This window comes from Leopardus geoffroyi, chromosome D2, assembly GCF_018350155.1.
Source record: "Leopardus geoffroyi isolate Oge1 chromosome D2, O.geoffroyi_Oge1_pat1.0, whole genome shotgun sequence".
In the NCBI taxonomy this organism is placed as follows: Eukaryota; Metazoa; Chordata; class Mammalia; order Carnivora; family Felidae; genus Leopardus; species Leopardus geoffroyi.
In genome coordinates, this window is record NC_059334.1 from 31,146,627 (window position 1) to 31,428,173 (window position 281,547).

The 281,547-nt window shown below is 53.4% G+C and overlaps 1 protein-coding gene across 27 annotated transcripts; it reads left to right on the plus strand.

Annotated features, from left to right (window-relative positions):
• The first annotated feature begins 88,160 nt into the window (after nt 1-88,160).
• On the plus strand, nt 88,161-237,109 carry COL13A1 (collagen type XIII alpha 1 chain). 27 transcript variants are annotated; one of them, XR_006701506.1, is made up of 42 exons: nt 88,161-89,009; nt 105,442-105,514; nt 151,191-151,198; nt 156,263-156,289; nt 159,049-159,084; nt 161,611-161,637; nt 163,200-163,250; nt 169,966-170,001; nt 170,808-170,834; nt 171,842-171,868; nt 176,399-176,425; nt 176,522-176,548; nt 177,308-177,334; nt 180,373-180,438; nt 184,225-184,332; nt 186,671-186,697; nt 187,328-187,363; nt 196,817-196,861; nt 197,718-197,750; nt 198,436-198,462; nt 201,217-201,270; nt 202,085-202,171; nt 203,780-203,833; nt 204,991-205,035; nt 205,414-205,479; nt 206,650-206,673; nt 208,647-208,709; nt 209,767-209,811; nt 210,189-210,341; nt 210,902-211,000; nt 212,742-212,786; nt 212,998-213,037; nt 215,388-215,429; nt 216,347-216,373; nt 217,297-217,377; nt 220,865-220,900; nt 223,700-223,753; nt 224,766-224,819; nt 225,848-225,883; nt 230,760-230,846; nt 234,714-234,752; nt 236,657-237,109. XR_006701506.1 is itself a non-coding variant. In XM_045437663.1 (41 exons), exons 1-41 carry the CDS (start codon nt 88,716-88,718, stop codon nt 236,657-236,659), a joined length of 2,223 nt encoding a protein of 740 aa, XP_045293619.1. In that variant the 5' UTR covers nt 88,161-88,715; the 3' UTR covers nt 236,660-237,109. The 27 variants fall into 27 exon arrangements, 23 of the variants coding, with proteins under 23 accessions (XP_045293619.1, XP_045293621.1, XP_045293622.1 ...); XM_045437663.1 differs by lacking the exon at nt 212,998-213,037; XM_045437665.1 differs by lacking the exons at nt 212,998-213,037; nt 230,760-230,846 and adding an exon at nt 231,719-231,796.
• Nucleotides 237,110-281,547: the final 44,438 nt, after the last annotated feature.

Here is a 281,547-nt window from a genome sequence, read left to right on the forward strand (position 1 = left end):
TTGGAAGAATGCTGGCCAGGCATTTTGTAAAATGTCCCTCAATTTGGATTTGTTTGATGTTCCCTCGTGATTAGACTGGGGCTAGGGACGTGGGGGAAGAATTTCCCAGGGGTGATAAGTCCTTATAGCAGCACACGAGAGAGAGTATGATACCAGTACATCTTCTCGCTAGAAATGTCAACTTTGAATAATGTGGTTCACGCGGTATCGGCCAGGTTTCTCCACCACCGATGCTACTATTTTTTCGTTTCCTTAACTATTATGAGTGGGGCGTAAATCCAGCCCACGCTCACTGAGAGGGGAATTAAGCTAACCTCCTGGAGAGAGGATGATCAAAGAATTTCTGGACATGTGTTCAAAGCACCGTCGTAATTAATTAATAAGTATTTGGGGAGCTCCTTTGCAGCTACACAAATATCTTGTTTCTCCCTATAGTTTTGCCCGTGAATTTCAGCATCCGTCAGTAGATTCTGCCTGTGAATGATCACGGTGACGTTCTAACAGTGGTTTCCTTTTTCCCATAGTCTTACCTCATTTGTTAATTCGAATCCTTCCATAGGAAAGTGTTCTCTCTTTTCTACCACTTATTTATTAAGTCATTTACTTATATCACTGCAGTTTCATGAGGATTTGCTTTGTGGGTCAAATTGTTGCAGCTTTGGCCATTGGAAATCCCTTCACTTGACTCCTCTGCCTTGTAGAGTATGTATTCTTCTGTATCTCTTCTTTTGCTCACTCTCAGTTTCTCAGGGCTGCCATAGCAAAGCGCTACCGATGGGGTGGTTTAAAGCACCAGAGATGTATCCTCTCACGGGCTCCGGAGGACAAAAGTCTGAAACTAAGATGTCAGTAGGGTAGTTCCTTCCAGAGGCTCTGAGGGAGAATCTGTTCCCAGCCTCTCTCCCGGTATTGGTGGTTGCTGGCAGGTTTTGGAGTTCCTTTCTTCCATGACAACGTACCTGTGGCCACTGCCTCTGTCTTCACATGGCCTTCTTCCTTGTGCCTCTGCATCTTTTGGTGTCTCTTCTCTGCTTATGAGGACACCAATCATATTGGGTTTAGGGCCCACCCCATTCTGGTATGACCTTGTCTTAACGTGATTACATCTGCAAAGACCCCATTTCCAAATGAGGTCATGCTCACAGGTCCCAGGGGTTAGGGCTCCAAAGTATCTTCTGGGGGAAAAATTCAAGCCACAACGCTCAGCATAATGATGGGAAACTAATTCATGCTATTATGTGTGTAAGTATTTTTCTCTTTTTATTTTATTATTATTATTTTTTTAAGTTCATTTATTTATTTTGAAAGAGACAGACAGCACCCAAGCAGGGAGAGGCAGAGAGAGAGAGAGAGAGAGAGAGAGAGAGAGAGATTGAATCCCAAACAGGCTCTGACTGTCAGTGCAGAACCTGACGTGGGGCTCCACCCCATGAACCATGAGATCATAACCTGAGCCAAAATCAAGAGGCAGACGCGCAACCAACTGAGCCACCCAGGTGCTCTCTTCTGCTGTACTTTTCATCTTCATGGTTTATTTTACAGTTGGAGGTCTGAACCTCTTCTGTTTTTAAGTTTATTTATTTTTTAGTAATCTCTACACCCAACGTGGGCTTCGAACTCAAGACCGCGAGGTCAAGAGTCACACGCTCCGCTGACTGAGCCAGCCAAGTGCCCTGCTGTTTTTATGGACGTGCTGTTGTTCCCATGGGATACTTCCCGTAGAATGGATGTACCATAATTTGTTTATCCATTCTCTTGCTGTGGACATCTGAGTTGTCTCTAGGTTGGAGTTATTATGAGTAAAGATGTCTGTAGCATTCATGGCAGATCACGACAGCTCAACTTTTTTGTACGTGTTTTGTTGGGTTGCTTGCCTTCTTATGAGTTTTGATAGTTCTTTATACATTCTGGATTCAAATCCTTTGTCAGCCCGTGCCTTGACTTTTCATTTTGTCAATGGGGTCCTTCTAAAAGTAGAAAATTTCAATTTTAGTTAAGTCCAGTTAATTTTTTTCTTTTATGGATCGTGCTTTTTTGTGTCCTAACTCAAAGTCACAAGGACTGCCTCCTATATGTTCTTACAGAAGTTTTAGTTTTTGTGTGTAGGTCCTTGCCCATTTTCAGTATTTGTATATGGTGTGAGGTAGAGGTTGAAGTTTTTTTCATATGGCTACCCAGTTGTTCTAGGACCATTGTTGAAAAGACTAGTCTTTCTCCATTAAGGTACCTTAGTATCTTTGTCGAATCAATTTACTGCCATATATGTGTGGATTTACTTCTGGATTTTCTGTTCTGTCCCACTGTTCTATATTTTTTTCTCTTCTTATGTCAGTATTACTAGAGCTTAATAATAAGCCTTGATAACAAGCAGTGTCAGTTTCTAATTTGCTCTTTGTTTCAATACTGTTTTGGCTAGTCTAGGTTCTTTGTAAATTTTAGAATCAGCTTGTTAATTTCTGCCCCCCAAAACCTTCTTGGGGTTATTAGATATGCATTCAATTTGTAGTTACCAGCAGATAATCGGCATATTTACAATATTGAGTCTTGTGATCTGTGCGCTTGATATATAGGTTTCATCCATTTGTTTGGTAGTTTTCAGGGTACAGGTCTTGCACATATTTCATTAAATTTCTTTCTTCTTAAAAAAAATTGTTTAATGTTTATTTATCTTTGAGAGAGAGATACAGAGAGCAAGCAGGGGAGGGGCAGAGAGAGAGGGAGACACAGAATCCTAAGCGGGCTCCAGGCTCTGAGCTGTCAGCACAGAGCCCGACGCGGGGCTCGAACCCACAAACCGTGAGATCATGACCTGAGCCGAAGTCAGACGCTCAACCAGCTAGGACACCCAACTGCTTCCTTAAACTTACTTCTAAGCACTGTGGGATGCTATCAGAAATGGCATTTTTCCGTTGCAATTTCTAGTTGTTCACTGTTAGTGTATAGAAATATACTTGATTTTTATATATTGGCCTTACATTCTGCAACCTTGCTTACCTCACCTGTCATTCTGGTAACCACTTTGTAGATTTCTTACGATTTTCTCTGGACACGATTGCATTGCCTAAAAATGAAGACAGTCGCACTTCCTTACTAATGTGGATGCTTTCGCGTCTTCTTCCCGCAGTGGCTAGGACCCAGAACAGTGATAACGTCAGGAGACTTCCTTTTCAACAGAAGATGCTAGAACAATTGGGTGGCTGTATGAAAAACAAACAAATCAACCAACCAACAACTCCAGGGATTCCTAGCCCTGTGTGGGCTCTGGGAAGTTTTCAGCTCATACCTCCTGGTACTCGTTCTTCCTCTGCATACCTCCTTCTCCTCTGGTATGCTGTCCTGCAAATTCTAGGCACCTTGGCCTCCCCAAGAGGCTCCTATCTCTCTTCTTCAACTCGGTGAGACTGCTGGCCTCTGTCTGGGTTCCCCGACACTGCTCTGCACTCCAGAAATTTCCTCCACACAGAAAATTGGGGTAAGGTTTGATCTCCTTGGTTTCCTTCCTCTCAGTCCCGAGATGCCCGCTGGCCAATGTCTGAAAACAGTTGTTTAGTGGTCTGTATTTGAGGGTTCCAACCTTTGCGGTCCTTGCTAAGTCTGTGGTCAGGCACACCCTTGTGTGTTTGGTAATTTTCGATTGTGAGTTCACATTTTGGTAAACTTCATCCTTGGGCCTCAGGAGGGCCTCCCTTGGGAATGCATTCCCAGAGGGAATTCAGGCTTGACTGGGAGCCGGAGAGGCACTTTGACCTGGAACCCCCGTGGACCCTCTCGAGGGTCCTGGACGTAATTTTGGAGTGTCCATTTCAGTTCCTCCAACCTGGAGGTGGCGCTCTTTGGTGTTGCCAAGAAACGTATTTGCCCTCAGGTCAATCTCACCTTCCGGGGTCAGTTTCTTGTGAGTTTCTTCTTCCTTTGAACACTTCCCTGACGTTCTACAAGCTCAGAAATGTGCTTAAAAGTGTGCGTTGTAATTCGTCCGGGATCTTTAGCAAGAAGGCCTTTCCATGTACCTAGTTTACCATGATGTTGGAACCGGAAGTTGCTGTCATTCACCCTCCACCTGTCACCTTTCGTCTGTCTTTTCGTTTATCTTTTCTTCAGCCCTTACTCATTCTCCACTGCGCACATGCTGTCCCCGGCTCCCTGCAAGATGCCTCACAGAAGAAAAGGGAAGGTCCTTCCCTGTCAGGAGTGACATAGTGACATAGTTGAGGGAACATCAGTAACCCATGGACCCCCGTTAAAAATTCTTCACCTGCAAGCCCTTTCTTCCTGCGTGGCTTTACCCTGGCAGTGCGGGTTTCGAGCTGCTTCCAGTGTGGGAGAAACTCCTGCTGGCTTCACACTGGGAGCCTGTGACCTCAGTGGGCCCAGGACCACTCTGGACCCATGGCCTCTGGGCCACCCTGCGCCTCTATGTCATCACCAGTCCACCTGCTATGTCAGCTCCAGTCCAGGCTTCCTTTCCTGAAACTCCAGAAGCCGACGGGGTTGCAGAGAAAGGCGGGGGGGGGGGGCCGCAGAAGCAGGGGTGGGGACACACTGGAGGATGATTGGGTCTTGAGAACAGAATTAGCAGGTGCAGCCCGGGCCAGAACAGGCTTGGCAACATACGCTCACAGCCCCTGAAACAAGCCTTGCTTGTTAAAAGAGAAAAACAAAACAGCCCATCTTTCTCTGTGCAGAGTTAATGCATCTTTGAACGTTGGGGCCCCTCGTGGGCTTAGGCGGCTGCCGACGTTAGTATGTTTGGTCAGGCCGGCTGCCAGCCTGTGCCCTGTCTCCCGGCACTCCGGCCCCTCCATCCCAGCGTCTGAAGCAGTAAATCACCCACACTCTCTCAGGGGAAGAGGACCCGGGATGTCCTACGGCTGAGCAGAAAGAGGGTTTCCTACGCAAGCACCCTGTGCTCCTTCCCACCGCAGACAAGCAGGCTCTGTGGCCAGCAAGGAACTGGGGGGCAGGTGGGGTTGTGGGGGGCCGGGAGTGTAAAGGGAAGACCAGTCCTACGAAGCCTGCTCTGCCCAGAAGCCTGGGGAGTAAGGTGGGAGCAAAGGTCTGCATTCCCTGTAAGCCAGCACTTTCCAAACCTCGGTGACCTGCGAATTGCCTGGAGATCTCGCTCAGGGGCAGGGGCAGATTCAGGGGGCTGGGGTGGGGCCCGAGGGGCTGCATTTCTAATAAACCCCCAGGGGTGGCCCGTGCTGCTGGTCCAGAGTTCATGAGCAGTGAGGCTGAAGGGTTTTGCCAGCCTACGCGGGACTTTCACTGTACTGGAAGCTGGTTGGAGCTGCACCCTGGAATCCTGGAGAAATGGGAAATACACCTGGCCCCGCCCCCATCACTGAATCAGAAACTCCGCGGGGACCAGGGCCCCTGCGTGCTTTGTTTTTGAACGCTCCCCAGGAGGTTGGCATGTGCAGCCAGGATTGAGAATGACTGAGCTAGATTATGGAAAATTACCCCCCGCCTTAAAATTCCGGGCCACATACCAACTGCTTGCAGTGGGGGAGCGGCTGGAAACGGTGTACCATCGTCCCCTTCCTGGGAGCATCTTCGTTTGCAGAGGGGGCCTAGTTAGCCCCAGAGAGATGACAGTGGCAGGACAGTGGCGGGAGAATAAATGGCCAGGTCACACCTTGCCCAAATGGCAATGCTACATGATCTCGCTGCCGCGATTTCACGCCCGGGGCCTCTGCATCACCGCCCTGACCGGCAGGCCTCCTGATTTGGTCTGTCTGCTCAGCCCGGAATTCCCAGGGGCCCTGCAGCTCGGGAGGGTTCTTGTGCCCCTCTCATTGTATCTGAATGAAAGAGGCAGGTGGGAGGCTCCCTCCCTACCAAAGGCTGTGCTCCTCCTGTGACCCCACACCACGGCTGAGGACAGTGGGAATGAGGTGCGAATGCCCCCAGTCTTGAGAAGATTGTTCCCCGAGCTCCACACATCTGGTTTCCATTGCCCTGTGCAGCCGGCCCCACCGAAGCAGATCCTTTCTCTCTGTATCTCTTGGAAAATCAGGTCCAAAGGTGGCTTCAGGCCACCCTGGACTAAATCCGCCAGGACCCTTCCCCAGACACCCTCGGGCCTTTCTTCCCCACGACCTCAGGGAGCCAGGTGGGTCCGTGCCAGCGGGGAAGGCAGAAGAAGGAGTTGGCAGGAGTCCTGGTTCCTCAGAGACTCAGCGGTTGGGAAGGTTTGGGGCCTTTTGAAAAGGACAGAAGGGCCTGTCCACTGAATCTCACACCTGGGGAGTTTGCTAGCTGGGCTGATCCTGGACCCCCTCCCAGAGGTCCTAGTTTACAGGTCGGCGGGGGGGGGGGGGGGCGGGAATCTGCATGTTAAACAACCTTCCTGAGTGATGCTGAGGTCGGTGGTCCTCGAACCCCTCTCGGGAAACGCTGGCCTCATCCTCACTTCATTTTACTGGGGAAGAAACAGAGGCAGAGAGGGTGACTTCACCAGTTGTGTGACTTGGGGATTGAAACAGGACTCGCGTCCACGCCCCGCCTCTGTGGGTGTGGTGTGTGGGGTGAATGTGACCAGGGGGCCCCGGGGCGGTGGGGGGGGGGCAGCTGGCAGCCCACCACGCTGCCCTCCCTACGCCGCCCCCCCTTCCCTGCCCACTGACACTGATCTGACTCCCACACTGAGCCTGTCGGGGAACAGGGATTTATTCCTTTGGGCCTGCTTTCCACCCTTTATTTCTGCATTATTTATGTCCCTTGCCTTTTATCTCCTGCCTGGCTGACCAGTAAGGCCCATTATGTCGCTCTGGATGTGGCCACATCAATCTCCAGCCCTGGGGGTCCAAGCCCTCCAGCCCATCCTCATCATTTATTTTCTGGGTCTCCTCGAGTCCCAGCCAGCAGATGTCCTGGTGCATGGATGGCCGGCTGGCATTCTCCTCAGAGAGGACCTTTGTGAGGGGGCCTTGGGTCAGACGGGCCACAGGAGGGTCGTCTGGGGCCCGGGAATGAGGTGACCTTTCAGGAGTCAGCATCACCGTAGGGCTTGGTGGGCTGGCTGTAGGGACTTCTGAGTCCTAGCCTAGACCTGGCTTCATGATGTCCTGGGTGACTTTAGACACGGGCAGCATCTTTTCAAGCCTGAGTGTCTTAATCTATAACATGGGTCAGGGGACTGGCCAGGACCACCGGCTGCCGGCACTCTGGGCTCTCGGATATGTGACAGCACTTCCCAAGCTGCGTTTTCCAAATTAGTAAATGTTCATGATAACGTGTGTGTTTGTGTGTGTGTGGGGGGGGGGGGGGAGCAGCTCCGTAATCCGGGAAGTTCTGGGTTGAACAGAGGTGGAGAGAGTGGAATGGGGGCCTCAGAAAGATACGTCCACGTCCTAATCCCCAGACTCCTGAATGACAGCTTATTTGGGAAACGGGTCTTTGCAGGTATACTTGAGGACCCCGAGATGAAATCACCCTGAATTTAGGTCAGGTCCTAGGTCCAACAACATATGAAAGGCAGAGGGAGTTTTGAGGCTTAGGCAGGCAGGGGAGAAGACCGTATGATGATGGAGACAGGATAAGCCACGCAGCCTCTTGTCAGGGAATGCCTTGCAGACAGTAGAAACCGAAGGAGGCAACCGTTCTCCTCTGTAGCCTTCAGACCCATCACGGCCTTGCTGACCCCTTGATTTTGGCTTTCTGGCCTCAACAACCGTGAGACGATACATGTATATTGTTTTAAGCCACCAAGCTGGTGATATTTTGTTATGGCAGCCCAGGGAACTAACGCAAGAGGGAAACAAATTTCTTAATTTTTTTAACGCTTATTTACTTTCATTTTTTGAGAGCGAGCAAGCGCGCAAGTGGGGGAGGGGCGGAGAGAAGGAGAGACAGAATCCCAAGCAGGCTCTGCACCATCAGTGCAGAGCCCGGCGCAGGGCTTGAACTCATGAACTGCGAGATCATGACCTGAGCTGAGATCAAGGGTTAGTCATTTAACTGCCTGCCCCACCCAGGCGCCCCCGAAACAAATTTCTTTATGGCAGGACTTGTCAGGGCCTTTAGTAGCTAACGTGCTTGAGGAAGTGCTGGGGCTGCAGGTGGCAATGTGACACGGAGCACTCGATTGGGAACAGCCCTTAGGGCTTGTGTCTTGCAGAGCACTTTGGTAAACACCGATTTCTGACTTGGAGGGCAAGGTGAGGGAAGAAGTGATAGGGGGCAATCTGCCTGGTCTGACCTTTCCCGGATGGGGCAGGCTAGCAGAGTCAGGGGGGCCCTGCCCAGGTTCCGGCTGTGAGGTGAGACAGATTTCAGATCCCTGGCAAGGGCAGTCCCCACACAGCTTGATCCACTCCCAGAGGGGTTTGTGTTAGTGGGCTAGAGGGAGCCACGGCGGGGCCGGGGTGGCGGGGGGGTGGGGGAGGGGCTCCTCCCAGCACACCATTCCAGGCTGCATGCCAGGCCTGATGCCAATCCTGAAATCCTCTTACAGATGCCAAGGATGGGGTGGTGGGAACCCTGTACCCTAAATGTCTCTACTCTGAAGAGCTAAGCTTATTTGGTAACCCCGGAAGCTAAGGTTGAATAATAATTATCAGTATAATTCCACTCATCGACAGATTACGAAGCGCCACACCCCATGCTAAGTGCTCTGGGCATAGTAATCAGTCTATTCCTGACCACAACCATATGAGCCCATTTCACAGATGAGGAAATGGAGGCACAGAGAGGCTGAGTAGCTTGCTCTAAGTCACCCACCTGGTAAAGGGATGAGCCAGGATTCAAACTCACGTTGTCTGACCCCTCTAAATGATGTTACGCGGCCTCTCCCAGTAAGCAGGGACTCCGGGCGCATGGCGCCAGGTTTGGAGGAATGACTCTGGGAGGGAAGGTTCATTCGTTCCTTCCTTCAGTCACTCCACATTATTCCCTGCCCTGCGTCACGCCAGGTTATTGTGCTGCTCAAGAATCTCCCAGGGCTCCCCTTTGCCTGCAGGAGATACTCTGCCTCCCCTGCTCGGCAAAGCTCTGGGGGACCGGCTCGGAGCTCCCTCTCCAGGTGGCTCTCCCTCCTCCGCCCCCGGGAGGCCCTTCTACACCAGGCAACTTCCCTCCTCGGCCTCCACCAGCCACTCCCCCTCCGCAAATGCTGCCCCGCGCTGCCGCCCCCACTGAGAAGCCTGCAGACCACTCTGGCCCTCCGGGGGCACCCACCTTTGAACGTCCTGCAACTACCCCCCTCCCGTTCCCTCTTGCTCACGTGCCAGGCGACATCGGCCACACGCGTCTGCCTCCCAGAAATGCGATCACAAAGCCACCTCTTACTCTCAGGAGCCATGGCTTTGCTTCTGAGTCACCACTTCCCACACTTGGACGTGCTCACGATTCACTCGGGGATCTTGGGAAGCCGAGATCCAGATTCATGAGGACGGGGTGGGCCCGGGCTCTGCCTTTCTGGCCACCTCCCAGGTGACCTTGTGGCGGGTGGTCTCGGGGCCACGCTTGGAGCAGTGAGGGCCGAGGGATCCGTCAGAGCCTCTAGTCCCTCGGTTCTTGACCATGGGAACCTCTCCCAACGACTCGGCCCGAGCCCCACCCTACAACCTCCTTTAAATGGCCGGGGTGGCCAGACTCTGGTATTTTTGAAATGCTCTTCAGGTGATTCCGATGGGCATCCGGGGCCACTGGCCAGCACTGCGGTCGAGGCTGTGTAGATTCAAAGCTTTTGGAGGATAGGATCTGATTCTGGAGACAAGGGGCAGGCAGGGGAGGCCAGAGCGCCCTAACATTTTGTGCTGGGTGCCTACTAACTGTCAGGGCACTTTGAGGGCACCGAGGGAGAGCACCCACCCCTGACGGCCCAGCCCAGAGAAGGTTCTGAACCTACCAACACCACCCACCCCAGGCACCGGCAGAGCGGGGCTCAGGAAGGCCTGGCTGCCAGAAGAGGAGCCCAAGGAGCTCCCTCCTCCTGCGGCTGCCTAGCTGAGGCCAGTAAGCGGCCCCCCATCCCCACCCCTGCACCCGGGACACAGGTCTCAGTGCCGAGTCAGCAGGCACGCGGCGCCCTCTGCTGGGCAATGGAGCCACTTCTCCCCAGGGACTTCCAGGGTGGCGGGTAAGGAGGCCCTGAGACCACTTCCTGTAACCCCTGGAAATCTGGCAAGATCAAGGCAGGGCAGGCTGTCCTGTGTCTCTTCTCACTCTCCTGATTCCAGGGCGGGAAACACTTGCTCACGCAGCCAAATCGCGCTGAGGCCCTTCCTGCTCCTCCAACATTTCCTTCTTGCATCATCGGGCGACATGCAGTGGCTCATATATAAAGGCAGCGGGGCTGAAAGCATGACTTTTGCTGTGTGCCCCCAAGAGGGGCTCAGCCCTGAGCACCCATGGTTCCTTGTCTGGACTTCCCCGTGGGGTCCGTGAGGGGTCCGTGTCAGGATCAGTTGTGACGGGAGTTAGCATTGGGTCTGGGGCCTTTGCTGGGGCCAGGGGTCACTCTTGCAGAGTCAGGGGTCAGCCCGTGTTCAGGGTCGAGCTTCGGTCACCAGGGAAGCACCAGCGACCAGGCCCATCTCACCACAGGCAATGGCCACGTGCTCGCTCATGGTGACAGAGGCCTGTTTCTGGGAGACCCAGGCGGGAGACAGAGACGGTGGAAGCCGGGGCGGCCCTGGTTTCCCAGCCCCCCGAGGGTGGCTTCGCGAGAGAGGACAAGAGTCCGGGCATCACTGCACAATGCCTCGGCGGCCAACTCCCTGGACGTGTTCCACGGAGCGTCCAGCGCGTGGGCCATACCGAGGGGAAGGGGTCCGTCAAGCGTTTATGTTTGGGTGGCGAATACTCGCTGTTGCTGTGGACCAGGGACATGAAGGCTGGGGCCCAAGGGAGGGCTTCACAGGTATTCTGGAGTCCACAAACCCACCTGGAGCCATGACCTGGGCTCATGTGTGGCTTTCTGCATGCAGGATTTTCTTCAGATCGTCAGAGGACCATAACCAAAAATACCCAAAATGCTAAGAATCCTTGCCTAAGCCCATCCTCAGCTTTTTTTTTTTTTTCAAAAAAACCTTCGTTTTTTGAAAAACCTTTCAACAAACCTTTCTTTATTAAAGCTTTACTGAGACATAACTGACAGGCAACGACCTGCACAGCGTGTATTTTGAGGGTCCGGTTGGGTCAATGTTGGCATTTGTATACACCGTGAAATGACCCCCGCAATCAGGGGGTCCCACCTGATTGGAGGGTCCAATCAGGACCCACCACCCTCCAAATCGATCTGCTTTCTGACCCTGTGGAGTCATTTGCATTTTCTAGAATTTTATGTTAATAGATACATGCATACAGTATGTAGCTTTGCAGGAGTTCTGATTTCTTTGACTCAACCTGTTTTGATATTCATCCCTGTTCTGTGTGTATTGGCAGTGCGTGACTTTTTGTTGCTGAGTGGTACTCCATTGTGTGGATACACCACAATTTGCATATCCATTCATCTGTTGACAGATATTTGAGATATTCCTGATTTTTGGCTATTACACACAAAGCTGTGATGAACATTCATGGATACCTATTTGTGTGGACATACGCTTTCACTTCTCTTGGGTAAAGACCTAGGGGTGGAAAGAAACAGCCAAGCTGTTTTCCAAGGTGGTTGCACCATTTTGCATTTCTGAGTATTCCAGTTGTCTGTCGAGCCCCTCGTCGGGCTCTGTGCTGACAGCTCAGAGCCTGGAGCCTGCTTCCGATTCTGTGTCTCCCTCTCTCTCTCTCTGCCCCTCTCCTGCTCACCCTCTGCCTCTCTATCATTCAAAAATATATAAACATCAATATTTTGATGAAGCTCAATGTATTTATTTTTTCTTTTATAGCTTGTGTTTTTTGCATCCTGTTTGTGAAGTCTTTGATAAACCCAAAGTCACGAGGATGTGTCCTGTGTTTTTTTTTCTAGAAGTTCTAGAAGTTTGGCTTTCACAGTTAGCTTTGTGATCCTTTGAGTTAATTTTTATAAGTGGTATAAATCATGGATCAGAATTCTTTCTCTCTCCTTTTATTGAATATCTGGTTGCTCCAGTGCTACGTGTTGAAAAGATTATCCTTTATCAATTGCCTGGCACCTCTATCAAAAATCAATTGGTGATATATATGTGTGGCTACTTTTGAGCTATTATTTTCATTGATTTTTTTAATGTTTATTTATTTTTGAAAGCAAGAGAGACAGAGCAGGAGCAGGGGAAGGGGCAGAAAGAGAGGGAGACACAGAATCCGAAGCAGGCTCTGGGCTCCGAGCTGTCAGCACAGAGCCCGATGCGGGGCTCGAACTCACAGACCAGGAGATCGTGACCTGAGCCGAAGTTGGCGGCCTAACTGACTGAGCCACCCAGGCACCCCTCATTGATCTTTATATCAATACCATACTGTCTTGATTACTATAGGCTTATAATAAGTCATAAAATCAGATAAAGTCTTTTAATTTTGTTCTTTTTCAAAGTTATTTTGACCATTCTAGATCTTTTGCATTTCCATGAAATTTTGTTTAAAAATTTTTATTGCTTATTTATTTGAGAGAGAGAGAGAGAGAGAGAGAGCACACAGGGAGGGGAGGAGCAGAGAGAGAGGGGCATGGAGAATCCAAAGCAGCCTCCACACCGACAGCAGAAAGCCTGACACGGGGCTCAAACTCACCAATCAGGAGATCATGACCTGACCCAAAGTGGGATGCTTAACTTACTGAGCCACGCAGGCACCCCTCAATTTATTTATTTTTATTAATTTTTAAAATTAATTTATCAATTTATTTATTTTTTAATAATTTTATTTATGAATTTATGTTTGCTAATTTCTCCCAAAAGCCTGCTGGGAGATTCCATTGAATCTATGTATCAATTCGGCAGAAAATTGACATTCTTTTAATATTGAATCTTCTAACCCATGACCAAGGTGTATCTCTCCATTTACTTAGTTCTTTTGGTTAATTTCTTTCAGCAATACTTCATAGCTTTTAGTGTACGGGTCTTACACATCTTTTATCAGATTTATCCCTGAGAATTTCATACCTTTTTATGCTATTGTAAATGGAAGTGTTTTAAATTCCAGTTTCTGAATACTCATAGCTAGTATACAGAAATACAACTAATCTTTGTATATTGATCTTGAATTCTACAATTTTCTCTTATTTATTTATTTATTTTTGTATTATTTTTTTACTTACAAAATTTTTTTAATGTTTATTTATTTTTGAGACAGAGAGAGACAGAGCGTGAGCAGGGTAGGGGCAGAGAGAGAGGGAGACACAGAATCTGAAACAGGCTCCAGGCTCTGAGCTGTCAGCACAGAGCCCAATGTGGGGCTCGAACCCACGAACTGTGAGATCATGACCTGAGCCAAAGTTGGATGCTTAACCGACTGAGCCACCCAGGTGCCCCTACAATTTTCGTTTTTTAAAAACATGTTTATTATTTATTATGAGAGAGAGAGAGAATTGGGGGGGGTGGTGGGCGGAGGGAGATGGAGAGAGGGAATCCTAAGCAGGCTCCATGCTGTCAGTGCAGAGCCCAACATGGGCCTCGATCTCACCAACCATGAGATCATGACCTGAGCCGAAATCAAGAGTCGGTCGCTTAACCTACTGAGCCACTCAGGCGACCCAAATTCTGCAATTTTCTAACTCACTGATTCCAGTAGCTTTTTTGTAGGTGCTGTAGGATTTTCTGTGTAGGTGATCATGTTACCTGCAAATAAAGACAGTTTGCTTCTTCCTTTCCTATTGAGATGCTTTTTATTTATTTTTCTTGCCTTATCACATTGGTTTGAACCCCAGTACAATGTTAAATAGTAATAGTAAGAGTGGATTTCCTTTCCTTGTTTCCAGGCACACGTAGCAGGAAGATACTCAACCTTGGCTTTAATTTGCCCTGGTAAATTCTGGACAAGCTCAAAGGGGTGGCCTTTTAGGACTGAGTTGAGGACCCTGGAGCTAACCCTGGCAGTTTGCTCTTTTTTCCTGCATTTTGGCCACACACCGTGGAGACTACAAGTGCCTTTAGGGCAGGGGTGGTATGTTTGACTCTAATTCCCAAGCTGTGCTGGGAAGCTTGACAAGTCCTCACTGCCAACCGGGTCACTGAATCACACAGAGAGGGCCTGTATGTGTCCCCTTTGCTTTCCTCCTAAACCAAAGGCAGTCACGCTTCCCTCCTTCCTTCTCTTCCCCCTCCAGAAACCTGAATGGAAGGAGACATAAAAGACAAGCGCTCAGGTTTCCCCCCGCATCAAGTTACTTTCATGAAGTGTCCTCATTCAAAAATAAACCTGAGGGGATGAAGGGAGGCGGGTGACAGAGACGGGAGGGAGCTGTTAGCATAGCTCTGCTTCCCGGCTGTATTTTTAGGGCTGGCATTTAGGTTTGGCCTGGCGACAAGCGGCTGGAAAATGCAAGGCATTTCCTCTTCCTGTCAGCTGGAGACACTGTGTGTGTGCATGAGTGTTTAGTGGGGGCCCCTGCCACCTTCCATTTAGCACCTCCGAATGGCAAACAACATACATTTCCTCCACAGGCCTGCTCCGTTCTCGATCCCACTAAGCCTTTCCAGTATCGTCTCATCTTTGGACACTTTCTAGATGTGCCCGCACCCCCCCCCCCACCACTCCAACCCCAGACCGTCGCACATGCTGATTTCTGCAGGGAGAAGGGCTCCTTGCTCCCTGGATGGTAGATTCTGCATTCTTTAAGGTCCTGGATGGGATATTTTAGGGGGACTCAATGATGACGTAGCAGGCTCATTTGTTCACTCCTTTACTCGTTACTAGCTGTGTGGCACGTGTGAGTTACTTGATTGCTCAGTGCCTCAGTTTCCCCATCTGTAAAATGAGCATAGTAATAGAACCTGCTTTATAAGGGTTCAAGGCTGAGAGGATTCAGTGAGCTGACAAGTATAAAGAGCTTAAAACAGCACCTGGGAGCTAGTTAGGGTTCAGTAAAAGGTGGTAGTTTTTGATTGTCTGTGCAGAACAGCCTTGAGCTTGGGCAAGGGTAGGGGTTGCGGCGGTGAACGAGACAGACCGGTGTCTGACCTTTTGCGGTTTAGTCCGCTGGGGATCTGCATGCTGTCTTTGAGAACTTTAAGTTCTCAGCTTCAGCTTTGGAGCAGGGCCCTGCTCTCTCTCCAAGGAACGAACGTCTCCTTTACGCCCTACAAGGTGATGAAATATATAGTAAGAGACACGATGACAGTGATGTTATTGGCACTTAGTGGAACTCTGGCTGGCTTTGTTCCTTCTCTGCTTTGTAAGGTTATTTCACTTTTCAGGGTCTCATTTTCCTTATTTGTCAAATGAGAGAAGGAGCAGTTAAAGTGGACGCTCACCCGAGTCTGTTTCAGTCTTTTTCTCCATAAATGGGATCATCTCTCTCTCTCTCTGTCCTCCTATCATCTTCTCCTTCCCATACAGGTATCAGGGCTGATCTTTCCCAAGACTCCCCTGTGGATGGTACTCCCTGGAGTTGGGCAGTGCACAGCTTGTTCAGCTGGATAACCTAGCCTGTTTATGATCCACCTAAGTTCCTAGTGTCCCATCTCCTGAGATTATGTGAAGCAAAAAAAGTAACAGCGTCAACCAGATGAACTGGGAATGGCAAACAAAATACGCTTATCTGATCCCGCCTCCCCTTTTTATTATTCCATAAGTTGTACTGTTGGTTTCTTTTGCATGAGACTTAACTCAACAAGCACTTGTTGACATTCCTGGTCATTCAGTTAACAAATATTTATTAAACACTTACAGTGGGCTAGGCACCGCGGTAGGTGCTGCGGTGCAGCTGAGACAGAGGCCCCTGTTCTCATGGAACATGCGTTATAGTTCAGGGAAACAGAGAAGAAACAGGCAGACAGATGGGCAAGACAGTGTCCTAGAAGGTCACGTACAGTGTAGACAGTTACAGAGGGTCCTGGGCAGGGAGAGCAGCGCGAGGAGACTGCTTTAGACCGTGATGAGAGAAGGCTTTTCTAGGGAGGAGACATTTAAGTTGTCACCTGAATAACAAGGAGCCAGCCCCATGGACATGAGTCTCCTCATGCTGGCCTGGCGGGGAAGGGGTGAGGCCACCTCACGCCCTTGACCTCTGTTCATCACTCCCTGCCTTTTCTCTATACCATCGGTCTCCTTCCCTTCCCCTGGGATGGGATCCCCAGTGGCCCTCCATCTGGAGAACGGAGAAGTCTATAGATGGAGGCTCATAAATCTTCCTTCAGACCGAAGCTGTCCCTTCCTCCTTCCTCCTCTGACCGACCCAAGCAGAGAAGAGGGAATCTCTCAGGTCTTGCTGTGGGTGGATGTTTGGGGTGGGTCTTCCCTTTAAGCCAGCTGTTACATGCATATGCAAGGGTCACCTGGAAGAGAGGTCACTCGTGCCTGCCTGGCTTTCTCGATGGCTGCCCTGACTGGGATGATGGGAAAACCAGGATTGCTAGGTCATGCTGGTGAAGAAGGATAGAATTGTCTCTACTGTCTCGAATAATGTGTGTAGGAGCACAGCAGCTGGAGCCAGAGGGCTTGGGTTCAAACCCCACCACAGCCTCTTACTGGCTGGGTGACTTGGGAAAGGTACTTGACCTTTCTGTGCCTCAGTTACCTCATTTGCTTTCAGAGGCAAGAAATAATAGTATCCATCTCACATGGTGCTGTGAGGATCCTGTGAGTGTATACACACAGTGTTCGGAGCAGCGTTTGGTATGCAAGAGCACGTGTGTTCATCTGATCTCAATTTTCAAGAGGATTATCTTTCCACTGGCAAGTTTTCATCCATGTGTCAGAGACCTCTTTCCAACTCTTGGTTCACTCATAAGAGGCTTGATCTGGAAGAGACAGAGCTATCCACAGGTCAGGGGGGAGTGTCTGAGTGTGTGTTTTTAGTATATGGGAGGAGAATGGGGGGGCATGTAGGTGGAGAGACACTTCCCTGGTTTTGTGCACCAATGTTTTTAGCTTGAGTATATAGGTATCTACATTTGCATCTCTCACTAAGAGGCAGTTCCTTACTGTGTTGCATTAGTGAAGGCTTCCATCCATCCATCCCTCCATCCACCCCTCCATCCATCATTCCATCCATCCATCTATCCATCCACCCATCCATCCATCCATCTATTCATCCATCTATTCATCCATCCATCCATCCATCCATCCATCATTCTATCCATCCATCCATCCATTTATTCATCCATCCATCCATCCATCATTCTATCCATCCATCCATCCATCCATCCATTTATTCATCCATCCATCCATCCACCCATCCATCCATACATCTATCCATCTATCCAACCAATATTCTCTAGCACCTATTTTTGCCAAGTGTTGTGCTGGTTTTACCAAAGTAAACACGGTAGCCTGGATTCCCCCCCAAAATGGAGGCTGCAGCAAAGCTTGTGTGCTAATGCTTTAATGTTGGGCGCAGTCCCAGGAAGCAAGAGTGAGGGGATGGAAGCAGAGTAGAGGGGAAGGAAAACAGAACCAAGGCGACGTGTCACCAGGCTGGCCTCAGCTTCTCGGAAAACAGCCACTTGCTCAGTCGTGTGGACCGTCCCTGGAAAGGTCCTACCAAACCACTGTGCCCAACACAAGCCACTGAGTGGGGAGGAAGGACAAATGGTGTTTTGCCTGGTCCCTCCCCACCCACCATGTAACTGATTGCTGTGTAATTCTGGACTGGGTTGCCGGCAGCTGCTGGGGAAGCAGAGCTCGGTGGGTCCGGTGTGGCCGGCATGATGCAGGCTGTCCCCGTCCTCCTCGCCGAAGGAGACTGAGCTGATGAGCGGTGGGAAGGAAACTACCTGAGGAAACCCAGAGAGCCACTGGGAAAGACCACTTTAGATGGGACGCTCTGAGAAGGTCTCCAGCAGAGCACTGGGGTTGGGTGGAGGCCTAAAGGAGGGCATGGGGCCGGCCCCACGGACAGCTGGGAGAGGAGACTTCACAGAGGAGGAGACAGCAGCCCAAGGCCCCCAAGGGGTCATGTGGCGGAGCACAGAGAGCAGACCAGGCGGTCCTGGCCCCGGGGCCCTGGAGATGAGGCTAGAGACCCCGGGGGTCAGTGTCTGCTGGCCCCTGGGGGAGGGGTGGATTTGGAGTTTGAAGTTCATTCAAGAGCCCTTCACAGTGGGCAGAAGAGTGACCTTAGCTGAGGTGCAGTTTTCAAGGTCAGTGCGGTTGCCATGTGGGGACAGATGGCAACCATCGAGCATGGCTTCCATATGGCTCTTAGGAGGCGATGTCGTGTCCAGGCCCGGCTTCGCCACCGATGGACTGTGTGCAACCCCAGGCATGTCCCCTGAACCTCCTGCCTGCTCCCAGGCTACAGGCCCCAGGAGGCCTGGTGTGTGGGGGTACAGGAGGCAGGACCCCCAGGCTCAGGCGGGGAAAATGGGCCGTGCTCGAAGCAACTGTTTTTGTTTTGCGTCTGTGTGGAGGGAAGGAGAGAAAGTGTTCAGCGAGGTAGCAACAACCAGCCACAACGTCACAGCCACCCGTTGGCCCCGCAGTGCCGATCAGGAGCCTGGGAGCCTTTTCCTCCATTAGTCTGCGGGAGCAGGGCCCTGGGAGTCAGCTTGGCAAGATTGGAGGGCTTCGGGGAGGACTTTGCCCAATGACACCCTCTCCCCCTGACTTTCCGTGTCTTCAGAAAGGAGTTTTGGGTTAACCATCTTTGAATGAAGAATTGTCCTCTGTGAGGCTTTCTTCCTAAAATATTTTTTAAGGGGCGTCTGGGTGGCTCCGTCGGTTAAGCACCCAACTCCTGATTTTTGTCTCAGGTCATGATCTCACGGTTCATGGGTTCGAGCCCTGAGTCGGGCTCTGTGCTGATGGCGTGGAGCCTGCTTGGGATTCTCTCTCTCCCTCTCTCTCTCTGCCCCTCCCCTCCTCGTACTCCCTCTCTCTCTCGAAATCAGTACATAAAAGTTAAAAAAAAAGAAAAAAAATTTTTCCAAAAAGTTGTGGTAACACATACATAGAATTTACTGTGTTCGTCATTTTCAGGCACACGGGTCAGTGGTGTTAAGTATAATCACACTCTCGTGCGACTGTCACCAGCACCCATCCGAAGAACTTCTCGTCATCGCAAACTGAGAGTCCGTACCCACCAAACAGTAATTCCTGTCCCCCCTCCCCCGGCCCCTGCCCCATCCTTCTGCTTTCTGCTCCTGTGAACTTGACTATTCCAAGTGGCTCATCTAAGTGGAATCACACAGTATGGGTCCTTTTCGTGACTGGCTTCGTTCCCTTGGCCATCGAGGTTCCTCGCGGTCGTAGCGCATGTCAGAAATTCCTTCCTTTTTAAGGATGAATAACATTCGACTGCATGCATATGCCACGTCTTGCTTGTCTGTTCATTCACCAGTGGGCACATGGATTGCCTCCACCTTTTGGCCGTTGTGATGAATGCTGCTGTGAACACGGGTGGACACGGGTCTCTCTGAGCCTCTGCTCTCACTTTTTTTTGGGGGGGGGAGGTATATACCCAGAAATGGAATTGCTGGATCATACGGCGGCTCCATTTTTCACTCTGTGAGGAGCCACCGTGCCATTTTCCATGGCAGTCGTGCCATTTTATACGCTGTGGGTCTTTCTTTCAAGAGGAGGTCACGGTGTGAATATCAGAGGTCCCCCGAATGAAAGACCCACCATATGCACCTAACCTCCTTCTTGCCTCTTTTACAGTAGCTTAGGGTTGTCACGATGCAGATGTCGCCACCGCCACGCTGGCTGTGAGGGCGGTCATCACCTGCTTTCACAGAAGGAGACGCTGAACTTCCCATCCTATGCCTGCCCAACAACCTCCACTCGTCCTCCTTCTGGTTTTTCCTTTGGGGGAGCCCCCCTCCCTCAACTCTCAGTGTGTGCCGATCCCGTGCGGGCTGACCCTGCCCCATAGCTCTGGAGGCAAACGACTAATTCAGCAAGGGTTTCATGTCCCAAACCTGGCCGACCGGAGCCTACGAGCATCTTCCGGAAGTTTGCTGAGGGTTTGAGAAATGGAGTTTGCTTTCAACTGGGGTTGCTACGCAGATACAGGGTGGGTCTTTGGCTGCTGGTGGCCACTTCTGCCGCCCCTTAGAATGACTGTAGTGGAACTTGAAGCCAACTTGGAAACACAGAGCCAATAGGTGGAAAGAGAGAGACCCCAGACGATGTCATCCGAGCGCCTGGATCTAACTGTACCTGAAACGATCAGATCTACTCTTGGACTTTTCACCACAGGAACAAAGAAATCTCCTTCTTCACCGAAGCAATTGAGTTAAAGTTCTCTTCCTTTGCGCCTGAAGGGCATCTAACTAATCGAAGGCTGATGAACTTGCTCAACATCAGTCAGCCAGGAAATAGTGGTGGTGAAATCTTAGGCCCCAAAAGGAGTTCTTTGGCTAAGATCTGGATCCCAGCACTGGGACAGGACTCGCCATTGTCTGACTCTCCTTCAGAACTCTGGGTCAGCTTGATGTCAGGGCTCAGCGTCCCAGGACGGCTGGAGAATTGCAGGAGCCAGCACAGCAGCAAAGCACCACGGGAGCTGAGCCCTTATGGGAGTTGGCAAATTACGGCCTTTGGGCCAAATCCAGCCCTCCCGTTTTTGTACGGTCCACAGATTAAGAATGCTTTTTTTTTTTTTACATTTTTCGATGGTGGGGAAAAAATGCAAAGAAGGCTATTTTGTGACACTTGCAAATTATCTGATATTCAAATTTCACTGTCCATAAATAATGTTTTATTGGCTCAAAGCCACACTCACTCATTTATGTGTTATCTGTGGCTGCTTTTGCACTGCAGCGGCAAAGGGGTGCCGTGGCAACAAAGGCCACCTGCAATGTTAACTGCCCAGCCCTTTAAAAAAAGAAAGTTTGCCTGTAGCTGCCATTCCCTCGGCTACCCTCCTTAGCTATCCATGGTGGCTCTCCTCCCAAAGCCCTCACCATGTCCTTTCCTGCTTCCTCTTCCTCCAGCGTTGGTCCTTACAAAAGCAGGACCCCCACGAAATTAGCGAACATATGGAAAGTTCTCAGCACAGCGCCCGGCACATTGCTCGTGCTCGGGACGGAAAAGGTGCCGTGAAGCGACCCGACTCAGCAGCGAAGGACGTCCGTGGTGGCTGTGCATCCTGTTTCCAACGCTCACTCCCTTTGTGACCTTGGACAAGCTGTTTCACCTCTCTGGCCTCAGTGGCTTCCTGCAAAATCGGGTAATAATAGTATCTACCTCCGGGTCCTAGGGAAGGTCAAATTAGTCATTCCACGTAAAGTGTGCTCGGCGCATAGGAAGTTCTCAGTGAGATGCTCATTGTTTTTCCTATGGCTTAGTCGCCACGGAGGAGACTGGGGTCTGGACCCGGCCCCGCTCTCACCCAGGGTCCTCCAGCAAGGCCAAGGCTGTGCTGGGAGCAGAGACCCGGCCTCCCGACTCAGGGCCTTCGTACCTTGTCAGGCGGGGATTCATGATACCACTGGCAGGGGAGGACAGAAGGCCTCACCAGCCAGGGACTCGGATGGGGTCTGAGGCCAGAAGGTCCTGCGGTTGGCCCCCACCTATGAAAGTGTACGTGTGTGTGTGTCTGTGTAGCTGGAGACAGACCCGTTTGGGGAAAAGAAAGAGCAAATGGGCCCCACGCAGGGTGAAGAAGACTGCGAGGCAGTGATGGCGGCCCGGATGATGACTGGGGTGCCCTCCTCTCTGCCCAAGTCACTCAACGTCTTAACACCCTCAGAGGGGGCTGAAGGAAAATGGAAAGAATTGAAGGGTCCCTGGGACTTCCGCCCAGGCTCAAGGCCACCCACACGTTCCAGAAGTCTTGCGGGAGACAGGGTCCCCGTGACGTGTTGCCTCCCCAAGTCTCCGGGTTTGTCAAGACCTCAGTGGGGGGTGAGCTGAGTAGCCGGGCCTGGCGGTCCACCTGTCCCTCATCTGACCAGCCCAGCCCCTCCCCAGCCACTCACCGCAGCGCATCTCAGGCCAGAGCCCGGCCCTGCAACTCCCCATGGGCACGTGTCCGCTCTGTTACACGGAGGGCAGGGTGGGGACAAGAGGGCCAATCCTGGACCATTTCAGCTTCTGTTGCCTCCCCAGCAGCACCACAGAGGTGGCAGGAGAGCGATGGGCGCAGAAGGGACAGGCGCACACGCCCCCTGATGACGTGCGTTCTCAGAGACACGCACGCATCCACACCCGGGCACGCGCCTCTGGACAGACCTACTCACACTCCCCACCAATGCAGAGCAGTACATACGCCTTCACCGCCACGCACTCAGCCCCACTCAGACCTCCTCCCGCTCTGACACGTGCTGCTGGCTCTGCCCAGCCCGTCGGCTCTACTGTGCTTGTTCTGGGGCCAGAGCAGGCTGACGCCAACCTTCTGCAGCGACTGTGAGAACCAGGTCCGGGGGGACATCACACAGAGGCCACCAGAAGGCCAACAGGGTCTCACACACCATCTGGGCCGGCGGCTCCCATAGCTGGAAGCACACCTGAAACACGCCTGGTGCCCACCCCAGACCCGGTAAAACCCCTTCTGGGTGCTGGCGTCGAGCTGGGCTGGAAGGCTGGCATTTCACAGGCTTTCCGGGTGTGCCGATGCCAGACAGATCTAATAACCCCTGGCCTAACCCAGCCCCTCACTGTTCCAATGCACAACCAAGGCCAAGGGAGGGAGAGTGATTTGTCCAAGGTCACACAGCAGCTGCACAGGAGAGCCGGGGCTAGAACCCAGGTCTCCCGGCTGCTAGTCCTCAGGCTTCAGGCCTCCAGAGAGCCTGCCCCCCGCTTCCCACCTGTACAGGCCCTGGGTGCTCCTCCAGGCCTTCCTCGGGCAAGAGGGGACCTGCCGGCTCTCCCGGGTGTCAGGGTCAGCCCATGGCAGCCAGTGCTCTGGAGCAGAGGGCTGTCTCCATCCCACTGTCCCGCGCGAGGCCCCGGCTCAGGGAAGGCCAGGGCCGGGCTTGCTCCAACGGCACATGTTCACCACGACATGCCGAGGGCCCACCCCTCTCCTGGGGAAGGCCGGAAAGGGGAGCCCACACGCTGCCCAAACATCTGGACTTCGCAGCGAGCCAAGATGCACCATCCAAATGTTTTCAAAGCTCCATGCCGGGTGTCAGCAGAGAGCAGACATCTGGGTGGAGGCTGATGCTTACGTTGGAGAGGAGAGGGTGTATTTAGTGCGGAGATTAGTTTGGCACAAGCTGGGGCTGGGGGCGCCCCCTGGGGACTTCAGTCCCCCACCCTGGCGTGTGGAGTGGGGCAGCTGTGGCCTCTTAGAGCAGGATCCAGACCCCCGGGGCAGCAGCCCGGTGGCATAGACAGTAATGAAATAACAGCACCAGCTCTCTGTCGTTGAGCACCCGCCACGCCTACTGTTCCACGCTCTGCACGCATTAAATCCTTCAGCCCTGACAACGACGCTGTGGGGCGCAGACTGGCCCCTTCTCTAGCAGCCGAGACACAGGGCGGTCACGTCCCCGACCCAGGCTCACCCAGCGAGCCGGTGGTACCGTGGGGCTCACGCCCTCTTCCATCCCACTAGCACCCCCAGTGGTTTCTCGGAACCGTCCCAGCAAGCCCTTCTTTACCCCCATTACCGTTTGCGAGAGAATTTTCATAAAGAAGGTGGCAATCTGGGAGGTGCCCCTTTTCCAGGTGGTTGGAACTTGGGGAGGCGAGGTGGTAGGAAGCCGAGCCAGGCCCTCCTCCCGGGGTTGGGGGTGGCTGGGGGAGGGGATGCCAAACGTCCCAGAGCTTCCCCAGGCGAAGGCTGCTTCCCGAGGGAACAGTGAGCTCCCGGTGGCAGAGCCCAGCCCTGGCTGCAGGGCTATTTACTTTTCTCCCCTCTCTCCAGCCCAACGTCCCAATAGGAGCAGCGGATATCAGCCATTGACACCCTGATGAGAATGTTCGGCAGCTGGAGTCCCGCCCTCCTTCTCCCTTACGGCACAAAGGTCGCGTCCCCTCATAGGAGATCATCAGGGAAGATGACGCAGGGGTTATGGGCCAGGAATGGGAGGGGTGGACCTTCCTAGATTCTGAGGGCCCCTGGAGAGGCAGGCTTTACTTCCAAAGGCTGCTTTGGTTCATTCCTTCCGTAGACATGTCTAGAGGTCTAGGATGGCTAGACCTGGGGGCCTGGGCAGCGAAGGATCTTCTCGTTCTGGCCAGCAACCGACTGGCTAAGCACCCACCCCGTGCCAGGCCTGGCGGGGGCCCCGGGCTGTAGAGGAGAGGGACCGGGGACCTGAGAGGGCCGATGGCTCAGAGCAAGGAGGGGTCCCATTGGGTGGGAGAGCAGGACAGCCTCATAGCCAAGGGGGGGAGGCGCCGGGGTTTGGCCCTGGGTCATGAGCTGGGTTTACGAGCAGAGACAAGGTGAGGAAAGGGCATCCCAGGGAGAACCTGGCTGAATGGTGTCTCTGAGGTGATGGGCACAGAGAGATTCCACATCCTGTCTTCCCAAGGCCCTCCACTGCGTCCTATGCCGGCCCGGGGTAGTGGACACAGAGAACAGGGCGCTGGACTCAAACCGGGGATCTGGGTTCGAGTCCTTGCTCTGCCACTGACCTGCCGGTTGAACCTGTGCCTCTCTTCCCCAGCTCTCCTGGTTCTCTTCCTTCTGCTCTCCTTTGCTGCTTCCTCCCCATCGCCCCCACCCCCCGTGGGAGCCCAAGACTCATCCAGGGACTGTCTCTCTAGCGCCCTCATCCTTCGGGGACACCGGGGCCAAGAGGGTGGAGTGCTGCCTGGGGGGGCAGCGTGCAGGAAGGCGTGAGGGGGCAGACACTTGGCGGCTCCGAGGCATTAAGCAAAGACAGGGAGGGCGGCGATCCCCAGGCCCTATAATGAATCATTTCTAGAACATGTGGTCTCTCAGCCAGGGGAATGTCAAGAAAAAGTGGCTCCGTTTCCAGAGAGAGACCCTGAGGCACGGAAGGGGGTTGAGAGACGGTGGACTTGCACTCTGAGTCCTGTCTCCCCTTGTGCCGAGGGTCCCTCCCTCCTTCCAGGCACCGTTTCTCGGAAAAGGGGAAAGATGTCAGAAGGGACGGAGAATCGGAAGGCCTGGGTCTGCCCAGACTCTCCCGGTGACTCTCTGTGGGACCCCTGCACGTCCCCACCTCACCTCGGCTTCCTTCGGGTATGAAGGTTCTGGGTCCCCCTGTGCTGAACGAGGTCAGCGCTGAGCCTGTGCATAGACAGGTGGATAGCTTCACGCCAGTGCAGGTGCCCGCGATTTTCCCGCCTCTGGAGGGACTTCTGTGAGGCTCTCCACATGGCTCTCTTGACCAAGGCTGTGGCCACCCCCTCGCCCACCGTAGCCCCCTGGCCGGGATGTACAGAGCAGTGATGAAAGAGCTGGCACCCGGGGTCTGTTCGACTTTAAAATTGCTTGTCTGCCTGGCAATGTCGGGAAACCTCCCTCCCTCTTTGGCACTCCTTGACCTTGGTCTTGGAGGAGTCGATGGACCTTGGCGGCCCCAGCCCAGGGAGACGGCAGACCAGAGTGCACGTCACGTGAAACTGCCACGGACCAACAGAGTCTAGGCTCTGCACGCGGTGCAGTGGGCGTTGTCATTTGTTCTGGAAGGAAGGGGACAGGATCCTCTGGTGCTCTGCCCTGGGGACCGTGGCAGGACTTCCAGGGATACCAGCTAAATGACCAGGTCACCGGTCAGACCGAAGGTACTGCTGTAGAAAGAGCACTGGGGTGGGAGCGGGGAAGCCTGGCCCTCCTGTAACCTGCTGGGTGATCTGGGGAAGGCTTCTTTCCCTCTCTGGGCCCCATTTCCTCCCTGTACCATGAAGAGTTTGCATGAGGCAACCTCAAGAGGCCCCTGGGTCCTGCATCTCGTGAGCCCATGACTGGACGTTCTGGCTGCAGTGGGACTTCAGCTGCCCATGAGAGAAACACGGGGTTTGCAGGTGGGGAGGTGTTCTAGTCGTGGCCAGAGGGGGACTAGGAGGGCCCACGGTTCTCACACTGCTGTAGCCACGGAGCCTCCAGGACCAGCTAAGTCACCTCCTCCTCCATCCCCCTCTGTCTCTGGGCAGAGCTGAGTCCTTGCATACCCCCTTCGGGTGGTGCCCTGCCTCTCCCCTCACCCCTCCATTTGGCCCGTTCTGGAAAGTCGGGGCACGAGGGCAGCCTGCGCGAAAAGGCCAAGGCCCACCTGCGGAGCGTTCCTGCTCCGTGAAGTCCTGCGGGGTGGGTCCATCACAGAGGACATTTTGCTTCTCAGAGCCTGCTGGCCAACGTCCCTCCTCCGAGGGCCCCCTGAAGGGCAGGGCAGGAGGATGCCCCCCCAAACGCCCCAGGAGCCAGTGCGGGAGCCACAAGATGAGCCAACAGCAACTTTTGAACCCTACCTCCACTGGGAACTGGCCAAACTCAGACATTTGGCCTCCAGGCCCGGATTTAGTTCTGCTGCCGTGGGTGACATCAGATGAGTCGCCTAACCTCTCCGGCCCACGTTTCTTCTTGGGAAAATTGCAGGAAAAAATTCTCGTTTTTCTTCCCCTTCGTCACCCCACTTGGAAGGGAAGCAGAAATGATGGCGGTTCCAGTCAACGGTTAGACAAATGTTGGGGGCTTCCAAAGGTGCGGGACGGTCCGATAAATCCAAAGCCCTCCGATCTGCCTTTTGCAACAAACATGCGCGCACACACGTGCACACACACAAGCGCCAGCCTGCCTTCCCTCGGACTCCTCCGATGTTGCCAGTTTGGTTGGACTTTCTGACACCCGGGCCCGAAGGAGAAGCCCCAGGTTGCTGGCTCCCCGTGCGAGGCCACAAGCTCGGTGACCTGGGCTGAGGCCGGGGTGTGTTTGTTAGATGGTTGGGTGGGTGATAGCAGCGGAGGCAAAACGGGAGCTATGGTTGTGCGGCTGTAGCAATCAGCTCCTTTTCAAATCCCAATTGCAGTTTCGAAAAGGAGCCGAGACCAGAAGCAGGAAGTTGCTGGAAGTAGAGTGGGACTCTGGAGTGAACACCTGGCTCCTAGCTGGGATGACTGTGCACTTGACAGTTCCTGGGGGGGTGAGCCAGCACAGCAGCTGTGGCCCGAGAGCTGGCCTTGGCCCCTGACCTGGACCTCGGGGAGGCTGGCACACTCTGGGCTTCCTCCCCCGTGGCCAGCCCCTTCCACAGAAGCCGCTCTTGGCGGGACAGCTGATGCCCAGGCCTTTGCAGGGTGAGAGGGCCGGGCCATGAGGCCACCCCCTGGCCTGTCATCTCCTTCTGCAGTCAGTCCGCAGCGGTCTGTGGTCTCCCCACCTGTCCCTTGGCGTGCCTGGGGGCAGGGGCCTGGCAGGAGCCTCCTCTCTTCCTTAGCCTTCCCTAAATCAGAGAGCCCCCCCCCTCCATTAAGCAGATGTTATTCTCTTCCTGTCCCTCTCCCCCAGCGCTCCCTGATTTGGGGTGGGTACAAGGATTGGGGGATGGGTCCTGATGTAGACGAGGGCCGGAAGAATACCCTCTGCCTGGACTATCTAGGCTCATGAATGCACTTTCATTGCCTTTCCAAGCTCTGCGGTGGCGTGACTGGATGCCCACAGAGCTGCCCTTGGCTGTCCCCGGGCCTCCCCTTTAAGGAAAAGACCAGAGACTCTGGAGACAAGACCAGGTAGGCAGCTGGGCAATGAGACGTGGTTGGCAAGTCTGTCTTCAAAATATTAACAATAAAATAACAATAGCTATTTCATGTACTCCTTGCCCCATGCAGACATTCTTTTTAGCACCTCTCACATTGATTTGATCCCCACCACCGACGAGCTCAGTATTGTCACATAATCCCTCTTTCACCGATGAAGAAAATAAGGAACAGAGACGTTAAGTGCCTCGCCCGAGGTCGCAAAGCCAGGCGGAGTTTAGATGTTGGCAGTCTGGCTGCCCAGCCCGTTTGTCCAGCACTTATGCAAACTGCCTCTGGACGCTTGGGTGGTTCGTGGTCCCTCTGTTGTCCTGTTCAGTCCTAACTCGTCCACTAACTCGGCTCTTTCTTCCTGGATGGCACAAAAGCCCGGGTCAGCCCAGACTCACATCCGAACTCTTGCAAAGGATCTACACGAGTGGATCTGTTTAGGTCTGTTGGTCTCCCCTGCGGCCGCGCCCTGCTTCTCCCCCCGGCCCCACCCGGGCACCTCTCTTCCCAGGCCCTCAGTCCTGCCACTCCCCTGCGGGAATCATGATTACAGCCTCCCTGCGGAAAGCCACCCGCTGCTGCGTCCACCCCAAACAGCTGAGCCTGTGCAATGTGAGAGGGGAGGACTCTTGCCAGAGGTTTCTGGAAAGCATCCAGAGGTCACTCTGGGCTGGCTCAAGTAGCTTGAGCCTTGACCACCGCTCCGAATAGCCACCGTCCCACCCCGGGTCCACTCCCGCCACACCAGAGTGGGGTAATTGGTGGGTGGGGGGATCCACAGGGCTGAAAGCCGGTCTGCAGTGGAAAGGAGGCAGCAGGAGAGTCTGGCACTTGACCCAGCAGCGGCCAAATCTCAAATGCCAAGGGGAAGATGGAGTGGAGCGTCCAGATCTTCCACCCAGAACTGCCTTCCCAGGCCCAGTCTGCATACTCAACCCACGCCCAACAGCTGGCCCGGCCACCCACCCACCTGACCGGTCCTCCCTTACCTGCCATGCCACCAGCTGATACCCAGCCCTGTCATGCCTCAGGAAACATGTTCCTGACCCCATCCAGACCCACCGTGCTTACCCTGGGCACCACCTGCAGCCTGGGAACTCACCTTCCACCTGGCCCGCCCCAAGCCAACGCCCTACCTGGGTCGTCAGCTGCGTCCTCCTACCTGTCCCCAGGCCTGTTCACTTCTAACGCCCGATTGCTGCCCAGCACACTCGGCACCCAGACACCCCTCCCCACCACAACTTCTGCCTACCCACGTGGCCCCTAACCACCCATTCACAGCATCAAGCAACCACCAGCCCACTTCCCTAATGGGCAGCCCACCATACATCTGTTTCATTAATCAGTGTCACTATTTCCCCATCCAACTTCATCCAGGTGCTGACAACTGTGCCCTTGCCGGCTCTTCCAGGGCTGAGTCTCACCCAGTCTCACCCAGAGACTCATCTTAGAGGCTTCAGCTTTGACAGAAGTTATTTTCTACTCAGATCTCAAAGGAGCTAGACAGATGGGGCCAGGCACTTGAAAACTAAAAAAAAAAAAAAAAAAAAAAAATCACCTCTCTCCCTGTAACAGTTTGAGGACTGCCCCATCGGGAGAACATGAGATGGCTTTGCAAAACCTCTTTGAGAAGAGACACCAAGTTTCGAAAATGAGGCAGGCTAAAGGGCTCACCAGCAAATGAAGGGCAGGAGGCCCCAGATAGATGAACGGAACTCCTGTCTCCCTAAAAGCCAGAGCGAGGAAGGCGGAGTAGAGTAACGCAAGAGCCCCGGGCAAGGGTCGGGGGGCCTGGCTTCCTCTCCTGGCCCACCACTCATGGATGACCTTGGGCACTGGACTGTGGGAGTCAGGGTTCTGGGTTTAGACCCAGCCGTGTCATTCCTGGGCCCTCCGGTTCCAACAATGGGGCTCCTGCTTTATCCACTGGCCAAGACCCTCCTGGTACATGGTTCTTGTATTATCTCCTGGGCTGAGCAGGAGGAAAAGCAGGCAGGGAGGCCTCTCCAAGGATCTCCTGAGCTGAAGACATGTCAGCACATCCCCACAGCCAGATTCTCTAGCCCAGGGACGGCAAATAGGCATTATTTCACACGTCAGCATCCACTGACTGCTCGTGGCTGTCTGGATCCCAGTTCGGAGGAATATCTTGTGCTCAGGGAGGAAGTGCCAAGATCAACTAGTGATGTCTGCATAGATACCAGAATAGGAAAAAGGGCACATGAATGCCAGGAACTTGGAAACCCTAACGAAGGTCCATGCCAGCCTCTGGGTTTATTTCCCTGGGATTATTACCTTCAAGCTTGTTATAAAATCTTGTTAAACAAGCCTCCTCTTAGACATGCTACAGGAAATTAGAGAGAATGGTGAGCCTACCCCTGGGTCAGATGCCTAATGGAAGACTGTGCCCTGCCCGCCCCCACCCCAAGTCAGCACCATCATTGTAGGGGTGACTACTTGGAAATGTTAAAAGTCTGGCTCTTGGGCAGCAAGCATGCTGTGGAATGTGACTCATCATTGGGCCCCTTTTCTTTTTTTACATTAAAAAAATTATCAAATTTCCCCATGAAAATGCAAGCTTCATGAGGACAGAGTATGCTCTTGGGTCTGCTATTTCCATGTGAGTGAATCAAGCCCTGAAAGAACTGGATGTGTTACTCATTGTTCACTGACATTTCCCCCCTTCCTTCATTCACTCACTCCACATTCACTTCATCCATCCACCCACCCACCCACCCATCCACCCACCTATGCACCAGTCCACCCACCCACCCACCCACCCATCCACCCACCCATCCACCAGTCCACCCACCCACCCACCCACCCACCCATCCACCCACCCATCCACCAGTTCACCCACCCACCCACCCACCCATCCACCAGTCCACCCACCTACCCACCCACCCATCCACCCACCCATCCACCAGTTCACCCACCCACCCACCCACCCACCCATCCACCCATCCACCAGTCCACCCACCCACCCACCCACCCATCCACCCATCCATCCAACCACCCACCCATCCAACCACTCATCCATCCACCCATCCATCCATCCATCCATCCATCCATCCACTCATCCATCCATCCACTCATCCACCCATCCACTCATCCATCCACCTATCCACTCATCCACCTACCCATCCATCACTCATCCACCTACCCATCCGTCACTCATCCACCCATCCATCCACCCACCCACCCACCCATCCACCCATCCATCCACCCACCCACCCATCCACCCATCCATCTACCCACCCACCCACCCATCCACCCATCCATCCACCCACCCACCCATCCAACCACTCATCCATCCACCCATCCATCCATCCATCCATCCACTCATCCATCCACCTATCCACTCATCCACCTACCCATCCATCACTCATCCACCTATCCACTTATCCATCCACCCATCCATCCATCCATCCATCCACTTCCTCACTCAGCGAACATCCTCAGGAACTGGTTCACCCCCACTGCCAGGGAGTCTCTGTTAATCCTTCTCACTTAGGCCAGGGAGGACTTCAAGCTAGTGAAGTTTTGAAATATGAGTAAAAGAAACACCCACTGTGTAGCCTCAGGGAAGTCACTGCCCCTGTCTGGCCTCAGTTTCCTCACCTGCACATGGCCAGTGGGCAGTTGCATAAGAAGAAAAAAAGCAAGTACTGCCAAGGTGAAGGGCAAGTGAGACACTTCCTGGCCATGACAATGTGAGTCCTGCTTCCTGCCGGGACCCCAGGGAGGGGTGGAGGGAGTCAGGCTGAGGCTGCCAGGGAGCCTGGGCCAGCGTCCAGGAGCTGCTTTGAGTCTCCAGGTGAAGAATGTGTCCCGGGGCTTTGGCCTGGTTGGGCATCTCCTTCACTGCTGCCGTGGGGTCCATCACTGTGCGTGAATGTGTGGAGGCACTGCTGGAGGGTTGTGCATTTCCGTGTGTGTGTGTGTGTGTGTGTGTGTGTGTAACACTGTGTATACATACTGTGCGGTATTTCCCAGGAACGTGGGTGGGGGCAGGCTTCCACCCCGCAGGCCCTTCCTTAGAAGGGAGCAGCAGTCCTCTCTGTTATCCCCACCCTTCTCCCCTCATGTCCCACCTCCCTCCTCCTTGTATCCTGCCTCCATTTTAGGAAGCCCCTGCAGCAGACTGGCAAGAATTGAAACTCTAGACTGCTTGGGTGTGAATGTAACTTTGCCAGTTACTGACCAATCATGTGACCTTGGGCTTGTGAGTTTCCCCATCAGCAAAATGGGGTACTGGGTGATTCTGGGAACGGCGGAGCCCGTGTGTGTGGAGCCCAGCACCCTTGCCTGCCCTGTTCTCCCTGCCTTGGCATGCCATTCCCCTAAACTACAGGGCGGGGGAGTAGGACCCCATTTCCGGCTGGGGGAGTAGGACCCATTTCCCAAAAATACTGACTTCAGCCCTTAACCCAAGCAGCTGGTCCGGGCTGGTGGCCTCTTTCTGAGATTGTTTATACAGTGTTCCTTGTAAACACAAGGATGGGAAACAAACCGAAAAAATGTTTGAAAATAAATGAATGAACGAGAAATCGTTTGTGGGTGGCATGGGTAGGATCTGAGGCACATGGGGCAGCCACTGGGTGCTACCTTGGGGATTAAACGCTAAGTGGGGTTGCGGTCCAGGCCCAAGGCTGTCTCCAGCTGCCCCCACCTCTGCTTGATGTCACAGCCTCCAGGCCGTCCTCCCTTTCCCGAGGGGCCTCGACTCTGCAGCACAGATGTGAAGAAAGGTGGGAGCTCCCACCAGGAATTGGCCCGGCTCTGCCCGGCTCTCTGTGTGACCTTGGGCAAGTCACTTTCCCTCTCTGGGTCTCAGTGTTTGAGGATCTCCAAGGATCCTTTCAGCATTAATACTCTGTGATTCCTTCTAGCTCAGAGAGCAGTCAAGACGGCACTTTGAGAAGAATAAAGAACCCCATCAAGAGAGGCTCATTAACACAATGTTGGGGGATCAGGATAGCTCCACCTCTTGGCTGCCTGGAAGGATTCTTTAAAAAATTCCTGAACTGTCTGTTTTGGCCAGATCTGGGCCCAAATGCCCTCTGAAATATGAGTTGGCGATCTGTACAAAACAGAGAAGGTCTGTCCCCTTCCTGTCCAGGGGCAGATGGTATGTCCTGGGACTGATTCCCCACAACACACATACCCCACACACCCGGGAGAATGGCCCACCCTTTCTCTCAGTTCTCTGGATACAGAGAACTACTTTGTGTCTTCTGGTCTCTCTCTGGGCCAGGGCAGATCCAACATGCAATCCAATACTCTCCCCTGAGCATGGGAGGCGGTGGGGGGGGGGGGCACAGCGACCTTCTCTTCCAGCCAGATTCTCCCCCAGCCTGGGCCACCTGCAGCTTTGGCTTTCAGAGGATCGGGAATGGAGGCTTTGAACCACTGACCTGAGACAGAAAGACAGATACATACCTTGGGCATGGGGACAGCACAGGGTTTGGTAAGATAGGAGAGGGTGGGTGATCAGGAGACAGGTGCTCACCGTGTGTCCTTGGACAAGTCCCACCCCTCCCTCTGGGTGACCACATCTTCACTGCTCTTTGTTCTTTTATAGATAATGCACAGTTGATGAGCATCTACATTGTGCCAGGTGCTGCGGGAACATTCGTGAACACGACTTGACCTATGCCCTTGAGGAGGGCACCCTTTGGTACAGGAATGATTTATCCATTGCGCGTGCACCATCCCTCCCCTCACCAGCATCCACTGCAGACATCACTAATCCATCACAGCACTCTATCACACTGAGCTCAGACAGAACTTCAGGATCTCTTTGGACATAGTTCTCCGTTATTGTCAATCAACTGGTGCCAGGTGGGGACCCTCCCCTGCTCTGCTTTCTTCCCAGGGTCACCCAGAGAATAAAACAGGATCGTAGCTGGATGAAAGGAACACGCCCCCAAATCAAGTCTTCGTGCGGTGTCTGTGTCTAAGCTGCGCCAGCATGCGGAGCCGCTGATAAGGCTCCCTCCCTAAATATCCTTGAGAATTAAACCAACGAGCCTGGAGCCGTTTGTGTGCAGGGACCATGCCTGTGCCCCGGTGCCCAGCACACAGGTTGGCACACACTGCCTTAAATGCTTGTTGTGTAGATAAATGCATCCTCTGCCCAGCCTGCAGCCACCTGCCAGGGGAGGGAGCTGTGCCGCTTCACGCCTCCCTTCTGGAATAAGTCAGCCCAGGCCTGAGGGGTGCAGGGAGGCTGGACTTAGGACAGACAGACTCAAGGCTCCCTGCTGCCAAGAATGGCAGTCAAATACCCTCCTGGGTCTCATCCAAGTGTCTTTCCTTCTTTCTTGGCCGGAGCCTCCTGGGGGTAAGCTGGCCTTAGCAGGGCGCACGAGGTCTGTTTGGTACCATTTCCCCACTCACCCGCTCGATGAGCCAGTATTCGGGCTGAATCTGGAAACCTCCGGAGTATCTGGGGCCTGAGGCTGCTCCCAGAATGTGACAACACTTACACATTAACGGAGGAAGAAGAGGCTGGGCAGGGAGGCTGCTTGGCAGTCCCTACTTGTTCCCCAAAACAGGCAGGTGAGGAGAGGCGAGGCGGACTCTCAGGAGGGGAAATGGAGTCTGGGCTTGGCTGGCTGTGCTCTGTGTGTTTATGAACAGGAATCTCCCGCGGGAGTCTGGTCCAGCAGACTTTTCAAAGCCTCCTTCCGTCCTGTATGTGATATGAACCAAATAAGTCCCTGGGAAGAAGCCCATATGAGATTGGTACTGTTTCTCTGCCCGTGAGGAAGCTGGACCAGAGAGGTTAAGCGGCTCACTCCAGGGCACACAGCTTATGAGACTGGTTTTATGTCTGTCACCTTCAGAGAAGCCTGGAGAGACCACAAGTCCAAAGTCCACAAAAGGCTGGAGCAGTAGAGCTCTGGGAGAGTGCCTAGGCCCGGGAGTCAGGCAGCCAGGACCCAAACCTTGTTCTCACCCCCCTCAAGCTGTGGGACCCTTAGGCATACGACTTGAGCTTCCTGAGATTCACTTCCTCATTGAAAAACTAGGGAAAAGTTTACCCACTTTCTGAGGGTTTTTAAGAATCATATGTCTCTCTCTCTCTCACTCTCTCTCTCTTTCTCTCTCTCTCCCTCTTCATGTGTTGAGATCTATTCTTTATTTTGTGTCGTATTCTTGAAAGCAATGAGGTGCAAAGATGGACAAGTAGCCAACTTTGCCCTGGAGCTTAAAGTCAACACACAGTCAACAAGTAGTCAAATACGGTGCGGTCAGGGCCACGACTCTACATACTGGTCTGGAGAGGGGGTGGGGGAGATGGGGAACCAGGGTCCGAAAGGGTGAGTCGGAGTTTTCCAGGTAGACGCAGTGCGTCAGAAGGGCACTCTGGCGAGAGGTAATGCGCTTGCAAAGGCACAGGGGTGTGACAGAACACGACCTGCCTGGACCACAGGGGACGGTTTGACATGACCGATGCCTGTGTTTCACCGCAGAGAGGAGCCCGGCCGGGCTGCTGGGCCGGTGTCAGGAGGTTTGCAGCCGGCAGGGCCCCGCAAGAGACTATGGGAGGATTTCCTGGGGCAGGGCTAGGAGGCCTCTGACCTGGGCTGCTCTTCCTGGGACTGAGATTCAGGCCAGGGGCTGCTGCGGAGGCTCCGGCCTCCTTGGGACACCAAGGAGGGGAAGTGGGGGAAGAACAAGAACGTGGGCCGGACCCAGAAGCCAAATCTGGAGCAGACACTCCAGGACACGGATGCCTCTGGGTCTCAGGCTGACCTAGAAAAACTTGAGTTCCGCAGGAGAAGCGTGACGTCGGCAGGGGGTGGTGGGTAACCCACATTGTTCTATGGCTTCCATTCCCAGGCATCGGTGACCCCAGGGAAGGAGGCTCCTGGGGAGTGCAGACCAGAAACTTCACTTTCCAGAGCGGAAGCAGAGAAACTCAGGGAGGTCAACCAGCCTCCCCGAGGGCACCCAGGAGATCTGGGGCCAAGGAGAGGCTGAATGGAAGGTTTCTGGAGCTGAGAACGCTGGAGCTCGGGCCCTAATCTTACGGGGAGGACTGGGGAAGGACTGGGAGCAGGGCCAAGGAAGGAAAGCCACATAGGGGGCCTAATGCCGCTGGGTTGGGGGACTTTTGTTTCCAAAGTCAAGATCCTCAGAGGGTCCTTGTGCTGACTGCGGTGAGGGTGCCTCGGGGAGAGCAGAGGGGAGGCTCAGGGACGGGTGGAGGCACTTGTTGAGATGGAACTTCAGAGAGACCCCGCGGGCTGGGGAGAGAAGGATGTGTGTGGGACCCGAGGCTGTGGAGACCAGGGCCCCCTGGCATGCAGGGCCCTGGGAGACCCCAAGGATCTCTGATGCGAAGGCCCTGGGAGGCAGGGCAAGTGAACATTAGGAATGGTGGTCCTGGGGGCTGCAGTTCAAGAACCTGGAAACCCACGGAAGAGAGCGACCTTCCCTGGACCCCAAGAGGTAGACCTTGAGGTCACCTCCCGATCCCTGTGGCCCTAGAGAGAGAGGGCCTCCCCCCACCTGCCAACATGGGCCCTGCATGTGCTTTTTCCTCCTCTGCTAGAGAACCCTGGGTTTTCTCAGAAATGATGGCTTTCCTTTGATGCTTTCCCCAGAGCAGTAACCTTAATGGTACGGAGAAGAGAACGTCCAGGGAGGTGGCCGGAGGAGGAGAAGCAGCCTGTTGTCCCTGAACACCAGGGGTGCAGCAGGACCTAAGGGAAGGAGAAGGAAACTCTCTTTCTTGCTAGATGACCCGGCCTCAAGTCCCCGCTCCACCACTGGGCGCTCTGTGTCCCTGAACTCACCGCAGGAGTCAGTGCGGCTGGTTGCTGCAGGGCTGGGGTAAAGACGGGCAGCTCGCTGGGAGAAAAGACTTGAAACAGACACACCCCACAAAGGGTCAGAATCTGTAACATATCGGGAATGGTTACAAATCAGTAATGTTTTGTTTACAGACAAATGTTTGTTATAAATGCTACAAACAGAACGTTGACAAAGGACACAATGGAAAAGCAAGCAAATCGTTTGAACAGACATCTTACAACCCGGAGGATCCATACACACCCATGCTCACCCTCATTAGGAATCAGAGATATTGAAGCACAATGACAGTTTTGTCATCAGATTGCCAGAACCGCAAGCCTTATGATGGGCAAAGAGGACCAGACAAGGGGCTGGCTCTGGGACCCAACCCACACCAGGATGGAAGTATAAATCGCTACAACCACGTTTTATAGAACTTCAGCCAAAACTAAACGTGAAAATGCACATCTCCTGTGACCCGGCAATCACACTTCTAGGAACCCACCTGAAGAAATGCTAGCACAAGTACAGGACATTTGTTCTGTTCCAACAACCCCAGTTGGAAACAGCTAACTGAAATCCGGTTTATTCCCCAATGGAATACAATTTACTAGTTAAAAGATGATCCCTGTGCACTGGCATGGATGGATCTCAGAATCATTGTTGAGCAGGAAAAAAGCAAGCCAGAGAATAACATAGACGGTGTAATCCTGCGTCAGGATTCCTTTTTTGTGTGAAGTAACCAAGCACCCAATTTCTATAGCTTAAAAGGAGTTCTTTTTTTCTCACATAACAAGGAGTCCAGAAGTAGCAATTACTGGGGTCCGGTTAGCACAGAGATCCTTTTGGCTTTCCCTTTTGCTCATTGCCTCATGGTCATGAAATGGCTACTGTGGCTCCAGACATCACATTTGTACTCAAGGCGGGCAGAAGGGAGAAGTGAGAAGGTTTCCTTTTCACAAAGTTTTGTCTTTTCTTGCCCCCCCCCCCGCCCCACGGTAGAATTCCCCTTATATCTAAGTAGGAAGAACTGGGTCATCCACCAACCTTCAGACTTTTCTGGTTAAAGGGATGAGATTATTAAAAATCCTTTAGAGCAATCATGATTCATTCTCCAGGGGAAAAGGAGGGACATATTCTTCCTGATATCTGCTCACCACTTGAATATATCAGGTTCTGTTCGCAAGGGAGAAAGGGGTGCCACTGGCTACTGGGTGAGCAGTGGACAACGTCTGCCCCAGATACAACCTATAGTATAGAAAACGCACCCCTGTGTCCATTACCTATTTTTGAACCGAACACATACAGGGGTTATGGGGGAGGGATAGGGAATAAGGAATGGATCTGAGTGTGGCACTCAGAGGGGCCTTTGGTTTTACCGACAATTTTTTTAATTTTTAAAAGGGAGGCTACGGGTGCCTGGGTGGCTCAGTCAGTGAAGCATCCAGCTTCGGCTCAGGTCGTGATCTCACGGTCGGTGAGTTCGAGCCCTCCGTCAGGCTCCGTGCCGACAGTGCGGAGCCTGCTTGGGATTCTCTCTCACTTCTCTCTGCCCCTCCCCCCACTTTCAAAAATAAAAACAAAATAAAGGGGAGGCTAAAAAGAAAAAGGAGACCGTGTTCATTTGTCGATTGTGTAATTAAAAGCCTGTCGCTAAAAATCCCATCAGTGGCCAGGTTTGGCACCCTCAAATGTGGCCCAATCAAAACACTGCAGAAGCAGGGCCGTCACTTGGCCTGACGCTCCCAAAAGTTCGACTCAGCGCCGATGGGAAAAGGGGGAGGAAATTGTCTGAGTGAGTCAGCTCCGGGAAAAGAGTTGGGAGCTGATCACTTAAGGCTCCTCAGCCCTGTCAGCAGGGCTGCGTTTGACAGACAGAAAGTCAACCCGTCGTCGGTATTTCCTTGCAAATTCTCCGGGCCTCCCTCCGGAGTCTTCCCTTGTTCTTCAAACAGAAACTGTAGGCTCTGACTAAACCGCCTGTTAGATACAGACAGACGCAGCTGGTGTCCTTAAAACCACTTGCGAGACGCTCTGGGGCACGGGAGTTGGGATGGACAGTCGGAATGCTTGGCTCGGCCAGCTCAGTGGAGCAAGGACAGAGCTGGCGGGGGAGGCGGGGGGGACCCTGGAGTCACTATGTCTTCCCGGAATGTCCCAGATCCGTGTGGGGTAGAGTGCAAGGCGGTCTATGTCCCAGGCCACCATCCACCCTTAGACTTTCTATGATCTCTTTTTACAGATCAAGAAATGGAGCTCCTGGGAAGGGAAGTGCCCAAGTTTACACAGTACATAGGGTCTCAGAGTCACCTCTCACCTGCACGTAGGTGGCTCCCAGGAAGGCTGGAAAAGCAAATGAGAGAAGCAGGGGTGGGGGGACTCCTAAGTGTGGGCTCCTCTGGGGCCTTTGCTTCCTCTCTGTGCCCCCTGGAGCCTCACAGATACCCCGAGCCACAGATAGCCGTAGCTCAGTTGGTTAAGCGGTTGACTTCGGCTCAGGTCATGATCTCGCAGTTTGTGAGTTCGAGCCTTGCGTCGGGCTCCGTGCTGACAGCTTGGAGCCTGGAGCCTGCTTCGGATTCTGTGTCTCCCTCTCTCTCCGTTCCTCCCCCGCTTGCACTCTGTCTCATAAATAAAGATTTAAAAAAATGTATTTCATAAATGAAATAAGCAAATCAGAAGAACTTAGACTGTCCCGCTTGTTGTAAGGGTCAATATTGCTTTGTGAAACTTACCTGTGGATGTTTTTATGGAGCCAGTAGCAAGGTGTTTCTTGCAAGGAAAGCCACTGATTTGACCTTCATGCTTCATTTTACAGATGGGAAGACTGAGACCCAGGAGATGAGGTAATGTGCTCAGGGTCACCTTGCGGGCTGGGGGTGGGCCAGAGCCTCAGACCTCCGTGACCAGCCAGGAGCTGCAGGTCAAAGCTGCCTGTCTGGTGACTCGGCTCTGAGTCTTCTGGGCCCTCCTGGGGCCGCAGGGGTTACAGGAAGCTCTTCCTGCCAGTTCCCACATTTGGGCTGCTTGTTGATGCAACCCTGCTCCTTGGGTCCCCAGCTAGGGGGCCCCATTCCTCGCTGCTTCTGGTAAACATTCCTGCCACTGTAAATACCCAGCTGTAGTCACCCCATTTCTCTCTGAGGCCCCTGACTGGCTCTCCTTACCCCTTTGCACACACATCTTGGAGTTGGTCAGAAGAAATTCTCATTCCTTTACGTGGGCTTTGGCAACTGTCTTCTCCGTGGCCGGGTGTGGTCTGGCTGTGGCTGGCAAAGCCCTTGGAAGACAGGGGTCAGGCCCCATGTTTCTGCCGGGAGGGCAGCTGCCTAGGCTGGCTCTTTCGGGGTAGCCGTGTCCGGACCGGGGAAACCTGAGTTCCAACCTTATCCTGCCTCCACTTTGCTCCATGATACTGGGACAAGTCCCAAGGTCTCTGAGCCTCAGTTTCTCTGTAAGATAGGCTGATGATCTAGCACCCTCAACCTCAAGGAGCAAATGAAATCAGCTTTGATGTGAAAGTTCATCATCTTGGATCTCGGGGATTTTTCTTTAATCTGCCCAGCATCCGTTTCTTACCGCTCACCTTTTCTGCCAACGGTATCCAATTTTCCACTGAGGGACCGCCTCTTTCTCGGTCAGTCCCCAACATGGGCGTGTGGACCCCCTACCCCACCCGCAGACTCGCATCCTTGACCCAGGCCTGGTACATCAGTGACTTCTCTCCTCCTGGCCTAGTGATAATTCGGGAGTGAGCATGTGCGCCAGACCTGACCGAGGGGGCTGAGCCCGGGGACCATTGCCAGCACCACTGCTGACGGAAGAGCCTGGAGCCACACAGAGCATCATGTGATGAGCCAAAACACTGAAAAAGAGATCCAGGAGACAAGAGCAAGAGACAGCATGCTGACATTGCCTGGGCCTCCCAGTCTCCCAGTCCAGATAGACATAAAGCAACCTCTGCTCCCAGCCTCTTAAAGCCAGTGAATTCTCCTTACGGTTTAAGCCAACCTGACTTGAGTTTCTTTTATTGGCAGCTGAGAATGCTGACTAAAGCAGTGGCCAGAACATATCAAGTTTAAAAAAAAAAAAAAAAAAAAAGAACGTTCCCTCTTTGGGGCCTCAGGAGGCCCCCACCCACCTCTGCTTTTCCTGCTCTGCCCGCAGCCTCCCTGCCTTTCCAAGCAGTGCCCCCACATACTCAGCACCTCCCGAGAGCCTCTGTACCCACAGGCCGCGAAAGGGCTCGCCTCACCTCTCCTCCTTCCTCTCTGCTTCCTTTCTCTCCGCCCTATTTGTCCCTTGGCTACTGCCTCCTACGTGCCACCCCCACCCCACCTGTGGCAGCCTCTGCTCTGGCTTCCCCAGGCCTGTCAGTGCATTCTGCGTGGCATCTCCTCACTGATACAAGTGAGGAGGGTCATGCCTCATGTCCCACTCTGGCTGCTGGGACTTGCCCCGTTGGCGGGGACACCCCTTCCCATCCCCCCTTACAGATGATGGCAGTCATCAGACATCATCATGGCCTTTCACACTGAATTCAATCTCCCGACCCCAATGTAGACTGTGCTCCAGCCTAGGGGTTGGTATCCAGACCACCCCCTCTCCTATGGGACAAGGCAGATCTTCCCAGATTGCAGTGAGAAGTCAGAACTTCAAGGCCAGTCTCTGGTTGGGAAGGGGTTATACGCTCACAGTCCGCGGTCAGCATCAGCCTGAGATGTGGTCATGCCAAGGATTGCCAGAGAAAACTAAAGGGTGTCCAGCTAGCTTTGAATTTCAGATAAATGACCAATTATTTTCAGTATAAGTATATCCCCAACATGGCCTGAGATATACTTATACTAAAAAATGATTCGTTGTTCACCCGAAATTAAAACCCAACGAAGTTTCCTGTTATTTGGTTTCTGTTTTGACCAAATCTGCCAACCCTAGCCACGTGGCCGGAGCTGGGGAGATTGCGGTAAGTTAGAGAGAGAGCACTGACTGGCCACAAAGCTCCAGGACAGGTGCCGGTGAAGTTTCTACCTCTTGGAGAACTTCAAAAAGAGTGTAGCGAGATGGTGGTTCTGGAAAACAGATCATTGTCTGTTTGGAGGTGGATGAGCTCCCCGTACCGTCCCAGTTCTGAGCTGATAACTGCAGCTCCTGCGAGCCTGTGTTTGGGGATCTGGCTGTATTTAAAGCACCATGGACTCTGATCTCCTTCCCAGACCATCCTTCTCTCAGGGGTTAAGCTCGGGATTTCCTGGTTGTCCATTAGAGCTACAGCAAGCAACAGCAAGGGGCCCGAAATGCCAAAAGGCCTGGGGAATGGATGGGAGAAGGGAAGATTCCAACACACGTAGCAGGGAGGAAAACAATGCAAAATTAGTTGCCACATACTGAATCCTAATTTTTCCTTGACTTTAATTGTTAAATCGGAGATGGATTCCTCTGGAGGGAAAATTTTGACTCCAAGATGTAATGAAATGATGCCTTTTTTAAAAAAAAAGAAAGGCTAAATTGTATATTTAAGGGGAAAACAGTTTCCAGTTTAATAATGGTAATATTGGAAGCAAGTTGCCAAGCGTAAATGCAAATGATTGTAAGTGCGTTTTTGTATTTGGCCCACGGTTTCAAAACACCCAGCGACAGCTTAATTGAGCAGAACGCTAGGCTCATAAACTTCTTTCCTCAATTTCCCACAGCCGCAGACATCGCTGTGTTTCTTGGCTTCCTGGGCTGCATGTCAGGGCACACTGGTAGCTGCTGCATTAATAGGTGTGATCCACGTTCCCCTAAGCAAAGGCAGGTGTGGGTTCCAACGCAAAGTCAAGCAGTGGTTCCAGAGGTGGCACAGGTGAACAGATGGGAGACGGGCAAATCACAGACAAGGAAATTAACAATGTGTGGTTGCAGGAAGGAATCAGGGAGAAAGGGTCCCATGGGATATTCTAGAAGGTATCTCTTTGGGTTTTGTACTTAGAACCAGTCTCTAAATTAACGATGAAACAAAAGCATACCTCTGTTAATTGCGTTTCTACATTTTGGGGTACATCTATAAACAGGAAGCCCGGAACAGGAAGCCAATGGCCCGTCAGAGGCGCCCTGGAAAATAACTTTGCAGCACCTAGCAGACACGTGTTGCATGACCCAGCTCCTAGGAAAAAAGAGAAATCCTCCGGGGCTTATTACAATGTGGGGGAATCTGCATTACAGAGCCAGTCTCCTCCCAGAGTGGAGTGGAGGCGTAGAGAGTGACGACAGGCAGCTTTGGCTGCGGGTTTCGATATTTGCGAGCTTGGCCCGCATTGTGTTTCTCCGTTTCTCTCTTTCTCCACCCTACCTGGCTCTGTCACCCCCAATTTCCCCATCTTCTCCGCTTCGCCCTCCTCTGCTCCCACCAGGCCGAGGTGGGAGTGTATCCCGGGCTGAGCCATGCCCTTGGCTCTGGCCTCCGTGTGCCGTGCGTGGGGTGGGGGCACCGGGGGTGGCTTGTGGCTCATCAGGATGGAAATTGTTTTTCCCAGTTTGGAACACTGGCCTTATGTGGGGGCTGCTTGGATTTTTCCAGACACAGTGCACTGCAAGGAGCTCTGGGGTGTCCGTATTGCAAGAGCAGGGTTTGGATGGGGATTTGTAGGAAGAATTCAGGCTTTCTTCCCTCTACGAAGCAAAGGTCAATGAACGAATGACACCCCCACAAAGGGAAACAGAGGGAGCTGGCTTTTGGCCAAACCCACAGCTCAGGATATAAGTGACTGACTGCTGAATGGGTTTGTTCCGAAGGGAAGGAGAGGGAGGAGATTCTGGGAGAGCTGAGAAGCTTCTGGAGAAAAAAGTCTGAGGTTCTGGAGGAGAAGGAAGAAGGGGAGAGGGCCGTTTCAGAGAGCGGGAGAGAGAAAGAGTGGGTCCGGGAGGATGGGCACCAAGATTTGAGGTGAAAGGGGGTTTGGGGAAGGTGGGGCCATGGAAGGTGCCATGGAAACAGCAGGAGAGAAAATCTGGAGATGGCACATGTTTCGAGGAAGAAACAGACCTGTCCTCAGACCCCGGATGGATAGTTCTGAGCCCCAGGGAGCCTGACTTAGCAGAATCCCCAGGCATGTTGTTTAAACCCATTCTTCCTTTCTTTCACTCACAGACACTTATTGAACACCTACTGGGGGTCAGGGTTTATGCCTCCTGCCCCCGGGAAGCTCTCAGGCTGGCAGGAGAGCCCGGCTTGTGTAAAATCTCCCAGCACTACAGAGCAGTGCAGTCTGGGCAGACCAGGCCTCACTCGGGCACTGTGAGAGAAGCCGGTCAGGCTTGTCCATCAGCCGGCTTCGCGTGAGACCTTTGGAGGATGGAGACTACCCAGTCAGCCTCTGGGCTCTTCCCAGGCTCAGGTGAGCTGGCCTCGACTCCCCCTCTCTAGGACCCACCCAAACATTCGGGGTGGGTCCTCCTGTCCCCTCCAGGTTCTCTGCCCATGTCCTAAGCACCAGGACTCTGCTGCCCTGACTCCCAGGACCCCCGGCCCAGGCTAGTCTTTGCTCACTGTGGCATTTATACTCTGGACTCTCCTCCCCAGAGAGCCACCCCCACTCCATAGAACCCCTGGGGTTCCCTAGGGTTCATTGGATGAAGCTAGCTTAAAGCAGTCATTCTTCCGAAATGCCGAGAATGGGGGAAGCCTCAGGTCTGACCGCTCTGAATCTTCTTTGTTATTGACATCATCATATCATTATTATGTTTTGCTTTTGACAATTCTTAATGATTTTATTCTCAGACAGCCCAATGAAGCAGACAGGCAGAGATGATTGCTCCCATCTACAGGTGGGAAAAGCTGAGGCTCAGAGAGGTTCAAAGATGGCCACCAATCACGCGCTGGAGTGAGAATTGAACCTAGGTGGTTTGACACCAACCTCCATGGCCCTCCTGGTACATGAGGCGGGTGGCACAGCGGGACAGTGGGGGAGGCACGGGGTTTCCCCACGTGCTACAGAGTAACTAGGTGGGGATGGGTGAGGGAGGGGAACCAAATGTAATCCTTACCTTACCCTCAAATGAAAAGCTTAAAAATGTAAATATAAAAAATATATTTTACATAAAAGAAATGTAAAATTCCATTTTAAATGAAAATGTAAGTGAATATCTTTCTGATCTTATGGAGTAGGGAAGGATTTGTCAAACAAGATCCCAAATGTACTAATTTTAAAATAAAATATTAAGTCAAACACATTATATCTAAGATGGGACATCAAAAGATAGGACAACTCGGGGCGCCTGGGTGGCGCAGTCGGTTAAGCGTCCGACTTCAGCCAGGTCACGATATCGCGGTCCGTGAGTTTGAACCCCGCGTCGGGCTCTGGGCTGATGGCTCAGAGCCTGGAGCCTGTTTCCGATTCTGGGTCTCCCTCTCTCTCTGCCCCTCCCCCGTTCATGCTCTGTCTCTCTCTGTCCCAAAAATAAATAAACGTTGAAAAAAAAAAAAAAAAGATAGGACAACTGGATATCTACATGCACATAGATAAAGTTGGATCCCTACCTCACACCATAGACAAAAATTAACTCAAAATGGATCAAAGACCTAAAGAACTAGATACTATAAAACTCTGAGAAGAAAACATAGCTATAAATCTTTGTGACCTTGGAATTAGACAATGGTTTCTTAAATATGACATCAAAAGCGTAAGGAACAATGTTTTAAAAAAATAGATACACTGACTTCATCAAAATTAAAAACTTTTGTGCTTCAAAGGACATCATCAAGAGAGTTAAAAGACAGCCCATGGGGGGCGCCTGGGTGGCGCAGTCGGTTAAGCGTCTGACTTCAGCCAGGTCACGATCTCGCGGTCCGTGAGTTCGAGCCCCGCGTCAGGCTCTGGGCTGATGGCTCAGAGCCTGGAGCCTGTTTCCGATTCTGTGTCTCCCTCTCTCTCTGCCCCTCCCCCGTTCATGCTCTGTCTCTCTCTGTCCCAAAAATAAATAAACGTTGAAAAAAAAAAATTAAAAAAAAAAAGACAGCCCATGGAATGGGAGAAATTATTTGCAAATCCTATATCTAACAGTGGACTTGAATCTAGAATATAAAAAACTATTGAAATTCAATTAAAAAAATAAATTACCCACATTAAAGGATATCAATAGACATTTCTCCTAAAAAGCTATATAAATGGCCAACAAGCACATGAAAAGAAACTGAACACCATTAGCCATCAGAGAAATGTAAATAAAGATCACAATAAATGACTGCTTTACATCACTAGGATGGTTACACTCAAATAGATAATAACAAGTATTAGTCAAGATTTGGAGAAACTGGAATCCCCTCATATACTGTTGGTGGGTATGTAACATGGTGCAGCCACTTTTGAAAACAGTCTGCCAATTCCTCCAATTGAATTCCTCAATTTATTTCCTTTCAAAAGGTTAAACAAAGACTTACCATAGGACCCAGTATTTCTACCCCTACGGATGTACCCAAGAGACACAAACCCATATGTCCACACAAACACTTGTACATGAATGTGCATGGCGGCCTTATTTGTAATAGCCAAAAAGTAGAAACAACTTAAATTTCTGTTGGATGACGAATGGATAAACACAACGTGGTCTATCCATGCCAGGGAATATGATTTGGCAACAAAGAGGAATGGAGCACTGATACGTGCTACAGCGTGGACAAACCTTGAAGACATTATGCTGTGTGAAAGAAACCAGTCGCAAATGGCTCGTATCGTGGTATTCCTTTTATATAAAAGGTCCCAAAGAGGCAAAGCTATAGAGACAGAAAGTAGATCGATTAGTTGTTGGGGGGTGTGGGTTGGGGGGCAGGTGAGGAGGATTGGGAGTGACCGCTGATGAGTATGAGGCTTCTGTTTGGTGCGATGAACACAGTCTAAGGCTGACTGTGGTGATGGTCCCACAACTCCGTGAGGATACTAAGCATCATTGAATTGTACACTTCGAGTGAGTGAATTATATGGTGTGTGAATGATAACTCAAGAAAGCCGTTATTTAAAAAAAGAGAAAGAAGACAACTAAAGAAAATTGAAGACAAACCACGGGGGGGGGGGGGGGGGAACACATTACATCCCATGACAGTCCAGTGGGGATGCTCTTTGAACAAAGGATTTGAGAGGCCTCTTAGGCCTGGCCCTTTCCTCGTGAGCCATTGGCAAGTTGCGCCATGTTGAAAAAATCTTGGGGTTCCTTGTGATGCCCAGGACCCTGGACTTGCTTGTCCTTTCCTGGCTAAAGAGAATCATTACTAGGGTTGGAAGACCTTGGTCAAATCAGCACGAGCGGGTCCTCTCAGGTGCAAGTGAGCTTCCAGCCAGAGGAGGCTTCATCCATGGGCTGACTGCCATCAGTGATTCTTGGGGTTGGATTAGGTGCTGCTTCAGATTCCTTCCTCCGAGTTTGGGCCCGAGAAGTACAGGTTTCTCTGAGACATGTCTTGCTGACACTGAAGTGATTCAGGTCTTACCTCCCCACCCCCCCCCCCCCAACAGCCTGCCTTCATACACATCCACTATTCTATCCTGACAGGGAAGAGAAGAACCAAGCCATATGTTGGGGTTTGGAAGTCAAAAGCAGGATGGCAAGGGACAGCCACCCCCTCACCAGTTCATCCAGTCTAGGTCTGCCTTCCACACCTGTTGTGGGAACATGTGACATCTGCGTCCCGAGATGCATAGGCTCTGGAATGGTTCTAGGTAAGTCAGCCCTGCAAACACACCCAACCGGTTGGCAGGCAGACACCAGGGCATCAGCTCACACCGCCACAGGGGCCCATGAGTCCCTCACCCACACATCGCCTTTCTTCTCCTGGGCTTAGCCCTGCCAAGTCATGTCTGTCTTCCCTGCCTCTCTGATCCTAGTTATCCTGAATGCAGCCCTGTCTGAAGCCAAAGCCCACAAACAACTTAGCTTGCAGCCTCTGGGCCGGGCTGGCAAGCTGGGCATTCTGTAACCAACAATCTGAAGGTTTTCTAAAGGATTGCATTCTATCATCTAGCTGTCTATCTATCTATCTATTTATCTACCATGTATCTATTATCTATCTGTCTACATCTATCATCTATCAGTCATCTATCATCTATTTATCTATCATGTATCTATTATCTGTCTACATTTATCATCTATCAATCACCTATCATCTATTATCTATTTACCATGTATCTATTATCTATCTGTCTACATCTATCATCTATCATCTATCAATCATCTATCATCTATCTATAATGTATCTATTATCTGTCTACATCTATCATCTATCTATGATCTATCATCTATCTATCTATCTATCATCTATCTATCTACTATGTATCTATTATCTATCTGTCTACATCTATCATCTATCTATCTATCATCTATCTATCATCTATCTATCTATCTACCTATCATGTCTCTATTATCTATCTATATGTCTACGTCTATTACCTCTCTCTCTCTCTCTCTCCCTCACCTATCTATCATCTATCATCTGTCTATCAGTCATCTACCCATCTATCTTACAAAGCTGACACAAGCAGGAAGAAAGATTTATCACGACAAAAGAATATAAAGTAAAACACGAGTACTCATTCCTGCTGAACTGGGTTTATTTCCTTCCAGACTTCTCACTAAGCATGTGCAGACATATCTAACATCTATACATCTATATATTGTTTCAAAGATGGCACCACTTTTCCAGAGAGACTTGCTTATTTTTTGTTTGCTTTCACTTAGTCGCAGTCACCACTGCTCTGAGGGACAGTGAAGCACAGGCCTTCTGAGAGGCTGGAGACAGACTCAAGCCAGAGGGGAGCGAGGAGTGGGGCAGGTCCCGGTAGAAGGCCCAGACCTCGTGCCTGCTCCATGACTTATGAGATCTCCTTCCCCTGTCTGGGTCTCAAGGAGTCTCATCTGTAGGGTAAGGGGAAAGTCCAGTTGATTCTCAGAAGCACTTTTGTCCTTTGGCTTCTCTGGTAATAGCTTCTGTGACAGAGAACTTACCATAAATTAGCTCATTTTGCTCCCAGAAGCCTGTAAGTGAGTGCTATTACCATGCCCATTCTGTAGACAAGGAGACTCAGGCACAGAGAAGTTAGGTAACTTCAAGTCTGCACAGCACAGTGCATAACACAGGACTGGAACATCGGAGCCCGTGAATTTATTTATTAAAAATTTTTTTTAATGTTTATTTATTTTTGAGAGTGAGAGAGACAGAGTGCAAGCCAGAGAGGGGCAGAGAGAGGGAGACACAGAATCTGAAGCAGGCTCCAGGCTCCGAGCTGTCAGCACAGAGCCCGAGGCGGGGCTGGAACTCACGGACCGTGAGATCACGACCTGAGCCGAAGCTGGTCGCTCAGCTAACTGAGCCACCGAGGTCCCCCAAGCCCTTGAATGTAGACACCATGCCACGCCAGCTGCCGCTGTGTGCCAGAGCACATGTGGGTGAGCCTGGGTGGGCACACACCAGAACGTGGAGGCCAGGCTGTACTTGGGCTAGTAAAGACCTTGACCAAGGGTCACCAGCTCATAGTTTAGAGTAAAGCAAGGCAGCTCAATCTTCCAGAATGAGCTGGGCTTAACCCTGAGAGCTGGGCTGCTGCTCTCTGTGCTAGGGGAGGGCAGGCTTGGGGCACAGGCTGAGCTGCCCTTGGGGCAAAACTGAGGCTTTTAATCCAAACTTGGTGTTCGATCCTCCTGGACCTTCCCATGGGGAGCGTAGGGCTGGTGGGTCTAGCTGCCTAGTCCCCAGACAGAGACCCAAACACATTCTCCTGAGGCTGAAAGGCTCACGGGGAGGATTCATCCCATGGATGGCTCTGCCTACCCCCAGGAGACTCGACAGCATCCAGAGCGTCTGCCGAAAAATGAGCCCTGCCCTTGAGGCCACCATCCCAGCCGATCGTGCCCCACCTCCGTGTCCTCAGTCCTTCCTTTACACCCCGCCGCCCTGGTTCTCCATCATCCGGCCAGTCTGGGCCGCAGTGACCCCACAAGGAGAGGGCACGGTGCCCCTCCGGGCACATCCACAGTGGAACTGGGAAGCCTCAGCCTTTGCTTTCTCTCTCCTTCCTCCACCGCTGCCTCCACCAGCACCCCGTCTGCCTGCAATTGAACCCAGATGCCAGGAAATATCTTGGTTGTTGGGCTGAAATGAAAACACGTGCTAGGGTGAGAACTCTTTTCCGTTACAGTTTCATTACTATCACCCCCGGGAACTGACAGGTGGAGAGAGAGACCTGTGAGGCCATCATCTGGGGCTCTGTGCACAGGAGGACCCCTCCGGCCAGCCCTGAGCGGCTTCCCCGGCGGTGGGGGGGGGGGGCTCAGCGGGGAGCAGGGGAGAGAGAAAAGGCCTTCTGCCCCACATTCTCTGCGCCCCGCTTCTCGCTGCCTTCCCAACAAACTTAGGATCTCAAGTCCTAGTCCTGGCTCTGACAGTGACTGGCTGTGTGATGCTGGATAAGTCACATCCCTTCTCTAAGCCTTCACTTCTTCATCTGCAAAGTGGTGACAAAAATGCCTTCTTCCCAGAATTGTCGCGGTGCAGCAAAGGTCCTTTTGGGAGTGCAATGCGTTTATAAAGCAGACCTGCAGTCCCTAATCCACAATTCCCAGCCACCAGAAGCTCCGAGAACTAAAGCTTTTTGTAACTCATTTGGCAGAGAAACCTGAGCTGAGCTGACAGGGGACTGTTTACTGAGTTTTGTGTATCCCCCCCTGGTGTGAATATTCGTATGTTTGGCTCAAAAATATTACTGTGCTTGGGGCACCTGGGTGGCTCAGTGGGTTTAGCATCTGATTTCGGCTCAGGTCATGAATTTGCGGTTCATGGGTTCGAGCCCCGCGTCGGGCTCTGTGCTGACAGCTCAGAGCCTGGAGCCTGCTTCAGATTCTGTGTCTCCCTCTCTCTCAAAAACAAATAAACATTTGTTTATAAATAATAAATAATAAATAATATTAATAATAAATAAATAATAAAAATATTACTATACGTGATCATGGGGTGCCACCCAAACCCCACTAGGGGTTTGATGTGTTTATAAATGTATGTCTCAAATCTGGAACGTTCTGAATTCTGAAACGCATCCAAGCTGTGAGGGGTTTAGGCAGGGGCTTGTGAACCCGTTTTTGGAAATGAAGGGGAAATTTATTTGTTGTCTTAGGAGATTTTTTTTTTTAAAGTAGGATGTCTGGAGTTGTGCTGGATCTGAGGCCTTTTGGAAACCACCCCCCCCACCCTGCGCTGCCCAGGTAGTAGCTGGGACCCAGGAGTAATTAACAGGCAAATTTATCAAGCACCTATTACGCATCAAGCACTGTAATGATGCTTTATAAATACTATCTATTGTAACCTTCCAAAGGGCCTGTGAGACATTTCTAGGATTTTCTCATTTCCAGATGAGGAAATGGGGGCTCAGTAAGGGAGGTGCCCTGCTCTTGCTGGCACAGCTGGTAAGAGGCAAATTCAAACTGGTCTGACTGATGCCAGAGTCAGTGCTCCCGGACATCCTGGAGCTGGGAAGGGGCTCTCTTGGTGGAGGTGGGGGTGGGCATGCAGCGATGAGGGCCGAGGGGGTGGCGAGGGATGCTGGGAAGGCTCATTCTGGGGCTGGCGCCTGGAGGGGCTCCACCCCTGCGGCTGAGGGCCGCTCTTCTCAAGCCCAGACCTACACGTCCTTCCCAAGTGCATCTGCCCGTGTCCCTCTTGCAGAATGAACGGCCACCCCTATTTGATCCTGAAACCGACTTCCTTTTCCCCACTGTGGGACCGGACGCCCCGGATGCCCCCTGGTTCTGTCCTGTGGGCTCTGGTTCTGAGTCACCTCCTCCACCGAATGGACCTCCCAACTTCCCTGTGGCCCCTCTTGGAGTGTTGGGCCGGCCGGACGAGGCCCCTAGGCCTGAGGCCGTGTGAACCACTTTGGGATGCTGCCCTGGGAGCAACGGGGGGGGGGGGGGGGGGCTATTTCCCTGGGGACACCGTGGGGGGGGTCTCCCCTGGGATCAGGCTGACCAGCTGATCTCAGTGGCCTGAGAACCCGCTCTCGCTGCCTCTTCCCCTGCAGATGTGGCCCCACCGAGAGCTGCCTCTGCCCGGGGCTTGGCTTTGGTTTTTACTTGCACAAATGGCTCCTGAGCCTTCTCATTAGAAAAAAAAAAAAAAAAAAAAAAATACACGAGTGCACAGAGCCAACGGTACCGATCCTACTTGACTTCCACACTCTCAAATCCATTCTCTCCCTGGGGAACTACTGTTTACAGTGTATGGCCGTGGCCCGTGTTCTTGGCGTTTGTTTACGCTTCTATATCATTGGAGCCGTTTGAGGGCGTTTCAAATACCCACCTCACAGAGTTCTGCAGTTTGCTGTCTTCTGCTTCCCAGATGTGTTGGACGCCTTCCTGCCAGTTCTTATGTGTCCGCCGCATTCTTTTCACTGCCGCCTCGTGGTCCCCCTACGGACGCACGAGGGCTTGCGTAACCCCTGCCTGCTGACGAACGCATAGGTCGTCCGCAGCGAACGTCTGTGCACAGGCACCCCCATGCCCCCACGTCGTGTGTGGTGCACAGCCGCGCGCGTACCGTTGTGCCCAGGGTGATCCGTTTCTCGAAGAGGAATTGCTGTGTCGGAGACGGTGGCGTGTTTTGCTTCTGCCATCCGTCTCGACTCCCACTATCAGACTCCGAGGCTGCAGTCCCACCCGCTGACTGGGTCCCAGGTTTCCTGGCAGGTGGCTCTAAGATGGCTGGGACCCATTCGGCCTCCGGAGGAGCCTTCGGGGGGCGGAGGGGGTGCGCGGAAACTACCGCCTTCCTGCAGCAGTGTGCGAAGGCAGACTCCAGTCATCCGTGGGTCATGGAAGGAGTAATCAGTATAATGGAGCGATGACCAGCCTGGGGACTGGGGGCCCAAAGGACCTGGGTGTGAATCCTGGCTCCACCACCCACTGCGTTGCGCGATCTGTAGCTGAATAAAACTTCTCTGACCCTTTCCACCTGAAAAATAGGAACAGCCAGGACTATATCCGGCAGAGAGAGGGCGGAAAGCTTCAGCAGGACGGCATGTGGAAAGCACTTAGTATAGTCCTTACTTAGAGTGAATGGGCACCAAATGGGAACTGGCATTTAAAAACTTATGATTGTTAATATGGGGGCCGCATTTCCAAGAACACAGCCCCCTTTCCTCTGGGAGATCCTCACATCCCCCACTTGCGCCAGCCTTGCCCAGGGCCGGGCTCGGCGCTGGCTGGCTCGTGGCCGTCTCCCGGCGCCCACTGTGGACAGAGGTCAGAGCCCACAGGGAGTGGGTGATGGTACCAGGAGGCAGGATGAGCCATCCTGCTTCCAGGCGAGAAGGGCAGACAGGACACAACTGGATAAACACCCGTAAACAGAGGTGGGGAGTCTTGCAACCACAGACCCATGCCAACGCCGCTTCTCCGAGATCAACGCTCAGAGCCAAGTCACCAGGTGGGAGCGGATGCGGAGCGCGGGCGGGTTGAAGGTGGGGGCGGAGGCCGCGCGAGGGATGGCGAAGCCGGACAGGTGGCGCGGGCTGGGAAGGGGAGGACGGAAGTGGGGCGGAGGGGGGTTGCTTCAAAGGTGGCTGTGCTCCTGGCAGGCTCGGTGGGGAGGAGGGTGCCCTGGACCGGCTGGCCACCAGAGTCCTTGGTTCAAGTCCCTGCCCTGGCTCGTGTCTTAACACAGCTGTGTCAGGCCTTGGGTAAATCGTCCTCCTTTCCTGGGCCTTGGTTTGAGTGTCTAAAAATGGGGCATGTGTGGGTGTTGATCTAGACTATTCCATCTAGAAACATTGCCAGCTTGAAACTTCTAGGAATTCCAGCCCCGTCATAATGTCTCTGCTGTAAGAAGACCCATCTTGAATTTGAGTCGTGGGGCCCTCGCTCTGATCCCTCCAAAGTACCCGTACTTGACAGTTTATAAACCGTCCCCTCTGTTCCTTCATCCGGTTCTGCCCTAGAACTTTGGAGGCAGGTGGAGCTGAGACGCAAGTCTCACTTTGCATGAGGCTACCCGAGCGCCCTGAAAGCAGGGGCCAGAAGTGAGGGGAGCTGGCACTGTGCCTCTCCAGATGCCATCCCGGCACCTCCCGAGCCATCCCATTAGTGGCAGACAGTGAGCCAGGTGTCCCAGACAGGGAGCCCTGGGTGTCCCCCATCCCCCCAGCGGTCGCCTCTGGGCTCTGTTCACACCCTCTGTGTCAGGCTCTTTGCCCACATCACCTTGTCTAATAATCCTCATAGCAATGCCCTGAGGTAGGCACGGCTGTGACGCCCACTGTACAGATAAGGAGGGGAGGCTCAGAGGGGCAGAGTTACTGCCCAAAGTCACCAGCCGGTGAAGAGCAGAACTGGGCTTCCCAGGACCCCACAAGCAACCTTCACCGGTCCTTTGTCCCTGCCTGGAGAGGGTGCTCACACCCTCACTGACACCTGAGAGCTCCACTCACCATCTGTTTCATTCCAAACCATCCTCAAGGCCCAGCTCCCTTGCTCCCTCCTCCAGGAAGCCCTCCCTGACCACTCCTGCCACCCCCAGGCATTTGTGCTATCCTCTTTCCCCTACACACACTCATGGCCTTCCTGTCTGGGTGATCGTTAGCACGCTCCCCTGGGCAGGAAGGGGATTCTCCTCCTCTGGGGCTGGAGCTCATCTTTCCAATGTGGAGTTTACCATAGTTTTAGTTTTGACTTTTAAGTAATCTCTACACCCAGCATGGGTCTCGAACTCACAACCCCGACATCAAGAGTCACATGCTCTAGTGACTGAGCCAGCCAGGTGCCTCTAAATAAATATATTTTTGATGTAATGGCCAAAGAAATACATGTTTATCATAACAATGAAAATTGTGGAGAGCTATGAGGCTCAGAACTATGTGGAGAACACCAGGGGAGAATGGGTTGACAGTGAGTCTAGGGAAGGTGGGCTGAAGCAGAGGAGAGCAGGGAGAGGCTGACGGAAGTCAGATCAACAAGACTCATTTATCCAGCGCAATAACCCTAGGAGATAGGTGTTTGCCTCAGAGGTTAAGTACCTTGCCCAGAGTGGTTAAGTAACTTGCCCAAAGTCACACAGCTCCTAAGTGGCAGGGCTTGAGTCAGCACCTAGGCCTAAGCACTCAGCTGCTAGTGGGAGGAAAGGGTGGGGAGGGGCATTCACAGACTGGAGCCCTCGGCTCATCGTGGCCCGAGCTGCTCTGGTCCTGGGCGCTGCCCGGCGGCGGGGGAGACGTGCCCCAAGTGACTTTCTGACCCCAGGCTGGGTCCATTCTATCGGCTGGCAGGAAAGGAGGGGGAGCTGGAGCCTGAGCCCTCTTGGCCACACAGCCCCGTTCCTCGCTAACCCGGCTGACTCTGGACGTCCATGCTAAGAAAGGAGGGAGCTGCCCCTCCCCCGGCCCCACCTGCCAGTGGCCCCGTGGCTGTGGTCGCTGGTGGTCGCTGGTGGCCGGGCTCGCTGCCTGCAAGCAGTTCACACGGCTGCCGCGCACAGCAGCCGGACTCCAAGGCGGCTCCCTGGGGCCAAGAGAACGTTCCAGAACAGCTTGGAGTCATTAGGCGCTCTCTGCTCACTGCTTGTGGTGAAAGCTGGGTTTCAGAGCCGGGGGGTTTCTCCTGCTGCCCGCCTTTCTCTCATTACTTCAAACAGCTGGCAAGCCTTGTGGGGAGAGGGGACAGGAATGTTGTTCAACCCTCCAACATGGCTCCCATTCTTTAGCTCGGTCTCACCCCTCTCCCCATGGTTCCCGCTCCTACTGCTCCATTTGAAAGGAGCCACTACGTCCCTTGGAAGGCAATGAAAGGAAAGCTGGGTCCTGGTGTTGAGTCTGCTGTGTGACTTTGGGCGGGTCACATAACCTCTCTGGGCATCTGTTTTTTTTTTTTTTTTTTTTTGGTCAGCAGGAACTTCTGGTCCCTGCCTCCCCCCTACTCTGTGGAAATGAGGAAAGCATGTCTGGAAAACATCGACGTGGGAAATCAGATGCTCACAGGGCCTGGAACACATGTTATCCGGGAGGGTCAGGCCTTGGTCAGCTCAGAGCACGCTGTTGCATAGAACTGAATGGACATTCTGGGGCATCCAGCGAACCCGCCTCACTTTATTTATTTTCTTTTATTTTTTTAATGTTTATTTTACGTTTGAGAGAGAGAGAGGGACACGGAGCGTGAGTGGGGGAGGGGCAGAGAGAGGGAGACACAGAATCCGAAGCAGGCGCCAGGCTCCGAGCTCTCAGCACAGAGCCCGACGCGGGGCTCGAACCCATGAACGGCGAGATCATGACCTGAGCTGAAGTCGGACGCTCAACCGACTGAGCCACTCAGGTGCCCCTTCGCCTCACTTGAAAAATGAGGAAACTGAGACCCAGCCAGTGACAGAGAACGCTGGGGTTGGAAGCCCGGGCTTCTTTCCAATGTGCCACCTTGCCATTTGATGATGACGCTGGGATACCCTGACTTGTAGAGCTTTTGTGTGCCAGACCCTAGTCTTAGAGCTTTCCGTGGGGCATGTCCGGTAGGCCCTAAGAGGAGCGTATTCGTGGCACCCAGCAGGAACGAGACCGGAATGGGGGGCTGGGTGTGCCAGGGTCTGCTTAAACAACGGTTTCTTCCGGGCACAAAAATTTAGGAAATGTACATTTTGAAGACATAGAAGGAAAAGATGGTCTGTCTAGACTTTGGTGTCTGGCTGGATGAGAGACAGGTTAGAGCTATTTTCTGGGCCCCAGGGCACATCCACCTTCTGGGCCCAGTGTGGCCAGGATGGGGCACGAGGGGACCCTTCTCTCACATTCCCTTCTCAGCTTGTGCCCAGGAAGGCTGGTGAGGTCTTAGGTTCCCGTCGGGTGTGAAATCCCCCAGCAGGAGAGGCGCTGACACGGGAGGAGACCCGCCCAAGGGATGTCACTAACTCAGGTTTGACTCCTGCTCCCAGGTGCCACCCTGGACACGACATCGCATCCCTAAGTGTCAGTTTCCCGACCTGTGAAACAACTTGTATTCCACAAGCTGGGGGGATTTGAACCAGCTCACTGATTTCGTGGACGGTGAGCCGGAGCTTCGGTGGAGTCCCGGGACCAAGGAGAGTGGGGCGTGGCCGGCTCACCCTCTGTACAGGGGACAGCTGGGTAGACGGACAGGGGCAGGGGACGGAACTTTGCCACTCTCCCCGGCACCCCCGTGGTGGGGGTTGGCGGCTGCCCAGACACCTCTTGGCTGGGTGCTCGCAGGGGCCCGGGCCAGATGGGCTCGGGCGGAGACCCCCAGGAGAGAGACACAGCAGCTCAGGTGGCTCTGTACCTCTGACCTTGAGCTACAGACACCGAGGGAGGCAGAATGGAGTTGACGTCCTCTCCCTCCGGGAAAGGCCTAGAACAGGAGGCTCTGGCCTCAGGGTCATTCCCAGGGTGCTGAGAAACCTGCTGCCCCTTCCCCAGCTCACAGGTTCTGAAGAAGGGAGAGCCTCTCAATACAGGCACGTGGCCGTGGGCATGAGTGTGTGCTTGCGTGCATGCTGTGTGTGCTCAGCTGAGTGTGTGTGAGCATGTGTGTGTGCGTGCCTGAGTGTGTCCATCAACGTGTGTGTGAGCATGTGTGTGTGCACAGTGTGTGTGTGTGTGTGCCTGAGTGTGTCCATGAACGTGTGTGTGTGTGTGTGTGTGTGTGTGTGTGTGAGCATGTGTGGGGAAGGGTCCGGAGACCAGAATGTCCAAGGGTAGGTGTTGGCTGCAACTAGCCGAGGGCTGTGGGGTGAACTGGCTTCCTCCCCTTTCCTTCCGTCTGCCGAGTCCAAGGTCCTGTGGTGACAGCGCGAAGGAGAAAGAACCATCTCTTCTTTCTTGGAACTCCCGGCCACCGACAAAAGGAGCTCAGAGAACAACGCATGGTAGGAAGAAAATGGACCCATATCTGGGGGTCGTGGTGAGGAGTGCTGAGCTCGCTGTCCTTTCCTCCCTCCTCCTCTGATTTGGGGGCAGCAGGGAATGACGAGTGAGGGGTGGCAGCAAGGTGATGAAAACGCTAGAGCTTGAGGGGATTGGCCTCTCCTGGGCCTTGTCAGCGCTTCCAAACTAGTGGCTCCCCGGACCGCACAGCCCCGCGCCCGCGTGACAGGCAGGGCTGGCCTCCCCGTGTCTTCTGACAGCCAGAGGCGTCCCTGCCCTTTCATTTCAGAGTCTGGTCATTTGCTGCTGGGGGAAGAAAAGAAGAGGAGGAGGAGGGAGAAGAGGAGGAAAAGGGGGAGGAGGAGGGGAGGATGGAGAAAGAAAGAGGCAAAACTTTATTTTAAACTCTTTTGGCCAAAGTACAATTTTTTTTCCTTCCTTCCTCTCCCCCTCCCTCACATCCTTTCCTTGCTTCCTTTTCTCTCCTTTCTTTTCTTCTTTTCTCTCCTTTTCTTTTTCAAAAAGGAGAAAGACCCAAGCAATGTAAACAAAAAGATGCCTGGCATGAATCGGGCCATCTTGTTCCCAAACCCCAGGAGCTGGGATCTGAGCAGAGGACAGAGGAGCTGCGAGGCCAGCTGGGGCGGGTGGCTCAGAGCGGGGGCGTGGGCAGGGCTTGGAGTCAGGGTGGGTCTGTGGGGCTCCTTGGGAATCCCTGAAACAGCTTTTTATTGGGGTCCAGATGTGCTACCAGAAGGGGCCTTAGACCCCAAGGACAGGCTAGGGTCCGGGAGCCCAGGCTCCCCGTGGAGCCGATTTGCTCAAAGAACAAGAGCCTAGGTGTCCGGCAGAATCCTGGACCCCCTCCAGGGAGGTTCCTCCGACACACAGACTCACAGATAACTCTTCCATTTGGACATCGATGCCCGAAGGACTCTCTAATCACTCAGCCCACAGATGGCTTTGTTTCCTCCCCGAAGGCAACCCCCAACGAGAGGCGAAACCCCAGCCAAGTCAGTCATTCACACTTTAATATAAATGAGTCGTCTGGCCCATTTCCGAGGGCAGGTTCGGATCCGAAGAGGGGAAAGAGCGTGAGAATGCTAGGTTTCAAAGAGAAAGGGCATCGCTTCTCCTGGGGGCTGGGGTCATGTGACAGGGAAAGACCCGGAAGAGGCAGGGGCGCGGCTGGAGAGAGTATTCTCAGACTTCACACTTCCGGCTGGGGCTGACACCTCCCTGAATAAATGGAGGCTTCGCAAGGTGGTGATAGGCCAGAGTTTACAAAGCCTATTTTCCCACGAATGGTGACTGGAGAAAGGTTGGGGTCACGCTTATCAAGTGCCAGTTACTGGGCATGTGCCGAACGCCGCCGCTAAGGGATGTTGTGTAATCCTCACAACGCTTTTGGGAGGCCAGGATGACTCACCCCTACCTAGCCAAGAAGCAGAGACTCAGAGAAGCCTCTGGGGCAGGGGCCGAGCTGGAGGTGGAGTCACATCTCCCAGGGGACCTGCCTTTCCTGCAGCAGGCCGCGTGGAACACAGGTGGGCTGGTTCCAGGGCTGGGCGCGTGGCTGATTGCCAAGGCCAGAGGCCCGAAGGCTTAGAGGTGGGAAGTGACCTGACCGAGATCACAGAGCAAAGCGTCAGCCCCGGGCAGCCATGCAGACTGCCCTCTGCCCACCGATGACCCTGCATCAGTGAATGAATGAGTAGGAACCGAAGCCTCAGGAGGCTCGTGGTTGCCCAAGGAGTTAGGATCCTCAGGGCTACCCTCCCCACCCTGCTCTCCAGCCTTTCTGCCGCCCGTGACTTCTCCAAGCGCTTGCCTACATTTTGCCACAGGTGAGTTCGGAGCCTCCCTGGTTGCGACATGGGGGCCTGGCTTACCGTCCCCATCCCTCACTGCAGCTGGGAGAGGCTATTTATCTCATTAGGGGCGGAGTTGCTGCTGCGACTCGGTCGCCCGTTCCGGTCGGCACACCGAGCAGGGGCTGGTCTCTGTACCAACCCCACCGAGCCGGGCCTGTGGAATCGCAGGGGGTTTCAGGACGGGAGCCTCGGAGACCTGTCAGCATCTCTGCGTTGTGCCTCCCTCCCCAACGAGTCATTTTAGTGGTGCGCATCCAAGCCTACAGATTCCATGGTTGGCTCATTAAGGGGCTGTAGGTGCAAGGGGCCTGGGGCCCCTCAAGGGAAAGGCAAGTAGAGGACTTTCTAGGAAGGGCGGGGTGCTGGCAGGTAGAATCTTCTCACCCCAACGTGTGTGGTTAACCTCCAGTGAGTTGGATGCCCAGAGGCAGTTCGTCTCCAGGGGCTTGGCCCCTCCCCGCCTCCTAAGCTCTGGGAGCTCGGAGTCAGGAACACGCGGCTCTGAGCCTTTGCTGCAGTCCACACTGCCGACTCCGTCACCCCAACGTGCAATCAGCAAGCGCTCACTGCATCTGCTGACTATCAGGCACCGTGCGAGGCCCCAGCAGTCCGGGGATGAAGAAGGCAGCAGACTTCCCCGCCTCAGTCTTAGGTCCCCAGCCACCTTCAGCGCAGGGCCCGCCGTATCTCCCGCAGCCTGAACCGGGGCGGGGCTGGTCTCGTGGCCGAGGCAGCGCAGGGAGGGTAATGGTTAAACTGCATCCGTCCCTGTGACTGAAGGCATTTCTTTCAGGCATCCTTGATGCTTCCAGACTGGAGCCCGGGGTTCTTTGCCCGGACCGTGGATGTGTGCAAGGAAGGAGGAGGGCGTCCTGGAAAGAAAGGCCGGGGAAGGAGTTAAGCCTATCTCCAGAGCTGCGGCAGGGAGGTTAGGTAGCCCAGGCTCCAGGCTCCACGTGGACGAGCCGAGTGGACAGAAGTGAGTATCTGAGCCGTGATGAGCCTCAGTTTCCTCGTCTGTAGAGCGGAGAGAATAAGAGTACCTACCTCGTAGGATTACTGTGAGCCTGAACCGAGTTATCGCGGGCAAGTGCTTGGTTCAGCGTCTTGTGCATCTTGACGACCGGTTCCATCTGAGTTATTATTGTTATTCCGTGGGAATGGAGGAAATACTGCAGCCCTGGCTATCACCGGACACTGGGGCTGAAGGCACCCTCCAAGGGCAATTTCCCAACCCAGCCGTTTGACAGAATGGAAGACAGGGAGGCCCAGATATGGGAAACGACTTTCCTAAGGCCACACGGGTTTCCAATAAGAGGCAAAGCAGGGGCCCGAACCCCGGTCTCGGACTTCCCAGTTGGTGTCCTTTCCACTCTCTCTTGCTCAGCTTTTCTCGTCGAGGGAACTCAGGGAAGCCCCCGAAGTCCCTGGCCCCGGACTCCGTTCTTCTGCGGCTCCTGCGCGTGGGCAGATAGGTGGGCTATCCCCCAGCAAGAGTCTCAGAAGCTGGTTCCGCTCTAAGCCATGGGACCTGGAGCGGGCAGAGGTGCCTTGGTGGGCCACAAACAGCAAGGAACAGCAGGCTCCTCCCTTGAACCCTGGTTCCCACTCCTTCCCAGACTCTCCAGCCCATCCCCACAGCTGTCTGTACTGGGTTCCCGGGGGGAGGGGGACGGAGGTTAATGATGACAGGTGAGCCAGTCATCGGGCCTCTAGCACCTGAAAGCAAGTGCCCCTCCCGAGACCAGGCTGTGGAAGCTGGCCGGCAGCCTGGGGTCCGGGCTGGGGGTCCCATCACAGGGCATTTGGCACCAGAGGGAGAGGGGGGTGTGGATGGAACTTCCCTGCTTGCATCTGGATACTCATCTCTGGCTGCACCTTCTTCCTGCCTCTCCTCCCTTGCCAACACTTCCCATTCATCAAAATCCCAACACAATGACACGAAGCTCATACGTGAGGCCAAGGAAGGAGCCGGAAGAAGCCATGGCTCTCGTTGGGCTGGCCCACAGGAAGCGGGGGAGTCAGCCCACTGCGGCGGGGAGCTCCCGCCCTGGGTGCTGGTCCAAACTCAGCCACAATTCCCTGTGTGATCTTGGGCAAGTCAGAGCTCCGCTCGATCTCGTTTCTCCATCCAGAACCCCTTTAATGGCTCCTCCAGGTCTGATATTCTCACATTCTTTTCTGAAGCCTGCCAACAAGGCTCGACCGATAACCAAATACCAAGTTCTCATTGTGTGCTGCGCCCCTCCTAAGTGCTCCCTGCTCTACCCTGGCCTTCTGGCAAAAGAGCTCTATCCGTTAGCTGCCATAATAATGCTTCATAACAAATGACCCCAACGCTCGGTGGCTTAACACAGTGAACCTTTATTCTCAGGGAGATTGGCTGAAGCTCAACTGATCCAGGCTGGGCTTGACCAAGTGCCTCTGCTTTGTGCTTCTTCTCACTGCAGGTCTGTGGGTTGGTTGGGGACATTCTACTCCTCGTCTCTCTTATCCTCCCAGGACAGCCCCGGGGGGGGGGGGGCGGGGGTGGCAGGCAGGACACGTTCCCCTCATGGCAGCGACAGAAGCGTAAGAGGGAAGCAGAATCGCATGCAGCCTCCCCCCTCCCAAGGAGCAGGTGCATTTTCCCTTCTGTCCTAGGCCATTGTCATATGGGCCAGCCCAGACAGAAGAGGCAGAGTAACATGCACCACTGTAATGGGGCCACGACAAGGCACGACAAGGCACAAGAGAGGTGAAGAATTGAGGGCTAATCCAACACAAGAAGGATTCAGCCCCCCTTTTATAAAAAAAAAACAACAACAACCTATAGTCATCGCATTGCACATTATATCCCTGGTACCTATTTACCTTACAGCAGGAAGTTTGTAACCTTGACCACCTTCCCCCCGATTTCCCCTCCCCCAACCACCTGCCTCTGGTCGCCACAAATCTCATCTCTTCCTGAGTCTGGTTTTTGTTTGTTTGGGTTGTCTGTTTGTTTCTTTGCTTGTTTGCTTGTTTGCTTTTAGAGTCCACAAATACGTGCGATCATGCAATATTTGTCTTTCTCTGACTTATTTTATGTTCCACAGTGCCCTCGGGGCCCATTCATGTTGTTGCAAACGGCAAGATTTCCTTCTTTGTCGTGGCTGAAAGATATTCCACTGGATATATGTACCACCTCTTGTTTATCCATTTGTGTCTTGGTGGACACATGGGCTGTTTCCCATTGTAGGTAATGCTGCTGGGAACACGGGGTGAAGACGTCTCTTTCATAGAGTGTTTTTGTTTCCTTCTGCTATAGTCCCAGAAGTAGGATCACTGGATCACACGGTAGTTCTTTTTTTTTTTAATGTTTATTATTTTTGAGAGAGAGAAAGAGAGAGAGAGAGAGACAGCATGAATGGGAGAGGGGTAGAGAGAGAGGGAGACACAGAATCTGAAGCAGGCTCCAGGCTCTGAGCTGTCAGCACAGAGCCCGACGCAGGGCTGAAACTCACCAACTGTGAGATCATGACCTGAGCCAAAGTCGGACGCTTAACCTACTGAGCAACCCAAACATCCCAGTTCTTTTTTTTTTTTTTTTTTTTAATGTTTCTTTATTTATTTTGAGAGAGAGAGCATGAGTGTTGGTGGAAAGGCAGAGAGGGTGGGGTGGAGAAAGAATCCCAAGTAGGCCCTGTGCTGTCAGCACAGAGCCCGACGCGGGGCTTGAATTCACGAATTGTGAGATCATGACCTGAGCCAAAATCAGGAGTCAGACGCTAAACTGACTGAGCCACTCAGGCGTCCCTGGTAGTTCTACCTTTAATTTTTTGAGGAGCCTCCATATTGTTTTCCATAGTAGCTGCACCAAGATTCAGCCTCTTCTAATTTGGAAGTTGAACTGTTCCTTTTTCCCCCTTTCTCCGTCACACTAGAAAAGATTGGGCACGGGTATTTTCTCTCACTTCCTTATTTGAGGATTGGGGATTTGAATATGAAGCCCTTCCTATCATCAAGCAAAGGAAGCTGTTTTTCTCAGTTGCTGAGAGGTTGAATGGGTCAAAGAGGTGAAAGAACCTGAAAGAAACAGGCTCTAAGACCAGGATGAAGGTGGGAGAGAGTCTCCCCACAGTCTAGGGTGGGGTTAGGGGAAAGGTGTAAATGAGGGGAGGTACGGGGCACCCGCCAACCCAAGAGCAAGAAATTCCCATCACACGTGCACAGGCTAACATTACATGACCCATGACTTCACTTTAATCATCAAGCCAGAGACAAAACCACCCAGGTCACTGAACTTTGCCGAGCCCCTGTCTGATGACCTGTATGAAAATTCTTATCTCCTTCCCCAAGGTACCCACAAGCAGGTGCCCCATCATTTTGGGGGTCCAGAATAAGAGTACAAATGGTGTCCCACATACTATATGCCCAAAGTGTTCTCCTCAGCATCTTATCTAAGCTGAGAAACCTCTGTTCACAAGGTGCCCCCCTGTCCCCACCCACAGAGAGAGCTCAGGTGAGAATATTAGTCTATATTCAGGACGTGGTGTTTTCAAGAAGCCACCTCAAAAAGAATGTCTCATTAGAGCCACGGAAGACCTTCCACAAGGCATTAGTGATTACCAGAATACCAGAGAACCGGCATTGACAGAAGTTCCCAGGATATAAGCACAAGGATGGAAAAATGAGTGCCCTTCCTCTAGTCAACATCTACCGTGTGCCAGGCTCTGTAACAGGCACCCAGAAGACAAGGTTGAGTGGTTTCTGCTCTTGAGGCGCTCACAATCTTAAAAGAAAGATCTGGGGAGGCTTGGTGAGAGGGAAGGGATTTAATCTACATTTTAAAGAATAGGAAAACTTGGGGTAGACAGAGGAGGAGGTGAATGCTTTCCAGGCAAAAGAGAGCAATTTCTGGAAGGAGAGAGAGACTTCCTTCAACAGGAAGTTTGGCTTGTAAGAATCCCATAGCAAAAGGTGATGGATAGTCAAAAGGAGTCACTATCTAATAGTGGAATTTTGGTGGGTGTGGCAACTGGAGGAAAGGTCCAACACCCACCCAGGTTGCCCACATCCACAGTCACCGCCCCCCCTTATGGATGCTCAAGGCCTATCCTGATTTCCATGGCCTAGAAAAGTTTTCCAGCAGCTTCTCAGATCCATGCCATGCTTTGTTCACATTTTCTCTTCCCTAAGCCATGATTATTTGCTTCTGGAAACCTAATACCCCTTCCGAGAGAAGTGCTATGGAAACTTCACCACAAACGCACTCCCGTCCCTGATTGTACTAATTAAAGGAAAGTGCTGGTGGAAACATGATTTTAAGGAAACACGGTTTTATTATTTTTAAGTTAATCTACTTACTTGAGTGAGCTAACCACTACGCATTCCGCAGAGATGGTCCGTAGGGGACCTGCTGTAAGGGATTTATGGGGTGGTTCGTTTAGTCGTTAAACATTCATTGCACAGCCACTATGGGCCACAGGCTGGGGACTCAAGGCTCAGTAAGCTGCGGTATCTGCCCTCAAAGTGCTCCGTCTGGAGGGGGAGACAGACACACATCACGCTTACCAAGCAACGTGGTAGGCGTGGTAGGAGTGATGCATACGAAGATTCCTAGGGCACAGAAAAGGGTAATGGTACAGCGTTGGAGGTTGGTGTCACCAGGGAAGGTTCTAGATGAAGGAAAAGGGAGCCCTTACTTGGCAGGATGAATGGACGCTTGCAGAAAAAAAAGCTGGGGGATGGGGTAGAGTCGGCAGGGGGCATCTCAGGTAGGGCACAGCACGCACAAAGGCTCACGGGGGGAGAAGAAGCGGGGTGACGAGGGAGACCAGCCACAAGTTGGTGTTACTGGGATGTAGCATGAAGACAAGGGGTGGCAAAGAGCAGAAGTCAGCAGAAGTCAGAACCTGGAGCCTTGGTAAGGGTTTGGACTTCATCATATCAACGAGGGAAGGGGCATTAAAAGGTCCTAAGCAAGGGAGTGATGCAGATAAATCCGAGTTTCAGAGAGACAAATGCAGGGCCGAGGACGCACTGGAAGCAGGGGAGCAGCTGGGAGTAGCCCAGGCGAGAGGCAGCGGGGGCCTGTCCTCAGTAGCAGTAGGGAAAATGGAAAGAAGGGAATGCATCTGAGAAATGCTTAAGGGACAAAATTAGTAGGGCCTGGTGATTCGTAAATATCAAGAGAAGCAGGAAAAGGGAAATCCAGAATGACAGCCAGGCTTATAGCTTGGGTTACAAAGCAGATGGTGACGCTTTCAGCTGAGATTGGGAATCCTGAGGGAAGGCAAGTTTACGAAGGGAAAATAAGATCAATGTTGGAGCTTGAGTTTGAGGAACGAGGCGGGACATCCCCAGGGAGAGGACCACAGGCAGGTGTGTGTCTGAGCTTGCCCCTGTGGGGGGAGATCTGTGCCGAAGATGGCGACCTGAGGGGCATGAGCTTAGAAGCTACGGAAGCGGGTGGGACCAGCCTGTGTCCATCAGGAAGCTCTAGGCTGCAGGGAATAGAACACACACTTAAAGGGACCTAAAACAACTCAGGGCATTTATTTATTCCACTTAATAAGTCTGGAGTTAGGTGCTGGGCTCCTTCATCATCTCAATATGTTATCAAGGACCCAGACCTTTATGTACCACCTCCATTCGTACATAACCGTAATGCCCTGCAATAACGTGAAGACAGATGAAGTAACTAAAGGACTTGGAACCGCAGGGGCAGGGGGTAGAAAACACTTGGTTAGTGCATGTGGTGCCTGCCTTTGGCTGTGCTTGGCAAGAGACAGAAAGGGATAGGCTCAGGAAAGAACTGGCGGGTTGCCTTGCAGGAATGAGAGGGAATTAAATGTCCACTAATTAGTGCTTGTGGGGTTGGAAGAGGCAACTGCTTCTCAACCCTAGACGGTAAAATGTAAAATTGAGAAATGCTTTCAGTCAGCAAGGCTGATGAAAACTTATCCTGTGTGGACTTCTGCTTTGGGCGATGATGGAGTCACAGATACTGGACTAGGCTTGCCCGTCATAAACAAGTAGAAAACTGGATAAAATATATGAAACATCTGTTTTCAGACACTGAATAACCAGCCGAACAAGGCTGTGTTCCCTGAGAGGAGGAAAACAAACAAGATGAACTCTATGATCAATCTAACTTTGTGCCTGGGGACATTTACCAGACCACCAGCCTGGAAGGGGCAGCCCAAGTGGAGCACAGAATTCTGACTCTTTGGAGGAGACAGAAATCAGAATGCAGAGAACATATGTAGCTGGCATTTGCAGAGCAGAATCCCGAAGAGGAGGGTGCTAAGCAGAGAACGAGCTTCAGAGGTTGAAAGGGAGTCATTTGGAGTCTTTGGTTAAATACTACACTGTGCACGTGTACTGTGAGTCTCCATGAGATTGGACCGAGAACAAATATCAGAGAAAGAATAATTACTGGGGTGTTGTAAACCAAACAACCCTTTGGGCTCAGACAGGGTTGCGAGATGCTCAGGTTCAGGCCAATGAAGGGGCTCTTTAAGCACCCAGAGCAGTTAGTGAAAACTTATGAAAGGCCACACCTAAGGAACAAGGGTAAATTAGCAAGCCCTAGAGTGAACACGATTACAGACCCATCCTACCAAAGTGAACAGACAAGCTTTGAAAGGATCAAGCTGAGCTCCAAGTACATTGCCAGAATAAAACTCGACACTTTCAAAGAATGATAGCAAAATTCAGTACTCAGGAAGGCGATATTCAAAATGCCCATCTTCCAATCAAAAACCACTAGACATGAGAGGTGAAGAAACGACACTCATAACCAAAAGAAAAGAAGTCAGTGAATACAATCAACTCAGCCATGACAGATGTGATAGGATTAGTGGACAAGAATTTTGGAGAGCCATTCCATAGACTCAGTATGTAAAGGAAAATACGAAAATAATGAGAAAGCAAATGAACATATTGTTAAGAAGCACGAAATGCAACTTTAGAACTGAAAAATACAAAGTGAAGGTAAATTTTATGTGTCAACTTGACGGGGCCAGAAGATGACCAGCTAGCTCATTAAACGTTATTTCTGTGTATGTTAGTGAGGGTGTTTCCAGACAAGATTAGTATTTGAATTTGTGAGCTGAGTAAAGCAGATTTCCTTCCCCAATGTTAGTGGCCATCGACAGCCTAAATAGAGCCAAAAGATGACAAATTATTGAATTGTCTCTCCCCACCTGACTGCTTAAGCTAAGACATTGGTCTTCTCTTACCCTTGGACTTGGGCTTCTACCATCCACAGCACTCCTGGTTCTAAGGCCACTGGTTTTTCCCAGCTTACAAATGGCAGGTCATGGGACTTGTCAGCATCCATAACTGCGTGAGCCAATTCTTTATAATAAATCTCATTTTGGATAGATGGGGATAGAGATAGAGATAGATCCTATTGGTTCTGTGTCTCTGGAGAAACCTGACTAATACATACAATATATAAAATGAAAACTTCAGTGGATAGCCTAAATAGCAAATTAGACAGTATAGAAAAAAGATCAATGAAACTTGAAGACAGGATAAACTGAAGCACAGAGAGAGAAAAAAAAAATCACAGAAAACATAACAGAGCTTCAGTGACCTGTTGGACAAATGGTCGGACACACATGTAATTAGAGTCCCAGGAAAAGAGTGTGAGTATTTGAAAAACATAATGAACCAACTAGTTCCCAAATTTGATGAAAAATATAAACCCATAGATTCAAGAAACTCAATGAATTTCAATCAGGATAAACACAAAGAAAACCACACCAAGGCACATTACAGTCAAATGGCTGAAAACCAATGATGAAGGAAAAATCCCTTAAATGCAGCCAGAGAAAAATCTTAGCCTGTGGCAACTATCAAATGGATGGCATGGCTGCATATCCATTGTTGAAACTCTGAAGAGATTAAGAAGCCAACTTTCCACCATGACAGACTGACTCAGGAGAAGGAGACTGGAAGGAGGGCTTAGGTCCATCAGACTCAACTTACGTGTGTTAAGTTGCCCTCAAACTTAGTGACTTGAAGGAAGTGGGAGCTAATGGGGACAAGAAAGGAAAGACATTCAGCCAGTTTAAAATGAATATCTAGGATAAAAACTTATGATGTGGTTATTGGTACATGGAGTTGTCCAGAATAAAAAAAAGAAGAAGAAGAAGATTGCTACATCTTTAACTGGGAAGGGTGGGGTGGAAATCACAATCCTGGACTTAAAAGGCCTAGGACTGTTCAAGGTTGAAGTCTTGGGCTTGCAAAATTCTGCAGGCAGGAAACAGGCTGAGAAAACTGCTCAGCCCTCAAGGAGGGCATCTTCTCCAGGGTTCGCTGTTGATGTAGCCAAGGAGAATAATGGGAAAAAATGCACTGCCCAGAACGGCAGACGTTATAGCTCCAAGCATCGTGCTTCACATGACTTTTAAGAGCTCCAAGGCAAAAAGAGAGCCTCTCACTAATTTCCCTCTTTTTATTAGGAAAAGAAACCTTTCTCCCAGCATATGGCAGACTATTCCTCAGGGCCCTGGGCCAAGATTGGATCTTGTACCTATACTCTAGCAGCAAGGGGGGCTGGTAAAGCAAATATCTGGCATTTTCAGCCCCAATCATGGGAAGTGGATTCTGCCAACAGGATGGAAGTAGGGGGTGTGGGATAACTACTGGATAGGCAACCCATAGTGTTTACCCCACCCCGGGAGGACCAAGAGGGAGAAATGAGGTCATGCAGAGTAGGATCAATCCCACAGAACACCAACATTTCATGGAGCTCCATTATGGGGTCAAAGAAAAGGACTCTTGTTAGTTTCTGAGTGCCAAGTTGCCCTAGAACTTAGTCCTTAAAGCAACAAACATTTAGGGACAACTGGGTGGCTCAGTCGGTTAAGTGTATGACTCTTGATTTTGGCTCAGATCATGATCTCACAGTTCGTGAGATCGAGCCTTGCGTTGGGATTCTTCCTTTCCTTCTCTCTCTGACCCTCCCCCTGCTCATGCTCTTTCTCTCTCTCTCAAAATAAATAAACTTTAATAATAATAAAAGAAACAAACATTTACTGTCTCATAGTTTTTGAGGGTCAGGAACCTGGGAAGTGCGTAGCTGGGTGGTTCTGACTTAGGGTCTCTCGCGAGGTTGCAGTCAAGCTGTTGGTTGGACCTGCATTATCTAAAGCCTTGATTTGGGCTGGAGGATTCACTTCCAAGAAGGCTCACTCATATGGCTATTGGTTGGAGTCTTCAGGTTTTTGCCGGTTATTGGCCAGAAGCCTCAGTTCCTTGCCAACTGAGCCTCTCTACAGGCTACCTGAGGGTCCTCAGTATATGGCAGCTGGATTCTCTCAGAGTAAGTGACCCAAGACAGAGAATGAGAGAGAGACCAAAATAGAAGCCACACTGTCTTTTATGACCTGTCTCGAAAGTGACATATCATTACTTCGGCCATATTCTACTGGTCATGCTGTCCAATCCTGGGACTATGCAAGGCAAACTCCAGGCAGTGTGAATCTTTGAGGGCCATCTTGGAGACTGGCTACCACCGAGCCCTTGAAAGAGACAAAGAAGACAACAAGAGATATGAAGTGATATCCCCGAGGTCAAGGGAGAAAGTTCCAGAAGAGCAGTGTTTGCTAGTTAAGGATCTAGAAATGTCTATTTGATTTGTCAGTCGGGGTCATTAAAACATGAAGAGTAATTAGGAGCAACGTCAGTTGACCAGTTTGCAGTGAATTAAAGTACGAATGGGTGGTGAACAATGGGAGAGCGGCAGGTGTGGACTCCTTTTTTGAGAAGGTTGGATGAGAAGGGGAGTAGGGAGTTTTAGACAGAAGGGTTTAGGGTGTTTTGGCTGTGAGAGGCCTGAGTATATTTTTAGATGGAAGAGAAGCAGCCAATGACTGGGAGATGCAAAGCTTCAAGGCAAGGAAGGATGACCGATGGCGTAGCCTCTCAGAGGAGGCAGGAGAATTGGAGGCCAAAGACACAGGTGGAGTGGTTGGCTTTGAACAGAGAGAGAGCTCATCCTCTGAGACTGCATTGAGTCTGGCTGGTGCAAGAGCTCAGGGCGAGGATGTCTGGGAATTGAGAACTCGTACCTGACGGCCTCGATTTTCTCAGAAAGAGCGGGAGGCAAGGGCTGGGTGAACAATGAGCTGGGAGTGAACAATGACGTCAATTACCCGGGTGATTGCTTACATAGGAAGGAAGGTTTGGAAACAGCCTGCTCTCATAGGCAGGGCAAGCCCTTCCCCTGTGATCTAATTTCATGTCCTGTCTCTCATTTTTCATAGTTGCCAATGCCTTCAGACAGCACCTGTCTAAATTACCACGAGGTATGGATTAGTGGGAATGAAATGAATGAAGGTGGAAGATACCAGAACTCAGTGGGAGGGAAGAATCATGGCATCTCGGTGGGGGGGGGGGGGGGGGGCGGGGGGGGCAGGAATCTTTGAGGTCTCATCGGATGTTCCATCCAAGGGTGTGTCTTACCATCAAGTTCACCCATTCTCTGCTTCATCATCACTCTGACGGGGAACTCGCTACCTTTAGGAAGAGTCTTTCTAACTTCTGACAAATCCTTAGGCCCTCCCTCCAGCAGGGCTGAAATCTGACTCCCTTGGTTCCTACAGAGCGTCCCAAAATAAGTGCTCCCCACCCTGCCCCCCGAGAGCCTTCTACAATACATCTTCCTTGTTTCTTCACCCTCCCTCATAATACAGGGTTCTCTGACCCCTCACCAGAGCTGACTTCTCCAAACTTCTTCCAAGAAAACAGTGCTCCTCAAGAGTCAGCCGTGTCCTGGCCCAGCGGCTTTCTTCCACGTCCGCAAAGTGCTTAGAAACGGGCCAGGCAGCTCACGGGCAGTTGATGGCAACTACTTTGGTTCCTCGTCTCCCAGGACAGTCCCACCGGATTGGCAGTTACACGGGTTTTCTCACCATCCCTAAGCATGCCCAAACACTGTAGTTTGGTGTCCAGAAGGAGGTTCCGGATCCTTACTCTGGATCTGTCTGTGACGAGTGACATCACCTTTACAGGTCACTTAAACGTCTCCGAATTTCAGGGGGGCCTTGGCAATACCTCAGGTTAGTGTTTGGAAATAGTAACCAATGTTTTTTCCTCTCCTGCCATTTCCCCCTTCCAGACCTTGCTTCTTTCCTTGCCTACAATTCCCCCCTCCTTGCTTCCCGCCCCACAGTCCTCCTGGCTCCTGAAGCCCCTTCATCTTTAACTGAACTGAGTGCAGAACGACACCCAAGGAGCCTTATCCTGCACGTGCTCTAGATGCTGAGATTCTGGACTTCGAGCTGATGCTGTAGGGGAATGAGTCCCTGCGGGGCCCTGCGAAGGGGTCAGTTACTTTTGCACGTGGAGGGTCATGCATCGCGGGGGCTGGCGGGAGCCCTGTGCTAGCTAGCCTCTCGACTGCTTTGGTGGTCCCCTTCCACACTGAGTATATTTTTAGATACTGACTTGTATGTATATACAAGTACACATGTGTATACATGTATATACAAGTATACATGACTGACTTGTGCGACAAATGGAACAGTGACAGTATGTGACTCCCAAGGGTGGATCATAAAAGGCATTGCAGCCTCTACCCAGGTCTCTTGGAGCCCTCACACAAGGGGAAGGTGGCAGCTATGTCCTGCGGATCCAGCAGCCTTGTGGAGATGCCACACAGAGGGGAGCTGGGTCCTGCCACCAAAAGCCACTAACACCTTGGAAGCGGACCCTCAAGCTTTCAGGTGAGTACCACCCCAACCTACATCTGACTGCAACCTCACAAGAGACCCCAAGCTAGACCTGCCCAGCCAAGCCACTCCTGAATTCCTGAACTGTAGAAACCACTGGAGATAACTAACCCATTTTGTTGTTTTAAACCACTAAGCTTTGTATGATTTGTTATGGAGTATTTGATCGCTAATATGTCATCACCCACCATCAGAGGTTCCAATTATTCTTTTTTCTCCTAAAGGAGGCACAGAGAGGTTGAATGGTAGCCTCAAGCCCCACAGTGGAGCTAGTAAACTGCCAATTAATGGCCAGCATCTATGCTCCCAGATAGAGCTCCGTATCTGCCCCACCCTCTTACCTACCCCTCTCCTTTCTGGGCCACGTCTTCATTTAGCCCAGGCTCCCATCCCCACCCAACATTGCTTTTTGGAAACACATTCATTCCTCCCCTCTTCTCAAATCCCTTGTACTCAAAAGCCAACCCCATACAATGTGGAAATGGTAACCGCCACGAGCTCATGAGCTAATGCGGCCAATTCGTGACTGAGAGAGTTTGTAGCTGCAATATTTGCCAGCGGGCTCTCAGGCAGTAGGCTGGTCTAGAAACCACCATGATGCTATAAGACATACAATTCTTGGCTTTGCTTTGAGCTTGTCAGATTGGCTCAAAGAAAGGAGAGCCCTGGCCAAAAAAGCAAGAACTTAACTAAGGAGAGGGGCTGTAAGGTGACCATGAAGTCTCATTTTTGACAGTTAACCCCTTGAGCGTGATCCTTTCATAACCTCCCTTGAGGTTTAGATGCAGAAACACAGCCTAAGGAAGATGGGAGGAAAGATGAGCACGTGGCTGTGAATTCTTTGTGTCTCTGCTCTGCCCTTCCCTGGCCTGGAGAGCCTCCCCCTCTCCCTGGAGTAAGGTTCTCCTACCATTGCGGGGGAAGTGCCAAGGCAGGACCTGTGAGCCCTGCACGCCTGCCTCCGCGCCATCTTCCTCCCCCACATTCTCAGGGCTCCAGCCCAGCCCTCCAGTGCCCTTATTCCTTTCGGCTCATGGGGTAAAAGCCTGTCGCCCTCACGTCGTCCGTCCCCCGGCCCTGAGCTCTCGAGGCACAGGGGTTGCATCTAATCCACATAAGTGCTCACCAAGGACCCCAGCAAACAGGGTCCTGGCAGGGGAAGATGCTCGGTGACGTCTGCTAAATTGGACACAGTCAAAGCCACACAGAAGGACAGCAGACACATAGTCCCTGCAGTTATGAGACTCCATTAACTTGAATTCTGCAAGAATGTCTCTGTCGGGTTAAACTTGGCTGGCTGGGACAAGCGGGCAGAGCAAATAGTATGTGGAATGAAAAATACATAGCAAAGCTCTTCAGATTATTTAAGCCATTTGAGGAAGGGCTTGCATAGGAATTTGCAGCAAAGCCAGGCACATTCTCTTGGGAAACATTCCCAACAGCCAGGCTTGATTTCCCCCAGGGAGCGGCCCATAGCTCTCCCAGCGATGCCTTTGTCAAAGTGGCCATTGCCTGCCTTTCTCTTCTCTTCCCTTCGGAGCACCTCTTTCTTCAACGATTCACAGTAATGACCACAGCGATGATGGCCTGACCACATGACTGGGACCCATTGTAGACAAATGTTTTTTCTTCTTAACAGACCTCATGTTTCAGCACCCCCAGGAGGAAGCATTTGGCAGGGGAACAGTTTCCTCATTGAAAGTCTGTGTTCTGCATAAAATACATCAGAAGCTTTTAGCCCAAGGTGGGTGGGGATGGGGTAAGTCAAACACATGCTCTGCCAGTTAAGACACTTGGGAGTGCCAGTGACAGAAAACCCAACTCACCAGGCTTGACCAAAAAAAGAGAATTTTTGGAACATATTCCTGAAAATCCAAGATGGCGCTAGCTTCGGGTACAGCTGGTTCCAGGGTTTCGGATTGTCACTAGGACGCAGTCTTGGTCCGTTTCCATTTTTCAGAGCTACCCTTTTCTGATTGTCTTTATTCTCCAGCTCCAAGTTGTGGCAAGTTGGCTGACAGCAACTCCAGGAGACACGTTCCTAGATTCAAACTCAATGGAAAAGAGCTTTTCCTCCCCTAGTTATGGGAAATAACCTCCTGGGCCCAGCAGTCATTGGCCCAGATTGGGTCATGTGTCTATCCTAGAACCAATCACTGAAGCCAAAAAGATAGAACTTCCCTGCACCACTAAACCTAGGTCACATGATCCCACCAGATCAACCTGGAGCATAGCTCTCATTCAAATCACGTGGATGGAGAGTGGGAAGAGCAAACCATTGCCCAAAGGAAATCTGGAGTGCCAACCCATGTGGATCACGAGCTGTAATAAAAGCAAGTATCCATCATACAACCAAAGAGAGAACCACGTAAGCAACAGCCCATAATCCACGCTACTGAGAGAATAGTTGGAGTCCTAGAAACATCCACATCTCTACATCAGTTTTGAGAAGTCACGAAACTTAGTGTGCTATTGCTTAATTTTTTAATTTGTTGTTGTTATTGTTATCATTATTATTATATTTACTGACAAAGATGTTGTGGGATCCACAGCGCCATGAATCGTGAGGACGCTTGTTGGTTACTTCCCAGGACCCAACTGTTCTAGCCAGTAACGCTGTTTTCTGTTGGGGGGCCAGTGATTCAGGAAGGTGGACTCTACCCTCACTCCACACTCGGGAGAAGCCAGTTAGCCCAGGCCATCCTCCTGCCCACCAGGATTGGCCCAGGGGTGAGCATGTGACCTGAGCTAGTCCAATTAGAATGATTCTCAGGACTCCTGCTGTTAACGCTAAGATAAGATGCTCTTTCTCTCTGGCAGGATATGAATGAGAAAGTGTGTGTAGCCCTGGAAGGCGTCGGGACCCGTCTTAGGACCACAAGGAAAAGTAAGACTGAGGGCACCATAGCAGAAGAAGCAGGAGTCGGGGAGGAAGAGAGAGATGGGGGAGGAGAAAGAGAAAGAAAGAAAGAAAGCAAGGGGGGAAAAAGGATGGAGGAAAGGAGGAAGGGAGAGAGAGCGAGGGAAGAGAGAAACTGAGTCCTTAGTGACACTGTTAAACTCTAGATCAAACATCACCTGAAGCCTATAGATTAGGCTGCTTACATCACCAGATCTGCCTATGGATTTTTCAATTATGTGAGTCAACTTTATTGTTCTTGCTAGTTTGGGTGAGACTCCCCCCGCCCAACACCTCAGGGGCAGGCCCCTCTCCAGGGGAGAACTTCAAGGGGCCCTGCCCTTCACAAAGAAAAAAACTGTCCCTGGGGCTCCCACCAGCTTCTTGGGGATGGGTTGGGTTACCCCATAGGTGAGACTTTCTATCACTTGCAACCCAAAGCATTCTGATTCACTCAAAACATTTTTGAGCTGCTTCCAAGTCTAGACAGCCCATGCAAGTGTCCATATAATAGTTCTAGGAAAGGAGATATAGTGGGGAAGCACAGACATGTTGTTTGTATGTTATTTAAAACATTTTTTTTCTTAACGAAGCAATCAATGTTCGTTGCAAAAAAAAAGGGGGGGGGACATTCAGAACAGCCAGATCCATTAATCAATACCCCCACCTCGTTCCATCATCGTGAAACGATGATGGTTTCTCGTGATACGAATTTTAAAGTATGTATTGAGTCCTTCCTATGTACTGGGACCTTTGCGCGTTAACAAACCCAAGTAGTAGGCTGCTTTACCCCTTCCTGCAGAAAAGGGTGACCTATAGGGTTACGCAGAGGACAGAAAGTGAGGTAGGACAGAGCCCGTGGCTTCTGACTCCAGATTCAGATTTCCTCACCACCGCCCAGACCTACAAATAGATGTCAGGGTTTCTGGAGCTGGTGCTTTGAGTAGGCAGAGAGTGACAGGTGTGGGAGGAAGTTAGGCCAGGAAATCAAAGCCTTCCTTCTGGTCCTGACTCTGCCACTTACTGGCTGGGTGATCTGGGACAAGTATTTTCATTGGCCGAGGCCGCAGTGTGGGGTGCCCAACACGTGGTCAACCAGGGATAAACGGATGGGGTGAACCAGTGCGGCGGCTCTGGCAGCCTGCAGGGGGCACTGTGGAGAAGGAAAAAAACTAAAAGGCAGGGAGTGCCCACTCCCCCACCCCAAAAGAGGATATGCACTCTGTGGAGCCCCCCGTAGCCCTCCCAGGGGCACCCGGGGTGGGCGCTCGCTCCTGAGGCTGCGGAAGCCTCTAACAAAGCCCGAACCATGTCAGGGTGGGGGCCGGACCTGGAACTTCCTACGTGTGTGTAAAAGGCTTCATTTATCTTTCTTAGTTCTGCTTGGCGGAGGGAAAAGGCAGGAGAGTGTTTTACTTCCTTTCTTTTTTTTTTAAGAAAAATTTCCATCGTAGAAATGGCATGTGTTTATTTTTAAAAGTACAGCTACAGGGATCTATAATTTCTGGGGGAGAGAGATGGCTTAGGGGCCAGTACTGACCCTCTTGTACTAAAGTCAGGTCTGGGTTCCTTTAACCACCGGACTCTTCCCTCCTAGGCCTCTCTCCTCATAGCAGAACAGAAATCCTGGTCATGAATGAGAAGGAGAATGCCAAAGAAGAGTGAAGCCCAGAGAATTGAAATATCATTATAGTAACTGGCTGACATTTATTGAGTACTTACTATGTGTCAGGCACTGGGCTAAGCGCCTTACACACTGAATGCTCTCAGTAACAGCAGGAAATAGGAATTCTTGTCTACACCTTACAAGGGGGGGAAATCAAGCCTCAGAGAAGTAGTTACCAGCCCAAAGTGGTGAAATGAGAATCACATACCCCAAAGTCTGACCCCAAAGCCACCGTCTTATGCCTGAGGCTGAAACATAGAGCTCCTTACTGCTGGCAAGAACCCTCTCTCGGGGAGAAGAAAATAAACCTCAAAGATGAGGTGGAGGTCCTCCCAATAACCCAGCCCTCCTCCATCAGAGATCCTCCCCGTGTGGGAAATGGCACGACCAGGCAGCCCCTTAAAGCAGGTGGCCTTTTCCATGAGGCCCCCAGGACTTCACTTTGTCCCCATTGGCTTTTAAAGGGGAGGCCCTGGGGAAGAGATTGGATCAGAAGTTCCTGGGGCCCCTACCCATCCTGAGCACATTTCCCAGAGGGCTGGGAGTCAGGGGATGGGACCTGGAGCCCAGACGGCGTGGCTTTTCCCCTGCCTTCCCTAACTGTGACTTCGGGTGAGCTATACAACCTCTCCACACGTCAGTGTCCTCATTTGTTAACTGGAGATAGTTGTGAGGATTTCATCATGCAAGGTGGTCTCTATAAAGCACTTAGATCAATCCTTGGCACATGGGAAATGCTTGGCAAAAATTAGTTGCTATTATTCTCCAGAAGCGATCAGTTTCACCAAGCCGACCATGATGGACAGACAGGCACAGACATACACGGTTAGACTGCAAATGGTCAGACACAAGATGTGGTGCTTTTTTATGTTGGCTGTCCCCCTGTTTGCCTGATGTCTGAACCCTCGGAGGCAACTAGAATTCTCAAAAGGACCTGGTTGGGGACCCCGAGTCTTTCTGTTCCGGAAGATTCCGATATAGTTACGAAGTTCTGTGGGGTACCATCTGCGACCCTCCTCTCCAGGTCCAGGTTCAACTAGGATTTATTCAGTTAAGAAAAAGGATAGCACCTGAAATTATGGAAAAACTTGTCCCCCTTCACCCATCCTTTCTTTATGGTCCTTTCTTGGATCTTTTGGAGCTGTGTGTCTCAGACATATACCCACATTAGGCTGGTAAAGCCATAGCGTCTTCACCATGATGCGCACGATTGATCCCATGACCGCCTCCATCATCACCAGTATCATTCCTGTCGTGCCACCATCTAATGTAAACCATGATCGTCTCTATTGTTTACCTCTATTATTGGCAACACCATTTCATCATCAGAGCCACTTCCATCACTGATGTTGTCTTTGCCAGTTTCGTCTCCACTGTCATCATTATTAGGCTTCCTCTCACGCGATCATCTTTACACTTCCACGATCACCTTCCGCTCACGGTCAGTCAGAACGCTTTGGTAGCAAGTGACAGAAAACCAAGTCAGCTAGCTTAAAGAGAGACAGAGAGAGGAAGAGAGCGAGAAAGAGAGAGAGGGAGAGGTGGGGGTGTACACCCCCAAACTCAAAAGGGCAAGACCATCACAGGGATACCTCTGCCCAAGGGACTGTACCATCCAAACACCGAAAGGATGCTTTCCTTCCCTCCATCTCTTATCCCTGCCTCGTTCTGCTGCCCATTTAATTCCCTACATCTGCATACAGACCGCTCTCCAAGTGAGCCAAGGATCTATATCCTTGCCACATAGTGACATAAAGTAAAAGAATTTCCGTCTTCCCAAGTAGTTTGGAAAGCTCCAGGGAAAGTCCCTGATTGGTGCGGCTTGGTCACCCTTCGGGCCAATCACAGTGGCAAGACGCATGCGTTCTCACAATTGGCCCAGCTTAGTCATGTGCTGAGCACAGACACGGCAATTGAGAGAAACTTGGTGAGCCGGTGGGTTTCCTGGTTTGTATCCACGTTCACCTACAACCATTTACCACCATCACTTCCACCATCGTTACTCTTTTCCTGAGAATTATAACGTGCTAAGCCCCAAACCTGATGTTTGAAACCTCGACAAATCTGAATTTGATGACATCCCAGCCTTTCAGGGATTTCCCATTTCTGGGAGATAGGAAAGGTGGCACGTTCAAGGAGCTGGACTCCTAGTCCTTGGCCACAGGATGGGAGCAAAAAGGGAGGTTGTGAGAACAGAGTTCAGCGCCTCTGCAGCACTGGTTCTAATCCCTGGGCAGGCCCAGTGTGACGGGCCCCTGTGCCCAGCCCAGAGGGGGAGCTTCCCTTTCAGATGTGCCAGGCTCCCACACTAACCCATCACCCACAGCCTGCCACAGCCTTTGGCACATCTGTCCCCCTTCCCAGGGGGCTGGGCCTTGCGTTTGGCCCAGTGCCTCCTGCTCCTGCTCCAAGCAAACATCTGTTTCCACATGTTGTCCCAGAGCTTTATACGGCGGAGGGAAGACTCAGGTTAATACATCTACGGCAGACCCAACTGTCAGCAGTGATCTCATGTCAGGAATGGATTGCTCGAAGAAAGCAAGACCCCTCACTTCCTGATGGAGGGAGGCCTGTATAGGAAAGACAAACAGGGCATTTCTCTCTCCAGCTTCAGAAATAACCTTAACAAAAGCAACAACCTTTAGAAAAAAAGAGAAGGGGGGAAAAAAGACCCTTGTAATGAGGTTTACAGGAATGCATGTGCCAGGCAGGTCTGCTTTCACAGCTACTGCCGGAGAAGGAACTAGAGGGAGAAAAACTCTGTAGGGAGGGCAAAGCCCCCTCTGGATTTACTAGCCCTTGGCCACAGTCCAGACCCTGGGCTAGGCTTGAACTTGGGGGCCGTGTGATGCCTGGGAGGGAAGAGGCTGGGCCCCGGTCTGGCTCTGCACTAGTGTGCTGTGTGACCTTGGACCACACTCTGACCTCTCTGTGCAGTTTCTGCAGGTCCCATATACTAGTGAAGCCCTGGGGAATTTATCAAGTTTCTTCCGGGCAAGGGGTAGGGATACTCCCTAGTTCAAAGCAGGAGAGCTGCTCCGAAGGGGAGACTCGACGACTGAGCTCGCATGGTCCAGACGAAGAGTTTCACGGTGGTGGCGGTCGCTGGTGGGGCTGGGGGGAGGGCGGGGGACAGGAGAGCAGCCAGAGACACGACACCATAACTTGCAGTTCCCAGATGCTGGTAAACAGGGATCGGCTTCGTCAACTAATTGTGTTCTTCCTTACCCGTCTGTCATCAAACAAAAACATCTGTCTCTTAACCCGCAGTCGCTTGCCTTTCTGACATCTCTTCCCCCCCATCAGGGACAGCGCAAATCCCAGGATGCTCCTCTGAGCACACGCTTATGATGCCCTTCCTCTGTCCCTGCGCAGGGGCCCAGATTCTGAGCCCCAGACTCTGAGCCGTGTGTCCACAGCTGACAGCTCAGAGGGTCTGCACCCCACTCCCACTCCTCAATGGATTGTCCTTCCTCCAAAACGCTACAAATGGGACTCGGATGGATACATTTGTTCATGGTTTCCAACATCTGCCTGCAGTGTCATCATTTCTTCTGGATTTTGTACTGTATTAGAGCCTCACACACATGGTCTCATTGGAGGCTCCCAGGTTCCTCCGAGTAGGAATTAATATTCCCCTGCCCCTGACAGGAGGCTGAGATCCAGAGGTGAAGACACTGAAAGGCACACAGTTTGCACATGGAGAGCTTTCGAGGCTTCAAAGATGGTGCTTTATTTCAACTTGACCTGAGTTAGCAAAACGGTTTCACCCCAAGCACTAACCTCCACTGATTGATAATAAGCTTCCTGCTTTGAGAAGCCAAAGGAGCGTGTGCGTGTGTGTGTGTGTGTGTGTGTGTGTGTGTGTGTGTGTAGTGGTGTTCTGTAGTTGATTAGTGATGTCTGCCAATGGTGCGGAAATGAGGGTGTTGGTATGTAGGCCAAACATGCCCTGCCCATGGCACCTGAGAAGAAAGGGATTGAAGAGATGGATGGTTGGGGCTGCTGGGGGTCAGGTGATCACATAATGCCCCCCTAGCAAGAATCAACCACAAAAGTTTGGAACTTCTGCTCTATTCTCTCGGCCTTCCCCCACTTTTTTCTAAATCTGGATCGTGCCACGTTCCAGGATCCTGCTCGAGACTCACCTCCTCCAGGGAGCCTTCCTGAATCTTCATCCCAACTCCAAGTCTCCATCCATCTCCTCTTCTCCAAGTCCCAGCTCACTCACCTGCCTGTATTTTTGGCCTTCAGCTCATGCCCCCTGGCACTGCACACAGGTCCCTACAGAGGCCCCAGGGGATTGCAGATTCTGTGAGCACCGACTCTGGCGTTTGCTTCCACCAGGAGCTCAATCATAGGCGTGGACTGACTGACGGGTCAATGACCTACCCCGTCCCTCCCCTCAGCTGCAGGAACACAGGGTTAGAGGAGAGGTGTAAACTCTGCTTGGGTCTCTGTTGTACACCTCCAATCTCTGCAGTTATTATGGTGGCGATGATGGTCTTGTCCTGGGTGCTGATGTGGCACTTAGCAGGCCCCATGCAGCCAATCCTCACAATGGCCCTAGGACACAGGAATTTTTCTCGCCATATTTCAGATTTAAAAACCGGGTGCAGAGAGGTCACAAGTCATACTGCCGGGAAACAGCGGAGCCAGCCCCTGAAACCATTCAGAACAGCCTCCGAGCGAGCAGAAAACAGGTTCCAGAGCTGTGTGGGCCCAGTGACGGAATGAGACCAGAGAGGAGATGTCTGCTGAGTTATCCTTGCACCACCTGAGACCCGAGGGATGCGGGCTATTTGGGGTCTCCAACTGCTGGTCTGGGAAGGGTCTAGGCACTTAGGGTACACAGTTGGGCATGGCCTTTGCTAACACGATATTCCCCAAATCTTACGTCTTAGGGTCAGATGAACTCATAGACCTGTCTTACCAGGCATTCTTCCCAGACTGGAGGAGGCAGTTACATCTGTGGCTCCCAAAGGAGCACACATCCCAGAATCAGGTTCGCGGGTTGTTCCCTCCCACACGGAACCAGCCTTGGCCATGTGACTCGTTTTGGCCAAGTGTTGGACATTAGCAAGTGTCATACCAGCAGAGGCTTCATTTAAAAAAATTTTTTTTAATGTTTTTATTTATTTTTGAGACAGAGAGAAACAGAGCATGAGCAGGGGAGGGGCAGAGAGAGAGGGAGACACAGAATCCAAAGCAGGCTCCAGGCTCTGAGCTGTCAGCACAGAGCCCGACACAGGGCTCAAACTCACAGACTGTGAGATCATGACCTGAGCTGAAGTCGGACGCCCAACCGACTGAGCCACCCAGGTGCCCCCAGCAGAGGCTTCATAAGTCCTCGCCCACTGGGACTTATGTCCTATCGGAACTCTCCCTTCGGACGACAGCCATCACGCTGTAAAGAGGCTCGGGATGGACCGTGGAAGGATAAGAAGCCACCTAGAGTGGCCCCTGGAGAATGAGAAGCCATCTGGATGTTACACCCCCAGCCGAGCCTGTGCCAAGCTACCACAGTGCAGCCACAGCCACATAGAACAGAAGAACCACTCTGCTGAACCCTATCGACTTACAGAAATGTGAGAAAGAGTAAATCATCCTGCTGAAGGCACTACGTTTTGGGGAGCTTTGTCATGCAGCTATAGATGACTGCAACACCGCCCTCGGTTACTGCCCTCATCGCTCTGAGACACGATGGTGGGGGGGGGGGCACCACTCAGCAGCACACACGTGTTTCTGTATACACATCTGGACCAAAGCCAAATGCACGCGCAGAGGTCAGCAGGTGCACAGGTGCGCGCGCGCGCGCACACACACACACACACACACACACACACCGAGTGGCTTGGAGACAGTCCAGCCGCACTGTGGGGCAGCCCGGGGCAGCCAGAGCACGCGCCCTCCCCTGCGTGTGCCTTCTCGCGCGCGTGCGCAGAAATGAGCATGCATCACACGCACCGAAACACAAGAGCAGATAAAGGCGCGTACACGCAGCGGGAGCCTAGACAGACGGCCGCTGGGGGGGGGGGGGGAGGGTCACAGCCCCACGTACGTGCACGTGGTCGTTCGTGGCCCGAAGCCGCATGCCCCCAAGCTCCTCCAAGCCCCTGGGTCGGCGCGAGGGGGGCCCTCGGCGATTTCATCAGCGCAGCCTCCGCACCTGGCTTCGCTCTCTACTTAATGAGAGAGTTTGTTTTGGCCGCAGTTAACAAGGCTCCCGGGGGCCCCCTGGGCAGGCCGGCCCTCCTCCGCACATCTGCAGCCCCTGCCCCTTGACCCCCAGCCCCTGCTCTGCAGCCACAGCCAGTGAACTGATTGGCGTGGCTGCGTGGGAAGGAAGTGGGGACGCGGGAAAAGGCATTTCCAAATGTCTGATCGGCAGCCCCAGGCAGGGGGGCCTCCGGCTGGCCCCCAAACCCCAGAGCGCTCTCCCCAGAGACGCCGCATGCTACTGTACTCTAACCGGGCCGAGCGTTTCGTTCAAAGCTCGTACAAAGTCAGAATTGACAGCTGGAGCCCAAGAGAACTGCCTCGCTCACCCTCTTTCCCCGGAGCCTGAGCTCAGGTCATGCTCTTTGGGAAGCGGCCTCCACAGGGCAGGTCAGCGGCTCCGCAACAGTCCAACAGCCGGCACCTGGGCACAGCCCCTCACTGGCTCCCCTCTGCCCTCAGGACAAAACCCACACGCTTACCTTGCCCTGCCCCCACCCACTCTTCACCCTAAGCCCTCTCTCTCCTTTGCACTTTGTATTTCAGGCCCGGTGAGCCATTTACAATTTCCCGAAAGCACCATGCTCCCTCTTACCTCCGGGATTTTGCACAGGCAGATGCCTCTGTGCGGCCAGCCCTCCCCACACCCCATTATCTGACTGACTCCGCTCATCCTTCAGGCCCCATCCCTCCCCAAGCCTAGTAAGGACTCCCTTCTGCCTCCCCAAGCACCCCCCCCCCCCGTGACCTCATCGTAGCACTGTCCCCGTGCACCTCCACCACGAGCCTTCCATGTGCACAGAGGTGTCTCCAACACCAGCTTGGGGCCTGGCACTAGAAAGCGCTCCACAAATATTTGCTGAATGGGTGAATTTCAGAGCGGGGAAGGCCTTTATCCCTTCCAGTTCTCCTTTCCCCCTCGTTGCCCATCAACCTCTAAATCTTGCATAAGAGGAGATAGGCGCACAGGTGAAGCAATATAGCTGGGCAAGAGTGGGAATTGGGAGTTCATCCATCCATCCATCCATTCATTCGCTCATTCATTCATTCAAATACCATTTCTGGGGGCATTTTCGCTGTGCCGAGTGCTGAGCATACAGAAATAAACACGGTCCACGCCTGCTCTCTAGCAACACACACCCTCGGGGAGAGGATTGACACAGGTCATGGGATGTGGTTTAGGCTACACGAGACAGACCAGAGTGAGTAGTCTGTGGCTCAGCTGAGACAGGTTACTTCTCCCTCACATGAAAGTCTGGGCTTGTCTGGCAACTCAATCCCACAAAGCCACCAGGGGCCCAGGCCCCTTCTATCTTGTTGCTTACCACATGCAGGCATCAGAAGCAGAGCTGGGAGGAGTGCCGGCCTGGCAGGGATCATAAAACCTGAGGGCGAAATGAGGAACAGGAAGTGTGAAAAAGCTGTGCATGGGGGAATGTTCTGGCAGGTCCTGGGCCAGGCTTCCTTGGGTTAGGTTTCCCAGTTGTGGTTACTATGGGGGGAAAGTTGAGTTGGTGTATGCTAGGCATGGGACAGGCAGTGGAAGCAAAGGGATCCGAAGGGAGGAACAGATCCGAAAGAAACTAAGGAGGTAGAATCCACAGGGGTTGGTCCCAACTGGATGAAGGAAGAAAGGACGAGGGCAAAGGCGCACATCCAGCCTGAGCCACAGGATGATGCCAATGCCATGCCAGAGGAACGGAAGGAAGGCAGAACAGGGGATGCTCTGCGTGACATGAGGTGGTGGGGAAGGGAGCTCCTAAGGGAGCTGGCAGGAGGCAGCTGGAGGTGCGTGAGGAGTGCTAGGCACAGGCTGTGGGTCTGCACTGGAGAATCAATCATCTGAGAGACAGAAACCGGAGCTCAGGAGGGGCACGATCCCCCAGGAGGAGTGCTCAGCACAGGGACTTTCTACCTTGCACGCACATCCCAATCTGCCAGGGAACTTCTATAAACAGGATGGGAGCCTGTGATTCCTGTGCCCCTTCCACGACCACAAAGAGCTTCTGGCTCTGTAAGGGAACCCCTATCTGTGACTCTGGGCTCGGAGAAGAAACCCAATTCACACGAGCTTAAGCAAATATGACTCCTGTAATTGAAAAGTGTAGGCCTTGGGGCCCCTGGGTGGCTCAGTCGGTTGAGCATCCGACTTCGGCTCAGATCATTATCTCTCAGTTCCTGAGTTCGAGCCCCGCCTCGGGCTCTGTGCGGACAGCTCGGAGCCTGGAGCCTGCTTCGGATTCTGTGTCTCCCTCTCTCTCTGCCCCCCTTCCAAAAATAAATAAACATTAATAAATTTTTAAAAAAAGAAGATAGGAGCTAGGCATGGGGTCAATCCCATCACAGCCACATGGACTGAGAGTAGGGGGGTCCCCCAAGGGAACCTGAGCCACAGTCATGGGGAGAAGTGAGAGTAGGCTCAGGAGAAAAACAACAGGTGTCCTCACTCCCGTGGCCTCTGTGGGTGATTCTGAAGCGGGTGGCACAGCTCAGCAGCGACTCTGTGACTCCTGAGGAGTTGTAACCACCATTTTTGACACAGGGAGAAGTAGAGGGCTCTACAAGAAGGACCAAAAATCAGGCTGGAGAGACAGGAGTAGACGAGGCAGTGGGGTCTGTCTCACTTGCCAGGACGGTAAGGGTTTCAGGAAGTGGGAGGTTGAGAAGCGGAGAAGTGGGGTTTGCACCCTAAAATTGGGTTTGGAGAGAACAACAGGATTTTAAGGTGCCCAGAGCCCGTAAGCAAAGGATGGACTTTCTGGAAAAGGGTCCAGCAGGACCAAATACGTGGAAGCAGAAAAACACAGAAAACACTTTGGAAACAGTACAGCCCATGTGCATAGGGGCACTTTTCCTTAGCTTTCCATCCTGGTATCCAGAATATCTGTTTCCTCTAGGGGTATAAGCATGGCCACAGAGCGAAGTCAAACTCTTTGGGTTAATGCTGAAAGCCACTTCTTACTACAAACAAGAAATTCTTCCTGAGCCACAGGATCCCTGCCCTGCTTCCCGGGAACCCCCACAGCACTTTCTTGTGGCCCGTGCACTGTTTTGGGGATGTTTCACTGTTCTGCCTTACGTGGCAGCTGTTTTCGAACATATCCAATCTTCCCTGCTGGATTTTGAGCTCCTGAAAAGTAGGGTCTTTTCTTCCCCGTGTCCGTAGCTCCCAGCCCCCACTTCTGCAGAAAGAGTGTTCGGGATAAGCCCAGTTACCTTGTGTCTATGGTAAGCAATGCTTCGCTGGGAGGGAGAATTCCCCAGACGGTATACAGAGAAGGGAAGGGACATTGGGGGATAGGACCCCCCCCCCCCGACTCAGACTGAGGCCTGCCTCCTACAAGCTGCTACCCCCAGCTTTCAGTGATGGGGAAATGGAGTCTGTGACTCATCTGCTTTCCCTTGGGATTGAAATTTCTTTCTGTTTCACAACGGGGAGCCCAGCAGCAGCTGTATCTTAGCTGGCACCAGCAACTATGAATCCCAAAGAAGAAGCAGATGCCATTTTTAAGGGCCTGCTCTGTGCCCGAGCACTTTGCCAAGCGCTTTTCCTGCATTACCTCGTTAAGCTGCCCAAGCTTGACACAGCTGTGATTTATACCCAGGTTTCTCTGACTCCAGAGTCCCCTGGAAGCCCCTGAGGTTCAGACATGCGGTTTGCGATGCCAGGGGTCAGTCTAGCACTGCACCTCCTCCTTGTTTCCAGCTCCAAGTCAACGGTCTCACCGGCTGAGCATTCCTGGGGGCTCCTAAAGTCCGCAAAGGGGAAAGATCAGCTCGCGGAACAAGGAAGGAAGGAAACTAGCCCCCTGTGCTGTCCCTCCATTCCCAATAGCCTGGGGGGCCGGCCGGGGGTGGAGGTAGAGAATCCAAGTCCCAGAATCTCTGGCAGGCATCTCAGTGCAGAAATTCTCTGGCGCCCCCTGGTGGTCTCCAACACCCATGGGTTCTCCCAGGGATCGTCTTGAGTGGCTGGGGGGAGGCACCCATCTCCCCTGGGGGAAAACACAGGCGGCCTTACCCAGCGTTCTACCTCAGGGAAATGCTAGAGCTTGCACTGACCTGGAACCCCTGGCCAACAGCACTCTCCCAAGCATAATTTGGTATCTCTGTAGTCCCCCATGGGGCTGACTGACCAAGCCTGCAATGCTAAAGCCTTTATTACATATGAGCGCTACGTTACTATGTAACTCTCTTAAATGTGCTACACCCTTAGGTGTGCCTTGTCACTCTATTATACATCAGGCCCCACCAAGTCAGTATATACCTTGTCAAGTTGTACACCCTGCTTTTATAAAACGGAATCACAACACTCTTGTCACCCCAACCCGCATTTCACATTTCAAAGGCCGGCCTTTTTGTCCCCTGCCCCCTGTTCCTGGGAAGTAGGCTTTCTCCAAGAGCTCAATCCCACCACCTCATTTGCAAGAATGTCAAGAGGCGGCAGGGAGATAAGGTCTCTTGGGATACAAATGTTACTGAAGGTGGGGAAATGACAGGAGAGGAAACTACAAACTGCCCTCAGGCCACCAGTGTTTCTCTACAGGAGCCTAGGAAATGACAGCAGGAGGGAGCGGGTGAGCTCCAGAGAAGGACTCTTGCAGGGAGAGAGTCTGACTGCGCGTGCCCTTGAGAATAGTTCACCTTTGATGGCTGGGCGAATTGGGGCAGGCTCCTCCGACAGCGGTGGGATGGCATGGGTCTCAGATCAATGACAGGCAGGAAGGGGAGGGATCAGGACCTGACTCTCAGGTACCTTGTTTGGAATTAAGCCTTTCTGCTCAGTTTCATTCTCCTGTACCTTGTTACATCTTGGTCCCGAAAGGGAGAAAAGGAGGCCAATTCCTCTGCCCTCTGGAGGGCTGACTTTTCACCCCTGAGTAAAGATGTTAAAGATGTGCTAGGTGGAATGAGCCCAACCAAAGGCTCCACAGAGCTGCAGGACTCGGGAGGTACAGGGCCCAAGGTGGAACTGGTTTGGGGTGAGCGGGGAGGGAATGAGACACCGGGACACGTTGGGGGGGGGGGGGTGGAGACAATGGTGGCAGAAAAGATTTAGAGCTTCCTGCTCAGGATATAGAGATCCATCTAGGTGCCTGACCATAACTCAGCCAGGTTCTTTGGAGGATCCCAAAGGCTGCCTTTGCCAACTTGTCCGAAAGCAGAGAGATGCCTGGCCCCTCCACTTCGGTGGAAGGCAGAGGGCCCTCGGTGTGAATCCGGAGAAAGGGAGCGAAGTAGAGCCCCCGCTCCACTCCACACCCCCTTCCTGCCTATAAATAACCCCGAGTGTCACTTCAAAGGGGACAGGGAGCGCGGGAGAGGGGCTCCCGGGCCCGCGGGTTGGGGCAGCGGGCCCAGCACACCACGCCCCCCACCCCGGGCGAGTTTGCATAAATAAATAAATCCAAGCCGTCGGCCCCGCAGGAGGTGGAGGAGAAGAGGGGAGGAGGAGGAGGAGGAGGAGGAGAAGGGAGGGGGTGGGAGAGATTAGTTTGGGAAGTAGCACGGATTGCTCATCCGATCCGTTCAGCCGCAGCCAGTGTGTCAAATTACAGAGGCGCCGGAATCGGCCCCAACGCTTCTCGGCGGCGGCCACGACCCACCTCTGCCCATGGGGCCCTCGGTGTGCGCCCCTTCGCGCCGGGACTGAAGCCGGCTCGCCCGGGAGACGCGAGACACCAAGAAGGACCGACAGCGCGGAACCAACTCCGGGACTCTGCAGATACTTGAAGGGGGAAACGGGGCGGAGAGAAGGAGAGCCGGCCGGATTCCCCTAACTTTCCTGGACTTGGAACGTTCTTCGAAGTAACTCTCTTCTCACCTGGGTCTACTACCGCTGTACTGCCAGCGGCAGCTGGTTGTGTTCTCTCGGCTCTCCCCCTCCTGCCGCTAATTTTTCCATCGTCTTTGCCGGGAGCAAAAGAAAGGGACATTTTTCCCCCCTTGCCCGCAGCTTGGATCGCGCCTCTGGGCAGCGGCTCTCGCCTTTATTTATTCTATTTATTTATTTATTGGTTCTCAAGACGCAAGGGGATGGTAGCCGAGCGCCCCCGCAAAGCGGCAGCCGCCGGTGCCCGCGGCCCCGGGGAGCTAAGCGCGCCCGCGACGGTGGCGCTGGCGGTGGCGCCGGCGGAGCGCTGCGCGCGGCTGCCGAGCCCGGGGTCGTGCGGGCTGCTGGCGCTGGCCCTGTGTTCGCTGGCGCTCAGCCTGCTCGCCCACTTTCGGACCGCGGAGCTGCAGGCCCGGGTGCTGCGCCTGGAATCGGAGCGTGGGGAGCAGCAAATGGAGACGGCTATTTTGGGACGAGTCAACCAACTGCTGGATGAGGTCTGTGCTCTTTGTTACTGGCTTTTATCCCTGCCCGCGGCGCCCCCTCGCGCAGCCTCCAAACTTTCGACCAGCCGGTGCCCGCGGGCTCTTGCTCTCCAAGCGGCGCGGTGCGCCCGGGCCTCGCAGGAGCCGTCTGCTGGTGGGGGTTGGTTGGGGGGGGGGGGGGGCGGAGACGGACGTTGCCCTGCGATGGACTCGGAGGAACCGCAGGACCCCGGCTGCTTGCGTGGGACCCTTCCGCTCCCGCCGCCGGCAGGCGCCCCCAGCGTCCCGCGCAGAGAGCGCCTGGGCGCGCTGGGCAGGTGGAGCGGGGCATGGCGCGCGGAGGCGCGCGGAAGCTGCCAGGCCCTGCTTCTCCCTCCAGGCAGCCCGCCAGGGCGGTGTGAGAGCCTCCCAGCGCCCACGCGGCGGGATATGTGCCCGGTGGCCCCGACCAGGGCTTGCTGGGCCCCCGCGGCCCTCCCCATCCATCCCTCGAGGATCAGCGCTGCCTGACTTTTATTGCCACGTTCAGCTGGGAAGAGGGTGTGAGGGAGTGAGTCATCCAAGGGGCTGAGGGGGACAGAAGGGGCAGTCCTTGCAGGGAGTGGTGTCGCGATCACGGCCCATTGCCCCAGGTTGTTAGGGCCCAGGTGAGGGTCGCCCTGGTTCTACTGTCCTTGGGACCGAGTAAGCCCATACTCTCTTGTTTCTTATCCCTGGTCCCCTGGGATGGTCCCCACCATTTCGTGTTTGCGTGTTTTTCTGTGGAAAGGATGCTGAGCTTTCTCCACTTCCGAAATGTCCTTGAACCTAAGTGGATTAAAAGCCACTAGTGTTTCTTGGCCATGGCAATCTCAGGAGTACATGAAAAGAACTCACCCAGGAAGGAGGGACATACAGTCTCATTGGTGCCACCAGAGGAAAAGCTGGGCAGTGAGAGTGTGAGCCTTGGTGACTTATAAGGATCTGGACAGCACAAGGGATCCAGGGCCCAAATGAAGGGGAGGACCCACAGGTAAGGGCAGCAGTGGCCTGGGAAGAGGTCCTGGAACAGCCTGGAAAGTTCCCCTGAGGAAGAACTCGGAGGGGGCCTCTTACTTAGTAGGAGCAGTAAAGAGCAGGGAGGTGGTTTTTATCCCCACTCTGCTACTTAAAAGCTGTGCAGCCTGGGGCAAATACCCTCACTCCTCTGAGCTCGAACATGGTTGTGGTCGTGGTGAGCATTCGAGCCCAGTTCTAACCGTGGTGGGCCCTGGGACCATTCTGGCACAATGTACGAGTTCCCTACAGCCAGGCCTCTCTCAGGTTCCATTGCCAGGCAAAGGTTGATAATTTGCCACGCACCTCTCCAGGGCGGACACCAAGAGGGAGGCCACAGGGCCAGAGCAGAGAGGGTGGTCCCAAGGCAAGCTTACTGAGACTAGCGGCACACCCATGACCGCTGCCGGCCGCTCGTTCCCATACCCTGCCAGGACCCAGGGGATGGCCACCCACAGTCCCCTGGGAAGTGTCTGGGCTCAACAAGCAGGCAGCCTTTGCCAGCTGGTTGACAGTGCACGTGGGACTGGCTGGGTGGTGGAGATCGTGTTCGGGCAGTCAGGGCTCCCACCAGGTATCTCAGGGTCCTTGACAGCAGAGGGACAAGCATCTGGCTCTGGGAGCCCCTCTCAAAGCCTCTCTCCATCCTTTCCTCTTCCTGGCCCCTCCTGCTGGCCAGGGCATGCCCCAGATCCTTGCTTCCTCTGCTTGAGACTTAACCATGTCAAGTCTCTCGCTCTCCGGGCCTTGGGACTGACAACGTTATCTGACATGCTGATTCCTCCTCTGCAACCCATAGCTTCCTGTGTACCTACTGACTTCTGAGACCTCTCATCTCCTAGAGCATCTGAACTGACCCCCGTTTTACAGATGGGGAAACTAAGGACCACAGAGGGGCAGTAGGTTACCCCGAGTCATATGATGAGACCCAGAACTAGAACCTAAGCTACTGACCCCACTTCCCTGGTTCTTCACTCTGTCCTGCCACCTTCCTTTCATTCATTCACTTGGCAAATGTTTCTGCATTAGTGGGGGGGGGGGAGGGGGCGGGTGTCACACATCTGCCCTCCTGAACTTACAGACAAATAGGACACAAAAAAAAGACAATGGGCGGTGACCATGTCATGTGAAACATGCTACGATAATAGAGGCGGGGGAGGTCTGGGGAATGTATCAACATGCAACATACCTGACGGCAGTGGCTTCCTGGGAAAGTGATTTTCAAGTGAAGCCTTAAAGGGTGAACAGGAGACTCCCAGGCAAAAGGGATGAGTGGAGGGGCCTGTTCCAAGGGGCAAAGAGAACAGCTTCTGAAGGTTGGAAGAGTGGGGGGCGGGGGTGCGGTTTGCCTTGGGGAGCTGAATGGTGGAAGATCTGACTGGAGAGAGACACCTGGGTCAGCAGATGCCTCAGAGATCGTTAGATCTATGTGAGGGCAATGGGGAGCCATAGAAGGGCAGGTATGTTCCTAGAATGGGGCGGAAAGTAGGGCAGAGAGGAAGGCCAAACAAGCGGCTAGCACAGGCCAGAGGGGGCTGGGGCCCGGACTGGGCTGCAGGTAGGGACAGAGAGGAGTGAGTGAAACTGGTGGGAAGTGAGGTCAACAGCAGAGGGCACCGGAGCCGGAGGGAGGGGCCCGTCCTATGGGTGGAGGCGGCAGGTGGCCTTGTCCATGGGGAGTGGCCCTAGGAGGCATGCCCTGGGTGGGGCCTGCGGTCCAGAGGTTCATGAAGGGACACTCTAAGGGCTCCACTGTCCACTGCAGTTACGTGAGACCCATTATACTTCATTAATTACAATTTAATACATCTAAAATTAAGTTGATCAGTCACACTAGCCACATTTCAAGTAGGCTCAAGAGACACCCGAGGCTAGTGGTTGCCAGTTGTTGGACGGCATAGACACAGAATATGTATATCCTCACAGAAAGTTCCGTGGGACAGCACTGCACTAGGAGCAAAGCCACTTGTGGGCCAGCAAATTGTCCGGGAGCCACTTGAGGCCTCCCTCCTCCCTAGGAGTCCCTTTCCTAGGTGTGCTCTCCCAGGGCTGAGCAGAGGGCAAGGGTGAGGCAGGGGTGAGGCAGGGAAGGGAGAAGCGGGGGCCATCAGATCCCCCAGAGGGAAGAAAAGGCAGAGGAGAGCCCGGGCAGTGGCTTTGTTAGCAGAGTGATTCTGCGACGTGGACATGTGGAGGGCTCCTTCTGTAAAGGGCACACAGGCACCCCGTGAGTGGAGGGACCCCACTCCGGGATTCCAGCTGGGCTTTGCCCCCAGCCATGTGGCCTTCGGCAAGCCATGCCACCCCCTAAACCTCAGGCTCCTCCTCTGTAACTAACGCCCAGGCTCTGCCTCCCTCTTGGGGTTGCTGTGAGATTTTCAAGAGATGGCAGGTGGGAGGATGCACTAGAAGGTGCTCCCACCAAAGGCCGTGCCCAGGACTGTACGAGTGCTCCCCGGAAGCTGGGGCAGACAATCCGTCCTGCAGCAGGTGGGCCTGGCCACTCCCTGGAAGATGGGAGAAGGACACTGGACAGGGCAGTCCGGTGAAGCACACAGCCTGTGTGGTGGCCTGGAGGCACGAACCCAGGGGCACCGCACCCCCCCGCCCCCGCCCCCCGCCCAGGGGGGAAAGCGGCGTGCTGGGTGTGGGGATCTGGAAGGCGGGTGGAAGAAAGGGCCAGCAGGGAAGGCCAGGCTGAAGGGACCCAGTGGGAGAGGGGCCTGGAATGAGGCAGGCCAGAGGCAGATGCTAGCAGAAGGCCTGTATCTGAGGGGCCTGGCCGTGGGGGAGGGGAGGGTCAGAGTGGGGAGAGGAGGATGGGGGCGGGGAGCCAGCTCATGGGGAGCTGGCGGTGTGGCTTCCAGTCCTCAGGCCCCAACTCTTCCCCCATCGGTGCCTCTCTTCTGGGCTGGGACCCTTAATGAGCGCTCCAGCTGCCTGTTACTTGATTTGCTTGCTGTGAAGAAAGAAACTGGAATGTCCCAAATGGAGGAAATCGGATGTCACCAGGGGCTGGGCAGAGGGTGTGCTGGGAAGCAGGAGGGACCCGAGTTCAGATAGCTAGATCCAAGTGGTAGGATCTATGGTGTCAGCAGCCAGCTTCCAGGTGGGCACCGGCGGGGGGGGGTGGGGGGTGCCAGGCGGACTCCCCTCCCCCAACAGTGAGAGTAACGGCACCCCTGATGAGAACGTCTCACGTTTATAGGGTCCGTACAGCAGCCGCTGCTGTGAGCGTTACCTCTCTCAGTCCCCACAACCTCCCTGAGGGACTGACGCTCTCATTGCTCCATTTTACAGATAAGAGGACTGATGTCACTGTCCTTCCATCCTGCTCTCTATGATCCAGTCCTTTGGGTGGGAAGGGCATTTTCCACCTTCAGGAATTTCCTGGGGGTCAAGGGAGGGTTGAAACCTCTAGGCTAAAAAGTTGAAGAACCCTGGGCAGACTCCCTCCTCCATAAAAATAACAATACCAACCACTGTAACAGGAATGTCTTACATTTAGAGGGCATGTGCAGGGGCCTTTTACTGATTTTTTCCCAGAGGAGAATTCAGGGGAGAGATCAAAGCAGCGTCTGAAAGACCAGGGCTCTTACCAAGGAAGTATGTGCCTCTGGGGGTGTGGCCTGTAGATCACAGCAGCCTGGGCCTCCGTAATCAGACAGACCCTAGATCCCCTCATATGCAGCCAGCCTCCACTGCTTCTGACTTTGCATATGTGGTCAGTGCCTGAGCGGTCTTGTGGGGAGTTAATGGAGGGAAGATCCTCAGAGCCCCTCAGTCCCAGCCCCTTCTCTCTATAGATATAAAACAGGTCTGAAGCCTCCACAGCCAGGGATCAGAAGAGCCAGAGGTAGGATCCCCCTCTCTGGAGAGCATCTGTGTTCCACACCACACCTTCCCCCTTCCAGACAATAGTTAATTGTCTGGTGAAGTGGTGGTAAAGACTTGGCATGCTCCACTCCCCATTCCCTGGCCTCAGCAGACATTGCTAATCGACTGCAGCACACTTTCCCCGTTGAGCTTGCATACGGCCTCAGAATGCTTTTCAGTGCTGCCCCAGGAAGCTGCCACTAATTAGTGAGAGTCGGTGTTCGAGATAAAGAGCCATCTCATGACTCTAAGTTAAAAGAAAAATACAGAGCAGTATTTATTACAGATAACACCAGGGAGAGGGGGTAACACTTTACAGCTTCTCCAAAGGCCTTACAGTGATCAGGTAGCTCCAGACCAAACTGAGGACCTCATTAAGTAGCAAACCCTCGTAGGAAAATGGTGAGAGAGTCAAAGCGTCTGAAACACGATGCCGTCTGCCTTCAGCATAGTTTCACAGTTTGACACCCTCAGAAAGATGCCTTTTTTCCCTTACTCCTAATCATTTTCATCTTGCCCCAGTGCCTTCTGGAAAGCCTTCCCCAAACCACTCCAACCCAAAACGGGCTCTCTCTCTGCTCTGACTTCCTGCAGAACTTGCTGGCCATGCCAAACATCTAGCTGGGAGAAGGAAAGTATAGACATGGCATGGGCTGACTTCTCTTGTCCCAGACCCACGGCAGCCATTCCTAACCTCTCGACACATGCCCAGGGAGCCTAGATCAGCCTCAGAATCCTTCTCAACACAGCCGCCCAGACTGCCCCTCCCTGTGTCTTAGCGTCAACGTGCAAGGTAATCCCTATTTGCCTTCTGTGGCTCTGCCTCCAGCACATTGCGCCGTGTGTTCTCCTCTCTGTTGCCTTTAAATATCTCGTCTCGCATTTGATCTCACACAATCCAGCAGCAGGGATGAGAGCTCACTGGTCTCCAGGTCCCTTACGGAGCCCAGGGACTGCATAATGTAGGCAGCCCTCACCAATTAGGTCCCTCTGTTACAGGTTACTCTCTTTCCCCCATCCCAACCCAAGACGCAGCTGTATGCTCAGCATTTGCTCAGGGGCGTGCCCTGGAAATGGTGTTTCAGAGCAACCAGCCGAAGGGGAAATGATGAACTCCTAAACCCGAGCTGCGTCCCTAGTGCGCTGGCCAGGAGAGTGGGGATGGTTCAGGGTGATGTGTTCTCGCCTGGACAGAGCGGCTGGAAGCATCCCTCCATTCCCGTCCACGCCCCTCAATGGCCAGCAGCTTCCTCTCCACCCGCCCAGGCGCCTGGCACATTTTTGGTTGGGGCAAAACAGTAAGGTGGGTAAGCCCACAGCATGTGACATCACATGGACCTCTGCCGCTAGCTACTTGTGTGACCTGAGCCTCAGCGTCCTGGTCGGAGCAATGGAGATGATGACGACCTCCTCACGGGTTGTTGCCGGATTAGATGAAATCTTTCAATTAATAGCAGCTGTAATCCTCACCACCTCCCTCATCGTTGAGTCATAGCTAATATTTATTGACCACTGTTCCAAGATTTCTACCATCTCTTACTTCATTTACTTCTCAAAATAATCCTCTGAAGTGGTTATATTTTTATATATATTTCATTCTACGTTCCTTCAGGGGAGAAAAACGGAGGCCCAGAGAAGTTAAGTGGCTTTCCCAAGGTCACACAGTGAGTCGCGGAGGCAGGCCTTGAACCCAAGCATTCTGGCCCCAGAGCTAGCCCTCTAAGGCCGCCAGTAGTACACCATCTGTAGAAAGTACCATACCCTACTAAGCCAGCTGAGACAGGTCGTGGAGACCAGGGGCTAGAGACCTGTTCAGTTTGGTTCAGCTTCCGCAGCGGTGGCGTTGATTGAACTGACTTGGCCTCAGGCCTAGGTGACCATCTTTGCTGTAAAATGCCCCAGAGGATGTCGTTTGTGACATCAGGCCTTGGTGATGAACACCTTTAGGAAAATCACTGTCCAGAACTTTCCAGGAGGGATGGATCAGGTCTTGTCTCTTGGACACTGAACCGCCCTCTAGAAAGCTTAGCACCCAACCTGGGGTTCACCCTGTGACACGGGCTAGTCCTTCTGGCAGAAGTTTCTGCCTAAGCCCCAATCCCAGTTCCCGTGTATCACCCTGTCCTCGCCTTTCTTTCTGCCCCTTACCTCCAGCTGCCTTGCAGAATAATACATGTCTGTCTGTCCACGCAGCCAGCTGAATGTCTCCTTTTGAAGCAAGGCCGGGGGAGAAGCGCTTTCACAACTGAACTCTTTAAAGTTAGTCTCCCCTCCTTCTCGTACCTGCGTGTCCTCAAAGACCTGGCCCTGGCTGCAGAGCATCAGCTGGGAGCTGTGAAACCCACCGAGGCCGACCCCCTTCCTGGAACCCCGATGCTGTCCCTGTGGGTAGGGTCTTGCGGTGGGGTATTTAGCAAGTCCCATGGCTGGCAACCCCTGAGACGGAGAGAGACAGCATTTACCCGTGCCACTACACCCAGGCCCCTCACCTGGGTCCCGAGCAGTGCCTAGAGGCTGGCGCCGGCCGTCATGAAGGTCACGGTGCTGGGATCTGGGGAGGGCCTGGGAAGGCTGGGGCGGACCGGGGTCCCCGGCTCCCCCGGGCGGTGTCCATGATGCCAGCAGACCCCAGCCGCAGCTCCACACTGACGCCCCCCCAACATCCGCATGCCGAATGCCCCCTGCCCTGGGTGGGGGCCTCCCTGCAGAAAATTCTTTCCGGCCGAAAAGGGCAGAGACGCAGCTGCGGGCAGCAGGGGCTCCTCTGGTCCTTCAAAGAGCAGGGGCGAGCCACGCACAGAGGGGAGGAACTTCCTGCCCGAGAGGCTGGGCACGGCTTTCCAGGGAGACACAGGGGCTCCCCGTCTCCTAGCCTGGAGTCTATTGTAGGTTTTCCCGAAGCCCCGCATGGCTAGAGTCCACGCGGCCTGGGCCCCTCCTGCCTCTTCAGCCTCCTTGCCTCTCCTCGCCACCCATGCCCACCCCCGCCTCGGGCTTCCTTAATGCCCGCAGTCCGGTCTCAGTCTTTCCTTTACTCGGCTATTTCCCTGTCCATCCGGCCCTCCTGCCAGCAGGCTCCTGCCTTTATGCTCTTTCAGTTACAGCGGGGAGGCCTTGCCGCCCCCAAGGGACACATCTTCCCCAGGAAGGCTGTGACAGGGCCTGCCATCCCGCCGTCCAAGGGACTTTACACCTGCAGTTGCCTGTCATGCTGCAGTGCCTCTCGAGCCGCTGTTGTCAGGTGTTCTCTATCGGGTCACGCTCTGCCAAGGCGGCCTGTAGGGCAGGACGGGAAGGGTGACCTCAGGAGCCAAGGATGCGGAAAGGGGACTGGTTAAAGGGGCATTACCTGGGGCTCTTCCAGGAATAGCCTTAGTCCCAGTGAGCTGGCATTTGTGGTTTCCTGGGGGTAGGGGGAGACTCGGTGATATGGGAGGTCAGAGGATGGTCCTGCTGCCTCCAGCCTCCCCCCCACTCCATAGAATCAGAGTGTTGGAAGGGAGTGTTGGAAGGAAGCGGGGGGGAATCCCCCCCGCCCCCGCCCCGATATCCCTGGTTCTGAGGCTTACATACCCACAGTGACAGGGAGCTCACTACCACATGCAGCTGACTGTTCTGGCTGTAATGTGTGTGTTCGTCTTGTCAGAGCACCACGCCCGTCTCTACACCTGCCACCCCACCCCTCCAGCATGTCCTGAAAGCACCTCAAACTCCACGTGTCTAAACTGAGTAGGAGCCCGCCCCTCCCCGCAACCCCTTCATCTGTGGATGCACTGGCCTCCAGCTGCACCGCCTCCCAGACGCCGCCTGCACCATCTCGGCCTCCTGCAGACTGTCCTCTTTTCTCTATGACTGCCCGCCCGTCCCCACCCAGGCTACCCGAGGCTCTTCTGGGCTGCGACAAGAGCCTCCTAGCTCACCTGCTCCTGTTCCACTCTGCCCTGTCCCACTCAGCACCCACACAGCAGCTGGAGTGATCTTTCAGGGGCGCCTGGGTGGCTCAGTCGGTTGAGCGTCCGACTTCGGCTCAGGTCACGATCTCACAGTTTGTGGGTTCGAGCCCCACGTCGGGCTCTGTGCTGACAGCTCGGAGCCCAGAACCTGCTTCCAATTCTGTGTCTCCCTCTCTCTCTCTCTCTGCCCCTCTCCCATTCACACTCTGTCTCTTTCTCTCAAAAATAAATAAACATTAAAAAAAAAAAAAAAGAAAGCTCTAAATACTGTCACCATAGTCCCCTAATTACACTTTTTGGTAACTTCCTATTGCCATCAGGCCAGAGACTACATTTCTTTATGTGGTTCATGGGGCCTGAAGAGCATGGCCCTCGCCACCCTCTCTTGCCTCAGGGCTCCGCCTTCCCTCACTTTCAAAGTCCAGCCACATGGTCATACGCTGCCACCACTAGGAGCACAGACTCTGGAGCCAGATTGCTGGGTTCAAGTCCAGCTCTGCTAGTGACTGGCTGTGTGACACTGGGCGAGTCGCTTAACCTCTCTGTGCTTTGGGTTGTACCTCTAAGAACTGGGAGGGTGATGGTGATAAGAGTGTCTCCCTCTCATTAAGTGTTGCTTTTAGAATTTAAAAAGTTAAACAAGTGCTTTGAGCAGTGCCTGGCCCTCCAGTCAAAAGTATTGCAATCTCCCGGAAAGAGCCCACCCCCCCCCCGCCCCCATCACAGTTGTGCAGTGGAGGCACATGGGCTCCGAACCAGGCTTCCCGGTTCGAATCCGGCCTTGCCCGTCTTGGCTGCCCGTCGCCGTTCCTCATGAGTGGGGTGCTGCGAGTGCTGAATGAATTCATCTGTGCAGGACCCCCACCCGGTTCGTAAGAAGCACATGATGGTGTCAGGTCTCAGCCGTTTTCCCTGCACCTCGGGGTCATCCTCGGGTCTCTGCCCTGCCGTCACTTCCCCAGCCTGTAGAGCCTCACCCCTACTCGCCAGAGCTCGATGACTGTGGCTGCTTCTTGTTGACGTGTGTGGTTCGTGGTGCCTCTGCCTGGACAGTAAGCTCCACGGGGCAGCCTCTGTGTCTGCTTTGCCCCGACGTGCCCTGGCATTTCCCGTGGCTCTGCATGCACAGGTCCTCAGTACCCATTTGCTAGAAGGAGGGAAGGAGGGTAGAGGCTCCTGGCTTCCACTCCAGCCCTCTCAGCCCAGCCCCTCCTTGCTCTGTGTAGGGGACCCCTGCTTCATCCTGCACCGGGCCCCGAAACTACCCCAGGCCCCTGGAACCTTTAGTCCTAGGCTCCTGACAGCCTGGCCCCCGCCCACATCCGCATAGTTCCAAGGGCCCCACTCCCTAACTCCCTGAGGCAGCAGCAGGGCCGAAGGTTAGCTGAAAGGAGGGACTTTCTCTTATGAAGGCTGGAAAACTGACCCCGGGGCATTCACCTCCTTTCCCTCAACTCTTTCTGATCTGCGGAGCCTGGAGCGACACCCCTGTGCGGTTCTGGTGGAACAGGGGTCAGAGGCAGCCCGTGGCATCCGGTGGCCCCTCGGGGCCCTGTTTCACGGCCCTGGGAGTCTGTGATCAGGTGCCAAGTGCGTTGCACAAAGAGGACTGTGGAGGGAGGAAGAAGACAGTTCCCTGGGCACACCCCATGGCACCCCCTCCTGGCCCCCGGAGCAAGTCCAGTTTGGGCGGGTGTGGCTTGAGTGTCTCAATTTCCTCCGTCTTGATTTCCCCGCGCTGATTTTCCTGCACTCCACCATGGGCCTGTCCCCTTAACAAAGCCCGTCTGCGGGGCCAGCACCACCCCCCCCAAGCCATCCCTGGGATTAGGCCCACGCACTGGCTCTGCGCCGCCTCCCTCCTGCCTCTGTGTCTTTGCTCCTCACCAGAGCGCCCCCCTCCCCCATCTCCATCTTTCCAAATTCTGCCGAAGCCCACGTCCCCCTGCACCGCAGGGAAGGGCAGACCTCCAAGTGATTAATCCAGTTCAAGTGTGGACCCGAGACACCAGACCAGGCCCTGCCCTCCAAGAACTGGCTTGATCTCCAACAGGACGCCATCCCAGTGACCGTGTGGCACGGGGTGATGAAAGGGGCTCTGGCAGATGGGATGGCACACCCCTGTGGGCCAGGCATTGTAATCAGACGCTGATACTGGGACTGGAGCTCTGCTCAGTGTGGTCATGTCAATGGGCAACTCAAGGTCGAAAGGCAGGGCTGCAGGCAGGACCCTCTTTATGGTTTCCAAGGCGTTTTCCACAGCAACACCGGGAGGTTGGTGGGGGAGGGGGGGGCAATAGCCCCATTTTACAGATTCCCTGTAGGAGGGGAGGTGCCAGGATCAAGGTCACAGCCGTGGAGTGCGGAGCTCACCTGCTCTGGGCTCCACCCCCCCCCCCCCACCACCACTTGGACACACTCACGTATTACAGAGGCCCAGGTGGAGCCTGAGCCCTTTAAGAGCCCTGGAGCTAAGCACAGGGAGGGAGTGGCCCCTAAACCCAAGGCCAGGCCTCGCCGCCTTCTCTGGGGGGAGTGAGTAGCCGCCTGGCATTTTCCCTTTGATATTGATACAGGCATTTTAATAGCTGCAAAGATCAGGCAGTCATGTTTCGGCTCTGGCCATGCGGGGCATTCCAGGAGGCCCTGGCCGCCAGCAGGGGTGGAGCAGGAGGGCTGCTCCATCCAGGGTGATTGGGGGTCCACGCTGGAGTCTTGGCAGGTTCTCCACCCACCCCTGAGCCTCCTCTTGGACATTTCTCACCAGGGCTCTCAAGCTCGGATGCCTAAGGGGCCCAGGCTGGTGGCCTAAGTAAGCGAAGCCGGCCAGGGAGAGGTACTGTGATGACCTGGGCAGCACATGCCCACATAAAAGGGACAGCCATCTCTCAGCACCACCCAGTCGTCGCCATGGCCCAGTGCTGCCGGATGCCCCATTGTAGAAGAGAGATCGGAAGTCCACACCTCGATGTGAGCTCTCCTGATTTATGAACCACCGCTGTTTATTGAGCACCTACCATATGCCGGGCCTTGTTCTGGGCACGGGCGATATGACGCTCCCAGTTCTTCACATCTGGACACTCTTTTTGTTTTCTGATCTCATCTCATTTTATCCTTCTACCTGGCCTGTGTAGTCCCGGGGATAACTAATGTCATCCCCGTTTTATACATGAGGAAATTGAGGCCCCGAGGGGCTATATCTCTTGCTTAATACACAGTGGGAGAGCCGGAAACAGACCATGTCCTTGTGGAACTTACCTTCCTGTGATCAGCGTAGACAGGAAGCAAGATAAATGAGCCAACAACACAACAAAATCCAAAGGAGAAAAGTAAAACAGGGAGGAGGGATAGGATGTATGTCGCAGGAGGGCACTGGGGGCAGAGAAGACCTCTCTGAGAGTGAGACGGTGGTTAGCTAGGAAACGAACATCCCAAGCAGACAGGCCAACAAGTTCAAAGGCCCTGGGGTAGGAGAAAGCCTGGCATGAGCAGGCGCATCAAGGAGGCCTGTGTGGCCCCCTGGCGGCCATGTTGAGAATGCTCCGTGGGGCAAGGCTAAAGGCAGGGAGTTATCACGAGGTTATCACGAGGGGGTCACCAGGAGGTTATCACGGTGACTGGGACAGAGATGATGAGGCTTGAACTGGGTGTAGTGCGGAGGTGGTGGAAAGGGGTCAGATCCTGGATGTGTCCAGAAAGTGGAGAACAGGAGTAGCTGGCCAAATGGGCGTGGAGTGAGAGCGAAGGAAGCATCACTGATGACCTCCAGGGTCTGGCGACATGAAGTCACCTTTCTCTGTGACGAGGAAGACAGCGGAGGGGCAGGCCCACGGGAGCGGGGACGAACTATGAGGGGCCCGGTTTTGCCGAGCTAATTTTGAGATCCTATCAATGGAGATGTTAAGTCGGGAGCTGGATACGTGCGTCTGGTTCTGGAGGAAGATCCGAGCAGGAGGGGCAGTGAGGGCGGCATCGTCATGTACAGAGGAGACGTGACGCAGGGCGAGGGCCCCCAGGAGCCAGAGCAGAGAGAAAAGAGGTGAGCCAGGGCCCTGCGGCCTCCAAATAGATAAGAAGGAACCAACAGAGGAGACAGAAGGAGCACAGACTGGCAGGAGGGAAACTGGGAGGGTGGCGTCCTGGCAGCCAGGTGGAGAGAGGGGCGAGCGAACACTGTCACAGGCTGAGATGAGAAGGACTGTCCCCTGGGCTTAGCAACATGGGGGTCACTGACGACCTGGGGGACAGCGCTTGGTGGAGGGAGGGTCAGAGCCTTGCAGGGGTGCTCCAGGAGTTTGCCTGGGAAAGAGCGTGGTCAAGAGAGGATTTTTCTTTTCCTTTCTCCTTATGGTGGGAGGAACAGCAGCGTGTCTGCCTAATGATCACATCAGGGACGGGCAGGCGACAGGTACATCCCGGCCGCAGCCTGTTTTCGTAAATACGTCTTTACCGGAACACAGCTTTGCGTTTCGTGTTTTCTGTGGCTGCTTCTCGCCTCCAGCAGCACAGCTGAGTGGTTGTGTCGTCGTGCAGCTCGCACAGCCTGAACTATTCCGTAGCTGGCCCTTTATAGCAAAGGCCGAGCCTGATGAGAGCCCCGGATGGAGCCTAGAGCAGGGAATTGCTGATGTGGGTGGGCGGGGAAAGCCTGGTGTGCATGCAGGTGCAAGGTTGGCCTCACGTGGGAGAAGCAGAGAGAAGGGGCAGCTGCCGTCGCAGGTGCATGTGGGCGGGTGTGCACGGTGGCGGGAGCCACTGGCAGGCCTTTTCTGGCTGCTTCTGTTTTCTCAGGGTCATCACTTGACAGGGACGTTGGGGGGAGGGCGCTGGGGTTGGGAAGGAAGGAGGCGGGAGAAGCAGGGGCCGGGAGCTGAAGGATCCAGGGAAGCACCGAGCACCTGCTGGGCTCTCATCTGGGATAACGGTAGCGAATTAGAGCAAGGCCACAGCACCCAACTGTAAGCATTAAGTTTCCTGGCTGTCAAGAGGGCATGGAAATGTCAGGGGCCTGTGTCACTATAAATTCAGCCTTAGCCAGTGCCCTGCCCTGTGCCCTCCCACCGCGCTCAGCCCTCCAGCCATGCTGCCCCGACCCCCTCTAGCACCCTTAATCCTCTGCGCCGTCTGTCTCAGGGCCTTTGCCTCTGCTTCCTTCTGCCTGGAACACACCCCCTCCACGTCTGCGCATGACTCACTTCCTTGCTCGCGCCAGGTCAGCGCTGAACGTCCCCTCCACAGAGACCCCTTCTCTGACCCCCGAGTTTCCAATACCTCCTGCCATCACTGTCCGCTTTACCCTACTTTATTTTTCTCTGTCACACTTACCACTGAATTGTTTGCTTGTTTGTTTCTCTGTCTCCCCCACCAGAAGGTGAGCCCCGCGAAGGCAGGGGCCCCGTCCACCCCTTGCGTTGCATTCTCTAGCCCCAGGACCCAACCTCTGCTCGGCATGTCGCTGGGGTTGAGTGAGCGCAATCCTGTGCAAACCCAGCTGGCCTTGGCTTGTCACTCACTGGCTGGCCCTGCCTGTTAGCGGACCTAAGTCACATGCTTACTGTGTGCCGGGCACAGCCACAAAGAAGCCCCTTGAAGAGCCCACAGGTTATTGGTGGGAAGGTTGCAGGTGGATGCACGTGGTCCCCCAGCGATGAGTGGATTTGTGAGCTGGGCTCAGAGCTGGGCCCTTCACCAGACTTTGTGCTGGGGGGTCATTTGTTTGCCTGGGAGGGATCCACCTGCAACCTGACCTCAACATCTGTCTACCTAATATGTGTGTGTCAGCCGCCCTTTGGGAGCGAGGGCCTCCCCTTTGGAACATTCTTCCCTTCCCTTCCCTCCTGTCTATGGTGACCTTCAGCCTCCTTCTGCCTTCAGAGCCTCTGCCCAGCAACCGCCGCCCCCCCACCCCCGCCGCCTGGTCTGCTGTACTCCCTCACGCGGGGGCGTCGTGCACCTCTCTCCAGCAGGATGGAGTGGACTTTGGGTCAAAAGATCTGAGGTCTCATCCCAGACCCACCACGGACACAGCTGTGTGACTCCACCAGGTCACTCAGCCTCTCTGAGCCTCCGTTTCCTGACGTAGAAAATGAGATCACTACGAAATCTCCCTTAGAGTTAGACTGTGAGAAATAGAGGTGATTCTCCGGGCAAAATCGGCCAGCTCAGTGGTAGTTCCCCGGGGTGGGGGTGGGGGGCTCCGCAGACATTACAAATCCTCATGAAGCTTTCCTGACCTTCCGTCTCCACCCGCCAAACAGCTGACACCAAATCCTACGACTTTCTTTACCTCTCCCGGGGTCCAGCCTGAGCGGCAGAACCACACAGCACTGAGGAGGCAGACGATGGAGAAATGTGCATTGGGGGCTGGGCCGCTGGCCTCCCACCTGCTTCGCATGCAGGGACCTCAGTATACTGGTCAGTCAGCGCCTGCGAGCCACGGTGGCTGTGGCTGTGGCTGTGGCTGTGGCAGCTTTACATGTGAAATCAGTCACTTCAAACTACTGGAAACAAAGTCAATGAAAAAAAAAAACATCACTGGAGGAACCGAATAAAACACATCTAGAGGCTAACTTGGCCCCGGGGCTACCAGGTTCTAACTGCCCAGCTAGCATCCGAGCCCGGTGCCTGCCATACTCCACCTCTGACCTTGGCTGTGTTAGTCTCCCCGCCCTGTGCGTGGGGTTCCTCACCTGTAACCTGGGAGCGTGACAAGAGCCAACGCATCATGTGTGCCTCCTGGCGGGGGCGGGGGGCGGGGCGGGGCGGGCAGGCTCTGCTCCTTCTCTGCATCGACCATTCAATCCTCCCATTAGCCCAGCAAGGCTTAATCCTGCTCAGGGTCGGAGGACTGCGTAGGAAGGCGGGTAGCCTCGCCCCGGAAGCGTCCCTTGTAGCCTCTGTGCCAGTGTGGCCCACGCTGTGTGGCTGGGGGACCGAGGCGCTCGGCGCACTGCCCTTTGAAAAGTTGGGATGCTGGTGCTTACAGCCGTGTGCCTGCCCATCGCCACCACGGAAATGGCAGCTGCGAGGGCAGGAGATGCCTCGGTCTTCTTGCCGCCACTTCCTTGGGGCCCTTCCTGATTGGCTCGGTGCTTTGCAAAGGAAGAGTTTCCATAGGGGGGACAAGGTGGTCTGCTCAACCCCTCTCCCCCACCGCTGCCCAGGCCCGCCTGTGCCTGGCTGTGAGGGACACCAGAACAGAAGTCACTGTCCCTGACGCCAGGATCAATCAGGAGCCCAGACCTAGACAGGAAACAATTAGCAGAGAGCCGAGAAAAGTGGGTCATTGTGCCCGTGATTGTGGAGTGCAGGGAGGCCACAACTGGTTTATAGGGCCTTGGGGTTGGGGTTAATTTCTTTAAGGGCACTCAGAAGACATCAGACACTGACATTCCCTAGATAGGACCTTCTCCATCTGCTTCTTATTACGCAGACGCCTGTGGCCAGTCTTTGATCCAGGAACAGTCCTCCCGCCGGCCCCCAGGTGGCCCTTTCTCCCCCTCCATCCCCACCAGCCTGCAGACCCTTCCCAGGGCTTGGCCTTCCAATCCGTGATCCCTCTTCTCTGTCTCCTTTCGCAGAAATGGAAGCTCCACTCTCGGAGGCGCCGGGAGGCCCCCCCGAAGACGTCTGCGGGGTGTCACTGCCCACCAGGTAAGGAGCCCTGCGCATAGGTGACCGGGAGGGGGACCGGAACCGGAGGCCCCCTTAGTGGGCGTGATCTCACCACACCTGCTCGCGGCATCACTGTTGATGTGAAAGATGGGAATGACGGGATCTGAAATGCTTACCTCCCCTCTGCTGGTCAACTGGCCCGCCCACCTGCCGTCTGTCATTCAGTTGTTCACGTATTCGTTCATCTGTAAACCCTTCTGTGGGAGGAGGGGGAGCCCGCCAGGGGGTGAAATCACGTATGACGATGAGGGCAGGGACCTGGCTCGTCAAGTTCACCGTTGTGCCCCCAGCTCCCGACACACAGTAGGTGTACAAAATTGTTACACAAATGAATGAATGAGTCCATCCTTGTAAAACTTGCCTGCCCTAGCTCAGGGCGCTGTGCGTTTGCTGGACGGCATCTAGGCGACATGCGCCAATGCATATTCACACACGGATTCGAGGCTGCAAGGTGGTGGGGGGGGGGGGTGGTAATCTGGACTCGGATTCCGCTTTTGCCGTCGACCGGCCCTATCTGCTGAGATCACTAGTGAGGACTCCTGCTCGAGTGCTCTTCCTGTGCTCCTCACCCGGGGTTCCCACTCCGTGCTGGGCTCCCTACCGCGTGGTGAGTTCAATGGCACAGTCCACCGTTAATGACAGTGACCAGTTACAGCTCACGAGGGCTCTTCTAGGTGAGTAGTCATTAGGATTAAGCTATGAGAATGACAGATGGACAAGTGTCACTGCTCCATGAGTAACTGGGATGGGCTATCCTTTTTTTTTGTGGGGCAGGAAGGAAGCTCCAGAAAAAGACAATGAGGAGCGGGGACACCCTCGAGTAATCACAGAGGGGCTTGCCCTGCTCAGGGCCTCTGTCAGCCCCAAGTAGGCTCCTTTTCACCCTCTGTGGGCATGTGACAATGGCAGGACCCCCATAGGGCACAGGCGCCCAGGAGTCCCGGTAGTCCTCACCCAGGGTCCCCAGGCCTGGGCAAGGAGGCCAACAGGTGGTGGGCGTGTGGGAAATGGAGAGCCCACATTGTCAGAGGAATGAGGGGAGCTGGGGCGGAGTCACTGTTGAGGGCGCCACCACGGGAAACGGTGGGGCCATGACGGGATTCAGCTGGCCCGTTGGGAGAGGGTCGTCCGGGTTAATTAAAAGGGTGTCCAGGGGCGCCTGGGTGGCGCAGTCGGTTAAGCGTCCGACTTCAGCCAGGTCACGATCTCGCGGTCCGTGAGTTCGAGCCCCGCGTCGGGCTCTGGGCTGATGGCTCAGAGCCTGGAGCCTGTTTCCGATTCTGTGTCTCCCTCTTTCTCTGCCCCTCCCCCGCTCATGCTCTGTCTCTCTCTGTCCCCAAAAAAAAATAATAAAATAAAAAAAACGTTGATAAAAGGGTGTCCAGAGTCCTGGGAAGCTCTCTCCCTCCCACAGGGCCCAGGACGTTGAGTGCTGGCATCTGGGAAACTTGTTGGCAAAAGAATGCCAAGATTAATGAGCTGGGATGAAGGTGAGGGAAGGGTGGCAGGGCCTGGGCAGAGCACCCGTGAGCGTCGGGCCCTCTAGGGCAGCCCATGCTTCAGCTGAACCTGTCTGTTGTCCCCATAGCTCTCGGTCAACTGCCACCGTCTTCTGCTCCAAGTCTAGAATGCGGCTGAAGGGCAGGACACTTGGAGCCACAGACAATAGAGGTTTGGGGTCCCGCTCTGACATTTATCAGCTGTGTGACTCTGAGAGAATTCCTGAACCTCTCTGTCTCAGTTGCCTGGTGTGACAAATGGGGATAGTAGCCACCTTGCAGCTGTATGGTGGAGACTCTGTGAGACAGTCATGCAAAGTACTTAGCGCTTTTCCTGATTCTTAGAAAGTACTGTTCTTGTCAGTGCCTCAATTCCTCTTGTACTTGAAGATGCACAGAAGTCCTGTCAAACACCGTGCCCTGGTGCTGGGGGCCGCGTGGGCTGCGCATTTATGGTGAGGCGGAGGCTTCTCCCTCTCCTTCCTGATTAGGCTTCACGTGTCCTGCCTGCCCTCCAAGTGGGGACAGGCGTCAGTTTTGCACTTGGGAGAGTCTGGCTCAGGCAGTCCTGGGAGGCTCGGGGCTGGGGAGGGATGTGGCAGGAAGGAGGAAAGGTTCCAGTCTCTCCTCACTTCTGTTTTCCGAGGAAAGGTTCTTCGCCTCTCCTCACTTCTGGGAGTCTGTGTGTGACCCAGGGGTCTTGGACTGGGAGGAGGGAGCAGTAAAGCAAGGGCGAGTGCTCAGAGGTGGTGGGAAGGAGGGACACAGTGCGGAGGGGTGGGGAGGGGCCACCAGCAGGGACCCGGCAGGCAGGAGATGGGAGGAGAGAGCAAAGGCTCCTGGGAGGGGTGTTTAGGGTGTTGGAGAATCACCCGGAGGGCAGTTTGGCCCAAATTATAGATCAGAGACAGGTGGGTAACATCAGGAGAATTTAATAAGAGGACCCCAAATTGAGGCAAAAATCAGGAGACTAAGATGCTCTCCCAGCTTTTTGGAGAAGCAGCAGGAAAGGACTGGAAGGGCCATGTGGAAGCATCTCAGACAACGGAACCGCGGAGTAAAACGCATCTGCTGAGATGGGCTAGGTCCTCTCGGGTGGGTCTCTGCACCTTCTCCTTCCGTCCAGCCCGAGGGTTCTCGCCCCATGGTGAAGTTACCCCCTCCACGCTGGAGGCTGCAGGCCACACGGCTGCCAAGCTGTTGCCAGTAACAGCGCTCGCTGCCACTGCCCCTAACCCAGTACCTGCGACGTGCCAGGAACAGTACCGAGCACTTCATACTGATGGATGGCCGCTCCCAGGACACTCCAAACAGGCAGCGTGGATTTCTGGTGTCCAGACTCATGAGTAGAACACCACTCTCATTCTTGCACCTAAATGATGCCTCTCAGATTATTTCCGTAGGGTCAGAGTTTATAAAACCACTTTGTGAACCACTTTGAGGTTCCCGATATTTGCAGGACTTATACCGCTGGAAAGTGCTGCCCACAAAGTCAAAGCATCATCATTTCTGTCCCGCTGGCATCTAAGAGCATGCCCGTACAGAGATGCTCAATGCATCTTCAGTAAGTTAGCATCAGTGATCATTCCTGAGAGGTTGGATTCTTTCCTGTGTTCTTCATCGGCCCTCTGGCTGGTTTCTGACACCTCCCCGCCTTCATACACCACACACCCCACCCCACCCCACCCTGAGAGTGTCCTGAGTCTTGCCTGATGCTGAAGTCACCGCTGTTGGTACAGAACACATAAACACACGCTCTTTCTGCCTCCTGTGGCCGCTGGGATCCGAGCCTGGAATCTTGAGCCCATGCCTGCCCCCAGTCTGCCTCTGTGGCTGGCTGGGCTAAGGCGGAGCCCTGGGTGTGTCCTTCCTAGTGGCAGCCTTGGGACCCTGGATGGCCTCCAGAGGGCTCAGGACACATAATCATGGGCAGAAAACCCACCTCCTTCCCTTCCTACTCTGACCTCGCCAGCATCCTCCCAGGATCCTCCCTGTCCCAAAATAGCCACGTACTGGCTGAGATCTGACCGCTCCTGGGCCACATGCGCTGTTTTCCAGGGCCGTGATGGGCCCGCAGGCCTGGGCCAGGGTGCTGAAGGTTGGGCCTCACTAGGACAGTCACAGCCACCAGAAGTTCAGAGGAGTAAGCGTGGGCCGTTCGCAAAGGATATGGCCTGGTGGGACAGGGGAAGGGCCTTGGGAACCAAGGCACACACTATGGGACTTCCCAGGCCACTTGAGGAAGCATACAAAGATTAGGGAAACTCCCACTCCTTGTTCTTCGCAACAAATGAGGAGCAGGACAATATGGGCTCCAGCCATCAAGGAAGCAGCTCCTTCAGGCCCGCCACGCTGGGGCTGGGTGGGGTTGGCACGGTGAGGGATTTCACACGGCAGGAGCCTCGTCAGCTGAGCGGCTGGTGCAGACGGCTGTGGGGCCTCACCTCTGAGGCGGAAGTGTAGGCCAGAGTCATGATTTGGCCACCAGGCCAAGAGGTTTGGACTGCCAAAGCATGGATGACGGGTGGGATGGTGAGATCTTTGCATTAGCACCTTAGCCAGCCCTGATACAGAGAATGGATGGACAGGAGAGAAGTTGCCTTCGGCCTGGCTCATGGGAGAGCCCATGGCCATCCACTGGTTTGCAGTGTGCTGATGAGAGGCATACGAAGTGCCAGGGATCCCAGAGGAGCTCGGGACTCAGGGAAAACTTCCCTGAACAGGTGGCACTGGAGGTTGGCATAGAGTTAGGGCATACAGTTAGGGTATAGATTGAGCTGCCCCCATAACAACAGAGCTCCAGATACAGGGGCCCTAACAAGGTAGAGGGGAGGTCCCTTCCTTAGCAGGCCAGAGGACTGTGGTTCAGGGCTGGGAAGGTGGCCTTGCCATCTTCTTCATGTGGCGTGATGCTGACAATCGTTTTGTTCTCACCATCCCTGGCTAGCGTGAGAGAAGAAGGAGGCTGGGGGCATATATACCCAAACCTTTAAGAGCAAAACTGGAAGGAAAAAGAAAATCCCGACATGCATCACTTCTGCTCGGATCCCAGTGGTCAGCTCTTAGTCACATGGTTACCGGGTCCAAGGGGAGCCAGGCAGAGGTTTTTTTTTTTTTTTTTGGCTGGGCAGCCATATGCCCAGATTCAAGTCTGTTGCCGTCAGACGTGGAAGAACAGATAATGGAGAGACAACCAGCAATCTGCATAGAGGGCATTCCAGGCTGAGACACCAGCCTGGACAGAGGCTCTGAGAATAAGAAAAAGGCAGACTGTTGGGGAATGGCGAGCAGGTGAAGGAAGCTGGAGCATAGAAGCAGTGATCTGAAATCAGGGTGGGAAAAGATAGCAAAAGGCCAGGCTGAGGAGTTCCAGCTCTCTTCCTCCCAAGAGAGGGAGATGGTTTTCATCCCGAGGGTGATCGATTAGCAGTGGCTGCCTGGAGAGTGCAGAGTCAGATCCTGAGGCTACATGCAGGCTCAGCAGACTCTGCGGTAATCGCTTAATGATGTCTGCTGTGGGTGCAGGCTTGGAGAGCAGTGAACACCTGAGGCCTGGCTTTGTTCCCCTTCAGGAGATGATGCGGTGTCAGAGAAGGTTTGGGGAGCAGGGATGTGACCTGATCCAACCTGTATGCCAGCAATGATGTGGAGGATGCTTAAGGGAAGAGAAGCCCCTTCCAGGAAAGGAAGTCTGTGAGCCTATGCGCAGGGCTCCATTATCTCATGTGCTGCTCTTATGTTCGAGTTGGAACTGCCTGTCTGGACTTGGTTATTTTCCATAGGTGGTGAGAGGAGCTGGTGTCCACATGTCCTGAACCTTGTCTAGCCTTGCCCCGTTTGCCCTGGCGGCAGATTCCCGATCCCCCCACCGCCAACAGTCTCAGGACATTTTCATGGATGGGGACTATGGCCATAGCTTCCAGCCTGGAGAAAGCCCCCCTCACCTCTCTCGGACTGCCGCAGAGCAGACCCCTCCATGCACAAACACGCACACCGACTCAGCTAACCCAGAAAAGGGAGAATTTAAACCAAAGTGTCCCTGGGTGCCATTAATAAAGAAAAAGAGTGCAGAGCTGATGGATGTGTTAGGGAGAACATTTACACTAAAGAAATACCCACTAAAGAAATACTGTGGTCAGGTCAACTCTGCTTTATTTGCAAATAATTGGCGGGTTAATTCTGAGTCATTCCTGGCTATTCCTTAAAGCACATCCCTGAGGGCCAGCCTGATAAGAGACCCTCCTATTGGATTCCAACTCTCCCTATTTCTGCTTTTTTCTCCCCCCAGGCTTTTGTGCTGTGTCAGCTTCTTTCCCCCTCTCCCACCTCCACCTTCCCCTTCTGTCTTTGCAGTCCCGTCTCATGGCCCATCTGATCTCCCAGACACCCAGGCTCCAAGCCAGTGGCAACATCAAGGCCTCCTTCTCCTTCATCCATGTACGCCATCATCGTTGGGTCCTATCAATTCTACTCGATGGCTCAAAAACCATCCATGGCTCCCTAGTGCTCCTACGCACCCCACCCCAATGATAAGGCCATTTGTCTCTCAAGCCTAGGATCTGTGACCTGTCTCCCATTATGCTGTACTCCTTTTTCTTTCAGTAAAATGGACTTCTCACCTGCCCTGCCCATATCCTAGTGTCTCATGGGTTCACATCCACTTATGATGTTCTGATTGCTTTGCTCTCTGTTTCTACCTGACAAACTCTTAACCCCTCCGGCCCTGCTACGGCATCCCTAAAGCGCCTTCCACCCTCCGCCCCTGCCATAGCCTTGTCCCTTAGTTCTGCTGTCTATGCAAACATAATGCCCGGTGTGCGCTCCGTGTATAATCTAGGCAAAACCACCCACTGGGGCGAGTCATTTGTCCTCAAATGGGAAGTAGAAACAGACCAAGATGGATACACCTGTGAGGGTTTCTCTTTGGCTGCCACCACTAACCGTTTGATTTAGATTCTGCAGACGCTTGGCCGTAAAACTCGGCATGAGGCTCTTACACACTGAGAGGAGGCTTTGCGGGTTTCCAGGCGGGAGAACCTTCCCCACCTACGAACCACACTAGGTGGCCTCCGTGACTTCTCCACCTGGATGCGTCATAGGCCGCCCATCCTCAGAGCGCACGCAGCCAAAGCCAGCCCCTTTCTCCCAGGCCTGGCCCTTGTCCAACATCCCTGGTCCTGGGAAATGGTGTCATCACCACACATGCCCAGCACCTGGGCTGCAACCTGGGAGTCAGCCTGGACACTGCCTTTTCCCTCCCATCCCACGCACCAGCAAGCCCCACCGATCCCACCCCGCCTCCCACCCTGCCGACTGCATCCAGCTCCTCCCCAGCGCTCCTGTTAGAACTGCCCCACCTCTCACCTTAGTCTCCGTAGAAGCCCCTAACCGGCTTCCTGGGATCCCTTCTTTATCCAGAAGCCTGAATGATCTTTGAAAAGCTACTGCATAACCCTCTTGAAAGCACTTCCTCCTTTCATTCGCCCTTAGGTGAAAGGTCCCAGTCCCTAATGTGGCCTGCTGTCCCCACAGGCCTCCCCTCCTGCCATTGTCCCTTTTGCATGCCCAGCAGGCTCCCTAGTGACACCTGTGTGCTGATGACATCGTTTAGAGCAGAGGCTGTGGGTAAAGGGAGCCAGGGTCAAACCAGACCAAAGAGGTCGAAGAGGTTGTGCTTTTGAAATCGGACGGCCAGTCAATAAAGCTCAGACCCTGGGCTCCAAATTCAGGCCTTTGTGGCCCCATTTCAGGAAACCATCTTGCCCCAGAGGAGGGCTGGCTGTAACCTTGCAGAGGTAGGGAAGTCCCCAACGCCGGGAGGGAAGGGCCAGGGAGGCAGCGTGGGAAGGGGACGGAGACCACGGCCGCCCCTGGAAATGCCTCTTGTCTCGCGGCTGTCCTCTCTGCACTTCAGAGCCAGCCGCCTGGGGAATTCTCCAAAGTTAATTTCTTCCCCGTTTCCTCCCCAAAGCACTTCCAGATCCCCAGCCCTCCTGGACAATGTTGATAATGTGTTTCTCCTAGATCGGCTCTGATAACGCCCGCTGGGTGGTCACTGGGATTTGTGGAGAAATAAAAATAAGGAAATGGAGAGTTCCGGAAAGGCAGTGTGCTGTGGCCAGAAGAGCCCTGGACTGGGAATCAGTCCCAGACCCTGAGGGACTCTGAGCGGGTCACGGTCCTCTCTCTGGGCCTCAGGTTCCTCACGTGTAAAGAGAGATAAGTGACTTGGAGGGATAATTTGGCAGCATCTGGTCAAGTGTTGCTGCCCCTTCTGGGATGTCCTTGAGAAACACTCACACGTGCATAAGAGAGGAAAGGGTGTTCACTGTGACACCAAGTGTATTATGGGAAAAAGGAAAAGAAAACCTAAATATTTGTCAGTAGCCGAGTGGAGACACATTGTGGGATATTAAACTGCGGTAGTTTCGCCAATGAAATATACGCAGTGAGCATGGATGAACTTGACCTCAGGCCAGGCAAATACCTTGGATGCATCGTATCCTATCGAGGGAAAAAAGCAAATTACAAGAGAATACTTACAGGGCACCTGGGTGGCTTAGTCGGTTGAGTGTCCCACTCTTGATTTCGGCGCAGGTTGTGATCCCGGGGTTGTGGGATCAAGCCCCTCACCGGGCTCTATGCTGAGCACCTGCTTGGGACTCTCTTTCCTTGTCTCTCTGCCCCTCCCCCACTTGTGTGCACATGAACTCACTCTCTTTCTTGCTCTCTCAAAAAAAGAGAGAGAATATTTACAATATAATTCATTTCTATGAAATTAAGAAACCTATAAAACAACATGACGCATTATTCACGGAACATATGCCTCAGTAATAAGTATATGGAGAAATGCACAGGGGTGATAAACATCACGTTCGGGGGGGGGGAGGAGGGATCACACTTGAGGGGAGGAGGGACACGGTGAGGCCAGGGTGCCTGAGGGCTTGGCTATATTGGAAACTCTTAAGCTGGATGGTGGGTATGCCAGGGTCATGCTTGATTGAGATGTAATTTGCATGTACAATGTATCCACTTAAAGGGTAGAATTCCACCATCACCGCAATCAGGTTTAGAACGTTGCATCGCCCCCAAAAGAGACCCCAGGCCCTTTGGCGGCCAGCCCCCGTGTCCCCCCAGCCCTCCCAGTCCCGGGACAACCACTGATCTACTTTTTATTTCTCTGGATTTAGTGTGATGTTTTCAAGGTTCACTCACGTTGCAACACGTATCAGTCCTTCATTCCTTCTTATTGCCAAGTAATACATTATTTTATCTCGATAGCTCTTTGAATGTCTGAAATATTTCCAGAGAAAACATTATTTAAGCGTTAAGGTTGCACAGAGGATGCTGTTGGATTCGAGGAAGCAGACGGAGCCCTTCGGGCTGGACTCTGTGATAATTGGCATTCTCCACCCTGCTCGGGGCTTAGACCCCGTGTGGGAGGCCACGCCTCCCGGGACCCACGTCCGCGGGGCGAAACCCCCCACGACCGGACTCTAACACTTAGTCCCCCTGATGCTGCACAACCCCCTTTCCCCTCCTCTGCCCTCTGTCACATCTCCCGTGACTCTCCCAGCCGCGGCTGGTGGCCCTTCCTTCTGGCTGCCCCCACAGTTGTGCTCCAACAGCTGTTTGGACCCCCGGTGAGGGGGCAGCGCCCAGCCCTGCGAGGTCCTTAGCTTTTCTGAGTATCTGCTTCTGCCACTGTAAAACTGAAGGTGCCCTTGCCCGCCTGCCCGGCCAGAGATGAATATTCCACGAAGTAAGTTGTGCGTCCGTTATACCTCACCTTGTCTTGTTCAGGATCGGCTCTGGCGACTCTGACTCCCGCGTGACAGGAAGATGGGCCGGTCAGGGCTGTGCTGTCTGTAGGGAGGAGCGATTGTCCGGTGGCAGGAGTGGCGGTACCCAGCCACGTGAGGTTCTGGAAGAGGATGCCCCGTCTTGCCGCTGAATTCAGGGTGGGGGGGGGTGGAGGGGAAACGTGGCTCAGGCTGTGGAAGATGTCGACTCGCTCCTACTTCCCTCTCTGCCCTGTTGAAGACAAAGTCATTCCGACACCGAAAAATTCTGGATGCCTCTATCCACAGGACACCGTGCAATGCACTGCAAGAGACACAAGATGGGTGAGACACGGGCCAGCCCTCAGAGAGGCCACGGTGGCCGTTTCCACGGGGCAGGAGCCCCCGGTGTGGAGCCCAGCGCTCCAGGCCTCACTCTTTGGCATTGGAAAAGCCACTAACCTCTCTGAGTTTCCATGAGCTCATCTCTTACATATAAATAATGATCTCACGGAGTTACTGCTAAAGCACCCGGTCAACTGTGGAGTCCCACACCGTGAAACACATTTAGGGGAAAAGCAGCTAGGCTCGCCCGCCATGCAGTCACGTCGCGGGACGCAGGCTGTGTGCGTGCTGGGGGCTGTGAAGAGCCATGGGGGCGGCAGAGGGAGGGGCGGTCACAAGTGGGGTGACGGTCAGAGGACCTTACAACTGCGGTTTATGGAGGGACTCACCCTCCCTGCGTGCCACTGTGTCCAGCCACAGCCCGGAGCGGGAACCTCTGGGCGGCGGGGGCTTTTCTGAAAGTTCGTTACCCATATGGAGGCAGGCTGTCGGCTTCGCTGTGTCCCGAGAGAGAGAGACAAGCCACCTTTGTAGCAGCTGTTGGTCGGGGCGTGGGTGATTCTGGAAATCTGCAGGAACTCCAAAGAATCATGGCCAGCTGTGCGGCAGGGGGGACTCACAGGTAGACAGCGGCACCTGCTACATGTCAACTTCTCCCCGTCTGTCCACCTCCCTGTCTCAGAGAGGCCCGCAGAGGAGACCAGGAGAAAGAAGGAACCCTGCTGCCCGAGGTCCCAGGGGGTCATCCACTCCTGTGATGATTTCACGTGTTCGTATCCCACGTTCACCCGTCAGAGTCTTTCCCTGAGAACCTGCCCTGCGAGGGCAGAAACCGTGGCCAGGCGAGTTCAGCGCACCCCCACTTTCCACCTCCTCACCCCAGCCCCGCAGAGGCAGGCTGCGCACCAGTGGCCTGACTTCTGGGCTGGCTGTGTACCCTTTAGGGTTGTAGGCTGCCTGGGGGCTGCAGGGCGAGCGACCTCGGCCCACGGAGGGTTATAAGCTGTTCAGTGCCCTGGGGATACAAGGTGAATCATAGTCCTTCCTATCCAGGTTTAGGTAAATGCTAAACAAGGTTGGAAAATGCAAGAGAAGGAGTGATTACTTTTATTATTTTTTAAATGTTTATTTGTTTTTGAGAGAGAGAGAGAGAGAGAGAGGGAGGGAGCGGGGAGGGGCAGAGAGTGAGGGAGACATTGAATCTGAAGCAGGCTCCAGGCTCTGAGCTGTCAGCAGAGAACCCGAAGCCGGGCTCGAATTCACAAACCATGAAATCATGACCCGAGCCAAAGTCAGACGCTTAACCGACAGAGCCACCCAGGCGCCCCTTAGGAGTGGTTACTTTTAAAAGGAGGAATCAAGAAAGGGTTCGTGGAAGGGGGAGCATTTGAAGCAAGCTGTGAAACACAAGGAAGTTGTCAGTAAGTGAAAACACATAAAGACATTGTGAGCTAAGGAAACGTAGTAAAAGTGTAGAGACCTAAGGAATGTGCTTTTTCTCCCCTTCCCCACTCTGGGAACGGAGGAATCCTCTAGAATGACGGTAGCGAGCTCCCATGGAGGGATAGAGCAAGAGATAAGGTTGGGAAATGGTTGGGGTGGGGGAGGTAGGCACGGAGGGGGTTGGACGTCACCCTGAAGATGCCAGGAGGGTCTCTCCGAAAGGGTGCGACACGATCCCGCTGTGCGAAGCCGCGCTTAAGGACAAATCAGAGCCAACCAAGGAGCCAGGAAGAGGCCTCAGTGGCCCCACTAAGAGAAGACGCGGGGTGGCATGTGGAGGGGGCAAGGGGAGTGGTAAAAGGGAAGGTACAGAAGTGAAGTGGCAAGCGTTGGCCATTGGGCAAGTGGCCCAGGGACAGCTCGCGGCAGAGGGGAGCCTGCGGGCCCCGGGGACCAGTAACGATCCCGCCTGCGTTTGCATTAGGAGAGAGCGTCATGCTCACGCCTTAAACACAGGACAGCTTATATTCCCATCACGCAGCCTGCGATGTGGGGCTGCGGTTCTGCCCAGTTCGAAGACGAGGCCGCTGAGGCCCTGACGTCTGGAGAGCGCCCTGGGTCGGCGGCTGGGAGACAGTCAGGACTTGAGCCCAAGTCTTCGAATGCCAGCGCCTTTGCCCACAGGGACAGAACAGAAGGGAGTCGGGTGGAGACGAAGGAGGCAGAGCTCTCCTGGGGACAATCTGGGGGTGGGGTGGGTGGGGAGGCAGGGTGTCCCCGTGGAAGAGCTGAGGGCCCCGGGAGGGCTCGTCTCAGCGAAGGTGGGTTGAGGAAAGCGCTGACCTTCGGCCTCAGAGAGGAGAGGCCTTCATCTGGCCGGCTGCTGAGGTCACTGCTCAGGGCAGAGAGGCCAGGGGCACGTTTTGCTGGACAGTCACCTCCCGTGCTGGCGCCGGCCCCACGTGTGCTGTGGAGCTAGGGGCTTGTCCCAGGCTGCCCAGGGCAGAGGGGTCCCTGCGCAGACGCAGCGGAGGGCCCCGGGTCCGGCCTCTGCCCCCTGTGCCCCATAGGGTCCCAAGGGAGGCCCCGCCACGGTGACACTAAAGGCACGCCAGTGCTCCTTTACAGAAAAGGGACAGTAAGTCCCCTATAAGGGACTAGAAGGTGGGATATGCTGGATACGCGGATGCAGCCCTCAGGTCCTCCTCCTGGAGCCTCCCCGGCCGCGCGCTCCGTCACCGGCTGCCCCCGTGCCTGTCACAGCCCCGCCAGGTTCTCACACTGGTGACTCCCTGGCGGGCTCCTGCTCCACCATCAGGGCGGCCTGGACGGTCTCGCCTCGCACACCTCACTTCACCCTCCCCGTGTCTCTCCGAGACGATGCCTCACATGACCAGCGTTTTCCAGATGAGGACCCCAAAGTGCCGGGCACTTCCATCAGGGAGACGGGCTCCGGAAGCAGCAGGGCTTCGGGGCACCTCCTCCGGCGAGCCGCCCGCTTCCCCGCAGCACGACAAGGGAACCCGGGCTGAGCAATGGCCGGACTGCTCATCCAGGGAGGCAGTGAGGCCAGATGAGGCCGGAGGACATTCGCTCGCAGTGACCGCGGCGTGTATCTGTGCCAGGCACTCTCATGAGTACTTGATCGCATTAGCTCGTGCAGACCTCATATTCGCTTCATATGGCCGATGCTGTCGTCGTCTCCAGTTTGCATACGGGAAGACTGAGGCCTAAAGCGCTGCGCGATGCGGCCAAGGTCACAGAGCTGGTCTGTGCTGGAGCCGGAATTATCTTGCTCAGAGGGAACCGGGACAGTCAGAAGGCAGACTTGCTTTCCCTCTCTCTGTCTCTGTGCCTCTGTGTCTTTCAGTCACTCTGGAGCCCTGGCTCGGTGCCCTGCCCCGTCCTCAGGAGAGTAAGAGGAACTCACAGTCCTGGGAAGGATGCACGGGGCGAGCCGCGGCTGCTGCAGAGGCCAAGGGCTCAGGTGGGGCCGGCCCACAGGTGGTGGCCCTGTGCGTGCATGCTTTGTGTCCCGGGCCCGGCCCTGGGATCCCAGCCCCTAGGAGGTGAGCCACAAGGCAGGGACCCCGTGGCGAACCACACTGTTGATGGTGGCCTGTTTTTACTTAAGGCACCAGCAGCCCCGGGGCTCAGCTCCTGGGTGAGAAGCAGGAGGGGCCCCCAGCACAGCGGGGAGATGGCTGGGCCTGTGGGGGCACGGCAGAGGCTGCTGGGGGCAGGGCAGACAAGGAAAGGAGGAGAGGATTACGAAAGGGTCAGACCCTCCGGAAGCTGAGTGGCAGCGGGGCCGGCCTGGGCTGTCATTCTTTCCAGCTCGCTTCACAAACTTGTTTCCAGACTTCTTCCCATCCCCTCCGGCCTTTGCCATCTGTCTGTGTGTGGCGGGCACGGCGGGCCAGGCACCGTGGGAGCGTCCCCAGTGGGATGGGGGGTGCAGCCGAAGGAGCTGGAGGTGGGAGGTGGCTGGGCCGGGGCACGCAGGGCTACCTCCTTTGGCCGGCCAACCCCCCACCCGGGGAAGACTCCGGGGAGGCTCCCGAAGGCTGGGATGGGGGTCTGGGAGCAGGGCTCCAGCAGAGCCCGCCCGGCATCCCAGCCCGCCTAAGCGGGGAGGGGATGCGATGAGCCGGCCTGGCGTGGAGCCATAGGAAAATGCCCAGCGGGCGACGGGTATATAAGTGGATGCTGGCTCTCCGCATAGCTATGCGAGTGGTCACGGCGTGGCCTGGCGCAGCACGACAAGCTGGCAGGAGGGCGGGACAGGCCCCAGACCTCCTGGGGCAGCATGTACGGGGAAGAGAGACCACCTGTTCCCAGACCTGCCTGCTGTGGGCATGGACGGCCGACCGGTCTGTGTCCCCAGGCTCCGGGACGCCCAGGGCTCGAGGCCTTTGGCGGCCTGACTGTCCCCTTCATCGCCCTTTAGGCCTGGAATCTGCTGCCAGTGCTTCTCAAATGAAGAATTTCCGTTCCCTCACGGTGCTCATGAGTCTGGGCCTGGTGGCCTTGCCCATTAATCACGACTGTATGGAGGTGTTGGTCCTGATGGATGGGTCCCGCGTTCTTGCAGTCCCGGATCCTTGACAGGGTCATCCCCGCTCTGTTGGTCTTCCTGATCGGCACCCAGGGGGCAACGGCCAGCACTCGGTGCTCTGTTTTTACCTCAAGGAATGGGCATGAGAAAGGGGTAGACGACTCATGGGACCGAAAGGGGCACCGGGTCTGAGACACAGCCCTGGAAGTCCCCGGAGATTTTCTTTCTCGACGCCGTTCCGCCATCCTGAAGTTCGGCGCCCCTTTCGCCCCAAAGGGCCGTGCTCGGGATAACCGAGCTTCTGTTCTGCTCACTCGGGGCTGTGCGTGTCTGCGATGCCCGCGGCGCCTCACGTCTTGTAGCTGCAGACCGTTCACTTTCCGTCCCCACCTCAGCGCTTTGCTTCTTCTCCGCCAACCGTGAGAGGGAACTTGACGTTGGGAAGTCTGTTCGACTCTAGAAGAGTATGGCTCCCAGCCCTTACGACGGCACCCTCACTGTGCTCCCCAACGTGGTTGAGGGAGAAGCAGGAGGAGTGAGCCACGCATTAGGGGAGGAAAGGCAAGGAGCCTCTACTCTGGGGGTGGGCTTGGCCTAATCCCGGATCCAAAGAGCCCCCCCCCCCGAGCAGATATGGAGGGGGGACTCTCTGCCCGTCCAGCCCTGCAGGGACCGAGGCTGCATGCCTCCTCTGTCCGGCTGCCCAGTCCACACCAGAGGGAGGTCAGGGGTCACCTCAGGGAGAGCGGGTCAGTGGCAAACCCTTTTGTGGAAGAGAACCTTACAGAGTCGGACATACATGTCATGTAAGTGTGAGAGCGGAGAGCCCCACAGGTGGGGTGGGGAGGGGACTTGGGTGCCCAGCGTGGGTCCCCCTGGAGCCCCCTCTGGCCACCTCAGAGCTCTAGGAGCAGGATGGAAAGTCCACTGGTGTCCCCTCGCTCATTTTGTAGTTGGAGGAAAATGAGGCCCTGAGGGGACACAAGGAACGTGCCCTCACCTGCACAGCCAGGTGGGGAATGGGGGCTCTCTCCGTTTGTCCTCCACATGGTCCCCGGGGCCACCGCTGGTCACGGGGAGGCAGGGGTTTCATGGACGCGAAGGCAAGGCTGAGGGACATAAAACAGCCCGCTGGCCAGGGTCCACCAGCGGCACAGGTCCTGGCTGCCTCCCGAGGCCAAGAGCTGTAGCCAAGCTGGGTGTGTGGTTCCGGAAGCCGGCAGACAGCCCGTTCTTCCTGACAGAACAAAACATGCTGCCACGTCCCTACGACCGACTGGCCCCTGAGGCCACCACCCACTGCACAACTATTTCTAGGAATGAAGTCAGGTCCAGCCTTCCCTGCTCTCCCCGGGGCACTTCCTCACTCATGCTTCTCCTTGCCCCTGGGGAGGGTAACAGATCCCCTGCGAGTCAGGAATTGGCCTTGGCTCTCACTTCTGCATCGTCTATGCTCATGCCCCTTGTGGGGGTCCTCGAGGCAATAGGATCACGTGTCTGTAGAATAACAGGTTCCAAAATTGTGGGAAGGAAGGAAAGAATAAAGGAAGAGAGGGAGGGAGGGAGCGAGGGAGGAAGGAGGGGAGGGAGGGAGGGAGGGGGGAAGGGAGGGAAGGAGGAAGGAAGGGAGGGAAGAAGGGAGGGAAGGAGGAAGGAAGGGAGGAAGGAAAGAAGGAAGAAAGGAAGGAGGAGGAAAGGAGGGAAGAGGGAGGGAGGAAGGAGGGAAGGAGGGAGGAAGGGAGGAAGGAAGGAAGAAAGGAAGGAGGAGGAAAGGAGGGAAGAGGGAGGGAGGAAGGAGGGAAGGAGGAAGGAAGGGAGGAAGGAAGGAAGAAAGGAAGGAGGAGGAAAGGAGGGAAGAGGGAGGGAGGAAGGAGGGAAGGAGGAAGGAAGGGAGGGAGGGAGGAAGGAAGGAAAGAAGGAGGAGGAAAGGAGGGAAGAGGGAGGGAGGAAGGAGGGAAGGAGGAAGGAAGGGAGGAAGGAAGGAAGGAAGAAAAGAAGGAGGAGGAAAGGAGGGAAGAGGGAGGGAGGAAGGAGGGAAGGAGGGAGGAAGGGAGGAAGGAAGGAAGAAAGGAAGGAGGAGGAAAGGAGGGAAGAGGGAGGGAGGAAGGAGGGAAGGAGGAAGGAAGGGAGGGAGGGAGGAAGGAAGGAAAGAAGGAAGGAAGGGAGGAAGGGAAGGAAGGAGGGAGGGAAGGAGGAAGGAACGGAGGGAAGGAGGGAGGGAGGAAGGAAGGAAGGAAGGAAGGAAGGAAGGAAGGAAGGAAGGGAAGGAGGTGGGAAGGAGGGAAGAGGGAGGGAGGGAAGAAGGAGGGAGGAAGGAAGGGAGGGATGGAGGAAGGAAGGGAGGGAGGGAGGAAGGAAGGAAAGGAAGGAAGGAAGGAAGGAAGGAAAGAAGGAGGAGGAAAGGAGGGAAGAGGGAGGGACGAAGGAGGGAAGGAGGAAGGAAGGGAGGAAGGGAAGGAAGGAGAGAGGGAAGGAGGAAGGAACGGAGGGAAGGAGGGAGGAAGGAAGGAGGGAGGGAGAGAGGGAGGAAGAGGGGCACAGAGAGAGAGAGAGAAAAGGAGAGAGGGGCATACAGAGAAGGAACCAGATTTAATTATCCGAAGGAAGCCCCGGCTGGGGGCCCAATCCTGATGTCCATTGCCAAAGCTGTCCAGTGGGGTGCATGCTCTTGATAGCATCTGCCCACCTTAGACACCAAGCCCCCCGCAGATACGGTGAGCCACCTTCTTGGTCTTGAGAAGCTCCGAGGTCTGCCAGCCCTTCTCCATTCCTGTGTACCCCGGTCTTTGTCATCCGGCTGGCACTGGAGGCTTGGGCCCTGTGGACAGGTTGTCCCTGGACCCTCCATCCGTGGTGCCGTGGGCAGGGCACAGTCTGCCCCTGAGCCAAGGCAACAAGCAAGCCCTTCCTCGCCTTGCAGGGGGCCGCAGGAGACAGCAGTGGCCACATATCTTGTCTCGTCCCTCCCTGACTCATGTTAGAGTCAGACAGGCCTAGACAAGATCTCGTGTGAGCCCAGGCTTTGCAGCTAGGCTCGAAAAGCCAGAGAAGACAAGAGGTTCTTCCAGAGTTACTCAACCGTTTCTGGAAGTACCTCCACTAACCAGTGACAGGACTGTCAGCTGGCTGAGTTCCGGGATCCGACTGTTACAATGGGAAAGTGGCCTACCCTCTCAGGGCCTCAGCTTTCTCGTCTGTAAAATGGGGGGCGATGACATTTACATCGCGGGCATTAAGGAATTGTGTATAAAGCACTGACATGCCGTGGGCCTTAAGGAAATGTGTATAAAGCACTTGGGACAGTGCCTGGCACCGGGGCGGGGGGGGGGGGGGGGCGGTGCCTGATAAGTGGTGTTGAGCTGCCGTCACCCCGCTGTCCTGCACCCTTTGGGCTGTTCGCATTGCCTCTCTTCCCAGTTGCCCTGGGGACCAGCCCTTCCTGAGGGCTGTCAACAGGAGCCCCTCTAGGCTGTCTGGTGGCTGCAGCAAATGTGGGTGTCTCCACTGAGCCCCCTTGCTGTATACAGGGCCCCAGCGGTCAGGTGGGCACAGCCCTTTGTAAAGGCTTGGTATCTGCACTGGGAGATGAGGGCGAGTCCTGGCATTGGTGCACGTCGCGTGGCCCTGACTCTCTGGGCCTCAGCTCCTGCATCTGTGAAATGGGGCTATGACAGCATCACTGAGTAGCTGGGAGAGGCCTGGGGGTTCACATCTGGGAAGGTTCTTTGAAAGCTCTACCGCGGATTTTGCCATTTGCCATGAACCTGCTGGTTGTTATTTTCGTATTTACATGAAGGTGGGCAAGACCTGACCCTCTCCTTCCAGAAACCCATCCCCTCACTGGATCTTCAAGCAGTGTCCACAGGAAGCATTTCCCGCTTAGACCCTGCATTTAGAAAGCATGGTGGTCTCAGAAGCCTTTTGGGGAGAGATAACCCCTTCATTCATTCATTCTCATGGGCAGACACCAAGCTAGGCTCTGGGGATATAAGGATCAACGTCACTGACAGGCCTGCCCTCCTGAAGCTTCTAGTCCAGGAAAAGAATTAGCCAGTAAGCACGTAAGGAAATAAACGAGAAAGTACCATTGATTGTTATGACAAAAATGAAATCAAGACATATTTTCCACAGGGTCTGGTCAGTGGGGAGCAGTGCTTCTGTGTTTAATGGTGGTCAGGGAAGGCGTCCACAAGAAGGGGACATTTGAATTGACGATAGGGAACCAGCCATGCAAAGAGTTGACAAATGATTCAGAACTTGAGAAGTGCATAGAGCGAGTCTGGCATAAGATAAAGCACAATAAAAGTGCCCATTGAATAAATTAATGAAGTAATTAAATCAGAGGATGGGGAGTGAGTGTTCTGACCAGCAGGAACAGCGTGTGCAAAGGCCCCGAGGTGGAAATGAGCTTGTTGTGTCTAAAGAAGAAAAAGGTCAAAGTGGCCTGATGGGATGAAAGAAATGGAGAGAGAAGACAGCTCATAGTGGTCATGGGGCCAGCCTGGGGGCGCCTTGCACGCCTCTGGCCGGTGGGTTTGTAAATTTTGCCCTCAATGAACCAGGAAGCCACTAGAGCCACACACTCAGGTTTAGATTTCACATTCCTCTTGGCCCTGATAAAGAATGGATTGCAGAGGTGGAGAGGCAGGGAGAGGAGAGGCTGTTGTGGGTGCGCAGGTGAGAGATGACGTTGACAGGGGGGATGGGGAAAGCGGACAGATGCAGGAGAGGTTTTGGCGATGATGCTGAAACAACTGTCCGGGCTGCTTGTGGGGGTGCGAGACCAAGGGGAGCCTGGCGGCTGGGTCTGAACTGGAGAATGGCTGTGGCCCAAGGTGCTGGGGGAGGAGGCCAGTGTCCTGGAGGGATGGCACAGAAGAACGTGCTGGAACAGACTGGAAGAAGAGTCTGGTTGCTTGGAGGTCCTGTAACTGACACACCCCTGGCCCCAGCTGTGGCATCCGTTTGCTACAAATGTGAGAAATCATTTGAATGGCCTAGTTTCACCTCTGGTTCATCAGGCTTGCCCTGCTTAGACCCCACATAGAGGGCCTGGGTCAGGGGCAGGGAGAGACGGGCAGCCTGTCCTTAGCGTTGTAGGAGTACAGCATGTTGGCTGATGAGATGCAAAGGGCCCCGGAGTCAAAGATGTCCTGAGTTCCCCTTCCCACCGCGGCAGCTCATGTGCGTTTCCTTCTCTTCCCACTCCCGAAATACTAGGATCACGGGCCCCCCTTTGAAACTTGAGCGAGGTAAGTTTAGGACAAATTAAAGGAAGTCCCGCTTCTCACAGTGACTCGGGAGCTCAGGGGACCAGTTACCCCGCGAGGTGGTCCAGGCTGGGAACGTCACAGGATCCCAAAGGGATCTGGGTAAAAGGACAGATTGGAGCCCTCACTGCTCCTGAGAGGAAACCTGGGATCTGTGTGACCTTTGAGTTGACGTCAGCGAGGCAACCAGTCCCCTGAGGCTTCTGCTGGCAGTGAAATCCGGAACCTTCCCAGCCTAGCCCCATGGGCCTCATACCCCCGGGCGCCGGAGCTGGAGGGCCCCCAAACTCAGTCCTCTCCTTTTACGCAGGACACTCCTCTGTCGCCCCTCTGCCTCAAGCCCCACAGTGGCGCCAGTGCCTTCACAACAAAGTCTGACTCGGCCGTCTGGCCCCTTCTCTCCCCACTGCTCCCCGTCTGCCTTGTGGCCTCACCGCTGCACAGCCTTCCTTGGGCTCTCCCCCTGCCGGACCTTTGCCCGTGCTCTGCCCTCGGCCAGCGGGCCCTCCAGCATAACCTTGAATCAGGGAAGTCCTCCCTGATTCCCGGCCTCACCCCTCCAAATGCCTCTGTTAAACGCTTGTAGGTCTTGAGCAAAACCTTATCCTGCTGTGTCATCATGGCCTGTTTGCTTGTCCGTCTTCCCTCTGGATAGTCAGTTCTGTGCCCTTCCCAGCACCTGGCATAGAGTAGATTCTCAACAAGTCATAATTTAACGTAGCGGTCTCAGAGAGCACAGTTGCCGGGCACAAAATGACAGCAGCATCCTTTCATGCATTCGTGCAATTCATGTTACTGAGCACCTACTCCATGCCTGGCTTTGCGAGGTGCCGGGGACCCCACGGTGAGCAGACCATGACACCTGACCCTATGGCCCTTAAGGTTTAGTGGGGGAGGCAACCTGCATCACTTGCACCAGCAAATGCGCAATTGCCAGGTGACCAGCCCTACCAAAGGGAAATACGGGGCTTCGTGAAAAACTAGAAAAAGTCCTTCAGGTCTCTGGGAAGGCTCCCTCGAAGAAGTGATCCTTGAGGAGGAGAAATTAACCGGGCAAAGAGGATCGGCTTGTGCAAGGGCCCTGGGGTGAGAAGGAACATAGCAAGAATGAGGCACAGAAGGAAGAGCAGGGTGGCCAGAGCCGAGAGCTTGGGAGAGGCTGGTAGGAGACAGGTGCCGAAGGTCAGCTTAGCTGGAAGGCACGGGCTTTGCAGGCCGTGTTAAGGTTTTGGTCTTTATCTTAAGAGCAACGGGGAGCCAGTGAAGTATAGTGAGAAGAACCCGTTCGGATTGGTGTCACGAGAAGCTCCCTGGCTTCTGTGCAGAGCAGGGATCAGAACCGGGTGTCCTTGCACCCAGGCCCCATGTGATGCTCATATCTGTAGCCCTCCCCCTCACTGCAGGCTACTGCTTCTCTAAGGACGGCATCCCACTCCCCCCCACCCCTGCGGCATTCATCTGTCCGGGCTCCTGCCGACACTAACGTCATCCCCACCCCAAACACTGGTTTCCAATGATGCCGTAGTCTTCTCTACACCCTCGTCTCCAGCAGCCAGGACAGGCTGTGGGCCCCCAGACGCTGACCCCCACGTGCTGCTCCGGGGGTGCGAGGCAGTGTCAGCAACGGCACCCGCCGGGCGAGGACTGCTTCACTCTCGTTTGCTCCTGTGGGGACCAGGGATCCCAACCCTGGTGGCCAAAGGCCTCTTGCAAAAAGACTGTGGTTTGTGGGATGCCAGCAAGGGAGGATGTGGGGTCATCTCCTCCGGTGCCCACTGTCACAGCAGGAAAGGGGACCCAGGGGGGTTCCAGGATCTCCCACAGGTCCGCCCCAGTCCACAAAGCGTCCGAGGGCTCGACGGGAGGCCGCGGGGGTCGCGGAGGTCTAGCTCCTCCCCACTGCACCCACCGTCGAGGGGTGAGGCAAGGAAGATGGAGGTATGGCATGGGGGGGGCGTCCAAGTCCGGGCGTCCTGGGTGCGAGTCCTACCTTTGTCATTCATCAGGTGCAGGCTCTTGGGCAAATTACCTAGCCTCTTGGGTCTCCCTTCATCTCTGACATAACCACGTCTGTTACGACCACCCTTAGTGACCTGTGGCTCTATATTTAAATCAATTAAAATGAGATAAAATTTAGAATTTAGTTCCCGGGTCACAGCAGGCGTATTTCAGGTACTTGAGTGGCGAGGGGAAATTGTACTGCACAGCACAGACGTAGGACATTCCGTGACTGCAAAATGTGCCGCCGGACAGCTCGGATCTGGAAAGCGAAGACCAGGGCAGGGCTTCCGGTGTGGATCGTGATGTGAGTGAGATGACGAATGCACAGCAGGCCGCGTGGGGCCGAGCATATAGCAGGTACGCGACTAACGTCTACCGGGACGGCGAAGGCGGTGATGAGGTTGATGACGGTGCGGTCACTTCCACCTGTGTCCTGTACGAAGGCTGCGGTCAACCAGCACATCAACAAACCCGGATTTGTGCGTCAAAGGTGCCCAGCCTGTGCTCTGGGCCAGGCACTGTGGCCGGTTTGTGACCGATCACAAACCTAGACGAGACGCGGCCCCCCTCCTCCAGGGGAGATGCCCACAGACACACAAGTGAGGTGAGAACATCCTGCCGTCGAGAGCAGTCCCTTCACAAGTACAAGGTGGTCTGAACTTTGTGCTCGGTTCTCATCTGAAAAATTGGGAAATGACAAGGGCGCCTGGGTGGCTCAGTCGGTCAGGCGTCCGACTCTTAGGCTTTGGCTCGGGTCGTGATCTCGCGGTCTTGTGAGTTCGAGCCCCGCATCAGGCTCCGCGTGGGCAGCGCGTGAAGCCTGCTTGGGATTCTCTCTCTCTCCCTCTCTGTCTGCCCCTCCCCTACTCACACTGTCCCTGTCTCTCTCAAAATAAATACGTAAACTTCAAAAAATCGGGAAATAATAGGAGTCACTCCATCGGGTCGTCATCAGGAGTGAGCGGGTCAATGCACGATCGCAGACACGAAGCGAACACTTTATATAAAAGGGTCAGCTGTCAACGTCGGCAGGATGAGAACAAAGATGGCCACTTTTGTCTTGGAGAAGAGAAGCGTCGGCTGACCTGTCTGATTCATCTGAGAAGGACTTAAATCCTTGAGGTTCCTAAAATCATGGCAGCCATGCCTTCCCTGCCTTAAGGGTGTTTGAAACCCTAAGTACGGATGCCAGGTGATCGCCCCCTCGGAGAGGAGTCCCCCAGACTGTCGATTACAGCGTGCTGGGGAAGCGGATGGGATTAAGTCTCGGTTCCTGGGTTGATATACTGGTTTTGTTCTGGAGCGCCTGGGTTTCGTTTTGGGAATCCCAAGGGAAGTGACTCCATCTGGGTTTTGAGAGATGAGTAGGAGTTTACTGGAGAGGACTGCAAGAGAACCATGTCACCTAGTCACCTCATTAGTCATGTGATTCTCTGTCCCCCAGTTTCTTGATTTGCAGAAGATGTTTGGATGGTGCCTAAGACCCTTTCTGAGTAGTATCTTCTGTTTTGTTCCATGGAAGGCTTAGGACTTCTCTGGAGGTTCCTCTCCCAGAAGGGGCCAGCCTGGGGCAGGCTGCAGGCACTTTCCCCCTGCCATAACTTCTGCATCCAGTGGTGCACGGGTGTCAGGGAGGATGGAGAAGTCACAGGTGGAACAGTGTGGGCCTGTGTTGGAAAGGAAGTAGGTGATGCCGAAGGGGCCACTAGCCCCTCTCGAGAGGGAAAGAGAGAGAGGGAGAGGGAGACAGAGAGAGAGAGAGAGAGAGAGAGAGATCACCTCCAGTCTCCAGCTCCCCATACCTTTCCAACATTCAGAGCCCAGGACAAAGTCCCTGATTTCTGTACCCAAGAACCACTCGGTCCCGGAGGATCCGTGGGAAGTGGATGGGAGACCGCTCCATGCCCCTGATAACAGTCTGTCCTGTCTCATGGCCGAGCTCACGCCTACTCACTCCTCAGGCCTTAGATGAGAGTTTCCATGCAAGGGGAGCTGCTTTGAACCCTCACCCAGATTAGCTTAGGTCCCCTACGTTCTGGGCCTAGCACGATGTCCGGCACATAGTAGGCCACCAGCATATGATAAGTGCCGCAGCCGATGGGGGACCAAGGCCCTTGGTCCCCAGCACACATTCCCACTCAGCTGCAAGCAGGTCTCGGCGTGAACAGGGATGCGAGTGCACATCTCCGCACAGCTCCCCTTACGCCTAGAGAGGCCACGTGCACGCTATAGAGATGGGGTAACAGAGGGGTGGGCTGGCAGCCCCTCACAGGCCATGGGGTGAGGAGCGGAGATAGGGAGGAGGGAGAGTCCTAGGTCTCCTTAGGGGAGGCCCTGCACCTCCGCAGGCCTCAGTTTCCCCACCTGTAGCATGCCCAGAGTGCCTCTGAGACCTCGTCCTGTGCTCCCCTTCCCTGAGTCCGGGCCAGAGGCCAGGGCTCTGGGCGCTCCTTGGCCATGCCCTGCTGGGTCCCCTCTTCACACTTCATGCTCGGTGACATCTCTCTGTCACCTCCTTTCTCCTCTCTTCCAGGACCCTGTTTCTCCTGGGTTTGCTCGTGCCTCCCTCCCCAGTCCACTTTGCTGCCTCATCTCCCTGTGGCGTTGGGGTTCCTTGAACCCACCCTGACCCCCCAAACCCTCCCCCTCGTGGCCTCATTCACTGCAGTGACTCCCCTTTCCACGGAGATCAGTGTTTCCCAAATCGCAGTCATAGCCTCTCAGCATACAATCAATTTAGGGGGCTGTGACCGGCATTTTTTTCTGATGTAATGAAATCAAATAAAGAAAAATGAAGTCGAAAGTATCGAGTGCATTGCAGCTGGGAGGGGAACTACTGCTTCACAAAACTTTTTGCTTCTGCGGGGGACTGACCTTCTTATACTAGGTCGGTTGAAAATTCGAAAGCCACAACGGCTTGGGCCCTGCGATCTCCAAATCCACACCTTTGGAAGTCTGTTTGTCTTTCCCCGCTCTGGATCTGTAATGTCCCCTTACTTGCCGGTCCAGGGCCCGTCTCTCCGAGGAGGGCCCACAGAGAGCTCCCGGTTTCCGGGTCCAGAACCAAATGTCCCAACTTCCCCTTGAACCGGCCCGTCCTCTCGTGTCCTCAGCCTCAGGGGGAAGCAGCCCTCTCCACCCACCTCTGAGACTAGAAACTTGAGAATCACTGCAGTTTCCTCCATGGCCCTCCCCCCTCAGTCCACTAGGCACCGTGTCCTGTGGACTCAGCCTCCTTGGCATTCCCCGTGACTGTCCGCTCCCCCCCACCGACCTCCTGCCACCCTCTTCCGCACCCCACTCTTGGCCCTCGTTGAGATTCTTGCCCTGGCCTCCTAATAACTGCCCCCTCCCCCGTTCTGGCCCTCTCCACCCATGCGACTTTGCAGCTAGAATGTTCTCTAAACTGCAACCTCAAGCAAGACCTCCCTTGCCGAAGACATCAAACTCCCCCGGGGGGACTTCCGTGATTTCACTTCTCGCTCAGCCTGGGCTTCTCCTGGGTTCCAGCCGCACCAACCTAGGCATTCTGCGACCCACCAGCCTGCTGCACCCCTCCTCTGCCTCAGCCTCCCCTTCCTCCCCAGCAGGAATCAGCTCAGGTTACCAGCTCTAGAAAGCCTCTCCTGTCTCCGGCACCCCCCCCCCCGCCCCCCCTCCCATCCCCTACATTTCAGCCTTCCTCCAGATCAACGCTGACATCCACCGGCATCAGTATCACCCGCTCTGCTTAAAAACGCAGATGCTCAGGTCCCACACCAGACCTCCAGCATCAGAATCTCCAAGGGTGTGGCCTAGAAAGCTGCATTTGGATAATCCTTCCAGGCCATCCTTTTCCTGTTGCTTTCTGAAAGCCACTGTTATATATACCTTTCATTTTAGGTATATATACATTCTTTTTAGGTATAAAACATTCTTTTTGTTCTTCTCTCTTCCTACCCCACCACCCCCACCCCTGGATGGCGAGTGCCCGGGGGCAGGACCTAAGGCAGGGACAGGAACAGTGCCTTGCTATCTGTTTCCCAGTGCCCAGCACAAGCCCTGGCACAGGGCCGTGCCCACGCTGTTCGGAATGAACCATTCCTGCACAGGGCACGGTTCCATGCCCCCCTCTTCCAGCCTGTGCCGGAAATAACCTTTTATGAAGGCCTTCCTGAGTGGTTTTCCATCTCTCTGGGAGGCCGGGCACGTTTCCCTTGGTTACAGGGGAACCTGGATGAAGAGTGGCCCAGCACTTAGTGACAAGGGGCCGGAGGGTGGCCCCAGAACAGGGAGCCTGAATGAGGAGGGGGTCTGGTCAGGCTGGAGGGGTGCTGGGGGAGAGCGTCCTGGTTCCTAATCAACAGGAAGGGCCTTCTTCCTCCAGGATCACTTTTCAGCCCAGCTGCTTGGACATAACCTGAGCTGGGGTTGGGGCAGTGGGGGAGGGGCGACGACAGACAGACAGGCTGATGGGAAGGCCAGCGTCTGGACCCACGGCCAACCGCCCCACACGCCTGCCCGGCTCCCACACACCCCCAGTGCCCGGGGAAGGCCTGTCCAGGGAGAAGTCTCAGCTGGTAAACACTTACCGCCCTCCTCTTCCCCTCCCCCAGTGCTTTTCTCCCCTCCTCTGCTCTCTCCAAGCTCAGGGACATTCAATCCTTCCTTTGATGGACAGCCAAGAAAAGACTTCTTCCACATCCTAAATTTGTTAGCACCAGCTAATCATCTTAACCTTCCTCCCTCCCGCGCTCCCAACAGGCGCCTCCTTAAAGACACAGGGTGCCTTTTTGGTTCTCAGCAAGGAGCCCCCCCCCCCCCCGCCCCCGGGGCGGGGCACCAAATTCCCACCCCCTGAGGTCCCTCTGCAGTGATCAAGGAATTTGAGGAGGGGGCAGCAGTGACAGCTCTGCTGCTTGGAGCCCTCTGGTCCCCCCTCCATCATTCTTAGCTGGGGCCTGCCCAGCGGGATATGCCATCTGCCATCCACCTTTCCTTAGCGGCCCATCCCCGGGATGCTGCTAGAAAGCGGAAGCGGGCCAAATCCCAGGTGGAGGCGAGCGATGAGCTCTCGCGCTCAGACACTCCACCTCACCCTCTGCTCTTTGTTCACCTTGTCTGTCACCCCCGTCTGCCCTAGCCTCTCCTCCTCACGACAGCCAGCCACCGTTGTGCTGCTCACGTGTGCATGCGAATGAGCGACCTATCGTAACCTGTTCCAGTAAACGCCTGTGAGCACCTCATCCAAGGCCAGGCACAGAGTAGGCCCTCGATACGTGAGTGCCCTCTCCCCCGTCCCATCCCCTTATCTCTCTCTCTGCCCCTTCTCCTTCCCTCTCTGCTTACAACCCAGGTGAAAAGAGCCAGGGCAGAAGAGAATGTGGCCACAATCTCATCCTGGCCCTAAGCCTCTCAATAAATAACCGGTCTGTGTATAAACTTCTGGCTCTGCAGCATCTCAGCTTGGGAGGACAGGCGTTATGCAGGGAGGGATTAGGAGCCCTGGGAAGGAGGGACAGGGGCCTTTGGCCAAGGTGGGGGAGGGGCTCCTATTCCCCCTTCGCCTTCCCCATCTGCGACCCCCACAAGCAATGAGGCAGGCCCCGCAAAATCAGCCAAGGAACTTAGAGAACGTTCAATAGCTTCTTCCCAGCAAGGTCCTCTGTGGGCGTGGGGCTGGCCCACCGGGAGAGAGGGAGTGGGGGAGGGGACCCTCTCCCTGCACCAGGCTTGACGGGGAGGAACAGAGTCAGGAGGCACAGCCCCCTTCTTGCCCCCTGGCTTCCTCTACCCACCTGTCTGTGTCCTTTAGTGGGTTATCTGGGTCCCTGGGACTCTAGGTGGGGGAGCCACGGGAACCAGCTGAGATGAGGGGCTCCGGGGGAGAGGTGGCCAAGCAGATGGGATCAGCTGGCTGCGTGAGCGCCACGAAGCCATAGGCGGAGGCCGCTGACAAAGTGCGAGCGAACTGTGCCTGAAAGAAATGAAACTCACCCTGTGGCGAACATCCTCAACCCACATGATGGCTTGCTAACAAGAAGCGAAGCTGGACTTTATTCTGAGTCCTTATGAAGTGCGAGACCTCTTACGTCCATTTATGTCCTGCCCTCCCGACAGTTTTGCAAGCTGGTGCTGTTGGTCGGTTCTGTTTCATAAATAAGGAGACTGAGGCTCAGCAAAATTAAAAGGAACTTGTGGGGGGCTCCATAGCTCCTGAGTCGCTGGGATTTGAACCAGAGTCTGTTTGGTTCCAAAGCTTAGGTGCCTCTGAGGAAACGTCTGTTCTGGTATTGTCAGGACTGCTGGGAGTGTAAACAAATCCACACTCTGAAAGGGAGGTCAGCCGGCAGGCGAGCACTGACTTTCTGTGTCTCTCGGATGGCATCTGACTCATCCTGCTTCCCTGCCCCGGACTCCTGTGGTGTCTCTTTTGGGAGACATATGGACAAGGATGATTCCTTGGACCAAAAAGGGACCCCCATCTCCTTATGAAAATAGAACGAGGGGCGCCCAGGTGGCTCAGTCGGTTAAGCGTCTGACTTCGGCTCAGGTCATGATCTCACGGTTCGTGGGTTCGAGCCCCGCCTCGGGCTCTGTGCTGTCGACCCGGAGCCTGGAGCCTGCTTCGGATTCTGTGCCTCCCTCTATCTGCCCCTCTCTTGTTCGTGCTCTATCTCCCTCTGTCTCTCAAAAATGAATAAATGTTAAAAATTAAAAAAAAAAAAGAAAGAAAGAAAAGAAAATAGAACAAATCACCTCCCACTGAGAAAACAGCTGGCACTATCAGGAAGCTTAAGGACGAGCAAAGCTGTGCCGTCACCCCTGATATCCCCTCTCTGACAGCTCACTTCTCCTGGCGTGCCATAGGCAGGCTGGACGTTTGTCCAGCCAAGGGCTGCCACATCCAGCCAACATTTACTCCTGCAACACTGTCCCCAGGGGATTTCCCGCCGTTGCCACCAGGCCCAGCAGCCTCGGTTCCTTGACCCCTTACAGCTATCGTCTCCACATTCTCTCCAGCTCAGATGGACTGGAATTGCCGTAATGGTTTTACCAAAACAAAGAGAAATATCAAAACCGTTTTTTAAAAGTCTCAGAATTCCAACAGTGCTTTTTAACGTTTATTTATTTTTGAGGGGGGCGGAGAGAAAGAGAGAGAGAGAGACAGAGCGTGAGTGGGGGAGGGGCAGAGAAAGAGAGGGAGACACAGAATCCAAAGCAGGCCCCAGGCTCTGAGCTCTCGGCACAGAGCCTGATGCGGGGCTCGAACTCGGACTCGTGACCTGTGAGATCATGACCTGAGCCAAAGTTGGACGCTTACCCGACTGAGCCACCCAGGCGCCCCCCCCCCCAAAGGTTTTGAAATCACAGTGCTTACAAACAGTAGGTTTCCCCCATCCAAGTACTAACCAGGCCCGGCCCTGCCTAGCTTCCAAGATCCGATGTTCAGGATAATATGGCCATAGACTCAAGCAATAGTTTCTGGCTCTAAACCAAAGGAAGGTCATTTCCAGGCCTCAGCCCCATTCTCTGGTCCCAGCAGAGACAAGACAGAGTTTCCCTCCCCTGGAATCCCTTTCCCACTTCCTCTAAGAGGGCGGCTGGAGGCTGGTGTTGACGCCCTGGTGGCCTACCCAGACCCTCGAGGGGGACTCAGTAGGCAACGCCAACCTCGGCCTTTCCCTCTACCCCACCATGGAGGCCCACGGTTGGGACGAGGCCCAGCAGCCAGGTCAGTCCTCTGCCTGTCTTTGGGAAGGGCTGTGGGATGATTCCCTCGTGATGGCAGGTTTCTATTCTTATTTCTTTTTAATAGAGGAAAGAATGTTGTTTCTCTTTTTTCTCATCTCCTTTTGATCCTGGCCCCAGCCCTTCCCATCACCGGGCCTCAATTCTGAGAACTTTATGACCCTAGTAGATGGGAGGAACTGTTTCCTCAGAAGGCTTGTGTAGCTTTTGCATAGTCTTGTGTCGTGTTCAGGGCCGGCAACAAGGGCAGTGTCTCTTGACATCTCCCCAGGCTGCCTCAACTGTCCCCAGGGCAGGCCACCACTGTCACCCCCAAGTGACTTTTTTATGGATGTTTTTTCCCATTTGCTGAAGTCACAAATGTTCCTGGCCCCTTTCCAGGCCTTGCCCACTGTGGGCGGCCTCGCGGATCGCAGCTTCCCTGAATTGTCCTGCCCCAGTACCTGGGATAGACAACGGTCCCGGAGCCAGCTCCTGAGTGAGGTCAGAGGTCAGGAGGGTAGCTTGGGTGGACCATCTTGGGTTCCACTGAATGATTTATTGGCCTCTGTCTCCGTTAGGGGCTGTTGGCACATCAAAGCAGTATTTGTAGAGCCTGGAAAAGTAGTGACTGTGACAGATGACAGACGGTAGCTGGTAGCTGTAGCCTCCCCATCAAGCCCACTCGGTGAGCAGGGGGTGAAGGGAAGAGAGTGTCGCTTTGGTCCTTGACTGCAGCAAAGGCGAGAGGAGATCCGAATGTCCGTGTTCTTTGACGCGAATTCGTCCCTCAACGCATGAAACCTGGGGTTTGAAACTCTGCGAGTCTGGGCTGCATGGCGCAGTGGCCTCTGGGAGCTGTGGGAAATTGGGCTGGTCACGGACTCTCTCAAAGCCTGGGCCTCGCTTCCGGCAGGGGGTCGATTGCAACACTGCTCCTAGAGGCCCGGGGAGGGGACCTGGACCCGCACGTGTAACCTGTGTGGCAGGGGGGGACTCGGAACATATGGTCTCTCGGAGGAGGACGCCCCCTCTGGTCAGGGCTGGACTGGACTTCCTGCTGCCCTTGTGGCGACGACTTTGTGGTCCGACTCCTCAACTGTGTCCCGCCCGTGTGCTGAAAGACAGGCTGTTTTTCTGTGAGCTGAGGGGCTGAGGCCGACTGGGTGCCCTGGGAAGCTCATGTCAAATGTGGAAGGGGGAGGGAGGGAGCAGGAGCGGCTGAGCTGTGATGGAGCCTCAAGGAAGGCCTCCGCCCACCCCAGGGAGCTCCTGAGCAGGGACTGTCCCAAGTCGGGCACGGGTCCGGGCCACTGAGGGGGCCCTGAGACAAGGTGGCTCTCTTCAGCCAAGGCCGTTCCTGAAGGGAACTGCCGATAAAGGCTCTGTGCCGGCAGCACTTTCAGGGGCCAGGGGACTGTCTTTCACCCTCTGAAGGGGCGTCTGGGGGGCACAGCACAGCTTCCACCACTGGGGCCTTTGTAAGGTGCCAGGACATAGCCAGGACCAGGAGCTCCACCTCTGCCTCCGCGAAGGGGAGTCACTCACCCCTTGGGAAAATGCCAGCCGCCTGGAAGTTTCTGTGGCATTCCCGTTTACTCTTCAGAACTGGGAGGTTTCTCATACTCGGTGAACACATCTGTTCCCCTTCAGCTCTGACGTGGAAGGATTCTGCAGGCTCAGACACGTGGGAGAGTCAGCGGGTGCTCCTTCTCTGCCCCTAAGCCGAAGTCTGCACCCCCAAAGGTTTCCCAGTGCGCTTGGGACAATCCGAGGCTCCTTGCTCTGGCCTCCCGTCCTTTGAGGTCTGGCCCCTGCCTGGCCTTCCTGCCAAATCTTGTGTCAATCTTTTCTCTTCTCCCAAAGCTCTGAGGCAGAGCCGCTTAATAGAACTTTCTACAGTGATGAAAATGTTTTACACCTGTGCGGCCGAATATAGGCGCCATTAATCACATGTGGCTATTAATGCTTGAAATGGGGCTGGTGAGACCGAGGAACTAAATTTTTTTTGATTTCATTTTAATATAAATGGCCTCAGGTAGCTACTGGCTACCGTGTTAGACGTCACAGTTCCAGCCACATAGGCCTTTGTCTACTCTCCGGGGACCTTAAGCTTGTACTTGCCTCAGGGCCTTTGCACTTGCTGTGGCTTATGTGGCACGATCAGCCCTTGGATCCTCTCAAACCAGCTCCTTCTCATTTTGTAAGTTTCAACTCTAATCCCTTGCTCAGAAAGGCTTTTGCCTACCACCTAGGCTAAAGCATCTTCTCCAGCTCCAGGCCCCCTCCAGGGGGGGTACACTACGGACTCCTTCATGGCAGTTATCAATGCCTGAATGTTCTCAGTTAATTGCTTCTTTTTAACGTGTGTTGCTTGCAACCAGAAAGAGTAATAACGATCAATGTAGAACGCAGTAATTCACACGGACTCACTGTGTGCCAGGCACGGGCTTGAGCGCTTCACATACGTCACCTCACGTGGTTCCCACCACACCTCTCGGCGGCGGATGCTTGCGGCCTCATCCCCCTTTTACCGATGGGGACGCCAAAGCTCAGAGGCTGACTTGCCCGAGGTCACACGCCAGGACTCACTCTATCTTTTTCGCCTCTGCTGCTCCAGCAGCGGCTTAAGACAGTGCCAGGCACCCAAAGCAAGGGTTCCATAAGCATCTGTGACTATGGGCTGGCTAGGACTCTGCTAGGTGAGGAGGCTGGGCCCACGTGGGCCCAGGAAGGCCCTGCAGCTCTGGGGAAGGCCAAGCTGGAACAAGGAGCTGGGGACAAGGTCCGGGGTGGCGCTGAGTATGACCTAGAGTGACGCTCATTCAATCCTAGGAGACCCCAGCGGGCGGAGTGGGGAGAGGAGTGGGGCCTGGAGGGCTAAACTGACAGACCTGTCTCCTGGGCAGTGAAGTGTGCTCTCAGTCAAGGGGGACCCTCAATGGCTAAGGCTGGGCTGGGGCAGCGGCAGGGGCAGGGGCAGAGGCAGGGGCTGGGCTGGGTCTGGGGCAGAGGCAGAGGTAAGGCTGGGGCAGGGGCTGGGACTGGAGCAGAGAGGCAGGGCTGCGGCAGAGGCAGTGCTGGGGCAGAGGCAGGGGCTGGTCTGGGGCCGAGGCCGGGGCTGGGGCAGGGGTTGCTCGGTCTGTGTTTATTGTACTTTCCTGGTGCCTCGGGCAGAAAAGGACCAGAACTTGGGAGACCACCCAGCCTTTTCCTCTGTTCTCACACTCGCCTGCCCTCCCCACCAAAGCCCGAGCCTGGGGGCTGTCCAGCTGCAGGAAGGTGGGGTGGAGGGGCTCTGTGCAGAGATGCAGTGAGGGTAGAGCCTTCTCTGCTGTGAGCTCCTTCATGCGAATCAACACCTGATAACACAACCTGGTATGCCAGGGTGACCCCGCCCCCCAAAAGGGTTTTCTCTTAATTAAAAAGTCGCACGGGGGGTGGCACCTGGGTGGCTCAGTCGGCTGGGTGTCCGACTTCAGCTCAGGTCATGATCTCCCGGTTCATGAGTTCGAGCCCCGCATCGTGCTCTGCGCTGACAGCTAGGAGCCTGCTTTGGATTCTGTGTCTCCCCCTCTCTCTGCCCCTCTCCCGCTCTGAAAACTCTCAAGAGTTTGCACGCGTGAGGTCAAAAGCCAGTGCAGAAAGTCATAGCGATGTGCCTACGGAGTTTTCGCGCTGACCCCACAGCTCCACTTCCTTCGCTTGAAATGAAAATAATCTATCAAAAGAAAAGTGCTCCGTGCACAGAGGTATTCATTGTAGCGTAAAACATAAAAAGCACAGAAACTTCCAGATCTAGCAGCCAATAGATCTAGGTAAATCATGATGTATTGTGCAGCCATTTGAAAACTGTCATCTGGAAGGGCTGCACCGCGTGGGGATGTGTTTACCTTGTCACATTTCAGCGAAAGAGGCAGTGCGCCCTATTGCGTGCGTGCTAATTTCCACCCTGCAAATGTATGTATGCACGCGGAGGAGGGCCAGAGGCAAGAAGAGAATATGGAAACAGTTGTGGGAGAGCAGGGCGCTGCGGGGTTAGGGACGATGCTTTTCTTTCACAAAAATGTCCTTTAATGTTCTTAAAGAGCTGTTTTAACAATAAATAAACGTCAGAAAAACAAACCAAACTATTTTTTAGAAAGCTAAGCCAAATGTGAGACCCAAAGTGTTCTCACTTTTCGCGGCTCAGATGTATCCAGTTCCTTGGCTCCTCGTTCACCCCAGCACCCCACAGCCCCAACACGTACGCACGGGGTCCCATGCCAGCCCTGCCCCCCCAGCCTGTCCAGCCTGGCGTATATGCTACGGGGCCTCACTTCACCCTCTCCTTTTCCTTCTGCCCCTTTTCCTGTCGCATGTCTAAGATAGCAGTTTCCGTCTATCTCTGCTTGCCACTGGACTCTGGCTAGAGTTTCTACATCCTACGTTACGGAAATTCTTTTACTTGCTGTGCTGCTGAGACCCTGGCCAAGGAAGGCAAATATATTTCATCAGAGGTGCCAGCTCTAATTGATTGGTTATGGCTGCCAAAATTACAAGAGGCAGTGCTGAAATCGACTAGTTATGTCTGCCATGGGCCACGGATAGAAGTCCGTGGTATGTGTCTCAGGTATTTGAAGTCTGGGTACTAAAAATAGGGCTCCGACATCTGGGTTTCGTCTCAACCCTGCCAGTGGTTCCCTGGAGAATGGTGGATGCTGTAAGGAAGAGTGGAAACACCCGGTTCCCCAGGCAGTGCACTGGTGTGGAAAGAGGATAGGCTTTACAGTCTGATAGACCCAGGTGAGAATCCCAGCTCCACCATTTAGTAGCTATTTGATCTTGGACAATCACTTTAACTTTATCGAGCCCTTGTATTTCCATCTGTAAGTGAACATATTTGCAGAAAAGTTGTGTTATGAAAATTTAAAACTGGGAATGAAAAGTACCCAGTCTGCTGCCCGGCATGTAGTGGGTGTTTTCATGACCACCATGAGGTTCAAGGGCTGGACTGTGGTGGTGCTGTTCAGGCAGGTGGTATGGCAGATGATGCATCCAGGGTCTCCAGGCTGCTGCCCATGAGCCCATGTATTTCTTTATGGCTCCCTGGCCCATACCTGCACACACATGCCTTAACCATGGTCTTATGAGCAAATAACACAGCTAGCTGCTTAACACATAATTGATGGAGAGACAGAGATTTTTCACTTGATTATGCCCCTACAAATGGCAAATTTTTCACTTGATTATGCCCCTATAAATTAAAGCATTCTGTATTATGACCAAACGTTATCATGTATTAATTACTAATTATGATATAGGTTTAAAAAAATTTTTTTTAAGTTTGTTTATTTTTGAGAGAGAGATGGAGAGAGTGAGTGGGGGAGGGGCAGAGAGAGAAGGAGAAAGAGAGAATCCCAAGCAGGCTCTGCACCGTCAGCACGGAGCCCGACGTGGGGCTCAAACTCACAGACCGTGAGATCATGACCTGACCCGACACCAAGAGTCAAGATGCTCAACCGACTGAGCCACCCAGGCACTCCTACGGTATATATTTTTAAGTGTGTACAATGTAAAGTAAGGTTTAAGAAAAATGGATATCCAGGGCAGTTAAGTACCTAACTGATTGTTAATTTATCCCAGTCACTGCTCAACATAACCCTGCTTTCCCTCCAGGCCCGAGTAAGGTTCAGCCTTCTAACTCACCTGACATCCGGAGACTGGGGCCTTGGTCATGCTGGTCTTCCGCTCTGGGCTTCCACGCGTGGTAGACGGAGGGCGAGGGATGTAAGCACGCTCGAAGGTGGCATAGCCGAGCCATGCCACACTGGGTTAAAACTCATGCTCAAACACAAGTTCAGTTTCCAGACTCCGTTACGACATCGTGTCTTCACAGCTCCCTAGCTCAGGTGCTAGCCGGCGGACCTACGTGTACTCATTCGTGAATTTGGCAAGGATTTACCAAGCCCACTTTCTGGGCCAGCACTTCTGGGCTGTGGAGTTGGAACGCATCAGGTCTGGAGAGCCCCCCAGAGGGTGTGTGTTGTGAGTTGGCAACTTGAGGACCAAATGCAGCTTCCTTTTTGGCTTGCAGACTAGTTTCTCTCTTTTCTGACGCGAATAGGGGCATATAGAAACCAGAGGATTTTGAATAAAATCTGCAATCTTTCTTGAATATTTTCAAGATCCAATAATAATGAGTCTGCATCCCAACCTGGAGGTATTTGGTTGGAGCTGACGAGTGGTAACTCCATTTTAGGCACGCAGGCTAGCCCTCAGCACTTTGCCGCAGTCTCTATCCTGCCCTATCGCCTGCTTCATTCATTGGTACTTCCTTGGCTCTTTGCAGGCACTGGGGTTTGCAGCATCTAATCTCCCTCAACTCCTCTTGGAGTAGTGGCTAAAAGATAAATGACCACACCCATCAGAAATCTTACGTTCTAGCAGAAAAGACCCCGAAAGGAAAGATAGGGAATTAACATCTGTACATAAAAATGAGAACGACAACTAACTGAATATTTGGAGGGCTTGGGAGAGATCCGAGCGTGGTACCACGGCATGGTGGTCAATCAAAGCCGACTGCTTGGAAGAGGTGATGTGCCCCTGCCCTATTTCTGCTGCCACTTTTGCTGGAGCACCGTTCCTGGCAGGGGAGCACCATTTATTTGTTCAATGGCTGACTTCCTCAGCTTCTCACTTCCTGGGAAGGACCTGAGGTGAGGGATGGGGGTGGGGCAGGAAGTGACTCTCCTTGAGAGATATCTCCAGGTCACTCGGGCCGACGTCACTGCTTCTTGGAGATTCCGTCAAAGGTGACAAGTTCAAGTGAGACTCCAGATCCTTATCAAAATAGAGTCGGGGCGGGGCGGGGGGGGGGGGGAGGGGGTCAGAGCCACTTGATGGGAGCCTCATCCTTGATTCCTTGATTGACCTCCACTCTGACTACCCGGGGGTGATTTGATGGAGAGCCTCTCCCCAACCCCCTGCCCACTGCCCTCATCTGCGCTCAGGCAGCTGGACCCCTCTGCCCTGAGCCTGAGGCTGTTCCGGGAAACCAGCCAGAAAAGAACGCCTGCCGTCCCTCTTCCTGAATCTGCAGAATTGGTCCTGTAATCTCCACCCCCAAGACCTACCCTCCAGATTTCCTTACTCAGGACTTCTGATTCTGACCCCAACTTGGAAGTGTCAGGGGCCCAAGGAAGCAAGAAAATGCGTACGTAATTCGTCCCACTAGTTCAGAGCTGGTGACTTTAACCTGTACTATTTTGGTCAAATGGTCACCCGACTCCATCCTGCTCTGCTTATCTCCACACCCTCTGACCCCTGCCTGTTTGTTCTCCGTGGTTTCCGGGGTTTCGGGGGCTCGTCTGCGAGGCAGTGAGTGCGACCAAGAGACTAACAGCCCGGGCCCTGGAGTCAGCGTGCTGCAGCCTGTGACCCCAAGCAGGAGATACTGTGCCTCAGTGTTCTCGTCTGTAAAATGAGAGTGATGAAGGTGTCCATCTGATAAGGCTTAGTTAGGGTTGAATATCATAATAGCCCTAAAACGTTAAGAACAATGCTTGGCACATGGAAAGAGCTAAGTGGTAGCCATTCTTCAGGCTGGAACGAGAGGAAGGTAGCAGGCCCTTCTGGGATGGGATGCCTTGATTTCAGAACCATAATAATTGCCAGAGCTCTCATCTACTGAGTGCTTACTCCAAGCCAGGAACGCTGCTAAACGCTTTACCAGAAGTCTCTCATTTACTCCTTGAAATCCCATGAGGTTGGCCCTACTGTTATCCGTTTTACAGAAAAGGACACTGGACCTCAGAGAAGTTAAGCAACTTGCTCAAGGTCACCCAGCTCACAAAGAGCACACTTGGGATTTGAGCCAGTGGCCGTTTGTCTCCAAAACCGACGCTCTTACCCACCGTTCTGGGAGGGAGACCAGTTTGATAAGCAAAAGACCCAAGGTGTCAAGTCAGGCTTCTGTTCCATTACTTTTAAGCAAAAGAAGGAACAGTGAAACCATGAGACCATGTGTGAGTGTGGCTGGGCCTAGTTCCCCCTCAGATGCGCAGCGTCTGGGTGGCGCTGGCAATCAGTCCTCAGTGGGAGGGCTCAGGGAGCTGGACTTGAGAGATGACAGTGGTCTGACGTAAGCCCGTGGGTGAGGTCGTGAAGTTCTCAAAGGGACTAGAAACGACCTACTGCCGATTATCTTTCTCTACCGTCTGCCCTTCTGGCCCCATCATCTACGTTCTGTTGACTCTTACTTGCTTCTACAGTTGAAGCAATAAATGCAGAAGTTAAAAAGAAAAGCGTTAGGGGTGCCTGGGTGGCTCAGTCAGTTAAGCATCCGACTTCAGCTCAGGTCATGATCTCGCGGTTCGTGGGTTCGAGCCCCGAGTCGGGCTCTGTCCAGCTCAGAGCCTGGAGCCTGCTTCAGATTCTGTGTCTCCCTCTCTGTGTGCCCCTCCCCCGCTCACGGTCTGTCTCTCAAAAATAAGTAACCATTTAAAAAAATATTTAAAAAAAAGAAAAGAAAAGGATAAAGCCCTTTCCCCAGGAGGTTAAGATAAGACCTACGGAGCCTGTGGCCTGTCCTGGGCCTCTGAGGGAAGCTCCTGTCCTATGTGGGGGCAGGAGGGGGAGTCCTTCACAAGGGTCCTGGCCCCCCCCATGGGGGGTCTGGCCAGGACCGCGACCCCTGGCTGGCCCCCCCCCCCCGTTCCTCTCCTTCCAGCAGTGGCCTGGTGGGGCCCTGCCAGGGGAGCGGTGACGTTTGAGCTGCCCCAAGCAGGGCCTTCCACGGGAACATCGGATACAGTGGCAAGATCCGGTGTCAGGAAGAAGGACCAGGGTCAGAGGTGTGGTGCCTCGGAGGCTTATCCTCCTGCGGGGACCCACATGACACCCCAGGGAAGAAAGTAAGCCCTGGCTTGGGGCTGGGAGTGGAGGCGGAGGGTCTTGTGAGGACCCTGGCCCTGCGGTGCAGGCCGATCCTCACAAGGCCGTGGGCAGCACGTCCCCTGCCTGTACCTTGGTTCGCCACCCAGAAGGGGGCTGCTTTTACCTGCTCCCACCTCTCAGGGGTGTGTGTGTGTGTGTGTGTGTGTGTGTGTGTGTGTGTATCAAAGGAGGAAAGGTGAAACAAGAGCCTGAAGAAGGCAAAATCCAGCCACATAGCACGACGGGCAGGAGCTCCCCAGGGAGTGGGCAACCCAGACCCACAGCACATCTAGGCCTAATCTGGATGGCACTCAAGGCTTAGGGCTGAAGCGGGGGGACAGCGCGGGGGCCCCGGTCTGACTTGGGTTTCTGGGCTCGGTCTCGGAGGTCTGCGGGAGGCAGTAGGTAGGGTGACCGGCAGGCGGCCTGCGCCGGAGGGAGAAGCTGGCCGGAAGCTCAAGCCCGGAGACAGAGTGTCGGGGGGGTGGGGTGGGGGGGGGGGAGTCACTTGGGGTGGGGAGGCATCTCCTGAACTAGAGAGGAAGTCCCCCAAGAACAGCGACAGTGTCTGACTCTGTCAGCTGGCCACGGGGGCACAGCTGGCCACGGGGCTGGCGTTGAGCAGCTGTCTGCGATAACAAACATTTGTGCAGCGAGCATGGTGGGGACGCGGCTCCGTTGAGCCAGGGCATACTTTCCCTTCACCCTCCTCGTACTGCGCTCTGGCTGCCCTCAAGCTTCTGCCTCTGCGGAGGGCGGGAAGACCAACCGGGCCTAACTCAGCCCCTTCCTGCCCTTGCCAAGCCTTCCCGGCGCCCTGCTCTCTCAGGATCCCAGCATCGCAGCTGTGGTTGCACAGTTGTGGACGGGGACACAGGTGTGGCCGGGGGCCAGCTCTGGTCTGAACTGTTGTCCCTCCTGCCTGAGACTGAGCACTGCCCTCTGCCCCTGGGCAGGACCCCACGGCCAGGTCCTCCCTTCTTCTCCTCCCTGCTGCAGCCTGTGGCCACCCTCTCAGCCACCCCCCAGGGCCTTGGGGCTGCTTCCCCGGTGACAGGGGAACAGATCCCCTGTCCCTTGGTGTCCTCGGCTGTGGCTTTCCCCCTTGGCCTATTCATACTGACCCCACCAGAGACATCTTCACAAGGGTCCTGGCCCCAGGGACAGGGGCCCCTCGCCCCTTCCTAGTGCTTGGCCTGGGGTTGGCTTCCCTGCAGACATGGGGCCGTGTGGAGAATGGCAGAGACCTGAGGAAAACAGGGAACACGTTGGGAAGGAGGAAGGGAGAACAAATGTGGGGCACACAACCGAGAGAGTCTGCTACCCAGGTGTGCACTCGGTGTCCAGAAGTGCCAGGCGAGGCGCTGAGCCCCCCCTCGTCCCACCACCCTCTGCCTGTCCCCACGCACTCACCAAAGAAGATGGGAAGGAAGGCCACGAGAGAGCACAGCCTCCAGATCGAAAGGAAGGGTTTGCCAAGGGCAGAGTGTTCCAGAAACCCCTGGAGTTGGCCTGAGGCCCCGCCAGGGACAAAGGCCACTTCCATGGTGTCTGCAGGAAGGTGGCCACGTGAATTGCCCTCTGATAGCTCCAGATGGGGCAGCATTAGGTCCCGGGGCCCAGGGACATCCTGGGGCCAGAGCATGAAGTGAACTGGGGATGGGGGGGGATCTCACTGGCTGCTCCTTTCCCTGCTCAGGCTCCCCACTCCCCAATGCCATTCTAGACAGCTGGATGGGGGTGGGAAAGAGGGCTGCCGTTAATGCTACTCTCTACCCCAAGTGTGCGGCGTGTGTAGGGGTCCTGGAAACCCAGCCTCTCCTCCTCCATCTCGGCTATGCCCCAAGGCTAGACCCAGCTCACCTGAAAAGGCAGGAAAGGACCCTCAGGCTTCTCCTACTTGCCTCCCTGTGTCTCAGCCCCCAGGTGGCTCTAGTTCCAAGATGACTAATAGGTTCCATCTCCCATGCCAGTTCCTGCTGATTTATAGTGGTTGTGTTGGAAAGAATTCCGAAGCCTTGTCAAGGCTCATTGGGGAAAGACTAGCTGTGATTGATTAGCAATGTCTGCAGTGAGTGCGGAAGTAACGCATGTGGCGTGTGTGATTCTAACTGCTGCCCACTCCTCCCAGGACCTGTTACTCTCCACCAGCCCCAACTGGAAAGGTCTGTGGATGTCTTGTGGCCAAGAGATATCATGGGACAGATCTGAGCTGCACCGTGCTGGGAAATGATTAACAGATGGCTCTTGGGGTGGGGGTGGGGGGGTGGGGCTGCTTTGTAGCTTTTGCCAATTTCTGTGGTGTGAATACTCCCATAATGGCCAATTTCCAGCTGCCAATGTGAAGTCCCTGAACAGAGTTGGAAAGAGATGCACACGGCCGGCTCTCACAAGGCCGTAGGATGAGCTGGCTTCAGCACAACCCCGTCTGAGTGGTTGTGTACTTTTTCGAAGAGACGGAAAGCCTCCTTCCTCCCCCTCAAAGCTCTGCCAGTAGTAGGCTGCCGTGGGAATAGCACTGGAGTAGGAGTCGGGATCACTTACCTGCCACCACCCACAGTCAAGTTATGTCCCCTCTGAGCCTCAGCGTCCTCATCTGTAAAATGGGAGCTGGGTTGTGGTAGAGCTCAGTGAGCATGCTCCCAGTCATAAAGTTTGACTTGTCAGACACGCTCCCAGAGCACGGCACCCGGAGCGTCTGCCCAGAAACCTGCCTTGGCCCTCTCTGTCAAGTCCGTGTTCCTGCCGGGGGGCTGTAAAAGGAGACAGCCTTGTTGTTCATTTTGATGTCAGCCTCAAAGGACAGAGGCTGCCTGGAGGGTCCTTCAGTTTCCCTTAACCGGCCATCACGCCCGTCACTGATGAATTTCTCGTAATGGTTTTGGAAGCTACTCGTGTTTCCCTCCTTGGCCACTCCTTAAGACAGAAGGGGCTCCATTTATTTCCCACGCGTGTACCTTCCGCAAGCTTCAGGGACCCCCCGGTCCTGTAAGGCTGCACCAAGCTGTGCTCGTGCTGCGGTGGTGCCGGGAAGATGCCTGTGTGCGAGGGCCAACTCAGGCATGCGTTAGCTCTGGACCGTGAGCATAGGTCTTAAGCTCTTCCTGGGCCACAGCTTTCTCATCTGTAGAATGGGAAGAAGAAGAATAGTATCTATTTCACTGGGTTGTTGGGCGGACTGAGTGCAATAAAATACATAAAGTACTTTGCATAGTGCCAGGCACAGAGTAAATGCTCAATAAATGAATTGTTTGTCCTAACAAGGTCTTGAGTGGAGGTAGAACAGGCCAGCCTTCAGAAGAACGGGATCCCCAAAGCTGGCAAAGCGCCAGGTTGAGGGAAGGCTGCAGCCTCGACATAGGGCCACAGGCGGGACTGTAGGCACACTGGGAGCCCCAAGGCAGGACTGGTCCCTTTAGTCTGGGGCAAGGTTTCTCACCCGCAGCGGAATTGACATTCTTTGCTGTAGGAAGCTGCAGGAGACCAGAAGCAGATTGTTGTAACAATCACAAATGTCTCCAGATATGTCCAACTACCCCCTGGGTGCAAAACTGCCCCCGCTGGAGAAACCCTGCTCCAGCTGGCACGGCATGACCAGCAGGGGTCAGGACCAGGACCTCAGCTGCTGGGAGCACAGCAGTCCCGCAGGATCAGATCACGGCTCATAGGACGTTGAACCTGGGCTCACCCTGTGGCTCTTGGCTTCCCCATCCAGAACCAGGACTGGACCCAGGGTCTGGGCGGGGCCAAACCCTCCGGAAAGGGGGAGGGGGCTTACCCGCCCACATGAGAAAGGTGTGGGGCTGAGGGCCGGGCTGTGCTACCCCTGATGACTTTCGTGACCACTGGCTGGAGAGCACAGGCTTCTGGGTAAGAGAGACCTGGTTCAAATCTAGGCTCTGCTGGACAGAAATTAAACCTAACACACACACACACACACACACACACACACACACCCCAGACACCGCAAGGAGACCACCTTAGGCACCACAGCAGGCACTCAGTAAATGTTGTCGACTGATTAAATGAATGGATCCTGTGGCAAACCTCTGTCCTGAAATCCTTGTGTACATTTTCTCTTGTCTGGAATTTTGCCAGCTTTCTAACACAGGAAAGTGTTGACTTCTCAAGGGGAGGAAATGAGTGATTCATCTCCATATCACTAGAGCTTAGCCTGGGGCCTGGTGGATATTAGGTGCTTAGCTAATGAAGTTTTCCTTCCTCAAAGGGTGATGACTATGCCTTCTCTTTCTGGACAGAGCCACAGCCTGACACAGCAAATGACACATGGCAGGCAACTGTCAAATGTTTGTTGAATGAATGAATGAATGAATGAATGAATGAATATACAAAAAATGGTTGAAGAAAGGCATGACCTAGAACACTACCCCAGGATTCTTCTTAGAAGTTCATTGCTACGGGTCCATTCAAGAGGAGCATTGCTGTTTACTTGAAGTAGGTCAGCCGTACCCTGGAGAGGACAGCAGTGTCTTCACAGAGGTGGTGGGTGACAGAAATCAGGCGGGGGGAGGAGGGTCTCAGGCAGAACCTCTGCCGTGGACCTACCCTGGGAACCTCACCACAGGCTGCTGGGCTCACCCCAGGACCTTGGCACAATCTTCATAATCCTCCCTGCTGCAAAAGGCCCAGGGATGGAGTCAGGTGATTTCCCCCTCCCTCCGGCTGTGGTAGTGTGAGCGTGGGATTTATCAGGAAGACCCCTGGCTGGGGAGTCAGGAGACCTGGGTTCTGGCCCCATCCCGATCATCTACCCACACAGTGACTGCATGGTCACTACCCTCCCTGGGCCTCTGTTTTTCCATCTGTACAATGAGGACTTGGGGTTGCCTTGGGGTGACCCTGTCCTCTGGTGCCTGGCCGTGGAACAGGTCAGTCAGCATCGGTGTTACTGAGGAATGGCCAAGCGGCCACCTGGGAGGCCCATCTATACCCGCAAGGCACTGCTGGATCTCGCAAAGCCGTAGGCTCCCAAGCCACCTTCTGACTGCTGGGCACCGAATAGATCACTCGCGGAAGCTGCTGCTCTGAAATCCAGTGCTGGCGGGGGCAGGGCCGCAGTGAGGTTTTCCAAGGGCCTGAAGAGTTCAGGGGAAACACTTAAGGATCGTCACTGACCGGAGAAACATGTCATTTTTATACAACTCCCCTAACGTCTTTCCCTTCCTAAGGTACAGGATCGAGAATGACAAACCTGGGTTCTTCCCATTCCTGAAGCCTCGGGTGGGGGAGTGGTGGCCTGGAAGAGATTGACCCAGCCAGCTTCCCTTGCATAACAAAAAGGAGCCCAAAACAGAGAGATGGGAGGCTCTAAAGAGGGGAGACAGAGGCTGAAAAGCTGGGCATGCGGCTGAGGGAGAGGTGTGGAGAGGGGCACTGTAGTGAAGGGCCTGGGTGGAGTAGCTCTGACTTGCTGTGACTCAGTTTCTTTATCTGCCAAGTGGGCGTAATAGAACCTTCTCCATAATGGGGAACACTTAGAATTGTGCCTGGCACCGAGGGAGGACCATGGAGGCGTGTGCCGTGATGATGGCAGTGAGGATGATATAAAAACTCCTGGGGCGCCTGGGTGGCTCAGTCGGTTGAGCGTCCGGCTTCTGCTCAGGTCACCATCTCACGGTTTGTGAGTTCGAGCCCCGTGTCGGGCTCTGTGCTGACAGCTCAGAGCCTAGAGCTTGCTTCGAATTCTGTGTCTCCCTCTCTCTCTGCTCCTCCCCACTTGTGCTCTGTCTCTCTCTCTCCTTCAAAAATAAATAAAAACACTAAAAAAATAAATAAATTAAATAAATAAATAAATAAATATTCCTGAAATCTTTTCTTTTTTAATTTTTTTTTTAATGTTTGCTTATTTTGGGGAGAGAGAGACACACACACAGAGTGTGAGCAGGGGAGGGGCAGAGAGAGGGAGACACAGAATCCAAAGCAGGCTCCACGTGCTGAGCTGTCAGCACAGGGCCCGACGCGGGGCTCAGACTCATGAACCATGAGATCGTGACCTGAGCCAAAGTCAGACACTTAACTGACTGAGCCACCCAGGCGCCCCCAAAACTCGCGGAATCTTTAATAGAATTTCTATCGCTCCGGGGTGGACCCAACAAATGGCTCTCCCGGGAGCTGGCTGAGTGCCAGCCTCATCGGGCCCGCCTCATGGGGCATACACATGCAGCAGAAAGCCTGCTAGCAGCGGGCTGGGCCTTGGCCGGAGACTGCAGCGCTGGGAGCTGGGGCCCTGTCAGGCCCGGAGGGTGCGGGGCATCTGCCCTCCATGTGGCTAAACCATCCCCAAATTGCCGTGTACTGAACTTTGTCACCAGCCTGCTTCTCATGAGAATGCTTCCCCCAGCCGGGAGGCACGGACTTTCCAGCTGGGCTGGCCCCTCTGGCAAACTGCACTCCGGGGATATTTTCAGATTCTGGGTGACATTCCCCTGCCCCTCTGCCTAATAGGTCCCAGACGCTCCCCTCCTCCCTCAACCTCCCTCCCTCTCGCTGTTCTCAACCACCCCGGCCTGCCTTGGGCCTCTCCGCCCGGTCACTACTCCTCTTGACTTATTATTTTCCTAATTTAAAACATTTTGTTCCCCCTTAACGGGATGGCTTGACAGGGGCCAGCATGAAAGAGGCTGTTTCCTCCTGGCCGGACGGAGAGGCAGGCAGATGAAGGCAGAGAGAAGGAAGCCGGCTTTGGGAATGTGAGGAGCAAGGGGAAACTTAAGGAGTCTTTCTTGGCCGAGCATAAAAGACGCAACAGAGTAGCAGCTGTGTTAACGTGGCCAGGTCGCTAGGGGCCCGGCGGACACACCAGGCCCAGCTGCGGATCCCACCGGCCCTGGGGGTCTCATGACTCATGTTCGGCAGACATGCTTTTAGCTCCCTAACTTGCTGCTGCCTCTTCCCCACCTTCCCTCCGCACCCATCCTGCCCCCTCTGTGAATTTGCAATTCTTGGCTGGCATGGGCTATTGCTGAGGCGGGGGGAGGGGGGCGGACAGGAGAAGGAGACAAGAGATAAGTGCAGAGGGAGGGAGACCCCTGGGCACAGGAGGTCGGGGAGGAGGAGGGAGCGGGCAGCAGACCCAGGAGGGTAGAAACGCCTGACTCACCCGCTTAACAGAAACCAGGCCAGAGGGACATCAGGCAGGGAACCTAGCGAGAAATGTCGTTCGCCCCTGCTGCTTCCTGCTTGTTTTCCCTTGCATTTCATGGGAGCGTGGAGAGGACAAGGAGCCTGCTAATAACCATCATCTCGTGAGGTTCTGTCGCACAGCTGGCCTTTGGCCGTGTTGCCTTGGTGCCCGCGGCCCTGTGTCCTGGAAAGCAGCCGCGTACCCAGGTTGGGGCGGGAAGCGAGAGGGGACTATTCTCGGGAAGTTAGGGCCCCAGCCGGGCTGCGCCTGGGGCCCAGACCTCTGGATTTCTCATCCAATAATGCAAATATGGAGATGAAATAAAGGGGGAAGAGATTATATCGGTGAAAGTGGGCCAGGAAAATACAAACTCCAAAGACCAGATGGAATCCCCTCGGCCGAAGAATTTTTGGATGCTGCTTCTAAGGCAGCTCTGCCTGTCCTTCCAGCAGTGACACTGACCCTGGCCTTTTCTCTGTCTCTTTCAGGACCTCCTGTAAGTAACTCCAGCCGCCGCCCGGTCTTGCACATCTGAAAGGCCCTGCTCCCTGCTGGTAACCCGGGCCCCGGGTGGGGGAACGGACAGCCGGCCCCACTCTCTTCCAGGGGCGCCCCTGGACCTTCCTCTGCAGAAGCCTGCGGGGTCCCTCCAGAATGTTGACACAGGGAAGGAGGCCGCCATTTTGCCTTCCAACCACTTCTGCACCTCTCAGGGCGAGACAATGGCGGCTCCGGGGGCAAAGTAGGTCCCAATTTCAATCTGAAAGGCTGGCTTGCCCCATTGTCAGCCCAGCTCCTTTGTCCCCAGAAGAAGCAACTGGACTCAAAGAAGCTCCGGGTATTAGCAAGAAGAAAGAGATAATCTCTTCTCAGTTCTGGTCCTTGAAAGGTCTCCTGGCCTTTCGGGAAACAGGCCAGCGCGTGGCTCTGAGCGTGGACTTCTCCTGAGGACGTGCTGTCCACGCTGCTGTGTGGCAGCTCCATTCTGGCCCACTTACCTTGGGCGGGTGGTCGTGGCTGTTGGTGGTGGTGTTTTGATGTAGGGGATCAATTTCAGTGGGCTGGGTTGGGAGACAATACCAGTTGCAGCTTGTCAGGCTTCTTCCCCTGGCGTCGCCCTAAGGCCCAGGGCGGGGCAAGGGAGCCCAGTCATTTCCAGAGAACCTGAGAAGAGCCCAAAGAGACTGGCTCCCCGAAGTAATGGATCCAGAGAATAGGAGCACGTCTGCTTTGAGGGCAGCATCTGATACCTGGACAAAAGGCCCAGAGGTTGCCGGGGGAGCTGGGGATTGGAGTGGAAAGGGCGGAGCCCTCACATCAGATCTTTGTCAAGGTTCCCGAAAGCTGCTCTCTGCTCACCCTTCCTCAGAGCAGCCACTGCCACACCGGTTTCCCTCTCGGTCTGTCCTGCGAGAGCGGCCGGCCCGATTTGCCGTAAGACCATTATTTGCTATTCCGTCGGGTCCCGAAAGGCACATTGAACCCGCGCTGACGGCCCTGCCCCGCTCTCTGACTGCCGGGTTACAGAGGGAGGAAAATCGTGTCAGTCTCTGAAAGCAGGGGGATGATTTATCGTGGCATGTTTTAGATGTCAGATCTCAATTCCTGTCATCAATCTTCCAAAATAAACTCCACCATAGGAAACTTCAACAGACCACCTGCTGGAAATGGGCTGCTTTCCCCCCTCTTCTTTTTGACGAAGCCAAAAAGAGTCCTCACTTCCCCCACTCCTCGGGCCTCCCCGCCCCACACCCGGCCCCACGGCTGGGCTGACCTGCCAGTGGCAGCTCCGGGTCCCTGCCCTCACCAGAAATGCTGCTTTCTGAGAGCCCCTGCCGGCCTCGCCCCCAGACCGTTCCCAGCCAGAGCAGGTGCTCCCACCCCCGGGGGGTCTGCACAGTGTCTGTGTGTATCTTAGACCTTCACTCAACTCTGGTTGAAACCACAAGGAGGAAATGGGAAGCTGGCCAGGGTGGGAATCGCCTCCTAGCCCTGTTCTGTCTGCTTCCTGCAAAGGAAGAATCCTGTTGAGGAAGGCAAGAGATAGGGAGATAGATGGCAGCTGGTCACAAACCTGTCCCCACCCTCTGAGTGTCTCTTTGGAACCCCCTCCTGGGTTGCTCTGGACTCCAGTTGGAAGACCCAGGCTCCTGTGGGCACGGGATGGCCAGTGCCCGGAGAACACAACCACGGAGGATGGATTTAAGTAGCAGCAGGAGTCACTTACTTGGTAGAAACCTTGTAGTTACCGCTACTCCACTCCTTGTGTCCATGGCAGACATTGCTAATCAATCAGGAGGCTTTTTAACATAATGCTTGACTCAGTCACTACCAATTCACTGGAGTCTGCACTCAAGCTGACACCTGCTGGCCATGCCTGCTGTGGATTTCAGAGAGAACTTCTTAATGGAGGCTGTGAGATCAAAACAGATGACAGAGGGAAGTAGGGAGGTGTCTTTCTCCAGAGAAATACAGGGAAATATGTGATGGCCAGCTGCTACCCTGACTGAAGGTGATCCTTGCTGAAATACTAGCTGACACCTAGTACACGTTTGTAAGGAGGCAGCCTAATATAGTGATTACAAGCATGGACTGTGGCACCAGACTGCCTGGGTCCAAATCCTGGCTCTTCTAATCGTGTAACCTCGGGCAAATGGGGATAATAATAGTATGTGACTCTTCTAGGAATTGTGAGGAATATATATGTAATTGTATGCGCGCGCATGTGTGTGTGTGTGTGTGTGTGTGTGTGTGTATTTTCTTCCAGTTAGAATATATTAACACATTTAAATCCTTGGTGATCCACAAAGATTCCAATAAGCTGTTAATTTTAAGGGGGAAATGATTATTCTGTGAGCTTTCATAATTTATTTATTATTTCATACATTTCCACCCACCTTATTCTAAAAACTATTTCAGGGTGATTTACAAACTAGACACGGAAATAGTGGAGGAGGGTGGAGAGCAGAGGCAGGAAAGCAAAAGGATCCAGAGCTGAGGCCACCACAATACCCTGGGCAGGACGAGCCGCTGACTTGGCTTCGGGCTTCCTGGTGCTCAGAGCAAAGAGGAAAGCAGGGGTGTGGAAGGCACACGGGGGAAACACAGCTTTTCCTGGTACTGAGACCCAAGAGAAGTCCCTTCCGTGTGCAAACGAGGTAGGAGAAGTAGGTAGTTGGGACACAGGAGTCGTAGGTGAAAGTGGTAGGTCCCTTCTGTCCCTGTTTGGGGTAGATCGTGAGGTTGGAAACCGTCGGCCCATTGCCTCCCCTGGGGTGTGAGGCGGCGACTGCCCGGCTTCTTGTGACGTCAGGCCCAGGCAGTGCAGAAGTGACAGGAAGAGGGTATGGGCTCAGGGCTAAAAGCCCTGGGGTGAGGAGGACATTTGGCAGCTGAGCTGTGGGCCCGGGAAAGAAGGAGGCTGAGTTCCCAGGTTTGGAGCATCGCCCGCAGGTTCATTCATTCACCAAGAACTCGGCACTCCTCGAGGCACTAGAGACACATCCGTGAACAAAACAGAAAAATCCCAGCCTCGGGAGCTTATGTTTTTTTTTTTTTTTTTTAATTTTTTTTTAACGTTTATTTATTTTTGAGACAGAGAGAGACAGAGCATGAACAGGGGAGGGGCAGAGAGAGAGGGAGACACAGAATCGGAAACAGGCTCCAGGCTCTGAGCCGTCAGCCCAGAGCCCGACGCGGGGCTCGAACTCACGGACCGTGAGATCGTGACCTGAGCCGAAGTCGGACGCTTAACCGACCGAGCCACCCAGGCGCCCCGGGAGCTTATGTTTTAGTGCCGTGGGGGCAAAATCAAGCGCAGTGAACACATGGGGACAGGCCCTGCGCCCGTGCGTGCCGTTACCCAGCATTCCCCAGGGACTCCCTGACTGGGCCCCACCTTGGTTCTCTAGGAGGGAGTCACTGCCCCACCGCCTCCGGGATGTCCTCAGGAGCAAGGGCCGGAGCAGGTGACTTGCTCCCAGTGCTGCCTGGGTTTGTCCGAGCCGTGCCGCAGAAGGATTCGTCTTCCAGTGAGCACCCTGAGACCCACCCCTGGTCATGCTTTGGGTTTTGCGCGAAGAGCAGGATGTCTAGAAGGAGAGAACCCACATCTGGTAGCTAAGTCTCAGCAGGAAGAAACCGAGGCCAGCTCCACGTACCTCCTGCCCGTGCTCTTCTCTAATTGTCGTAATCGCCAGCATTTATTTAGCACTGTTGTGTGCCAGCCCCTGTGCTATACATACATCATCTCATTTAATCCTAAAAAGTAGCTACAATTGTTCTCCCATTTACAAGATGAGGAAACTGAGATCCAGGGAGGCCCGGCAGCTCGCTTATGGCACCGACCGCGACGTGGCAGAACCGGGATTTGAGCACAGACAGGCTGACTCTGGAACCCGTGTTTGTGACTCAGTCCTATTGTCTCTGTTACCGTCTCTCCTGGACTCCGTGTCCCAGCCATGCCAGGGCCGCCTTTCAGTTCCAGAAGCCCTCTCCAGGTGTTTCCTTCCCTTTACAAGGTGCTACGTGATGCCCCCAGACAGCTACTTGAGCAGTTTCTCTGCCACCCTCTTGTAGCAGACCCATCTGGAAGCTGAGTGCCAGAACAAAAAAGACATGATTTTCTTGGAATTTGCTTCGTTCCTGAGCTCTGCATATTGCTACTATGGCAATTATTAGCACTAATATACATGTTGCCGAATGTCTCCCGCTTTTCAGTGGGATTTCGGATCTATTACGTGGAGCCTTTAGTCTGTGCCCCGAATTGTGCTAGACAGGAGCACTAGGAAAATAGGAATAAAGGGTTTGAGAAGGACACTGATGTGGTCCGTGAGGACAGGCTCCTGGAGCCACACGGGGTCCCATGTATGAGGGGGACCAGGTTCCTGCCTCACGCCCTGCCCCGGCTCATCATGGAGAGGTCTGATGCTGGTTGGAGGCATCAGAGGAAGGAAGTCCTGCCTCCTCCGCCATCCCAACAGAGGGGAAGAGGCCCCCCGGGGTGCCGCCCCCTCTCCCACCCCCTCGCTCCCTGGTCATGCTCCCTGGAGCCAGAAGATGCATCTCCTGGTGGACCGGCTTCGTCAGAGCAGGCATCTGACTTCTTCTGTGTGGTAGAACGGGGAAGAACGAGCCCCGACCCCTTCGGGCCCTTTCCCAGGCCAGAGCCGGCACGCAGGCCTGGCCGACAGCATATTGCACTGACTGAGACCAAAAGGCTCAAAGGAAGGGGATGTGGTGGTGAGGCCCACAGCCTTAATGATCCTTGAGTGATGAGAGGCAGAGACACGGGAGGTGACATTCGTGTCTTTCTTTTCCTTGCACCTACCCTGGGCCTGGAGGAGACCTCTATGAATGAGTGAATGAGTGAATGAATGAATACTAGAACTGAAAGGAAGCTTAGTAATCAAGGCCCTACCTTCATTTTGTTCATAAAATAACAGAGGTTCCTAGAGCACGAGTGACGTCAAGGTCACACAGCTGGCTGGGCAGGGTGGAATGCTTAGGTAATTACCATCCCTTGACCTTTGTAAACTCACTCTTTCCCGCTTTATTTCAGGGTCCCGCTGGAAGACCCGGCCTCCCAGTAAGTAGTTTGCATTTCTTCCTTCCTTTGTCTCTCTCGCCTGCTCTCCTCCACTAAGGGCTGGCTAGGTTGGGTGGCTGCTTTCCTCCAGGCGTATCTGGGTGAGAGGCCTCTGTCCAGTACCTCTAACCTCGAAAACTTCTCCTGGGGCCCCAAGCAGGCAGATGACAGCATGAAGGCCCTTCTAAGGCTGGACCTGACCTCTAGACTGAAGGCCCGCTAAGGGGGTGCTGGAAGGGGAGGCAGCTCACTGGCCTTACTGGGTATCCTACATACCAGCTTAGCTTAAGGCCGCTGTCTCTCCTTTGTCCTATGACCTCTGGTAAGAGTAGACTCAAAAACTTTGTTTCCCCTCCCCGCCAGTTACCATTTCTGAATGCTAGAGAGGTTGTGCCAAGGAACCCTGGGGACTTTGGAATAAAAGGGGAAGAAATACTAATAGCCCTCTCTCACTGAGATCCTAATACATGCCAGGCACTATGCTAATCACTCTTCATATATTTGATTCGGTCAACGACTCAGTGAAATGGCTATTATTATACCCATTTTATAGCTGAGGAAACTGAGACCCAGAGAGGTAAAATACCTTGTCCAGTTGTCCAAGCTTCAGTGGAGACATGTGGGGGGGCCCATGTTATCACACACCATTTCATACCTGTTTCCCGTAGTCTCTGCTTGACGTTTGAGAACAATCTTTGAAGTCTTCACAGACATTGCTCTGTGCAATGTAGCTTGGGGCAAAGATGCGTTGAGTACTAGATATCATGGGGCCTCAGATGTCTGGTGAGTCAGGCAAGATGCTGGAGCCAGGCAGAGGGCCAAGGTGGGGTATGGAGGGTGAGCGAGGGCTGGCACCGGGCTGCCCTCTCTCCCTTGCGCCGGGGGCCGCATCCGTTGGAGTCCAGACCCTCCTGTGCATCCAAGTTTCTCCTCTTTTAGGCATGAATTATGCTGTAGCCTCTTGATAATCTAGCAGCTTCTAGGATTCATGTCCAGCAGTGACTTTCTTAATGAAATGCATGTGGGAGAGTGTTCGGCCTTGAAAATGGAAACTCTCCCAGTTAAGTGTGAGCCCCGGAGCAAAGAAGGACGGGTCAGTCGGTCCCATGAAACCCAAGGAGGGGAAAAATCAGATGACTGGGGAGAACGTGGGCAGACTTTGTTTTTTCTGACAACTTCCACCTTTAAAAAGCATTTGGGGGCAGTTCACAGAGCAGGGGCTGCTTCACAGAGTTCCCAGTCTCTGGCCCTTCCATGCCTGTCCCTAACCCGAGCATTTTATGGCCAGGACTGCAAAGAACATTAGTTTTAAAAAAGAAACAAAAAGAAACCAGTACACACGTCCTGCAATATCACTCAAAAGCCCAAGAGTGAGTGGGCCGTGGGGGGTGGCACAGCCAGTGTCCAGCAGGCCCTGGTGTCCTCAGCAGGAAGGGCGGGCCACTCGTCCACGGAGGGAACCTGGGAACGACCCACGAAAAGATTTGCTGCTCCCAGCCCCTTGTCAAATGCAAACAGTGTGATGTACCGACACGCTTATAAAATTCCCTTGCCCGCGGCCATGCTGGGCTCACTAGCTGTAGACTCCGTTTATGCGACACTCACCAGGTGCCATGTCCTGGGAGAAGGCTTTCCCGGGACCCCATTTCATGGCGTCCTCCCAGCAGCCCCGTGAGAGAGAGACACGGGTGCTCAAGGAGGCTACAAAAACAGATCCAGGCTTATAACCGACACTGCTGCCCCACCACTCTTGCAAAGGGTGAAAGTTTTACTGGAGACCCCGTTGGCCTGTGTGTGTGACAAGGACCTGACTTCAGAGCCGCATGCTGTTCTCTGTGCGTCCACACACATCTTGAGATGCTAGCTGTCCCTCAAGGCATTTTGCCTCGGTGGGGTCAGCAGATGCAGCATCACCCCAGAAATGCCCACCCCCTTCAAGGAAGCCGCAAGCCCAGCTGTCTCCTGCCTAGGAAGCCGGGGCAGACACCATCTAATTGTTGGCCCCCGTTGCTTTCCGTCCTTCCGGACTCGTAGCAAACCGCAGGCCCCGCCCCAGATTTCATGATGTCTTCACACATGCGACTGCAAAAAAAATATTTTCTAGCAAGAAGGAGAGGAACAAAACTTACTAAGCAGATTTCCAGAGTGAGAAGATGTAACCCCTGGCTACAAAACACAGTGGTTCCCTCCGAGCAGCTCACATCTGTGATGCAGGCACATCCCCATGGCTCACCGTCCTTCCCGTCCCTGCTGGGGGTGCGGGAAGGGCATGGAGAAGGGCTCCTTCGTAACCTTCTCAGACAGAGCGCCTGGGGAGGAGCCGGGGGACATGGGCACTGCGCCCCAGCTCTAGCACAGATAAACCTGTCACGTGGGGCCACCACTTACCCTACTCTGGGCCTTGGAGTTGAACTGGTCAAGGATATGGCCCATCCTGGCCATAGCTGGAAGAGATTGTGACAGCAGAAGTCTAAGAGAGGAAGGGCCTTAGACCCCTTATGAAACACATAGGGAAACGGAGGCTCAGGCCAGGGACCAGACTCCTGCATTAGTGCACTTTCCACAGCACCGTGCCCGATGGGGTGGCTGCTTGCCCAACAGTCCTTGGGGGCTGAATGGGCAACTTCACCCACATGACCCCTGGCCATCACCCCAGTTGCCTATGTAAAGCAGGTCTGGGGTGCACAGCTGGCCCACGGGGTCCTTTATATGCTGGCCCGGCTCCAGCCACATCTAATTATTTCTGCCTCCTTTGTCAGGGGGACAAAGGTGCCATTGGGATTCCTGGACGTGTGGTGAGTTGGCGCATTCGTACCTGCTTGGGTGGCCATTGCTTGCTTCTTCATGCTGGCCTGTCCTCCAAACCATGGCAGTGTCCCCAGCCCCAAGGAGGGGGTCAGGCCTCTGTCTCCCCCTACCCAGGTCTGCTTCAGAGAGGGACAGCAGGGAAGAAGGGAAGAAGTTTTATTCTAGTCCTTCAGACCTTGCAGTCTGACTTTCCTGAGGGCTCCCAGGGCAAAGGAAAAACCCAAGAAATTGCACCGATCAGGTTCTTGGTCCATCGCCTCCTGGGTGACAGGATGAGGCCCAAGCCCCTCTTGACATCAGGAGGACTCTCACCCACGCCAACCCCCACCCCCGAGGCTCCCCAGAGGCTCCACCCCCCCCCCCCCCCCCCCCCCAGCAAGAGCAGCAGAAAATGGTGAGAAACGCGGCCCGAGATGCCCCACGGAAGCCGCTGTGGAGCTGGCTTCCTGAGGCACCTTCCCTAGACAGAGACTAGAAGCCGGCGGGGACAGTGTCTCCAAATCCTCACAGGGAGGCTGGGAGTTAAACGCTGAATGTTTCCTGCTGAACCCTTAGGTGAAGAAAGGGAAACAAGAATGTCCGGCAGGGAAGGTATAGAGCTGAGGAATGGGAAGGCCAGCACTAGGCCGCGGGTCCCAGCACCAGGGCCGTCCTTGCTGGCTTCTAGAGGCCAGGAAGGGCAGCTGAGGCACCGCGGGCGGCCCAACGTAGTGATGGCCACATGCTGGCCTCACCGCCACCCAACGAGTCTAGAACATACGTGCCCAAGCTACTCTCCCGGCCTACCCCCGACTCCCCACCAGCCATCAGCCCCGACGTCCACCCTGACTCCCCCGTGCCCCCTGACTACCCCCCCGCCATCCTTCCGAGCCACTCACATGCCTTGCCTTGTAACCTCACCTCCTCACCGGCTTGGCCTTAGGCTTCGTTGTGGCCTACTTGTGCCTGGCGTGAGCTCAGAGAAAAGGCGGCCACATCACAGCTAACACCCGAGAGCGCTCACTGAGTGCTGGGCGTTGTTGTGCTGAGAGCCTCACCACATTAGCGGGCCCCACAGGCGCTGCCTGAGGCAGGCACGATTTCCACCCCCATTTTTCAGATGAGAAAATCCACGCTCAGATGTTAAGTGTCTTTTGCAAGCTCCCGCCCGGCCCTGTCCCTCTGCTTCAGTTCTCTACCTCCAAACCCTGCCCCCTGCCCCTCTCCGAGCTGTCACCGAGGCAGGGAAGGAACAGCCAGCCAGCCTTTCTCCGGAGCTCGCCGTGCGTGGGCCTGGGCCGGCACATTCTCCACCATAGCCCTGCAAGAACCCGTTTTATTGATAAGCATGTTGAGTCTCGGTTTACCCAGGATCGGGGAGGAGCTGGGGTTTGTACCCAAGCTGACTGTCAGATGCCACAATCCTCGCTCCTAACAGGCAGGTTTCAGGGGTCTCTACGCCAAGTGCCCCTGCCAGCCTGCAGGGGGCGACTGCAAAACGCAAAGTCCTGCCCTGCTTCTGCCCTCCTCCTTGGGCCCTTGTGGACACGTGCCCCCAGGAAGTGTCCATCCGAGCCTAGTTCTGATCCTCCGTGGTGGGGGCAGAAGGGAGGGCCCCAGGAGGTCTCCCCATTTCTTTCTACACAAGGCTATTTTCCAAGCCAGTTGGGGGCTTTCGTGCCACTTGTGCTACTTAAATGTGACAGTGGACCCATTTGGCTGCCCAGCAGGCGTCCTAACCTGAGCCCCCTGATAAGGACTAGGGGCGGCCAGTGGGCGTGAAATGCTTGAGCTGCTCCCAGGGTTCCACAGAGCTGGCGTCACTGGCTTGAGTGGATTGGAGCTGCCTACCTGCCAGTCACTGTGGTTACAGGGACCCGTGGTGATTCCCCAGTTTCCTCTGCCTCCCGGACCCATCCCCCATCCACCCTGATGTTTATGTCCTACTGTCTGTCCTCCTCCTCCCACCGTCTTACCTGGCCGGCCCTGAGGACTCTCAGTGTGTCTAAGCTTGGCAAAACTTTGTGCTTGGTACTCGGTTGGACCTTCAAACCAACTAAACTCCGGCTCACAGCAGTCTGCCTCCTGCCTATCCACCCCCCCCCCCCCACCTCAAGTGACCCAGGCCCTGGGGACATGGCTTCTCAGGCAGATTTTCTGACCTAGGTGGGTTTCTCTCTCTCTCTCTCTCTCTCTCTCTCTCTCTCTCTCACACACACACACACACACACATTCTGAGAGGGCCTTAATTTTAAGGCCCCGGCCACTGTTTCTCTCGGTTATCCGGAACGGCTGGCTGGGGCCGGGCCCGGGGGTGAGGCAGTAGCTGCCCAGGTGCTGTGCCTGTTGGACGCGGAACCTGTCACGTGTCAGCATCTGTGTTTTGTTTTGTTTCTTATTTCACAGTGATTTCTTTTGTTTGGTCGTTGTGCCGTTAACACAGATTCTTGTGTGTGTGCCTCTCTCTTATCCTTTCTTTTTTCTCTCCCCGCCTCTCTCTTCCCTACACCCTGTGTTGCATGTGGCTGTCCCAGGGAGTAAAGGGCCAACCAGGCGAGAAGGTGAGTCCTCACTTTCCCCTCCATCCTTCCGCCCCAGTCTCTTCCCCTTGGACTTTCGGGGGTGCTTTCCGAGGCCCCCATCTCAGCCTTTCCCGTCCCCCAGCATGCAGGCCGCAGCACTCTGCTCTCACAGACTCTCCCGGCCCAGCTTCCAGGCCACTGACTCCCGGCTTAGGCTTCAGCTCCCGGGCTGAGCCGGTCTCCCTAGCCACCGAGGCTGCCTGTGGCCTCGTACTCACCCTTCCCAGAGGGAGGGGAGCACCGATCGGTCGCTGTTTGGCACAGCTTGTTCTAGTCCCTCCCCAGCCCACTCCTAGTGCCCTCACACGTAGAAATTCTTTGTGCTGCCCCAGAGGGAGACCCCCCGGGGTTGTAGAGTAGAGCCCCCTCGGAAGCCAGGAGCCCAGGAGACCGTCCTGGAGCATTAGCCCTGGTGGATCCTGAGGGGGTCAGAGAACAGCACATCCAACCAGTTCGCTTTACAGAGAAGGAAACTGAGGCCCAGAGAAGGGCTAGGGCTTGCCCAAGGTCACACGGCAGAAGTGTGACAGGGCTGGAGAGGAGTGCCGGCGTGTCTGACTCCAACGCTGGGCTTCCTAACTATTGTGCTGTGCTGTCCTCTGCCTTTCTGGCAGAGCAAAGACCCAGAAGGGGGGCCCTGGGCATCTCTTCCACTGGAAGGGGCGGTTCCTGGGGGGAAGCAGCAGCCGCCCTCCTCCCAGCAGGGCATCACCTCTCACCCCCATCTGTGTCCCACGCACCTTCATCTTTCTGTCTCCCGTCCCTGCCCCCACCACACACACGTGCGCACACACACAGGCGTAGACATCCGGCAGCCCAGTCACCCTCGGATGGCACCTGGCGCTCCCCGTCCAGCAGCGGCCACCATCCCTTCTGTGTGACTCTCACAGCAGGACTAGGAGGCCCGAGGCAGCTCCCACCTGCAGGCTCAGGGCCACGAGACCCACATAGCAAGTGTGTGTCTCGTCCCCACCTCTGTCCGCAGCTGCCCCGTCCACGGGGCAGCCGGGTTCACCAGTTGCGGGGTGTGTGTGCCACATGGGCGTTTGGGGGCTGCGCTGGGCTTAAAAGGCCACGGGGGCTCTGGGACTCGGGTGGGGCTGGGCAGATTGGAGGGCGCCAAGCAGGGCCCGCGGGAGGCCTCTGGGGCCTGAGCGGTGTGGCTGAGCCGTGTGACCTCCCCGTCCCCATGGCACCTGTGGCTCATCCCTGCACTGAATCCCTTCTTCTCTCTTCTGCCTGGGGTCCCACCGTTCTCTGTCCCTGGTCCCATATGCTACCGCTAACCTGTCTTCCCTCTTTATTCCTCCTGCTTCTCACTCCCTCCTGGATGCTCCACGCACCCTGTGTCTCCTCTCCTCTGATCCCCCGCCTCCCTCCACACCCTCTGTCCTCCTGGCCCCTGCCTGGGCACCCCCACCCACCCTGCTCCCCTTCCCCACCTGCCAGCTCCTTTCTTTCCCTCCTCCATTGCCCACCTCTCCCCGCCTCCTGCCTCTGCCCCTGTCCCTCTCCCTCTCCTCTCTCTCTCTCTCCCACAGGGGGCCCCAGGAGATGCCGGCATGTCCATCATCGGTCCCCGCGGCCCCCCTGTAAGTGGTTTTTACTCTTCTTCAGGGTGGGGGGACGGGCGAGTTAATAACAAGGGCTCTGGAGGGAGAGCAAATCCCGGCTGTGCCTCCGGGCCTGGCGGCCACCGCCCATAATGCGATCAACCCGGCCAGGCCTGACGAAATATCCCTAAATTACAGCCCCTCAGGAGGGTTCGCAAGGGCCACCCTTTGGCCAGGAAACCAGCAGCTGTGAGGCGGCCCTGCTGTTTACAGGCGGGGGGGGAGAAAGTACTCGCTCCTCCTCAGATGGGGTGCTCCAGCTTTCCAGGGGACAGACCTTGTTTCTGGCAGCTTCTGGAGCAGATCCCCAGCATCCGGATTCACTGCCCCAAGCACCCGCTCCCGGTCTTGGCAGAGGCTCAACCTACCACTCGTCCTCAAAGGCTCCCTGCCGGGCAGACTGCCGGGTTCTACTTCTTGGTAGCCTCTGCCCCTTCGCAGGGGCTTGGGAAAATCAGAGGCTTCCCCTCAGATGCTTCCTCAGGGACCAAAAGTGGACACGGGTGATGATGTGGGAAGATATTGGGACTGCGGGAAGGAGGGCCCAAACCGCAGAGCCTCAGCACAATCACCAAATGTCAGGGTAGAATGGACCTCAGCGAAGGTCTAACACAGCCTCCTCAGAAGGGGAAACTGAGGCCCAGAGAGGGACCAGGATTGGGGAGGCCCAGAGGCTGGGGCAGGATTAGAACCCAAGACCCTTGGCACCCAGGGTTTTCACCATAGACCAGGCCACCATCCCCACGCCCTGCCGTGCACTTTTCCTTCCCCGCCCTGCACAGTGAGAAGCCGAGGGGAGCAGAGGGCTAGCCTCGGGGAGTCTGAGGCTAGCCCCATGGATGGGTGGGGTCCAGCCTGCCTATGCCCCTGCCCTCGCCGGAGGGAGCCAGTGGCAACTAGGAGTCTCTCCTACCCACAGTCTAGGGAGAAGGGTCAGAGAACACATTGCTAAGTCATGTCCAAGGGGAGGGCTGTGTTGAGAGCTGGGAGCTGAGAGGGGGGCCATTCAGGGCCGCTTGGAAGCGGGAGCAAGTCAGAGGGAGCCCAGAGGACGGAGCTGGCGATCGGGGGTCAGGTACTCGGGGGTCTACGCTGGAGACAGAGTCGGAGGGGTCTTGGGCTGCACAGACATGGCCTCACAGGCAAGACTTCTTCTGGCTCAGACCACAGCGATGGTGTTAAGGGCTCACACTTGGCCCTTAACTTGTGGCAGGCGGCATTCTAAGACCCTTCTGCACAGTGACTCGTCGAATCCTCACGAGAACCTCACAGGTAGGGGCTATCAGCACCTCCATCTCAAAGGTGAGAAAAGCCAGGCTGGCACGGAGAGGCAGTGTGACTTGTCCAGGACCGTTCGCTAGGAACGCTCAGTCACTCAGCCCGGGCCACGCGGCTTCGAGTCCGCACTCTGCACCCCCGCTGCCATAGCAGACCCCCCAGGCCGTGGGGTCACCGACATCCAGGCTTCTGGGCTCACGTGGCCGCGGCACCGTTGGGCTACGAGCTTCTGTGTGTCTCAGAGGAGCCCCCGCAGGGACGCCCTGAGCCCCCTTGCTCCTGGCGAAGGTGGTGCTCAGCCAGGGGGCCACTAGAAGATGAGAAGCTCACAGAGAAATCTCTGCCTGCCTCATAGTCTGACCACAGATTCCGTCGTGTCTATCATGCCGGCCCTCCAACACCTCTCTGGCGATACCATGCCAACGAGCTCTCTAGAAGTCGTTGACGAGGCCCCACTTTGGAGAACAGGCCCCGGGGGTGGTAGTCTGCCCCAGCTCCCCTGGCTTCTGGCCCAGCCGGGCCTAGGCCTCATCAGGAACCACAGCCCCTGCACTGCATTTGACTCCAGTGGTGACAAAGACCCTCTATTCAGGTAGCAGTGATGACTTCTGTCTCCTGGGCACCTGTCCTGGGCACCTGTCCTATCCTAGCTCCTATGCTGAAAGCCCCCCTCTGCCCAGGCCTCTACCAGTCCTCCCCAACAAAGCCGGGAGGCAGGCCCGTCCGCCCGTTTCACAGAGAAGGAAACTGAGGGTTTCATAACCCACCTGAGGTCCCTCGGCTGGTCGGTGCTAGAGCGTGGCCTGGGCCAGGGAAATTTTAAAATGTTCAAAAGGGAAATTTTCCTTAAGGAGAAGAAAAAGTTCTCCCCGTGGGTGCAGCACTGGTGGTGGGAGAGGTTTGATGGTACCTGGAGGCTTGACCAAGCCCAGCCTCCTTCTACTTTGGTCTGTGGGGGTGACCATCACTCAGATGACGGTGGTCTCCCCTGATGGGCCCTCACTAGAGACCGGGGAAACCACCTCGGCGCCACCCGGAAGCCACCCAGGTCTGGTGAGAGCAGGGGACAGGGGAAGACAAAGGGGATGTTTGTCATTCAGGGGTGGAGGTTAGGCGGGCAAACCCTCTGTGGCCAAGGATGATGGGGCCCATGTGGCTTTCTGCACAGCCAGAAAGGGCTCAGAATAAATGCTCCTAACAAGAACCAGCCTTGCCACTCTCAGGGACCACCTGCCTCTTCTTTTGATCTCTTCCTAAATAGTCTGAGCAAAGGGGGAACCATCCAGACACTTGGGAAAGGGATGGTTCACATTCCAGTGAGGCAAGGTGCTGGAGTGGCCGCCCCATTAACTGAGGGGGAGGCCGGGACATTGGCTGGCCCGGCAGACCCTGGTCAGGTCATCTGCCAGGCGAGGAAACACACCCCATCTCAAGGGGAGCTCTCTCCTCCCCGAGCCCCCCAGCTTTCCTTCAGGGTCCAGGAGGAGCCGTTTGAACGCCCAGCCCTCAGGCGCAAGGAGACTCGCCATGCTGGGTCGATACACCTGTTGTGTTTCTTTGTTTATTCATTCCATTAATAGTTGTTAGGCACTGACTGGGGGCTAGGTGCTGGGTAGACAATGACAGTCTGACCACAGCCTGTTCGCCCCTTGGCAGAGAGACCAGCAACCCCATGGTGATTATAATACAGACAGCGGGGGGCACCTGCCTTGGGGTGGGGGCCGACCGAGAAGCGGGGATGACCAAGCTGTGATCAAGGTTGAGCAGAGGTTCCCAGGTAATGAGGCTGGGGAGGAGCCGCTGAGGCAAGAGAGTTTCTTATAAACCACCGGGTGAGGGATAGCAGGAAAGTTCTTTGCATAGCAAAGCAGGGGTCAGGCTAGCAAGGGGAGCGGGACCCCAGTTGTGAAGGACCTGCATAGGGTGTGCGGGAGTCAGGACTTTGTCCTGAGGGCAGTGGAGAGCCCTTGGTTTGCGTTCAGCGGAGGATGAACTTGATCAGATTTGCGGTTTGAAAAGCTCCCCTGACCCTTCCCCCCCCCCCTCCCCCGCCGAGTCACCAAGTGGATGATGGTGCCTTTCTTCAGAGAGGGGAGCACCTTGTGCCGGGGAAGAGGAGTCTAATTGGAACAGGATGAATTTGAGATGTTCTTGGAACGTCCAAGGGGAGATGTTTGCCTGCCTCATCGACTGGCTCACAAGAGCAGGTCAGGTACCCCCCTCCGATCCCTATGTTCAGTGGCATCATGTTGCCACATTGACCACGCAGGATCTTGTTTGAAAGATAGTCAGCACATGCTTGGAGGGGGAGACTGGCTCTGGGCGGATACAGGACTGATCCATTTTCAGGGGTCAGACAGAAGGGAAGGGAGAGAGAACCTCTGTCTGTCTATGTATGTCTACCCCGCATGAATTGCAGGTAGCAGGGATCCACTTCCAAAAAGCGAGATCCCCCTGTCTCCTTCTCTACCCCGGCCCTGAATTAAGGGAAGAGATGTTGGAGAACAATGCAAATAAAACGTATTTCCCTTGTTCTTATATGGAAGGACATAGTATGAATCCATAATTAATCTATGGATAAATTTATAATCCATAATTATAATATGATCCCAATCCCAGTGAACTCTTGATGGGGTTGGGAGTCCAACAGAATAACGTTCATAAAAAAATAAGCTTTCAACAACAACAACAAATAAGCTTTCATAAGGATGTCAGGAAAATACTGAAAAACTTGAGTGCAGGAGATAGGGGTGGAAGGGACTGGCTGTTTTACTACGTATCAAATGTATTGTAAAAACAGAGCAGTTAAATAGAACAGATTGGGGAGGCCAGAAATAAAGCTCAACGCATCTGGGAATTTAGTCCGTGGTAAAGGTTTCATTTCACAATGGGAAGAGAAAAATAGAGGTCCAGGAGATGAGGCGGGGACAAGCCATTCACCACAAGGTAAAGCTGACGAGCTTTACGGGGACAAAGCTTTACGGGGACAAGCTGACAAGCCATTCACCACAAGGTAAAGCCAAAAAAAAAAAAAAAAAAAAAAAGCTTAAAAAAAAAAGAAAGAGCTGCATATGTCCACCTCACTTGTTAGATGAGAATAAATACCAAATGGATAAAATACTTAGATATAAAACATGAAACCATAAAATACAAGGACAAAGCGTGAGCAAACATTTATTACATCCGCACTGAGGAAAGCCCTTGGACACATGACACAAAACCCCAGAAGCCATAGGAAAAGATTGATAAGTTTGTCAACACACACGTAAAACTTCCATCTGGCAGGAAACACAGCGTAAAAAAGACAAATGCCAAGTTGGAAGGAATATCTGTAGCACACATGACTCTCAGAGAGTTACTGTCCTTGACGAAGAGCTGTACTCAGGTCAATGGGAAACAAACCAGCTAGGGGAGCTTGCTGGTAAGGAATACAAACAGGCAGTTCACAAGTAAATGACCGGCCATTCAACACTGGGAGAGACGTAAGTTAAAACCCAGTTCCAGGCCTCCCTGAGCGCCTTAGCCAGCCCAGCCTCTCCAGGAAGTAGAGTCCCCAGTTTCCATTTGGTCAGTGACAACATTCTACCCAAGATCCTTGAAAAAGCCTTGGTGAGCCCCAGATTTGGCTCTGCGTCGGGTGGGGAGGCATCCTGCTCCCGGGACCGGCTCTGCAATTAGCAAACCATGTGATTATCCCTACCATGTAAACATTATCCCCAGTGGGACTTGAAGATGTTTCTTGGAATCTTCTCCTCCTGACCTTTGTCCTCAGGCCTCTCAGCATTCGGAGTAGTTGAAAGTTTACGCTGGGAGGTTCCAGAGGCCACACCACACAGTTTCCGGGTTTTCTCCTCAGGCCTTTTCTTAGCATCACTTATCCTTGAGAGGAGAGAAGCCCAGGTCCCTCTGATATATGAGTGGCATCTCCTCGCTCCGGCCCTTTGGCTGCCTGCCACAAGCCCGTCCCACCCTGTCGTATGCTGCGGCTCCCTCCCGACTTGACTGGTGCTCCCACCCTGATAGCAGGGTCCCCATCCCACTCAGCTGTGTCCCCTGAGCAGAGGCCTCCGGGCACTGCTGTCCGTGGCCTCGAGGAAGCAGCCTCCAGCAACAACCCAGTTCACTGGGATTGGGATCATATTATAATTATGGATTATAAATGTATGCATAGATTAATTCTCCAAGCAGCCTGGAGAATTCCAGGAACCTGGAATATTCCAGGTTCACGGCAGATGGATGCAGAGAAATCTGCCTCCGAATGGGGTCTGATTTTGAAACCACCCCTCGGCAGGGACCATCCTCCATTGACCCAAAGGCATACCGGGTCAAAGCAACCTTGCTTCATTCCGGTGCTCCTAGGTTCCATTCAGTCCAACAAACAGCTACCATCGCAGCCGGCTTTCCCAGTGTCATCGAATGTAGTTCAATGACCCTGTGAGGTTATCCTGCGATCCCCACCCCCAAATGAGGAAAGGGAAGTCCAAGGAGGTTCGTCACACAGCCACCGCGGGTGGAGGCAGGACTAGAACTCAGTCTGCCAGACTCAAAAGCCCGAGCTTGAGAGGACATTGTAGCCATCTCCATCAAAGGGGGATGCCAGGCTGAGGGCTAACCGGGTAAAAGGTGCGGTGTGTCCAGGGAAAGCAGGTGAGCGTGTGCCTGAGCAAAGAGTAGGGAAAGTGGGGCCGGTGGTGAGACTGAGGTCGGCTGTGAACGATACGTGAGGAGAAGAGACCGCCAGCCTTGACCTCCTGCTTAGCCCTCCTCAGCCCCTGGGTCCACGTGGCCTCATGCTGTCCTGAGCCTTGGCCAGAAGCCACCGGGCTGTGACCAGCCAGCTCTAGTCTCCAGCCCAAACACCTACACCTCCAGGAAAGTGGGCGTGAATGGGCACAAAGATTGGGGGACCCAGAGGTTACCCAACCAGGGAGCCCTGCCGGCCAGGGTGGACAAAAAAAGCCAGCAATCTGACCCACGTGGGTCAGGAAATACACATTCCTAAGGTTAGGTTCTGATATCTGCTGATATCCAAACCAACCTCACATAAGGGGCCACGGGTGATGACTGTGTCAATAAAAAGGACGCAGGAGATCGCAGAGCAGGAGTTTGGGGTGCTGCAGGCTGGTCCCCGCCATCCTTGCTCTGCAGCCACCTGTTCCCATGTCGGGGTTCCAGAGCATGGAGGCAGTGGAGCCCCACCCTGGGAAACCCCGAGGGGTACTGGCATCTCCTTTTCCCTGCTGCCCCCCCTCCCCCGTCCCTGAAGGAGGCTTCTCTGGTGTTCATTTCCATCCTTGTCCATCTCCCACAGATGACCCCAGAGCAGTGGGAGGGAAACCACAGACCCCCTGGGAGCGAAAGTGAACCAGGGGACTTGGTTTAGCTCCCATCTTCTCTCCTCTCCTGCTCTTTCCAGGGTCAGCCGGGCACTCGAGGTTTTCCTGGATTTCCGGTAAGTAGGGAGGGCTGAGATTGGCTGTGTCCCCGGTGACCCTTGGGCCTGGCTGGGTTCAACTTCATGTGGGGCCAGCCCTCAAGCTGCTCTTGACCTTCCAACCCTGGTCAGTGAGGACCCTCTCCTGCAGCCTCTCACGGAGAGCAGCCGAGGAGAGCAGCTTAGCACTTGGCCCCGAGGGCAGGGAAAATCGCAGGGAGAGGAAGACACAGCAGGACAGGGACAGGCGAGTGAAGTCACAGGCTGGGTGAGCCCCAGCAGGACACTGGAATGTGGAACAGACGATGCGCCTCAGGGAAGCAACCTCCGACCTGGCGTGGAGAGCAGATCCGCCTGCAGGAGGCTGTGTGGTGGCCATCGGGATGTCCTGTGACCCCTGCCCGAGGGGGTCTACCATAGGCTCTAAGAGGGAGCTGACTCTCCTTTTCCCCAGGCCCCAGTGCTGGCCAGCCCCAGGCGTTCTAGGAACATACATTTCACTTTCCACTCGGAGCAAAGAGGAGGTCTGTGATCTCAATGGCGACTGTCACCCATCAGGTTGTCCCTCATGCACTGGACAGGGGGCATTTCATTCACTCCTCACGAAGAGCCCTCGTGGAAGACTCTGTTAGTCTCATCCCCATTTTAAGATAAGAAACTGAGGCTTCAGCTTACCCATGGTCACCAAACCAGTAAGTCGTCGAGCCTACTCTTGAGCTCTAACTTGGAGTCCAAAACCTGTGCCCTTAACCACTGCCCCGAGCTGCCTCTTTGGCAGAAGACTTGGGATGCTATCCTCACATTTGGCCTCTTTCCTCTTTCAGGGTCCCATCGGGCTAGATGGAAAACCGGTGAGTGCACCCTCTCGGGGTCCTTAGTCCTTCTGCAAGACCCTAACTCCATGGGAGGAGCTCCAGATAGAATGAAAATTCCTGGGTCGGGAAATTGTTGCCAATGGGAGGTGGGGAGGAGCCATTAGAATGAAGTGCCCCTGGCCCCATCGGGCCTCCCCTGGGCAGAAGCCCATGCACAGCCACCGAGCTGAGCTCTCAGATCCAGAGCAAGAGCCACTCCTAGAATTTGGTGATTCTGGGGTGCCCTTGGAAGGGGCTGTGGTAGGGAGTGAGGCAAGGAGGTGGCAGGGAGAGAAGAGGGGTGGAGAGCTCAAGGCACTGACTCTAAATGGAGCCTGGGCACCTGCTCCCCAAGGCCCCTCCCCTTCTCCTCGGGTCTCCCATCCTGGTTGAGCCCCCCACACACCCAAGTTTCTGTACCCCCGTCCATGGCTCCTCTCTCTGTCCATTTCAATCCTTTCAACATGGGCCCGAGACCCAAATGTTTGTGGGGGGGGAAAGAGACCCCTTCCCACTCCTGGGAAAGAGTGAGCTGGGGGAGAGCTCGGCACCTTTGATGCCCTCAGAGATGACAAGGGAAGGCAGCCAGTGCCCCCACGCACTCCCTCGCCCCCGAGTGGCTGGCATCCTCCACATGAGGGCCTGGCCACCCACCTGGTCAGTCGCCCACTGCAGGCCAGAGCTGAGTACAGAGAAGGGTCTAGTGGCCATCTGTCTCCTCTCCCAGAACTGGCGTCCCCCAAAGCTTCCCCGGCTATGTGCCTGGGGCAGGGCTCTTGAGGGCCTGGCCACTGCTAAGTAAAGACCCAGCAAAGGCGGCAGGCAAATGGCCATGTCTGAGCCAGTGGGTCCAGGATGGGGTGCTAGCTCAAGGGAGCGAGAACACAGGTGAGGAGGAAGGACGTGCAAAATGAGCAGTGGGTGATGGAGGGAGCAGCCCCGCGGGGCAGGCCGGGGGCTTCTGGGGTGCCGTGTACCTGGCACTCACACTCTTCTCCTTCCAGGGCCACCCCGGACCCAAAGGAGAGATGGTAAGACCCCCAGCTTTCCTGCCTTCCCTTGATCGGTGGGGGGTCAGCCCAGGCCTCATGGGCCCCAGCCAAGCACCGCCCGGCAGAGGGGGCCCACGGGGACAGGCAGGTGGCTCCCCAGCTGTACACAACATATCCCCTAGATCCTGACATCAACGCAGCAGGGAGAGCTGGGCAGGGGGCTTCTCCACCTGATAAATGAGGAAAGGGAGGTCCAGAGAGAGTCTGAGGTCGCCAGTGTCCCACGGGGGCAGAGGCTGGTGCTCCCAAACTCCCCAGCTGCCACTGATCTTGGCCTCGGGCTCAGTTTGCATTCACTCATACGGGTGGGGAGCCCATCTGGCACTTTCTCTGCAACCGGCTCTGGAGTCTGGGCGCTCCTGCCCCCGTTGGGCACAGAGCAGACTCGGAGAAGCAGACTGTTAACCGCACCTGCTTCCGGGTCCCTTCCACCTTCTACAGGCTTCTACAGAGCCTTTTAAAGGAATTTCCCGTCTCTACAGTCTCCCCCAGGCCACTCCTTCCAGAAAGGAAAGGCCTCTTCTTGTCAGGGGCCGCCCACTCCAGGGGAGGGGGCCACTTTGCAGCGGAACTGCTGGGCCATTAAGAGCAGATGGGCCAGCTCGGGGCTGGGATCCATTCCAGCTTCGCGGGGTGGTCACCTCTACTTTGGGAGCAACCCTCCTGCCACCGGCCGGAACGTGCAGGCTCCCCGCCTCCCCGTCCAGCCCGGCTCTGGTGCGTGTCTTGCTCCAAGCGCAGACGTGAAAGCACTCTCCACTCACAACTGGGGTGCTCCCAGGGCACGGGAGGCCAGAACCCTGCCCACCGGAAGAGGTGCATAGCTTCGGGGGTGGGTAGGGAGACCTGGCCTTTGCCCCAGCCTCTCCTACAACGCACAGGACCCTTGAAAACTCAGCTCCCTCAGACCCAGCTAACGTTAATTGACGGTTTTCTACGTGGTGGGCACAGGGCTAAGCACGATGCGTGTGTTATCTCATTTATCGTCACTATAACCCTGTGCTCCAGATCCTACTAGGAGCTCCGTGACGGCTGTAGAAACGGAAGCTCAGATAGCCTAAGTAACTGGCCTCAAGTCACACAGCCAGGGAGCATCCAAAAGAGGGTCCAAACCCAATTGTCTAATTCCTTCCCTCCACATTTCATTGCCTCTCTCCCTCCTTAGTTTCCTCTGTCCTTCCCTATCTCCCTGCCTCCTACCTTCCTTTAACACATTCTCGTGGAGTGTCTGCACTATGCTGGGCACGGCGCCAGCTGCCGGGGATATAGACAGGAGTAAGAAAGACACAGTGCTTGCCATGCTGTAGCTCACAGTCTAGCGGGGGAGCATACGCTTAAATAATCACTCGAGTCATTAACAAATTGCCTTGGCAATCGGTGCTACAAAAAGGCAGTGCCGGTGACTCTGAGAAGCCTTGGTGTAACAACATCTCATCCAGGCTGAGGATCATTGAGACCTTCCGAGAAAGACTTGAACCAGGGCCTGAGGGATGATGGTTTAACGAAGAGAAAAAGGAATGGGAAGGAGCACCCTGGACATTGGAGAACAGCATGTGCAAAGGCCCTGAGGGAGGCAAGTCCTTAAAATAGCCACAGAACTGGAAATAGAACAGTGAGGCCCTGGAGGCTGTGGATGGAAGGGCTGGCATTGAAATCCAGGGGCCCAACCAGCTTTCCTGTCCGTCACAGCCAGCCACCTCCCCTTCAGGTGCATTTCTTGTTGTCCCCCCCACCCCCTCCGCCTCCCCGTTCCAAGCGTGCTGTGCACATGCATGAAGCAATGGAGACCATGGCAGGAATACAGTTCCATGCTGCCATTGTTCTAGAGGCATAGGGGCTTAGATGCCAGGAGTTCGGGGTGCTTATGCCCTCAACCCTCTCCCTGCCACCTCTTCCCCTTCCTACTGGCCTGGATGCTACCATAACATAGTCCGTGGCAACCCAGAAGTGATAATGATGGTCAGCTAGGCACTGTTTTGTAATCCTCATAAAAGCTTATTATCCCCACTCTACAGAAGGGGAGATCGAGGCACAGAGTGGTTGAGCGTATTGCCTAAGGCCACCTAGCTTCTAAATAAGAGGGCTAGGATTGAGACCCATGGGGTGAGATCGTACCTGTCCACCACACCTCCTTTCTGCTGCCAGGGCCTTCGGTCTTGAAGGAAAGGAACCCTTCTATGGGGCTCTTCCTCTGCCATCCCTCTGCCCCCCCCCCTTAACCACCATGAGTCTCCCTTGTCTGTTTGGGGGTCAGAAGTAACTTGGGGGAAGGTGGAAAGGTGAGGCGGTCCTATCTCCCCCCTGCCTGCGTCTTAGTCATCCATCAAAATCGGCCAGACCACAGAGCCATTAAGCTTCTGTTTGGCTTGGCCCAGGGATCCCGAGCTACTAATTCAACACACTGTCTAGTGTAATTATCTTGGCCTGCTTATCATCTGTCTGTCTCCCGCTCACCTCTGTCCCCAGATGGTTTCCCCTCAGCTAGGTATCCCATATGGGGGGGGTGGGGGGTGGGGGCTCACTCTCATGTGCTTAGCCTGTGTCCCCACCTCAAAAGGGGATCACCCCTGCCCCGGCCACCCCACAGTAGCTCCGAGAACCTAATGTAAGGTGTAGACAGGATCAGGGATCCCACGCGTGCCATTAAGGAGAGCCAGGACTCTGAATTCACGTCTTATCCCACTGCTCAGGGCCGCCCGTCAGGGGGGGAGGAGCTCATTCACACCCAGTGCTCACAACAGTGCCTGGCACAGGGGAGGTGTGACAAGAGCCTTTAGCACATCGCCCACGACCTGTCTTAAAGGGGCAGCTGCTGTCCAGCTAGATTTCATCGGTGCCATCTGTTGTTGGACCTTGAAATATTTAGAGAGACTTGAAATCCAGGTTTGTGTTGTATTCTCCTTGCTCTTAACTGTTAGCAGCTAATTGAAATAAAACATCAACACACGATACCTCCGGGACCACTGTTGTCCCACGGGCCACCGTCTGGGATATCTGGACCGGATGCTCCAAGTCTCTGCGGTCCCCAACCTTGGTGTTACTTTCCTCGGCCCCCCGCCCTCCCCTTCGTCATATGCCTGTCTCTGTCGTGAGAGGGAGTGGCCCGGCCACCTGCAGTCTGCTTCCCTGCCAGATGCGTCACATTTTGCTGGCCTTATTCTGAACACTTGGTCAACCGCATGGGCTGGATGCCACATGGATTGTCCCGAGGCCACTTGTCCCCTCCCATGAACCTCCTGGCAATTTCCCAGTTTGGCGGTTGGTCCAGTCGACAAGTCAGGGGCCAGAGACGCTCCTCTCCCCCACGTGGACCCATCCCAGGGGGCCCTGAGTTCTTTAAGCCCCAAAGAGACCGGTCCAGCAGGTAGATCCTCACAGGCCCTCAGGATGGTGGCTGGAAGCGACCTCAGGGCCCCAGGGCCTGGGGCACTGCTGTGGCTCTAGCCAAGTCTAGAAGCCCTGCCTTCTGAGCCCCAGCCCAGTTCAAAGAGTGTGGCAGAGTGGAAACAGCTGGACCTTTGCCGTCAGCAGACCTGGCTCTTGTCCCAGTGCCCCCACTCGCTGAGCCGCAGGACCTTGTCTCCGTCACCTCATCTGGGAGGCGGAGCTGACATGAGCACCTTCTTCGTGGGCCAGCGTGGGTGCGGCATGCTGAAAGCCTGCCTCAGAGCGGGTCCTCAAAGCATGACGCGCCCGTCCTCCCCTCTAACCTCCACGCCGGTCGTGCGGGCTCTCCGACACCAGCCTCTGGCCAGCTCCTGAGACCACCAGCTGAACCCTGTGTCCTCCTCAAGGACCAAGGGTCCACCCTGAACCCAGGCTTCTTTTTCAGCCGTGCAAACTTGACAAGACACCCCAGGAGGAGCCCCAAGGCCCCTTACGTTCCTCTGAGGGGCCCGGAACGTGGCTTAAGTCGCCAACATCCTGCTTCCTGTCTCTCACCAAACGTTTCTCCAAAGCCCCCAGTGTCCACAGCGCTGCCCCGGCCCCCCACACGTACCCAGAAGCCCTTCTGGCTCCGAGAAGCTCAGCTCCACATGCTGAGGCAGTGGTGGGCGGAAGATAGAATGTGCCGGTGTCTCCTGAGAGGCTTTCCACCTCTACTCTTTGGCTCCATGAGGAGATGGGCATGCGTGGGGCTGGGCAGCCCACATGGCAAAATACCACCCGGCGTGTAAAAACAGCCTCCTTCCCAGCCGGCCCGTGAGACGGTGATGGCGCAACGCCTGAGGGATGGCGTCTGTTCATCGTGGCCGCACGCGGGGGACAAGGCACGCCTAGTCACACCCGCTGAGGGACCGAGAAGCCGACGCTTGGTGTAGAGACCGCACCACCATCTCGGGCACAGGAAGACCAAGCCATGGGTGGTGGAGCCCAGCCTTTAGGCCCCTGCATCCCCAAACCCACCTGGGGGCCCCGGGTCCTAGCTCGATCCCCACCCAGGCCCACATCCCTGAACCCGCCCACCCTCTGGGCGCCCACTGACCTGTGTGTGTTTCCTCCCCGCAGGGCCTGATGGGTCCCCGAGGACAGCCGGTTAGTACCTGGCCCTAAGGGCCCCCAGCGGGGAGGCTTCGGGCCCCTGTGGCCTCAGCTTCACTTTCTAACTCTGTCATTTCCGTCCCTTCCTAGGGACCTCAAGGACAAAAAGGAGAAAAGGTAAGCCTGATGGAAATTTTCCAGACCTTTCATCTCAGGAAACAGCGCCCCCGCCCCCCATGTTAGAAAGCAGTCCAGAGGGGCTATTTTCAAATGTTAGCAGAACGGGGGCATCCCCGGCGGTGCTGCGGTGTGTGAGAGAGAAGAGAGAAGCTGCCTTTGGGAGGGGTTTCCTCGGTGGGAGGGGTGGCCCGGAGCCCGGCCTTTCTCAGACTCCCCTGCCCGCCCGCCACCCCCAAGTGCTTCCTGATGCGCCGCCGTGAGCTCTAGGATTTTGAGGTGTCAGTTTGCAAACTGGCTTGGCTCCCTTCCTGGCTGCCTACATTCTCCACCTCCTTACGTTTCTGATGGAGGCTCTGCTCCCCCACCTCAGAGAAGGCGTCTCCGAGGGCCCCGTGGCCCCCAGCCCTCTTGGTGCCTGGAGTTCCCATCCACGGGCTCCTGCTCAGGGGCCACTGGGGGGATGCACCCAGAGCATCGACCTTTCTGGAAGATACCTGCAGCCAGGCAAGGAGCATAACTCCTGAGTGCGGTCGTGGCACGTGGGGGTATGACAGCGGAATCCTGCCTGGGGTCCGTGGGGCCAGAGCCAGGCAGGCCCTTGGGGCTTCTTCTCTGCTGCCAGCCAGGGGCGAGGGAGGGAGTTGGTCCAGGACCAGAGCAGGGCCGGTGGGCGATGAGCATGTGGGGGGGGGGACCCCTGAGGGCACGATTCCCCCTAAAAGTGCCTAACGCCAGCCTCTTCTCTCCCTTCCCCAGGGTCAGTGTGGAGAGTACCCACATCGGGTAAGTGAACCCCTAAAACTGAGCCTCCCTGGGGCACAGCCCCCTGCTCAGCCTCACCTCCCTGGGCCCCCAGCACCTACAGAGGTTGGGGAACACTCAGCAGCCTGCGCGGTGGCCGTGGGGATGGCTGGCCCCCAGGAGGGCACCCCGGGGGTCAGCGGTGTGTTTGTGCAGAGCCGGTCTCCAGCGCCCATGTTGTCCCCCCCCACCCCCACCCCGGGTGTGTCTTTGTATGTTTGTCCCTGTGCTGGAGGACCTGCCAGCCTTCCGGCATGTTTGTGTCTGGAACTCCGGGCGTCCAGCCCTGCGTCTCCTCCGCACATCACCTCCTCCGTGAGGCTGTGCAGCTTGTGCAAGTGTGCGTGTGTGTGTGGCTGAGTGCGTGTGTCTGGCGGCCCGCCCGGGCTGAATCAGAGGGACTTTTGGGTTAGTCATTATTTCAGATGACCCCAACCTCAGTGGTGGGAGACAACTGGGGGCTGGCCGCATCGATTCAAGGATAAAATCTCCGCTGTGCCTCCTTAGGAACAGAGGAGGCCCTCTCCGAGCAGGGTGGGGATTTCTGAGCTGGGAGGGTCTCCCAATCGCCCCCCACGCCCCAGCTCCTTCCTTTTCCTTGCTCTGCCCCTGAATACAGAGCCCAAAGCCTGCTGCAGCCCATTAGGAAGCTTCAAATGGGTGCACTGATGGCAGGGGGTCGTTCTTGGGACAGGGAGGGCAGAGACGTGTGCCCTCCATCGAGGGCCCCGGTGAGCTGGGACCAGAAAAACGCCACTCTCGGATCCCGGCGGTAGGAGTAGGGAGGGCTAGCATCTTTAGGTGCCCATCCCTGTGCCCTGGGCCTTATTGTGCCCAGAAACACACACACACACACACACACACACACACACACACACACACACAGAGTGTGGCTTCCCTGGCTGCCCAGCCCCACGGGGCAAGGAGACTGAGGGACTGCAGACAAGGACAAGTCAGGCTCAGAGTCCGTCTGGCTCCAGAAGGCCACTGGAAGGGCCTCGCTAGCGGTGGTCAGCCACCCGGACTCTGACCCCTGGGTTCCTGGGCCTGGGAGAGGACCCCTGGGTTCCTGGGCCTGGGAGGGGGTCCACAACATGGGCAGCTGGGCCGGGCCCGGGCTGGGGGCACAGGCCGGTAGCAGCACAGACGGAACTAGCCCGTCAGTGGCATGATCTCCAGGGACGTGGGGGCCCTGGTGTTCCGGCCAGCCTGATCCTGATACAATAATAGAAGGTCAGCTGTGTTTATTTGAAACGATGGGCTCACAGGATTGTTATGTTACCCGAAAGAAAGACAGCATCCCCCAGCACCAAAGACAACAGGGCAGCAGACGCTTTGGCAGTGTTTCCTTAGTGAACGTGTGGGGGTGGAGGTGGGGGAGGGCTCTCTGCCCCTCAACCGAAGACAAGAAGAGGGAGAGAGCAGTAATAGAAGGCTCCAGAAGCACCTTGGCCAAGGAGTGCAGCAAACCAATGACGATGGCAGTGTAGGGCACAAGTCAGGCCGGGAGGAGAGTGGATTTGGTTGGGGGCTCAGCTGACGGACGGGGAGAGGCAGCTGGAAGTTTATCTGGACATGGGCAGGAACGCAGGGGGCATCTAGGGAGAGTGCTCTGGTGGTTCTCCGAGGGGTTTGCAGGCATGGTGGGGTGGCAGGCCTCCAGGCCCACAAGATAATGGGGGACCTGGGTTGGTCCCTGCCCCGGTTCCAGCCTGCAGCCTCCCAGGGAGGGAGGGGAGGGGTAGGGAGGGGAGGGGTGGAGTGCCCTGGGGCGGGGAGCAGGGCCCCTGGTGTGTGTGGACTTCAGCCCTCACGCCCCCATCGCCCTGTCTCTGCCACCTCGGTCCCCTCCCATACCAGGAGCACCCGAGCGGCACATTTTCGTCTCTGCGCTCCAGTCAGATCATTACCCTGAAGGTTTGTGGATTCTGGAAGGACTCTGGGCCCCTCTCTGCTGAGAGGCTCCCTGGACGCAGAGCCCAACATTGCACGTCCCCAGACCCCACAGTGGGAGATGGCTGGGCTCTCGGGGCGGCCGCAGTCCCTCCAGGCAGCAGTGACCTAGAAGGGCCACAGCTGGGCTCCCCTTCTCAGCCCAGGGAGCCCCCACTTCTTAACACTCATCCCGGGGGCTTCGTGTGAGTTAAAATGCCTTCAGCAACAAGAGGTCAATTAGGTGCCATCATTGCTGTCACACGGGTTCTGACCACCTCCTAAAGCCATGGGGTGCTCAGTTTTGATTGGTAGGGAGACTGAATGCAACGAGAATTTCCAGAAATGAAAATCACATCAGATAATGTGATGGAGAGTTGCCTCCCCCCAAAAGTGGTTGAACATGCTGGAGACATCTTTGCCCAGCCTTTATTTTCCAAACCCACCGGCCCCCGGGCGGGGGGGGGGGGGGGGGGAGGGGTGGAGACCTCAGTAGCACTTAGCCTGCGCCCACACCAGCCACACCCTCGGCCGGCTCAGCCCCTGGGAGCCCAACTTGGCACGGCCCCTGACCGTCCTCCCCAGATTTGCTGACACCAGCCCTTCTCGTTCGACCCAGAGGTTGCCACAGACCAGCTTGGCTTCGAGTACCAATGTAGCCAGTCCCGTGGCTCCCCACCGGAGCCTCTCTGTGCTCCACCCTTGGCCAGACAGCCCCCATCCACCCCCAGGGACAGGAAGGGACAGCAGTGCAATGGTGGGCTGTGTGTCACGAGGCCTCTACGGCCCAGCCGAAGAGGCCCACTCTCCCCGGCCGGGGGTGCTGCTGGCCAAACCCCCGAGGGCCGCTGCCCTTTGGGGATGCTGTGCCATCCAAGGGCAAGCTCGGTGCTGCACCCCACGAGCCACGAGAGGGCCCCGTCCACACCTTCCCTCACTGTGCCTCATGCTCACTAATCACTCTTCTCTCTTCCTCTCCTCCCCTCCCACTTGGCCACCCTGCCTTCCTGGCGACATTCGGCATCCTTCTGAACATCTGCGATCTTTGGCCTTTGCCCTCTGGCCTTCCAACTCATCTTTCTCCTCAGCTGCTGCCTCTCCTCAATTCAGTGCGACTGGCTCCACCCCCAGTCATAAAAAGGCGGACTTTCCAGGTAGACACCTTCCCTTTGTCGAGACCACGAGTGGCTTCCCCAGGGGCTTGGCGGGTCTCCCGGCCCCGACGGGCCAGCGGGGACGATGGACGAAGCCAGAACCTCACTCTTACTTCAGTTACATTCGATTAGACAAAGACGGACCCACGAATGTCATGGATGTCGAAATACACAACACCCAAGCCCAGGAGATCCACAACTGTCACACACCTCTGTTCCTCATAACAGTCACCAGCGACAGCCACCCCTGGGCTTGTGCGTTGCACAGATGTGACTTCATTTACTTCTTTCAACAGTTTTATGACTTAGGCATGATCATCCCTATTTATTACTATTACTATTATTATTATTATTATGAGGAAGTCAAGGTTCGGAGATAGTAAGTCAGTTGCCCAAGGTCAAGCAGCCAGTAACTTACAGAGCACCCAGCTTCTCGGACTCTTATTAGCTGTGGGCTTTGGGGCAAATTGCTTAACCTTTCTGTGCCTCAGGTGTTCATTTGTAAAACGAGGGTAATAGCAGTTCCTACTGCACGGGGGTATTGTGTGTGCAAAGCACTCGGCATTGCTCCTCGCATTGTTTCAGTGCTATGATTAAATCGAGGCTCTGAGAAGTAAATTTGTGCCCGAGGTCACGCAAACAGCAAGTGGCAGAATGGGAGCCCGGCAACCGGGTCTTCAGACCCCACCCTCCCGGCTCGCTCAGTTGGACCCACACCCTTTATATTTAGAAATGGATCACTTAGCACCTGATCGCTTGTAACCTGAGTCGGAGGAGTGAGGGAATTTGGAGGGGGAATGTGGCCCACGACCAACAGGTGTAATGGCTATGAGCAACTGCTTCCTTCTTCCTGCCTTATGAACCCAAGGCGGCTGGGAGAGGACCAGGTGACCAAGAACGGAAAACAAGAGACCACAGAGCCAGGGATCCAGGCAGAAGCATTGCAGCTTGATTCCAGGCCAGGCGGCCCGCGGCTGCCGCTGATGCCCCTGGCCTTCCTCACGCTGGGCAGGAGCTACCCCCAAGGCCGTGGGCATGCTGGACGTGGCAGGGCTCTGAGATGCTCCCTGAAAGCCTGACGGCAGGGCCTGGAGCCACCATCTGGCCATACTCAGGAGTCACGAGCCCAGAGGCCAGCGTGTTGAGGCACCTGGCTGCACGAGGCTGAAAACTCACTCCAATTAACAACTAAAAATACAGAGGGACACGTGATGCATGTGCCACCCGAGCCCACGTATCCCATTACAGCGGCCAAATCCTCGAGAGTCTCCACGTGCTCCCAAGGCTTACTCCAAGCATGACTCTTCAGGGGGCCCCCCGGCGGCTCAGAGGGGCACCAGGCCCACCCCTCTGTCACCCCCCCCACCCCAATGTCAGACCCCATTCCAGAAGAGCTGTCTTGCTGTCAGAATGGCCATTCGCCTCAACCCCCGAGAGCCACCTCCCGGCCTCTGTTGCTTTAGCTGCTGTAGGCTGAGCCCTCGCCGGGCCCCAGGCACTGCTGTAAGAATGCCACACGGATTAGCTCGTGTAATGTCACACCAGTCACCCGCCAGGGCGGGTGCCGTCCTCGTCATCCCCATCTTACAGATGAAGAAATTGAGAGGGGCCCAGGCTTCGATCCAGGCCACTGCGTGTTACTGCCTCCCTTTTCTTTTTTTTTTTTTTAATTTTTTTTTCAACGTTTATTTATTTTTGGGACAGAGAGAGACAGAGCATGAACGGGGGAGGGGCAGAGAGAGAGGGAGACACAGAATCGGAAACAGGCTCCAGGCTCCGAGCCATCAGCCCAGAGCCGGACGCGGGGCTCGAACTCAAGGACCGCGAGATCGTGACCTGGCTGAAGTCGGACGCTTAACCGACTGCGCCACCCAGGCGCCCCACTGCCTCCCTTGTCAAGAGCAGGGCGCGGGTGAGCCAGAACTTTCTGTGCTGCCCTGACCTGGTTTCCGGAGTAGGGAGGGAAGAACGGGGGCCTCTCCTCTGCCTGCCGCAGGTTTTGCCCGGAGAATAAGATTTTTATGCTGTCGGCCCTCATGGGACATAGAAAGGCTTGTCCATTTCCTATCGATAAACCAGTATTGATTTTACAGGCTCTGTAAGAGGCTTAAACGTTGGGTCTAACATCTGCTGACAGAGGACACTGTATGAAATACGATGTGCTTAGCAGATGGCATTGGAGGTCACTTCCAAAGTGCAGAAAGTTGGACAGTGAGTCGTTTTTTCTGGGGGAGGGGGCTGATTTGGAATGAATAAGAATAGTCCGGAGTTCCAAGTTTGGGTCCTGGCTCCCCACTGAATTCTCCACGTGGCCTCCGTCAGGGAGCTCCAATTCTCCGAGCCCGTTTTCTCTTCTGCGAAACGCGACTTGTGACCCGTCGCTGCCCCTGCTTCCTCCGCCATGGACGCTCCGCGCCCTCCAGCGGCTTCTCAGAGAGGGCAGCAGGACGAAACCCCAGGTCATCCGCGCCAGCACGTCCCGGCCAAGGGAGGTTGAAGCAGGTGCTGCTAGGATCCCACAGTCCTCCTTCTGAAGCTGGGTGCCCCCACCCGTATTCATCATTTCCTCCTGTGGGAATTGCCGAAAGCACACGGAAGCCGCACCTCCGGCCGCCTGTGTCCCCCTGCATCCCAGCCTGGAGCTCTCGCACGCCTGCCCGGCCATCTGCAGGGATGGGCTCCCTCTCACAGGAGCTGGGCCCAGATGGTCCGTGGGGAGGTCGCTTAGAAAATAATATGACAGCATCGGTCTAGATCTAGGATGATTCGGCTTGGCCCCCAGTCCCATGATCTGGGTCGCATGGCCAGGCTCTCTCCTCCTCCTGAGGGGGACCCGATGCCACCCCTAGCTCCCTGGGCCCTCGGTCCACCCTGGGCACAGGGACAGTGGGTGACAAAGGCTGGGCTCAGAGCAGCTGACTGAGGAGTAGGGGTGGGGCAAAAGAACACTAACCGAGACCCATACAGGCATAAAGCACTTTACGGTTTCAAAACTCAACCAAGTTCAGGGTTGCCAACTCAATTGTCCTGTGAAGCCAGGCACAGATCATGTAGGTGACAGAAGCAGGCCTCACGCAGAAAGGATGGGGGAGGGGAAACCCAGGCCACCTGGACCCCGGGCTCGGTCCGTGATCACCCGCAGGAATGTGGGCCTCGAGGGACAGGGCTCTCCCTGTGCCATCAGAAGCCCCCAGCCCAAATGTTCTACATAAAATCACTCACCCAGTTGTTTAGTGAGCCACACCAACTTCTGCGGCCTGTGACCTAAGGCCCTCCTTTGACCGTCCGAGTCAGACAATCAGACAGCAAAATCCCGCGGCAGGAAACGGAAGCAGGAATGTACTGCTCTCCTTCGATGCCCGGCGGGTGGGTGTAGAGAGAGGATGTGACCGTTCACACGGAGGGAGGAGCCGAGGCAGGCCAGGCTGAGGACCACCTGGGCTGGACCCCGGCCATCTGACCAGGCCGGAAATATGCTCGAGGTCAGGTGGGGTCTTCTCGCTCACTCCTCTGCCTCTGGTCCTGGCAGGGCTCCTGCTTGGGGGCCAGCCGCTCGTGTGGCAGATCCTCTCTGGACCCCTCCTCTTGGGAGCCGAATGTCTTGGCCGTCTCCTTGCTGCCACTGGTCCCTGCATGCAGTCACCACCACGGCATCATCACTGTCACGCCCCACCGCCTTCCCACCAGAACCCACGATAGGGCCCTCACCGGGTGCATGGCACTGGGGCGGGAGCCATTCCCCAGCCCTGAGGGTCTCCCTCTAACTCTCATTTCCACCAATCTCAGGGTGAACAGGGCCAGGCCGGTATCCAAGGACCACCGGGGCCACCAGGCCCCCCTGGACCGAGCGGACCTCTGGGGCCCCCGGGACTGCCAGGGCCCATGGGCCCACCCGTAAGTATCTCCTTCCTCTCTCTACCACCTCCTCTCCCAAGGTTTGTCCCAAGAATTCTCTGGAAGCATCCCAACTTTGCATAACTGACAAGAATCTGGGTCCCCGCCTAACAGGCAGAAACACCTTGGCAAGACCATTGGACGTAGGCGGGTCACGCAAGAAGCTACCCATCCCTGCCCAACTCAACTGTTGCACTCTGGTTCTGAAAACCCAGCTCCTGGGGCCAGGCCTCAATTCCAGTCATTGCCTTCCAGGCAGGAAATCACTAAGAGGTTGCCCCTTTCCCAGCCTCGGCAGAGAAGAGCTTGGAAAGAAAGTTCCCAGGGCCACCTTTGAAGGCTGTCCCCTGACCCCTGGGCTTAGAAAAACCTGAGTTGGGGGCAGTGGATTCTGAAGAAGGTAGCTAAGGGCCATCTGACCACCCAGCACCCTAATGAATATGCCTTTGCTGCTGTATGGGGGTTTTGCACCCCTGGGCCGCTTTCCAGCCAATCTGGATGTCTGGTAAGCCAGGGGGACCCTGAATCAAGCTTGAGGATTGGATCACTGCTGTAGCCAAGGGAGGTCAACAGGTACCCCCTCCAGACCAGACCACGCTCAGGCAGTAGGTCAAGCCACCAAGGTTTCTAAGCCTTGGCCAAGACCCCGCTCTCCTGGCCTATTTAATGCAACAGAGAACCAGGGCAGAATAACCTGGACTTCTTTGCGGAAAATGGGTCCTCTCAGTCTTCGAGGTAAGACTAAGGCCATATGTTTCTGAAGGGACAGGGTTAAAGGCAACATCTGTTCAACATGGTTTATTCACATGATTGAAAGAAACCTTTATCCTTCTTATGACAAAAGTATCATACATTCATTGAGAAAAATTTCGAAGACGGACAAAGTGTTTTAAAGCGTCTATTTTGCCCTGTGCATAGAGTTCCCCGTTATTAACATTTCGGAGGGCCCTTCCATTTTTCTCCTTAGACGTAGCGGCACTCACGCATTTTCCAGGTCCGCAAGTGTGCTGAATAATATAACAGTTTGTGTCCTCTTATGTTTTTTACTTAATATCGTAAACCACTCCCTTTCCTATGGCCGAAGTCCCCCGTGATGTGGATCTTAGGGCTGCTGCTGGGCCTATTTACAAATAGTTAATGAGTTCCTTCTGTAATATATAGCCTTGACCATAAATGTGTGTGTGCATCTCTGATTCTTTCGCTGCAACAGATTCCCAGAGGTGGGGAATTGCTAGGTCAGCGATGTCCCTGCCAAATAGTCCTCGATGACAACAGCTACTTTCCAGGTCACTCGGCCACAAACCTGGGCCCCTCAGCTGCTCTTGCCACCGATGCTGAGGTCTGGTGTAGCTGAGGTTGCTACCAATGCCGGGCAACAGCCCTGGCCGCCCAGGGCACCCAGCTTGGCACCTCAGCAATGTGGAAACCTAGCTTGCCAGCTCTCCCGCCCAGCTTGACCTCCACAATAGATTTTAAATATTTCTGTTTTGGACCCCGGGGAGAAATATTAGTCTCACTTCTATGGGTTTGGAGATGCGAAAATGGAAACCCTGAAAGGAAGTGAAATTTAGGGACCTGAACCAAACCCAGGCAAGAAAACCAACGAAGTACTCAAAATGTACTTCTTTGACGACCCCTACCCCAACGTATTGGGTTCCTACTCACTGGACCCAAGCCAGATGGTTTTCTTTGTTAGGTTGTTTATAAAGAAGAAAAACCAGGAAGCATGTTTTGAAACCAATTGAAACAGGCCAGATTTGGGCATCTTGGTTTTCTTCCGCCCACGTTTGCTGCCCACACCTACGCCCCAGACCACAGTGGAGCCACAGCCTTCCTTCGCCTCTCCCTTGGGCTCCCGCAGGCCCTGGGCCCACACCACCTCCCCACGGCTAACTGCCATGGTCACAGCACCCTGGGGCAGAAGGAGACAGAAGGCTCTTCAGGAGGCTGACAGGGCCAAAGAAAGGCAAAACCAAGGCTCTGTTGGGCAAGGTCGGCTTCCCAGGGAGGGGTCCCAATTAGGAGGCGGGTGGGCGGGGACCTGGACCAAACCACACTGGCAAATTAGCAGGATGCCTATTTTCCAGCGGGCGGGCACAGCAGAGATGCCCACGGTGCCCACATGGCACCAAAGAGGCCCTCGAGCCTGTCGTCCCCGTGTGCCCTCGGCAGGTTTCAGATACCGGTCCAGGATCTTCTAGACCCGCTCCCTAGCACATCCAGAACTCATTATCACTGCTCGGGCCCTCCCCTGGCTCGGCCTCCACTGCGCACACGCCTAACCTGCGCTGTCTCCCTGCAGAGCCCATCTCCACTCACTTTGCTCTTGCTTCCACAGGGCTTACCTGGGCCTCCAGGACCAAAGGTGAGGGCCCTTTGGGGTGACACACTGAATGGGTGGGAGCGCTGTCTGCGGGGGGAGACTCAGCGCCTAAGGCTGCCGAGTAAGGAGCTGAGAGGGACCTCAGTGAGGGACGGATCACACTTGGCTCGCTCCCAAAGCGCCACTCCCCTCTTGGGAATTGCCTGGGTCCCCTAGGCATTGCACACTTTTGTGTGCAGGCACGATGACGAGTATGGGAGCCGCGGCCCCACCCTCCGAGGAGCTCAGAGTCTGGCTGGAAACTCCAGGTTGATGCCCGGGGCACTGTCACAACGTCCCAATAAAAGAGTGATTCACCAGGAGTCAGAACCGGAAGGGACCTGCAGGGTCATCGGGTTTCTAGCGAGACCTTGTGTGGAGGCCCAAAGTGTCAAACAGACTCTCCCTCTGAAGCCGGGGACCCCGGGGCTCTGGGGACAAGAAGTCGCAAAGCACTGACCGTGCCCAACCACGTCGCACGTGTGTTTCAGAGGAAGCAGAGCTATTGATCCAGGGTTGGCTGGAAGTCGGGAGGATTCGTAGTCATTGAGAAGAGGAAGGGCAATGTGAGGGCGACAGCGCGAGCCAGAATTTGGGAAAGTCCCACTAACGGTCTTCTCTTTGTTCCCCCAGGGAGACCCAGGAATCCAGGGCTACCACGGCCGAAAGGTAAGGAGGAGCGGGAGGGGGAAGGAAGGATCTTACCTCCCGCCCCCCCCCCCCCCAGTAACCCAAGTGGGACTTCACCATGACGCATGCGGGGTCAGGACTTGTGCCCATGCGTGTTTGCACACACGCTTGCCCAGTGTGAGCCTCACACTTGTGAGGTTGGCTGGACAGGAGTTTGCGTCTCCACTGGGGGGAGGAGGAGGCTCAGAGGGGCAAGAGCTTAGGTGACGAGTGGCCCAGCCAGACCTCAGACTCAGGTGGGTCCCCTACCACCAACTGGGGCCCTGTATCTGTACCAAGGCAGTCAGGTTCTCACTGGCCCCCTGAGGGCCTGGTAAATGGGAACAGATTACCAGGGCCCGCCCTGGGCAGAGCTCCATGCTGAGCATGGTGGGGAATATGGAGGTGGGGTCCCAACCCCGCTCTCTGGCAACTTGCAGTCCAGAGAGACAGAGATTCCTGTACAAATAATCTTGGTGAAGGCAGGTTGTGCTAAGCTACCATCACAAAGCACTGTGTGAATATGGGTAGTGGGGTAGAGAGATTCATCCCAGGCTGGGAGGAGTTTGGGAAGTCTTCTGGGAGAAAACAGCCTGTGAGCTCAATCTTGGTGAATGGATGGGCGTATCGGTTATCCGTAGCTGTGTAGCAAACCATCCCAAACGTCCTGGCTTCAAGTGGTAATTTATTTCTCACTCTGGTTCTGTGGATTGGCCATCTGGGAGTTCTGCTGGTCTCCTCTGGGCTCGCTCGGGCAGTTGCGTTAGATGATGGGTGGAAAGGCCAGAAAGGCCAAGACGGTCTCATCCACATGGTTGGGGGTCGGTGCTGTCCATGGTCTGGGTGTCTCTGTTCTCCCCCGTGTGGCGTTTCAGCCATCGGCAGGCTACACAGGTTTTCTTACAGCATGACAGGCCCAGGGCAGTGTTCAAACCCGCAAATATTGAGAGCACAAGAGCTTTTCCAAAGCAGTCAAGGCATCACACTTTCTGCTATCCTATTGGTCAGAGGAAGTCACGTGGCTAAGTCACGCGCGTCAGTGGGGTGCTGGAGGACACGCCGCCTCCACTTCTTGTGGAAGGAATAGCAAAGCATCCATGGCCGTTTTTAATCCACCACGGTGATCCTTCAACCAGCAGATCTGAAGGGACATGGCACTTTAGACAGGGAGACAAGTTGAGCAAAGGCCCAGGGGCAGTCATTACAATAACGATAATAACTTACAAATAATGTTAACAATAGTCACCACTTACTGAATGCTTACCATGCGCCCAGGCTGTCCTTCAATGTGACCTGCGTTATTTCTAATCCTAAAACCAAGCTGCGAGGCTGGTACTATTCTTTTTTTCTTTTTTTTAAATGTTTATTTATTTTTGAGAGAGAGAGAGAGAGAGAGAGAGAGCAGGGGAGGGGCAGAGAGAGAGGGAGACAGGATCTGAAACGGGCTCTGGGCTGACAGCAGCGAGCCTGACGCGGAGCTCAAACTCACGAACCATGAGATTGTGACCTGAGCCAAAGTCGGACACTTAACCGGCTGAGCCGCCCAGGCACCCTGAGGCCGGTGCTACTCTCCTGTTTAACAAATGACACTGAGGCTTGCCCAAAGTGTCACGGCTCCTCAGGGACAGAGCAGGAACTCCAGCCCAGGCCTGGGTCCTTCCCGTGGTACCACCTGCCACAAGGAGCCTCATGCAGCCCTCTAGACCCAGCGCCAGGAGAAGGAAGGACGCAGGAAGGAGAGGGAGAACGAGAAGGGGGAGGGACTTGGGAACGGGAAAGATTGCTCTGGAGAAGCACATTCCTCACACTCTATAATCGGGCGGCTGCCATCACCGCACTGTTTTATGGGAGCTTGGTGGGGGGGGGCAGGGGGCCAAAATGGCAAGACCTGAGAGACCTTTAATTAGTTCTGCACAAACTGAGAAATTTGTGTTGTGTCAGGAAGTGGAAATTATAGCCTCTGCGGTTGCTTCCATCCACACACACAGGCTTACAAAATTTGCTGCCTCCTGGTTCCGTGCAGGCAGCCAGAAGTTCCCCCAGAGTCACCGCGATGCCAGCGGCGGGGAACCCGTGTGCCACGGCAGGCATCTGCATCCGCGGGCCCACTGGAAATCTGGCTCATCCAGAAAGGAGCTTGGGGGTCTATTTTCCTGAGGAGGGAGCAGCCTCAGCTCAGGGCCGGGGTGTCAAGGGACTCTCAAGAGGCTACAAGTGCCCATCCCACTGCCCCAGACCCACTGGGGCTGTGGGTGTCTCGAGCCAGTGACCACCATATTCAGGCAAAAGTTTGCTTCCCGTCAGAGCGCCGAGACAAGGATGCTCGTGCCCAGGGACAGGTGCCCGGGGACTTCCCATCTCTGGTTTAGCCCAAGTTCACATGCTCCCTATCCCACCGGTCCCGACCATGGCCCGTTAGAGCTCTGTATCCCCCCGCGTACAGATGAGAAGTTCAGAGAAGTCAGTCCTTTGCCCAAGGTTGCACAGCTGCCGAAAGATCATGCTGGAATCGGAGGCCAGGTCTCATGAGTCCAAGCCCAGGGGCCAGTCTTCTGGCCCAGACACAGAAGTGAGTGTCTACTCAGAGGGTGTTGGCCTAGGCTAAGCTAGCTGTGCACGGACTGTCCTGCCTGTGCCTTCCCTGGAATGTGGAGGCTTATCCCCCGAACTCCTTCTTTGTCTATCTATCTATTCTCTCTTTTCCTCTCTCCTCCCCTCTGTACTTGAAAGGGGGCGTGCAGAGGAGACAGCTGGGTGCTGGTAACAGGCACCCACCCCAGCACCCAGGGAGGAGGGAGTGCTGGCGGTGGGAGCACCATACCGGGGCAGAGGCCATAGGACGGCCCCTGTGTTTCGGGTGCAAGGGGAACCCATGGGGTAACCGACAGACCCACGTCTGCTTCAATTCTCCATCCTGGCGACCTGATACACGGGCAGGGAGCCTTTCTTTCAGCATGGGTGGAACTGAACTCTTAGCAAAGATGTTTCGTGGCCTGCAGAGTTTGCTAATGACCGGTTCTGCCCACCACCGCCACCCCTGGGCAGCTGGAACAGGCCTGGCATCCCTCTCAGTGACCAGCCAGGCCAGCAGGCAGTCTCCTTCCCTAGCTCCTTAGGATCAAAGCCCAGGGTGCCAGCAGGCCCCATGCTGCCCCCACCCCTCTCGGGACCAGCCATGCTGCCTAGACACTGTGAGTATTATCGTGTACCCATGTGGTACCGATTTGATCCAAATTTATGACCACCGATCTACTTTAAATGTGTCGTACGATGCAACATGTGTTTAAAACATTACGATCCTGGCTCTCTCTCAAGGGGATCGACAGGTATTGTCAGACGGTGTGTAGATCACAAAACCTGGTGAGAGCCTCTCTCTAAGCGTGTCGGAGCTGGTCCATCTGACCCGGCAGCAGGGGGCGCACTGGCGCGGGGTGGTCAGGGGTGAGCCTTGGGGTCTGCGTGACTGAGGCACACAGTCCCTCCCCGCAGGCCAGGGGCTGTGCGTTTTCAGACCAGGGGAGGCAGGCTGGGACGGCCCCCTGCTAGAGCAGCTTCCAACTGCGGTCACTCCTTGCGGAGGCTGTGGGGCTCCCAAGGGACATCGGCTGGGCCCTAAGGTGGGATGTCTAGGGCGCTGGGGTGAGGGCGAGAGGAGCAGACGCTCTCCTACCCGGTCCAAGTTGGGCCCCCGCCGTACAGCCACGCCAGCCCTTCCCACACTCCTTCAATCCTTCTCCAACAGGGTGTGATCATCCCGATCTGCCAGTCACAGCAGGGGGCCGTGTGGGTGGACACATTTCTGTAGAAGGACCGCTAGTATCATTAAGCTGCCTTACCGGGTCTTTTCGACACGCCAGGCTGCGTACGTGGCACTTTGCATACATCATGTTCCTGGATCCCTATAGCAACCCTGTGAGGAAGGTTTTACTCTTAACCCTAACTTACAGATGAGCAAACTGAGGCCCAAAGAGGTGAGTTCCAGAAGGTCCACAGGCAGGAAGTAGTAACCCAGTTCTGTCTAATCCCCGCATCTTTGCCATCCTTGCTCTGAATGACTTTACTACCTGGGCCTTATGGCAGGGCGGTGGGGGGCAGGGGTGGGGGGTGGCCATGATTTCCGGTAGGCCCTCCTCCCCAGAAGGAAGACGGGTGGGGGTGGGCTGATCTCCTTCCCATGAGAAAAGGCTGTGGCTGGATTCAGGCCTTTCTCTGAGCTTCCCAGGCTCTCTGTGAGCGGAACTCGGGGGGCCTTGGTGCATTTCGGTCAAAGAGCCCAGGAAGTGGAGCACTTTGTCCATTGGCCTTAATTCCTCCCAGCCCCCCCCCACCCCAAATGATTGCCCCAAGGAGTTAGCATGGTACCAGGCCTTCAGTAAAACCAGGAGAAGGCAGCTTGTCTCAGGGCCCCACCACAGCTATGCCTGAGACCCCCCCCCCCCGCACCCCTGTGGCTCTCAGAGGGCCTGAGCAACCCCAGGCTCCACAGGGCACTCACGTGCAGCCCCGGGCTCCATGCCGAGGGCAGCCGTGGCTGCAGGAGCCTTCTGGGGTGGGGACAGCACTTTCTTTCACAACCATGAAATCCCAGTGGGAACATCCAGACTATTTCAGTTAAAGCAGATCAGGGATCCCCGACATGGGCCTCAGATCTGAGGCCTCGCGGGGACTGGGAGTCTCACCCCGCCGGCCTCCAGCCCCTAGCCTGTGCTCTCTGGGCCCTGTTTCTCCCACACTCCAAAGCCCACAGATTAATTAGAGCTGACTTTTCTTTTTGGAGCTAACTACAAAATCAACCGATCTCAAATCGAGATTACAAGCCAGCCGCCCTTCCAAAACCCTGGCCTTCAATGGGGCGCCTGACCCCGGTAATTCCCAAGATCACTTCCTGCCGGTCCTAATTACCGGAGGGCCTGGCATCCCCCTGGTTCCAGGCCTCTCCTGTCTGGAGCTGGCTAGGGCAGCGAAGAAGGAAATGAGCTGCCTTTTCCTGGAAGGGAGTCCTAGGAACCCTTTAGAGGAAAGAGAGACATTAGCCCTCCTCACCCAGCTTTCCCAGCCCGGGAAAGGGCCCTGGGCCAGGCCCGAGGCCTGAGCCGCCTGCTGGCCTCCCCCCACACACCCCCACCTCCTCCCTTCCCTGCAGCCTTCCACTCCCCACACTCAGACAGGCCTTCCTCCTCCCTGCAGAGAACAAAGAGTCTGTGTGTGGAGCTGCTCTGCCCGGGCCCTCCCGCCCTCCGGCTGCAGAGGGAGCTTCACGCTAGGGAGGTCCCTGCATCACCCCACACTCCTCTGGCCTGACCTGCGCTTGGCTGGGAGCTGACCTTGAAGCCCCCCACCTCCTTCCAGCCTATGCCTTCTTGCCAAGTCCCTGCCCCACTTGTTCAACAAGCAGTAAATCACCAATTAAGAGGCTGCTCCCACGGGACAGGAGCGTGGCCATTTTGTGCTCCAAGGAGCCGGCTTTTCTCCTGTCGTCTCAGTAAATGATGGGTCCCTCCACCCGGAAGTGGGGACCAGAAAAGAAACCCTACTGATGCTACAAGGCGCTCCTGTACGAGGCCCAGCTGGGGAGTCAGTGGCCTCATAAAAGTCAGGGCTAGGGCAGGCCTTCAAGGTCATTGCAGGCAGCCCCTGCTCTACCCACCTGTGCTCACCCAGAGCTTTCTAAGCCACAGTGACTGGAATCTACCCCATCCCGGCCAGCAATCGGACATTGGTTCTTGACAGCCTCTTGGGTCAAGAGCCAGCCTCCCAAGTGGTGGGATGTCCCGGCCTGGGGGTCGCTGGCCTGTTCCCACTGCAGCCTGTGCCATCCATGCTTCGTGCACCTGGGGCAAGACTTGGGGTGCCCGCCTCCGCAGCTGCAGGGTGGCCCAGCAGGGGTCTCCAGGAGCCCACTGGGGGAGCTCCTGGGGCCCCCTGGGAAGACAAGAGAAGGCAAATATAGAGGAGTTAGATTGGGGATCTTGGACTTGGACACACTTTGAGGACTCCCTCCGCACCCGAGATGAAGACACTAGTAAGTTAGTGAATCGAAATTTAGCACAATTCCAAACTTAAACCTTTTGAAGGGGAATACTTTTAATTGGAAAGAAGGAGCTTGTAAATCTGCCCCCCCAAAGACACATGGAGGGGAAAAACTGTGGGAACAAAGGTGTCATGGTCCCCCTTTTAGCGATAGCCCCCAGAAGCTCGCTTCTCACTCCCTGCAAACAGGTGCCCTTGCCCACAGCCACCCTGAAGTCCTTGACAATGACTCACCCCTGTCTCACCTCACAGATCCAGGAATCAGTGCTTCCGAGAGTAGGGCCAGGCCAGTCCCCAGGGCAGAGGTCAGGCTGGGGTAGGCCCGGCTTGATGAGAGTGGAACGAGCCTGCAGGGTGGGGTCAGCGGGGGGCGCCCCTGCTTCCTGCCCAGCAGAGGGGTGGGAGTGAGGGAGGCCTGAGAATGGGATCAAGGGAGCCTGGGTCGCCTGCAGAATTAAAAGACTTGACCCAGAGGGGAGGGAAGGGGCAAAGGTCAGCCACGCTAACGAGGAGGGCTGCCTCCTTAGGCTCCAAGGGGCCCAGATTTCCCTGGAGTGGATGGTTTTGTCCTTTCATACGAGCTGGCACGGGCTGAAGACAACCCCAATTAGCCAGAAACCTTCACTCGCTGGTGTCACTGCTTCTGCTGAGATTGGAGACAGAAGCCCAGAGGCGGGGTTTGGGCAGACCCGCCACCCCTCTTCTTGAAGCATCAGCAGGTGTCCCCCCGCCCCCAAGTAGGAGGGAAGGAAAGCAGAGACCCACTGAGACCCCTCCTAGACCAGCATTTTCCCCCCACAGCTAAACTCCCACCCCCACAGCCTCGTTCTGGAGATGCCAACAGACCCAGGGGCCCCTCCCCAGCTCTGACCTCTCGCCCCACTCAAGGCCTCACCTAGGCAGGGCTGGGGGTGATTGGAGAAAGTGGGTGGGGCAGGGGTGGGTGGGAGATCTCCAGTCTAACTCACGTTGCAGGTGAGGATCCTGGACCCAGAGAGGGAAGGTGGCTTACCCAGGGTCACACAGCCTTTCTTGACTCCCAACCGGTTTCCCCAGATCGGGGTGGGAAGAGGCTGGCAGGGGCATTGAGGAAAGGCTGAGGGAAGGACAAGGGAAGAAGGGCTGAATAGTCAGGGACACCCAAGCTGATCTCCCACCTGTGCCTCCCCGCACCTGGTGTCTTAGGGCCAGTTGGAATGTTAGCAGGAGATCCTGGTTCTTTGAAGGAAAGGATGACAGGGGCCCTCAGCTGGCGCTACTGCGGGGAACAGGCTCTGACACCATCATGGTCACAAGCGCCAGTTTTCTGATGAGGTCCTGTGGCACCCTCTGCTGGCCACAGAGCAGACCTGTGCCGGCAGGTGGGGCCCTACCCAGCTCTTCCCTCTGGGCCATGCCTGTGGTCAAAGACACAGCCCCCCAGTGAGCTACCCAATGAGCCCCACAATGAGTTGACCCACTCACCCCTATGAGGCACAGACCTGAGGGGCCTCCAGCAGAGAGGGACTTTAGAATCAGCCCATCTGATGCTTGGGGTCGGCTTAGAGAAATGGGTACCTGGGCTTTGGCAGACAAAAGACCTGTGTTCCAATCCCTGCTCTGCACGACCTTGGCAATCATACCTGGCCTCTCTCTCTGAGTCCGTTTGTTCACCTGGGAAACAGGAATAGCATCAATTCCCAGGTCGGAGAAGAGTCTTGGAGATTGAATACAGGGAAGCTGGAAAGCACTTAGCCCCATGCCAGACACAAGGCAGGCACAGTAAATGGCCCGGAAGAGGGATTTCCCGGAACTCGGTGGCTGGGGCAGACCTGGGGCGCTGACCCGTCTGCTGTGTTCACTTCCCGAGTACAGCTCCGCTGACCTTGCCTCTGGTTCAGGAGTCCTGGTGGGCCAGGCTGAGGAAGGGCTCCCGCGTTTAGAGCTAAAGATTCCAGACCTGTTGCAGAATACAGAGACTTAGGCCAAAGAGGATGGAGGTGAACCATCCCAGGCAGACACTGGCCGTGCGTGCAAATTACAGATGCACAGTGGTCCCTACCACGCTGAAGAGCCAGCACTGGGTTATGGCGCATAGCAAAAGCCTTCACAGAGGATGTGGTATGTGACCAGCTCCCCGCCCCCCACCTCCAGCTGTTTTGAAGTGGCGAGAGTTACTGTCCAGCCCGTGCACTGGGGAGCTTAGCCGGAGGCCCGCGTGGAGGCCCGGTCATGCAGGACAGAGGTTGGAAGACGTTCTAGCTTTGGCGAGCAGAAGGGTGGGCAGGACTTCCCAGAAGATAGCAGAGACGGGGTGAGGGCAGCGGAAAAGACGGGGGCCGGGTGGGGCCAGGTCACCCCTCGCCCGGAAGCCTGTGTGGGAACTGCAGCCTGGCCCGAAGGCCACAGCTCTTGAGACCCGAGTGGGGAGGCTGAGCCGGGACAGGGTCTGTCAGGGCCCCGCGTTGCCCTCCAAAGCCTTCAGATGTGCTCAGAGGCGAGCAGCTGCCGCAGGCTCGTGGCTGTCACCTGTCACTGCTCAGCATTCAGAGCCCTGGCCGGGGCTTCATCTCGGGTTCAGCTCATGGCGACAGGAGCTGCCTTCCTTCCTCTCCTAAGCACCCCCACCCCCGACTTCACTGACCCAGTAGGTGAGTCTTGACTCATGGTCTCCGCTTGACCTCCATTTTGTCGCTGGCTGTCGTCTCCAGCCCCATCTACCTCCTGTCCTTCCTGAGCTCACAGCCCGGCCCCACAGGTGTGACATTTTCACGGGGAAGGTAAAAGAAGCTGAGGAGAAAGACGGGACACTGCTGAGACAGTAGAGCCAACCCCACAGTGTCCTGAAGCCACAGCCCCCTCGGGGCCTCTGGATGGGTTCCAGGCGCAACCCTGCCTCCACCCACAGTCCCCGCCCCCCAAACCAAGGCCCACCCTCTGCCACGCCCTCTGGAGGAGTTAGACCCAAGGAGGCCGGGAAGAAGTAGCCCAGCCAGCAGGCACCAGAAAATAGGGCCAGAAGGGCCAGGGGGGACCTGGAGGGAGGGGACACCGGTGATGGCCAAGCAGCCCCTTCCACCCATGGCCCTGTTGCACTGAGCTTCGAGCCAGCGGGGCCCCTGGCTGGTGGCAGATCTGGAATAGCTCCCCCCGCAGCCCCCTCAGGACTCAGACTCGGCTGGTGAGCCCCGTCTCGCTGGGCGCCTTTCCTGCACCGTGATCTGCGCTCTGGGACTTGGGCCCTTCCGTGAGTTCACGTGGCCTGTGGTGGCCGCCGGTGGTGGCAGGTCTTCCAAGCTCAGCGTGAGCTGCATGGCCATCCCGGGCTTCCAGACCAACCAGGATGGACGTCTCGTTGACATCCTTGCAGGCCATGCTTCAAGGGCCGAGGGCCTCGGGCGAGTCAGGCCCTCTCCTCAGCGTTTCTTCTGTGTCTTCCTTCAGGGAGAACGAGGCATGCCGGGGATGCCGGGCAAACACGGAGCCAAGGTACGTGGCCCTCACCCCATCCCAGGCAGCCCCTGCCTGAGCCCCAGCTCTCTCCCCCAAGCCCTGGGACACCTCGGAGGCCCCACTCCTCCTGCCCATGTGCCGCTGTGAAGACGTGAAGGTGGCTACACATCTCCTCCCCAGCCCTCTCCCCTTGTTGTGCCAGCCTGTTCTTCCCGTGAGCCGACACTCGCCAGTGCCCTGACGTGGCCAGGCCGCCTCCTGGGCATCTCTGGGTTGTTACAAAGCTTCCCGGGTCACCCCAGCCCTGGCTGCAGTCCCACGCGGGGGGTAGGGACTCCCTAAAAATCACCTCCACTTGGGATTTACTGAGGGGTGCCTTTGGCAGCCTGTTTAGGTCCTGGGCTGATGTGGAAATGGGGTTCGCTCCCAGTTGCTCCCCAGTCCATGAGGGCACAGGTCCAGAGAGCTCTCTGTGAGAAGAACCCCACTTGCAGGCTCAGGGGTCAAATCAGCCACGTCCCATTCTCCCCGGCCGCGCGGCTCTCCCTTCCACCCTCCTTCCTTCCCATCTGCTCTTCCTCCTCCTTTCCTGTCCCACGGAAGCCCTCCCCACATTGCATCCCAGAGAGACCCCCATCTGGGCCCCCCTGGGCCCCCTGAGCAGGCGGCTGGGAAGCCTGGGGAGCTCACCGGCACAGAGCCTCCTCCTTCCTCGGGGCCTGCTCTCCCTGTGCCACACTCAGCCACCCACCCCTGCTGAGGGTCTGGACAGCGGGCAGAAGCCAGTGGTCTGGCTCCACATCCCCCTCAAGGGGAGGCTGGGGGGCGGGCCGCTCCCTCCGTGCCTGTCCCAACTGCGGAAAGTCACCACGCCTTCTCTTCTCTCTGCCAGGGGGCTCCCGGAATCACCGTGGCGGGGATGAAGGTCAGTGGAACGTTGTCGCTCAACACCCAAGGGGCAGGATGGGGGGGAAAGGAGAGAGGAAGACAGAATCGGGCCTGCAGGGACTCAGTGGGGTGGCCGCTGGACCAAGGAGGGGGGCAGACAGGATTCAGAAACACTTCTCTTAAGGCCACATTTAGGCCCTTATGCACAACTTGAGCAAGAGAGGCTTAACTAAGCCTTGCAAAGTCACTAGCGAAGGTTTCCCAGCCTCAACTAAAGGTCTCACCCCCCTGCCGGCGTGCAAGGGAACCCAGCGCTTTCCTTCGTCCCTCAGAATTCAGCAGCTGTGTGCTTGCCAAGCTTCAGAGCAGGGAACAGGAGACCTTCTCCCGAACCCCACCCGAAGCACAAGTGTGGACCTCCCGGCAGGTCCACCCACAGGGAGCACCTGGTCCAAAGCCAACGCCCGTTCCTTCCCCTCCCTCCACTGGGGTGCCTCTCTGGCATTCACATTGCCACATCCCCACCGAGGGGAAGGGTACGGAATCGTCCGGGAGGCCTCCTTTGGCCTGGGACCTGAGGCCTAGGCAGAGGAAAGCCGTGGGCTGGCCAGAGGCTTCACCTACCCCATGAACACCTTTGCTTAATGGCTCCTACACTAGCTTGCTCTCTCTCTCTCTCTCCCTCATCTCTTTACCTGAGTCTTCTTTTTTTTTCCACACAGGGTGAGCCGGGGACCCCAGGAGCCAAGGTACTGATACAGAGGGAATGTTCTGGGCTGCACGGAGCATCAAGCATGGGGTGGAGGTGACAGTGGCTGCTGTTGTTATGCTCCTGGTCCCCCTGAGGCTGACCCGGAGCTGGGGACCTGGCTGAGTGGAGGACGCCCCCCCCCCCCAGGAGGGGCCTGCTGGTCACTGATTGCCTCCCACTCCCTGCATTCTGGTCTGGGAAGCTCGGATAGCTTGCCTACACACCAGCTCCAGCAGGCAGTAACTCTTGTCCCCTGTGCCTGCAGGGCTCTGTCTCGCTTGTCTGGGACTGTAAGAGACGTAACGTGAAAAAAGCTTCCATGGTCAAATATGTTTGGGAAATACAGATGTAAAAACTATTTCACAGGTTGCTTTACTGCAGGCCTTCTCAGAACCTTTAAGATGCCGTATGTGTGTTGGGAAGCTCTAAAACTGTAATTTCTGGTGCAGCATTTTCCAAACTTTCTTTTGACTAGATCATCCTTTTTTTTAAGAGGAACATCTTATGGGACTAGTATTCTGGAAACACTGGTTTATGATCACTGTCCACCATACCCCTCACCACCCCCATCCTCTTATCAGTGACTTTCTCTTCTTACCCCAAAGGGAGACCCAGGAGCAGCAGGGAAGCCAGGGCCCCCAGGTTTGCCGGGGAAGAGGGGGCAGAGGGTAGGATATTGTGTCTTTGAGTGTGTGTCCCCTTCATCCTGGCCTCTGCTGGTCTCCCACTCCCTGCCCCACCCCCATGGCTGGTGTGCTGCCTGCGGTGTGCTGGGGGGGGTGCATGTGTCCCCAGAAAGAGGGAGTGCCGGGATGGCCCGGCAAAGCTTCAGAAATCCTGCACTCGGGAACACACCCTCCCTCCTTGAAAGTGTTGGTGACCCAGGAGGAAAGACCAGCAGAAGGAAGGCCTTCCCCCCCTTCCATCCCCCAGGACCTCGTGGGGCAGCACCTGTATCATTTCCCTTCAGACTCGGCCTGTGGCAGGGCAGACCCCAGTAAAGGCACATCCCAGGCACGGCCCAGGCAAAGCAGGGCCTGCTGGGGCCCCAGGACTCCCTTCCCTCCCAGCACATGGGCCCTTACCCCGCATTCCTCTCCTCCCTGGAGCAGCTTCAGGCTATTTTGTCACTCAGCTTCTATGCACGGTCAGGTGGCAAGGGGAGGCCACCTGAAGACTTGGTGCAGCATCTTCTGTGGCTCCAGCGGCAAAAACCATCGAGACACCTGGCGAATTATGACCCCCGGGGCCCTCAGTGTGTATTATTACCTAGGAGAACCAGCAGCCACGGGGCTGTGGAGAACGCGCCCTCTAGCGTTGGCCTGCAGGGGTTCTTTTGGGGGTGCTCTCCCCATAGGAGACACTCTGTGGGCGCAAAGTGCCGTCTCCATGGTGTAGAAGGCGGAGCTTCGGCGGACGCGGGGGGGGGGGGCCCGCCCGGGGGGCCCGCCCTGGCTCTGTCACTGAGACCGCGGGGGGTCCCGCATAGCCACGGTGCCGCTTCACCTGCGCAGCGAGAGCAGGGCCCTGTGACGCGTGTCATGGGAAGAGTTCTTCGTGGCGGAAGAAGATGCTTAGCGAGGGGTGTTAGTCTGCTAGAGCCGCCCTGACAAAGGACCACAGACTATTTGGCTCAAACCACAGAAAGTCACTGTCCCGCAGTGCTGCAGCCCGGAAGTCTGAGATCGAGGAGTCAGCAGGGCTCACTGCTCCTGCAGGTGGTGAAGGAGGGTCTGCTCTGTCCCTCCCTCCTTTCTGTTGGTTTGCCGGCAGCCTTGGTGTTCCCTGGCGTGGAGAATTATCACCCCGGTCTCTGCCTTATCCTGACATGGTGTTCTTCCTGTATGCATGTCCGTGTCCAAACTTCCCCTCTTGCAAGGACACCAGTCGTACGGATTAGGGGCCCACCTCACTCCAGTATGACTCTCCTAGCTTGGCTAATTGCATCTCTGATGGCACTATTTCCCAAGAGGGTCACGTTCTGAGATACTGGCAGTTGGAACGTCAACATACGAATTTGGGGAGGACGCGAGTCAACCCATTAACGGGAAGCAAACTTCTCAAAATATGGTTAGATGGTTTTTGTCTTCCCTGGAAGCAGGGAGGAGGGAGGCAGAGACCAGGGAGCTCTGAATGCTGGACGTTTTAAAAAATGAAAAGAGGGGCGCCTGAGTGGCGCAGTCGGTTAAGCGTCCGACTTCAGCCAGGTCACGATCTCGCGGTCCGTGAGTTCGAGCCCCGCGTCGGGCTCTGGGCTGATGGCTTAGAGCCTGGAGCCTGTTTCCGATTCTGTGTCTCCCTCTCTCTCTGCCCCTCCCTCGTTCATGCTCTGTCTCTCTCTGTCCCAAAAATAAATAAACGTTGAAAAAAAAAAAATTAAAAAATGAAAAGAGCAGAGTGCTTAAAAGAGCTTCCCCGACTACCGGCCTTCTAAACCGTTCACCTGTCCCCAGGAGACCCCAAAAGGGGCTAAGTGCTCTTGGTCTCTGTCGCTTCGTGAATGATGAGGGCCCAGCCCGTATGGGAACAGGAGACCAGGGAGGCAGGCCATCACCAGTATGAAGTGGCCCAAGGGAGGAGTCAGGTGCAGATGGGGGTCTGGCAGGAAATGGAGTCTTTCAGGAAATGGCCCACAGAGGGGGAGGGAAGCAGGACAGAGAAAGCCTCAGCTCCATGCTGGTGGGGCCGGTGCCTTCCCGGTTGTCCTGGAGAAGCAGTTCCTAACCCTGCACTGTCTGCATTTCCTCCACAGGGCGAAAAGGGGGCTGCAGGCTCCCCCGGGCTGCTCGGCCTCCTGGGGCAGAAGGTGGGTGTTGGCAAGCTCTGAATGGTGGGCTCCGTGTAAAGGCCTTGGTGTTCATCCGCACCTGACCATTCACACGGGCCCTGGCACGGGAGGTGTCCCTCCCAGATTGGGGGAAAGCAGCTGCAACGCAGCTAGCTGATTGTGTGGGGTACCACGTGGGAGGCCCTGATTGGTAAAAAACAAAACAAAACAAAACAAAACACCGCCCATATGCAAAGACCAGTAGCTATGACCTTGTCCGATCTCTTTGCACCAGCTCTGAAAATGCGCCCCCTAGTACGTGAGATCCATCAGACGGTCCACTTAAAACAAAAGACTAGAGGTCAAATACGTTTGGGGAGAGCTGCATAACACAGGCCCCTTGGGATGGCACGGGGCACCCTAGCCCGTCAGGGCCTCAGAGCACCCTGCAGGGAAGGAGCCTGCCCTGCTGCATTTCACTCTGCCTTTCCTGACATCCTTTGGCCACCGGACTCCTTTTTTCACATGCCAGATATTCCCCACCCGCTGAAGGAAGTGTCCATGGACACACTCTGAGAGTCTAGACCCAAGTTACAATGGGTCTCCTGTTTTAGCTCCCTACCTGTTCCCCTGCTGTAGCTGGCTCCATTGTCTGCTCACATCCCACGGCCCATAAGACCAAGCCAGGCTTCTGAGGGCCTCTGGGCCCGGCCTGGACCGAGGGGTGGTCTGCTATCTCCACCCCGTGGAACCATGAGGGGGGAAAAGACAGGGATCGGCCACCTCCTTCCAGAGCTAGACGGACCCAGTGATGGTTAACTTACCTCCCATCCTCCCACCCTTCCACCCCCAGGGAGAAAAAGGCGACGCTGGCAACTCCTTTGGAGGGGGCAGAGGGGAGCCCGGCCCCCCAGGGCTACCTGGGCCCCCAGGCCCAAAGGTGAGTTTCCCTGTGGGATCAGCACTCAAGGGGGATGCTGTCTGTGGCCTTTATCTTCAGCCCATTCTTGGGGACCCTGTCCTGGACACCTTGCCCTCTCTCATGCTCCAGATGCGTGGGGTTTCCAGTGGATTCTACAAAGGCAATTTGGACCGAGGGCCTGATTCTAAGTGGTGACTGTTTGACCATGCAAGGGAAACAGTCAAGAGGGCGGATAGATGGTCCCATTGATCCAAATGGCTATGATATAACTGAGTCAGGAACCGATGGCTACAGAACCTTTAGGACAGACAGAAAGGCCCCTCACCCAGGCTCAGAATAAGTCAAGATCAGGGATCAGCTGGGCTCCACCACCGGGTTCTGGCACACGGGGTGGGGGGAAGGGGCTGGGGAGCAGCAGTGGGGTCATCTGCAAATGGGACAGCCCTCACCCTCCTTGCACTGGGTGGAAACGCAACGGTAAGATTTGGGTTTCCCAAAGCAGGTGCCTTTTGTGCTACTTGGTTTATGCCAGTAGCATAGGGACATGGGGACGTTCTTTCTCTTGGCCTGTAAGGAAAGGACTCATGACACGATTTCAGACAACACACACATTCATCCCACCAACGTTTGTCAAGGGGTGGCTGTGAGCAGGGCCCCGCCTGGGCTGCAAGGCTGCAGAGAATCTGCCCTCCACTTGCTCACAGTCTAGCAGGAGAAACAAACTCACAATTCACACGGATACAGTGTAGGGGGTGGGGGCAGAAGGAAGCCCATAGACAGGTGAGATGAAGTGGCAGAAAGGGTCTCGGGCCCACCCCCACATGCCCACCTGCCTGTGGCTCGTGCCCTGTCATGATCACCAGCTTTGCCAAAGGTGGCCCTGCCACCTGGGCTCTGGGATCCCCGGGGCTGGAGTCTGTCCCAATCTGTCCCACCGACCCCTCAAGGAGTGGATACCTGGCATGTCTTGGGTCTTGACCTGGGGTTAAGGATGGCTGGGGACTATCCCTGCATCCTGGGACAAAAAGGAGGAAAGATAGAAGGCTGCTCCCAAACCTATGTCCTCCTTCCAAGTCCAGGCAAAATGCTGACTAGGGGAAGTATGTCCAGTGGGCCTCCTCCCATCTCTCTCTGCACCTCCCCTCCTAGGCCTCCTGGTGCCCCTCCCTACATGCCCTGGGCCTTCTCGGTCCCCTCTGCCTCCCAGGCAGGACCTGATGAGTTGTGCCTTTCCAAGTGTCCCGGGTTCCAAAGTGACCTGCCCCCCTGCAGCCAGGGGCGGTCAGCGGTCCACACCTGGGGGCTGCCACAGAACTGGCCTGTGTGTGTTAATCAAGAAATGAGGAGGGCCCGGCAGGGCGGTATGGACCCCAGAAGGCCGTGCTGAACTCAGAGGAGGAAGGGAGTAGGCAGGGAAGGCTGCCAGGAGGAGGTGAGACCCAGGTTGGCTGGGTGGGAGTCAGAGAAGTAGAAGGAGGTGAGTTAGCAGAAGCCAGCGCAGACACTGACGGAGATCCGAAGACACTCAACACCCAGAACGTCAACAGCAAGGCCCTCATGTGGCCCCTTAGGCAGCCGGCCGAGCTGCCCTGCACACCCTCAGCCCGTGTCTCTCCTCTTCCCCAGGGAGAAGCTGGTGTTGATGGCCAGGCCGGCCCCCCAGGACGGCAAGGAGACAAGGTACAGAGGCCCCCAGTTCCGAGACAAGGGGCAGCTTGGGAGCTCAGGCCGCAGCTCAGAGAGAGAAAGAATCACGGCGGCCATTCCCACAGCTGGACCCCCAGGACACTAGGCTGATGGGCCGTGACTCCTGGGGCCATCACTCCTGTAGGCTGGGGAGAGCTTTCCCCCGAGTCAGCAGTCATGCAAAGGCTGCCTCGGGGGTGCACGCTTGGGCCAGGGAGCCTCCCAGAGCCTCTGCTTCTGTGAGCTTCCACGTGGCTGGTAAAGGTGGGGCTCCCACTCCTCTCCAGCTCCTTCCTGTGGGAGGGTCAGGTCGGTGCTGCCCCGTCCCTCACAGGTGCTCAGCAACTGAAATGCTGTGGGGACAGGGGGATAAGGGGCAGGTTACCTGCAGGTGGCAGTGACTCAACGCTCCATGAGCTGGCCCACTGCAGGGTCACGAGGAGCTGAGTTCCATTAAAGGGCCTGTTGTCCCTTTCTCTTTACTTTGTATCTTGACTTTTGAAATCTGTCTTGAATGTTAACGTTGTCCCAGAACAGTTGGAAGTGTGGTTTGTTTTCATTTCTTCCCCCATAGCTCTGCCCTCTTTCCAGCAGGAGCAACCCCCACCCCACCCACCAGGGAGGTTGAGTGTTCCCCTTACGCTGAACTCCCTTTTTCCATCCTGCAGTTTGGGGCTTTCACACTCAGGCCTCTGGAAGAACCCACGGTCCTTCCGTGGCAATTACGACCGCCCAGGCCATTGGCGAAAAGTTACTGAGCTCTTGCTCCTTGAGCTGATTGGAAATACAGCGAAGCAAAGGGCCTGGTCCCTGCACCCAAGGAGGTGGCTGACTTAGGGGCTGGGGAGAGGTGGCCAGGCAGACAGGTGGAGTCCCTAACAACTAACACAGGACAGAAAGAATGTCCTTCCAGTGAAAAGCAGCGGAGCCCAGAGGCGCTGGGAGGCACAGAAGAGGGCCCTCGGGTGGAGACGCTTCCTGGAGGGGTAGAGCCGGCACTTTAATGCACAGGGACGTTGGCAGCCTCTTGGCCTGAGCTGAGATGAGCCTCCCGGCCCCTCCACGGACCCTTACGATGGCCCCTCTGGGGACATCAGGTTCTCTCGTACCCAGCCCTGACTGCGTCTCACTCCAACTTTGTCGTACGACAGGGTGAGCCCGGAGCAGCCGGAGAACAGGGACCGGCTGGCCCCAAGGTACGTGCGTCTCTCGCCCAGAGTCCCAGTGTGACGTCTCACTTCCCTGGGCTCACGGCACGAGGTGGCTGGACTCTGGGTCTTGACGGAGAGGGAGGGAAAGATTGTGGCAGGAGGTTCGCGACCGCAGCCGTGACTGGACTCGGTCTTCTCCAGGCCTGGCTAGTCCCCAGCTGTCGCACAGAGTCTTCTGTGTTCGTCGTGGAACCTCTGGGCACCCTGCCTCAGTGTTGGGAACCCGCTGACAGGCTCCCCATCCTGTTGCTCTAGATTCACCCGTGTGCAGCCAGGCATCACCCGTGTTGGCTACAATCCCGTCTAACAGCGGGCAGCGGTTGCTGGGCCCGGGCCGGGGGTGAGACCACGTTTGTCTTGCAGGGCAGCAAGGGGGAACCAGGCAAAGAAATGGTGGACTACAATGGGAACATCAACGAGGCTCTCCAGGTGAGTGGGGGCTAACCCAGACTCTAGAGATCTGGAGATGCCCGGGGGCCTCCAAGGCTCTGCACCACGGCCCTGATGAGGGAGCGCCCCAGCACCCCCCCAGTTAGTGTCCTTGAGGCCAGGCTAATGGGCAGAGCTTCCAGAAGAGAGGCCCCCTTGCTCTGTGTCCCTTGGCCTCTGCCTGCAGCCTCCAGGAAAATGCACCTCCCTCGTTTGGCAGCCGGGAGGCCCAGCCCTTGGTGTGGCCCGGCTGGCGGGTTATCCTGGCTCTGGGGAACTGAGAGCCGTAACTGGAGCATCCTGGCACCCTGTGGGATGTTGACCTACCCAGGGTTCTGGAGCCCCGTTTCTTCAATAGCCCTTTCACATGGTAGAATCTGTCTTTCTGAAACAGATCTCCTTTGCGTGTCTATTTAATCACGTTTCAAGTTCATATGGTACCCACCCTTTGAAGCAGGGCATTGCCATGAATGGCTAGAGCATGCTCGTTGGGAGTTGTGGGGGAGGGGTGCCCTGCACGTTGCAGGGTGATTGACCACTAGATGCCGGTAGCACCCCTCCCCCCGTTGTGACAACCAAAATATGTCTCCAGACATTCCCAAAAGTCCCCTGGGGGCCAAACCTCACCCCCGGGGTTGAGAACCACCGCTCAGAAGAAAGTACGTCTGTGAATCCATCTGGAAGGTGCATAATCCTGATTTCATGCCAGCGCTGTCCCTCTGATTTCTTGAGTGGCTCCGTATCTTCCTATACGGTTCCGTATCTTGAGGGGCTCCCTTGTTTACGAGGAAGCACGTCGGAGGCTGGAAATCTGGGCTCTGGGGGAAGAGGAAAGAACAAGGGAGAGTCCCAGTCGGTGATTAGAGAGACTAAGAGATGTGCTGTGCCCTCCTGCTTTGGCAAAGTGAAGGGAAGTCTGCGGTCCCTTTCGGGACTTGACTGAGTTTGTTGTGGGAGAGCCTCAGAGCAGCATTTGGTGAGGTGTAGGGACTTGTCTGCCCAGCGCGAGAGGTGGGGTGGTGTGGGTTGGGAAGCACGGGGCCCACCAGCAGGGCCTACCCCTACTGTGCTCCTAAGGGGAGGCCCAGCTCCCACGTTGCCTGGGCCAAGGGGTGCCTCCAGATGGCTCTGGACTTGTTCTTCAACTGATTGCATGGCTTTGGTTTTCAGGAGATCCGAACGCTGGCCTTGATGGTAAGTCTTCCCCTTTCTGTGGGGTACAGGGCTGAGGGCTGGGGGCTGGGGGCCAGGGGAGGGCAAGGACTTGAGGTCTAGCTTCCAGAAAGCAGGTGCTAGGCAGCTGGGCTTGGACCGACCGTGAAGTGCTGGGGCAGAGGGTGAGGGGAGCCCGAGCAGGGGGGTCTCAGGAGCCTCCCCCACCCGGGGTCCCGATTGTTCTGGAAAGCCGATTCCACTGCGTGCTCCTATGCTTCTCCATAAAGCTGTGTCAAGGAGATGGAGGTAGAGAGGAGGCTGCTCTTTTTTAAGTTTATTTATTTATTTTGAGAGAGAGAGAGAGAGAGAGTGCGAGCAGGGGAGGGGCAGAGAGAGAGGGAGAGAGAATCCCAAGCAGGCTCCACACCGTCAGTGCAGAGCCCGACTCGGGGCTCGATCTTACGAACCGTGAGATCATGACCTGAGCCGAGATCAAGAGTCCGACGCTTAACCGACTGAGCCACCCGGGTGCCCCAAGGAGGATGCTTTTAGGCTTCGCGTTTTTCCTCAGCCTTCAGCCAATAAAATCCGTAACCCTAAAAAATCAGTAGCAACTCAACCTCCGCATTTTCACCTTCCCTAGGAATCAATTTCATTTTCTGCACTCAGAAAGCCAGAGAATTCCAAGCCCGGGTTTTACTTGTGCACCTACCAGTGACAGGCCCGTGCATTTTTGTGGTGAATATTTATGGTTAACACAAGCACCCCGAGGTTTAAGTTGCATGTGGAGAGAAGAAAGGAGATCACAAAGTTCTCCAACTATTGGGATTTCATTTCACTTACTATTTTTCACGGCCACGTGCCACAGAAGGCCTAGGGGGTGTACAGATCCAGAATCAAGCACCAGGCACGGCATCCCCTGACCCCGGAGGTGGGTATTAATATCACACGATTCTGGAATCGATGAGCTTCGTTTGGGAACATTAACATATATTATTTGAAGTAGTATTCGGAGCAGAACTTTTATGGAATTCTTGGTTCTTTTAAAATCAACCTCAAAGTGGGGCGCCTGGGTGGCGCAGTCGGTTAAGCGTCCGGCTTCAGCCAGGTCACGATCTCGCGGTCCGCGAGTTCGAGCCCCGCGTCGGGCTCTGGGCTGATGGCTCAGAGCCTGGAGCCTGTTTCCGATTCTGTGTCTCCCTCTCTCTCTGCCCCTCTCCCGTTCATGCTCTGTCTCTCTCTGTCCCAAAAATAAATAAACGTTGAAAAAAAAAATTTTTAAATCAACCTCAAAGTATAAGTTACAATAAAACGTACCCACTTTTGGGTAAAGTTGGATAAGCTTTGACGAATGCACATACCCATGTATCCTCCACCCCAGGCACTCCAGAAAGTTCTTTTATGTGCCTCAGGCGTCAATCCCACACCGACCCTCAGCCCCGGGGCACCACGGATCTGCTTTCTGTCACAGTAGATTACACCTGCCTTTCTTGGAGTGTCATTTGAATGGAATCACACCGTATTCTCGTCTGTGTCTGGCTTCTTTTACTCAGCATAATGTGTCTGGGTTTCATCCGTGGCCTGGCAGGAACCAGTGCCTGCTTCCTTTTTTACTGCTAAGTAATATTTCATTGTATGGGCGTCGCAGACCTTCACCTGCTGATGGCTATTTGGACTGTTTCCTGGAGGCATTTTTAAGGCCCTGTCAGGAGAGGTCAGAATCATGTTCTTGGAGCCCAGGAGCCCCCAGGGGTGTTCAGAGGGAGAAGAGGGAGAGGCTGTTAGGCGTGGCTCTAGGTCAGTGGGGAGGGGGAGCATCACTCTAATCCAGACGCACTCAGGGCTCACCTGCCTTACACAGTGGGAACCCCATACTGTTTCCTTTGCAAAAAGGATGAAATGTTTGAAAATGATTGATCTCCGGAAACCAGCCTCCGCACACACCCCTCTGGCAACAGGCCACCCCTCCTTGGTTGGAAAGTTCCTCCACGGGTCTTTCTTTTCTTTCCTAGGGGCCCCCTGGTCTTCCCGGGCAAATCGGCCCACCCGGAGCCCCAGGGATCCCAGGCCAGAAGGTAACACTTGTCTTGACAAGGTCGGGGGGCGGGCCCCGCAGAGGCACTGCGTGTGTCCCTGAGTGCGGAAGCCAATGGGTGACCCTCTAGTGTTCCCTGCAGAGCCACCATGGCAACTTGGCCTGTGACTCCTCCCGCTGCTCCCAGGCACCCCAGGCCCTACCTTGCCCACATCGCAGCCACCCCCACACCGGCCACATCGGCTCTGCTGCCTGACTTGGGCTCCTGTAATCCACAGGCTCCTTTGATGTGCTGGAGCCTGGGTCTAGACAAGCCATGCTCCAGGCAAAACCATGTGGGGACCCCCAACCCACCCATCAGGCAACGTGGCACTTAAGCTCCTCCCCGATCTCCCTCTTCCCTCACTCCCTGCCTTTGCTCTTTTATATTCTGCCTCACCCCTGTGACTTTCTCAGAAGACCCTGCACGTGTGCCCCTCTGTCCTCTGCTCATGAGGGCCCCTGCCCTGAAGCTCCTTCCCCTCTTCCCCTACCTTTCCCACTCCTCATAGTGTGAGCCCGACTCAAAGGCCACCTCCTCCTTGAAGCCTCCCCTGATCTACCAGGCAGAATTCACTGCCCTTTCCTCTCTGCTCCCCTCATAGCCTCATTTTGCCTTGGAGACGTGGCTCGTTGTTTACTGGCCTCAAAGACAGAGACCAGGCCTCCTTTATCTCCCTCCCTGACCTAAAGAAGAGGCTTGGGTTGACGTGAAGATACAGAGAGCTCCCCCTGGGGCAGGCGGGACAGGAGGGCTGGGTTGGGGGGCACTGGGAGACAACAGCCCCCCAGGGAGTACCCAGGGCCCCCAGTGGCAGGACACAAGGTGGTGGCCAAAATGTGGCCTGTGGGGCCAGGAGGCCCGGACTCGGACCTAGCTCCACTCTGCACAGACCACAGGCCTTGGGCACGCACCTCTGCCCTGGGGTCCTCACCTGGAAATGGAGGCAGTACAAGTACATACCTCTGGGGGACCCTGGCACATAGGGAGCGCCCCATAAATGACAGTTATCATTCGTCTCTGCTCTGAGAGTGACCTTTAGTTGTCCTGGCCACAGGGGGAGATTGGACTTCCAGGCCCTCCAGGACACGATGGGGAAAAGGTAAGAACAGACACTCCCAGACAAGCCTCCGAAGATGGACCTTGACCTGGGCTGGCAGGGGGACCGGGAGGGGGGACAGAAGGCTCTGGAAGAAGCCCAGGTGTGAGCCTTGTGGGGAAGAGAGTAGGGGAGGTGGGGGCCAACCCTACGCAAGCCTGAGCCCCACACTGCCGGCCCCAGAGGAGCCAGGAAGACCCGGCTGGGCTGGGCTGGAAGTTTCTAGAATTCCCAGGGAAAGTGGACAGGCTCTTCGCCTGGGCCAGTCAAGCACTGAAGAGCCACATCCTTTGGACCTCCCGTTCTTTCCTGTTCTTTCTCTCTCTCTCTCTCTTTTTTCCATTAGTGTATATAATAAGTATTGCTGATATTTTCTAAAGGGACCTCGAGGCAAACCAGGCGACGTGGGCCCTCCCGGTCCCCAAGGCCCCCCAGGAAAGGCTGGGCCCACAGGAATGAAGGGTGAAGACGGACACGTGGGGAGCCCAGGAGAAAAGGGGGAGAAAGGGGAGTCGGGGCAAGCAGGCCCACCGGTGAGTGCTGGGCCGGCCGGGACCCTACCTTGTGACACGTGTATGCCTGCACAGTGTGCCACCCCAGCATGGCTTCCTCAGGGTCCCCGCCGCGGCCTGGGCCGGAGACCTGCAGCCAGGAAGTGGGGGCAGGAGACTCAGCTGGGTTTCCCTTCAAGCCCCCCTTTTCTTTTATGAAGGCCAGTTTCCTATCTCAGGAGAACTGGTCCTGTTCTGTCATCTCTAAAATGGGGATAAGAATGCTTCCCCTGGACCCTTCACTGGGTTGTTGGGAAGGCGATGAAGTCGTAGGTGTAAATGTGCCTCTTTGGAAAGTATGCGGAAGCCGGATACCCCGGAGAGGCTGCAGGTACAAAGAAAGGACGGTACCCAGTCCAGCCAGGCTGCCGACTTGACCTGGGAGTCTTCTCTGGGCCTCAGTGGTTTTTATCTGTGAAATGGGCACCATCCTAGACACCTGCCCTTGGAGGAAGGGAGCCATGTGTGCATGCCACGGTTGGTCGCAGAGGCTCACTTGATGACCTTGCTCTTGACTAACAGAAATCTTTGTCGATCTGTAGGGTCTAGACGGCCCAACTGGGGAGAAAGGAGAACCAGGTGGCCAAGGGAGACCCGGAACAACAGGATTGCCTGGCCCGATCGGGCTCCCGGGATTTACAGTAAGGCGAGAGGGCAGGGTATCAAGGTTGTCAGCAGGCAGCTGTGGACGAGGGCATGCGAGCAGGGGCGCCCTCGCTGTGGTCACCAGCCCAGCCGATGCCCGGCGCTATAACGACGCTGCATTAACCCCCGCCCGCCTGGCTGGCCTCAGTGGGGGACGGGCGTGTTCACTTGATGAGCGGCTACTCCGTGCAGGGTACTGACTGGAGGGTGAACAGTGGTTCCCACTTCCTCCGCTCATGGCACGGCGACCCCTGCCTTCAGGCACCAGCCTGGTTCAAAGGCGCTAGAATCTTAGACTCAGAATTCTCCTCTTAGAAGTATAAAGAACCTCAGAGGTCAACCCGCCCCACCTCTGACCCAACGCAGGAGTCCCTCGGGAGCCACTAACTGGGGCTGCCCCACCTAGATGGGACAGGGGGACAGCTCACGGCCTCCTGACGTGTCCCCTCCAGTGTGGAGCGGGGGACCTGCTCCTGGATGTGGTGTGGGAGCTTCCTCGTCGCCCTCCCACCACGGGCCCTTGCTCTGTTCCCAGAGCCATATTCATTTCTGCAGCTGCGTTACAAATCACAAGTTCAGCCGCTTAAGACAGCGCACACCTGTGACCTCAGAGTGTCTGTGGGTCAGGCGTTTAGGCCACCGGGTCTTCTGCCCGGGCCCTCACGAGGCTGCGGTCAGGCTATTGGTCTCTGTTCTCACCCAGGTCCTCATCCAAGCTCACTGCTGTTGGCATGATGCATGCCATAGTAGGACCACGTGCCTTGCCATAGTAGGGCCGCGTCCCTCAGCTACTCCAGGCTGCCAATGCGGGCTGTTCCCCGTGACAGACAGTTCACATTAGAGCAGCTTGCTTCTTCAAGGTCAGGGCCGGCAGGAGTCTCTCAGTGCCTGCTTCCAACAGAGCTGTGTGTGTGTGTGTGTGTGTGTGTGTGTAACATATTTCTAACATAACCTTAACATGTGTATGTTACAGTTTGTACCGTGAACTTGTAACATAACCACAGGAGGGACATCCCATCACCTTTGCCAGGTGCCATATTCTGTTGGTTAGAAACAGGTCTCGGGGGGCGCCTGGATGGCGCAGTCGGTTAAGCGTCCGACTTCAGCCAGGTCACGATCTCGCGGTCCGTGGGTTCGTGCCCCGCGTCAGGCTCTGGGCTGATGGCTCAGAGCCTGGAGCCTGTTTCCGATTCTGTGTCTCCCTCTCTCTCTGCCCCTCCCCCGTTCATGCTCTGTCTCTCTCTGTCCCAAAAATAAAATAAAACATTGGAAAAAAAAAAAAAAAAAGAAACAGGTCTCGGGTCACTGTAGGGTCTGTGCACGGCAGCATCCACGCACAGCATCGGCCTCTCCTCCAGTGGGATGGAACCATAGAGTCTTTTTTTTTTTCTTGATGTTTATTTTTGAGGGACAGGGCATGGGCAGGGGAGGGGCAGAGAATCCCAACGTGGGGCTCGAACCCACAGACCGTGAGATTGTGACCTGAGTCCAAGTCCGACGCTCGACCGACTGAGCCACCCAGGCGCCCCATGGGACCGCAGAGTCTTGAAGACCACGATCTCAGGGCCCTTGCCGGGGCATCGTCCATCAGGCTGACTGCCTCCTCAGCCTCCGAGATGTCCCCCGGTCACACCTAGGCCTAGTCTAGTGCTGGTTGGTTTGTCACACATTTGAGGGTATTCGTGTGCCAGCCTCCCTGAGGGCCGGCATCCACACCATGGTGTTTTGTGCCCACAGGGGGAGAAAGGAGAGCCCGGGGAGAAGGGAGACCCAGGAGTGGAGGTAGGTTGTACCTGCCCTACCTTCTGTGTCACGGGGGTGGGGGGGTGTTGACAGGGGTCTCATCACACCACAGCCCCTCCAGGGTTCCTGTGCTCTAGAAAGAAACCCACAACTGCCCGACACAGGGACCGAGGAAGAAGCTGAACATTCACTGAACATAGAGGCTCGGCCTCAGAGCCCCAGTTCACGGTCTCCCCCTTGGTGTTCACAGAGCACCCGCCATGCTTCGTTTCCGGTGCTAGAGTCTGGAGGTAGGAAAAGAAACAGAACCATCTCTGTGCAGCCAACAGCCCCAGCAGCAAGCATACAATGGTTAGCAGCTCAAGGCGTTAGGTGAGCATCCTAGAAGACGGGGCATTTGAGCAGGGTCTTGAAGACTTTGTAGGAGTTTGCCTAGAAGCTCCGGAAGCAGGCTTTCCAGAGAGACGCGTTATTCTCTGAGAGATGTCTGGTGAAGGGAGGAGGACACAACAGTGGAGAGGAACTCAGGATGGAAGTCAGGTTCTCACGAGATGAGAGGGATTCGGGCCTATTTGTAGACTCAGGGAAAGAGCCAGGAAAGCAGCAGAGCTCAGTGGTATGTGAGGGAGAGGACGTTTGGTGGGTGGGCCTAGGCCACCCAGCCAGAGCCAAGGAAGAGACCACCAAGGCTTCCCAGCCCCCAGAGAGGTCCCCTGCCCCTGGTCACCTTCAGTGTCACCAAGGCCCAGCCTCACTTAGGGAGACAAACCTGATGATATGATACGGTTACCGAGGTAGACGTGCATGGTGTCCTAATGGAATGCTCCGAAATGCGGGAAAAGCACCACACATAGAAATGTTCCTTCCAGAAGTACTTAAAGTACAAATTGGAAACAGGCTACATTTCTAACAAGAAGGAAATGATTCAATGACTTATGGTTGATAATACTACTGGTAATAAGGGTCCCCATGTTTGAGAATGTTTGTGCCAAGCACTGTTCCGAGCCCCAGCTGGGGAGGAACTCATTCTGTGCCGTGCAGTCGCCATGAAAAGGACGCTTGTGGGGAACGTACTCAAAAAATAGAAAAATTTTTTCTATTTAAATGAAAAACCAGCAGAGAATCAAATTATATACGATATATATATATGACATATATATTATATTATATATTATATTATATATATGATATTATATATATGATATTATATATATGATATTATATATGATATATATATGATATATATGATGATTATCATAAATTGTATATATATCATGTATAGGTATCATATATATATATAATCATATATATATAATTAATGATAATCATCATTAAGTACGGACTATTCAAATACATTTTACGCCGCGTCAAAAAAGCGTGGAAGGAAATAAGGCAAAATATTAGTATTCAGATGTTTATTCTTTTCCGTTCTTTCAATCCCTTGTAATTTACAAAGGCTTCTAATGGGTCTGTTATTAATTATTTTATTTTCCAAATTATCATACGGTAAAATCGACGTCTGTATAGTTCGTGAATTTTATTCAATACATAGGTTTGGGTAGCTTCGACCACAATCAGGATACGTGAACTACTTATTTATAATAAGAAAAAAAGCAGTAAACTTTTTCACAAAAGAAAATCGAGTTTCCAGAGGTTGAGCCGAGAAGTCCACAGATCCAAGAGACTTTAGAGGTGCCAGTTCTGCCCGGTGTAGGGAGCTCCTCTCTGATGGCCTGGCAGAGAGGTCACACCCCGGCCACACTCCGTGGGATTCTAACCCTGGGCAGGCGAGAAGAGCTTCAAAGTTGAAATGGGGTGAGCAGCTCAGAAAGGAGCAGGCAGGACTCCCCCTTGCCTCCTGGGTGACTGACTGTGGGCAAATGGGTGTCCATCCTGATCAGAAACAGAATCTGCCATGAACAGCATCCTCCACACAGAGAGACAGAGACCCCCTGGGTCCCTCCCCCTTCCCTGCCCAGTATGAATCTGTTCTACTTCACTGTGCCTTCAAGGGAAGCAGAGACCAGCGGTCTCTCTTACAGACCCGAGGAGACTTGAGGGACATTTTTCCAAAACTGCTCAGCGTCCCCCCATTCCACATAACCAATCTCTGCTCCTTGAAGCCAAAGATCTCAAATTCAAATGCCTGCAAGGACCAGGCATGCAACAAATGAAGGTAAAGGTCGAGGTCAAAGACAATAGGGGGTGGTGGGGACTGGGGTCGACGAAAGATCTCATGCCCCAGAGGGGAAACCTCTTATTCAGCTCTAGGCAATTGTTGCCATGCATGAACAAGAGTCTTAGTGCTGCCAGATGTTTTGTTTTTTTCTTTCTGTCTCTTTTTTTTTTTTTTTTTTTTTTTTTTCAAGAAAATCTGGAAGTCTAGACGTTTCGACAGCATTTCCTGGCAATGTTTGGGTTGGTTTTTTTTTTTTTTTTTTTTTTAATATTGTACAGGTTAATCAATTGCTGTGAGTTTCTGCCCTGTTCTAAGCCTTCTTTTGGGAGACTACATGCTGGGCAGTTCTGTCTTCCTCTGGCTTTGCAGTCAGTCCCCAGCTGGACCCTGAGCCATGTCAGAAGGAGAGGCCGCTTGGAGCGTAACAGGCGGTGGGCTAACCATCTCCCTTTGGATTCTAGGTTCCTGGGCCCCCAGGGCCAGAGGGGCCTCCCGGACCTCCGGTAAGTTTGGAGGGCTTGTCAGTGTTTCAGTCCACTCTAACCGGGCCCCTGACATCCCCTCGCCGCAGCAGTCACTGGGGTCAACCTCAGAGGCCTCAGGTCACTGTCACGGCCTCCTCCCAGGGTGGGATTTTCTCAACCGCAAACCCCTCCCTACTCGTTTTCCTTCCCTTGCTAAACAGGCACCACCTCAGTGACACCAAGGAACCTGGGTGTTGCCGGGTTTCCCGGAAATAGTTGAGTGGCCGGGCAGCCCTGGGGTCTGGTCCCACGGCCCTGCAGGAGTCCCTCTGTCACTAAGCTCTGCCCTTGGCCATCAGGCGTCTGCTCTCCTGCTTCCTCTTTCTGCTATCTGGCCAGCAAAATGATCTAGATTAATAGAGACAGTGATTTAAGACCAGCCCCAGTGGATCGGCCTTTCCATGGTTACAGGTGATAAGATGAGGCCTTTATAAGGTCCCCAAGCATCCTCAACCAACAGATGCTGGTCCTTCCTCTGTGGGGTTCACAGTCCCCAGGGCACTGTGTCACCCATTGTCACTGGCAGAAGTAGGAGTAGTAACGATGAGAGTAGCCAACATTTCTTGAGACTTATTATGTGCCAAACACTGCTCCAAACACTTTGCATATGTTAATTTATTCCACTTTTGCTGTGTTCCTTCCAAATCTTCCCTTCGTGAGACTCTAGGTCAGCTGTGGGGGTTACAGAGAGACTCTCTGTCAGTCCCTGGCTGGGGAGCCTGGATCAGACCCCACCCCAGGGAGGCCCAAGCACAAACCCCCTTAGCATCCCCTCTGCTTCCCCTGGGCAGGGACCCCAGGCCCTTGCTCTTTTGTGGTCCAACTTGTGGACAAGGTATTTTTGACTTAACCAGAAATGCAGTTCTGAGACACCCCTGTTTTGCTTCCAAATGCAGGGACTCCAAGGTGTTCCTGGACCAAAGGTAAGAAGAGGTCATGTGGCAAGTGCTGGAGCAGGGGAAGGGGCGGGGGGTGAGGGCTGCAAAGGAAGAAAGTCCTTCAGAGACAGGTGGCCCGGCTGACCCCTCCCTAAATGGAATCACGTGACCCTCTAGCCAGTGGCTACAATCAGGACAGAATGAAGCCCTACAGTCCTTTTCACATCCATCATTGACACTGGGCAGGCTTTGGATTTAGAATTTTCCCATCCATTAATCCACCCAGTGAGTGACAGGTTAGATTCTTAGCAGATGATGAAATCCTTTTCCATGTGACCCACCCCAGATCCTTCCCTCTCCTTGAAGTTTGGGTGGGAGACAGAGAGAGGTGTAGTGTGGGCCCCCTCCCCGGGTCCAAACCCACTGGTCTCTAGCCTGGAGGTCTCCCAGGTTCCCCGCTCAAAAGCATTCCAACTGGGTAAGAGGGGCTGGGCGCTGATGGCTTACTGGCCCTTACTTCCTGCCCCAGTATACTTCAGGGGACTGTTGGGCAATTTCTTGTCCCAGTTAGTTTGCAAGCCTCGGGGTTCCCATGCTGGCATTTCAGGCACCTGCCAGTGTCTGGAGGGCCCCACTTTTGCTGCTATACAAGTGGTCACTTAGGCCCAAGCCCCACCTGGAATTGCCCTGTGGGCTTGTGTCCACTCCACCCCCTTTTCTTTGGGGGACCTCCCAGTCACCACAGGCATACTGAGGACTCAAACTGAGGGAGAGTCAGGCTAGGAATTCAAGGACTCCTGGAGTCTCCAGCCTGCCATCCCTGGGCCAGCCACCTCCACCGCCTCCCTCCTTCATCCTCTACCTGCCCTCATCTCCCCAACCCACCCCACCCTCCGGGATCCCAGAACGCAAGACTGAGGTGGCTGAGACGTGCCCATCTGTGATCTTCCCCCCTCCCTTTCCTTCAGGGGGAAGCGGGACTGGATGGAGCAAAAGGAGAGAAGGGTGTCCAGGGAGAGAAAGGAGACCGAGGGCCGCTGGGATTACCCGTAAGTATCTCAGAGCCAGCAGCACCGTGAGGAGCCCAGCTGGGTGGTCCTGAGGAGGCTGGGTGGTGTATGGGACCCCAGGAGAACACTGCTGCAGGTTCTCAGGCTCTGAGCATCCCTGAACTCCGCGTGGTTTTGCTTTCCTACCCCGGGCGAGATCATAGGCTCTAATTCCCTTACCGAGGGCTCCCTCTGGGCCAGGTCCTGGCCTGGGTGTGGGGGGAATAGAGAGCTACATATGACACCCCCCCCCCCAAGGAGCACCCAGCTGGAGAGCCACAAGTGGCCTGAGAACAGCCTCTGGCCTACATGTGCCTGATTCAGAGGCAGTAAAGCTCTGCCCTCCTGGGAGCCCAGCGTGAAGGACCTGGGGGCAAGGAGACAGTGAAATGTCTTCGTCTCCCTCTTATTTTCCTACTGAGACCCGAGCAGAGCCCCCACTCTCTGCTCTTAAGCACTGGCCATGGCAGAAAAGCCTGTACAAAGGCAGATTCTCTGGTCCCAGCAGGCTGAGGCCTTTCAGATCTCTCGTCGCAGCCTGCCCTGAGATCAGATCCCAGGTCAGGGCGAGGGGCCGCTTGGGAGGCATCTACATTTCCAGACGTGGGGCCCGGCCTGGGCAAATCTTTTGTCCCAAACTCCAGGGGGCTCATGGCCTTGTCACCGCCTCGCCCTCCCTGGAGCCCTGGGCTTCATCCTCCCTCACACCCCAGAGGGGCTGACACTCTTCGTGGCTTGGTTTTCTAGAGCTAGCATGGTCATTCGCGGTCCATCTCCTCATTTTACTGATGGCCCCAGAGAAGAAAGAGGGTCACTTGATGGCATATGTGAAGTCAGTGGTCAGGCCACGCCAGAGGCTGCTCCTTCACTGAGGCCACAGCCTCGAGAAGAGGCTCATTCCAGCCACTGGGGCTTCCTCCGTCCCAGGCACAAGGCCAGTTCCCACCCTGGGAAGCCGTAAAGAACAGCTTTGTTCTCCAACAAAGAGAAACCCAATTACCCCAGCTTGGCAGGGCTCAAAGGTCTGGCTAATATAATCACAGCAACCAAACAGCAAGACCAAAAGGTATGATTCTACCCTCATTAGCGCATCAAATGTAGGACCATTTAAGGAAGGAGCTGATGTACCTGAAAGAAAACTGATGACTTGAACAGACATTTTCCTGGTCTCAGGCTATGTCCGGCATGGTTAAATGCTCCTTACTGTTAAAGAGCCTTCCTGCCCCCGCTCAACCACAGATCTCTCCTTGTCCGCCTTCATGGCCCCAACACCCTAGCGAACACTGGGGACTGTAGCCAGGGGTTGCAATGCAAACGGCACAGAGACCAAACAGGTTATATAAACAAAGAAAGTGCCAGAGGAAAGACAAAGTGCCGGTCTACCTTCAACCTGTCAACTTTCAATAGCGAAACGGGCACAGGGAAATACTTTTGCTAGCTTAGGAAAACAACAGAGCAAGCATATTCACAGCTGGCAACAGACGGGAACTTCGGAGAGACAATAGGGAGGAGTGGGGACTGTGGCCCATTGGAGATCATGGGTCTCTTCTTAAGGAAAGCAGTTCCTCCTCAGTTTAGCTGACTGTTGCCTTGGAGGAATGAGGGTCCAGTATTCTGGATAGTCTCATTTTTCAAAGGAAGCTGGACATCTGGCATTTTACATGAAATCTCCCCATTTTCTAACGTGAAGTCAAAATTCCTTGCAACTCTGCAGATTGTGCAAAATATGTCAGTGGCCCACATAGGCCCTGAAAACCTCCAGTCTGGGTCCACTGCTCCAGATCTCTCAAGATAACTCAGTATTAATGCTGCATAGACAAAGCGTGTGGATATTTAGTGAAAGCTCTGATTTTCGGCTTCACCGCAATATCGTATGCCATATGGTAGGAGTCTGCTTTTCTAGGACATCCTATTCAGTTCCTCCTGTTTGCCCTACAGAAGTGGTTCTCAGGGCTGGCTACACACTGGAGTTGCCTGGAGCTTTCCAAACATGCCATTACTCCCAGCCTCATTCTCGGAGACTCTGGTTGAGTTGGGGTGGGGTGGGACCCAAGCATCTGTATTATTTGACATGTTCCCCCAGGAAATTCTCATGTGGCAGTGGGGTTGAGAACCACAGCTTTCTAGGCTGTGAGTCAAGATCATCCTGGAACTTTTGTGATTCTAACACTGAGAAGGAAGTCCCCAGAGGACCTTACTACCCAGCACCCTTTCCCCTGCCCTTCCTTGCCGGGGGGCATCGCCCCACCGTACAATCCTGAGGCCTAGGCGCATTTCTTTTTCTTTTTTTTTTTTTTTAATGTTTTAAATGTTCATTTATGTTTGAGGGAGAGAGAGAGACAGGGCACAAGTGGGGGGAGGGGCAGAGAGAGAGGAAGACACAGAATCCGAAGCAGGCTCCAGGCTCTGAGCTGTCACCCCAGAGCCCTACCCAGGGCTCGAACTCATGGACCACGAGATCACGACCTGAGCGGAAGTCAGACACTTAACCAACTGAGCCACCCAGGCACCCTGGCCTAGGCTCATTTCTGAACTGCTGGAAGCAGTTTTTAAGAACTCAGTCCTTACGGGGCCAGAGTGTCTCCACTGCCTTCTCTGTGGTTTGTCACATTGGAGTCATTAGACAAATTCCCCCCTGGTTTTTCTAGGTGGGTCTCAGGGGCAGCTTCCCAGCCTATTCCCCTCTCATATATCACTGGATGCTGCATTGCAAATGGTCTTAATAGCATCCCACCCGCCAGCCAGTTTACTCCAGGGCGTACGTGGCCTTAGACCTTTGTCGCAGTCAGCTGCCCCCAAAGCCTTCTTCTATAAAAGGGCCCTTGTTTGGGACAACACGAAAGGACCGAGTTCGTGCTGAGTTTTGCAAACTGCAGTGCCAGAGAAAGGTCAGGCATCGTTAGCCCTAACATCCGAGCCCCAACGCTGGAGCAGAAGCAGGCTGGCTTCTCCCCCAGGTTCCCAAGTCAGTACTGATTTCCTCAGGGTTCCCCAGCATGGCCTGGTCTCAGCAGCTGTGCAAAAGACGCTGGGAAGACAACCCACCGTCCACACAGGCTTGTCCCTCTGCGGTGAGACTGGTCCTGGGGAAGGGATGCACTACCTCTGGTTCCGGACACCTTCCCACGAATTCTCTTTCTGCGTCCCTTTCTCCGGGGCACTGGAAGCCCCTGGGAGAGGGGTTTCTGAGAGGGGATAACAGGCGAGAGGGAAGCAGGGGGCGCTGAGGATCAGAACGGCCATCTGCACGGATCTCCACCGGCCTGCTCAGCGGTCGGCCACACTGCACCCAGCGTCCGTTTTTGTTGGTCTCCGTGTGAATACCATTACCTGTCCTCCCAAGCCTATTTCTCCCATTTTGTTTGATTGCCAGCATTTGTGTCTGTCCAGAGTCACTGCTTCACTCACCTCTTCCCTCCCCGGTCCCTTTTTCTCCCTCCCGTTCCTCCCCTCCCCTTTTCTTGGTCAAACTGTTCCCTTCGTCCAGGGAGCTTCAGGTTTGGACGGCAGGCCTGGGCCACCGGTGAGTGTCGCTTCTCCGTTACCCGTCATCCCACCCCACCCCACCCCCCGGCCTGTGACCCCTCTCGTCTGTCCCTGTCCCGCTGTGGCCTCGTTTTCCCCGTGAGTCATGCCTCATCCCACCACCAACACCAGAAAGGTACCGTCTGCACTCAGTTCAGAAACGCTTATTCGGGTCTCTCGGCCAAAGACGGATTGGCCTTCATCTGAATTCCCCCGGCCATCGTGTGAGCCCAGGGTCCTCGAATCTGAATTTCCTGACTGCCGGGCACAGGGTGGAAGTCTGCTCCAGCGGCATAGACTCTGTTTCTCGCGGAGGGCCGAGTGCGGCCTGGGAGCCCAGCCCCAGGGGTCGGGACCCTGACTCACGCCCACCAAACACAACAGTGTCTGTATGTGCCTGTCATGCCGTGTTGTCTTCATGCTGTGAGCTCTGTCCATCTCCTGTCTGCCCACAAGGGCTTCCTAGTCCTGTGCAGCCCCTGTGGAGTGTACTGGGGTGAGGACAGGTGTAGCATCTAGGATCACGTGGGACGGTCCCGGCTCAGTGTTCGGCAGGCATGTTATAGCCACTTCCTGTGGTGCCGCAGCGGCCCCGCGATTCAACAGGGGGCTTATGCAGAGCAAGTCAGGAACATTCGGGTCCCCTCTTCATTGTTTTCTGATTCCAGAAAACAGGCATCACTACTCATGACTAGAAAGCGCCTGGCCCTTCTTCTCGTGACACACAGCTGAAGCATCAGAAAAAGAGTCTCTCCTCTCCTCTCCACCTGCCAGGCCCCTCCCAGAGCACCCCGGGAGGTCTTTAGGGAAGTGGCTTTCCCACTGAAGCCTGTCACCTTCCCAGGGTATAGGGATCACTGACCACCGAGGGCCAGGAGGCTGAACTTCCCTGCCCGGGAGCCGTCACCAGAGCTGTGGGTACGCCCGGCCCCTTCCAGCCAGGGAGTCCCCGCCCTGCCTTTGCGGGGACACTTGTGAGGCCACAGCTGCATGGTCTGCCTAGAAGTCGAGGTTCTAATGAGCTGGCTGGAATGGCCCTCAGGGGAAAGCGGGTTTGCAGGCTTTCATTTGTGGAGGTGCAGGACATCCACTTGGGGTACAGGCCGATGTCAAAAGCACAAAGGCAACAGTGGGCCTTCTCGGGGCCCTGGAGGTGGACCTCACAGCTGGTGCAGTGGGAGCCCAGAGCTTCGAGAAGGAGCCGCAGAGCCTCGTCCTAGTGCACGTGTCCTCACCAAGCAGAGGCGGTGACGTGGCTCAGCCGAGACCACGGCCCTTCCAGAGCCCCTCTCCACCATGCGGTTACGGAGGCGACACTATACCTGCTCCCATACGGAGACTAGACCTCTTTTCCAGGCATCATTCCGGCTTCGCTCCTCCCCAGTCCCTCCCTTTTCGTCCTCCTCACGCCTAGCGCGCCTTCCCCAGGTGGCCCGTCAGGCGAGGGGGATGATCTGTGGCTGGAATCCGAGAAAGCAAAACCGTCCTCACAACGCGCTCCGTTCTTCCTGGACGGACGGGGGAGCAGTGCAAATTCAGAGACGCTGTCCCCTTTGGGCCCCAGGTTTTATTTTCCCTCATTAAATCAATATCACAACCTTAAAGGAAAAGTTTTATGGGGCAAATAACCCTGCCCAGCCAATACTGACATTTATTGGTGCCGAATGCGTGACATACATTCAACTGTTTCAATGGGCAGGGGCCTCAAAAGGAGATACTCGTATCATCATCCCCATTTCACAGGGAGGAAAATGGACCCTCAGAGAGCCCAAGAAACGTCTCCAATATCGCAGAGCTGAAAGGCCTGAGAGGCTTGACTTGAAGCAGGCCAGGGACTCCGGAGTGCCGTTCTGAGCCTGATCGGGCCTCCTTCATTTTTGAGGCGCCCTTGTGCCACCTGCCCAGTCCTCCCCCCGTAGTTGCAAAGGGGGCACCGAGAACGTCTTAGCGCTCTTTTTCTTTTCCGCGTGAGGTCAGTCAGCGTTTCCCCCACTGGCTCGTGCCCCAGAAAGCCGCGCACAGGCCAGCCCCTCGTCCTCAAGTTCCTTGTCTGGGGCAGGAAATCTAAACACCGAGGCCGAGCAACAGGAAAGCTCTGAGATGCACACCTCGTCCAGTCCGGGTGGAAACTGGCGAAGATAATTGTGTCACAGCCAGCCCCGCCCCCACCCCCCGGCAGCCCCGATTCGGGAGCCAGCAGGGCACATCTCCCGGCCAGGCCAGCGCTGGCACCCGTCCGAGGCACACTGCTTCACTGTCCGGTGTAGCCTGCCCCGCGGGGCCTGGGAGCGGGTGCAGAGGCCCGGCCGGAGGCGGGAGGCCGGGGCGGTGGGGCGGGTGGGCTAAGCGGTGGCTGAACGACCCTCCCGCGCCTGCCTCTGTGTGTGCGTCTGCATCGGTCTCTGTGGCATGAAGCGCCTCCCGCTGCATGTGGAGCTGCGACGGCAAGCAGGTGCCAGCCCGCGCCCCCACCCCGGGGATGGCACCCCCCCCTCCCAAGCGCTTCAGGGAGCAAACTAAGCAACAGTTCTACCGTTTTCAGCCTTGGCAAGCTTGGTGGTGAAGCGAAAGGGTTTCCCCCCTCAAATCTGGCTCTGAGGCAGGGGGACGCCTCTCTCCCCGAGGCCCCCCACCCAAACAGGAACCCGCCCCAGTCGAATGACTGCCCTGAACGAGCCTGGCCTCGCCAACCCTGAAAATGGGCCTCTGGACCTTGCTCATCTCCAGCGCCGGGCGGGGCTCCCGGGGCTCCCCCTGGCACCGGCCCCCTCACGTCTGCTTTCTTTCGCCTCCCCAGGGTACTCCAGGACCAGTCGGAGTTCCAGGCCCAGCGGGACCAAAGGGCGAGAGGGTGAGTGCTCGGGAACCCTGCACACCAGGGGGGTGGTCTGCACACCAGGGGCAGCGAGTGTGAACACCAGGAGGGGGCCAGCGCCCCGGCCTGGGCTCAGCCGCGGGTACTTAGCCCCCACCCACTCCTCCTGGCAGCAGTTACCTCCTTGTCCTCTCCCAGTGACCGTCACAGCAGCCCGTGGGGGAGCCGGCCGGCCTGGGTTGCTCACTTTATAGCTGTGAGCGGACAGACGGACAGCTTCCCGTGCTGGGCTCCTAGTCACCTGGCATTAGTCACAGGCTCAGTCTGGCAAGGTCCCCGGTGCTGCTGGGACCAGACACACCTAAACCCTGTATGATTGAGGAAGACAGCATAGAACAGAGTGCCAGGTGGCATAAGAAAATCCTGGCAGTCAGGAGGACGGGCGTTAGGCCAGCTCCCACAGTCACGTCTCCCAGCCGCAGCCCAGGGAGTGGGCGTGTGCCGTGCCGGTGGGGGGCTCAGCTCAGGGGACGAGGAGGGCTGCCCGTCCCGTCCGTCAGCTCTTCCCCAACCAGGCCCTCGCGGGGCGGGTCACCGGAGAGCCGCTGGGACACTAGACCTCCCCCCTAGGTCACAGGCTTCCCTGAGATCACAGCCGCTTTGGGAACCAGGATGGCTGCTCTCAGAGGGGACAGTTGTGGCTTCAAAGAAGAAATCAAAGCTCTTTGCCTCTTCCCCACCTTCGCTGTCCATGCTCATGTCCTGCTCCTTGTTCCCCTCCCCGGCTTCTGCTTGATGGCCAGCAACTACCTTCAGGACAGTGTCCGGTCTTTCCAGAGGGCCTCGGGGGATGGGTTCTGCTGGAGGGAGGGAGGTGCCGAGGCACAGTCCACACCAGTCAAGCCCTCCGCTCAGCCCTTGCTTTGCAGTGACGGCTCTTTGAGGGGACTGGAGAGGTTTCCTGGGTTTCACACAAAAACAGAAAACGGTTGATGGAAGGTTGTTGCCCGGTCAGGGAGGGCTCATGGGTTTCTCTCTCCTGTTTCAGGGCAGCAAAGGCGACCTTGGGATGACAGGACCATCAGGAGCGGCTGGGCTTCCTGTAAGTGTCGCGGGACGGAGGGGAAGTTTCTCTCCGCCTATCCCTACCCCCAACAGAGCCATCGTCACAATAGAAAACCCAGAGCCCGAGGCAGACATCCAGAGCTAAGCCAGAACACTGATTTCTGTGACAGAGGAGGCTGCCAACAGCCAACTGGCCATGGAACTTCCCTGCTGGGCACTGCTCGAGGCAAACCTTGGGACTCGTGGCCCCTGTTGGGCCTCAGGTCCTCAGGCATGAGGCAACCACGTACGAGCCCCTCCCGCTGCAAGCCTCTGTGTTCCGTGCAGTGGGGGCCTCACAGACGAATGTGTCAGCGGCCCCTGCCGTCGAGGAGGGGCAGAATCAAATCCACAGCATCGTAATGCCAGAGGGAGAGGTTTCATGAGAGGGGCGGCTCTCCCAAGAGACAGCCTTCCCAATTACGGCAGATTTTCCCATTGGGTTGTTATAAAAGTTGGTCGCCCAAGAGAGCCAGGACCTTTGTTTCCCACCCACTGGAAGGTGGGAGGTGGTACATCTGTTCACCAGTTCCATGCCCAGGCAGCTTTGCTCGGGCTAACCCTGGCCGGTCCTTGCCTTGTGCCGTTCCCCTAGCTAAAGACAATGGAGAACAGCCTGTGCCTTGAAAAGAGGGTATGAGCAGCTTTGGGGTCATTTATCTAGCAAGAGCCTGGCGGGAGAGCCATGCAAACACCTCTTCTGCCAGGAGAGCTCTCTGTGTCCAGGCCGTGTCCTCAGCACCTGGCACTCATTAGCACGAGTGAGCTAGCTAGAAGAATAGAGCCACCGGCCCGGGCCTCGGCTGCAGCGAGAGAAAACCAGGACCGTGTTCTTGGCTTTGCCCATCACTCATTATTTGTCTCTAGGTCAAGCCCCTTTGTCCCCCTTCTGTAAAATGGGGATAATTAAGCCTGTCTCTGATGAATCCGACATCAGTGAAGACCTTTATGATCCTGGAAGGAAGGACGGGATGGCCATCCTGCCTTTTCTCATTAACGTGTCTTCATTTGTGCGATTTATTACAGGGTTTACATGGACCACCCGGGGACAAAGGAAACCGGGTGAGTCTGAGCCTTTGCACTCTGGCTCTGCTTACTAATGTCTTCATGATGTGGTGGAATGATCAATTGGGGATTCCTGACCCAACGTGGGCAGATACAGTTTTTCCTGGCAAATCATCCTGAATTAAAAGGCTTTATAGTGAGGGGCTCGCTGTGTAGCACGCAGGCAGCCTGAGGCCTAATCCTGAAATAGAAGCATGGATTTTTCCACAAGACAAGGGGAGACTGAATCCCAGGGTGGCCATCAGATTAGCATTGCCATCCAGCAACGGGAGTCACGTGCCCAGCTCTCCCTAGGGTGCCCTGATAATGGACCCCTAAATGGTATTTTCTGAAACTTAGTTTCGCCAGGCATCCCAGGCCACTGGTGAGAAAGAAATAAATTCCAGTTCCAAGCACAAGCAGACAGCTGTTGTAAGCAGCCAACCCTTTAAAAAATCATCACAGCCATTATTTCTCTTGGAAAAAGTCAGCAGGACCGTGAAATGAATTGCACCTCCCGAGGTCCTTTGCTGTCCCTTTGGTCGCTGCCGTCATCAGCAGGACACAATTATTGAATGTCCACAGCACCCATGGCCATATGATGGTACACAGTGGATGACACAAGACGCCTCTGGGCCCAGCAGGGACCATTTAACTACATCCGACCGAGAGATGAGCACCGGGTCCCTTCATAGAACGTCTCATCTGCTGTTTCCTCCCAGTGGTTCTCGGAGTGTGGCACACAGCTCTTCGAGGCCCAAGAGCATCTTCGAGTGGGTCATAATATCCAAGGGTCTCAGAGGTAGACGAGAATGAGTGGGGGAACAGATGGAGAACAGGCCAGAATCACGACAAAATATACTGAGCTCACGCAGACAGAGGCACAGCAGATAGCTTTCAAGCCCTGGTCTTCTGGCTGATCTTGGAGCACTGATAACCGTGTTCATGGCTAGAAAGTGCCAGAATCTGTATGCTTATATCTTGCTTATATCTTATATCCTGTCATTCCAACTTAAGGTGTATTTACTGAACTCCTTCTATCCCTAAATTGTCCTCTCTGGCAGCAGGTCAAAAGCAACTCAATTTGTTCTGTGGCCCCTATACGTAAGAGGAAGCAGGCAGAGGGACCCCTACTAAACTGCCCGCGGAAAACCAAGTCTAGAAATCACCGGAAGAAACAGACCTACTTCCAGAAATGTGCTGGCTGTTCAGGCAGGCTGGGAAGCCCACCTTCCTGACTGTGACCACCAAAAAAAATTGATCATTCCACCTCTTAGCTGGCACACTAATTCCCTTTCTAATTTATTTCTACAGTGCTCTGGTTGTCTTTGTCATACTCAATTAATACTTTGGAACTATTTCTTAAGACTTTTCCAGTTGGCTTGAGGCAGTGAGCCATTTGGAGGCTGCAAAGCCAGTCGTCCGGTGGCAGTGATCGTGTTGCCCTAGACGTGGAGACAGGCAGAAAGATGCCCTTGTCCCAGCTGGAGGGGTGGCAGGAGGCTGGAGGTGCTGATGTAAGGGACTGGGGTTGCTGAATGCGCCAGTGAGGTCCCAGGAATCCACGGGAGAATATTTCTTCTCCACGACTCCTTCCTAGCTAAAAGTTTTACACACTTTCCCCTGTCCCACCCATAAATTAGCAATATGCCACTTAGTAAAAGTCAAGTCCGGCAAACGGTCAAGTTGCACAAACCCGCTTTCGGGACAACTGACTTATTCCGAAGAGTGGGTCTCTGAATCAAGGAACAGCTTGTGTCCTCTATTCAAGAGATCTGACTCTCGGGATGCCAGAATGTGCTGGAAGAGCTCCCCCTACATCTCACCTCCTCAGACAGACCTCTTTCTACCCCAGGCCCTAATGGACCTTTGGGGAGAGATGTAGAGGCTTGGTGATAAAGCCTTCAAAACAAAGGAAGTTCCAAGCACGGTCAATGCTTTGCCATGGACAGTTTTTTTTCCCTTAGGCTTGAAGCTCAGAGTATTGACACTTTGGTCAAGGGAAAAGCCCAGAGGGGCTTAGATGACATTCTACTTAGAAGCCCCACTGTTGCTCATGAAGGTGAAGCTGCAGGTGTTCCAAGCCCCCCCCCCCCCCCCGGTAGGAGAGGGTGGCTACCTGAGGTAGCTCTCAGACTTCGCCACACGTCATGCCTGGGCCTCTGAGAGGCATGCCTGGGCGACCGAGAGGTCGCTGCACCGCAAGCCTGTTGCTCTGACTTACGGTGAACCAAGGCGCCATCTTAAAACTAGGCTTGCCTGTGTCCCACCAGGCAACGGCCTTGGAGCCTCTTTCCTGTTCGTGGAAGGAAGAAGGTCCTCGCAGTAGCCGGCAAGGCCCAGAGCCCCAAACAGGCACTTTCCTAAGGGGGACACACAGGGCAATGGAAAGAATGTTCTGTCCTTGTCGCAAGAGACGGTACTCTTCTCGGCCTTTAGCGGCCTCATGCATTGGGCCCAGGAGCCACGTTTAGGATGAAAAAGGCCGTCGCAAGATAAAGGGTGGCACGAATTTGGCAATCTGGTGTCAGGAAAATTGGGTGCCGCGGTGGGACTGCCTGCCAGCCAGCCAGCCGGAAGGTCTGCGTGCACGCGGGGAGGCTGCGGTCACTGCGAGACGCGCCGTCTGGGTGTGCATGTGCTTGTGCGTGAGAGCGGCCTGCTCCCCCAGGTCCCCTTGCCTCCTTACCTCTCCTTCCTCCATTATCTCTTTTGGCCCGGGCTGGACACTTCCTTCCTTCACTCCTTCAATATCTCTCCCCCCGCCCAACATGTTCACCCCATTACCATAACCCCATACCCCTCATCCTTTTCTTTCCACTCTCCCAGCTGCAATTTATTTCTTCTCAGGTCAATTCATGCATCCCTATATCTTACAGAAACCTCTGCTCCTCGACTTTAACTTGCCCTTTCCCCACCTAGAACCCCCTCTTTGCCAGGGCCTCTTTTTGTCACTCTTTGGGGGTGAGAGGCAGGGAAAATGTAGGTAAAGCTAGTACTCTACTATCTCCAGAGGGCGTCCACTGTAAAGCCATTTCCTGGGCCCTTAGAACATGGCGCCCCGTGGTGCAAGCTGCCCACCTGGAAAGTCAGGACCACCGCCGACCCTCTGTTGCCCAGAGGCGAATCATCAGGGACCTGGAACCCCACCCCCGCCAACCCCTCAGGAGCTTTGCCCACCCTCTGAACATGGGAAGCTGTGTTTACTTTCACGCTGACCTGACCCAAGGTGAATAAGGGGCCACATTGCTGAGAAAGTTGACCGTGGGCTTCCCATCCAAGCAGCCGGTGGTTTTGCTTGTCCACTGCTCGGGGACAGTTCACGCCATCATGTTCTCACTGGTGGGCATAGCTCAGGGCCAACACAGTCACACCTAACGCGCATATACACGTTCCCTCCTAAACACAGCATTTTCCAAGTGAGTATTTGCACTTCAGAAAACCCACTCAGACCAGTGCACTGGCCATCACAGGGAACCCCTGGAATCAAGAAATGGGCGGACTTCCCAAAGATTCGGGGAAACATAAAAACTATTCTCGTCCTTTGCCTCCCTCCGAGGAACCTTGCAGCCTTCCACTGCAGGAACACAGTAGACGTGACAGGATCGTGTCCGGAGCCTCGGTTCCAATACTGGCCAACAAGAAGTAACAATCGTCATTGGCATCATTATGCGGCAACTCTCGCCGACTGAGCACGTGCCATGTGTCAGTATTAAGCACTTAACGTGCACAAAGACGTCACACCAAAGTTTTGAAGCAGGTCATATTATCCACGTTCTACAGGCTCAGAGAGGTTGAGTAACTTCCCCAAGGCACGTTGCTAGTAATAGGCAGAACGCGCTCTGGCTCCAAGCCTTTGCTCTGATCCCGCGCTGCCCGCCTTCAAGGTCTTGTCCACCTCGGGGAGCACAGTGGAAGCCCCCAGGCATTACGCCATTGGCCTTCTGCGGCTGAGGAGACCCGTTCCCAAGAAGGCTCCCCACGGGCACACTCGGCCCCTTTGCCAGGAAACCCAACATGTGAAAATCCAAACTCAAAGTCATTAAAGAACTCCCCATTGCCCCTTTTTAAATGGAGAGTGATCCTGACGCATACAAAGTGGGGTTCGATTTAGAAAGAGGATGCTTAGGGAAGTTTTGCAGAAACAAATGAGCTCCTTGAACCAACTTGTCAATACACAAATAGCTGCCTATGATCCGGACCAGGACGGGCCAGAGACGCACGTACAATGAGAGGACCTCACTGAGAACCAGGAGCCACCATGAGCCCCGGACACACACGTACACGTGGACGCTTGTACACTCATGTGCAAGCACACAATCGTGCATGCACACACTTGTACACGCATGCCCAAGCACATCTTCACACGCTCACACACACGCATGTGCACACACACGCACACAAACACGCACACATATCCCAGGGTTCTGGATAAAATCATCTTGCCTCCTAATAGAATATCAAAGGGATGAAACCCAATTGGGAAAAAAGTTGCCATGTCAAAGCCTTTCAAAAATGGACCCTCGAAGAGAAGGAAGTGGGTCCTCTGTTCGTCACAGACCACTCTGGGCTCGGTGTTAGCAACGCTGGCCACAGATAGATTCCATCGACACTTCCCTCCACCTCCAGCTTTGAGCCCCACTGCTCCCTGTCCCCGGGCCTCAGTTTCCTCCCCTGCCCCCTGCCCACCTGCCTGAACCAAAGTCTCCAGTTTCTAGAGGAGTAAGGATGGGTGCTGGCCTCAAGTCCTACTGGGAAGAAGATCCTAATTAAGAGACGGTATTTTCCCTCTTTGATTTTTCTTTTTTTCTTTTTCTGTTTCTAACCTTAACACGGGAATGATCCTAAAGTTTTGATGTTATTTTTTTCTCTCGGACTAAACCATTATTTACAGGGGGAGAGGGGGAAGAAAGGCTCTAGAGGGCCTAAAGGGGATAAGGGAGACCAAGGAGCGCCTGGATTAGACGCCCCCTGCCCGTTGGTATGTCTTCATTTATCACTTGCATTGTTCTGGTGTGTTCCTTGAGGTTTGCCAAGTTTGAAACCAAGAAGGCAAATATCTGCTCACTCGGCCAGGGAAACTCTGCCTGCTGTTGGCTTTGCCTTCAAGCCACAGCTGCAGTCATTCTGGCTGAATCCCTTTCCTTCAAAGCTGTAGAACATTGGACGTGTGCAAATGAGAACCCGCTCCCGAGGAAAGGGATTTGGGGAGCAGGCCTTGGCCGCGAGCTCCAGCATGGCTTTGGAAGCCGGTGTAGCGTTTGTGAGCCCCTCATTTGCCTTCTTCGTTTCACGGCCACCTCTGTGGCCAGCAGTTCAAGCTGTTTTGGGATCCTCTGTCAGGATGCAGGAGACCACCCGGGTTTCATGTCCCCGGGGGCCATCTATACCCCAGACTGGGTAGAACAAGGCAAGAAAAAGGGGGCTCTTAATATACAGCCTCCCAATGCCCACTAGCCATCCAGCTAAAACCAGTAGGGAAGCACCCCCAAACAGGCTTCTGAGGAATGATTTGTGGCACATCAGCCGGGCTTCTCAAGTGCCTTCACAGTCCATTGGAAGGCTCTGAAAACGATGTTACGCTACCTTTGAAGTTCATCTGCGATGTTTCCAATTGAGTCTTTAAATGGGGAGGGGGCTGGTTGTACATGTGCCACGGCTCAGCTCTCGTGGCAGCCAAAGAGAGCGCAGAGGTTGAATTTGGGACAGGAGGATGAACGGGGATTTGGGCCCTGCTCGTAGATGCCTCAAGGCCCTGCATCCTGGCTGGGGTAAGACTTGGGCCTCTCCACTCCACAGTCGGAGCTGGCCGACCTCAACCTAAATAATCATCGTGGTTGGTTTTGTGAACAGGGACACCGAGGTTTTAAAGGAGAGAAAGGGGAGCCGGGGTTACCAGGGCTGGACGGACTGGATGCCCCGTGCCCATTGGTATGGCATCACCCTCCCTCGCCTGCATGGCCGACTCAGGCTTCCCCACGTGTGTGGTTCTTGCCCGCATGCCTCTCCAGCCGCCCTCCTCACGCCTCCTGCCCCATCCACTCAGTCTCCACTTCCTGCCCCTTCTCTCTGTAGACGCTAAGGGTCACCCTGCCCTGGCTGGTCCTCAGGGCCTCCAAGCATGCCCCCTGGAGCACGCAAAGCTTGCCAGATGTTTTCTTGGCTTCTTCCTCCAGCTGCTGCAAAAGCACATCCCCTTAATGTGAGCCATCCCGCATCCGACCCTCCCTTCCTAGGGGCTTCTAGCGAATCCTGCCCTCCAGAAAGTCAGGAAGGTGAGATCCTCTGGACAGGTTCTTGGCAACTGTGACTTCTCTTCCTTCACACACTGCGGTTGGTTCAGCAAGCATCAGCTGAGCCCCAGGCGGAACATTTGAATGAGATGCCTGAGCCAGTCCCACACCCCTTCCCGCTCCGCCATCTTGTGATGTGGCCGGGGACGGACGGGCATGCTCATAAACGTGGGTAGACTGAGAAGTTCTAGAACTGAGGTAGAAGAGGGGGCCACTCTGCCCGTTCTTCCAGGCTGGCTCTGGGGTCGCTACCCTGGGGCTACCACCAGAACTAAAGGATGGTCCAAGGTCAAGATTTTAGATACTAAACGATTCATCCTTTTTGCTTCAACCCGGGGAGACACTACAGGACCCTCGCTTGGCTTCCCTCCCTTTCATCTGCAGATGACCCACCACCGGCAAGTCTGGAAGAGAATGGAAAGGTCGAGAATGTAGTTGAGGAAGAGAAGAGGGGAGACAGGGAGGCACTTAGGAACCCTCCCCACACATGTGCTGGCCGAGTGGCCACAGTGCTGCTCACACCTGGCTCAGGGTCTCTCGGGCAGGGACGTTCTAGCCCCATAGCCACCCTTTCACCTCACTGCAAGGGGAGAAGAGGGTGGCACCTCACTCCAAGGCAATTGGCTTAGAAGGTTCCCACTCTCCTAAACTTCCCCAAGAGGTCTAGAGTGCACAGAGCTATTTTCATACAAGTAAGAGATGAGGACTCCAGGTCCCATGTCTCACCCCGGGGTCACACGAGAATTATCTCTGAAGAGAAGAGAAAAAGTTGTAGGAAAATACGCTGTGTGCCCCTGAGAGGTGACCCCGGAGCCCCGTGAAGGGACTTTTTAGGACCAGTATAGACAACAAAAGAAGACTGCAGGGTAGCATGCTCCCCCTTCCCCCCTCCCCTGCTGAAGCCCCTGCTCACTGCCCCCGCCTCCCCACCGCCTGGCCTGATGACCCCCGAGCACGCAGCCATAGGACCCCCGGTCCCCCAGAGCACCTCCACTAATCACCGGCCAGGTCTCCTCTCTGCCACGCGCCTTCCGTGGCCTGAGTACCTTGAGTTCCGCTGGCCCGCACCACCCTGCTCCTCTCTCACACACTCCCTCTGCCTGCCCCACTCTCCTCTGTCGCCCTGCCACCATCACGTGCCAATGGGAATGCCGCCGTGGCCCCGCGGAGGCTCCTCTCCCTTCCAGAGTCCATGTGAAGTGTCGCACCACGGCGGGCTGGGGAAGGGGGCAGGTCTCCAGGAAGCCCTGGAATGCACCACCTCCCCCTGCACACCCTCCCTGACCCAGAGGGGACAATGAAGGTCATCTTTATTTGGTCCTTCATGCAAACCGGCATTTTCTGCAATAACATCCCATACCGATGTGTCCTTTGTCTATGAATCTCGCTGGGGAAGTGTACATATCTTCCCTTTCTTGTTTCTCGTCGTGGCTCTTTTCCCGTCCCCTGCCCTGTGTCGTTGTGGACATGGGGGCAGGGGGAGCTATCTCAGTTTGAGATAACTAGGCTTCTTCTGCCCTCCGCGGCGGGCCGGCTGCCTGCTACCTGCCAGGCCAGAGGTTTAGGCACCTGTCGTGGTGGATGAAATCGATCTGCGGCACAGAGGGCTCCCATTCAACTACCTCTGGGCTAACTGCTTGCTCCAGTCATCTGAAACCCTGTGTCCACCCTTCTGTGCCCTGGAGCGTGGAATTCTAGGATCTGGGCTGCAATTCTAGACCAGATCTAGGCCCCGGTTCAGCCTCACACTCCCACCTTGTCTCACAGTTCCCAGATTCCCCCAGGGGGAATGTTCCCGCCAGAGGGGGCCAGGACATCAGGGCCCGGGAAGCCTCAGGACGTCCTGGGGCTACAGGTGCTCCGTGGGTGCCACCGGCAAAGGGGACAGACGGGGCACGGTTGATCCCCATCCTCCACTTCATCTCCGCCCCTGGCCCCAAATTCCCAGTAATGGCTGAGGCTGAGCCCGAGGATGGCATCGCCCTGCTGAAGGCACCTCGAGACCGTGTTGCGATTCCCGTGAGGTTGCTTGCCTCTTTGCACCCCGCCCTCCTCCTTATTGATTAACGGATGGGAACCGCCTAGGTCTCTTCCTCCTGCTGCTCAGGAAGGGAGGAAACTAAGATCATAGGAGAGCTGGGGACACCTTAGTGATCACCTCATCCAACCGCACCTTCCCCAGGTTTCACAGAGGACGAAACAGGCCTCCAAGCGCTGAATGACTGAGCTGTGGGCACCTAGCATTCAGTACAGCCAGAGCAGAGACCTGCGCGGCCGAGGGCTGTTCCTAACAGGACACTCAGGTCACCGCTGCTCACTGACCCCACAGGCTAGGGCAGCCCCCCCCCTTGGCCTTGCACGGTGACTGCGCGTGACCCTAGTCAGTGGGAAGTCCGGCTTGCCTCCCATCCATTTTAGAGGCTCTGCCCTGAAGCAGAGGAGAGGGATAGACAAGAGGCGGGCTGCCACAGTGTTTGTGGCCCTTGCTCCCCTGTCCTGCCTGCTCGCCGGGCTGTCCCAGAGTCTGAGCCACCTGCCTTCCTTCCTCCCCGCAGGGCGAAGATGGCTTACCAGTCCAGGGCTGTTGGAACAAGGTAAGGCCGCCCGGTGGTTTGCGGTGCCTCGGGGGACACAGGGGTCCTTGGGGCTCCATTCTCAAGTGACATCATGCACGCACACTTTCCACGCTGGGCCTTCCTGCAGATGAGGCCGCAAGGCATGGGTCGAGAAAGGAATGATCCCAAAGGCAGGGTGCCCATTAAACATCCCATTCACTGCACGCACTTAGAGAACCTTCAAAAATGTTTTTTGAGGCATCCGCGGACCCCAGCGTACGGCGGGTCCATGTAGCCCCACAGCCGATCTCTTCATGCTTCGTGTGGTAAATTTCTACAGCACCTTTCCTCCAAGGACTACTAGACCTTGGGGTTTTTTGTTTTGGGTTTTTGTTTTTGTTCTGTTGTGTTTGAGAGAGAGAGCGAGACAAAGAGAAAGGGAGGGCATGAACAGGGAAAGGGACAGAGAGAGGGTCTCCACACTCAGGGTGATCCCACAACCCTGGGATCTTTGTGAGCTGAGCTGAAATCAAAAGTTGGACGCTTAACCGACTGAGCCACCCAGGCGCCCCTAGACCGTGTTTCAAAATTAGTTATCGGCGGCTATTCTCGCAGTGTTCACGCCAGGTCATGTAAGCCACATGATGACATTTATACAGATGTCGGGAATCTAAGCTGCTTGAACTATAAACTCACTTAGCTTCTGTACCTCCTCGTAGAGACCGACCGGCTCACCACTCTACCCTTCCCCTTGAACTTAAGCTGCCAGAGCTTCCTGCTGGCACACGGGGGACCTGCTGCCCAGCGTCTCCTGGGCTCCCAGAATTCCCATCAGCCATGAGCTTTCATTTGCTCACGCTAGCCTTGGCGTTGGCATCATTAACACCGTCTAACACCACAGGGCTGTGCTCCTGAACCCAATCACCCCGCTCAGTCCGGGCCCCCAAAGCACAGGGCTCCTCTGTGCTGACTTGATGACAGTCATCAGGTCACTAATCCGGAAGCCCACCCGGGTCCTCGGCAAAGGTGGCGGCCGCGATGCTGCCCACCCTTCCCTCCGCAGCCACCCTCCACCTGGCTCCCACCAGGACTTCTCACAGCCCTCACTACGCGGTCTCCAGGTGTTGGTCTGTCCTTCTAAAGGGCTGGAGAACCCAACGTATCCAAGAGTTTGTGCGTAGCTAACCCAGCCCTGTCTCAGGGACAGCAGTGGCCCGCTTAACAATGAGATGAAGGGTTCCTCTGTGCTAAATGCCCGGAATCTCCTTAGCTCACGGGATTGAGTTAAAGGTAGTGAAACCACCAAGACACCAGGCCCAAGGTGAAGTACATGTACCCAAAGCATCCCTGAGCAGAGAAGGGAAAAGCTCAGCTTCAAGAGAGATGCCCCCCCCCGAGAATCCGTCTCTCCAGCCATGCCTCGTCCCTTTGGTGTGTCCCTTGAGACCTAGTTAAAACTCCACAGGCGGAGGGAAGAGACGTGTCAAATGACGTGTTTCCAAGATTTCCTTCTTCAAGGTTGCCGCTGATGGTTAGGAGATGGCAGTGGTTGAGGTTGGCAGGGGGAGAACAGCCACTGTCCAGAGCTACGGTGTCTTGGGGAAGTAACTAGAAAGCCTCCTGTCTGTTGGTCCACACCAGAAATTCAGTCCGGGACGATGCGGTAATTCATCAACAGCCAAGCCCCCAAAGGCCACATAGAGAGCAAGTGCCCTCTAGTGGCCAGGAAGGGGGTGACAGGAAGGCGAAAGTGATTTCCTGCCTCTGCCTTCCTTCGGGGTGCAGACAGCTCTGGGGTCTTCCGCCCAGGGGGCCGCGGGGCCCTGTTCCAGAGCTGCCCCCTCAGCCCTCCAGAGAGCACACTCCTTCCCCACCAGGGAAGTAGACGCCCGCAGACCCACTGACACTAACTCTACGTTGTTTTGTGTGTTTTTGTTTTGCAGTGATGCCTCTAACCTGGGATTGGCCTGTGTGTGTGTTTGTACATAGAGTATTTATTTTTATACAGTTTTCACTTTTTGAAAATGCCGGAAGTATGATGCATCTTACAGATTATTATTAAAAAAAAGAAAGAAAGAAAAAGAAAACCTTGCATATTTTGTACAGAAAATGCCAACCTCTTTCCTTTTGTTTACAAGATGTTTTGTATACGTCTACGACTCTAATACGCTTTTTGTTTGTGAGTACGGGCATATGTTTGCATGATATTTGTGCACACTTATTAAGTATTGAAGCTTAATAAATTATAGTGTTCTGGTGCCGAAGGGGGCCGGCCAACACTAAGGTGCTGGCTAGCTTACGTGTGGACTCACGGGGATGTGGACATCGGTGGTGTTTTTGCCAAGAATATTTTAAGCTCTTACGGATTTTCATTATTAAAAAAAGTTAAACGTGGCAATTCCTGATCCTGATCAATCATTAAATTAAATACATTCTTTCTTGTGAGAGCAGCAAGTTCGAAGCAGGGGTCCTCAGAAGTAGACAGCAACTGTATGAAACTGTGAGGTCCAACAGAGGGAGGGAGGGGACTCTGAAGCAACGTCTATTGTAAGATACCCCAAGTTCGTTCTAGAGCCGTGTGAACATCTCAGATTCACTTGTGCTGAAACCCTCTAGGATCCCCAGGGCTCCAAAGGGCTATTTGTTACTGCTTTTGGTTTCTTGGGGGGCTTTTTTGTTGTTTTCTGTTTTTGTCTTTGATGATTTTGTGTTTTTCTTCCTTTTGAGCGACAGTCACTAGTCACAGCTACTGCTGTTGGTGGCCGTTCGTTTGACACAGGTTTGCAAGGCCCACGCACCACTAGCAGCTGGAAAGCTTGCCTCGTGGCCATTGCACTCCGACCAAGAACATTCAGAAAACACTCACATATCTGGGCCAGACTGGCAATCCGACGTTGTGTTTATTTGTTAATAAATAGAGGGTTACAGAGTTCTGTTCACAGCACACGGCTTAGGAGAGGTCTCAGGAAACCTGCCTTAAGTACCCCCTACGTGTGGCACACAGGTTTACTGTTCGATGTTTTACAACGTACATTGGTGCTTCCCCGGGGCTTGAAAATAACACGCTGCTGTAGGCACAGTCACACGAACGCTACGTTAGGGGGCTTCACGTTCGTGGGACCCTTGCCACATTGTGGTAAGGGGACCACCGGCTGCCCCGACCCAGGGGACCAACCACATCAACATTCTTACTCTAGACGGCCACTCATGTGTTTTGGGAATCTGCTTCCTTCTCTGCATCTCAGCTTCTTCGTTTGAAAAGCAAACGAAGCTACTGAAAAGTAGACCTAGAGCTGACCTCCATGGTCACTGACCGGTCGCCTGTCCCCTCCCCACGGGGCAGAAGCAGGCGGGCCCCAGGCCCACGCCGCCCGCCGGCACTGTCGTTATTCCTGTGGCGGGAGACTTCCAGGATGTGGCCCTTTCCGAGTGATCCTGAGTCCGGGATGTTACCAGCCCCAGCCAGGGCCGCCTTCTTCACGCACAATGCCGCGAGCCCGGCCCCACGGAACTTTCAGGAGCTAAGAAAATATTTGCCTTTTCATTTCTTTTAAATTCAGGGGGGAAAAAAGAATGTCTAATAATGAATCCAGCCAGGGTTATATTCATCTTTCTGCCAGAGCAGTCATAAAATGTAATTGTGGCCATAAAAGGGACTACGGGCCCTGAAAGTCAGAACGCTGCCCTGCCCACATCCTCCACTCCCGGAGAGAGTGGCCGCCTCACCCGCTCCTTTTACTTCCTCCCGCCCTGGCCGGACTGAGGTCCTGAGGAGTCAGTATAACCTGGTTCCTGTAGACCCACTCCCTTTCAGGCTCTCGTTGGAGCAGTCCGAACCCACTGATGGCTTCAGGCTAGAGTCAAACATTAACTGGAAGGCTCCAGAACCTGAGCTTCTGTGTGAGCTGAGACTCGGGGTAACTGTCCCCAGAGAAAACCCTCAAACTTTATGTCCATCCTGGTGTTCACTTCCTTATTACACCCCCCCCCTCGTTAATACCACAGGGATCCCCTTCACAAGAACATAGAGAATAGCCTAGAAATATGTGTTAGGGCAAGTTTAAAAGTCAGCGTCAAGAAGAAATAAGTTGGCAGGAGAGCCCTGGATGGGCAGGGGAAGGTCCTCCACACATTTCACTTCAAGCCGCCCGGTGGTCGGAGACAAAAAGAAACAACCGGCTGGGGACCACCCTGCCCTCCCCGGTGCGTGGCCGTCCACTGAGGTTTGACCCTCACGTGCTTCGGTGCCTCGTGTGTCCTCAGCCAGGACCTCCTCCCTGCAGGGCCTCGAGCTGCACACCTGGGGTCCCCTGGGACCTTGACTCAACTCATCTCTGTGTCACACGGGGTGCGGGGACGTTAGAAGCAGGGACACCGATGGTCGAGCGGTCCGCAGAATAGATCAGGACTGACACCAGCAGAGCAGGTGCACGAGATGCGGGAGCATTGCGGGAGGGCAGTGCCGGGGGCCGGTGACCAGAGTGGGTTCACAGAGGTTAAAGACACTCACTCCGTCCCTGGGACGTGCAGCCCCTCCTGCTGAGACGCGCCTGCCCAGGAAGTGAGTGGCGCACCCAAGCCCCGCCCCACGGAGCCCATTACAGTCTTGCTGGCAAATGTTCTCTAGGAACTAAGTGCTGGGTCTTGAGACCTGTTGCCTTCTGGGGCTCACGCCCCTGCCTACCTGGAGGCTTACCAGAAGACTGAACCGGTGCCCCCCGTGGTTCACAGTGGAACAGGGTGGTCTAGGCCCACATAATCGCTCTCACTAAGGACAGTGACTTGTGCCTCTGCAGTCACGTGGGCCAAAGGAAGCCCTCCACCTCGCTAAGGAAGAAACGACTCCCTCCACACCTCACCCCTTCTCAGCCTCCCTGCCAGGCCGAGGGCTGGCCTCCCTTCCCCTGACCTCATCCGGCAGAATGGAGCACCAAGGACACGGGGAGAGTTGGGGTTAGCCCCTGAACAGGGAGGGCGCTGGCCAGCAAGTCAGGAGGCTCGGCTTCTGGTCCTTTCTCCGTTGTCAACTATGTGGCGTGGGGCACCTTACTCCTGCTCTCTGTTTCCCTGAGTGGCAAATAAGGGAGTTGACTTAGGTGACCTCTGACAACCCAGAAACCCACTGATTCCACTGACCGGTCGGCTCCTGGGTGGACCGGACACTGGAGCATTCCCTGCCCCCTCCGCCTAGAGCCATCTGGCTGTCACAATAGTATGCATGGAGTTGGCATTGCAAAACTGTGTGCTGCATGTGTGTGCTCCATAACCCTAAGCAGAGGACCCCAAGCAGCCCTGTGCTGGTGGGGTAGGTGAGCGGGGTCGGCTCTCGGAGGGCAGGGATGGCCGCAGAGGCGCTTCCTCTCATCAGTATCTATACCGCTAAATTCATCAGAGACAAAGCGATAGGGGTTTAACTACCTGGCACGCAGGGAGGATCCCCAAAGCCCCACAAAGGCTCAAGGACGCAGTGCTGCCGTGGTAAGGTTCGCCTTGCCTCCCCCCATATCCGGCTCTCTGCACCCCTGACCTTACACCACCCCTGCCCCCCCCCCCGCCACCGGCCCTGTGCCTGGACTCACTTTAAGACACCCTGAGAGTCGAGCACCTAAGCTAGAAAAGAGAAGGGTGGGCCGCCGGTGAGTGAGCCAGAAAAGAGGACGCACACAAAGAGGGAGGCAGGGAAAGAAGGAAGGACCAGGACCAGGCAGGGGCCGGCTGCTCGGTTCTTCAAGGAGCAGAGTTTTGAGGTGGTGTTTCCTCGAGGCTGTCTGCTACTCACTGTGGTGGGGGGTGGGGGGGGGGCGCAGGGAAGGAGAGCCGGGTTTCATTAGCTAAGGCGGGATTCCACACACAGAGTGACCCCCTGGTCCCTAGAAAAGCCTGCCCCTGAGCAACACCCAAGCCTCTGTCCAAGAACAGGATAGACAGAGGTGAGCAGGACTGGGGACAAGCCTCAGCACTGCGGGGCCTTCCCCGGCAAGGGTCTGCTTACACGGCCCACACACATTCTCTGCTGCTTCTCCACACCCTTGCCCACGCCGGGTCCTCTGCCGGGAACGCTGTCCTTTCTCACCTTTCAAAATTCAGCTGTCACCACCAGGGCCCTGGGAAGACGTTTCTGGGTTTCGAAGTTAGGTGAGTCTTCCTCCTTGGAACAACCCAGAACTCTGTGCCTTTTTCTTCCTCCGCCTTCTATTGGAGGAGGAAAAGTCAGTCTTCCAACCCAGACAGTGAACTCTTAGAGGGGAGGGACTATCTAATGCATTAGGCACCTAGAGACCTAGCTCAATGCCTCCCTCCCACGGCCAAGGTTCATAAACATCCATGACCTGCCGAGCTAACAGTCTACTCGGTGAAGCACCTACTATGTACAGGCAGTGGGGCAGGAAGGCCAGGGCTCCTATGGACTGTGAGACACAGCCTGCCCTCCAGGATTTAACAGGGGTGCCCAGCAATGCAAAGACGTATGTGCTAAGTGCTAAATGAGGGCACAGCCAGAGGACTCTGTGGCAGCCAGTGTGGCCAGAATGAAGGGAGGACAGAGTTTGCCAGGGAAGGAGGATAGAGGACAGAGGGAGGAACTGGCTCGGCGGACAAGCAGTCCTCCCCTTGCCTTGCCCGCCATCCCAGGCACAATCTTCCATTAAAATCCCGGGCCACGGTTGCTTCTCCAGTCAAGGGAGGGCAAATGAAATTTCTACAGAAGAAAGCAGGTAGGAAGGGGGGCCCACGCCGGGAGTCTGCCTGGGTCGGCCGGGTCTGTGGGATCCCCCTGGTCCGGAGAGGTATCCCCATGTGCCGATCACTGGTGGGGCTCCTCCTCAACCTTCCCCTTCTCTATGCCTCCTCAAGGGCCAGAGTCCATGGTTGGTGGCCAAGAAGTGAAGCCAGCCAGCCCAGAGCCTTGGGGAAAGCACCTTGCCCTGGAGGAGGGAGAAGACGGAGAGTCTCAGGCCAGGCCCTTCCCAGGGGCCTGGCTTGAGGGTTGATCAGAGGGTGACCACAGGTGACTATGGGCCGTCTGCCCTTCCTGAGGGCCAGAGCTCAACCGGAAGAGTGAAGGCTCGGCATGCCTGTGTCTCCAGCTCTCTGCCGGGATTTCGGCTACAGCCACAGCTGGGACCGTCTGCTGCTGTGCTGCTACACCTTTAAGGGCTCCTGGATGCCCCATTCTATTGGACAGTTGAAGCTCTCTGAGCAGCCTCTCCCGCCAGCATTGTCATTGTCCCACCTCTGAAGACCTCCCCTCCCCGGGAAGCTGGGGCCGGAGACTTGTCACCTTCCTAGCTCCTTCTCAACATGTTTCCTTTAACTTCCTTTGGTGCGTCACTGTTAACCCTTTTACTTCCTGGGTTCTCTCAAATGTCATCGGCTGATGAGTGTACCAAGCTGGAAAACCAGAGAGCATTTGTCTTCAAGAGGAAAGAGCGATGATGTCATAGAGGAGAGAAGACTGGGCAATGAGGTTGGACGCCTAGGCTGGCCCTCAGAACCAAGGGCCTCGTGCATGTAGCCCGGTGTCCTGAGAGGCTCCAGCCGGCACTGAGCTGAAATGATGGAGAGAGGCAGCAATCGACATATTTTCAAGAGGATCTGGAATAAGCCCTCTTCCTTTCGCGGAATTGTTGAAGGGACAGAGCTTGGTAACTACCCACCCACTGCCTTCCTTCTCCCTCGGTCACCCTATGCAGACCACTTTGCCACCTGCTTCTTCCGTGAATAGGATGGCGATACTCTCTTGTCCCATCGAGGACTTGTTGCAAGTAAAGGAAGGCACCGTTGATAACCGTGCGTTGTGACGACAGATGTCAACCTGGCCAACCAGGAGGTGGGGTCACACTAGGACCCAATTCATGAGTCATCCCCCGGCCCCTCCAGGGCGACCACTGGCAAGGATTCAACATCTCCTTTTTCCTTAGAGCCACGACCTTGTACCAAGGCCTAAAGTGTTGGGACCAGGTGGACATTGTGTACAGCACAAAGATACTGCCCCTGTTCTCACCTCCACTCACCTCTGGTGGGAGATAAGATCAGCACGGAAATGAGGGCAGGTAGGCCAGAGAAAAGCAGAAACAAAGGGCGGTGGGTATTCAAAGGCAAACAAGGTCCTTCTTGAATAAACCAGCTCCGAGAAATTCCTCCCCAAGGCACTTTCAGGAGGGAAAGACTGGATCACCCAGGGCACACATTCTGACCTTAACTCCGTAACATCTTTTCTCAGCCCTGCAAGCCAAAGCAAATGCATTACAAGGAGTTTATTATTTTTCCCACTCACAGTGCCTGACCCACAAAGGTGTCGATCCAGTCCTGACCCTCACTGATAACTGATAACTCCACGTTCTCCCCTTTTGGATGCTTATCGTAAGTAGGAACGGCGGCCTGAGTCTTTACCTGAGTCGGACGAGCACATCCAACATCCAGGGGCTGCAGACAGACAGCTTGAGTCCATCCCGGACCCCTTGGGGGTCAAGGACCCGCGTGTATAACTGAATATGGCAAAAGTCACAGCTAATAAGACCCAGATGGTGATCCACACGTGACATGGAGCTCAGTAAGTACTGCTAGGTTTTCACAACCGGGTGAAGCAGCCACCCAACCCCCCTGCCCTCCGCATGGGGGCATGGGAGAAATAAAAAAGCATCCCTATATGACGTGACACACAAATGAATGGGTTTGAGGACTTTCGATGACTCACAGGATCCTGGACATTTGTATACAGACAAATGGTCTTCCACACCTCCCAGCAAACCACTCTGAGCCAATAACGGTGGAGGAAGACAGATCCATCACGGCCACCTTTTAAGAGAGGAAACTGCCAGTCCTGGGCTCTCTTCTCTGTAAGAAATACAGTGACACTGCCCGCCAAGAGACATTTTTCTTGCACTCCGCTCATTCCAAAGACCAAATGTTTTATTGCAAACGTCCGCCAAAATAAACAGGCCTGCAAGTCCCACAGCCAGTGGGACAGCGCCCTGGCCCAGGGAGGGAGGTGCGCGTGCTGGCCCTGACTGCCACTTGCCCCCCGGGGCCACCATGGGCAAGCCCGCAGCGCTCCGTTCCCTCATCCCTGACCGGGGATGGGCCCCGCCCGCCTCACCAGCAACGGAGGACCGTCCAGGGAAAGGACTTGGAACACAGAAAAGCGCTACGTAAGGTTAGACGATGCAGTGGTTCGTGTTCACCGTCCAGGGGAAAAAAAAAAAAACCAAACAACAAAAAAAAACCTTGCTTTTCATTGTCAAACCTCAACTAAATGGAGCCGCTTGGAAAAGATGCATTAAAATTTCTGGCAAATCAGGTTCAAAGCAGGCCCTCTTGCACCCACACAGGGGGCCTGGAGGACAAATGCTAAGTGTGCTGAATAACAGAGAAGCAGAAACGTTGGGTGGCCGGTGATGGGGGGACAGGCCGATGGTTGTGGACTGCCCCCTGGGAAGTTGCTTTTTAAAACTAAATCCCATAAATACTCCTAGAGTTTTTTCTTTTAAATCCTTCTTTAAAATTCCAGTTACCCATATTCCTGGTTGAGGAATGAGGATTCTCCTTTTTATTGACCCCAGCAGAAGATGTTTCCTTGGTGCTGGGCTGGCTCCCACCCCCCCAGCAGGCTCCCACCCTCCTTCGAATCCCACCCGTGCCCTCTTAGACGCTGTGGGCGAGGCTCCCCCAGGCTGTCAACCTGTCGTCTTAAGTTTAACAATCGTTACCTCAGTAATTCACTACATAAAGCTCTGTTGCAGGAACCTTCAGTGCGTTTAATTGAGCTTTAATGCATTTTTTCAAAGCAGGTCAGAATGTAAGTTTCAGAATTGCATAATGAAGGTCACAGCTTATCTGACCACTGTATACATTAGGCAGTGGGGGGGGGGGGGGTGGAGTTTCCAAGAGTAATCCCTAGATGATAAAAGCTCCAATTAATTACTTTTTTTCTTGTAATTATTTTTGGTAAGGACCTGTCTATACTGCAGGCAGTGGGTCTTTTATATGGAAGAAAACATTTACCTGTATATAGTTTGCTAACGATTGAAGTTTTTCTATCATTTCTGTTTTGATGTTAAAGCGAGATGTCTTCTTTTTTACTAATGGTATTTTTCCTATGACTTTTAAAAAGTTATTTCCCCTGAGCTCTCCTTTGGGTCAAAAGCGCCTCCTGTGAAGGCACCTTGGTGCTAAGCCTCCTGGAGTGAGCCAACCCCTCACCCACTCTCCTCATCCTGAGTGTCCCCAACAACGTGCACAGCTGTCCTGTGACCCCTGCAGGAATCCCTTTCACGCCTTAGTGCCATTTACCAAAAAGAGGTCACTTTTCAACATGCAGGACCTTTCCTGGGCTGCAGGTCAGTCCCTGATTTCCGAGGGGCCCCGTTTTTACCTCCATACAGTGCCCGGGGCTGGCTCTTCCTCACCATGTAAAGTAGATGGTGAGAGGCCGAGAGGTTTCTACCTTTTTGACATTTGTGGCACTTTCCCAAATGGTTACCAAACCCCTTACTAATCTCTGACCCTCCCCCAAGAGCTAAGACCCCCCCCCAGCCCATCAGCGATGGTCTTCTAGCACCCCTGCAGATTTCTCCCCTCCTTATCTGGTCTGTTTTCTTTTGTTTTCCATTCGCCCCTCGCCCTCAGACCACTTGGTTCCCTCCTGTGTCCCTGTCCCCATCCCTTTCTGTCTCCATTCCCATCCTCTGTCCCCCAGAGCTCCCTGCCATTCTAGCTCACCTTCACACAAGGAAGTCCTGTGTGAAGTGGGAGAAAGATTTGCCATCTTGTCAACTTGCGTGACAATTTTGTTTGCCTACCAAACGCGCCTGGTGCCTTTCATCGCGATAGCTTTTGACAGGGGTACCGTTTATCTTATTATGTTCCCGATGAGTAGGGAAATACACGCTTTCTATTTCTTTCATTTTTGGTGTTTATTCTCATAAAAACATGTTATTAGGACCTCCTGGTGAAAAACTGCTTTGATTTCTTGGGTTTTTTTGTTTTGTTTTGTTTTGTTTTGTTTTGTTTGTTTCAGGGTCATAAGCAAATCTCCAGGGTTTCCTATTGGTTTTAAGTTCAATACGTCACAGCGAACTTGTTAGTACAGACCTGTGCGTTCCGTGTCTCCAGGGGAAGGCAGCGGGCCACAGAGCAAAGAGTTTCAGCTTCCCTAGCCTGAAAACGAACGGGTGGTGCTAGGTGTAATATGTTGTGATTCTATAGTTCCATAGCTTTTTTGCTGATTTCGACAGGTCAGACGCATTTGTCTTGACGCCTGTCAGGGGTTTGCTTGGTTCGCTTTGCTTTTTAACCACATCAGTGTCTATTTTCTTCTGATTTGAAGAGGTGTTCTGGTTCCGGTCTGAGCTGATAACTGCTTCCTCTCCAGCAAACCTGGATGCAAAGCTGCCTGAACAAAGAGGGGCTAAAATTCCCCGTGCCGGTTTCCTTCCTTTGCCTTTGGGAACTCACTCGGATTGCTCCCACGCGTGGATTGTGGGGATCCGGGATGAGGTTTCTGATACGTGATGAGATGTTCAGAGAAACCCAGTGCCAGGTATTTGTGGCCAAAAATAGAGGAACTAACCTTTTTCTTAAAAGCCAGCTCTGTTCCATAACTTAGCCAAAAAAGCCAGCCAGTTCCCTGGCCATCCGGGTGGCCATCGGTGAAAGACCCTCAGTATTTCCCATGAATGAGCAGAGGTCTGCAGGGTTCCCATCACCGTGGCCACTAGGGTTCCGTGTGTGTGCTCTAGAACGATCCGCATAAATCTCTGAGGGGCTCTGTAGCTGCCATGTGGCCAAAAGGGTTTATGATACCTGTCTTTAAGAGAAAATTAGCTCCCGTGTTGTGAGTGCTTCTGGAAGGCATCCCCGCAGGTATATGAGGGAGAAAGAGGTGGCCCTGGGAATATGGTTGGGGCTAGTAGGCCAAGAGCCATACAAAGCTCACCAGCAGGGATAGAGGCAGGACAGAGTAACGTTCCACTCTACCGCATGGCCAAGAAATATGCCGTCAACCTGACACACAGACTCAGAGGAGTGGACTAGTTCTGTGTTGGGGTGCAGACTTCAGTTCCCCTGTCCAAACACTAACCGTAAGGGGAGGGTGCCCCTCTCAGAAGGGGCCCCTGAGGGAAGTGTGGTTTCTCCAGTTAAGGTTTCCTTTTGTGAAATAGCCACTCGTATGAGTGCCCCTCACCAAGTCCTGAGGTAGTCACACCACGTCCCTCACAATGAGTGTGGTTCTGAAGGGCCACGCTCACAGCTTTCCACGTGTCCACCCCAGGCTGCTGGCCGTGGGAAGATGAGGCCTTTCTGGGGCGCCTGGAGACCTGGGGATTCTTGGACTCCTACTAGGAGCCTCAGAAAGGCGTTCCACTGGACGGCGGTGACCCAAGAGCGTGACAGCCTTGGCCTCAACCTCGGCCTCTCCCTACTGATCAAAGGGACTCCTTCTGGACAGAACCCCTGCCCCTCAGACCACAGCTTTTCTCCAGCAACCGGACTGTTATCCCAGACTCCACTCTCTGAGCGCTGTGGCCTCTCCCATCAATGATCTAAAAAAGGGTTCCAAAGAATTTTAAACACTCCATAAGTCTGAGAGCAGCTTGTGAGCAAAAGTATATATTGTGAGATTTTTCATAATCTATTTCAGTGGTTCAGTAAAAATGCCATTTACCTGCGAAACCATATTAGGGGCAAAGGTGCCTGATTCTTTTATTCCCAGCAACCTCCTTTTACCCAACTGGACACTGCAACCTTCCTCCGCAATCCCAGGCTGATCGTTTTATTGAAGCAACTGGACTTTATGCATTTGTTACTTTCACTTTTTTTTTTAAGTTTCATTTATTAAAGTAATCTCTACAACCACGTGGGCTCGACCTCATGATCCCAAATCAAGAGTCACAAGCTCTTCCAACTGAGCCGGCCAGGTGCCCCACTTTCACTTTATTGAAGCTTTTTTTTTTTTCTTGTTATTTGGCACATTTGGTGTGCAATGTTTAAATGCACATTGTTTTATTTCTATGATGACCTCGATAATGAAACAGAGTTTTTCTTGCTTTTCCTAGCCTGCAGATAATTTCAGAAATGTTTCCATTTTACGATACCCATTTTATATATGTTGTGCTGTTGCTAACTTCTTATATGTCATATCTTGGTGTTTTAAGAACTGTCTCTTATTCTTGTGATCCGTGTCCCTATTATTCTATTATCATTCATAAATTTGGATCTATTTTCTGGTGCACTCAATTTATTTTTCCAGGCACCTCTGATCGTTTGGAAGCATGTTAGTTATTTGTATAAGTAGACGTAGGAAAGCACTTTGCTTAAGCAGTGAGCAAGCCTTTAGGTAGATAGATACTGACGTGAAAAGATTGGTCCTTTTAAATGCCACCTATGTGGTTTTCTTCCCATTATCAGGTGCTATTTCAACAAAACTTGTTTCTTTGCTGGATTTTTCTGTCCTTCCAGTCTCTGACTTTGATTTTTAATTGGCCACGATTCAGTTTTCCAATGCCTGAACATACCAGGTCAAAAAGAGCTTCCCCGCCTCCCTCCGGTGGGCTCTTTTCTCCATTTCAGCAATGTCCAAGCTAAAAGTGAACCGGAAGGAGGACAGCCCAGGCGGTTGGGGTTTGCCTAAGGACCTAGGAGTAGATGGCTTTTGGCAAGTGCCTTTTCAAGTGTCTTTGAAATAGAGGGCAGGGCCTCCAGCTAACCCATACCCACATCTCTTTGAAACTTCTGGCCTCCCATTCGATAGAATAAAATCTGGGATGCTGAGCTAACTCCATCCCAGGCAGTGAGACCAGAGTAGGGGCGCTGCATGGGGGTCAGAAGATCCCGGTTCCAGCCTCAGTTCTGTCACCAGCGCACTAAATGACAGCCCCTTCTAATCCCCGGCCCTATACGATACGAGGATGGGTATTCTTTGCAATGCAAATATCCTGTCGAAGACATAACTGAAAAAAATCTGACTGTTCCTTGAAATGTAGCTTTGCTACTCCCAGATGGGGAGAACTTTAGCAAATGAGTACAACTGCCATTTTAAGGGGAAGGCTCTGCCCCCTGGGGACCCCACGAGGGCCAGTGTCCTGATCCACGATGACAGAACAGGTATCCTAAGGATGAAACCCCAAAAAGCAGTGTGGAAACTCAGTTACTAATTACACTGAAAAAAAAGCCTGTTTAGGAGAGGCCACCAAGCTAGAAAAGCGAGACAGTAACTCGCTAAATTAGCAAAATGGTTAGGCAACTGTTAGCCTAATGCTTCCATTTGTTAAGGAAAAACAGAGCCAGAAAATTCCCTGTGGACACTGTGGTCCTTTCTGTCTGTGTCATCCTAGAATTTTCTATGCAATTTTGTACTTAATATCTATGGTGTAAATACTTTCCACTGTACAAATGTAAATATAAATTATATATATTTTATTTCTGTTTTTTTTTTCTAAAATGGAAGTTGATCTAAGTAATAAATTACAAACCATCTACATCTTGGTTTTTTATTTTTTATTATTTTTTTTAGGAATGATATACCTTTATTTTAACATCTTTTGGAAGGAAAAAGGGGTTTCGTGATTAAAGGGAGCCCTCATTCCTAACTAACGAAAGTAAGATAGTGCTGTATAAAAAGGAAAAGATTAAAGGTCAGGAGAGTGGGTTTTAGTTCTGACTCTTGTTAACAGATGTGAGACTGACTAGATCACTTAAGAATGGAGATTCAACTACAAATAAAAACAGCTGCTCCCAGGTGTTTTAAAATTCAAAAGATGCGGGCACCTGGGTGGCTCGGTCGGTTAGGCATCCGACTTCGGCTCAGGTCATGATCTCACGGTCCGTGAGTTCAAGCCCCACATCGGGCTCTGTGCTGACCGCTCAGAGCCTGGAGCCTGTTTCCGATTCTGTGTCTCCCTCTCTCTCTGCCCCTCCCCCGTTCATGCTCTGTCTCTCTCTGTCCCCAAAATAAATAAACGTTGAAAAAAAAAGAGTCAGGTGCTTCACATTTCATATAGGGGAAACTTCTGTTTCATATTTTATTTTGCATGAATTCTATTTTGGGACAAAACCAAAAAGAAATGGAGTGTGAAGTTAACTTTTACTGTTGATACTTCTAAAGACCCATGATTAATAACCATAATTATTTTATTAGCTTTAAGAGCATTTGGGGAAGAAATCATTTTCAACAATTTTTAATGAAATACTCAAGCTTTGAATATCTTCTTGATCTGGCCCAAATTTCTTCACCCGTGTCTAACAACCCACGCAGAAAATTTGTACCACGGCAGAAATATAATCAAATGGCCTGGAATTGACAAGCCAACCAAAGTGGGCAGGAGTCCCAAGGAATGGCTCAGGCACCCTCCACTGTGGAGCCATGGAAAGCCTGCAGTAACTCCATTGGACTGAGACGTGCCTTCTTATCCTTTCTGAAAGACCAAAATGAAGCTAAGGAATTTAAAAAAAAAAAAAAAAAAAAAAAAGCCTGGATAGATAGCAGGTTCCTTCCCTCTTCAACACACCAAAAAGGCTTGACCTTGCCTTCCTACCATATCAGAATAGAAACAAGCCTGTGAGATCATCTGCACCTTGCTCATCTTGTACAAGAGACGCTGAGAATGTTTATGACTCTCCCGAAGTCACCTGACGCCATAGTCCCACCAGCTCTTGAGAAAACCAGCTAAGGATAAGGGGACCACGGAGGCCCTTCTCCGGAGCTGTGGTCCCTCCCTCTCCCTGCTGTTCAAGGAAACCCACATGGAGGGCAAGCGGAAGGGAATTTCTGCATTCACTTCTCAGTAATCTAGGGGCCTCCGTCTTCAGATTAGGGCGTCAGAAATACAGTTCTTGCGTTATACAGTTTGCGGGGCTGGGTGGGGAGCTTCTAAACGTATAAGCTTCTACCTCTCTTCTTGTTTCCCAAAGAGCAGCGCAGACCTGCAAGATACGGGTTCCAGATCTGGGTCTGTTGTTAGATGCAACCAGGAGCCCTTCCTGCTCCACGATGGTAGCGCTGCGATGAAGCATATAAAAACATCACTTCCGTTTTCTGTTCCTTGACATTTTCTTTCTCACTGTCCTCCCCAACCGCCCATCAACTTCTCTTAACTCCTTGCAGCAAAACTGGCAAAACAGGTAAGTACTTTAGATACCTAGTCCTGTGCTGTCAAATTAATAAACCCAACAGTGCATCAGAAATGAAGAAAAGAAAAAGTTTCAGCTGTGTTTTGTTTGAAAATACTGCTGTTTAAAAGTTCCAGTCAAAAAATCTCCAGAGACCCGGTCTGCGTAACCAACTCTTAGACGGGAAAGAGGAGTGTAGCTGAATTTCTTCACAAGCCATCAGGCTGCAGAAGAATTTTGTGTTAAAAGATAATATTCAGAAAAAGATAAAATCGGGGCGCCTGGGTGGCTCAGTCGGTGAAGCGTCCGACTTCGCCTCAGGTCATGATCTCACCGTTCGTGAGTTCGAGCCCCGCATCGGGCTCTGTGCTGACAGCTCAGAGCCTGGAGCCTGCTTCAGAGTCCGTGTCTCCCTCTCTCTCTGCCCCTCCCCTGCGCATGCTCTGTCTCTCTCTGTCTCAAAAATAAATTAAAACATTTAAAAAAATTTTTTAAAGGTAAAATCATGATTCGCATACAGATACAAAAACGAATGCATGTTAAGGATTTTGACTCATGCGATGAGGAAACCAGACAGTGTTTTAACCAGCCCAGCAGAAAAGTCAAAGGAGCACAAGTTTATACAAAGTAAAGAAAGTGGCGATGAATTGCAAATTACGGTGGACTCTCACCATCAGACACGACAGAATTTACGTATCGTTCAAAGACAATGAACAGATGGAGAATCTGATAACCCAGGGAGGATATACTACAGATGAAGCATCATTTTCTGTTGAACCGCAAAAAGATTTTCTACAATTGTAAAGCAATGCTTTGCTGTATTTAATACCCAGACCGATTTCACAGACATTAAAACCCATCATCATTTTCAACTCATACATTATGCTGGTAAATGTGTCATCAGGAAAACCCTCGAGCACGTATTGATGGAGCCCTGTATTTGAGTATTAACCTTCTGACCCCTGTGAGCTCCCGTGCCCTTCCTCTCCTCTGTTCACTGTCTCTCCACCCCACCCCACCCCCACTTTGCTTGGGGCTAAGAACTCTTGACGTAAATAACTAACTCTGCAGAGCTTATCAAAAGCAGATGTCGTGAAGGATGTTGACCCCCGCGTCTCCTAACACTCATCGCTGGGTGAGCAATAAATCTCTATGTCTATATGGCTAGAGCCTTTCCTCTGAATTAAAGACCCCTGACCCTTCACATGTGTGGCTGTTAACTGGGAAGGACCTCTTTGCTACTGGCCCCTTAATTCAATGTGCTGACAGTCAAGATGCTCTTAGAATAATGAATTGCAGTCTCTCGTTTTTGACTTCATAGAGCCCCATGCAATGACACTTTATGCATATTATCCACCTGACATTTTTAACGGAGCTAGCAAATGCACAGCATATTAGTCCTGGAGATGGGAACTATATCCATTCCCCCCTCCTTCCCAGCATGAATTCAATTTATGTGGCCACTGTAGTTTTGCCACTGCTGAACAGTGGTTTCTTTAGGATTGCTGGGTCATTTCAAGTTGAAATAATAAATCAGAATATTAATTCAAGATGTGGTTGTGGCACTAACAAGCTATGTGGCCGTCACCAGATCTTCATCTCCCAGAGTCCCTACTTCCTCATAAAATGACGTCACTGAGCTCTAAATCTTTCCGAGGCTATCACAGCCTACAGTGATAGCGGGAGGTACATTGTAAGCATTGGTGTTTTCAACACAATATGACAATAGTTGCTGTTGACAGCCATAAGTGTGCTTGAAAAAAGTCCGCGTGCAACCTCCTGGAGATTAAATCTGTAACGTGGGAACTGGGGAGACATTGGTTTGGATGGCGCCAATGCACAGAGATCTCTTCGCCAACTCATGCTCCATTTGAGAAAGCAGTAAACTCCCCCCAAAATGAGCCATTACATGGCATCTCCAAGGATTCTGAGCTTCAACAGGCCTTGAGGAGCTTGGGTACCCGATATTCCCAAAGTCGACTGTATATTTCCCCGACTTTTCAAGAGTGAGGGTGGAGTATGCTGAGTTAAGCATACACTCATTCAGTCTCTCTACCTCCAAACTCTAGCAACATTGGATGTAAGAATACAATGCAACGGAGGGAGATTCGACAAAAACACTGGCCTGTACTCTTCAAAAATATCAGCGTGGGGAATGACAAAGAGAGATGGAAGAAATGATCCAGATTAACAAAGGAGAAAGATTAAAGAGACATGAGAACCAGATGAATCCTGGACCAGAAAAATAATACCATCAAGTTTTCTATAGGGCAATTGGACACACTTGAATAGAGCCTGCATATTAGTTAGTACTATTGTGTTCGTGTTAAATTTCCCATTTTTTATAAGGATATTATAGCTCTCAATGTGGATACTCTTGCCCTTAGAAAATACACACTGAATTACTTAGGGGGAGGATATCTACAACAGCTCTCAAACAGTTCAGGAAAAAAATAGAAAGTGACAAAGACAAAAATAAAATAATAAAACAAATGTGGGGAAATGTGAACAATTGGTAAATCTGGGTGAAGGGTAGGCAGGATTCTTTATGCTATTATAATTTTCTTTATTTGAAATGATTTTTTTTTTTAATATAAAGAAGACAATGGAGGGGCATCTGGGTGGTCCGGTCAGTTGAGTATCTAACTCTTGATTTCAGCTCAGGTCATGATCCCAGGTTTGTGGGATCGAACCATGAGTTAGGCTCTGTGCTGACAGTGCAGAGCCGGCTTGGGATTCTCTCTCTCTCTGTCTCTCTCTCTCTCTCTCTCTCTCTCTCTGTCTCCCTCTGCCCCTTTCCCCTGCTCATTCTCTCTCTCTCTCAAATAAAAGATAATGTAGAAATAACTTCAAAGTTGAGGCAAAATCATTGTGAAACTAAATTCTATATACAATAAAACTAGTGTTCAATTATTAGCACAAAATGAAGACATGTTCAGATATGCAGGACTCAGAATATTTCTTAGGCTGTGAACTCTCATTGGAATTCTTACCAGAAAGTGGAACCCAGCATAAAGCAAGCCATGGAATAGAAGAAACTGGAATGCACACAGAAATGAGTAAAATGTATAGTTAAGCCTAAATGATTGTTGTTTTACTGTTAGTAATCTAGAACAAAGAAGATTCCCAAGTTTTAGAATTTCTCTCTCAACAGAGAAAGTAGCAACCTAGGGAAAGAGAAAATAAACTCATCCCCATGCTATTCCTTAGCCTGAATAGGAGGAAGATAAAAATGCTGATTAACTGTGGACATACAAAGGAGATGTGGTGTGCTAAACATTGAAACTTATCAGGTGCCCAGGGTACCATCAGTGACAGTGGTAGAGTAAGGAGTTCTGAAAATACCTCCCCTCTCAAAAGCACCTGGAACAATGGCAAAAACTGGCAGAATCAACTTTCTCAGAACTCTAGAAATTAATGTTTGCAGCAACCCGGAAAACATTTATTCAAGAAAACTAGCTGACATTGGATTCGCCTTCTTTCCATAACTCCCTCCCCAGCTCAGCAGTGGACAGCCTGAAATCACAGCGAAAACCAAAAGCCCGCCAGAAACTTGGGGTGGCGAATGGGGGAGCGGGGAGGCTGCAGGCAGAGCCAGGTTGGAACTCATTCAAGGCCACGTTTCCAGAAAACTGTCATTACCTGACCTGCCTGGTCATTTCCTAGAAGGATCTCTTCACAGGTTTTTCTTTATTTGACATGACTCAGAGTTATCCCAATGAAAACTGCCTCTTCTCGAGGGGCGTTAGTCAAAAACCATCCGCAGTGGCTGTTTAACGTTGTGGCTACGTGAGTGTGGATAACAGTCGGGAAAAACAACAGTCTAACCAAAAAGTTTACAAGGAAAAATTGGGAAATGAAATGTCCATGGGGGACTTCTAAAAGCTCCAACATATTCCCAGTAATCTAAAAAGCCACATGCATACGTGGGACTGTGCTCACGCTCAGGAGAGAGCTGAGAAGCCCTGGCTATCACCTCTGGCTCACCTTGAGACCCCGTACAAGCAGTAAATGAGGGCTAAGGCAGAGTTGTCAGCTACCTGGCTGAGCGTTGAAGGCATGTTCCAACACATACACAGAGCCCTTTGGCAAAGAATAGGAAACTTCTTAGCTCTAGCCATTTGAGCAATCCCTTTGTAACCATTGGCTGATGTCTGAGCTGACTGAGCACAGACTTCAGTGACTACACAGAGCAAATAGAAATTCTGGGGTTAAAAAATACAACCAAAATGCAATAAATCTGAGCGGGGAGGAGACAGAATTAGCAAATGTGAAGATAGTTCAATTGAGATTATCCAGTCTGAGGAACAGAAAGGAAAACCCAGGAATAAAACTAAAAAGGCCTTGGGGACACGTGGGACACCATCAGGCACACCAGTATGTGCGTAATAGGAGTCTCAGAAGGAGAAGAGAGTGTGAAAGGGACAAAAAGCACACTTAAAGAAATATTGACCCGGGCGCCTGGGTGGCTCAGTCGGTTAAGCAGCCGACTTCGGCACAGGTCATGATCTCGCGGTCGAGTTCGAGTTCGAGCCCCGCGTTGGGCTCTGTGCTGACAGCTTGGAGCCTGGAGCCTGCTTTGGATTCTGCGTCGCCCTCTCTCCCTCCCCCTTCCCCATTCGCGCTCTATCTCTCTCTGCCTTTCAAAAATGAATAAATGCTTAAAAAAAAAATTAAAGAAATATTGACCAAAGGGCAGATGTAAATAGTACCTTATCAATAATTACATTAAATGTTTAATAGATTAAACTTGCCAATCAAAACACAAAGTTTGTCAGAATGAATGAGTGGGAAAAAAGTATGATCTAAATACATGCTATCTATAAGAGACATTTTCCATTCAAAGACATAAATAGATTGACAGTCAAAAAAAGGAAAAAGATATACCATCCAAACAGTAATCAAAAGTTAACTGGAATGACTATACTAGCATCAGACAAAATAAACTGTAAGACAAAAATTCCTACTAGAAACAAAAAAGGACATTTTATAATGATAAAAGAAGATATGAAAATTCTAAATACATATGACCCTAACAACAGATCCAGGAATATATAAAGTAAAAAATGATAGAATTGAAGTGAAAAACAGACAATTAAAAAGTAATAGTTGGAAGGATGGCTGGGTGAATCAGTCGGTTAAGCATATGACTTCAGCTCAAGACGTGATCTCAGGGTTCCTGAGTTTGAGCCCCCCATCAGGCTCTGCACTGTCAGCTTTGAATCCTCTGTCTCCCTCTCTCTCAGCTCTAACCCTGCTTGCGCTCTCTCTCTCTCTCTCTCTCTCTCTCAAAAAATAAACATTTAAAAAAATAAAAAATAATAGTTGGAGATATCAATACTCCCTTTCAAAATGCATAAAACAAGGTAGCTGGTCAATAAGAAAACAAAAGATTTGAACAATAGTATAAACAAATTAGAACTAATAGATGCCTATTACTACCAACCTTACAGAAATAAGATTATAAGAAATAAAAGGGATTAGAGAAATAAAAGGAATACTATGAGCTATTATATGCCAACACATTACATAATCTAAATGAAAAAGACAAATCTAGAGACATAAACTATCAAAACTGACTAAAGGAGAAAGAAATAGAGAGTCTGACTATACTTACAAGAGATTAAGTCAGTAATTTTAAAACTTCCCACAAGGAAAGGTCCAGAACCTGATGGCTTCCCTTGGGAATTCTGTAAGTCTTTTATTTTATTTTTCTTAAACCTTTTTTTTTTTTAAGTAAGCTCTACACCCTTCCCATGTTGATAGAAGACTTAATATTGTCAAGATGGCAATACTCCCCAAATTGATCAGTATACTTAATGCAATCCTTGTCAAAATCCCAACCGCTTTTATCTTGCAGAAATTCACAGCTTGATACTAACATTCATATGGAATAGCCAAAATCAGGACATAAAATAAACAAAAAAATTCTGAACAAAGTTGAACTCACCCTTCTAATTTCAGAATTTACCACAAAACCACAGTAATCAAGATTATGTGGTATTGGCATAAAGATAGACATTCCAATAGAAGAGACCAGAAATTAAACCTTAGGTGAACTGATCTTCAACAAAGATATCAAGACAATTCAATGGGAAAAACAATCTTTTTCACAAATAGTGTTGCAATAATGGATATATACATGTGGGAAAAAAATGAATTTGAACCCTTACTTCACGCCATCTAAAAAAATTCAATGACCATGGATGATAGAATAGAAATCTCTTAGAAGAAAATATAGGATTAAATCCTCATGACTTTGGGTTAGGCAAAACCTTTTTAGACAGGACCCCAAAAGCACAAGCAACCAAATGAAAAAAATAGATATAATAGATTTATCAAAATTAAAAAATTTTGTGGGAATGCAAGCTGGTGTAGCCACTCTGGAAAACAGTATGGAGGTTCCTCAAAAAACGGAAAATAGAACTACCCTACGACCCAGCAATTGCACTACTAGGCATCTATCCACGGGATATAGGTGTGCTGTTTCAGAGGGGCACATGCACCCCCATGTTTATAGCAGCACTATCCACAATAGCAAAGTATGGAAAGAGCCCAAATGTCCATCGATGGATGAATGGATAAAGAAGATGTGGTATATACATACAATGGAGTATTACTTGACAATCAAAAAGAATGAAATCTTGCCATTTGCAACTACGTGCATGGAACTGGGGGGTATTATGCTAAGTGAAATTAGTCAGTCAGAGAAAGACAAAAATCATATGACTTCACTCATATGAGGACTTTAAGAGAGAAAACAGATGAACATAAGGGAAGGGAAACAAAAATAATATAAAAACAGGGAGGGGGACAAAACAGAAGAGACTCATAAATAGGGAGAACAAACTGAGGGTTATGGGAGGGGCTGTGGGAGGGGGGATGGGCTAAATGGGTAAGGGGCACTAAGGAATCTACCCCTGAAATCATTGTTGCACTATATGCTAACTAATTTGGATGTAAATTTTAAAAAATAAAAAATAAAATTTAAAAAAAATTTAAAAATTTTGTACTTCAATGGTCACTGTCAAGAATTAAAGGGCAACCAACAAAATGGAAGGAAATATTTGCAAATTCTATATCTGATAAAGGACTTGTATCTACAATAAATAAAGAACTCTTCAATTCAATAATTTAAAAAAAGGCAAATAACCCATTATAAAAATGGGAAAAGAATTTTAATAGACATGACTCCAAAGATGACGTACAAATGGCCAATAAGCACAAAAAGATGAACAACTCAAACCAAATCCACAGTGAAATACCACTTTACACCCACCAAGGTAGCTATAATAAAAAAGACGGGGGCGTGCCTGGGTGGCTCAGTTGGCTGAACAACTGGCTTTTGATCTCGGCTCAGGTAACGATCTCATTTAGTTTGTGTAGGGCTCCGTGCTGACAGCAAGAAGTCTGCTTGGGAGTCTCTCTCCCTCTCTGTGCCCCTCCCCTACTATCTCTTTCTCTGTCTCAAAACAAATAAATAAACTTAAAAAAAAAAAAGAAATGAAGTTTTGATCCATGGTACATATCAATGAATATTGAAAACATTACGCTAAGTGAAATAAGCCAGATCTATTACAATGCAAAGAAACACAAATGAAAGCGATAATAAAGCATTCCAAAGTTATCAAAAAATTATGTTTTACAATATGAAATTTGACAAGAATAAAAGACAACAGACACCCCGGGATACTATTAGAAAGGATATAAATTCAGATCAGTTTGACAATATGTCTCAAAAATTTTAACATGTCTCCTATGTGAACTTGAAGTTCAACTGAAAAGGACCCACCACATAGAAATTCTTACACATGTTCCAGAGAGGAATGTACAAGAATATTCACTGTAACATTGTTTGTTATAGAAAAAAATAGGAACAAATCTATATGTCCATCAATAGAAGAAACATTTTAAAATTCCGATATGATCCCTTCTAAAGAATATGAAACGGCTCCCCTGTAAATTGAAAAAGCAAGGTACAACACAATGTAGAAATGGTCCTATTTGTAAAAAAGAAAATAAGCTGTATATGTATTTGTATGTACGTAGCCACAAAGAAAGAAAATTGGAATCATGCTCACCAAATATTGAATAGAAACTTACCTTCAAAGAGCGGGGAGGTTAGTACGCTAGAAGGAAGAGGAGCTCTATTGTATCCTTTCCACTTAATAATTATTTTGATCATGGGGCGCCTGGGTGGCTCAGTTAAGTGTCCAACTTTGGCTCAGGTCAGGATCTCGTGGTCCATGAGTTCGAGCCCCATGTCGGGTTCTGTGCTGGCAGCTCAGAGCCTGGAGCCTGCTTCAGATTCTGTGTCTCCCTCTCTCTCTGCCCGCCCCCCCCCCCCCCCGCTCGCATGGTCTCTCTCTCAAAAATAAATTAAAAAAAATTTTTTTTAATTTTTAAAAAAGAATTATTTTGATTTTTTACAGTAAGAATGTATTCATGTATTCTGTACGTTTTTAAGGCAAAAGACAGAGAATAAAAAAACTGGGGGGGGGGGCGCAGAGAATGTACTAATATAAAAACCAAAGTGGAAGGAAATACTACAGTGATAGTATCAAAGGTGAAACTAAGGCTGATTTTTCTTCCTTTTTTCTCTCCCTAAATTTTTTGAAGCAAGATTGATTTGCTTTTGTAATGAAAAACTTTTTTAAATTATTTTTTTAAGTTTATTTATTTTTGGGACAGAGAGAGACAGAGCATGAATGGGGGAGGGTCGGAGAGAGAAGGAGACACAGAATCTGAAACAAGCTCCAGGCTCCGAGCTGTCGGCACAGAGCCCGACGCGGGGCTCGAACTCACAGACTGCAAGATCATGACCTGAGCCGAAGTCGGACGCTCAACTGACTGAGCCACTCAGGCGCCCCTGAAAAACTTTTTAAAAAAATTGTCGCTGAGCTGGACTGTAAGTTCCCTGAGCACCTGGTGTTTCTGTGACCGGCATCCCCCAGAATAGCCTAGAGCTTCTGACTACCCACCAAAAGACCCATGCATCTTTGGGGACAAGTAGGAGGAAGGAGGGGGAGCATCTCTCACGATTGCACTGTAGAATGGTTTCCATTATAACAGCTCGGTAAATGTGCTATTTCATCTTTTGAGATTATCGTGCAATCATAAAATCATATGATAATGATAAAGGTAATGATGTAACTACACAGGGAAACATTTGTGACAGTTTTAAGTGGAATAAAATAAGCAGAAAACAAAATTGCAGACTCTAATTATATATGAACAAAACTAACAAATGGAACTTACCAAAAAAAAGTGCCTTGTGGAGAGTGACGGGGTTTGATTTTTTTTTTCAATATTTCTTTTAAAATTGTTCTACCAATAGATAAAAGCTGAAAGGAAGAAAGGGAAATGGGAAGGAAATCGATGGGAAATCATTTCTCTGAGAGACAAGTATTCTCTATTACAAGCAAAAACAGAAAAATTCTGATCAATTGTTCCAGAAACTGCCCTTTATGTGACTTCAAAATATTTGGCAATATATTCTATATACCTTACATCATATATATGCACAACTTCAAAATATTCTTCAACATAGTCTAGATAACATATATATGTGTGTGTATGTATAAATATATACTGTATTCTATTAGAAATGTGGCATTGAGAGGCATTTTCTTGAAATAAAATTTAGAGGCATGAGATCTGTTATGGACCGTTTGTGTCCTCTCAAAATTCATATGTTGACGCCCTTTCCCGAAATGTGATGGTATTTAGAGGTGAGGCCTTTAGGAGGTAATTAGGTTTAGATAAAGTCATGAGGGTGGGAGCCCCATGATGAGGAGTGGGAGGGCAGATCCTTATAAAAGGAAGAAGAGAGCTCTCTGTCCTCGGCCATGGGAAGACCCACCATGGAGGCAGCTGACTGCAAGCCAGGAAGAGGGTTCTAACCAGGAACCAAATCTGCCATCACCTTGATCTTGGATTTCCGGCCTTCAGAACCACGAGGAAAAAACATCTGTTGTTAAAGGCAGCAAGTCTATGGTGCTTTGTTACAGACCAAGACCAAGACCTAAAAATGCTTTGTAATAGCACACTGAGATTAACCAGATAATTGCATTCCCAAAGGGAGCCTATGAAACATTTCCATTTCTGGGAGAAATTAAAACAGAATACAGTCCATTCCTGAATCACAAGAATCTCGTGGTTTTTTTTTTTTTTTTTTAAGTTTATTTATTTTGAGAGGGGGGGGGAAGAAAAGTGCAAGCTGTGGGGTGGGGGAGGTGGGGGGAGCAGAGAGAGAGAGAGAGAGAATCCCCAGCAGGCTTCGCACCGTCAGCACAGAGCCCAGTGCGGGACTGGAACCCACAAACGGTGAGATCGTGACCTGAGCCAAAACCAAAAGACTGACGCTCAATTGACTGACTGAGCCACCCAGGCACCCCACCGACGATTTTGAATTGTTGAAAATAACATCAGTACAACAGGCGAACAATTCCAAAGGTGACTGAAGAAAGCGGATGTAATAATTTTTGTAAAATAAACCCTAAGGATTTGGAACTTTAGAGAAAAATCCCTACGACGCTTAGAGCAGGAAAGCATCAACCACCACCATTGAGAGAAACAATTCCCAGGTGACAACTGATGGGCCATTCGGTCGCCACAAGCCGTTCAAACATAAAATGCTCGGGGCGCCTGGGTGGCGCAGTCGGTTAAGCGTCCGACTTCAGCCAGGTCACGATCTCGCGGTCCGTGAGATCGAGCCCCGCGTCGGGCTCTGGGCTGATGGCTCAGAGCCTGGAGCCTGTTTCCGATTCTGTGTCTCCCTCTCTCTCTGCCCCTCCCCCGTTCATGCTCTGTCTCTCTCTGTCCCAAAAATAAATAAACGTTGAAAAAAAAATTTTTTTTTAAATAAAAACATAAAATGCTCATTTCCGGGGCGCCTGGGTGGCTCAGTCGGTTAAGCGGCCAACTTCGGCTCAGGTCATGATCTCGCGGTCCGTGAGTTCGAGCCCCGCGTCGGTCTCTGTGCTGACAGCTCAGAGCCTGGAGCCTGTTTCAGATTCTGTGTCTCCCTCTCTCTGACCCTCCCCCGTTCATGCTTTGTCTCTCTCTGTCTCAAAAATAAATAAACGTTGAAAATTAAAAAAAAAAAAAATGCTCATTTCCATAAAGCGCTGTCCGCCCTTGTCCACCTTGTCGAAAAGTCAGCTCTCCCAGCACTTCAAGGGGACAGAACTGACATGATTTCTTCTTCATACACGGCTCCGAAACTCCTGAAATTCCTTGACATTTTTTCTTAAGAGGTACAGTTTTCCAGCAATAATGTTCCAACTCCGTAACCTCTGTCACTTCTCAGCCAAATACTAAACAATACCATTGGTAATTTACAGTCTTTCAAGCAGACTGAGAGCCACGTGACCGTGTTTCTCATTCCAAAGCATCTTAAATTTTACGAGCAAAATTCTCAAACACTGAAATGTGTTGCTAACATTTATGCATAGAATATCTACTGCGTCTCCTCAAGTTTCAAAACTATCAAAACAAACTGCACAGTGTTGCCCAATATAACTTTTTTCCCCCCCCTAATCAGCCCTCTGTGCTTAAAACTCACAGTTTTATTATCGTACTGGCCATTAGCCAGTTCTCTTGACTTCCTTACTATTCATTTAAAAATATCAATATTAGTTTTATCCATGCTTATTAAGATAGCCCTCATCTTCTCCACAACCCCCAGTGCTATCTTCCGTGATAGCAAAGGAAATATTCACAAATTTCAGGGGCTATGTTATTCCAACTTCGGCCCATCACAGGTGGGCCAGGGGTGAATCTTAGGAGTGACCAAGGGAGGACAGGCAGAGATATGTCCCAAGATAGTCAAAACCTGGGAAAGAAGAAAAAAGCCAGCATCCTTCGAGGGGAGAGTCTTAAACCCAAGCCAGAAAGGACAGCTGCCAAACTCAACCCCTTTGGGAATAAAAATTGAGACACGGATCCGAAAAGTAAGACTGAACAAAACTGAAGTTTCAGTGACTCCGGAACAAGTGAACAGATGCTAGAATCACCTTCAGGGGAGCCTGGGATTCAGCTTTATGGGTCACTTGGTGCTCGGTGTGTGATTTAGAAGAATACGATTTAAGCAATAGACAAGTCTCGGGGCACCTGGGTGACTCAGTCGGTTAAGAGTCTGACTCTGGGTTTAGGCTCAGGTCATGATCTCACAGTTTTGGGAGTTCAAGCCCCGCATTGGGCTCTGCGTTGGCAGCGTGGAACCTGCTTGGGATCCTCTGTCTCCCTCTCTCTGCCTCTCCCCCACCCATGCTGTCTTTGTCTTTCTCAAAATAAATAACTAAACTTAAAAAGAGAGAGAGAGATGGACAAGTCTAATCTTTTGTATGAATTACACCTTCTACAACTGATAAGACCTGCTTCACGAACTTCACAAGTTTTGGGGGGGGTGGGGGGGGATCCTACATCACCCCTGAGAAATTATCTGACAATAGCTATGGACATTCAAAATGTGCATACATTTGACATGTAGGGTCCAAAGGTCCCCAAGATGGGCCACTTTGGTGTGGGGATGATTTTGAATTAAAAAGCATTGCAGGGGCGCCTGGGTGGCGCAGTCGGTTAAGCGTCCGACTTCAGCCAGGTCACGATCTCGCAGTCCGTGAGTTCGAGCCCCGCATCAGGCTCTGGGCTGATGGCTCAGAGCCTGGAGCCTGTTTCCGATTCTGTGTCTCCCTCTCTCTCTGCCCCTCCCCCGTTCATGCTCTGTCTCTCTCTGTCCCAAAAATAAATAAACGTTGAAAAAAAAAAAAAAAGTTAAAAAAAAAAAAAAAAAAAAAAGCATTGCAGCCCGGCAGGTTCAGGAAAAGCTCTTTACCTCCCCCTCAACTGCGTAAAAAGAATGTAGACGGAGAGTCGGCTCCAGGAGGACACAGGTAACTACATTATGACATAAACTAGATACAGCAGACAGGGAGGAACCTAGCAAGGCCTGTTTGATCCAAGTCCTCTTCGTCCCTTTGTTCCTCCAGGGGCCCAGAAAACAGTTCTTTATCAAACCGTTAGTCTTTTTCAACTTCTTGTGAATTGCATGGGTTCCCTTTGAAGTCCTAGACCCCTATCTCTTTCTCCTTAGTTCAGAACGACACGCATACCCCGTTTTGTCTATCTTTGGAATTTTCACATCTATGTGGATTCCCCATATGTACGAAATTAAATTTGATTTTCTCCTGTTCATCTGTCTGATGTCAATTTAATTCTTAGTCTGGCTGGAAGAACCTTGATGAGCAGAGGAAATCTTCCTTCCTGACAGATACAACAGTCCCACTTATTGGACTCAATCTTAAAAAAATAATAATAAAAGTATCATCTCATGAGAACACAGGTACAAGGCTGTTTCTTGCAGGGGCACCTGGGTGGCTCAGTTGGTTGAGCGTCTGACTCTTGATTTCGGCCCGGGTCATGATTTCATGGTTTGTGAGTTCAAGCCCCATGTCAGGGTCTGTGCTAACAGTGCAGGGCCTACTTGGAATTCTCTTTCTCTCCCTCTCTCTCACAAAATAAATTAAAGAAAATAAAAACTTAAAAAAAAAGTCCTTTGAACAAAAAGAATGTTTCTTGCGGCGTTATGCGTAGCAGCAAAAACAGGAGAAGTGTTAATCACATGGACTATAGTGACACTACGATATATTAACCAACTCTTCAAAATGATTAGCTAACCTAAAGCAAGAGAAAAAAAATCGCTGGGGCCAAAAATGAAAAAAGAATTCAAATTAGAACGTTAAGAAGGAAGAAAAATCCTGGTGACTTAAAGAGGTATTAGACTTAAGACATAAGAGTTTGAGGTTGGGATTTTAATACCCACCAAAGACAGGAACAAGTCCTAAGGCTTATAGGAGGCAAGAGGTAAAATACGAAACCCTTGAACAGCTGCTTTGTCTTTAAATAAGGGCTAAAAACTACTATCCACAGGCCCAGAGGTGCAACAAAGAAATTTCTTGTCCACCTGGGCCTTGGGAGGCTGGGGGAGATGTGTAGTCTGAATTTATATCACTTGCATGTAGAGAAACTTGGATTTTTTTTTTTTGTTTTTCTCATACAGTTCACATACAGTAAAGTTCAAACCACTTTCAAGTGGTTTCAGTGCTTTTAGTTCATTCACAAAGTTGTGTCAGCATCATCGCCATCTCTTCCAGAACATTCCACCGCCCCGAAAGAAACCCCATTAGTATTAGTAGTAATTGCCATTTCCCCTTCATCTGTACACCTAAAATTAACATTAAAATTGGCTGGAGATAGTGAAGCCCTTAGAGTGCTACCAGAGGCAAATGCAAGCTTCTCCCTTAGAAAATTCTGCAAACCATATCAGAACTCCAGCAGAAATGACCCTTGGTAGAGATTAGCTCACAATCAAAACATAAAGGATAAGAACCACAAACTCCTTCGAGGAGAAATGACATCCTAAGAAACAAAGGCGATGGAACACTGAAAGGTAGAATGAAAGCATATTCTTTAAAACACTTAGATATTTTTTAAGTTTATTTATTTATTTTTCAGAGAGAGAGAGAGAGAGAGAGGAAAGGGAAGAAAGAGAAGGAAACAGAGAATTCCGAGCAGGCTTTGTGCCGTCAGTACAGAGCCCACTGTGGGGCTCGAACTCAAGTTGCAAGATCACGACCAGAGCCAAAACCGAGAGTCAGATCCTTAACCCACTGAGCCACCCAGCTGCCCCCATAAAATGCTTAGGTATTTTTAAGTGCAGAAATGATGCTGCATGTACAAGACACTATGAAACAGGTCAGTTTTTTTTTAATGAGCAGTTAGAGATCCTAGAAAAATAATTTAAATATTCACCAAAAGTCGAACTCCTCAAAGTGGGTCCTGTTCTGGCAATGAGGGACTGGCTCGTTTCATTCCACTGAAAACAGCTCTAAAAGCTAGCCTAATAATTTTTAACCTCTTTGAAGGTGTTGGGGAACTAGGAAAGTGTTAGCACTTACAGAGCCAAGAACTCCAAATAATAAAGGAAAGCCCAGAGAGGGGAAGATAACCACCAGCCATCTTTCCCTACTTACATATTTACCAACTTGAAAACAATAGCTGAGAAGTGGAGCTGAGAAGTGAGCAGTGGACTCCGATGAGTCTCTAACGTGCTAAAAGGAAGAGTGAATCCCTCCAAAGCCGGAGCTACAGACAGGTGGATGCAGAGACTCACGACATAGAGGAGCAGAGACTTCCTGCCAGGACAGGAAAACCGAGGCCGCATACATTGCTGTAGGCTCCATGTGGACAAGTTTGCTGGAGGCTCCATGTGGACAAGTGTGAGTTCATAACTCCAGTCACAGCTTCCCCCAGGCATTTGTGCATTTTACCTCCTCCAGGAGCCCTGTAAGGTCCTCAGTGTGAGTCTCAGAGAAAAATGCCATCATGTTTCTGGCAAGGGAGGGGGAAAGGAACCATTTTAAAATATGCCAGAGCACTCTTCTCTTCTTATCTAGGCCTGTTCTCAAGAGAAAGCATTCTGCCAAAGCCTCACTAACTGGGTTTTTTCAGCACCTTACCAGCCTGGAGAAAGGGAAGTGCCCAACTCCAGCCCCCTCTAGCTATCCTGTCCCACCTAAAAGGAGCGGGGGAGACTGTGGAGCGTGGGTGAAGTTCACAGCTCAGGGACATAGGCTCACCAAAGGACAAAGACTTAGTCATAATATGAGAGAATGCTTCCCTTCCCACTCCGTCTCCCCACCACATTACTAAAGACCCTAGCGATGTACTTTCTTTTACTCAGTACCTCATGTCCCTCTTTCACCAAAAATTTACAAGGCATACTAAAAGGCAAAAGCTGTGTAAAGAGACTGAATAAGCATCAGAAGCAGAATCATGGGGCACCTGGGTGGCTCAGACGGTTGAGCAGCCAACTCTTGATCTGGATTCAGGTCATGATCTCACGGTTCTTGAGTTCAAGCCCCATGTGGGGCTCCACACTGACATCTCAGAGCCTGCTTGGGGTTCTCGCTTGGTGCCCTTACCTCTCTCTCTGCACCTCTCCTGCTCTCTCTCTCTTTCAAAATAAATAAATAAATTTACAAAAAAAAGAAAAAGAAAACAAAATCAGATAGGACAGAAACTGTCAGAATTATCAGACCAGGAATTTTTAAAAACTATAGCATATTATCAGAAGGTCAATAGTAGCCTGACCCCATGTCACAATGACTGTGTCATTCACCTCATTCATTTCATCATGTAAGCACTTTACCATCTTATATCATCACAAGAAGAAGGGTGAGTGCCATACAGGAAGATCTTCTGAGAGAGAGACCACATTCATGTAACTTTTATTATAGTATATTGTTATAATTTGTTTTTTTATTATTAGTTACTGTTGTGATTCTCTTCCTGTATTTAATTTATAAATTACACTTTATCATCAGCACATAGATATTGGAAGGAACATAGAATATATAGGGTTTGGTGCAATCCATGAGTTCAGGCAGCCACCGGGGGACTCGAAACATATCCCCTGTGGATAACAGGTGAACGCTGTATGGGGAAAGACGAGTCAATACATGAGTAATAGAAGTCTCCAAAGAAAAAAACTAAAACAAGGGAATGAGTAAACGCCCAAAACTGTAATTTAAAAAACTTTCTTGAAATAAAAAAAAAAGTTTTGAAATCGCATTTGAAAAGAACACACTCCTATACCTAAGATTATTGACTTAGAATGACTCATATCACAAAATATTCTAATGAAATTACTAAACTTTAAAGTAAAAGAAAAAAAAAAACACTTTGGGCATCCAATCAAAACAGCAAACGAATTATAAGAGAAAGAAAATTGGATTATCATACAACATTTCTACGCTAATATTTCTTGGCAAGCAAATGCACAATAATTTTAAGATACTCAAAGAAAGCAGAGTCAAGGATCTTAGAGGCAGCAAAAATGCCATTCAGGTGTAAAGGGACAAAAAATGTTTTCAACATGCAAAAAACACAAGGACATTGGTCCCATAAGCCCTCCCTGAAAAAATCTATTAAAGAAAGAACTTCAGAGAAGACCAATATGCAGAAATAAAATAGGCTAGGGGCCCCTGGGTGGCTCAGTTGGTTAAGCATCCGACCTTGGCTCAGGTCACAATCTCGTGCGTTGTGAGTTCGAGCCCTGCGTCGGGCTCTTGCTGACAGCTCAGAGCCTGGAGCCTGCTTCGGATTCTGTGTCTCCCTCTCTCTCTGCCCCTCCCCTGCTCATGCTCGCTCTCTCCCTGTCTCTCTGTCTCAAAAATGAATAAACACTAAACAAATATATTTTTAGAAAGAAAATAAGTTAAAAGAAAACAAATTAAGTCCAGCCAAATGACTAGAGAAACATTTAACCTAAGAAATGGTGCCCAGTGGTAAACACGGAGTTATTTGTAACAATAACGTTAAATGAGACCTAAAGGAAAGAGTTTTATAGTATGCCGTGGTTGGCATTCGAACAAGGTAGATACGGTGCATTATTTTTAAATGGGGGTGGAATGGTGAGACTCTCCCAAAAAAGTATTTTCACTACTCTTAGTAATAACACTGGCAGTAGAAGCCTTATAGTTACTTTTCTGAAGGTGTCTTGTTTGAGTGAAGGATAAAGTCCATGAGTAATCGTGAAATGTTCTAATGCTATCATCTCTTGTGCCCTTGAGAATCAGGATTCGTGGTGGAAAAGAGAGGAGAGACAGGTGTAATGGAGAAGACGTCCAATTTCACAACCCTGTGGTTATGAACTGGAAGAATCTGCAGGAAATCGTGAGATGCTGGGAAACGATCCAAATCTCTTTTTTTTTTTTTTTTTAATTTTTTTTTTCAACGTTTATTTATTTTTGGGACAGAGAGAGACAGAGCATGAACGGGGGAGGGGCAGAGAGAGAGGGAGACACAGAATCGGAAACAGGCTCCAGGCTCTGAGCCATCAGCCCAGAGCCCGACGCGGGGCTCGAACTCACGGACCGCGAGATCGTGACCTGGCTGAAGTCGGACGCTTAACCGACTGCGCCACCCAGGCACCCCCCAAATCTCTTAATGTCCACGCGTATGAAATCTTAGCTCTGGTCACTCAGGAAGCTTGAAAACGATGACCCACCCAACAGTCATGATCATGCCTACACTCAGACCGTTGGAAATACCATTTTCCACAGAAAGAGACAAGAGCTTCTTGGGGAAGTTGCTACTCCTGGTTTGGGGCAGAACGTGTATAAATGAGCCTGGACTATCTGCTCACACCAGCTAGCGAGGCAGTTTCCAAGCTACTAAGGTGTTAAAAGGGACTGAGTGCCAACCTAAAGGGCCCCCCCCTCCAGCCAAAGATGGGACAATTTAAGCTTCAAAAAGGATAATAATTACAGTTGATTAAAACCCATCCATCAGTGAGTTAATAATGTTATTTAAATGATTTTTAAAATACTAATGGGTCATCTCGAGAGAATGATATGAAACCAATTCATTATCTTAAATGAATCATTTATTCGGCCTTCCCATATAAACTCTACCGCGGGTAATCAAATAGTAATGAGGATATGTGTCTCTTTATAAAGGTACTCCATCTAAAAAATGAAAAAGAAATTAAAGAATTAGAATATCACCATTTTGCAATCCTCAACGAATGAATAAACGTAGGCATTAAGCATTAATGTAACAACCACAGAAAGAGAGACAACCAGGCGTGATGTGCTTCCTGGTGAAAGAGATCAGCCCTGTAATCTTGTCAAAGGCGCCTAACTCAAGTCAGATCAGACCCCTGGATCTGCGGCCCACTTGTGGGAAATGCAGAAGGCTAAAGCCATGTGTTGGCCTGTTCCGCGAACACCCATCAGCAAAATCCACAGCACGAGACACTCCTGGGCAAAGAGTCCGGCCCTTCCCCAGATAAAATGAGAGGGGGGAAAAAAAGCCTGGAGAAGGAGTCTGTATATTAAAAGAGATTTGAAAGATGTCTGATAATTTTTTAATGAGCAAGACTGAAGCACAGTGAGAAGAGAGGTGCGCTTGGGGGACAAAACTACAAAGTAGCAGAAGGAAGCAATCGCTTTAAAAGTCGGGATAGGGCCTTCTGCTTCGGATCAGGATGGTGTAACCGGGACCAGATTTACCCTCCTGCCTGGAAGAACTAAAAGAGGAGACAAAATAGAGAGAAAAGCCCGGTTTTAGACCTCGGCTATCCGGCTGCACGGAACAGTGATCCCTGAAAGAGAGGAAACGAACAAGGTGGGCCCCACAATTGCCCCAGCCTCCTGCCTGGAGAACTATCCGGCCCAGAAGGCAGAGCTGCGGAACCTAACAGCCGTCCCGACTGGAACAGACCAAGCTAGCAATTCAAGAAGGCCATTTGGTGAAGTCCAGTGGGGAGGAGAGGAGCACCCAGAGAGAGCTCCAGGAGTCTGAGGAGGCCACTCTTGAGGACTGATGGACATAAGGAAACTACCCAAATCTGGTGGGGGGGGAGGGGGGGCGAGTGGCGGGGAGAGACACTCAAAAGGAGCTCACACAGAACCAGGAAAAATCCATGATCTCACCACAGAGTGGGAAAACCCTGTTATCCATGAAGCATGAGACAGTGAGGCCAGGGGCGCCTGGGTGGCTCAGTCGGTTGAGCATCCAACTTCAGTTCAGGTCATGATCCCATAGTTCGTGAGTTCAAGCCCCGCATCAGGCTCTGCGCTGACAGCTCAGAGCCTGGAGCCTGCTTCAGATTCTATGTCTCCCTCTCCTCTGTCCCTCCCCTACTTGGACTCTGTTTCTACCAAAGATAAACATTCGAAAAATAAAATAGGGGCGCCTGGGTGGCTCAGTCGGTTAAGCGTCAGACTTTGGCTTAGGTCACGATCTCGCAGTTTGTGAGTTCGAGCCCCGCGTCGGGCTCTGTGCTGACAGCTCAGAGCCTGGAACCTGCTTTGGATTTTGTGTCTCCCTCTCTCTCCCTGCCCCTCCCCTGCTCATGCTCTGTCTCTCTCTGTCTCAAAAATAAATAAAAACATTTAAAAATTTTTTTAAATAAATAAATAAAATAAAATAAAATAGAAAAGCACTACCGGGCATGAAAAAGGACAGGAAAATATGACCCAATAAAGACCCAGGTGAACTTCTAGAAATGAAAACCGCAACATCTGAGATTTTTAAAACACACTGGACAGGAAAAACCGCAGATCAGACAGTGCAGAACGAAAAGAGCTTCAAGACATAGCAACAGAAACTATTCGACATGAAGCACATAGAGAAAAGACTGAAAAAACCCAAGAGCATGGGTGAGCCGTGGGGTAACTCCCCGCAGCATAAAAGCCCCTAGAGGTGCGAAGCAGGGGGAGAAGGCGAAAAGTAATTGAAGAAATAACGGCTGAAGTTTTTCCAAATTTTATCAACATTATTAAACCCATAGGTCCAAGAAGCGTCATAAAGCTAAACACAAGCAACAAGAAGAAAACCACGGAAGCATGTCTTAACCAAATTGCTTAAAACCAGCGACAAAGATAAAATCTTACAAACAGCTAGAAGAACAAAGGCAACAATACAAACGACTTCTGAAGGGAAACAATGCAAGCCAGAGACCAGTGGGGCAACATTTCTAACGTCCTAAGCCAACACCAAAACTCTGTCATCCTATAATATCACAGAGAAAATATCCTAGAAAAAAAAAAAATCTTTCAAAGCCAAAAGTAAAGATTTCTTCAAACGTAAAAAAGCTACAAGACTGTACTGAAGCAGACATGCGCTTTGGGAGATGTTAAAGGAAGTCCTGCAGGCAGAAAGACAAGTGCAGAAGATGGAAAAATCTGGATCAACACAAAAGAGTGAAGAGCACCAGAAATGGTAAATATTTAGATAAACAGAAAAGTGTTTTTCCGGGGCACCTGAGCGGCTCAGTCGGGGAAGCGTCCGACTCTTGATTTCGGCTCAGGTCACGATCTCACAGTTCGTGGGATCGAGCCCCGGGTCAGGTTCTGAGCTGACAGCAAGGATTGCTTAGGATTCTCTCTCTCTCTCTCTCTCTCTCTCTCTCTCTCTTCTCTCTCACTCTCTCCACCCCCCTCTCAAAAATAAATGAATAAACTTTTTAAAAAAGTGTTTGTCTTACTTTTTTAAAGCTCTTTAAGATATCATGGACACTTTTTGGGAAAATAGTAACAATATAAGATGGGGCTTATTCCCTATGTAGAAGTTATAAATGATAAAATGTCATATGTGATAAAAACCAGAATAGTGGTTACTTTTGTAGCAAGTAGGGGTTGGAGATGGTGATGGGGTGATGGGGGGGACTCCTGGGGCTGTCGGCAAAGTTCTGTTTGTTTTTTTTTTTTTTAAACATTTATTTATTTTTTGAGAGACAGAGAGAGCCAGAGTGTGAGCAGGGGAGGGGCAGAGAGAGAAGGAGACACAGAATCCGAAGCAGGCTCCAGGCTCTGAGCTGTCAGCACAGAGCCCGACGCGGGGCTCGAACTCACGGACCGTGAGATCATGACCTGAGCTAAAGTCGGACGCTTAACCGACTCAGCCACCCAGGCGCCCCAGCAAAGTTCTGTTTCTTTACTGGATACCGCTTCCAAGAATGCTCACCTCGTGATAACTGATAGTGAACCCATACTTTTGGGTCATTTTCTAAATACAGGTTTTATTTTCTAACGTAAAGTTTTTAAAAACAATATAAAATAAATTTTTTATGAACTATAGACATGCTTCGAGAAAAGACAGGAAGGATGTGAAATGAAGTGTTAGCGACGGTTATTTTACGAATGTGGAGATTAAAGATGACGACTACTTTTCTATTCTTTCCGAAATGCTGGCAATAAATAGGATTTGCTTTTGTAATCGGGAAAAAAACATAAAGCCACCAAATACTTAGAATGGAAATACTCCACAAATTGTATATACTGTCCGTTAGGAATAGGATTCATACCTTGGGCCTCGCTTTGCTCTCTTTGGTTCCTTGTTTCGACTACATCAGCCCTGCCCCTTCCTATCCAGATTGCACTGTGGCGTGTGCTGACCATCAGAACCTAGTAAAGAGTAGGCATTCCAAAACTGTCACGCACAGAACTGAATTCAAGACAGCTAAAGTCACGTTTCTGAATCTGATATTCTAATGGATAATAATATTTGGCTGAGAGACACGGGATGAGGAACAGTTATTCCAAAGCCACAGTGGACAATCGGCTACCCTGGGGATTTCTCTGGAAGGCTCTGGCATTGTCCAAAAGATCTTGTGGTTGGTTGGTGAACAAGGAGACGGCCTAGCGCCTTTACAAATTCCGTGGAAAGATTCTGCGTTTTCGGCGTTCCAGACAGAAACACGGAGTGCCTCCAAACTTCATCGCGCAGAAACCTCGTGCCTGAATTACTTGTACCCCGAAACAAGAACAAACCTAAATGAAGGCTACCACAAACCTCTAACCTCAGCAGAACACTGCATCCTGAGGGAGGAAAACATCAGCCAGAGGAAAATACCAGGTTTGTCTAGAAATCTGAGGACCTGACAAAGGCCCAGCCTACTATAAACCTCATTGCTCACAGAGCAAGCAGGAAAGTGAAAAAATATACCATGAACATCTGTTGTTTGTGAATGACTAGGGTTGAGTCAAGTAAGATTAGCCACATAAAACATCAGCCTCCTAGCATTTCCCAGGGCAACACCTCACACATTCAAAAGATTAGCAAAGGGACTACAGTGCACTTTTTTTTTTTAAAGGATGCCTCGTTTGCTTGTTGATTTTTTTCTTTTTTTTAAAAGACGTTTACCAATGCGGAAAGGAACGCGGGATGGCACACAGGATTTGTTTCATGATGACGGAACTCAAACATTGGGATTTGTATCTAACCTTGGGCAATCTAAGAAATTTTTCAATCGTCCCAAGAGAGGCATGGGGGGTAATTAATTCAACTGAATCGTTAATGCACGTAACCATTTGGAGAGTATGTACGTGTGAGCTAAGGTCATCTGAGCACTCATTCTGCTTGGACAGTAAAAACATTGGCATGGGAGGCTTAGTCTGCAGAATGTATCCTAAGGGCGGGGGGCCAGGGGGGGAAGTGAGAGCACCTGATACCCAAACGGTTGCTTCTTAGGATTACGTAAACATCATTCTCATGACAAATGACCACACGGGTTATCAGATCAAACACACACACCGCTCTGTAGTCACACGTGCAGTCCTCGGAGCCAACGCAAACATGCATAATATAGAACTGGAATCACTCCTTAGACAGAGGAACCCCTAGCAATAACCCTTAATAACCCAGGGTCCCCAATGGCACATTTAAAGCGGGATTCCTCGGGCCTGCGTTTCAGCAGCCACCGCGGAGAGAAAGAAACATTTTGCAGCAGAGCGGGGAAACCCTGCTGTTCAGAACTGGCTGGTTCTGCGCCAGTAGCTTCTCATCTCGGCGAGCAGCAGCTGTCAACGCCACTCTGCGGGGACGTCTTTTTGAAAGTTCTTAAAGATCTTAATTGTGACCATCTCCTCTGGCTCCCAATAAGGTTCTTCTTCCTCCCTCGTCCTATTGTTTGGGAGCACTCCATTTCATGAGCATCAACACGGAGCCAAGGGGAGCATACCCCCATCCGAGGAGCTGGATGAAGGAAAGGAGCCACCGGGGAGAAGGGCGGCATGGCGTGCTGGAAAGAGAACCGGTCCTTCTGACAAAACTGGGCTCCGCGGACAGGCTGCTGTAGGTGAGATCATTTCATCAGGAGAATGGAGAACTCCACACCTACCGGTCACACACGTGCGACTAGCCCAGGAGATTCTCAGCGGGTCTACTGACTAGGCCTCTTTAAAAAGTATCTTTCAGGGGCGCCTGGGTGGCGCAGTCGGTTAAGCGTCCGACTTCAGCCAGGTCACGATCTCGTGGTCCGAGTTCGAGCCCCGCGTCAGGCTCTGGGCTGATGGCTCAGAGCCTGGAGCCTGTTTCCGAATCTGTGTCTCCCTCTCTCTCTGCCCCTCCCCCGTTCATGCTCTGTCTCTCTCTGTCCCAAAAATAAATAAACGTTGAAAAAAAAAAATTTAAAAAGTATCTTTCTTTCTTAAAAAAAAAAAATGTTTATTTATTTTTTTTAATGTTTATTTTTGAAGGAGAGAGAGACAGAGTGTGAGTGGGGGAGGGCCAGAGAGAGAGAGAGAGAGACAGAATCCATAGCAGGCTCCAGGTTCTGAGCTGTCAGCACAGAGCCCGATGGGGGGCTCGAACTCACACACCGTGAGATCATGACCTGAGCCGAAGTCAGACGTTCAACCAGCTGAGCCACCCAGATGCCCCTGTACATCCTTAGTATTTAAAAATGTAATAACTTGTCCTGTGATATGGTAGGGGGAAAGAAAATTCTACTGTGTAAAGAGAAAGAGGATCCTGTGGATGAGAAGAACCAGGGGCACCCGCTACAGCGGGTTGGGAAGGACCTGTCTCTACTCCAGAGTCTCCTCGCCAGGCCATTCATTGCGGTTGTCGGGGGTGGGTGGTAGGGTGGGACATCCCCAAAGCACGGCTCTCAGCCTGTCCACTCCCCTATCTGTAAGAAGCTCCAAGATCTCACTGCTTACCACAGCAAGACGAAGCCCTCACCCTTGTGTCCAAGGCTCCCTGTGTTAGGGCCTCCACCGCCAATTCCGGAGAATTGGTTAAGCTGTTCGAGAACACCCAACGATCCACCAAGCTGGGACACGGGCCACACCCCACCTGGCCCACCTGCAGCCTTCCTCTGATCCCCTGCCCTTCAGCTCCACCCGCTGAAATCCCACATAGCCGTCCTCACTCCACTCGAAAGCCAGTTTCATGAAATCCTCTACCAAAGGGGTTGGAGGAAACGGGAAGGGAGGGAGACCAGAGCCAGAAAGAGATGGGCCAGCACTCGATGGCTTTAGCATTGCAAAAGCATCTGCAGGGCTTGAGTCTTTGTTAATTATGTCTTTAAATATTTGGTCTAGGGGCGCCTGGGTGGCTCAGTTGGCCGCATTGTTGAGATTCTTGAACGGTGGCACAGACAGCCTAATACAGCAGTAAACGTTCAGCCACTGAGGTGTTAGAACAGAGGCCGAGTGACTGTCTGCCCAGGCGGTCAAAGAGGGAATTCCTACGCTGGACGGGAGGTTAGACTGGATAAACCCCATGTCCCCTTCCGTGATTCTTTTTTTTTTTAATTTTTTTTTAATGTTTATTTATTTTTGAGAGAGAGAGAGAGAGCATGAGCAGGGGAGGGGCAGAGAGAGAAGGAGACACAGACTCGGAAGCAGGTTCCAGGCTCTGAGCTGTCAGCACAGAGCCCTACGCGGGGCTCAAATCACGAACCGTGAGATCGTGACCTGAGCCGAAGTCGGACACCCAACTGACTGAGTCACCCAGGCGCCCCCCCTTCCGTGACTCTAAACCGTATTGTGGCCTTGGGTTCAAAACGGTAAGTTTCAAGGTAGAGGCAAGTCTTGCTTAGGTCCAATTGTGGTTCTCTAATCTTACCTGCTTGTTTTAATTTTTCATTTAAAAATCGAACATAGGGGGCGCCTGTCTGGCTCCGTTGACAGAGCACCTGACTCTTGAGTTCCGGGTCATGAATTCAAGCCCTGCCTTGAGTGTAGAGCTTACTTAAAAAAAAAAAAAAAAAAAAAAAAAAAAACAGATACAACATTTTATGAAAAGACAGAAAGAAATGAGAAAAAAGCAAAGACTTCAGAGTTTGTGGAGAGATGGGCTGCCTTAGGCAAGTTGTGGCACCGCTGAAACCTTACTTGACTTCATCTATAAAGTGGGCTGGTAATGGAATTGTCATAAGTGGTTATTATAAGGAATATATGAGCTCGTACATACAAAGCAGTTAGTGTAGTACATGGCACATCGTAAGCATGAAATCAGGTTGATTATTACTAACATTATTACCATTATTGAAGTGCAGGGCAGTCCCGGGCACATGGAAGGGGTTCAATAAATAAAAGCTATTGATATTATAATACATTAAGCTTATCTATTAGGTAATACTCATTTTAAAGATTCATTTTAGGTTCATTTTAACCAAAAAAAAGTTTTTTTTGAGAGAGAGAGAGAACATGCTTGCAACGCAGGGGAGGGACAGAAGGAGAGGGAGAGAATCTTAAGTGGGTTCCTTGCTGAACGAAGGCTCGATCTCATGACCGTGAGACGATGACCTGAGTTGAAATCAAGAGTCGGACGCTCAACCAACTGAACCACCGACGTGCCCCTAAACCAAATATTTAAAGACACGATTACAAAAGCAAAATTTGGTTAAAAAAAAAAAAAAAGAAACCACCAAAACCTCAATTTTAACTGCTATTACCATTTTCTAGATGAGAAAACTAGACTCAAAGCGATTCTCTCATTTGCCCAAGGTCACACAATGGAAGAACTAGGACTGGAATCAAATCTCTAATCTCTACATTCATTCTTCCTTCCATGAATGATGTGGACACAAATAAAATAAAATAAATAAAATAACATAAAATTTAATTTAATTTAATTTAATTTAATTTTAAAAGTTGGAAGTCTGGGGGTGTGTCCACAGTTCATCTACTTGCCCGACAGATGAGTTTCTTCTTCCACCCGTGACCATCTCTGAGCCATTTGTTTCCCTTACGTGAAAAAGAAATTTCTTCTACACATAATGAAGGATCTCCTCCAGTTAAATATGGCAGTTTGAACACATGCAGTGGATTAGTCATTAGTACATTAACAGATGAACATTTGCAATCGGTTTTGATGACAGCAAACGCGAACTTCGAACCCCTACTATGAGAAATGCTGTCACCCTTAAAATAGAATTCTGTTCTTTCGTTTATAAACCTGTATTACAAAAAAAAATGTACTGTTCTTATAGTCAAAATTTTATTAATAAATATGTTATGGGGGCGCCTGGGTGTCTCAGTCCGTTGGGCTGCCGACTTCGGCTCAGGTCATGATCTCATGATCCGTGAGTCCATGAGTTCAAGCCCCGCATCAGGGTCTGGGCTGACAGCTCAGAGCCTGGAACCTGCTTGGAGTTCTGTGTCTCCCTTTCTTTCTGCACCTCTCTCTCTCTCTCTCTTTTTAAATAAACATTAAAAAATTTAAAAAAAAAAATTTTTTAATGTTATGGAAATTTCTTTTCCCTCTTGTTATATAAGTACCTACATTGACTTCCATGTTGTCTCTTGGCACAGAAGCCTAAAATATTTTACTATCTGGCCAGTTGCAGAATAAGTTTGTCAATCTCTGCTATAAAGGGAGGAATGAAGTTTCCTCATAACAATGGAATCAGTGCTCAGCCGGCCCTGGGGCAAGATGAAAAAACTGAGTCAGCATTAGCTAGCTTTGGGGGATGGAGGAATCTCTCTGAGATCCCGCCATCAACGTAAGATGGATCCTCTCCAAAGAAATGCACATTCACACAAAACATTCCAGAACATTCCAGGGTTCTTCCAAGAACCTAACAGCTCCTGATGGACTTAGAAGTGCCCAAGAACCCAAGCTAAGAGTATCAAAGGGGAGGGAGGGAAGGAAGAAAGAAAGAAATTGAGAGAGAAACCTCTATGAATAGCAAAGGTGTGAGTGATTGAGTCTCCTTTAGCATGAGCTCCCTCCCCTCTTGCCTTGGATACTCCTTCCCAGCCCACCTGAAATGGAAGGAATAATTAGGTGAGGCAAGGAATGGTGTGTTGAGGCCCAGGAATGGACACAGGATTTCCTCTACAAAGGGGAGGGGAGGGGCAGGCAAGAGCGTTCCCAAAAACCAGACCTGAGGATGCCATGGTTAAAGGGCCGTAGGAAGCCAAGAGCTGCTCCAGGCCACACTATTCTGAAGTCCTAGAGTGCCTTGGCTATATCAACCTCCTGCCCATGCAGCACCCAGGGCGGTGTTATGCCCTGGCCACTACCCTGGGGTTCCCCCAAGGGCTGAGCTGACACCCAGCCTCCCGATGGGAAGCTTAGCAGCCCTAGCTGAAGGGGACCCTGCCCGTGGACCCCGGCTGCAGAGGTCCCAAGCAGATATGCCCTTGGATGTGTTCCCAACAAAAAAAACCATCTCATCACTTCCGATGCCCTTTACAGGGTGGAGCTTGGGGGCAGACTCAGTCTAACTATCCTGAGAGACCTGTCTACACAATGGGGGTCTAGAGCAGTGCCCACTTGAGCTCTAGCTCCATCACTGAGAGGTGTTTGTGGGAAACAAAGCTGAGCGGCATCTGGGCATCTCCAAGGACCCATCAAGAAGTAAAAGGAGGGTCCTCTTATCTTCCGAGGTGGGATTTTGGGTGGCCAGCCTGAGAGACGAAACACAATTCAGTGCCAGTTGTGTCCCTGGGCTTTGACTTATGCCATGTGAGGACTTTCCTAGATCTGGAGGTGAGGGTCTTTCACCTTGAGGCACTGGCAGGACATCCGGAACCTATACCTTCACCAGGATCTTGCCTCTGAGCCTCTACATCCACTCTTCTGCCTGAGACCTCAGCAGAGAGGAGGGGATGTGCTTAGCGTCTGTCCCCTGAAGCATTGAACGCTAAGACTCTTCCAGAGCCCAGGGAAGACAGACAAGACCTCTGTCCACCAACAGGGAGGAAAGTACGTGCTTGGAAGGACACCGAAGGAACGTAACTTTGGCGCCCTTAAAGAGGACAACCGGCTGCCTGGGGGAGACAAGGGAAAGGACCTTGTGGATTGTTCACCTGTATACCTTGTGGTTTTATTCAACGATTACCTACTCTCAAAATGTTTGAAAACCAAAAAATAAAAGTAAATAAAATAAACACTTGGGGGAAAGCCTGGTTTAGCTCGTTTTAAGAACGCTTTGGAAAACCAAAATGTAGAAATCGGTATTCACTCAAGAAAGGTGTTCAGTGACGAGGTAACTCCTAACTCTTAACAATTTTTCACTGATAATTTCGAGGTGATTTCTGCACCTGTCACCATGCCCTCAGTTATCAGATAAACGGCAAGCTTCCTGAGAGAAGATGCCTCTTTGTACCTCTCATTTGACCTGGCATGGAGTCTTGCAAAGAGTTCATATTTTAAAAATGTTAGATTCCATTCAGTAATAAATATTAATAAATATTTACTTGACTGTCCCCTTTGTGTACAGGGGATGGGGACAGGGGGCCTTCCCTCCTCTTCTGTTGCTCTCTCTCCCAGCCTAGAGTCTTTTTTCTATTTGGTATTACTAGCAACATCTAATTTCCAGTAAGGGCTCTCAGTGGTACCTAGAGATCAAGCGGCCAGCGTCATTCAATAATGATCTGGCCTCTTGTCCTCCAAAAACAAATCCAATGCTCGAGTCCAAGCCCATGGCCCCACCAGCACCCATCAGGGCAGTGAGCTACCACATTGCCAAAGCTCTCTGAACGCTTTTATTTGGATTTTTTTTTTTCCAGAAGAAACATGTTTTTCATGCAGTCATCTTAATAAATGCAACTGGGCTCCATTTCTTGGCTTTGAGGTAATGAAAAATTAATTACCATACTTTACAAGTAATAGTTTCCACTCACAGCACTCCTGTAGAAGTAAATATATCATAAATAGTTCCTATTATACCAATGGCTGGTGGATTGGGCAGCCTGTCGTCCATAAATCCTTTTTCAACAGACATGTTATTTCTTTTGGGGAACAAACAGATTTGTTTTAGATCAGAGAGTCAACTGACAGATGGCCTTTGTAAAAACACACCATTTGTATAAATAAATTATAGTTTTACTATGGTATTCTGCTTTTGTGGATTTGGAAAATCTGTGCCCCCATTCTCTAGAATGGGTCTAAACTGGAAAGAGCAATTTTGTTTGGGTGTGAGGCCACATTGCTCCGATCTCCCAACACAGATGCTAAGGTCCAACGTCTCTAGATGCGTGCTGCCATTTCCCATCCCAATTGTGGCAAAGAGCTCTGCCTGGGGGTAACGGGATGATCTCCCAGGGAGCTCTGGCACTGAACAGAGCAAGATACGAACTGGCACGCTCCCCTCAGCTCCGCGTTCTGTTTCCATTAATAATGACACCTCGTGCCTTATTTTCCTAACCACAACTCTGCATAATCGGGGCTGACGGTGTATTTCTCTTAAAAACCTGAAACATTAAATCTTCTTTTACAATGTAGTCACCAGTTAAGTGCTAAACATTTGGTAGATTCTTTAAAATCCAAGTATCACCCTTCGCTGAGCCCACCGCTGTCTCTGTCACGACCCGCCTTGCAACATACGCACACGTAAGACGCACACCAGACATTTATAAATTCATATACAGATGTATCTACATAGATACTCATCTACACACTCACACATACTCACTCATGTAAATCCCCTTTCCCAGAACCAAATGGTCAGGACTTAGTATCCAAAAGGACATATTTTGTTGCTGTTTAAAAAAAAACAAAAACAAAAACAAAAAAAACCTGGACTGTTAAGATGTCTCTTTTGATTGGAGACAAAGATGTTCATTTTAACCAGAGCTACTAAGAATAGGCTTTGGGGGCGCCTGGGTGGCGCAGTCGGTTAAGCGTCCGACTTCAGCCAGGTCACGATCTCGCGGTCCGTGAGTTCGAGCCCCACGTCGGGCTCTGGGCTGATGGCTCAGAGCCTGGAGCCTGTTTCCGATTCTGTGTCTGCCTCTCTCTCTGCCCCTCCCCTGTTCATGCTCTGTCTCTCTCTGTCCCAAAAATAAATAAACGTTGAAAAAAAAAAAAAAATTAAAAAAAAAAAAAAAAAGAATAGGCTTTGTTGGCATAATAATTGCCTATGTGTTTTTTTTAAAGACATCATTCCCTTTCATAAGTGATTAAGATCCTAAAG

Bases quoted from the DNA above. Each gene is read 5' to 3' on its own strand.
- COL13A1 (XM_045437653.1), top strand. From the start codon at position 88,716: ATGGTAGCCGAGCGCCCCCGCAAAGCGGCAGCCGCCGGTGCCCGCGGC. The intron at 170,835-171,841 runs GTGAGTGCACCC...TTCTCCTTCCAG, and splicing joins TCGGGCTAGATGGAAAACCG to GGCCACCCCGGACCCAAAGG. The intron at 225,884-231,718 runs GTGAGTCTGAGC...TTTTGTGAACAG, and splicing joins CCGGGGACAAAGGAAACCGG to GGACACCGAGGTTTTAAAGG.